Here is a 288,358-nt window from a genome sequence, read left to right on the forward strand (position 1 = left end):
GTTGGAGTGAGAACTACATCGGGTTCATGGAAGCTAACGCTTAGGCCAACAACTGCTGCGTGTGGGGTCCATGTCATTGGTCCGACAGCCCATTGGTCCGACATCCCATTAGTCCAATGTCCTGTTGTTCCGATATGTGATTATACTAGGCTATACTGTATTTGTGTACCATAGAGGATCAGCAAACGCAACAGAAGTAGGCTACTGGTCGAGATACAAGTGCCATAGAGAGGAGAGAATGAAACACCATAACCTCCTGTTATTAACTCTGGGGTCCGGGTTGTGTGGGGAGCTCTCCGCGGTGCTGAATGGCTCTTGGCGGGCGTATTTCTGCCTTGATGGTGTGCCACGACCAGCTCTGGGTCAGCTGGGAAAGGCTTGAGGCAAAGCAGGCTCACGGCTTATGTGTTTGCCACTTTCTTTTTCATTTTAACCCACACCATGATCTTTTCCTAACCCTAACCAAGTGTTTTTTGTGTCTAAACCTAACCAGACCTTAACCACAGGGCATCATGATGATTTCGGAACAACAGGACTTCCGAACAATGGGTTTAATATGGTCGGAACAATGAGATGTCGGACCAATGGTCTGTCGGACCAATGGGCAGTTCCCTGCGTGTGGAGGCTGCAAATCTGGAGAAATTTCCAATATCAGGTAAGTTGTGCTAAGATAAAAATACGTACCAGCACTCATATGCATTTTCTTTGGGAAATGCCATTCTAGTTAATTCCTATAATCATTATAAAAATAGCATGCTGTTACGACCTGGCTCAAGTGGCCATAACATAAGGGAGACACACCATGAGGAACAGTTGACAAAAGATATTTTATTAGAAGCAAATCAAACCAAATTAGACCAAATTAACAAATAACTAAATAAGGGCAACAAATAGGGTGTGGATGTCAGTGATATCAGTACTATATGTGAGTATTAAGTGATAGGTGTGTGAGAGTGTGTATGTGTAGGTGTTTGAGAGTGCATGAAAGCAAAGAAACTAAAACATCACCACACCAGACCAGAGTGGTTGCCTGTAGGGAGAAGCAGAGAGAGAGTGAATGAGTGAACAAAGCTTTTTTTCACCTTCAGTGCACTGGGCCCATGTGCACTGAGTTGCAATCAAGTCAGCATGGGAGAGACAAACTCTCACAGCAGACACACCCCTAGATGACACAGGGATCATCAATGCAATTTCTGTGCTTTATCATAAGACACAACAAAATTAATGCATCAGTGTTCTATGGGAAGCGACCAGGTGGACTTCCAATCAGGGTTCCACCAGTCGAAAGTGACGACAGCTGTCTCAGTGACAGTGGGGATAGCGTTGAAGACTACACTCCTACATCAAGTGATGAAAACGGCAGTAATAGGGGCGTTGGCACTATCCACTAAGCTACAGATGCCCCTATTACTGCCGTTTTCATCACCTGGTGTAGGAGTGTAGTCTGTATGTAGCATGCACAGGCCCCATGCACAGAGGTCGCAGGCTTGATCTATTCTATGTGCTAAAGACAAATTAACAATCTACACTTAATTTAGCATCAGCTTGAAAGCAAAAGCACATATAATATATATATATATATATATATATACAGTACAGGCCAAAGGTTTGGACACACCTTCTCATTCAATGCGTTTTCTTTATTTTCATGACTATTTACATTGTAGATTCTCACTGAAGGCATCAAAACTATGAATGAACACATGTGGAGTTATGTACTTAACAAAAAAAGGGGAAATAACTGAAAACATGTTTTATATTCTAGTTTCTTCAAAATAGCCACCCTTTGCTCTGATTACTGCTTTGCACACTCTTGGCATTCTCTCAATGAGCTTCAAGAGGTAGTCACCTGAAATGGTTTTCCAACAGTCTTGAAGGAGTTCCCAGAGGTGTTTAGTACTTGTTGGCCCCTTTGCCTTCACTCTGCGGTCCAGCTCACCCCAAACCATCTGGATTGGGTTCAGGTCCGGTGACTGTGGAGGCCAGGTCATCTGCCGCAGCACTCCATCACTCTCCTTCTTGGTCAAATAGCCCTTACACAGCCTGGAGGTGTGTTTGGGGTCATTGTCCTGTTGAAAAATAAATGATCGTCCAACTAAACGCAAACCGGATGGGATGGCATGTCGCTGCAGGATGCTGTGGTAGCCATGCTGGTTCAGTGTGCCTTCAATTTTGAATAAATCCCCAACAGTGTTACCAGCAAAACACCCCCACACCATCACACCTCCTCCTCCATGCTTCACAGTGGGAACCAGGCATGTGGAATCCATCCGTTCACCTTTTCTGCGTCTCACAAAGACACGGCGGTTGGAACCAAAGATCTCAAATTTGGACTCATCAGACCAAAGCACAGATTTCTACTGGTCTAATGTCCATTCCTTGTGTTTCTTGGCCCAAACAAATCTCTTCTGCTTGTTGCCTCTCCTTAGCAGTGGTTTCCTAGCAGCTATTTGACCATGAAGGCCTGATTGGCGCAGTCTCCTCTTAACAGTTGTTCTAGAGATGGGTCTGCTGCTAGAACTCTGTGTGGCATTCATCTGGTTTCTGATCTGAGCTGTTGTTAACTTGCGATTTCTGAGGCTGGTGACTCGGATGAACTTATCCTCAGAAGCAGAGGTGACTCTTGGTCTTCCTTTCCTGGGTCGGTCCTCATGTGTGCCAGTTTGGTTGTAGCGCTTGATGGTTTTTGCGACTCCACTTGGGGACACATTTAAAGTTTTTGCAATTTTCCGGACTGACTGACCTTCATTTCTTAAAGTAATGATGGCCACTCGTTTTTCTTTAGTTAGCTGATTGGTTCTTGCCATAATATGAATTTTAACAGTTGTCCAATAGGGCTGTCGGCTGTGTATTAACCTGACTTCTGCACAACACAACTGATGGTCCCAACCCCATTGATAAAGCAAGAAATTCCACTAATTAACCCTGATAAGGCACACCTGTGAAGTGGAAACCATTTCAGGTGACTACCTCTTGAAGCTCATGGAGAGAATGCCAAGAGTGTGCAAAGCAGTAATCAGAGCAAAGGGTGGCTATTTTGAAGAAACTAGAATATAAAACATGTTTTCAGTTATTTCACCTTTTTTTGTTAAGTACATAACTCCACATGTGTTCATTCATAGTTTTGATGCCTTCAGTGAGAATCTACAATGTAAATAGTCATGAAAATAAAGAAAACGCATTGAATGAGAAGGTGCGTCCAAACTTTTGGCCTGTACTGTATATATATATATATATTTTTTAATTGTAAATAAATTCAGGCATCAAGGGGATAAAGAGATTGTTAATTTACACACGTGTCCCCATATTTTTTACTATAATAGCTGCATAGAATATGCATATATATATATATGTATTCTGTTATAATAAAAAATTCGGGCGCACGTGTGTAAATTAACAGTTCCTGTATTCCAAAAGTCGTAGTAGTGGGGCGGCATAGCTATAAAATCGTTCAATTTTGTGATAAAAGCATCAAATTTGGCAGATGTGTTGACAAATATATTTAGAACAAATCTGGATATTGGGGCATCAGAAACTCGCCATCTGGTGGCCAGAGCAGGTAATTGAATCCTACGTGCCCATGGACCCGTCCCGTTAATTGGATCCATTCCAAAAGTTGGACTATGCTACATGCCTCCACCACGTTTTCACGTAATCCTCATCCAAAAAATGAATGGAAGTGAATGGGCGGCCACGTGTGGGCGGCCCGTGGACACGCCCCCTGAGTTGGATCAGCACCAAAATTTAAGGTATTCTAAGTAGGCGTGTGTTACATCCCTCCACCAAATTTTGTGAAAATCGGTCAGGCAGTTTTTGTATAATTCTGCTAACAAACTAATAAACTGGACGGCATAGCTAAAAAAAATTTTCATTTTGCGATAAAAGCACCAAATTTGGTACATTTATAGCTTAATGTACTGGAATAGAACACTTTGGTCACCCCCCAAGCTGCTTTTACCATGTTTTCAGCACCACAAATATAAAGTGAAAAATATGTTTCATTCTAATGTAGGACAATAGTAAATTAAAGACATCCAACACAATGGTGAGATTTATAGTTATTTATAAGGCCATTTAACAATGTTTAGTGAACATACTTAACAATTACATTGTAACAGTTTGAACATATGATATCTAACTAGTGCAGCCATCTGCAGCAATGTGGAACCTTAATAATAGAGCTATTTTTACAACGAGGCCTTAAATATTATGAGAAAAGAAGAAAAAAAGGGGGAAAAACATTCATAGGTCACAGTGTCACTGTCACTATAATCAGGAGGCCATGAAATTGGTAGTGGATTATTTAATACTCCTTTTCTTTTAATCTTCACGTTGAATGCATATTATCCTATGTAGATTTTAAACTTTTTCTCATGTACATTTTGAAAATAGATTTAGTTCAATTGATTCAATTGATTGAGGATATCTGAACACTAGAGAGCACAGAGCACTGTAAGTGAAGAAACTGCATAGAGATATCAATGCTGCATAGAGATATCAGTGCTGGGTATTTTATTCGGGCAGCCCACACGTGGCCGCTCATTCACTTCCATTCATTTTTTGCATGACGATTACGTGAAAACTCTCCAACCGATTTTCACAAAACTTGGTGGAGGCATGTAGCATGGTCCAACTTAAAAGTCATTATATTTTGGAATGGATCCAATTAACGGGATGGGTCCATGGGCAGGTAGGATTCAATTGCCTGCTCTGGCCACCAGGGGGCGAGTTTCTGATGCCCCACTATCCAGAATTGTTCTAAATATATTTGTCAACACATCTGCCAAATTTGGTGCTTTTATCACAAAATTGAACGATTCTAGAAAAATATTGAGCTATGCCACCCCACTATAAAGAAAGAAAGGGAAGAACATTTAATAAAGCCCTGAATGGCCGGAGTGTATGAACTAAAGAGTTAAAGAGTACTTGCCCGGATGGGACGCTGTGAAACTAAAGCGAGCATGCCCGCAAGGAGGCAGGAATCATTTCATTCAGATAAATTCATATGCCATTAAATTGCACCAAAAATGCATAAAAAATAAATGTAGGCATTAATTAACTGATAAAATGCGTCTTTTCTTTTTACATTTACATTCCCTCACACATTCTTTGTACATTTACATTCCTACATACATTTTAACATTTTTATTCCTTTACTCATTCTTTATACATTTACACTCCTTCACACATTTAATCCAATTTATACATTTACATTCCTTCCTGAGTTCTTTTCACATTTACATTTCTGTGTCATGGGAGTGACACACTTTGGACAGCCCTCTCATTTGCATTTATTTTTCTTACCCTGCCACATGAAGAAATGTAAATGAGGGGGCTGTTCAAAGTGTGTCATGAGGTGAACTTTTCCCCTACTGACTGATCGACACCTGAGTGCATGGATCGACTATACATGCCTTGCTCCCCACAGCCACAGCCAGCTTAGAGGAAACCTCAGAGGGCTGTGATGGCTGGGTCCACTAGACGCTCGGTCTCTGAGCTTCTCAGAGAGGCAGCAGACAGGTTGGAGGAGTTGGAGAGCGGTAAGTATGAAATACTGAAATGTGATGTTTTTTCTTGCGTGTGTTGAAGATTTCTTGACTTTCTTCAAACACAGCATCCACTGCGGACGCAACGCATGGAGGGGAGGGAAGTCAGAGGAGCACATCCAAATTCAAAGTAGATAACAATATGAAAGAAAATAAACATTTTACATGCTTTTCCGGTGTTTTGTCGAGGCACTTTTCAAAAAAAGAGGGTAAAAAAATGTACTGAATGTGTGATTATGAGTAAAAAACTAAAAACACTTAGAAGAACTAAATTGATAAGAAAGACTGTATTTTCCCCCTTAAGACAACATAGTAGTCATTTGTTTATAATATCTGTACATTTATAACAGTCTGTATTCCCAAGAAGGAGTTAAAAACTTCTGAAGAGGTCAGGAGTGTCATTGACCCATAAGCTATTGGGCCAATCGCTGGCTGTTGATTGTCTAGGAGACCAGGAAGTATGAGGGATGCACTTTGTTTCAACACAGGCCCTCATTGGCAATCAAGGCCATAGCAACAGCACTGGAAGCTCCTATTGGCTGGTTTTAAGTGACATGACAAGAGCATGACATGACATGATAATACAGAAAAAAAGTATAAAAATAAATAAATAAATCTCTGAGCCTCTCACTTTGCCCAACACGTCTTCAGCTGATGCCATCTAGGAGGTGAGGAGGTGCATGAGGTCCCTGCCCCAAAAAATCTGTCAACAAAAACAATTGTGATGAATTATGACAGAGGTACTGCTGTGCACTTTTAAGTCTTGTGTCAATGCTGCAAATACTGTATGTTCTGTGAATTTTGTCTTGTGGTATATATTGTCTCTTGTATTAGCCATGTGTCTAATGTGATGTGATGCTGACATCTCTAATTGTTTAAATTAGTTTACCCACCATGGTGTACTGAAGGCAAATTAATCAATAAATGATGAATGGATGATGGTTATTGACATCTGTGCATTTTCTGCTTTGAAATAGGATTATTAGCTACTTGATAATCGTTGTGTTCCTTCTGACCTATCATTCAGCTTCCTGATTCACTGACAGACGAGAGTAAGAGAGGAGGTACAGTCCAAAACAATGTCACACTTAAGTAATTAAACCAATCAGAGATTCAGTGCTGACATCTTTTTCTTCTACTTAAAGTTGTTCATGCCTCCAAACTGCAGTAGCCTATCTTGGTAATCTCTCATGAGCCCCTTTTACACTGCCAGATTTTTGGCGAATGTTGGGCCGTTTTGCGGGCAAGCAGTGAGCGTTTAGACACACAGAGCCGGATTGGCGAGTTGGTCCGAGGTGCCCAATTTTCAGCCGGGTAGGGGTAAACATATTGGCGGAACCTTTTTGGTTTAAAAAGAACGAGGCGCCCTTCCGCCATGGGAGGGGCTGTTGAAGACTTGTGGGAGGAGCTGTTGATGATGCAGCACATGCGACCCACTGGCGGTGGACTAACAGGAAACAGCTGATAGCAGGAATTGGTGAGCAGCTAGTAGCAAGAGGGAAATGCAAACCTGAAAGACACTGTAAAGATGAGGAACTGGGGAGACAAGGAATTGTGTGCCCTCCTTGTCCTCGCAAACGAAGAGGCCATTAACTGTCAGATGATGGGGACGGTGAAGGACAGGCCAATTTATGAGAGAATCGCCGAAGGACTGACCAGCCAAGGCTTCCCTCACGTCACACGCTGAGCTACACATTTTGTTACTTGCTCACGGCCCCCATTGCCCTGAAAAAGGCACATTCTGTATGAACAGCAGTAGGTAGGCGGCATGTTGCTGCACTCCCCAATTTTGTTTTAATATTGCCAATGCTGAATGAAGACTGTGCAGGCTTCCCTGTAAATTTGCAATTTCTATTTAAAAAGGGCTATAGATAGCTGCCACAACCAAGCGACAGCCTGCAGACAGTGGCGCCATATCAGGGCCCCAAAAATAGGTAAAAATTAATATAAAATTATTAAACCATCATCATTGAGAACATTTTTTTCCCCAAATATAGTAATAAAATTAATTATCTCTTTGTTTTTACTTGTTTTTGGCAGTAAAAGTTAAATATCCCCATTGACCAAAAAGTAAACATCCATATTGGCTGACCACCCCCCTGTATCTGCATGAAATGGTTTGGTCCTGCCTTAGTGCATTGACGGTGACGGTGCCTAGCAGTGTTGCCAACTTAACGACTTTGTCGCTATATTTAGCGACTTTTCAGACCCCTCTAGCGACTCTTTTTCAAAAAGCGACTAGCGACAAATCTAGCGACTTTTTCTGATGTTACTGAAGACTTCTGGAGACTCTGTTGTGAGAGCACGTATCATTCTTATTCTTCTCAACGAGCAGCGGATGCTGCCGTGGGCTCCTCTCTCGCCCCAAAGCACTCACAGACGGCCCAGTCCTCCCTCCCAGCTGCAGTCGGTGCAGGAGATGTTAACCCCTCCACGTCCAGACTGCAAGTGAATCACGCGGCGCTGTGGCCGTCAAGTGCCGCCCCCCAACACACACTGGCAGCGGCACGCAGCGGCACCGTCAACATGTATTTCCCACCCCAGCCCGCTAGGTGGCTGTACCTACACTAGTTGCCAGCGGTTGCCAACTGCTAGTAACAGAAGAAGAAGAGGAAAAACTTTGAGGCAACAACAACTTGAATTTCACGGGTGAGTTTCTTATCAAAGTCGTCTTATTAAAAATTTGAAACAACTGGAGTTGATCTTACGAGACGAGACGTACAGGCTTTTCTCGCAGCGCCGCCATGAGCACCGGCCGCACTGGAAATAGAGCAGTGGGCTGAAGCAGAGCGGCGCAGCGCGTCGGCCGGCGCCAGTGTGGGTTGGTTCATAGAATATAATGGAGGCGGGCGTTTTGATGTGCGGCGTACGGCGGCAGTGTGTGTTGCACTTAAATTACAGTCAGGGCGGGATGTAAATGTAAAATTTTCTTTGTCTAATATAAATCACTGAAAGAAGGTTCATTTGTAGTTCTAAACATATTCAGGGTGTTTTTTTTACTCAGTTTTTGTCTCTCCCACAACACAGTGTCCATTACAATTACATGCATATGGACAATTATGCAAATTAGGCGATGACGTCATTTAGCGACTTCTAGTGACTTTTAGGACAGCCAATAACTACTTTTCTTACTGAGGAGTTGGCAACAGTGGTGCCTAGCAGCAGTCAGCAGTTGCGCTAGAACGCAGCAGTCATCATCATGCTACCTAGTAGTAAAAGAAAATCTGGTTTTCATAAAAGGAAAGAGAGAAAGGAGAGAGAGGAGAGGCAAAAGAAAGGGTGTCAATATGTGACCCAGTGTTTCTCCAAGAAAGGTGGGTAGCCTTAGCCTATAGTCTGTGAGTGGTAGAAATGAATCTGTTAGCTTAATGTCCATAGTGAAATAAGCTAGCTACAGACCAGTGTTAGCCTGCACTTCACTCCTTTTTAACCTACATTTAACCAGTGCAGGTAAATGTTAAGCAAGATATTCCTATTAAATCAGTTGTCCCTGCCCCTTTTACCAGACTCAACAACAGATGAGTCAGAAGCAGCAGTCCCGTCTGCCCATAACTTTACCCCTCCCTGTCCCAGTGAAGAAGGTGAGCAACATTGTGTTGAATGACATGCCAATTAGCATCATTGCAGGGAGTCTGTGGGAATTTCTCTCTCTCTTTCAAAAATTCAAACTAATTATTTTTCCACATAATGATTATTATGAAACAAAAACAGCCTACACCTGTCTGTACTGGATGCTGGACAGTTGGAAACAGTAAGTAGTCTAACTCAGCCTGTATTAAAGTTACAGGCAATATTAAAATAATCCAGTTAGATACTTTCATTTAGATTGAATTATAGCCATTAAATGACATCTGTAGATACAGACTTTATTATTCCCATGAAGGGCAACTTATTTGAGCAGCTTGCACACGCACGCACGCATGCATGCACACACACACACACACACACACACACACACACACACACACAAAACAAACACATGTACCTAATGTATGTAATCTAGTGGTGGTGATACAGAACTGTAGGTAATTTTGGTCAGTGTTCAATGGTGAAAAACTAGCGTCCTAGAAACTGCGGTGCTGAAAGTGCAGCCTCCTTTACTGCTGGAATGTAATATAGGTTTGTGGACTGGCGTGTAGGTATGGTGGGCGAGTCATGTAGCTAGAGGGCAGGTAACATAGCCGCTTCATCTGCAGCTATACCTATTGGAAGTTGTGCAAATAACTCAGGCAAGCCATCATAGGGGCTAGGAATAAGGTGGATAAACTTGCCATATTATATTTTTTTTGTCATGTGTCACTGAAGTCAGTGATCTGTCAGAGTCACGTTGATGAGGGTTATCTGTGATCAGTGTTTCCATCATTTCATGCCCCAGTTGTGCAAACATGGTCAGTTCCTTTGACAGTAGCTTTGACCAGAAAACAAATCTCTTCTGGTTCCCTGCAGGCTGTTGTGTTGGTCTGCCTGTGCGTGTGTGTGTGTGGGTGTGAGGATGTCTGCGAGCTGATATGGAGTCATTTCTTGTCAGAACTGGATATTCAGAAGAGGCTGTTTTTTCAGATTTAAATTAGTGAATTCCCTTTTGTCGGCATGCTCTAAAAAGCATGAGTAATTTAAAATCTCACATTTGCCAACTCAGAGCTGCAGTGCCCTGCTTTCAAGAACAAGATGAACACACACACACACACACACACACACACAAGACAAACATCCACGAACATATACACACATCTCTCTTCCAGCCAGGCTGAACTCTTGTCCTTTTTCTTCCTGTCTCTTCTTCTCTATCAATCAATCAATCAATCAATCAATCAATCAATTTTATTTATAAAGCCCAATATCACATATCACAATTTGCCTCACAGGGCTTTACAGCATACGACATCCCTCTGTCCTTATGACCCTCGCAGCGGATAAGGAAAAACTCCCCCAAAAAACCCCTTTAACGGGGAAAAAAAAAAAAAAAAAAAAAATTGTTGTCAAGCTTTTTCTTACGTCTTCTCCCTTTGTCACTTCTTTCCTCGCCTCACTTTTCTGTGCTGTGATCTTCAGTGTGCTGCATCATTGGTGAAGCCACGTGCCCTCTGTTTATCATCAGCAAGGGGAGGGAGAGAGTGAGAGAGAGGGAGGAAGACTGCGTCTCTCTCATTTTGTTTAGTGCACCCACAGACACACACGCTCAGCAACATACACTATTCCAATCCTTGGCAGCCTGAGGGACGCACACACGGACACAAAAAACAGCCAACCAGATTGTACCAGCAGGAAAAGATCTGAACTACACCAAAGGTAAAGTAGAGCTTTTTCAGTGTGGAGCATGCTTTTGTAAGACGGTATCTGTGAAGCAATCATCCTGAAGTGTTTCTGTACCAAATTTGAGGCTCTACAAAGCTTTGTGAAGCTGAATAATTTGACTGTGTGAAAGTCGGATTGAAGCCACTGTACACTGTAGCTGTTATGTGTTAAAGGACAACAGGAGGAGGATGGTAAAATGAGGACAAGAGTTTTGGCACGATGTATGTGAAATAGCTAATAGGTACTGCTTCTGAGTCTTTGTGCTCTGTACTTTACATCACCCCACTCCCCACTACACACACACACACACACACACACACACACACACACACACACACCTCCCATCGCCAGCCTCTGCATTGGAGTGAATAGCATGTCGACAGGTTGAATTTATTGTCCCCGCATGAGACAAAGTGTGCCATTTGCACCACAGCAGTGCCCATCTACACAACAAAAAAATATCAATGTGTTTGAGCTTAAAGGCATTGTATAATACTTGTATCTACAGTGAAATGATAAAGTTGTGTTGATGTGTTGAAGTTGCTGCTTCTAGAACAAGTCTTCGCACTTTCAGTAAACACAACAGACTGAAGTGTCAAGTGGCAAAGAACTGCAGAGAGCAGTGCGTGCCAAAGAAAATGTTTAGTTTGCTGCAGACTGAATTGAGTGAATGATGAACCTACAGTAGTCATAAAAGTTGATTAAATTTGGTGCAGGCTTGTTTTAGCCGTGCCCCGATTCTGCCCTGCATTTGCTGAGTGCTGCTGGCAACACCTGAAGACTGAGGCTGTAATGCATGATGGCATAATGGTAAAAATAAAGCAGTTATGTGTAAATGGAAAAGTAAATTTCATAAGACTCACAAATATATTTTTTGAAAGGACCTGGTTGGGTCAGACCATGACTAGACTATTATCGCAAAGATTAGCATGTAGTAAAGTAAATCTTTTATTGTATCCCACTTAAAACCTTTGTAATAACAACTCAGTCAATGTCCCATTTTTCTTTGGTCCACTTACTAAATTTCTCTGTAGGATCCAGAACTCCTTATTGTTTCCTTGCAGGAAGTGTTTTCACATTCTGTTTTAAAGCCATAAAACTCAATGGCTGTTTTCTTCCCACTAGCTACTGTGCTGCTCCTTCAGCACATGAAACAGCCACTGAAGTCGAGGCTGTCTTCCCTTTGGGACCGGGTCTGTTTCTCAGCTCAGGGTTTATAAATAGATTTACAAAGAGCAAAACACTCCTGCTTCATGAACTACACCTCATCACTGTTCCACTTAGCCAATATTTGGAGAAAGGATTTTCAATTTTTGTATAGCAGCAGCTCACTATTAAGCAGAATATTCCACAAGTATGAGCGTGCAAGTCAAAGTCAATTAAAATCAGTTTTTGCTTTTACATGTACATATATATACACATTTATATATATATACATATATATATGGTCTTCAGTGACAGCGCCTGTTATATTATTAAAACAACAACTCAACTCCACTGATGAGAATAACATACAGGGTAGACCATTAAAGTTACAGAACTACTGGTGCTGTCAGTTTTCACAAGGCCTCCAGGAAGTGCACCAGGCCCTGAAGCCAGTTTTTGTGGTGGCCAAACAATGGTACTGCAATTTCGAGGGTCCGTCACGAGATGCCCTTCAGCCCAAAAATACTTTTTCCCATTTATTTACACGAGGCAAAAGAGACATCTGTAAATCAGTGGGAACATTTTTTCTTTGAGTGTCACAACCCCTGTGAAATGACTTGTTTCACTAGCAGGATTTGATCCATTCAATCCGATAACATTTGGAAAGTCTAGAAAGAGCTACAAGATTAAATCTTTTGATACCCAAGTTAGTGGAGAGCTATAAGTGGATTTTAGCTGTTCAGCTGGCGTAAGTTAGCTGCTCAGTTGCACTTGGCAGAGCTCAGCCGCTGTAAGTTTCTGGTACGTTTGCTCTTTGGGCTGCACAGTGTGGAAGTAGTGCTGATAATCCCCAGATCATCTGGTTAATTTTATATGTAGCAGTTGAAGCATTTTAGCTTCCACTGAGCAACTCTCCTAGGAATGACAGGGGCCCCACATTAAAAGCTGTCTCCAGTTCTCCGAATACATCCTTGGTTTTGAGAATCTGGTCATTTACCATTATTGGACCCATGAAAGAGATAGCAGAGACTAGTTAAAGTCCCCCACTTATAATGCAAGATGAACATAGTAAGTGATTCAGCAAGTGTTGAAATAACATGAACAAAAGTTAAGTAGGAATCTGGGCTAACTTTAGCAAGGTAGGCTAACTAGATAGTTAGCTAGATTTCATGTTCTAAATAGAGTGCCCCTCCTTAAACTCAGAAATTAGTTATATTAGTTAAATTCCATAGGTTCTTTAACAATGGAACCAGTGCGATGCTAACTTCTGCATTCTACAGAAAAATGTCATCCCTGGAGCACTCTATGGAATACAAACTAAACAACATGACTGGTTTTCCTGGCTGTTAAAAGATGTTAAGAGACAGCAGTCACTAACAGTTGATAACCAATGGTATGTAGGCTGGGATATTTCAATTTTCAGTTTGACTTTAAGGGTAAAGAGGCAAATAGGCCAAGTGAGTTTTTTGAGTGCTTTTAATGATTCATAGAGTTGCTGATTAATACACCTACTTGTGAGTCATTGATGTCGAAGTTCCTAAGGTTTCCTTTCAGAAAAGCCTTGGTGTGTTTTGTCTGTTTTTCTTGTTTTTTCTGTTTGGACTACTCTTCTTCCTCCTTGGAGTCCTCAAAGCATCCCCCCGCACACCCTTCCACCCACTGGCATTTTCAACAATGAAGGTTTGCACTGCAAGCAAGCCAGTGAAAAAGCAGTGTTGTTATTAGCATGTTTTGCATGCTGAAATATTTCATCTTTGCTAGATGTTTCTGTTGGATCTCTGCTCTAATTAGCTAGTTTCCTCATGCCTACTGGGAACAGTGACTACAGTATTAATGTCTGTACAGTCTGTGTTGTTGCACTTCTTCCTGGACACTTTTAGAGGCTGATAAGACCCAGTTAATGCAGCTTTGTTATTTGTGCAGCCATCTTGCAGATAATTTCTCATAACACTCTGTTTGGAGTGTGCCTCTAAAAAACTTTTGTTTGGAGAGCCATGTAGACCTTACACTTTGCCCTACCCCTCTATCCCAACAAGAGTTAGGGTGGCCTAATCAGAGGGTTAAGGGTAAAGTGGTGGGGGAAAGGGTGTATTAGGAATGGGGCTTCAAATAGTGTCAATCACTTGATAACAAAACAGTTGTCCTCTATTAATTGCTAAAATTAAAATTAAAATGTTTAAACATTTCTCTCCCTTGTCTTTATGAACATTTCTACAGGATCCTATTGATCTCTTTCTCCTATAGGCTACCTAATGATACCTTCTGTCTGCCCTATGTAGTTTAATGCAGAGTCTCCTCTTATATTTCTGTGAATCTTATTACTGCCTTTGCACCTGCAATGCACCAACACCAGTACAGTAGATCTTGTCTCTTGTATTTTTATACCCACTGCTAGATGGGGCCTGGATTGTTTTGGAACTTCCCTCCCAAGACTGGCTGCACGGTTCCACAGAGCCTCCTGCAGACCATGTACGTAGGATCATGAAGCCTACCTACATAATGTACCATACCGTGCCACACAGTTCTTTCCTTTATCCAGCCTGTGTGGGTTTATCTATGGCATTTCCGTCCATCCGTTCCATTCTGTCAGTCAGTCAGTCCAGTTTTTCACTTATTCATTCTGCAGCAGCAGGCAAAAAAGAGTCCACAGGTCCAATGAGAATTCATCATCTCCAGTAGTTTTTAAACACACATGCAAGGGGACGAGTAGTCCATCTGTCATCTGACAAATATATATTTAGAAATCATTTTTAAACCATAACATGCGGGACTGATACTGGGAATTAGGCTGGGAGTAAAGCCAGACTCTGAAACTTAAAATTCCCCAAACAACATTTGGTGCCAGCCTATTCCAGGTGACACACTGTGTCAGTGAGATTACTCCAGCATGAGTGGATTGCTCGTCCCTTTCAGCCTTGAGTGTTTTTATTTACACCACAAAGCTTTGCCAAACCTCTTGACCTTATTGTCTCACATTCAGTTTCAGTTCAATTCACATTTTGAATTTAAAAGTTACAGTTAAAAATAATAAGTAGCACTTCTGTTTAATGTTGTGTCACTATGCTAATACCACTGTTTCAAAGTACAAAAAAAAGTACAGAAAAAAGGCAATAACTGTATTATACCATGTCAACATTTTGCTTTTTTCCTCTCAAAAATCAGACTTTTAAATGCTTTTTGTGATTACATTAAAAGCCAATTCCTGTCAATCACATCAAGCTAAGAGAAAAACAAAACAAGACCCCTTACCCAGTTTTATTATGTAAAATGCTGATTTTACACAATCACATACTTGTATGTGCTTGCTACAAATGATAACTTATTTGAGCCATAAACTCAAAAAAGAGTAGTTTGATAAAAGTTGAAAAAGTAGTTTTGGAACATATGACAACCTGTGATCACAGGACCAAAGTCCCATATTTGATGTAATGAAAACTCAGCCATCTCCATGACAACTGCACCAACTTCATCCACGGATATGACATGCTGTTGAAAGCTCTGAAAACTCATATGGGGACTTACGTTGTCAATTTTTTCAGGGAGTTTTGTTCAAAATATTCCCATTACATAAGCACTCTTATTGCTTATGTTGGTAATAGCCCACAGGTTCTCATCCCAAGGAACACATGACACATGTCAAATGCAGGAGAGACAACCCAGTGTCTCTTTAGCCAACAGCTAATAGCTATCAGGCCATACTTTTGAGAAAAAAATAACCAGGGCCCGTATTCACAAAGATTCTCAGAGTCCTCTCAGAGAGCTCCTAACTTAGCCTAAAAATTCCTAGCAAGGAATTTTAGCTTAAGAGTGATTCAGGAAGTTTCTGAGAGCAACTCTGAGCAAGGAGGGGACAGAAACTTTTATCTTAGTGAGGAGGTGTAGTTGACCCCGTTGCTAGGTATGACGCAGTCTTCTAAAAGCTGTGATTGGTTGTTACAAAAAGGAAAAAAGAAAAAAAAAGTAATGAATGGACAGTGAAATCAACCGATCATAGAACTTAGACTGTATTAAGAAATGTGTAATCATGAAAATAATTTTATGTCATGATGATAAAACTCAGCAAAATTAAATTAATTGTTACACAGCTTCAAAATGTTTGAACGTACCTCATTCACATGCCGATTATTATATTGATTTGCTTATTGTTATGTTTACTCGCCATGCTGGTAATTTTACTACTTAATCTATTTGATATTAATGGTGGACACAGACTTAGCTGTCAGCAATTACTGTGATTGCTGGCCTCCTTGTAAAAAGTAGTTTGATTTGGCAGAATGACCAAAACAACAAACGAAATGGAGAAAAAAGAATGAGAAAGCCGAACTGGACAGAAGAGCAGTGCTTGCTGTTGGCGCAGCTCGTGGAGGAGAACAAAGGAGTTTTAAGAGGGAAATTCAGTCCCGGGATCACGGCACAAGGGAAGAGGCAGACTTGGGAGCGCATTGCCCTACAAATCAATGCGTCGTTCCATCTCCTTTTACGCACAAGCGATGAGTGTGAGAAGCGCTGGTACGTGCTGCAATCCAAAGCAGGCGTTATTGCGTTACTACGCTGGGTGGGAAAAGTAAGCTCATCCCTGATGAGGTCAACCACAAACATTATCCCTGCACGATCAAGCTGGTAGCGTCTTCAATCATTCAGTCATTCAATATACGGAGAATATCTCTCCTTCCTCTCTGTCTTTCCGTCATCTTCTCTGTTTAAAACACTTTTAGGCTTCTTAAAATTCCTCCTCCCTCCTCTTAACAGTTTTTCACCTTAGGAGATCGCTTAAGGCCTAAGATGCTTTGTGAATAACTTTTATCTTACCAAGGGAAAATTCTAAGATTTTTCTTAGAATGACGTCACTAAGAGCTACTTTTAGTCTTAGGATTCTTTGTGAATACGGGCCCTGGTCTCACTTCGAAGTTGTCTAATACCAGCGCTTGGTCAGTGACTTCCACCATAAGACACTGATGAAAAAGCTGTTATTTCATGTCGGCATGATACGCAGCTGTTGCAGTTATCCTGTAACAGCGCACTGCGGCATCAGGGAGAAACATGGTGGGACAACAATGTAAGTTACGGGGGCAAAAGTCCAAGTAGTGTGGGTGGTAGGGGTGGTGGATGGATCAAACAACCAAAAACTTCCACCCAGGAGGCTGGTGTTCACTTCCCGTAAGATTGCAAAGCCAATCTCTGTTATTTTTTCCTAAACCCAACCATATGCGTGTGTTAGCTAAATATAACAATGTGCATTTGTTACTGAAGGAGAAAAAAAACTATTTGCAGTGTTGTACCAGTGTAGTGCATTTATTTTGAAAGAGACTGTATGTCAACTGCACATTTCCTGTCAAAAAATATGTGCATTTTAAAAACAGGCTGAAGTTGACATGGTGTCCCAGAATGTCAACAACCAACGCACCCAGGCATATCTTGACATGGAAAGTCCATGACCAAATGCTGTTATGTGACGAGGTCAGAGTGAGAATGTGTTGGAAAAAGCACACCATTACTAGATTATCTTCATATTAAATGTGCTCCCTGTTCAACCATGCTGGTTTGTTTTGGGTTGTTCTTGTACAGATGAGCTTTTGTTAGACTTCAACATCAGACTTAATACCACATGATGTATTTTTTCCTTCAGATTTGATACAGGTTTGATGTACCAGTAAATGGATTCCTGTGATCTGCATTTTTGCACTTCAAATCCTCCATAAAATCTGCAGTCACATAAAACTGTATGCTAAAGGGTTGGTAAAACTGAACAAATTTACTGTCATGCTGGAATTGTTCTCTTATAATCTCAGGATATTCATGACAGCAAAGAACAGTTGAAAATGAGTTTGGGACAGTTTACGCATAGTTATATTTCTCTTGACACTAGCCTGGGGGCAGATGTCTTTTTTTCCATTTAGTACAAGGTTCAAAAAGGGGCTACACAGATTCAGATGTTTTGTTTTTGCAATTCATCAAGTACATGATAAAATTTGAGAGTTGGATTACCAATAACTATGCAGACACACCCATAATGACATATTAGTGAAAGTTCAGTGCCATGTTACCCTGAGGCCCCCCTGTCCAAGCATTGGCCCTGGAGACAATCCAGTGTCCAGATACACCAGTGCATTGGACTAAATCTCAACAGCAAAAAATACTTGATACAATTTGATTGGGTGATTAACGTGGTTAATATTACTGTAACCAGAGATAAATTGAGCATAACAGCATGTCCTGTCATTACACATACACATTGTTTTTCAGTGTGTGTGTTATCTCGTAGTTTCACCCATCACCTTTAAGAAGCCAGCCTGGATGCTGGCCATCCTCTGTGATTGTCTGAGTCAGTCTGGAAGGTCAGTCTGCATGCTTCACACATCTCTGCATGCGTATTGTTACTGAATGTCAGTGTGTATGTAATATAGTCCATCTTAAACTCAAGAACTGCAATAAAAAGTAGCATGGTGATAATGAATACATTGGTAAATGTTCCTGGACAGACTTTTTGTGTTTACATGATCACCACAGAAAAAACACACCCTTCATGATGATAATGTGTTCAGAGCCAGAGTGGATGTCATGATGTGTTAGAGTAAAGGGTGAATGCTGCTGCTGACCTATTGGTTATTGAATGTCTGCGCTGTTGGTCACTAATGGAGGATGTCTGTTAAAATGGAGGGTGGCACATCAGGGACAACAGTTTCAGATAATGCATGGGTACATGATTTGCATTTTGCCTTCAAGATGAGTTGTTTCTGAGTTGAGCTGTTATTCGTAGAAAAACTGCATGCACCTCACTCTCAGCAAAAAAGAAAGGCAAAAAGAGATTTGAAATGTTAATGAATCCATATTGGTACTGAAATAGAAATGTGATATTTTCTCAATAAGTGACTGTGCATTATAAAGTGGGTTTTCCGTACAGAACAAAAATAGCAGCCTGGCAAGGATCACAATCCATCAATCTAAAAATAATACATGTGGTGTGTTTTCGTATCACCTCCTAAAATTCCCCAGTGTCTGTGAGGTAGCAACAACCAGAGGAAAACTCAATCTGATGCTAGCAATAGCTACTGTGTCAATAAAATGACACGCAAATGTAATTTTTTTTAGAGTAAAAAGTGCAATGAATAGAATCAACTCGGCTAGAAAATAGATCTATTTTTAGTGCCCCAGTCCAGTAACAGTAAAGCTGAGCAGTAGCACAGTAGTGGTATCCAGCTGTTCAGATAGTTTGGATTTGATTTGCAGAGGTGTTGTGTTTTTTGCCTCTTCCCTGACACAATGGAGATGAAGGGAAAGAAACACAGGAGTGTCATCCAAGAGACCAGTGTTTGTGTCCCGTGTGAAACCAAAAGTCAGCACCGAGTAATTTTAATAACATAATGTCGTGTGTATGTGACATATGTTACCTGAGATAAGTCACATTAACAAACATATCAACCCATTCTCAAGTTGTCACATATTGCCCATCTGTCAGTGAACTTTCATGTTTACGTATAACGCTCTAGGTATCCTCCTGCTTCTAATGTTGACATTCCCAGAAGCCACTACCAATGCTGGGACGTCAGCAAAAGCACGTGGTTGGTTTAGGCAATAAAAGCATGTGGTTAGGTTAAGACAACAAAAGCACATGGTAAGGTTTAGGCAATAAAAGCATGTGGTTAGGTTAAGACAACAAAAGCACATGGTTAGTTTAGGCAATAAGAGCATGTGGTTAGGTTATGACAACAAAAGCACATGGTTAGGTTTAGGAAATAAAAGCATGTGGTTAGGTTTAGGCAATAAAAGCATGTGGTTAGGTTAAGACAACAAAAGCACATGGTTAGGTTTAGGCAAAAAAAAAGCATGTGGTGAGAGTTAGGGCAGCAAAAGCATGTGGTTAGGTCTGGGCAACAAAAGCACATGGTTAGTTTAGGTAAAAAAAAGCATGTGGTTAGGTTAAGACAACAAAAGCACATGGTAAGGTTTAGGCAATAAAAGCATGTGGTTAGGTTTAGGCAATAAAAGCACATGGTAAGGTTTAGGCAATAAAAGCATGTGATTAGGTTTGGGCAACAAAAGCACATGGTAAGGTTTAGGCAATAAAAGCACGTGGTTAGGTTTAGGCAATAAAAGCATGTGGTTAGGTTAAGACAACAAAAGCACATGGTTAGTTTAGGCAATAAAAGCACGTGGTTAGGTTTAGGCTATAAAAGCATGTGGTTAGGTTTAGGCAATAAAAGCACGTGGTTAGATTAAGACAACAAAAGCACATGGTAAGGTTTAGGCAATAAAAACATGTGGGTAGGTTTGGGCAACAAAAGCACATGGTTAGTTTAGACAATAAAAGCATGTGGTTAGGTTAAGACAACAAAAGCACATGGTAAGGTTTAGGCAATAAAAGCATGTGGTTAGGTTTAGGCAATAAAAGCATGTGGTTAGGTTTAGGCAAAAAAAAGCATGTGGTTAGGTTAAGACAACAAAAGCACATGGTAAGGTTTAGGCAATAAAAGCACGTGGTTAGGTTTAGGCAATAAAAGCATGTGGTTAGGTTAAGACAACAAAAGCACATGGTTAGTGCAGGCAATAAAAGCACGTGGTTAGGTTTAGGCAATAAAAGCATGTGGTTAGGTTAAGACAACAAAAGCACATGGTTAGTGTAGGCAATAAAAGCACGTGGTTAGGTTTAGGCAATAAAAGCATGTGGTTAGGTTAAGACAACAAAAGCACATGGTTAGTGTAGGCAATAAAAGCACGTGGTTAGGTTTAGGTAATAAAAGCATGTGGTTAGGTTAAGACAACAAAAGCACATGGCAAGGTTTAGGCAATAAAAGCATGTGGTTAGGTTTAGACAATAAAAGTATGTGGTTAGGTTAAGACAACAAAAGCACATGGTAAGGTTTAGGCAATAAAAACATGTGGTTAGGTTAAGACAGCAAAAGCACATGGTAAGGTTTAGGCAATAAAAGCACGTGGTTAGGTTTAGGCAATAAAAGCATGTGGTGAGGTTCAGACAACAAAAGCACATGGTTAGTTTAGGCAACAACAGCACATGGTTGGGTTTAGGCAATAAAAGCATGTGGTTAGATTTAGGCAAAAAAAGCATGTGGTGAGGGTTAGGGCAGCAAAAGCACATGGTCGGGTTTAGGCAATAAAAGCATGTGGTTAGGTTTAGGCAAAAAAAGCATGTGTTGAGGGTTAGGGCAGCAAAAGCATGTGGTTAGGTTTGGGCAACAAAAGCACATGTTTAGTTTAGGCAAAAAAAGCATGTGGTTAGGTTAAGACAACAAAAGCACATGGTAAGGTTTAGGCAATAAAAACATGTGGTTAGTCTTGCGCAACAAAAGCACATGGTTAGTTTAGGCAATAAAAGCATGTGGTTAGGTTAAGACAATAAAAGCACATGGTTAGTTCAGGCAAAACAAGCATGTGGTTAGGTTAAGACAACAAAAGCACATGGTTAGTTCAGGCAATAAAAACATGTGGTTAGGTTTGGGCAACAAAAGCACAAGACATAAGACAAATCTACAAAAGAAAATAGGAAATTATTAGTTTAACTTGATAGTTTTTTATTGGTAAATTATAGTTTCTTAAATAGTTTATGGAGAATAAATTTATAATTTGTTATAGATTGACACTGTTTAACAAAACCAGAAAACCATGAAGGAGATGGATTTGCCTTATTTAGGGCATGTATGGAAAATAGCACCATTTTTGTTCAAATGTGAGTTCTTTGAATACGGGCGTATTTCCAGGTGGCAGTCGAGCCCCTCCACCCCAAGTGCAACTGCACTGCCTGCACTGTCTATATTTACGCCCCTGGTCCCTATCGCTTTGTAGGGACTTTCCAGCTCCTAAAGTTACATTGTTACCGTCCATTCCAATGGGCATAACTTTTCTAGGATATACTATTATTTTAAATAGTAATGAAATATATAATACAAAATATGTGTGGAATGTGCTTGAAAGTGCCACTTTATTCAGTGATATGAGTTAACAGTTCATGAAAAATAAACACACTCATGCTTTATGTGGAAAAATAGTCTGTTAAGATTATTGTCATTTATACTATTTCTGCATTCCAATTCTCTGTCCAATGCAATGGACAGAACAAATAACACATAAATAAAGTATCCTAATCAATCCACCATAACAGCATTTGTTTTTGTGTGTTTGGAACATAATTGGGAATTGGTTAAGCCAAACTACAATCTTTCTCACACTTAACCAGGTGGTTTTCTTGCCTCAACCCAACAATCTAGTTTTGGTGCAACAGCAACTGTTTCACAATGCTAACCATGTGTTTTAAACTGTGAACATTAATGGTCATATACAAGTTATTCTCTGTTGTCCACCCATAGGAACATTAATTTAGGAAACGCTTCTGTGGGTGGTATAAGAGGGTAGCAACATACGTCCCATGTGGTTGCATGGGTTGGAGGACTTGTTGAATGAGAAATATCTCCTTTGGCTTGATACCTCTATGTAGTTAAGTTTTAAAAAAGTATGTCAGTATGTCTTTCTGTAATTTTGGTTAAGAGACCCTTTAATTTCTCTTTCTTTCTTTCTTTCTTTTTCATTTCATTATATCTCTTTTTATTTTTTATAGGATATCGCCAAATTCGCTCACTGGGGAATGATATCCCTTTATCCCTCTACATGATTTGGCTTTACACCTCCAGTCCCAGTCAGAAATAACATACCCAGCCACTGCTGTTGGGGTTCTGGGTTATGACCTGTTTTCAGTGGACATTGTAATAAAGTCATGTCAAGAAAGCAACTGCAGATTGCTCAGGAAACCATTTATCGCCTCAGCATGCTGCACTGAGCTTTGCTTTTTGACATCTGGCTCTCCATTTGTTTCAGGAAGGAGTTCGGCAAACACTCCCTTATCCCCTCAGCACACTGCTGGTAGCCACACACTGTCTGCCCGTCTGCTCTGCTGGCATCGCCCCTGCAGCCCCATGGGCAAACCATAGAAACACATCCACTAGGATGGTCATTTGGTTGCATTATGCAGTGCGGCTGGTGAACGATTCAACTGTGCCATTCAGCTTGAGCCAAATAAATATATGTCATGATGTGTCAGTGTTGGTTAATACAGCTTGTGCCTGTATTAACCAACGACCAACCATAGCTGCAGATACCAGTGCCTCTCTGAAAAGTTCAGAGTTTTTAACTAGAAGCCATTGATGCGGCCGCACCAAAAATTTGGAGCACTCTGGACTCTCCTTAATGGAAACAACTGAAAAAGATGCTGGTGCACACATAAAACTGCTAAAAGGCCAATCCTAAGGCCATGAGAGGTCCTTGTTTGCATGATTCTGTTTAAACTGATCTAAAATAAGAACCATAATTGCTATAACATTCATTCCTTTTGCAGCAGAGAGCTTCTATCTTCCCCATCATCGAGTCATGACCTTACATTACCTTACCTTATGTGCCCTGCAAACGTGGTAGGATGCTGTGATGACGCTGGGATATTCCTGTATACCCCTTGTTGTTGAAGGAAAAAAAACTCAATTTGCTGTGTTTTACAAAACACAGTACACTTATTTTAAAAGAGACTATATGCAAACTGTACATTTCCTGTAAAAACAGAAGTGAATTTTGAAAACAGATAATGCGTGTAACAAGCTGAAGTTGACATGGCGTCCCAGGAAGTCAACAAACAATGCACCCAGGGTAGCTTGCACATGATATCTAGACGTGGATAGTCCATGACCAAACGTTGATATGTGACAAGGTTGGAGTGAGAATGTGTTTTGCAGAAGGGGGCTGTCATGTTAAAACAGGAAAGGGTCTTTCCTAAACTGCTGACACAGAATTGAAAATACATTTTTGTCTAAAATATATTATGTAACATTCAGGCGAATTGCATTCAGTGGTCTCATTAACAGCATTGCCACTCCAATCTGGTGGAAACGTGAGCTGGTTCACTAGATAGCACCAAGGTTCCAGGACTGAACAGAACTAGTTCAAGAGTCAGAGGTAATTTGGCGTAAAGGGGTAATAATGACCATTATTCCTCCTTCACCACCATTAGTTGGCGCCACGTCTTCTCCTGTAATCCACCAAATTAGATATGTCTATGTTTGCTGTATGGTAAAGCATGACTTATGACATGAATTAGAGATGTGGTAACAGTTTGATATTACAATTTAGGTCAGGGGTTTACACTATGGTGGAGATAACATTTACAGAGGAGGTGGCTATAAGCATTGTCTTGGCTTTTATTTTGCGAGTACTCAGGATTGCACAGGCAAGTATTAGTACAAGTTGTCTTATCAAACTTTACTCACTGCCTATAAATTTGCTGAGCAAAGTCCAAACTGTGAACACATCCCTGTGTGGAGCATGGTGATGATTAAATGTGTGCTCTGATTTTCCTAATCTAAAAAGAAACAAAAAAAAAAGTGAAAATGACCACCTGAGTACCACTGGCCTCTTCTCCATGGTCCCATTAAGGTGGAATTAATGAGGCAAATAAATATATGCAAACCCAGACATCAGTGGGCTTCTCTTTAATCACACCTGGTCGCTCACACCTCAGGCAGTGCCAGCTCTTCATCCCACTAACACATTCCTTCAAGCTGGGAACATATTTTAGGTTATACATCAGAGCAGGATTTCGTTAAATTATGCATGAAATTATTCTTGGCATTAAAGTTGACATCATTGGTGGTGCTTATAAAGTATCCAGACACTCAACTCAATATCTAACTAACTTATTTTTTTACATTGAGTTGTTTTTAAATGTGCTTTATAAATAAATTTGAGTTGAATTGAGTTGAGTACATTGTATTTTCACTCCTAGATTAATATAAAACAGTGAGGGTTATAACTGAAATCAATATCACAATATTTTTTACAGCATCCAAATTTATCACAAATGTTAATGTATGCAAAATAACAAAAAGTATATTCCATCAGAGTGACGCTCATTGCAATTAACTGTGCCTCACTATCATGTATTTCATATAATATAAAAATATGTTAAATAAAAACCTGAAAGGTCCAGTGTGTGGGATTTAGGGGGCAGAAATTAAATATAACAATCAGGATATTTAGTAATCGGACAGAAGAGGTAAGCACAGATTAGCAGCTGCTAGAATGCCAAACAGTTCTCTTTTTTTTTAACCAGTTTACAGTTCCAGGTCCATTTGGTCCTCCAGGTCCTGTAAAATGAGAAGTTTGGGACCCAGCTGCCATGTTGGACACAGTCGAGCCGAAACAAAATACCACATTTTACAGCTAAGTATATGTCTCTGAAAACTTCAGGTAGATATAGGCAATGCAGTAACAGAACCTTGATTAATATTTTATCAGCGCTGCCTAGTTTGACTGCAGCAAAAAAAAAAAAAAAAATACGAAGCAGCCGCCTCTCTCAAGTTTTATCACACCTCCAGCTCTCTTTACAAAACTCTGACGTCATATATTAAAACACTATTTTCCTGATGGCTTTCTGTTATATGTAACTGCAGTTGCATTATTATGCTGACGTGGTGGCACTATTGTAATCAGCACAGTGTACTGGGAAAGAAAAGAGCTTTCTGATTTAGACCTAGAGCCTAGAGCCAAACCATGATGTTTAGTTTCTAAACCTAACCATGTATTTTGTTGATGTCCTGGTGGTTGTGGCATCTCAGAACATCAACAAAAGAACAGGAGGATACTTTTAGTGAATAATATGTAGACGTGAAAGTCCACTGACAAAGCGGCGATATGGGACAACTTGGGATGAGAACATGTTAGATGTTCAGTATTTCAGTATTTTTGGTCATTCCCTCAGAAAATCCAGGAAATACAGAGCCACACACAGTGAGTGGCTCATAAGTGATAAATTAGAGGGATTACATTTGTATGAATTTTGTAGACATTGGAAAAATCCTGCATGGTATAAGCTCAAGCACTAATTGGTGGCTTTTTGGGAGGCTTATCATACTCAAAAAGTCATGAAACTTTGCACATATACCACATCTGCCGAAAAATTTGATATTTTAAGGGTCTCGTGCTCCGGTGCAAAAAAATGGCTCAGAATCAAAATTTCAATGACGCAGCCCCCAAAGCTGATTTGCAACAGGAAATGTCATGTCTTAGACTTTAATGTACATCTCCTACAAGGTTGACCAGATCGACCTCAAACTTAATCAAAAAATTCATAAGTCCTTGATGATGCTATATTCTGGAAACTGATTTTTTTTTTCCGAAGGGCGTGGCCATGGCCTGGAGGCGAATTTCAATGTTTCGCCATGACGATAAACGTTGTTTTAACTTGACACCACAGGCGCACCGTTACCGTCTTTCCAAAACTGCACAGATATGATAACAGTTCAGCCTTGAACACATCTACAGAGGAATTTTGAATCACCTTCACAGCGCCGCCTGTTGGCTACAGAAAATTACTATTTCATTCTTTGATGTCCCTCTTCTAGCAGGTTAATCAGACTCACCTCAAATTTGCCGATAAAAAGTCCTAAGACCTTGATAATACTCAAAAATGAAGCTCTTGAGTTTTCATCAAACGTTGTCACTGCGGCAAAGCCTTATTTGCCAAAAACTTCATACAGTACATTGCTTGTAATTCTGATTGATGCTCACTTCAGCACGACCCTGATCTAGAAGCCACTCCCATCCTTCATGATGAGCATCTTTCCCTGGGTCCTGCTAACCACTCCTCCTTCGACATCAACTCATCTGTTAGTCTCTCCCATTCCAGATATTGCAGTATGAACTCTGCAGTCTGCAACAACAATTACATGCAGATGTCTAGTATCCCAGTGCATTATATGGCAAGGCTGTCCAAAAAACGGTCTGGTATGCATGGGCAGAGGAGGGTCCCATTGGACTTGATTACTGTAAAAACAGTTTCTGACAGTGATTTTTGTAACACATTTTTAAAAGGCTGCCTGTGGAATCCGAGGTCTATCACCAATAAGTCTTTTCTTGTTAATGATTTTATTTCTTCAAATGACTTAGATTTTATTTTCCTGGTTGAAACCTGGTCAGATACAGAAGTTCCTCTCATTGAAGCATGTCCCTATGGTTATACTTTCTGGAATAATCCTAGGTTGTCTGGACGAGGGGGGGGGGACTTGCTGTCATTCACGGAGTCAGCCATAAATGTACACCTATTACTGTTGGTAATTTTAGTTCTTTTGAGTTTCTCTCTTTCACTACCTCACACCCTACTGCCTTTTTTTGCCTATTATATCGCCCTCCTAAATCAAAAGGCGATTTTTTAACAGAATTTGGTCATTTACTTTGCATCACCACCACTAACTATGAGAAAGTCCTATTATTAGGGGACTTCATTATTCATATTGATAACCAGAATGACAAGCTTGCAAATGAATTTCTCGATCTCATCCATACTTTTGACTGCTCTCAGTATGTCTCTGGTCCAACTCATGAACACGGTCATTTAGATCATTTAGATTTAGTAATTACTTTTGGCTTTACACCAGCTAATCTTCAAACTATCAACATGCATGTTTCTGATCATGCTGCTATTCTTTTTATTGTTCCTCCTGTGTCTGTGGTCTCTAACCTGAGAGGCCCTCAATGTTTTAGGCCCATCACTTCCCAGACTGCTGAGCATTTTTGTGCAACTTATCAAGTTTCCCAGCAGCTTGATCAACTGGATCCCTCATGTTCCATAGAAGAACTCACTGCTGGGTTTTTAAAATGCTGTGCGACAACGCTAGACACTGTAGCTCCTTTTAAAACCCCCAACCCCCACAACGCTAAGCTGCTTTTCAGGACCATCGTCCCTCTTGTTACTGGTGAAGTCGCTTCTGACGAGAGATGTGTCTTTCTGTTCCTTTTTTGTCAACAAGGTTTCAAACATTAGAACTCAAATTGTGCCATCTCCATTTACTCCACTACACAGGGATGTTTGTCAGTCTTTTAACTCTTTTTACCCAGCATCCCAGACAGAGCTAATGAGGTTGATTAATAGCATGAGATCCTCCTCTTCTCCTTTAGATGTTTTACCTACAAGATTTTTTAAAGAGGTTTGGCCTTTTTATCTTCTGAGATTTTAACCATTTTTAACAAGTCTTTATCTTCAGGGGTTGTTCCTTCAGTTTTTAAATCAGCTATTGTGCAACTCTTACTGAAGAAATGCAATCTTGACAATGACAATTTTAACAATTTTAGACCTATTTCTAAATTACCCTTTCTTGTTAAGGTATTGGAGAAAGTGGTATATTCGCAACTTTTATCTTTCCTGAATAACTACTCACTTTTCGAGAAATTTCAATCTGGCTTCCATAGTCATCATAGCACTGAGACTGCACTTTTAAAGGTTGTAAATGACATTAGGATGAATTCAGATGCTGGCTGCTGTACTGTCCTGGTGTTATTAGATCTCTCTGCTGCATTTGATACTGTCGATCATGACATTTTAATTGGTTGTCTTGAAAATTGGGTAGGGGTGACTGGGACTGCTCTACAATGGTTCAAGTCATACCTCAGTGACAGAACCTTCTCAGTGTCTCGGCAAATGTTTTCTCTAGCTATGCTAACATTACCTGTGGTGTTCCCCAAGGATCAATTCTTGGCCCTTTACTTTTTTCCCTATGCTACCATTGGGTCAGGTTATTTGCAATTTCAACATCTCTTTCCATTTTTATGCCGATGATTCTCAAATATACCTATCTATAAATCCATCAGACCTCACCTCAGTTAACATACTCACAGCCTGTCTCACAGACATTAAAGCCTGGATGTCCAGCAACTTCCTTATGTTGAACAACGATAAGACTGAAGTGATGGTGTTTGGACCTAAACCACACAGAGATTCTGTAACCCAGATGTTACTTTCATAGGATTACAGTGCACTCACGAGGCTAGAAATTTAGGTGTAGTCTTTGACTCAGAGCTGAGTTTTTCTAAACATTTTAGCAATATCAGTAAGTCAGCCATCAGTCAAATCAGGAACATCGCCAAAATTAGATCCTTTCTTTCATTCAGTAATGCTCAAACCCTAATCCATACTTTTGTTTCTAGCCACTTAGATTATTGCAACTCTTTATTTACTGGACTGCCATTGAAATCCATCAACCGCCTTCAACTTATTCAAAACACTGCAGCTAGAGTTCTCACAAAAACCCGACGGTATGAGCACATCTCCCCTATTCTGGCCTCATTGCACTGGTTACCAGTGGTGTTCAGAATTGATTTTAAAATTTTATTGTTTGTTTTTAAGTCACTGAACGGCCTCGCCCCATCTTACATTTCTGATCTCCTTACCCTTTACACTCTTCCTCGCACTCTCAGGTCTGCTGACCAGCTGTTACTTTTGGTCCCCAGATCCAGACTTGTGACTGAAGGTAGCAGGGCATTCGCTGTAAGGGCTCCACAGTTGCGGAATGCACTTCCCTTGGGTATCAAACAAGCTACCTCAGTGTCGTCTTTTAAAACTCTGTTGAAAACTCACTTTTATAGGTTGGCTTTTAACTAATGTCTTATCTGACCCATGCTTCTACTGTTTCTTTTATTATTCATTGTCTTATCTCTGTTTATTTTTTGATTGTGTAATACTGGGATGAATTGTGTATTTGTTTTTATGTTTGTGAAGCACTCTGTAAACTTGTTTTTTGAAAAGTACTATATAAATAAAGTTTATATTATATAAAAAAGGACGTTTTTTATAAGGGACAAGGGATGCTTGAAAACTCACCAAACGTGGCATACACATCAGAGGTCCCAAATTCTGTTGTCTGATATATATTATTGTGCTTTGATGTGCCAAGATGGCTCAATAGTGCCCCCTAGAAAATTTTAGACAAGCTGGTTTCACCTGCATGTATGAAACTCGGCAGGCTTATGTAACACTCAGAGACGTACAAAAAAGCCTCTTGGAGGCATGCTCCAAATCCAACAGGAAGTCCGCCTTTTTGAATTTACTTGTGCCACTTTTGTGCATTTTTGCCCATTTCCAGGGCTAGTAAATTAACAAACTAGTCTGGGAGATTTTATCTGATCGACTTCAAACATTGGTCTGTCCTACTGAAAGACCTTAAAGAAGAAAAGTTATTACAGACTTGAGTTTTTGTCTAACCGTGTGACCGTTTGTAACTCCAGCATACATGGTCCAATCTTCCCCAGACTTGACAGGATGGATGAGAGTCTCACCCTGATTTCATCTATATGAAAATATTCAGTATTACACATAGCGCCACCTACTGGCAACAGGAAGTATGTCTTTTCAGACACTTATTTTGTGATTTACCTAAAATATACATGAAAACATGATGTAGCATTCGTACCTTCTCCAGGTCCCTCTAATGGAAAGAGGAAGTGGTACACAATGTGAAAAAGGTAATTCTAGCACTGTTTGAAGTATATGCTGCAGCTTTCTCCTGCACGCGGTGTCTGACTTTGACGGTTTTGAACTGCCGTGGCAGTTGGTGTCTTGCTAGCAGCCCTGAGTTGCGCAGAGGTGCGAGGGCACGTTCATCACTGCTTGTAGCTTTAATTGTAACTGATATTATAGTTTACAGTGTATTGTTCTGTCCTCTGCTCACATCTTCACTGCTGGAAACTAACATTAGCCTTACCCCTGCATAGCTGGCTGCTGTTGTAAGTCCAGCTCTCAGCACAAACTTAACCCTTCAGGGGACGCTACCTTCTCACACCTTAGATCTAATGCCACCACTGAGAGCTGCGGCAAAAATAGGGTGTGTTGTCAAATGTGTGAGCACACCACTGTGTAACTGGACACTGCCTGTTTCTTCTCTTTTGTTTTACCTGATTTAGCTTGCTGTATGTTATGAATACAGTGAGTGTGAATGTAAAACTACACGGCCTAGAATCAAGAAAGTGAGGTTGTTTTTCTCACTGCTTGTAAAGCAGACTTTTTGATATGATGTGGTACACTTTTTAGAGACACAAAGCTTTCATCTGGTAGTGCTGACAAAGAAGCTTTTTATGCCAGAAGAGAAAGTGCTGCTTAGTCTGGAGCTGATAGCTGATCTTTAATATTTAATCCTCCACTTCGACATTGATATCTTTGCTCTAGGTAGTTTCTCAGCCACACAAGACTCCTCCAGACATTCTGCAGTTATAAATGATTAAAACCTTCACTTAATATGGTGGAAAGAGCTGAGTCACTGTGATTTAAGTACACTTGAAATCAGTGCCATGAATACATCACTTCCGCTTTCCAGAAAATGTTGTAAAAAAGGGGGGTGGCAGTAGCTCAGTCCATAGGGACTTGGGTTGGGAACCGGAGGGTCCCCTGTTCAAGTCCCCGTCCGGACCAAAATATGGAGAGACCAGTTCTATACATTTACCAATTTTAAAATGGGAAAAAGAGCTGGGTGTATCACCGGACCCTGACTTCTGGACTCAGATATGCAAAAATACATTTAAGATGACAAGACACACTAATATACAACTTATCCAATTTAAAGTACTCCACAGAACACACATCACCCAACAAAAGATGAATAGAATGGGCTTTAGTCAATCTGACACATGCACTCAGTGTACTCAGAACACTGCAGACACCTACTTTCATGCACTCTGGTTATGTTCACCCGTCCAGCACTTCTGGTCAACAGTCACTCAAAAACTCTCCTCCATTTTGGACTGCAGGATCCCATTATCTCCCAACCTGTGCTTAATTGGTGACCTGATGACAATTGACCTCCCAAACAGCCACTGCAACTCTCTTCTTGTAGCTCTCGCCATCGCCAAGAAAACAATCCTAGTCAATTGGAAAGATAAACAGACCCTCAACATCAACCATTGGCTGAATCTCCTTGTAGAACATATTTCGCTGGAGAAAATATCTGCTGGCCACAGAAACCAATTAACATACTTTACAGAAAAATGGTCACCATTTATTCACTCACTAAACGTGTCTGTATAGTGCCACTCAGCCTGTGAGCATATGCCACCTGTACATATAAATATTACAACTCAAGAAAGACTGTTGTGTAATATGTAACGTGTTTCTGTTAATGATGTAACCCCTAATCCCTCTATCTCTCTCACCACAATATACCACAGCAGTTCATCAGAACTCAAGGTCTTAAGCATGTGTTAGGTGCACCTTCTTCCCCTTGAATCCGGGCCTGCTCCCTGGCTCTGTGGGGGATCGCGGGGCCGGGCGGTTTCCCCTGGGGGCGGGTGCGTCTGGACTGCTCACCCTGTGTGCCTGGGGGGGGGGCGGGGTCTCCTCGTGCTCCCCGGGCCTGCGGCGGCGTGGCCGGTCCCCCCTGGGGGGCTGTATCTGCCCCTGGTGGTGCGGGGTGGGTGGCCCCCCCCCCCCCTTCGCACCGCTCCTGCCCTTCCCCCTCCCTCCTCCCTCCCCCCTCTCCCCGTCCCTCCCTGCTCCTCTCTCCCGGCCTCGGGTGGGTTGGGAGGCCTGGTGTGGGGGCTGGGTGCTGCCCGCGGGGGGTGTTCTGGTGCTGTGCAGTGTGGGCCTGCCCGTTGGTGTGCGGCCGGCGGTAGGGGGCGGGTTGGATGGGCTGGGGGTCCGGCTTTGGGTCTGTGGCAGTCTGGGGGGGTGCTGGCGGGGTTGCGGGTTGGCCTGTGCTCCTGCGCGTCGGGGTTCGGGGGGGGCTTGGTGGGGCCCGTCGTCCGTGCACCCTGGTGGCGCGCCTCGTCCTTCTGCTGGGGGTCGATTTGCTGCGGGCGGTGTGGCCCAGGTCGGGACCATTGCGGGGGCCTGACGCTGCAGTTGCTTGGGGGGCGGGGTTGGGTGGGGGCCCGTTGGGTTTCCTTGGGGCCCGCCTGGCCCGCTGTCCATAAGCGCTGGGGGCCTCACGGCGCCGGGGTCTGGTTGGCGCCACCTTCTAGCCCCTCCCATCCATCCCTCCAGCCCTCGGGCCGGGCCTACACTGGCCTGGCCTCTTAAACTACATTTAGTTCACTCACCACACATTCCACAGTTTTAATGCACCACATACACTCACTCTTCGAGGTGCAGACCACTGATGGATTGGGGGGCTTCATGATGGGGCAGGCTATGGGACAGTGGTGTCCAGTAGCCCTCCATGCTGCCCCCCGGCCCATCCTTATCTGTTCTCCAATTTTAAAGCACCACATACACCTACATCTTGTGGGACAGATGGGAACAGGTTCCAGGTGCCTATGGCTGCACGGGGGCGGTCCGCGTCGGGCGGTGGGTGGGCGGGCCCTCCTGCCCCACCTGTCTGGGGTGTGTCTCTGGCTCTCTGGGGGTGCCAGCCATTGCCGCCCTGGGTCCTTGGGCCTGCGTGGTGTCCTGCGGCCTCTGCGGCTCCCTGGTCTTGGGGTCTGGGCGCTCCTGCGGTCTTGGGGTGCCATACCGCTCCCCTTCCCCCGCAGGGCTGGCCCTGGTCCCTGGTGATGGTTTTCATAAACACATTGGGAGGGTTCAAATACACGCATGCATGTTCGATACTTCAGCTCCGTGACGCATTGCAAAGAACCGATGGGATCACTCCAAAGGGGCCCACTTGCTTCTCAAACCTACCACACCGCGCTGGCAACTCTTCTCTACAATCGGGCTTTCCCCTCCACCAAGACTCTCACATTTTTGGTGTTCAGTATAGACTTCTCTTTTGTTTTTGTTTTTCAGTACAGTATAGTAGAAATGTATATGTTTATTTTTGATAATCTGCATGGAGCACAACCACCTCAAGGCCACAATACATCAGCTACACTGCCTGTTTCTCCCCTGTTTTCTTTTTTGTTTGTTTGTTTATTTGTTTGTTTGTTTTTCCTCCTACTTTTCCGCATGCACTGTCACTATATAACTCAGGACTTAAGCACCTGCCCCCTCCCCCTTGCTTGTTTCCTTACTTTCCCCTTGACACACTTTGGTGTATCACGGCCCTCTCTGACTCATATTAGGAAGTTTGTCCAATAAAGGCTGTTAGGCTAGTCTCCAGGGAGGGTGGGTGACGGTCACAACCACGCATTATGGGTATAAAATACTTGACTGCAAGATTAACAGTGCATCAATCTTCACAAGAAGCTTACACCCTTTAGTGGCGCTAAGCTATGAAGACCAATGCAGACAAGTAGGAGAAAAAAAACAAAAAAAAAAAAAAACAACATAAAATATTTAGCACTTTTTACAACTCACAAAAATGAGGCAAGTAAATCTAATGGCGGGTTCATACTGCGTGATATTTTTGTCTGTTACATAGGCCACTTTGTCAGATTAGGCGACTGTAGAGACATAAATTCTAACAGCAACCTGGTAGAGTATGGAGCCCCTCAGGGATCACATGGCAGAAAAAATAATAATGTGTAGCTATGCTAATGGTTTTAGTAACTTACAAAAAAGCGTCTTGGAGCCATACCCTAAACCCAACAAGATGTAAGCCAGTTTGAATTAACTTGAATTTTTTGTGCATTCTTGGCCATTTCCAGGGGTCATACTTTGACAAACTCCTACAGATTTGATCTGATTAACTTCAAATTTTGTCTGTACCATCTAAAGACCTTCAACATCAAAAGGTACTCAAAACTTGAGTTTTTGTTTAACTGTGTGATGGTGGAAATTACAGGTTCAAGTATATCAAAGGTATTTTGGGTTATTATGAAAAACTATTTTTTTTTCCAGTTTATTAATATTTATCAGTAGAAAAAAGGGAGCAAAGCTTAAAACATTCTGTCATTTATTGATGTTTTATTTTTGTGTGCTATTATGTACAATGTATCTTACCCATATTTACAATATAGACATTGCAGGAAATAGAAGTCAGCAGTCTATCTGAGGCAACTCAGGGACATGACAGGTAACAAGCTTTACAGCAGCCCAGGATAGAGAGGGATGGGGAGGTTGCAAATGCCTTTGTAGAGCTTATGGAGAAAAGCTGGGTAAACACCCTAGGTCCAGATCAGTCTGATATCATCAGTCTGTGTCATCCAACAAAGTCAGTGATCTACTGCAAGCTCGCCAGACTGGAGAGGAAGCATATCAGAAGTTCAAAAGTGAACATTTGGAAAAAGAATCACAGACAGCCAAGTTCCATGACAAAATAAGAAAACAGAATCTGAAGACACTCTCAAACAGTAAGTGAAAGAAAAACCAAATGCAGATAGAGATCTCTTTGGGCATATGATCTTTGGGGCTCATGCAGCAACACACTCTTAAATTTCTCTCATATTTTCTTGTTGTCCCGCCGTGTTCGCCTCTGATGCTCCCAGGCGCCATTAAACAATAACCGCGACCAACCGCGTATCATGCTGTCATGAAAGGACAGCTTTCTTCGTCGATGTCTGAAGCTGGAAGTCACTGACCAAGTGGTGGTTTTCACCAACTTCAGAGTGACCTCTGCCAACAAACAATAACTGACCATTATAACATGTTTCCTAGAATCCTATGGTGGAGTTATCCATTGTATTGTGCTTTATTTCACAATTTTAGGGCCTGATCTGACTGAACAAGGGACGCTGCCATTAAATCAAGCCAAACAAAAGCTCAGTGGAGACAACTTCAAATAAAACTACAGTAGATAAGGCTTTCTATATTCTGATAGCTGTACAGCTATCAGAATATGTGACCTCTGTGTTTCTATCTCTGTGATGATCCCAAATACAAATATATGTGTCCACATTAATGTGAGAGAGGATTGAAAACAGTTATTTTGAGGTTTAAACTCATTATTATGCAGATTCAGTGAGGTCACATATTCTCATGGCTGTGCATCTAGCTCTTTACAGTTGAACTCTGAAATGAAAATACATCTGTCCAAATATTGAGGCAATAACAGAGCACCTGTGTCGATGTTTACTCATTTATTAAACAGTGCATACATTATCACACAAAACGTTGTTATAATAAAAGTAATTTACAACATCTACCTTAAGGCTATCTACTTTCCATTGCCAGATAACGTGTTACTATGTCTGGGATGGTTGTTATGGTCACGAGCCGTTTCTTAACAAACAACAGTTACTCATGGATCACAGACAGAGCGACGGCAATCAAACTTTTGGGAGAAATTATCCATAGAATCATAGACAGTGCAGAGAATCTTTGGAAGTTTATGTCGATGGATCAATGCGTACGCCGTTAACGTAAATACTCTTCTTCTCTACTGTTGATGGCCACATACACGCAGACAATGTGCAACATCGCCCCCTGCGGTCACAGATTCCGACCACGGAAAAAATGCCAATGCAAAGTCAATTTGGATCCATTGTCCTGGTGGACACACAGATTCCCTGATTCAACAACGTCCCGTATACACACAAAAACACTAAAGTGTTTTTGATATTAAAACGGCAAATATATTTCTCTGTTATAATTTCCCACCAATAATAAAATAAAAAAAAATTCCTACACATTTATTTACCATGGTTTCCAACCTGCAATTTGGGCTTTAATATTTTATGTCATTTATCATAGTTTAGTTCTTAACTCCAGTGTTTCCTCAATGGGAGCCGTGTGCACCGGGGGGCGGCCGCTGGTTCTGTGGCTTGGGGTCCGCTCTCCCCTGGTGGAGTGGAGGGTGGCCGGGTTGCCAGGGGAAGCCCAGAGACGGCAGACAGTAGCTACAAAACAGTCGAAGACGCCCCATCCGCCCACAGCACAATGCTCTTAAAGCCCTACATAGCAAAAGCTGGCAAAATACATTTTATTTCATGGCCTTGACATTAACCTGTCATATTGTTGAGTTATCAATAACACTTTCGTGTTTTTATGAGTACACAGGAATGTTAAAGATATCATTGAGGAAAACGAGGTTGATGTGACGTTGTTGAATCAGGGAATCCGTGTGTCCACTACGACAATGGATCCTAATTGACTTTACATTGGCATTATTTCCGTGATACCGGCACGTGATTTTAACTCATTACGTGCTGCCACCACAGAATGCGGTGTTAAGAGGTCGTGGTCATTTCACGTATTTCTGTGAGATCAGGTTGAGAGGAAAAGATTGCTAGATGCTAGGCTAATTTATACAATGTAAAATGCCATAGAATTGTGCTAATAACGTTAGCATGTTTGGAAAACGTGTTTCGTACAGGACAGTTGTTTTGTCAGTGATCTTTGTGAGCTGTAATGGAGCCAAATTGTGTGCCCTTACCTTTGTTTAATGTCGCTGTTGTCCCTGGTTTTATATGAGAAGAGGGAAAGATTGCTAGCTGCTAGGCTAATTTATACCATGTAAAATGCCATAGGCTTGTACTAATAATGTTAGCATGTTGTATTTGTGTGGAAAATGTGTCCGGATTAACACAATTTTTTGTGAATGCTGCAAGTTCTAGTGAAGCCAATTTGTGTACTTGTGTTTGAAATCATCTCTATTAAGCCATATTTAATTTGTGGTTTGAATCAACTAAACTTCACAGCACTTCACAGAAACCTCCGCCACAGACTAATGTTTTGGAGGTGTAACTGCAGAGTGACACAGGCACACCACCGCACAAGTATAAATGCTCACAACGGCGTAGGCTACGTGCGTAGGCTCTACGCACAACCATAAATCCGCTTAAAGAAAAGACACTTGGCATGGTTGCATTGCAATGGTAGGATAGTTAGCTATGTAGCTTACCTAGGTCCTGAGGGTTGAGGTTGAGATAGTTTAGTTGTACAAAGTGGGGGTACAAATATTTGCACCAAGGTGAGTATAAACAGCACACATCACTATAATCCAGGGTACGAATAGCATCCACTTCTAATTGTACAGAGGTGCAAATAGCATACATTGCAGGGCTCAACAATAACGATTGCCCAATTGCCCGGGGCAAGTAAAACTCAAGGTCGGGCATGTAAAACAACTCACTTGCCCGATTGGGGAAGTTGCTAAAAATAGTAAAAGTTAATAACTAATTGATAAAATAAATGTATTTTAAAACATGCTCCTTCGACTCTGATGCAGCGGTCTCTCTGCCTGAAGTCACAGGCACAGCTGTTTAACAATGTCCTGCCCACAGCCCCCATTGATTGGTTACATGGCACAAGTGAAGCCAATCAACACTGAAGCCTCTCTACATGCTGCACTGTGCATGTCCGAAGGCACAGAGCGGCACAGCATATAAGAGGAGAGGAGCTCAGGGCTCTGTCTTACCTCTTCATAAACTAAAGTCATATTATTTTGTGCGACGGACGCTTCATATACTAACATAACAATATACTATTTATGGTGTTATGTCATCGTGTCATTTCTGTCTCTACATGGTCACGCATTAACAATTCTCCTCCGCTCTCTGTATCGCGTACGGCGGAGTTCCGCCACACACACAGGTGATCACACTAGAGCGGCTTGGACCCCTGACCAAGTCTGACCCCGAGCCCGGCGCAGTTTGTCAGCTGACAAAGTTATTGTCATGGATAGTGTGTAAACGGCACTCATTTGGTGCTGAGCTTGTGTTGTGTTTAGGCGTTGTCATGTAAATAACAACTTCCAGCACTTAAATAGGTCATAGCACAAAACAGCAGCATGTCAAGTGACGTTTTACTTTTATTATATTCAATAAAATTGTATGTTCCTAAATCTTGAGACACCTCACATGTAAGCTAGACAGACATTTCACCTGCTCATTACTGTGCACACATGTACTGTATGTACTTAGTCCTGAAGAGCCCTTCTGGTGCCAGCAGATACATAGAAACATCCCAGCATGTATGGGGTGCCGTTTGTGAAATGGCTAATGCTGAAAATAACATTTTGCCACATTTAGCTTCAAACAATGTTTAAAAAAGTGTTGTGAATTTTTTAATGTCACCTTTTACCACATTTACAGCAATATTTGTTAACTTAGAAATATATTAAATAGTTAAATCTAAATATTAAATGTGGCACCTAAATGTTAAATGTTAAATCTAAATATTAAATCTAAATCTAACTCTAAATGTTAAATCTAAAACTAAATATTAAATCTAAATCTAAATGTTAAATCTAAAACTAAATATTAAATCAAAATCTAAATGTTAAAACTAAATATTAAATCTAAATCTAACTCTAAATGTTAGATCTAAATATTAAATCTAAATGCTAAATGCTAAATCTAAATGTTAAATCTAAATATTAAATCTAAATCTAAATGCTAAATCTAAATCTAAATATTAAATCTAAATGCTAAATCTAAATGTTAAATCTAAATATTAAATTTAAATGTTAAATCTAAATGCTAAATCTAAATTTAAATGTTAAATGTTAAATCTAAATGTTCTGGGTGAAACTAAATATTTAGCTAATATGCAAATTCACACTGCCGGTCACCAGAAGTACCAAAATAAAAGCTCGAGATGGTCAGACTGTGTTTATAGAATCAAATAATGAATTAAAACCAACTAATCGGGGGAAATGAACACTTGAACATATATTAGCGTGATAATAACTACCTAAAATAACAAAAACCATGTTTGGAGAAATTTTATTTGAAGTGTACTTTGAGTTGTTAGTGTCTGTTCGGAGGGAATCGCCTTGCTGTTAACAGATACTTCTGGGTAGAAAACCAGCAGAGTTTAGCTACATATATATATGAATATCTCACATTTTTTATGTCACTATATCACCGTTTAGACCAATCTGATGTTGGTAAAGTCTATAAACATAATGACTGAACAAACATTACTATTTCTGTATGCACGTTTTGTAAATAATAATAATAATCAATAATAATATCGTAGATTAGCGGGGCTAACCGTTAGCTGTTAGGCCCGTTAGCGATGTCTGTAATGACTCATTAACTCTAAATGGTCCGTGAAAAAAATATTTTTTTCCAGCGGATGTCTTAGTTACAATATGATTGAGCAAGCAAAGCAGTTTTGTGTTGCTATGTGTGGTATTTATTCAGTTTTGGGAAATCACAATGCCTAGAAAGCAGGGTCAGCAGGAGCAAAGCTAACTTAACATCAGGACGTCATCTGTTAAAAGCCTCCTGTTGTTGGATACGACATGAAACTACTCTAGTTAGCTCAATCATGTTGTAACTAAGCTTTTATCTCTTTATTATTTTCTTTCTTTTTTCTTTTTTTTCAATGGACAAACCACTCAAAACATGTCTTGCCAGTGAAAATCTCTCTCTTAACTCTCTCATGTGTGCTGTCTCTCTTTCTCTCTGTCCCTTTGTCTCTCTGTGCTGTCCCAGTTTCCAGGTATCGATTCAGTGATTGTTCATTAGATCAGATGCTTCCCCTCCACATTGACTGTGAAATTGATTTCCTGTCTGACAGGAAGCTTTTCTCTGAGTCTCTTTGCTGTCCCCTTAATGTGCTCCAATGTCATTGATGATTGGCTTGAACCTTCCATCAGTCAAATACAGAGCTAGGTTTGCATCCTAAGTCCTTAACGTAATGAAATTTGAAAGGACTCAGCAAATTCACTGTTGGTGCATCCCGGGGACACACTTTGTTATTTTTTCCAATACTGCTACATTGAAAACAGCGGAGTCACGTGACTTAAATTATATTTTGAGAACATTGTTCATGTCACAGAAACCACTGAGACTGTTTTGGGTGTTACTGTTGTACTTTTGGCATCGTGCCTGTGTTTTTGGTCCGGTGCTTGGCACAAATCTGACGCCTGCCTGCCAGGCCGCCCGTCATCATCCCCGGCTTTCTGAAGCTTGGTACACCACTCTTTCCTGGTTAAGGCAGCGGGGTAGCACACACATTCCTGGGAACTGCTGGTACATAGTAACCCTATATTATTAGGTTCACAAAATGTATCCAAATTCACAAATATGTAACATTAGGCTATTACTTCAGACACTCCTATCATCTTACATGGCAATGTCTGCTGTGACAGCAGATGCTGTATTCACCCATGTTGATGATCATAGTGTTTTACTGGTCAGGGGACACACACAGCGTTTCTTTTCCCTGATAATGCTACACTGTGATCATGTGATGTGCCACTGATTGATACTGTATAGAGTGATGTCAGTGATGACTCGATATTGTTTTACTTTCCATATCTTCACGGCAGCTGCCACTGCCATATATATCAAATATCTTGCGCAAGACAAAGTTCTATTTTGTTCAGTCTCAATAAGTGAAAGGAAAACATAAAAACTCTTCAGAAAGATAGAAAATTAGTATATTCCTTAAAAACATTGAACTATTAAATTTGTACAGTATCTTATTACATTTCTAAGGGTTACCAATAGAGATTCTATTTCTATGGGATTATCACATATGCTGGGTTGTCAAAAAACACAAATTTTGTAGGGGACCCACTGAAATGACCATCTGTGGGTCCCACGGACTCACCACATTGAAAACCAATCAACATCCCTGCCAGCTCAGTACAGGACAACCTGCAATACTGGTGTCCCCACAACACCTGATGAAGGGAACTACATCAGGATGTTCATGGAACATGAATGGGATGGGTAGGGACCTGCCTTGAGAGAGCGGTAGGTTGTGTGTGGCCCCCAACAGAGATCTGACACAACCCGCTTGAGCTACAGGCAGTGTTTTTGGTCTCCCAACATGTCAGGTCCCTGATACAGTGTTGAGAATCACACCACATGGCCTACATCACTAGGCAGGGTGGAGTTAGGACCGCTGCCCTGTTGATGATGGTTGAGAGACTGTGGTTGTGGGCCTCAGAGGACCTGATGGTTTTGAAGGCTCTCCACATTCTGGGATAGGAGAGCAGAAGCAAGACAGCTGCGTCACACCTTCACACTGCTCCGTCTCATTCATCTCCTGTTGGAAAGTGTAAACAGGAACAGTTGTTGGTCATTTTGTAGCAGGTTGCCACTCACACGCCTTTGGCCACCCTCTTGTGAAGCTGTTTTTGCAGAGGGTCAGGAGACAATATATGGTGACGTTTTCCTTGCCATAATGAGTACTGCCATATGCACTTAAGGCCTTAGTGAAGGATCACCTCAGGCCTCTGGAGTGCTCCTCTCTGGAGGCATTGTTCAAGACAGCTTTGCTGCTTGTGTTGACCACAGCTAAGAGAGTGTGTGAACTAACCGCCCCATCGATGTAGCCCAGTTGCTTGCTGCTTCATCATGACCACAGTGGGGCTACTCTAAGACCAAATCCCTCCTTTGTTCCAAGAACTTAAGGAGTTCTTTCAGGTAAGATTTATGCAATTGGATGCTTTTTATCGTCCACCCTATGAAGGGGACTGGGTGGCAAAATTACATCTGTTCTGCCCAGTTCATGTTTTGGCGTGTTACTTGACAGCTGTGCATGTGATATGTGTGAGATGATGTGGCTGGTAAAGCTCTATCCAAGAAATACCTGGTGAGAGAGCTTTTGTAAATAGTCTGTGCACACTCTACATGTGGTGTGGTAGTGTCAGCGTCCCTGTTTAGCAGGATAAGTTTCAAGGACATAAGTATGGCAGTGGCATGATCTACGCCCTGCCCGTTCATGTGGTTCCATCTCTTGGACATGACAGGCTCCTCTCCAGAATCTTTGTTTGCTGGAATGAAACAGGACTGGTGAAAAGAGATGGGTGTGACAGATGTCTTTTTTACGTGTGCTGAGAAAAAAAAAAAGAACATACAAAGGAATACGAGAAGGAGATGAAAATAAGACAAGCAAGATCAATAAAAGAAAAGGCACAACAAGAAACCTACAAATCAGCCATAACAGATCACTGCAAAAGTGAAATCATCTTATGGACTGGGACAAGGCCAGAGTCATACACACCGGGGACAACAAATACCGGCGCTGGATCAGGGAGGCTATCGAAATAAGAAAGTGGGGCCCAGGGACAATGAACAGGGACGAGGAGGCATACATGCTCTCCCACACCTGGAGCAGCATCCTGGAGAGGCGGCGGACAGACAGCAGGTGGCGTGACTGTCCTGTCAAAGTCACACCAATCAATCAATCAATTTTATTTATAAAGCCCAATATCACAAATCACAATTTGCCTCAGAGGGCTTTACAGCATACGACATCCCTCTGTCCATATGACCCTCACAGCGGATAAGGAAAAACTCCCCAAAAAAACCCCTTTAACGGGGAAAAAAAAACAGTAGAAACCTCAGGAAGAGCAACTGAGGAGGGATCCCTCTTCCAGGATGGACAGACGTGTAATAGATGTCGTACAGAACAGATCAGCATAATAAATTAACATGACACGCATGACACAATGAGACAGAGAGAGAGAGAGAGAGAGAGAGAGAGAGAGAGATGCAGGTAATGACAGTAGCTTACAACAACATTATTGAAAGTAATAATATTATAGTTATAGTTCTGGCTACTGTGGTACAATATGTTGAAAGTATGTATTAATATCTGGCAGTATACATGTGTGACAACAGTCATATGTGTATAATAACAGTAAAAGTATGACTAATGACTAATGATGGCAGCAGCAGCAGGAGGCATCTGGCAGGACCACGGCAGCAGCACAACCACACACCTCCCTAATATCGGCTGATTGACAGATCAGCTGATAAAGACACGTCACAACTACTACCAAGTGACACTTCTGAGGGAGGCAGAAGTTTCCGCCGAAACATGTCAAGGTATGTAACATCCTAACAACTAAAGTCATTATCAGAAACTAAAGACATAATGAACGCCATTGAACTATCACACAAAACGTTCTATGAGAATATGTTTAAGTGTTTAGACATCTTAGACTATATGATTATTTTCCACACTGCTTCCTAATTTCAGTTTTCCCCAGTGAAAATGTCCTAACCTGCTCCATCAATGAACAGGCTAAGTTATGCATCACTTGTTAGGAAAAAACGCTTGCACAGGCTCTATTTTTGCAATGCTTTGCACACATCTAACCTATTTTTAGAGCACAGCATACTGTTGCTTAGGCTCAATCAGGGCACCATAGGCTCCCCTGAATGTTGCTGTCACTCTTAGTATATCTGGAAAATGTTCCATCCGCCAGAGTTTACTCCCTCTTATTATGTCAGGAGGCTCTTTCATTCCGACAGCTGCAATAAGTGTCTTGATTTGTTTTGAAACATATACCACTATGACAGTCCGCTCTGAATGTTTTTGTGTTGGGGTCCTATTTTAGCCGTGTGTGATTGGTTGGTATTTTCAATGATGTTAAAAACTACAGTCTAATTTGTTCAACATCTAGAGCTATGCCAGCCTTTGCTTGGGCGGACTGACTATTAAAATATATGTTTGGAAAAATATATAGTCAAACCAAAGCTGCTAAAAAAATTATTTATACATTACAGAATTATTTAATGTGACACATAAGCTACAATTACTGCCCCATGGCTGTATGCCTCTGCGCATCAGTCAAGTTTCTCTAACAGTTAAGATCCATTTCTGTGAAAACATGGATGCTTCACACCCATTGTCCCCCTGACAGCACAGAAGATCTACAATCAGCAGTTTCAAGGTGGACACCCAAGATTAGCGTCACCACTTAAGTATCTCATCCAATGTCTCTTCTCCTGTTCCTAAGATATGATGTTGAATAATGGCCAAAAAAGTGTTTATTGCAGAACATTGTGATGTCACAGTGAAGATGACCTTTGACCTTTTGGATATAAAATGTCATCACGTCACTTTTTTATCCAGTTGGACAATTGTGTTAAGTTTTGTCATAATTAGCATATGAATTCTTGAGTTTGGCCAAAAACATGTTTTGTGAGGTCACACTGACCTTCACCTTGGACCACAAAATCATTTTTTTCTTCAGTCCAAGTGGACGTTGGTGTCACATTTAAAGAAAATCCCTCACACTGACCTTGACCTTTGACCACTAAAATCTAATCATTTCATTGTTGATTCCAAGTGAAGATTTGTGCCAAATTTAAAGAGGCAGGCAGACGGACAACCCAAAAATGTAATGCCTCTGGCCACGGCTATCGCAAGTGTGGACATATCAAAATAGTTGTACTCTGTCCAGTGCTACTTTATTAATTTCCAAAATCTCAAATATTTAGCATGTCTAAAAGAATACAAAAGCTATATATTCAACTTTAGTAAACCGAACTTTATCCAATTTATAATTCACCCTGTCAAAGCCTTGATTTGCTCAGTAGTTGAGTGCACATGGTCAGAGTCTTGCATTTTCAAGAAGTTTTGACACTTCTCACATACTGTATTAGCAGTATTTGTGTATAAATTACTATACGTTGGTGACTATAAATTGTCCGTAGGTCTGAATGTGAGCGTGAATGGTGTCTGTCTCTACATGTCAACCCTGCGATAGTCTGGCGACCTGTCAAGGGTGTACCCTGCCCCTCGCCCAATGTCAGCTGGGATCGGCTCCAGCCCCCCCACGACCCTCAAGAGGATAAGCGGGTAGAAAATGGATGCATTCCAGATCTTTAACAAAATGAAAATTAAGTACAAAAACATTTCCACTGAAGGTCATGAGTTACATTACATGTTGCTGAAAGTACATTTACATACCTTAGAAGAGTATTAGCATGTATAGCATGTAATTTATGTAAATTATGTTTTGGCAGCTTGATGAGCCAGCCTGAAGATGCTTGGTGTGAAATGTGTTGTTAGCTCCAAAAAAAAGTCTTAACTAATGCATAACTAAAGAATAAATCATTCTGGTGGGCAGAAAGATTTAAACTTTGTTCAGTCTGTATGTTGACATCTCAGCTGATGAGATGAAAAATCATTCTCGGAACCCATCAGCTGTATTCGACGTGAACTTCCGGCAGACGGCAATACAGCCTCTGGGGGCAGACCCCCGATTTTTTGGCATTCCGGTTTGATTTGAGCGGAGGAGCCGATTTTATGTTTCCGGCTTCCGTTTATATTTAAGTAAATATGCTCAACCATTGCAATGGATTCAGAGTTTGCAGTGACGCCAATTATGTTCCGCCTTGTTAGTTCACCGCACTGACCTTTTAACCTGGCAACAACTGCAGCCGGCTCAAACGTGATTGATCAATATCACGTGGACTACAAACAGCCTAGCACCGGAAACCAGGGCTCATCCGCTCTTCTTCCGGAGGCAAGATCTCCGGGGTTTGCCTACAGACTCTACATTCACTGAATGTAGAGTCTGTATATAGAGACTAATGAAAAATAACTGTAGTTGAAAAAAGTAGATCAGTGTTGAGCAATGACGACGCAAGTTACTACTTCAAGCAAACTGGCATATTATATTTCCATCATGTTTTCTCCTTATTATTCACTGTATGAGCACTTGTTTGTCTTGTTGCACCCTCTTCTTCTGCAGTGGTACCTGACTGGAGAATTAGTGCTGCCTGCTGGTTATCTCTGTCAATCTGCTGAGTGACAGATTGATAGCTTGCCTACTTTATCAGAATCATGAAATTTTCTTATCGAGACCTGGTGACCGAGTTTTCATGAATCTGATTGGGGGGGCAAGCTCTCAGTCTGGGTGGGCCGGATCTCATCCTGGCCAAGTTATTGATCTGCCTCTGAAATCATGGCTTTATAGTAGTGATGTAACAACCATTCAGTAACGTATTGAACCGCTCGGTATGAGGCTTTTGTTTCAGTACACATTACCAAATTATCCTATTACAAACTGTGTTTAATATAATGTTCTCAGCAAGTCAGCCAACCAGACAGAACAGACAACATGCTGTCTGCCCCTCCCAACCCCAAACCAGAACATTCTACTCCAGTGAGACACACTAAGAGGCAGCTATGCTAAGATAGTTGCTTGTAAGATGGTAAGTAATACCATTACCATACCAGATAAGATCCTCCGATTACCTACAGGTCTGATGTTTGGAGCCACTTAGGTTTCACTGTGATTATGAGGGCAAAGAGAGAGTGGTGGATAAAAACACACTGAGCCAAAGAACAAGCCGCCGCAGAGCTGCAGACTCTCCTTAACAGCTAAGCCAGCAGCATGCGTATGGTTGCACAGCACACACACTTTGAATCAGGATATGAGAGCCGCTTCATGACTATAGCCTCTCGTTTAGCAGCTAACAGCAGCTAACGTTAGCGCAAAGCACTCACCCACATGCAATTTTTTTTTTCCTAGAATGGCAAAGGCATGGCTCACCCTTATCTCCCTTTGATTGGCTAGTAGTCATTGCCTTTTTTGGCTGGATTGGTTAGGTTTAGGCATGAGGAATGAGATTGTTAGGGTTAGTGTAAGAATGTCAGGGTAAGTCAATCAAAGGCAGAGTAGGGCGGGTCTTGCCTTCGCCATCCTAGAAAAAAAAAAACTCAGCCTGACTGTGATTCTGCTAATGCCAAAAAACTAAAGCCTAAATTCTGTTGTTAAAAATCAAGGAAATTTCCCTGGCATTTCTACTTTTTGCTCTATCAAAAACATACTGAACCATGACATCACTGTATCGTGAATTTTGTGAACTGCTACACCCCTACTTCATATCAGACTGGTCCAGCTTAATTGACGTGTTTATCACTAAAACAGTGGTTAAACCTCATGAGGAGGACAACCTGTCTCTCTTCTCCAAAGGCACACTGGACGGCGTCGCTGTTGCCAGCATGTTGGATTTATTTATTTTAATCTGCCCATTATGCAGATAAGACCTGATGTAATGCAAGTAATGACATAACTGTTTAATTACACTGAACAAAAATATAAACGCAACACTTTTGTTTTTGCTCCCATTTTTCATGAGCTGAACTCAAAGCTCTAAAACATGTTCTATATACAAAAGACCATTTCTCACAAATATTGTTCACAAATCTGTCTAAATCTGTGTTAGTGAGCACTTCTCCTTTGCAGAGATAATCCATCCCACCTCACAGGTGTGGCATATCAGGATGCTGATTAGACAGCATGATTATTGCACAGGTGTGCCTTAGGCTGGCCACAATAAAAGGCCACTCTGAAATGTTCATTTTTTCTTTATTGGGGGGGTCTGGGGGCGTCAGAAAACCAGTCAGTATCTGGTGTGACCACCATTTGCCTCACGCAGTGCAACACATCTCCTTCACATAGAGTTGATCAGGTTGTTGATTGTGGCCTGTGGAATGTTGGTCCACTCCTCTTCAATGGATGTGCAAAGTTGCTGGATATTGGCAGGAACTGGAACACGCTGTCGTATACGCATCCCAAAACATGCTCAATGGGTGACATGTCCAGTGAGTATACTGGCCATGCAAGAACTGGGATGTTTTCAGCTTCCAGGGATTGTGTACAGACCCTTGCAACATGGGGCCGTGCATTATCATGCTGCAACATGAGGTGATGATCGTGGATGAATGGCACAACAATGGGCCTCAGGATCTCATCACGGTATCTCTGTGCATTCAAAATGCCATCAATAAAATGCACCTGTGTTCGTTGTCCATAACATATGCCTGCCCATACCATAACTCCACCGCCACCATGGGCCACTCGATCCACAACGTTGACATCAGCAAACCGCTCACCCACACAACGCCACACACACTGTCTGCCATCTGCCCTGAACAGTGAAAACCGGGATTCATCCGTGAAGAGAACACCTCTCCAACGTGCCAGACGCCATCGAATGTGAGCATTTGCCCACTCAAGTCGGTTATGACGACAAACTGCAGTCAGGTCGAGACCCCGATGAGGACGACGAGCATGCAGATGAGATTCCCTGAGACGGTTTCTGACAGTTTGTGCAGAAATTCTTTGGTTATGCAAACCGATTGTTGCAGCAGACGGCTTATGGTAGAGAAATGAACATTCAATTCACGGGCAACAGCTCTGGTGGACATTCCTGCAGTCAGCATGCCAATTGCACACTCCCACAAAACTTGCGACATCTGTGGCATTGTGCTGTGTGATAAAACTGAACATTTTAGAGTGGCCTTTTATTGTGGCCAGCCTAAGGCACACCTGTGCAATAATCATGCTGTCTAATCAACATCCTGATATGCCACACCTGTGAGGTGGGATGGATTATCTCTGCAAAGGAGAAGTGCTCACTAACACAGATTTAGACAGATTTGTGAACAATATTTGAGGGAAATGGTCTTGTGTGTGTATAGAAAATATTTTAGATCTTTGAGTTCAGCTCATGAAAAAAAAAACAAAAATGTTGCGTTTATATTTTTGTTCAGTGTAGTAACTATAATGTAATGAATGAATTGAGGAATGTCTTTTATGACTGTGTGACCGACAAACGTCATGTGATTGTAGCAGTGCTTAATAATAATAGTACTTGGAGCAATCCTTTATTACTTTGTAATGTATTACACCCAACACTGTTTATGACATACTGACAATGATTCAGCATAAGCAGAAGAAAAACAACATTCAGCTTTGTTGAATATAAAGGGATGAAAGTGGAGAATATATTTTGTATTGTCTCACTCATGTAAACGTTATACTTTAGAGTCTAAAGCATGAGTGCAGAGGTTGTTTAGGATGTGTGGACCACTGCATCTGTTACAGTGCTGGTCATTGTAAAGCCCTTTCATCTGTTAGCACACAAGATCACAGTAATAATCACAGACAATACTGGGGTCTTCCAACCCTCTATGAACTGGAGGAGGAGGAGGAGAAGAAAGAACAAGAGAAAAGGTTACTATGGTGCGACTGTCAGAGGTGTAATTTGGCAAGATGTACGTGTGAATGGAGAAGAAAAGAGGACAATATGTGTAATTTAAAGGAGGAGAGCAGGGAGCGGAGAGCAATAGTGCCAATGCTGTAATTTAATACAATGACAATGCAATGGTAGTATTCATACTATGGTGCCAGCTCTGGCTTTGCTGCGGTATGACTAACCCAGCATGAAATGAAGAGAAAGACATGGTTGTTGTAAATCTGACAAGGAGAAGCAATTGAAAGCACACATGGTAACACAGAAGATGTGTCATTTTGACAAGTTGGTCTCATATGATGGTGGGAAAATAATGTGTAACATGAAAAAAAAAGCAATGAGGAGAAGGTGAGCCAGACTCAATGGGACTAAGCTAGGTTGTCATGGTAACCATGTCTGGGCAGAACTAAAAAAGAAAGGAGCAAAGGAGAAAAAAAAAAGAGGACGGGTGCATTTTGTTCTCCTCAACGAATTGCTGTTTTCTCCCCAAACTAAAACGCCCACTTGTTCTGAGAGAAAAAAGCTTTTTTTGGCTGCATTCCTTCATGAAAGAGAGGACACAGAAAACAGGCCTGTAAATAACTTGTCACCCACTGACACTTTGGCTGCCTGACCAGTTGGTTGAGGGATAAAGAGAGGCTTTGAAGTTAGGCCCTCCACTGTGGAGATCGGCCTGCTATGGCTACATGCCTCACTGTCCAACTCAGTAGATTTACTGGCAGTGCTGTTTATTAGAACATTGCATAGATAAGGTGAAATCTATATCTATCTATCTATCTATCTATCTATCTATCTGTCTGTCTGTCTGTCTGTCTGTCTGTCTGTCTATCTGTCTCGATTACGATTTCCGGGGGCGCGGCCAGCTGCTGACCCTGCGTTCACCGTTTTGTTTGTCAGTGTTTTTAGGCTGTTTTTTAATGTATATTTTGAGCAGTTCCTTTGTCTGATGTGGATGTCACCAGTTGAAAACATTATTGCACTTATTTGTTGTTAGTTGTCACTTTATTGTCATAATGAAAATTGCTTCATTGTGGATACTACTACTACTTTGCCTATCAGTGATGCACCTGGGAATTGCCTGACAAGCCAACAGGACTTCCTCACCTACACCTAAGAGCATCTGCTCTCACTTCACCCAATTAGTGGGGCTCCATCGGTCTTACTACCTGGGGACTGCAAGAAAATCTGACGACCGGTTAAATGGCTGGAGAGGAGGAAGAAAAAGCAAGGCTCAAGGGGAGGCGTGAGGCACCTACTTTGGAGACGCCACAGCAGATTCCCATTGCCTTTTATCACTCTGTCCAATGTTCGCTCGGTAAGCAACAAACTTGATGAACTTGCATTAAGAGCCGAGCACAACTGTGAATTCAGACAGAGTAACCTTGTGTGTCTGACGGAAACATGGTTTAAAGACAATCATGAAACTCCGAAACTGCCTGGGTACACCACTATAAGAGCTGACAGAAACGAGCGCAGCGCACGTAAATCCATCAGAGGGGGACTGTGTTTGTTTGTGGATGACAGTTGGGCCACATAATACCGCATATGGGAACAAATATGTACACTGGACTATGAGATATTGAAAGTATCTTTTAGACCTTATTATCTCCCGCAAAAGTTCGACCAGATCACTGTCATTCTCGCTTATGTGCCCGGACCAAATGACAAAGCAGCAGGGGAGAGAATAACGGAAAGCTATAATAATGCACTTGCCCACTCTGCAGACCAGCCTATCTTCGTTCTCGGGGACTTTAACTCCTGTAATTTGTCTGACCACGTGCCTACCCTTTAGCAATACGTCGACTGTCCTACACGTTTAAATCGGATGATTGATCGTTACTATGGCAACATCCCAGAGGCTTATAAAGCGGTATGCAGACCGCCTCTCGGAAAATTAGACCACAATGTAATTCATCTTTTGCCTAAAATACAAAGCAGTGGTCAAAAGAACGAAACCAGATGCCAAGCAAATACAGGTAGGCTCTAAAAATAAACCAGTGAACAGTATTTCCCGTTGCTTCTCAGGATAGGATTATGTATGCCCATTTTCAGTCATGCCTTGTTATTTATTGTTCTGTTTTTCTTATTTGAGGAGCCCTAGTACTGGATGCTGTAGAGCTGTGCTTTTAATTTGATTTATGTTGTTTGAGTCTAAAAATAAACCAATGGACAGTAACCTACCCATTGCGTCTCAGGATACGCTGTATAGCACACATTATCGTTACTGCCTTTGTTATTTATTGTTACTTTTTTATTATTTGATAAGCCTATAAGTATTGGATGCTATAGGGCTGTGTTTTAATTTAATTGATTTGTGTCGATTACTGTACTGGAAGTGGACTGTAGCCCACAGACAATTTGTTGTTATTTCATTCTGTCTGGTTGACTGCTGCATTTGCACTTTTTTAAATATTTGTTAATAAAAGTTGTAAATGTTGTACATGCTTTGTTGTTATTTTTCAGTATTCTTAGGCCTATGTAATGTTTGCTATTCTGTTTCTGAACGGTATAGGCACAAGCCGACATTTTGGCAACTCTTCCCTCTGAGCCCTTCAAAGTGATTTTTAATTAATCACAGTAATACCGTATACCCCGGGAAAATGTGGGGAAGGTTTAACTGTAACAAAATTTGGATACCGCCTAGAAGTTGCGCTAGACTTTTTCGTCATTTTGTCATTTTGACCAACAGGGTCATAAAAATCCGGTCATAATCTATTTTTACCGGTCATTTTAATTTGAATTTTTAAATGATAATAAAGATATTCAAAGACATTTAGTTTTCATTCGTTCGTTTTTAATAAATCCAACAAGCAAGTTATAATGTGTGCATTAATAAGGACATGAACGAAAAGATGAACAGACATCCACACACCGCAGCGCTTCAGTTCGGCGTCTGGTCTATTTTTCACGCGAGCCGCGAGCGCTTCTGTCATGCTGGATAGAGCAGATCGTACCAAACAGGAAGTCGGACACAGAAAAGACGAGAGAATCCGGCCAATTTTCAAAGTAAAATAACAACAGCGTGCACTGAGGAACGTGAGGAGAAAATAACATGTTTATAATTTAAAATAACACAACAGTGCATAACCGAACACATTTTTCAATACCCTAATCACTTCATTACAATTTTAATTTTGTGTTACCGAGCCTACAGACATAACTACATAAATAAAATGGTCAGAACAATATGCCCTATTCATTCAGTGTTTATCCAACACGCTCAATACATGGACATGCAATGACAAATTGTCATTAACTTATTACGTTATGAAATACAATTAAAATATGGACTTACCCATGTTTAAAATGACCTGTTGAAGTGAAAAAATGAGTACTGACGGGAACAGAGGAGTGGAGTCGATGTTTAACCAGCGCGGAGAGTGCAGGAGAAATGCGCTGCCTGTGTGGACAGTCAAGCGTCTGCGAGTATACTTGCAGGACTTCTGCGGCACTACCGCATCTGGTGTGTCCAGGCCGTTATGTCAACAACGCTACATGAAGCAGATGAATGACTTTTTCTCTGCAGTGTGAAAACGGCAGCCACTTAAACCACTGACTGTGCACTCCGCCAATTGGGCAGGGGTGGTAATTGCAACCAGTCAAAATGACCGGCGGCCTTCAGATTTTCCGTCATTGTTGTAAAAAAACGGTGAATGACCGAGAATATCCGGTTAACGCGACCCCTGATACCGCCCAACTCTACTGCAAGAATCACTATCTCTAAGGAATAACATCTTCACCATAGATAGACGCAAAAGTAAATGCTAGACAAAGCATTGAATCAGAGGAGGACAGCACCGGTATCTTTACACCAGTAGCAGTGGCGTCATGAGGCCAAATATAGCCACTGTAATGCAATGGTAATTGATTTCACAACCAGCTGCCTTACATAAGCATGTCCGGGTGAATAGAGATGGTGAGAACAAAAGGGATGAAACAGGGTGGAATGAGGAAAGAGAAAAGACAGAGACGGGAGGACGAAATGGTGTGAAAGAGAAAGAATGGAGAGTGAAAGAACTCAACTGGCAGAGAGGTTAACAAGACAGACATATGCTGGGTGGCAAGAAGAAAAAGAAAATGTCAAAAGACAGCGATGAGATGCTGGAAGACAGAGAAGGAGAGCTATAGGGGAAAGAAAAAGTGGTGATGAATCTGAAAAACAGCGAAACAAAAGGAAACAGAGACAGAGAGAGTTAGACAAGCAGATATTTATCAGCAGGGAATGCCAAGACAAAAGCCTGGTGGAAATAACCAGACATGGGTATAACGTATTACAAAGTAGCTTTGATTACTTTTTGCAGTAACGAGTAACCTAATGTGTTAGTTTGCTGTTTGAGTAATCAAATACTTGAGTACATTTTCAATCAAGCCATCAGTTACTTCTGTTACTTTTAGAACACTGGTCCTTCAGCTCCGAAACAGCAACGACTGTCTTTTGGTTCTAATAACGGAGATAACGCTAAACCTATCAGTCCGAAAGAAGCCATGAAGCTTGTGGCTCGCTACGTGGCTGGAGAAATGCTGCCATTGTCTACGGTGGAGTCTAAAAAAAGGTGGAGGAGGATTCGCTGACAGACAGGTCAGACTCAAGACTTGCATTATGCTTGGTACACACTACACAACTTTTCTGCCCATTCTGAAAGTCACTATGTCACATGGTGTGAGCAGAACCATCTGCAGCTCAACATGGCAAAGACAAAGGAACTGGCTGTGGATCTGAGGAGGACCAAGACACTGGTGACCCCTGTTTCCATCCAGGGGGTCAGTGTGGACATTGTAGAGGACTATAAGTACCTGGGGTACATATTGACAATAAACTGGACTGGGCTAAGAACACTAATGCTCTCTACAGGAAGGGCCAGAGCCGTCTCTATTTTTTGAGGCGACTGAGGTCCTTCAACATCTGCTGGACTATGCTCAGGATTTTCTATGAGTCTGTGGTGGCCAGTTCTATCCTCTATGCAGTTGTGTGCTGGGGCAGCAGGCTGAGGGTGGCGGACGCCAACAGACTCAACAAACTGATCCGCAAGGCCAGTGACATCGTGGGAACGGAGTGTGACTCCTCTGATGGTGGTGTCAGAGAGGAGGATGCTGTCTAAGTAGTCTAGTAGGAAGGGGGGGTCCCCATGGTCACGGTGGATTTCTAAATGAAACCTATATTTTTGGAATCATGAAGGTCTGTAGATAATGAATTTTGATGTTCCCATCGCGAAAAAGGGTAGTCCTCGGAATTCCGGCGGAATTTCGAATTCCGTCAATCGGAATATATGGAAAAAATTAAAAATTAAATGTATCCACAACTTTTGAACCATATATTGTACAGAGACAAATAAACCATCTTTTTTGCATAAATTAAGCATGAGAAATCAATTAAAATGGTTATTTTAATGATTTAGAAACTGAATTTGAATCATTTATATTTGGAATTGAATCATTTATATTTGAATTTGAATTTCTAAACTTGAATAATTGCATTGAAAAACTGAATATGAATCACACAATTTGAAATTGTATTGTTAATTTGAATCATTGCATTGAAAAACTGAATCTAAACAGTACAATTTGAAATTGAATTTATTTCTATATCTTCACATTCAGTTCTCACAATTCAAATTCAGTTCTCAAAATTCACTTTCAATTTACTGTGACAGATATCCGGGTAGTTTAAGGATGAAGGAAGAGCAATCGAGCACAGATACACAGGACTCCTCTTTGGCCAATCAGCACCTACGATTTTGAGCGCGTAGGAAGAAGCGCTCGCCTTGATCCATAGACCACAGACAATAGGCTTGTTCGAGAAGAACTGCGCCTCGCCTGAAAAGTAGATGAGAGCAGGCGGCCGCGGCGGGGGGTGGTGACAAAAAGCTGCGGTGAAGTCGGACAGTTTCCTGACAGTTTCCAGCAGCCTTCAGTCCGTACAGGAAGTCACAGACACACTAACATCCTGTCTGGAATGATGTCAGTTCATTAAAAAAGTGATCAGACCCATATATCAGTTTGTTTTCAGTCTCCAGTTGTTTTAATTATGATAGATTAATTTATTAAAATGCTTTACAGGTGATCTGTAGTTTATCTCGTCTCGTCTCATCTCGTCGTCCTCTGCTTATTGGGGTCCAGGTCGCGGGGGCAGCAGCCTCAGCAAAGAGGCCCAGACAGTGCTCTCCCCAGCCACTTCCGTCAGCTCTTCCGCAGGAACCCCGAGGCGTTCCCAGGCCAGCCGGGTGATGTAGTCCCTCCAGCGTGTCCTGGGGCGGCCCCGAGGTCTCCTCCCGGTTGGACATGCCTGAAACACCTCCCAAGGGAGGCGTCCGGAAGGCATCCTTACCAGATGCCCGAACCACCTCAACTGGCTCCTCTCGATGTGGAGGAGCAGCATCTCTACTCCGAGTCCCTCCCGGATGTCTGAGCTATTCACCCTATCCCTAAGGCAGCCTCATTTCGGCCGCTTGTACTCGCGATCTCGTTCTTTCAGTCACTACCCAGAGCTCGTGACCATAGGTGAGGGTTTGAACGTAGATGGACTGGGAAATCGAGAGCTTCGCTTTTTGGCTGAGCTCCCTTTTCACCACAACGGACCGGTTAAGCGCCTGCATCACTGTTGACGCTGCCCCAATCCGCCTGTCAATCTCCCGCTCCATCCTACCCTCACTCGTGAACAAGATCCCGAGATACTTAAACTCCTCCACCTGAGGCAGGACCTCCCCCCCGACCTGAAGTGGGCAATCCACCCTTTTCCGGCTGAGGACCATGGCCTCAGACTTGGAGGTGCTGATTCTCATCCCAGCCGCTTCACACTCGGCTGTGAACGTCCCAGCAAGAGCCGGAGGTCACTGTTCGATGGAGCTAGGAGGACCATGTCATCCACAAAAAGCAGGGACGAGATCCTCCTGTCACCGAACATGCTCCTTCGGTACAGGGACTGGATGGCCCTTAGCAAGGGGCCACCAACCCCATACTCCCGGAGTACCCCCCACAGGATGCCCCTGGGGACACGGTCGTAAGCCTTTTCCAAATCCACAAAACACATGTGGACTGGTTGGGCGAACTCCCATGCCCCCTCCAGCACCCTGGCGAGGGTAAAGAGCTGGTCCACGGTTCCGCGTCCAGGACGAAAACCACATTGCTCCTCCTCAATCTGAGGTTCAACTATCGACCAGACCCTCTTCTCCAGCACCCTGGAGTAGACCTTACCGGGTAGGCTGAGGAGTGTGATCCCCCTGTAGTTGGAACACACCCTCTGGTCCCCTTTCTTGAAAATGGCGACCACCACCCCGGTCTGCCACTCCAGAGGCACTGCCCCCGATGTCCACGCAGTGTTGCAGAGGCCTGTCAGCCAGGACAGCCCTACAACATCCAGAGCCTTGAGATATCCAGGGTGAATCTCATCACCCCCGGGGCTCCGCCGCCTCGGAGTTGCTTCACTACCTCAGCGACTTCTGCCCCAGAAATTGGATGACCCGCCCCCGAGACCCCCGTCTCTGTTTTCTTACTGGAATACATGTTGGTGGGATTGAGGAGCTCCTCAAAGTATTCCTTCCACCGCCCGACAATGTCCCCAGTTGACGTCAGCAGCTCCCCGCCCCCACTGTAAACAGTGTGAGCAAGTTGCCGCCTCCCCCCCCTGAGGCGCCGGACGGTTTGCCAGAACCTCTTTGGAGCCGATCAATAGTCTTCCTTCATGGCCTCACCGAACTCCTCTCACGCCTGAGTTTTTGCCTCCGCGACTGCTGCTGCTGCGCTCCGCTTGGCCCGCCGGTACCCGTCAGCAGCAGCCGCTGCTTCGACAATGGCAGAGCGGAACAAGGCCCATTCGGACTCAATGTCCCCCTCTGCCCTCGGGACGCGGTCAAAGCTCTCCCGGAGGTGGTAGTTGAAGATCATCTGGACAGGTTCTTCCGCCAGGCATTCCCAGCAGACCCTCACTGCTTGTTTGGGCCTGCCAGGTCTGCGCGGCGTCCTGCCCTGCCATCTGATCCAACTCACCACCAGGTGGTGATCAGTTGACAGCTCTGCTCCTCTCTTCACCCGAGTGTCCAGAACATATGGCCGCAGGTCAAATGATACGACTACAAAGTCAATCATTCACCTGCGACCTAGGCTGTCCTGGTGCCACGTGCACCGATGGACATCCTTATGTTTGAACATGGTGTTAGTTATGGCCAAACTGGGACCCGCACAGAAGTCCAATAACTGAACACCACTCGGGTTCAGGTCGGGCAGGCCGTTCCCCCCAATCATGCCCCTCCAGGTCCTGCTGTCATTGCCCACGTGAGCGTTGAAGTCCCCCAGCAGAACAATGGAGTCCCCGGTCGGGGCACTGTCCAGCACCCGTCCCAGGGACTCCAAAAAGGGCGGGTACTCTGAACTGTTGTTCGGTGCATACGTGCAGACAACAGTCAGGACCCGTTCCCTGACCCGAAGGCGCAGGGAAGCAACCCTTTCGTCTACTGGGGTGAACCCCAATGTACAGGCAGAGAGTCTGGGGGCTATCAGAAAGCCCACCCTGGCCCTCCGTCTCTCACCCGGAGCAACTCCAGCAAAGGAGAGAGTCCAACCCCTCTCAAGGACTTGGGTTCCAGAGCCGGAAGTATGTGTCGAGGTGAGGCCGACTATATCTAACCGATTCCACAAGCTCCTGCTCCTTCCCCGCCAGAGAGGTGACATTCCATGGGTGGCTATTTCTGTCATTTTATTTTGCTTCTGTGTCTGAAAAAAGAGGGCTGCTGCCCCACCATCAGCTGTGAGACAGTAGGGAAATATGGCATGTAGAGCCAGCATTTCACATCTTAGTCTGTGAATGAAGGGTTTCATTTTGACTAAACCAGAGCTGTTGGTTGTTGAAACATTAGACTGATGTCTGTCTTGGTGTGTTTTATTTTGCTTCTGTCAAGTATGAATGGATTGCATGAATATATCAGCAACTACCGGTGGTTGGGCTAACTGTCGCCAGTTGGAAAATCACTGGAGACCATTTCCAGGATCCTGACAATAAACTGGATCAGACAACCAGGCCATCAGGGCTGAGAAGGCACATGATCGTTGAGTGAGTAATTCTGTCGACTAATGCTATTGCCAACCTTTGGCCATCAGAGTATTGGCTTTGTGCTAGGGTGGTGTTACACAGCTTTCAGCTTTCTTTTTTTCTCAGTGTTCTAGATGAATAGTAAAGTCATTTCAGGTGCCTTTACCTTTTGTAAACAAAGCCGCGTTTGAGACGCCAACCGTATAATTATTTTTTTAAATGGTGCAATTTGATGCATTCTGTGCATACATTTTATCCCTAGCAAATTTATGAATTAAAAGTATGAAATAAAACATTTTACCCTTCAAAAAGTACAGTACTAGTAATACATTTTTAATTTGACAGAGAAATAGGGATGAGTATTGATAGGATTTATTGATACTACTACTCTTATCGATATACCTAATCATTTAAAAAAAAAAAATCAATACTCGTATTTGTTCTTTTTAATTTCTAAAAAAATGTTTAATAAAAAATATCATTATTTAAACAGAATAATTTCAGAACAGGATTGGAATTGAATATTTTAGATAACTACATGTTGTCTGTAGAGCAGCAATAGTAATGTTTACAACAGCAAAGTCACTCAATAAACTCAGTAATATCTCACTGGAAACTAGGGATGCACGATAATATAGGCACAACATCGGTATTGGCCAAAATCGGCTGTAAAATAAATCAGAATCAGCCAACGTGCTTTTTCTTACTTGGCACAATGATGAATATTACATACATTGAAAAGTATTGTATGTCACGTCTCCATCTGCTGGTCAACCATCATGATAATGAGTATGCATGCATAATATGAAGCTAATTCCACTGCAGAAGAGACTTGATATTCACTAAAATTAGGTAGGGAAAAGTGAAAGGAAGGAAAGGTGGATATATCGATATCGGTACTGCTTATTGGTCAAATAACCAATACCGATGGGTCCCATCTCTTAGCAGCTGGGCCATTTGTGCTGCTCAGCGTTAATGTGCAGTTAGCTTCTTCAGCCAGTATGCATGGATCATATCAGGGCCTGGTGCCGTCGTCCAGCTCTTCATCTTTGACCCTCTTTCCTGGATGCCTGCCATTGAGATGGTTACTGGTTCTTGTTCAGGGAGGTTGCTGGGGCCAGCTCTTAGGTCCACTAGCCACTGGGCATAGGTGTTTTGCGATCCTTCTCTTTCCAGGCCCTTCCAGTAGTCTCAGCTCTTGGCGGGTCTGACCTACTGTTATTTCCCTGCCACTGAGTGGAGTTCAGTTGGAAACATCCTGTTTATTTTCCTGGCATCTAGTTCTTTGGTGTATCTCTTCAGCCGGATGGCTAGAGCTGTTAGTCTTTGTTTGGCAGTTTCATGTGCCTCAGGAATCGATAGCATGTTGTACTTCCTTAGTACCCCTTTATTCACAGTGTTCCCTCTGTGTAACTCTGCTAGTTGGCTAACTTCTCTCCGTGTTGCCTTTATCTTAGCCTCCATATATATATATATATATATATATATATATATATATATACAGTACAGGCCAAAAGTTTGGACACACCTTCTCATTCAATGCGTTTTCTTTATTTTCATGACTATTTACATTGTAGATTCTCACTGAAGGCATCAAAACTATGAATGAACACATGTGGAGTTATGTACTTAACAAAAAAAGGTGAAATAACTGAAAACATGTTTTATATTCTAGTTTCTTCAAAATAGCCACCCTTTGCTCTGATTACTGCTTTGCACACTCTTGGCATTCTCTCCATGAGCTTCAAGAGGTAGTCACCTGAAATGGTTTCCACTTCACAGGTGTGCCTTATCAGGGTTAATTAGTGGAATTTCTTGCTTTATCAATGGGGTTGGGACCATCAGTTGTGTTGTGCAGAAGTCAGGTTAATACACAGCCGACAGCCCTATTGGACAACTGTTAAAATTCATATTATGGCAAGAACCAATCAGCTAACTAAAGAAAAACCAGTGGCCATCATTACTTTAAGAAATGAAGGTCAGTCAGTCCGGAAAATTGCAAAAACTTTAAATGTGTCCCCAAGTGGAGTCGCAAAAACCATCAAGCGCTACAACGAAACTGGCACACATGAGGACCGACCCAGGAAAGGAAGACCAAGAGTCACCTCTGCTTCTGAGGATAAGTTCATCCGAGTCACCAGCCTCAGAAATCGCAAGTTAACAGCAGCTCAGATCAGAGACCAGATGAATGCCACACAGAGTTCTAGCAGCAGTCCCATCTCTAGAACAACTGTTAAGAGGAGACTGTGCGAATCAGGCCTTCATGGTCAAATAGCTGCTAGAAAACCACTGCTAAGGAGAGGCAACAAGCAGAAGAGATTTGTTTGGGCCAAGAAACACAAGGAATGGACATTAGACCAGTGGAAATCTGTGCTTTGGTCTGATGAGTCCAAATTTGAGATCTTTGGTTCCAACCGCCGTGTCTTTGTGAGATGCAGAAAAGGTGAACGGATGGATTCCACATGCCTGGTTCCCACTGTGAAGCATGGAGGAGGAGGTGTGATGGTGTGGGGGTGTTTTGCTGGTGACACTGTTGGGGATTTATTCAAAATTGAAGGCACACTGAACCAGCATGGCTACCACAGCATCCTGCAGCGACATGCCATCCCATCCGGTTTGCGTTTAGTTGGACGATCATTTATTTTTCAACAGGACAGTGACCCCAAACACACCTCCAGGCTATGTAAGGGCTATTTGACCAAGAAGGAGAGTGATGGAGTGCTGCGGCAGATGACCTGGCTTCCACAGTCACCGGACCTGAACCCAATCCAGATGGTTTGGGGTGAGCTGGACCGCAGAGTGAAGGCAAAGGGGCCAACAAGTGCTAAACACCTCTGGGAACTCCTTCAAGACTGTTGGAAAACCATTTCAGGTGACTACCTCTTGAAGCTCATCGAGAGAATGCCAAGAGTGTGCAAAGCAGTAATCAGAGCAAAGGGTGGCTATTTTGAAGAAACTAGAATATAAAACATGTTTTCAGTTATTTCACCTTTTTTTGTTAAGTACATAACTCCACATGTGTTCATTCATAGTTTTGATGCCTTCAGTGAGAATCTACAATGTAAATAGTCATGAAAATAAAGAAAACGCATTGAATGAGAAGGTGTGTCCAAACTTTTGGCCTGTACTGTATTTGTAAATACTATTGTTTAAATTTCTTATATTTTCACGTATCTTTCCTCTCTTGCAAGGAGCACCTGTAACATAAATAATTTCCCCTCGGGGATCAATAAAGTATTTCTGATTCTGATTCTGATTTCCCCGTTAAAGGTTTTTTTTTGGGGAGTTTTTCCTTATCCGCTGTGAGGGTCATAAGGACAGAGGGATGTCGTATGCTGTAAAGCCCTGTGAGGCAAATTGTGATTTGTGATATTGGGCTTTATAAATAAAACTGAAATTGAATTGAAGCCAATGGGAGCAGATAAAAAGTAAGAATATATAAACACACAGAGGGATTAATAAATAACGGACCGTCTATAATGTAGTTTGTTTCAAATGAAGCCTCTGCAGTTGTGGTGAGTAAAAGCCCCGCCGCTATTAATGTACTTTATGTCCACCTCCATGAGGATGTAACATTGTTTGCTAGCATGATGCTAATTGCAGTAACGTTGCAATTACTGCAAAGTGCCTCTGCTGTTTCACACATCATTTCCCCCTTTTACTCTGTGTGGTAACATCCCTAGAGGAAATATTAAAAATGCTGGGGTGTTGTTGTCATACAGTTGTCTACAGCAGCAGATTGTTCTGTGTTTCTACTGGTCAAAGGGACAGCTGTGATGGGAGAATTGGATCTCAGTGAAGGGCAAGTGGTCCATAACTTTAATTTTGGATACAAAAAATGTAGGCTTAGCGCCCTGTGGTCCATTGCCCAGTAGGAAATGTAGAATACTCAAAAGTACTTTAAAAGTGCTTGAGTTACTTTTCTCAGGGAGTAACGTTGGAAGTACTTTAAAAGTACTTGAGTTACTTTACTCAGGGAGTAATGCAATAAAGTAACTGGTTACTTTAAAAAAAAGTAACGCAGTAAAGTACTTTGATTACTTTTAAAGTATCCCTTACCCAACTCTGGAAATAACACATTCTTTCTCATTCCTACATGGAGTGCCTATTTATAAATCATCTCTAAAGCCAGCAATATTGCAGGTGGTTTGAAAAGTACCTTTCTAATATGCAGTGTGTAAAGATGGGTGATGTTCATTCCAATTTTTCAAATATTACTTAAGTTGTCACACAGGGCTCAGTGTTAGGGCCAATATTGTTTTCAGTTTTCAAACATTATATTGCCCAAGTGGCACATCCATAAAGAGTGTCCCACAGGATAAATACCTTGGTATCTGGCTGGACGACAAACATAATCTTAAGCACCATATTGAAATTCTGACTACCAAGTTAAAGGGATAGTGCACCCAAAAATGAAAATTCAGCCATTATCTACTCACCCATATGCCAATGGAGGCCCTGGTGAAGTTTTAGCGTCCTCACATCCCTTGTGGAAATCGGCGGGGGGAGCGGCTAGCACACCTGATGGCAGACGGCGCCCCAGACTAACGTCCAAGAACACAAAATTGAATCCACAAAGTATCTCCATACTTTCTGTACATAAATAAGAACTGTTTTCCTTTTGTACATAGAAAAATAATTGTAGAATCTGTACTTTTGTCTGTTTTGGATCAAGGGTTGTTCTACCATTTTTTTCCCCCATTAAAGTTTTTTTGGGGGGAGTTTATCCTTATCCGCTGCGAGGGTCCAAAGGACAGAGGGATGTCGTATGCTGTAAAGCCCTGTGAAGCAAATTGTGATTTTTGATTTTGGGCTTTAGAAATAAAATTGATTGATTGACTGATTGATTGATTATATACAAAAAAAACTATTGCCTCTACACTGAAATTACTGGATGCTGTGTACCACTCAGCTCTAAGGGCCCTGACACCAGGCCAATGGTCGGCCGTTGACCAAAGTCGGGCCGTCGGTGAGTGTCTGTCGGCCCAGTTTTTGCGGTGTGTCCCACACCATCGGCCCTTTTGCGCTGGCGTCGGCGGCTTTTCGGCCGATTGAGCATGTCGAATCGGCGGCGGAGCTAGTCAGTGAAAGACATTACTCTGAGGGCTGCTTAGGTTTTATTCCCTCGCCCCTGTAGCGAGTGAATCTGCCTGTAGTGAAACCGGGGCTAACCGGTGCTTCCTCCTCAGGTTCCACTTCACTCAGCTGCCCAACAGATCTGCTGCCTCTCCCACTTTAACCTGAATAACAAACGGGAGCTAGCTGGGAGTGGGTAGCGGAGTGTTAGCCGCAGCATAATCGGAAGGAAGCACAGCCAGTTAGCCTCCACTAGCTTGCCAGGGAGCGTGCCTATGTTACATTGCTTCTGCCTGGAGCTCGCATGTATGGAGCCTGGGTTTGGTTGAAGATGGCAGTGCTGTTTGGGCTGAGAAAGCCATGTGTAAGTAAGAAGGAAATCCAGGAAGAGGAAGGTTATTTAAGTGTGGGAGGGGCCTATTTGAATCCATTTTGTTTGAGACCATGCTGCAAAGTGAGTGTGTTTGCTGATCCTGTGAGTTCATTTATCTCCTTTAACTTTAGCTTACATTGTAGTTATGCTATGTAGCGTGTGAAATAGAGTATGGTGAATGTGCTAGTAAAGGTAGTATCAGCATTGCTTCTGCCTGGAGCTCGCATAAACGGAGCCTGGGCTTGGTTGAAGTTGGCAGTGCTGTTTGGGCTGAGATCACTGTCCAGCCTCCTGGAGGTGTCATTGTTGTGAGGGCTCGTCCTGGGGAGGTAGACTGTACAGCCTAACCCGGCGGGGGAGTGTGATAGCCTAACAAGGCTTCCTTCCCTGGGTCTACCTCCTCTGTGGTAGTATAGGTAAGGTAAAGGAGGTTGTTCAGTTAGTGTGGGGAGCAGTGAGACCTGGCATTAGGGGAGTGTCTCTGGGACGCCAGAGATCACTGTCTAGCCTCCAGGAGGTGTCGTGGGACTAACTAGACGAAACACCGGTGAAAGGAGGTTCCCACCCGATGACCCCAAAGACATGTTAGTTATCACTGCTCACGGGTCTGTATAGTTAAGCCTTGCCATAATAGCTTATCGTAGGGCTTAGGAGGATTATTCACTGAGTGCTGATCCCTTTTTTTTTTTTTTATTAGAGCACAAACTTCTTGTGTTTATTTGAATTCCACAGCCCTATGTTCCTACAGCTCTATGTTCCCACAGCCCTGTGTTCCCACAGCTCTATGTTCCCACATTTCCTTTTTCATAAATTTGTATCAGATTTTATCCCCCTTTCTCCCAATTTGATAGCCAATTACACCCAACCTATTTTTGTATAAAGCAAGGCAGAATTTACTTCCTTTACTTTCTCTAGATGGCATTGCTCTGGCCTCTAGCACTACCGTAAGAAACCTCGGAGTAATATTTGATCAAGATTTGTCTTTTAATTCTCATTTAAAACAAACCTCACGGACTGCATTTTTTCATCTGTGTAATATTGCGAAAATTAGGCCTATCCTGACCCGAAAAGATGCAGAAAAATTGGTCCACGCTTTTGTTAACTCTAGGCTGGATTACTGTAACTCTCTATTATCAGGTAGCTCTAGTAAGTCCTTAAAAACTCTCCAGCTAATTCAGAATGCAGCAGCATGTGTACTAACAGGAACTAAGAAACGAGATCATATTTCTCCTGTTTTAGCTTCTCTGCACTGGCTCCCTGCAAAATCCAGAATTGAATTTAAAATCCCACTGTTAATTTATAAAGCTCTAAATGGTCAAGCTCCGTCATATCTTAGTGAGCTCATAGTGCCATATTATCCCACCAGAACACTGTGCTCTGAGAACGCAGGGTTACTCGTGGTCCCTAAAGTCTCCAAAAGTAGATCAGGAGCTAGAGCCTTCAGCTATCAGGCTCCTCTCCTGTGGAATCATCTTCCTGTTACGGTCTGGGAGGCAGACACCATCTCCACATTTAAGACTAGACTTAAGACTTTCCTCTTTGATAAAGCTTATTAGTTAGGCTTATAAGCTTATAAGCTAGTTAGGGCTGGCTCAGGCTTGCCCTGTACCAGCCCCTAGTTAGGCTGACTTAGGCCTAGTCTGCCGGAGGACCCCCCTATAATACACCGGGCACCTTCTCTCCTTCTCTCTCTCTCTCGTATTCTATTACTGCATCTTGCTAACTCAGCCATTCTGGATGTCACTAACTCGGCTTCTTCTCCGGAGCCTTTGTGGTCCACTGTCTCTCAGATTAACTCATATCGCAGCGGTGCCTGGACAGCGTGACGTGTGTGGTTGTGCTGCTGCCGTGGTCCTGCCAGATGCCTCCTGCTGCTGCTGCCATCATTAGTCATTAGTCATACTTTTACTGTTATTATACACATATGACTATTGTCACACATGTATACTGCCAGATATTAATACATACTTTCAACATATTGTACCACAGTAGCCAGAACTATAACTATAATATTATTACTTTCAATAATGTTGTTGTAAGCTACTGTCATTACCTGCATCTCTCTCTCTGTCTCTCTCTCTGTCTCATTGTGTCATACGGATTACTGTTTATTTATTATGCTGATCTGTTCTGTACGACATCTATTGCACGTCTGTCCGTCCTGGAGGAGGGATACCTCCTCAGTTGCTCTTCCTGAGGTTTCTACCGTTTTTTTTCCCCGTTAAAGGGGGTTTTTTTGGGGAGTTTTTCCTTATCCGCTGCGAGAGTCATAAGGACAGAGGGATGTCGTATGCTGTAAAGCCCTCTGAGGCAAATTGTGATTTGTGATATTGGGCTTTATAAATAAAATTGATTGAACTGAATTGACTTCCAGGAAATATTCAAAAAATGTTTGGGGATAGAGATGGAGGTACAACCTAAGAGGGAGAAGGAACTTAAAACAAGTTTTTATACCACATTGAAAAGTATGTGTATATCAGTCTATGGAGTGAAACTGTGGAATAGTTTGCCAGTGGATATTAAAGAGAGTAAAAGTGTTTCCATTTAAAAACAAAATTTAAAAATAACATATTTGAAAAACATAGAATATTATAAGATTTCCTTTTTTTCTGTTTGATATTTGTTTTTGCGTAGACACATAAGTTACGTAGGTACATTATGTATGTACATATTTATGTTCGTGGGTACATGTGCGTATACATACGAACATAAATATGTACATACATAATGTATGTACTCAGGTATATATGCATGTGTGTGTATGTATGTATGTATGTATGTGTATGTAGGTATGTATATGCATATATGTAGCATGTGATTGTATTACATGTGTATACTGTATGCGAATTTGTACTTATCTGGTTTTGTTTGTCTGACTTAAGGAAATGAAAACAAGGGTTCGGTATCTATAAGCTCTGCTTCAGCTGAAACCCTTTTCGATCAGCCTATTTTATTTTTTCTTATAATAATTGTGATTGTGACGATTTCTGCTGCTGCTGATCGAAATAAAATTACTCATTCATTCATTTACTATAAAGTGCTTCCAAAAAATCTTGTGGGAGGATAGGGCACAAATTGAAGGGAAATGTAGGAACACAAGACCTAATTTTGAAAGTGCACTGCACTTTCAAATTTGAATGCCTTGACCTTTCAGAACTACACAAATAATCAGGCTATTAAATTTTATCATTGGATACAAAACAATAACACGTCTCTAGCACTCGCTGATCTAGTTCCAAGACACGACATAGGACAGGATTGCATCACTAGATCAGTCTCCCAAGCACATATCCAAGCACCAGCTTATAAAAATAGCTATGGTCAGAGATCATTATGTTTTTGTTATATGTCACTGTTTTTGTGATGTGTTTCTGTCTTTATGTGCTGCAGAACAGGAACCTGCTGTAAACCAGTTTTAACTGAGTCAGGCCTGATTAATTGTGACTGATCTTTATGTTACTTACTACTACTAAACTACTATTACTAATCTTTTCCTGTAAAAATAAAAATGAAAATTAAATGAAATTAAAATTTTGAAAATGTCCTAGAAATATGGGAACATAGGGTTTAATTTTGAGAAAAATCTTAGAAATATGGGAACTGTGGGAACATAGGGCCTAAGTTTGAGATAACCTTAGAAATGTTGGAACATAGGGCCTAATTTTAAGAAAAAAATGAGAAATGTGGGAACATAGGGCTGTGGGAACATAGGGCCTAATTTTCAGTGAAAAAAAAATTCTTAGAAATGTGGGAACATAGGGCTGTGGGACCACTGGGCTGTGGGAACATAGGGCTGACCCTGCTTGCCAGGTAGCCCCGGCTCTCCGTTTGAATCCAAATGGAGAGCCGGGGCTAGCTGGGAGAGGCTCGTGGAGCGTTAGCCGCAGCATGACGGAGGGATGCACAGCCAGTTAGCCTCCGCTAATGGTGCCTTTTTGCATTGGTGTGGTGGTCATGTTGGGAATGTGTTGGAAATGAGAAGAAGCTGGAATACATTGCCAACAAAATGGCCATTTGTATATGATTTGGTCATGCTGTTACTTAAATGTCATGAAGAAAATGTTGGTCTTTTTCACATTCCTCCACTGAAAACCATGAAGATATTGATTTATTGAAGAACAAGCAAAAAATATATAAGCATCACTTAACAAACTTTCACACAATTCATGCAATATAATCTAGAGGTGGGGGACTCGAGTCACATGACTTGACTCGAGTCCAACTCAAGTCACAAATTTGAGGACTTGAGACTTGCTTGACTGTTGAGAAGTTACGTTATGTTTCTGATATATGATGATGCATATATCGCAGCAGGGTAGGACTCGCTAGCTGATATTCCTGCCCACGTTACCACCTCCTCCTTCCCGTAGCTCTCGGAGGAATGGCAGTATGTGCAGCAGCATTATTAGCTTCACTGAGAGCTTTTGTTCAGTTCTATCTGTGTGATACATGTGAGTTAAGTTTGCAATAACTCATTCAGTATTGAAAGTGCTTTGCAACCAGTGACACGCTGTCACCCCCGGGCCGTTACGCACACACACTCATCACTGTGAGAGCTGATACATGCACTGCTAGCTTTCTATGCTCAGGATCTTCTCTTATTTGTATGAGGTTTTGATACTGCCACAGTGCGTAACGACTTTTCCTGCCTGCTGTCCCAACATAAGTTCACCATCTGTGAGTGTGTGTATGTGTGCCTGCTGTGTGCATCTGCACACCATGAGATAGTTACCCCAGTGACTTCTTTTTTGGCCTCCCATTCCTGCTCTGCTGGCGTAGGGGATTTTAACAGTGCGTACAAGGGCCATGGCCATGTGGTGTCCTCCTAATCTGGCCCTGTGCCCTTGAAAAAAATATCTGCCCTAAGTCCACAGTGGCCTTGATGCCCCGCCCGCACTGCCCCAGGTGATTTTGCGTTTTTTTCCTCTGCCTCTTTCCTGTCAACACGGCTTTGACACCTGCGTCTTTTGAGAAATAAAAATGCGATGACATTCTGGAGTCTTATTGAGCAACATCAAATGAGACGATGCGCACATCACCAGTGGTGGGTTTGATTCGAGCCTGGCATGAACCGCTCGGACGGGCTGTAACGACAGTTTGACACCAATCTATCACCGGCCAACCAGGAGACTTCATCAAATGCCCGGGCAGGGATCGGTACCGAGACCCAGTATTAAACAATCCAAGTAATAATAGTAAGCTCCGCCATTATTGCCGTTACTTTTTAGAGTTTCGGTTTCATGAATCACCATGAAGCAGCCTCTCTCCTGCTCTCTGCATGTCAGAGCTGACCTCCTCCTCACAGACACACACACACACACACACACACACACACACACACACAAACTCAACAAAGTGAAGTCGGACAACAGCAGAGAGGCCGCGGTGCAGATGAAGGGAATATAACTTTGAGATCACTCTAGTTAACGACAACTACATTACTGTAAGTAAGTACAATAAAACCTCTGCCAGCCAAGCCAGTACTTTATCAATAAATGTGATCAGCACCACTGGGTGTAGTTTACGGTATATTATCTTTATGAATTTGTGAATATGACTTGACTTGTGACTTGCTTGACCTGACCAATGACTTTGACCCGACTTGCTTGACTTATAGCAAGGACTCGACTTGACTTGCTTGATTTTCACCACAGTGACTTGAGACTTGCTTATGACTTGCACATGTGTGACTTACTCCCACCTCTAGTATAAGTCAGGTCTCATTTATCCAGTTGAATGTTCAGTACTTTGCAGGCACATGCATTTTGGCTAAAACCTTAGTATTTAAAACTGAACTGGAAGTGAAATTTACAGCTGTTTTCCACCATAATTAGCAAGTGTATGTTTTTTTTATATATATATGCAGGAACACCAGCTAAAATAGGCTATAGACTCCTTTCCCCTTGCCAGTAGATCAAAGCTGTGTACACAGCTCAGCAGCAAATGAGAATGCCTTTCTGTTTTTTTACTGGTGTATCAGGTTGATGTCATGGACAGGCCTAAAAAAAACAAAAAAAACAAACAGGTTAGTAAATAGTAGAAAGCAGCATGGAGGCCTGTGGAAAAATCTTACTTATTTTGATTTTTTGTAAAACTAAAAAACTGTAAAACTGTAAAACTAAATTTGGATCGATGTTTGACCACTGCATTGACAGAGATGGACAGTATTTTGTGGCGGTGTATCATTAGCCCTTTTTAGATAGGAGTTGTGCAAATTTGCAGGAAAGCCCAATCAGTCTTTTTTCAGCATTGGCAGTATAAAAGCAAAATCAGAGGATGCAGCAAAATGCTGCCTACCTACTTTTGTTTATACAGAATGTGCCTTTTTCGGAGCAATGGGGGGCGTGAGTAAGTAACAAAACATGTAGCTCAGCGTGTGACGTAAACAGTGACATGCTCCGAGGGAAGCTGCGGCTGGTCGGTCCTTCGGCGATTCTCTCATAAGTCGGCCCGTTCTTCACCATCCCTGTCATCTGCCGGTTAATGGCCTCTTCATTTGCGAGGGCAAGGAGGGCGCGCAATTCCTTGTCTCCCCAGTTGCTACTAGCTGCTCGCTAAATCTTGCTATCAGCTATTTCCTGTTTATCCACCGCCAGTGGCTCACACATTCGGCATCATCAGCAGCTCCTCCCACAAGTCTTCAACAGCCCCTCCCGTTGCCGAAGGCCACCTCGGTCTGTTTACACTAAAAGGGTTCCACCAATATGACTATCCTACGAGGCGGAAAATTGGGCACCTCGGATCAACCCGCCAGTCCGGCTCTGTGTGTCTAAACGCTTGCAGCTTGCCGGCAAAACAGCCCAACATTCGCTGAAAATCTGGCAGTGTAAAAGGGACTATTGCATCTCGCCGGTAAAGGGGCTAAAATTAGCATGCTCCTCCAGACTGTTGTATCACCCGCAATCAGACACAGAGATGATAAATACGTGTAACTACTCCAGAGTCATTTGAGTTCAGCTCTGAGTAACTAACTATAAGTACCTGCTCAGAACCAAACAACAGATAGAGACTAGCTGGTGAACACAGCGCAGCATTTAGCAGCTAAAGAGACAGATATTACCCTCAGGAGTTGGTAGAGGACATAACAGATCTGAAAGGAGAGTGAGTATTGAAATGACTTAATTAATCATCTGACCTTAAACATAACATAACATGAATGATATTGCTGCTCTGTGTCTGCTGGTTGAATAGGCAATTTCTTATCTTTTCTACAAAGGTTTTTGGTGCTATGTATGTGTGTTTATGCAGTGATAGTGACATACAATCTAGGGATGGGTCACGATTTTCGATTTTCGAATAGTCATTTTATTTTTGAAAAATCGATTTTTTTAATGCGACTTACTATTCGCCGTCTTATTTCCCCCCCTTTATTTGACATGCAATTCAGCTCCTAACCACACGAGGGCAGTCTAGGATTGCTACAGCGGTGTGAGATGCTCTTCTACAAACAGGAGAAACATGCAGAGACTACTACTCCGTGAGGAACGTCCGCAGTCATTCGGGCTTTCATAGTCGAGCGCACTTCCGCGTTGTAGTTTCCTGTAAAAATGTCCGTGAAAAATCCCCGCAATGTGAAAAATACATGCCGAGCAGTCACCGGTGTGTGCGCACAGGGCTTGCAGACGTCCGCTTTGAGTCCGCGCGGACCTCCGTGGAGTCCGTTCCGCCCGAGTATGTTCGGGCCTTTAAAGATGAATGGATGTCTGTGTGCGTGGCTCGGGGGGGGGGGGATTATTCGAAAAATTGTTGAATACTTGCCACAATTTTCGAATAGTGTTTTTGCTTGTGTTGCCCATCCCTAATACAATCATGCTGTACATAGATGTCTGGGTTGTGTATAGAGTTTTTTTGCTGATAGATGTGTTATTTTGAAACTTTCCAGCTCAGTGCTCATTACTGTGCAGTCTTGATTGATTGATTGATTAAAGAATGTGGGTGGTATGGTGTCCATTGTCTTTGAATTATCTGTCAGTGAAGTCTGAGTGTGTGTTTTAGTGTATTCCTGTCTGTTCAGCCATTCTGGCTGTGACTGCTGATGTTAATTCTTCTTGATTCCAGCTTTAGGCAATTGACAGACAGTCTGATGCATATTTGAAGGCTCCACGACTTGGCTGTGTCCAATCCCAGTCAAAAGACTGCAGTCCCATTTGACATAAGTGTGCTGGCTTTATCCACAGACTAAACCATATACAGGCAAGACGGGTGGGCTAAATACAGATTATACTTGGTGTACACGGCTTGTTCCACCTGGGATGTATAAAATGACTATATTGAGGACATTGAGTAAAAATGGTCACCGTTTTTTTAAGTCACCAGATTGAGACTCGCTTTGGCGTTTCGGTTTTCTCACTCTCTGTTGTGACTCTCTCCTTCTCACAGACACACACACACAGAAAGACTCACAGACATGATACATCACACACATTCCTCCACCCATCCAGCTAACTTTCTCCCAAGCGACAGAGTGTGAGCATGCACAGCATGTCTTTGTATTTTATATTTTCCTTGCCTAGAGTGAGTAAATCCTTGTCTAACAGCACTGCAGTAACAATTTAACTTATTGAGTTTAAGGATAGTGTGACTGGGCGAGGCCTGTGTTTTTCTACTTGCAGGGCTCCAGACAGTGACTATTTAGTCACATTTTGCAACCACGGAGCACCAGTGTGACTTGCAAATATGGAGAGCTGTTAGTGTGTTTCCAGCTCCAGTGAATAAATAGATAATGAAGGTGCAGCAGGAACAGTTTAACATCATGCTAACTGCTAACATCTGACTGTTGACTAAAAGATTCAAGTTCACAGCAAAAATATCAACAAGACATGCTTTAAAATAAAATCAGCAATGGTTCCACTTAGATTAATTTAATTCTAACAATACTGTAACTTTTTTTTTATAACAATACTTTATTTGACTTTATTTTGACAATACTTTATTTAGCTTTACTTTAACAGCATTGAAATAGCATTTAAAAAAAAAACTTTCTTGTGACAGTAGCTACTTTATTTAACTTTACGTTAACTGTAGTTTTTTTTAAATTTTGTATTTACGTAGTCTACAGTACTTTAGAGAGACTTTAGGAGATTTCACAATAATGAGATATATATATGGCATATCACAATATAACCGAAAAAATATCGGATATTGTTTTTAAGCCATAATGCCCATCCCTACAGACAAAGGCATCATTTGCAGATGCCAATGGGTTTTCTATGTCCTGTTTTTTACTCCTCACTTTTATTGTTCCAGGTTGATTTTCTTGCTGAAATCTTTCTTAAGTGTCTTCTTACTGTCCAAACATCGTAGTCCAGACAAGAGAGGAGTTGTTACAAATGTTGACATTTCCATCTGATTCTCTCTCAGTTATTACCATGTGCACAAAGCACTGAGATTAGTGAGTAACAGTGACAGGTACACTGAGTCCTTTTCCGACTTTTTTTTGGCCCTCTCAGACCACTAACAGACTGTGGAGGTTGTTGAAGCTGTAGCCACAACTCAGGGCTGAAAAAGTATCCCAATGCATTCTGCATGTTTTTCGGATAAAACAAAGTTCAGAATCTTTATTTTAATTAATTGATATTTAAAAACATCAGTCAAAAATAAGGTGGTAAAGGGCAGCCCCTTTATGTACAGATGCAAATACGTTATCTTAAAAATCAATCAAGGAAACTAAAGTGACTGTAAGTATTGCTGTTGCAGTGTCTGAACGGAACAGAACAGAACAGAACAGAACAGAACAGAAAGCTTGACAGGCATAGCAACAGTAACTAACACTGGCAGGGTTTATTGAATAATTTGGTCAATTTTTAAACTGTGGTCCAGACTTTGTTCTTGCAAGACTACTCTTTAATTCAACAAGCTGTAAAAGTAAAAGGAGGATGGTTTGTGAGAAAAGAGCTTCCAGGTGTCAGGAACTAGAACAGCAACTGCAAAAACCACCATCAGGTGGAATATCAATCAGAAAAAAAAATTGATCTAAAAAAGATTTCACTGACTTGTTTTTGTAAGAGGATGAAGGATTAGTTAAGCTGTGAAAAACAGAGGAAAACAGCAGACAGAGAACAGGAGGGAGAGGAGTGTTGTTGTCTGGTCTCTGTTCTCATATTAATACTCCTTGTGGCTCCATTCCAGCGGCCTCAGAAAGGTCACATTCACCCATTTAATAAACTGGTCACTATGGGAGGGAGAGAGCGAGGGAGGAGGTAGAGAGATGGGGAGGACAAGAAGAGAGTGGAGAGGATAAAAACAAAATTCTTTTCTAAGGTTTGAATGGCTGTTGAAAACATGCATGTGATGTTTCCTATTTTTAAATGTGACAATTTTGGAAAAAGAAAACCGATAAATAAAGAATAAATAAGATTTAAACCAGCTTAGTGCAGAACCTTTTAGGCCAATTAAGTGTTCCAGTCTCTGTAGCAGAATTTGATGGTCAATTGTGTCAAATGCCGCACTAAGATCTAATAAAACAAGTACAGAGACGAGTCCTTTGTCTGAAGCAATCAGAAGATCATTTGTAGTTTTAACTAGTGCTGTCTCAGTGCTATGATGCACTCTAAATCCTGACTGTAATTCTTCAAATAAATTATTTTCATGGAGAAAATCACACAGCTGTTCTGCGACTACTTTCTCAAGGAAATTTGAAAGAAAGGGAAGATTAGATATTGGTCTATAGTTGGCTAACACCTCTGGATCCAGGGTGGGCTTTTTTAGTAGAGGTTTAATTACAGCTACCTTAAAAGACTGTGGTACATAGCGTGTTAATAAGGATATATTGATCATATCTAATATATGAGTGTTAACTAAAGGTAAGACCTCCTTAAGTAGCCTAGTTGGGATGGGGTCTAAGAGACATGTTGATGATTTAGATGAAGAAATCACTGCGGCCAATTGTTGAAGAGAAATCGGGGAGAAGCAATCTAAATACACTGCCTGGCAAAAAAAAAAAGTCGCCACCTGGATTTAACTAAGCAAATAGGTACGAGCCTCCTATTGGATAATTACCGCATGGGCGATTATCTTTCAGCTGGCAACAAGTTATTTAATCCCAACTGGTGCAATGAGTTGCTTCTCATTTCCTAAACAACCATGTCGAAAGACACATCCCGTGGTCGTGGAAAAGATGTTAGTCTGTTTGAGAAGGGTCAAATCATTGGCATGCATCAAGCAGAGAAAACATCTAAGGACATTGCAGAAACTACTAAAATTGGGTTAAGAACTGTCCAACGCATTATTAAAAACTGGAAGGATAGTGGGGACCCATCGTCTTCGAGGAAGAAATGTGGCCGGAAAAAAATCCTCAATGATCGTGATCGGCGATCACTTAAACGTTTGGTGAGATCAAATCGAAGAAAAACAACAGTAGAACTCAGGGCTATGTTTAATAGTGAAAGTAAGAGCATTTCCACACGCACAATGCGAAGGGAACTCAAGGGATTGGGACTGAACAGCTGTGTAGCCTTAAGAAAACCACTAATCAGTGAGGCTAACTGGAAAAAAAGGCTTCAATTTGCTAGGGAGCATAAAGATTGGACTCTGGAGCAATGGAAGAAGGTCATGTGGTCTGATGAGTCCAGATTTACCCTGTTCCAGAGTGATGGGCGCATCAGGGTAAGAAGAGAGGCAGATGAAGTGATGCACCCATCATGCCTAGTGCCTACTGTACAAGCCTGTGGGGGCAGTGTTATGATCTGGGGTTGCTGCAGTTGGTCAGGTCTAGGTTCAGCAACAGTATGTGCTTAAAGGATGAGGTCAGCTGACTACCTGAATATACTGAATGACCAGGTTATTCCATCAATGGATTTTTTCTTCCCTGATGGCACGGGCATATTCCAAGATGACAATGCCAGGATTCATCGGGCTCAAATTGTGAAAGACTGGTTCAGGGAGCATGAGACATCATTTTCACACATGGATTGGCCACCACAGAGTCCAGACCTTAACCCCATTGAGAATCTTTGGGATGTGCTGGAGAAGGCTTTGCGCAGCGGTCAGACTCTACCATCATCAATGCAAGATCTTGGTGAAAAATTAATGCAACACTGGATGGAAATAAATCTTGTGACATTGCAGAAGCTTATCGAAACAATGCCACAGCGAATGTGTGCTGTAATCAAAGCTAAAGGCGGTCCAACGAAATATTAGAGTGTATGACCTTTTTTTCTGGTGGTGACTTTTTTTTTGGCCAGGCAGTGTATATATTAGGTCTTAGAGCTGTGTTTGAGGGCAGATAGGTACTATCTGAGGACAGGAGGTCATGAATTTTGCCTCTAATAGTTAGAATTTTGTCATTAAAAAAGTTCATAAAATCATTACTGCTAAGGGCTAAAGGCTGCTCAGGCTCTCTCAGTCAGCCTCTTATACGTTTTGAGACTGTCTTCCCAGATTAAACGAGATTCTTCCAGTTTGGTAAATCGCCAATTCCTTTCAAATTTTTGCGATATTTGTTTTAACTTACGGGTTTGAGAGTTATACCAAGGAGCGAACTTTCTTTGCTTTGTTAACTTCTTTTTAAGAGGAGCTACAGAGTCGAGTGTTGCTCGCAGCGAGCCTGCAGTGCTATCAACAAGATGATCAATTCGGGACAGTTTAAAGTCGGTACGGGAAACCTCTGTTACTGAAGGACATGGTATTAAATTCAACAATGAAGGAATCATTTCCTTAAATTTTGTGACAGCACTGTCTGATAAACATCTAGTATAGTAACTGTTGCTGAGTGGTGTGTAATCGAGTAAAATGAAAAAAGAATTTTTTAAATAATGATCCGATAGTGAGGGATTCTGTGGAAAGACTGCTAGGTTATAAATTTCAATTCCATACATCAGAACTAGATCGAGGGCATGGTTAAAACAATGAGTGGGTTCATGTACACCCTGACTGAAGCCAATGGAGTCTAATAATGAGGTAAATGCGATATCCAGGGAGTCATTATCATCGTCGACATGAATGTTAAAATCACCTACAATAATAACTTTATCTGATTTAAGAACTAAACTGGATAAAAACTCTGAGAATTAAAATACAAATTCAGAATACGGGCCAGGAGCACGGTACACTATACCAAATAAAAGTGGCTGCGAGGTTTTCCAGGTCGGATGTAAAAGACTAAGAACAAGGCTTTCAAAGGAATTACAATCTAGTTTAGGTTTAGGGCTGATTAACAGACTAGAGTTAAAAATGGCTGCAACTCCCCTCCTCGGCCGCTGCCTCGAGGAATGTGGGTATTATTATGACTGGGAGGAGTGTATTCATTTAGACTGACATATTCATCTTGACACAGCCAGGTTTCAGTGAGGCTGAGAAAATCAATATGATTATCTGATATTAATTTGTTTACTAACACTGCTTTAGACAATAGAGACCTGATATTTACCAGTCCACATTTAATTCTCCTGTTTTATCTTTCTGTCTCAGAAGAGGTTTTAATAGGTTTTAATTTAATTTAGGTGGTCAGGGGACAGACACCGTTTGTAAGGAGAGAGAACACTGAACAATCACTGAACGTGGCAACATGTTCCGCTATACCTCAAAGAGAATATTATTATTATTTATTTAGTTTTATTTTTTTATTTCTACAATTCAAACTGACATGAGGAAATGAGAAAAAACAAAAAATGTGAATTGATTTCATCCTTTAAAATGACATTCTTTGACAAGAATGCATTTTTCTCAGCTTTTTGTCCAGGTTGTTGTTTTTTAATGAAAATTCACAAATTCAAGTGTTGATAAAAAAGAAATGGAATAAGATAGAATTAAATGTTGTTGTTTTTTGTGTTTATAAACAGAAGGTCTCACCTTTAGTTTCGTGTATATACCATTTTCATTTACCCACCTCCTCGATGGTTTCCAGGGGACAGTCCACGACCGAGTCGGCCCTCCTGACGAGCTTGGTCAGTCTTTTCCTGTCCCTCTCCGTGCTTCCACAGCTCCAGCAGACCACTGCATAGAAGATGACAGATGCTACCACAGTGTCATAGAAAGTCCTTAGCAGTGTCCTGCACCCTCCAAAGGACCTCAGCCTCCTCAGCAGGAGGACACGACTTTGGCCCTTCTTGTACAGGACGTTGATGTTCGAGGACCAGTCCAGTTTATTGTTGAGGTGAACACCCAGGTATTTGTACTCCTCCACGACCTCAGTGTCCAAGCCCTGGATGTTCACTGGAGTAGTCTGGGGCGCATTCCTGTGGAAGTCAATCACTAACTCCTTTGACTGCACACCAGTTGACAAAGTCCATGATGACCCCCCTGTACTCCAGATCATTCCCCTCTGACACATGCCCAACAATAGCTGTATCATCAGAGAACTTCTGGAGGTGGCAGCTGTCCGTGTTGTATCTGAAGTCTGATGTGTACAGGGTGAAGAGGAAGGGGGTGAGGACTGTCCCCTGTGGAGCCCCCGTGCTGCAGACTTCCACATCAGACACACAGTCACGCAGTCAGGAAGCCTCACATACTGTGGTCTGCTGGTGAGGTAGTCGATGGTCCACGCAGCCAAGTGGCGGTCGACTCCAGCTCCTTCCAGCTCCCCCCTGAGCAAAGATGGCTGTATTGTATTGAAAGCATTGGAGCAGGTAGATGACTGCGTCATCCACCCCAATGCCTGTCTGATATGTAAACTGCAGGGGGTGCAGTTCTGTTCTAACCAGGGGTCAGAGGTAGTTGAGTATAATCCTTTCCATGATCTTCATCAGGTGGGAGGTCAGGGCTACAGGTCTAAAATGGTTGGGCTCCCTGGGGTGTGCAGTCTTTGGTACAGGAACCATGCAGGAAGTCTTCCACAGGACAGGAACCTTCTCCAGACTGATGCTGAGGTTGAAGATGTGCAGAACCACCTGACAGAGCTGGACTGCACAGTCCCTCAGCAGTCTGGAGCTGATGCCATCCGGACTAGTAGCCTTTCTCGCCTTGATCTTCATGAGCCCCCTCCTCACCTGGTCAGCTGTTATGGAGAAGCTGCAGCGGGGGCAGAGGGTGACTCCAGCTGAGGAAGATGGGGGGAGGGAGGTGAGAAGTGGAGGGAGGTAAAGAGGTGAGGGGAGGGTGCAGCTGATGTCCCTGATGTCCTGAGGGAGGGGGAGGAGGTGTGCCAGAGAGGGTGAGAGGGCGCTGGGTCTGTGTTCTGGTGGGTGGGGGAGGGAGAGGAAGCAGAATCAAACCTGTTGAAAAACAGGTTCAGTTCATTCGCCCACCCCCGGTCTCCAGACTCTAGGCCCCTCCCGCTGTTGTTGCTGTGGCCAGAGATTGTGTTCAGGCCTCTCCACACCTCTCTTATGTTGTTGTGTTGAAGGCGCTCCTCCAACTTCCTCCTGTAGCTGTCCTTGCCTCTCCTTAATTCTCTTTTAAGGTCCCTCTGGACCGTCCTTAGCTCTTTTTTGTCCCCTGATCTAAAAATCCTCTTCTTCTCCTTCAGAAGCACTTTCAGATCAGGGGTCATCCACGGCTTGTTGTTGGAGTTGGTGTTGGCTGGTGTTCTCCCCGCAGAAGTTTATGTAGTCTGTGATGTAGTCAGATTGTCAATGTCCTCCCCATGACTGCACAGCACTCCCCAGTCAGTTGTTCCAAAACAGTCCATCAGTGCCATGCTGGTCTCCTCAGACCATTTCCTCACATACCTAATGGTGGGGGTTTGTCTGCTCACCACGGGTATATAAGCAGGGGACAGATGGACCAGGTTGTGGTCTAAGTCCCGATGAGCTGTATGCATTCTTGAGGTTTTCATACAGCAAGTCCAGTGTTCTGCAGTCCCTGGTGTGGCAGTCCACATACTGTGTGAAAGTGGGGAGGGTGGAGGACAGGGAAGCATGATTAAAGTCATGAGGAGAGGATGAGGGACTGGGGGTGCTATGTTTGGAGCTGAGACACAACAGTGTGTAGGAGCTCACAGGCTGCTGCAGCATCAGCCGACGGCGGGATGTACACCGTTATCGCGATGACTAGCTCTATGTCCCTGGTGCAGCACTGCTCTTTAACACTGATGTTCCCCGGGTGACACCATCTCTCATTCACATACATCACTATCTCCCCTCCCTTCCTCTATCGGTCTCCTTTGCTATCCTGTCCGCTCTGAACAGCTGAAATCTGTTGAGAGTTACGTGTGAGTCTGGAGTGAGTTTGTTCAGCCAGGTCTCCGTGAAGCACATCATGCTACACTCCCGGTACTCCCTCTGCATTCTGGTCAGCGCCATGAGCTCCTCCATCTTATTAGGGAGAGATCTCACATTCCCCATAATAACGGACAGTATAGTTGGTTCGTACTGTCTTTTCCACGCCCAACAATTGACTCCAGCTCTGCATCCCGTCTCCTTCTCCTTAACTCCTTGGGGATCTCCGGTCTCTCGTTGGGGAGTACACGAGTACAAGTATTAAACAATCGAGCCGTGGCTGAATGGCTCTCCAGAAGTCACTTTAAACAGTCCAGAAGTGAATAAAAAGCATAAAACAAATCTCAGCAGTTGCACATCCGTTGTTGAACGCGAACGAGTGAGATTGGTGAATAAAAAAATAACAAAAAACACGAAAAACACACTTAAAGGACAGAAAGGCAGGGGTCTTAAACTCAAATTACCTGAGGGCCGCTAAGCATCCAGTCTTGTCACAAGGGGGCCACTTCAAGTATTCCACAAAAAAATGATTGAAAAAAAATTGAAATAAAAACAAAAAACAAACGTTCAACTGTTCGAACAACTGTACTTCTCAACATGAACTATTTTACAGTCAATTTTGGCTTTTCTTGCCTAATGCTTGCTGCCAGACACCTGAGAGCGCTTCTTCTCAGACAGCCTGGCCACATTTGCTCTGAGGGAGGTGGCAGTTGAAACCCTTAATATGGCTTCAAGATGAGCATCACTAAGTCTGGACCTAGTCTTTGATTTATTAAAGTTCATGGTAGAGAATAGTTTTTCACAGAGATATGTGCTTCCAAAAAGGCACATGGTCCTCTTGAACATCCTGGAAAGCTCTGGGAAGGATGGGGGTAGTTCTCTCAGAAATTGACCAAGCTTGTCTTCTTTTCCACTTGCCTCTCTGAACTTGGCTTTGAGTACAGAATTGCACTGAAGGTCAATGAGCTCCATTTGTAACACAGTGAGGGCATTCTGTACATCAAAGGAGAAGGGGTCAGAAAACATTTGGAAAGTGGCACTGTGTGTCTTGAAGTCTGCAAACCGCTGGTCAAATTCCTGCTGTAGCTTCTCAATGGCAGCAACATATTTTTCACCACTGAATGCTGTGCCCTCCTCCACTAGAGACCTGCACGCTGGGAAATGGAAGAGTTTTTTCTCAGAGAGCTGGGCTTTCCATAACATCAGTTTTATCATGAAAGCTTTGACATTTTCAAAAGCTGCAGTGACAAGCTGGCCTGGACCCTGCAACTTCAGTTTGAGTGTGTTCAGCTCCTGTGTGATGTCAACCAGAAAAGCTAGGTCCATCAGCCACATGGGATCATCAAGCTCAGGAAGGTCCAGCCTGCCCTCCTCCATGAACGTCTTCACTTCTGTTCTCAGCTCAAAAAACCTCTTCAGGACATTTCCCCTGCTGAGCCACCGTACCTCTGTGAAGTACAGCACATCCCCATATGATGCGTTAATTTCCTCCAAAAAGGCATGGAAGTAGCGGTGCTGTAAGCCCCTGGATCTGATGAAATTGATGCATTTCACAACAACAGACATCACGTTGTCAAACTTCAAACACCTGCTGCACAGTGCCTGCTGATGGATAATGCAGTGCAGAGCAATTGCAGAATCTGCACCTTCCTCCCCCAGTTTTTTTTGAACAAGCGCTACGAGTCCGTTTTTCCTCCCTATCATAGATGGTGCACCGTCTGTCGTTATTCCTACCAGCAACTTCCAGGAGAGGGCAGCCTTCTCAAGTGAGTCACACTGCACCTGAAACATCCTTAGCTGTGGTGCGGCCTTGCATCGGGGTCACACTCAGTAACTCTTCTGTTATTTGGAACTGGTCATTAATACCGCGTACATAAATGGCAAGCTGAGCCATGTCAATAATGTCTGTGCTTTCATCCAGTGCCACAGAGAATGCACGGAAACTTTTGCATTTGTCATGTAACTGTTCATAAATGTCACTTGATAGCTCAGTAATGCGCTCTGCCACTGTGTTAGCTGTCAGACTTATGTTGCTGAACTGACTCGTTTTTTCTGGACAGACAATATTTGCAACTTGCACCATGCAGTCTTTAAGAAACAGACCTTCAGTAAACGGCTTTCCCGATTTGGCGATCATCTCACTGACAACGTAACTTATTTCAAGTGCTGCATCGGACTCCTTTCTTGCTCTCTGGAAGAAGTTTTGTTGCGTTGACAGTCCTTTCTTTAGCTGTGCAGCTCGTTGTGTCCGTTCATCTCCCTGGTACTTAGCATACTGCTCTGCATGTTTAGTTGAATAATGCCGCTTTAGATTGTACTCCTTAAACACGGCAATTTTCTCATTGCAGATGAGACAGGTGGCATTCCCCTTAAACTCGACGAAGAAATAATCAGTCTCCCACTTCTCCTGAAACACTCTGTGCTCAGCGTCAACCTTTCTTTTGGTCATAGTGTTAGCAGCGTGCCAAATGTTTGTTTTTTTTCCTACTTGATTTAAGGTGTGGTGATGCATTCAAGGGTCCTAGGATGATGCGCTGAAGGGTCAAAAACAGAATCGGGCATTTTTCCTCAGTCGTGACAAGGCTGCGTTCAAGGCCCGCTGCGTTCACGGCCGCAGCAGCGGGCCGGATTTCACTATAAATTGATATCAAATAGCGGGCCATATAGAATGGTCTGGAGGGCGTGTCTGGCCCCCGGGCCGTGAGTTTGAGACCCCTGCAGAAAGGGGTCGGAGCTACTGTAACCAACTGCCACTCGGGTGGTGCCATCTTGAAAAGAAAAAAGCTGGATGTCCCAAAACTTCTTAAAATTCAACTCTGAAAAACAGAAGCTCTCATCACATAACTCAAACTAAATTCAGCCACTCATCACCCCCCTCACTCTGTATCTGGGTGTTATTCTGGACAGTAATTTGACCCTGGGGCAACATGTAAAAAACATAGTCCAGATTTTTACCAGCTGAGTACCATCTCCAAATGTAGGTCACTTCTGTCCTTCAGTAACACAAAGAAAACCATACATGCTCTTATATCTTCCTGGCTTGATTAATGTAATGCCTTGTTCAATTGATCTATACATCAGATATACATATTCTACTACTATGCTATACCATACAAACTCAGCAGCTAGACTTTTGACCGAAACAAAACAGTCCTTACACATCACACCTATTTTGTTGACGTGGTTGGGTTTTGGAAAAAAGAACAGGGTTTGGCTTTATAATTTTATGGGACGCAAACAACACATGGGAAGCCTCCCTGGATGGGATGTTGTATTTCTGAAAACACTGTTTGAAATTTGCGTGAGTTGTTCATCACCAGTGTGTCTTGAAAACACAGCCAGAACACTGCACTTCATAATCCTCAGAGTGCAATCTAACTATTAAAACTTTATGTGTAATGTGTAAAAGAGGTCATCCATAGAGGTGAACCCACAGAGAATTATTACCCCTCAACTCTACAGAGAGTTTCAGCATCTTTGAGCTCATTGTTTTGTTTCAGTCTCGCAGCCGTCTTAAGCATCATTTCCAGACACCTCTGACAGACTCCCTGTACACTAAACCATAAACAGAAAAGCTAGCGATTAGCTGGTGAACACAGTGGAGCGTTTAGCAACTAAAGAGAAAAATGACTATACTGTGTCCTCTAGTGGCAACAAAAATCAACACAGCCTTACATCACACTAACAACTGTAAGATCTAACCTTGGGTATCTTAATGTGCCTCAGATCATGAATGAGGCTCCCAGGTCAATTTTGAGTTCACTGTCTACTTTAGAATTATTTGCACCATTAGGAAATGCAATCCATTTGGCCAACTCTATCTGTACTCACAAAGTCACCTTGTGTTGTTGCCAGTGGCACAGATTAGTCACGTGTAAGCTTTGACAGGTGGAAATTTTCTTTTAAAACCTGTCCTATGGTGATGTGGATAAATTCTTAGGGTGGATTTTTTTCTTGTAAGCAGTACCTCTGACAATCTAGGGTCACACAGACAAACACGCAATTCATCAGCAACTGTGAGTGAATGGAAGTGGCATCTGGGCTATGTCTCTTTAAGGGTGACAGATAAAAACACAGATTGTGCTGGGGCTGCCAGACAGAGAACAGAGACAACAGTGAAGGGCAAATAAGGTTGGAGAGAGAGAAAGGAAGGGACAGAGAGCTGTTGTGTGTTGATGTGAAGGTGTTTCAAGCCCTGATTTGGCTCAGTTATATCATCAGTTTCATACATCTTTCTACTGAATGAGGAAATGTAGAGAGGGTTATTTAATGTGAAACAAAGTGTAAATCTAAATAAATTCCCCAGTTTTATGTTGGGTGATGTATAAAACAAAATCTAAAATGAGTATGTGTGTGTCTTCTGTGTTCCAGCATTGGTGAACTGATCGTCTACTGTAGCAGCGTTATTGTACTGACCCTGTCTGAGCCCACTCTTTGTGTGTTGATGTGTCACAGCGTATTGGTGTCCTGTGTGTTATGGCTGTGTGTGTGTGTGTGTGTGTGTGCCCTAAAACCCAAAAGCCAGTTTAATTAGACCTTCATACAGTCTCGTTCCTCTTGTTATCTTTGGGGCAGTAGTCTTCTCAGCTTCACTTTTCACAGTGTCATCTCGGTCACTAAGCATCTACGTCGACTCCAGTTTTGAGTGCTTCTTTGTTATCTTGCAAACTGGAGCAGAACATCACTTAACTGTGTTTTTTTCACTTTACTGCACTCAGCTTTAGGAAAAGATGACTGGTCATTCTCTAGTTTGGATTTCACCTCTCAGGGATTAATTTTTAGAGTATATTGGCGAATGAGGTAGTATTAGGGTGCTTTCACTCCTAACCTGTTTGGTTTGGTTAAGACACACTCAGGTCCATTCGCGCAGTTAGTACACTTCGTTTGGGCTGGTGTGAAAGCTGTCAATTGAACCCCGGCGTGGACCAAACAACCCCACCAAGATTGCTCAAAAAGGTGGGTCTCAGTCCGCTTCCAAACGGACTCAGGACTCAGGTGCATTTTGTTTGTGGTGTTAAAGAAAATGAACCAACCACAGGATTTTATGATAGCAGATATGTGATTTTAGCAACAGCTAAATCAATAATAAATCCATCTGCTGATCATGAAATCTGTCCATCATCTCATAATTGATCCTGAAAAGGGCCATGTATATCCTATAACCTATTTCTGCTAGTGCATACACATGGGAATCGCCAGAGGACCCATGATACGATATTGTCACGCCACTTGGGTCACAATATAACATTATTGCGATATGCTGAGTATTGCCATCTGTGAGATGATGCCCCGTTATAGTCGCATATGAATCCACTCACCAAGTCCAGGTGTAACAAGTTAATGCCACCCTTCCTGCTGCATTTAAAGATTCCTTGACTTTATGCTTCACTTCTCCGTAGAGCTTCGGTACGGCTGTGTCGGTGAAAAACGTCTGGATGGATCACATACCTCGGTTTTGATGTTTTTAGTATGTAGCAAAAGCCTTTGTTTTCAACATCGCTGAATGGACGCAGATCTTTGCACATTAAGTAGGTGATGGACTGTGTTATTTTCTTAGCTCTCTCAGAGTTGGATGGTAGTTTGTAATTTGTTAGTTTAAGTGTGTCCAGTGTTGATTTTTCAGCAGAGTTTAGCGCTAGCTTGGCCTAAGTCTAATAATAGCTTAGTAATGCTTACAATCAGTTATTTCTCTATGAGCTCTTTGTGAAAACAAAGAATGGAAATATTAACACTTTACAAGCATTAAAGTGCTGCTGCATAAACTTCTTTCAGTCACCAGAATTTGATTTCCCCACATGGGTCCTGATGATGCACTGATGATGCAGGATGACAAACACCAAAAGAGTACAATCAATGAGTTACCTGTCAGTCGGTAGAACTTCGTGCTTACCTCTGTTGGTTTATTTGCAAAAAGTCAGTGTGAACAGGAACTGAACTAAAACTAAAATGCAACAATGGATAATTTTTTCCTTCTGGTAACCAAATGAGCCCAACAACAGGTGGGAAAGCACCCTTAGTTGTGCAGTACCTATGATGTGACAAACAATTTCAATACCTTTACAGTCATGCAGAGAAGGGTTACTTTTTGTCTGAACACTTGGGGGGACACATATTAAGTGGGGGGTCTGAGAGTCCCTCCACTCAAGGAGCTTCATTTTTCTGAGCAGCATACTTTGTTGCTGGCAGCATTTTAAACTGAAGCCATCTGCCAGTGTTGTAAACCTACGATAATCAGTGTCATATCATACCACATTTTTGCATCAGTGTCTGATGCCAAAATCACTAACCAATGCACGTGGAGGAAAATATTGATACAGCATTGTATCACAATATTTTTGTGTGGCAATATCATATTGTCACTTAGTGCAAGTATCAATTTTTGATATATATATAATATTTATATATATTAATATATAAATGATTACGAAGAATTAAACTCCTGATGGCCTATTAGAATAATATAATCGATTGCCTTTTCAGTCCACTAGATACATTTTGCTGCTGCATAAAATTACTGAGGTGAGATAAACAGACTGAAAACTTTATCTTATTACATAAAGCAGATGTTAACATAGTTTTCCTTTGGGGACATAATTTACAGTTGAAAAAGGGTAATAAATTGCAATATTTTTAATTGCAATTACTCAGCATATTGCAACATATTAGAAATCATGATAATATTGTGATAATATCGTATCTTGGATCCTCTGATGATTCCTACCCCTACTGACCCAAGTGGTGATATTTGATGACTTGGGAGTGATGATGGGCTGAAATTAGCAAGGCAGGTTTGAAAATAATCAAAAAGTCTGCAAACGTTTTATGAGGAAGCTAAAAAAATTCAACACAGTTATCAGACCTCAAAGGTACACACAAGCATAAACAGAGCTGTCTGTTTAAAAGAAAACTTCACAGACCACCGTTCATTTCAGAGCTCAGATCTGAAGCATCACCGGTTCTGTAACGCAAGTTTGAAAGTGAAATTTTAAATTGTTCCTAAGTTCTGTTTACCGATAAATCTTCCAGTAAATCAGAGCAGGTATGCAACAAAACTAATATCCATCTTGATTCCATCTTCTCTGTTTCCAATCAGTTCCTCGTCTGTCAGCTGCTCAGATTCTTCCAATTCAGTACTACATTCAATCATTGATCTTAGTCCTCCCATAATTTTACAATGTGAATTTATGAAATCACGCCATGAAGGACTGTTTCATTCCATCTGACCGAAACTGCACTGATACAATCACTGGTAACAATGCAAATGCTCGTGAACTCTATTTTGCATGATGAAATGATAGTGTAACCTTAAATGTATCTGTTGTTTTTGTGCATATTGCCATGGTGATTGCAGGTTGCTGTCCAGAATGGCAGGGATGAAGGAGCAGCAGTTCACGGAGGAGAAACCCCTGCTGCCAGAGCAGCGAGGAGTGGACGCAGACATGGTCAGTCCACCCAACTTATTTACTGTGTCTGTCTTCTGTGCAATTAACCCTCCTGTCTGGGTGCTTACTTTACATGCTGATAAGTGTGTGTACGATGAACCACTCTGAAATTCTCTGTGTATTAATACAGAGATGTTTGTGCTCATTAGCTGTGATGGTTTATAAATCGACAATATGCTTGTTTACCAGCAAAGGAGGAAATGAATGAACTTCATCCAACCATGACTCCTTGAGAACAACATTATGAAAAGATAAAAGCTCATTTAAGCTGAGAGAGAGTGGTGGAGAGCAGAGAATAGGTAGTAGGCGGTTACACAAAGGCCATGTATTCCAGTCCACTAAACCATTACCTAAGCAACAGGTTGGGACTGAATCAGGGCCTCTTGAATGTTTGTGAGCCACTCATTGTGAAATGATGGAAAGAGAGGAAGCATGCTAGATCTACTTGATGGAAAAGTGATATGAAAAGGCAATATTTATGCCTGAAAGACTTGTTTTGGTGAGTTGGTCTTTACTCTCGTCAGCCGTGTCAATGGAGAAGGATAAAAATAGACAAAGGGTGCTTTATCCAATAGAAATGAATGGGAGATCTGAATGGCCAATCATGCAAAGGCTGTTTTTATTATTGCGGAAAGCAAAGAGGCAACAGTTGACTCTTCTTCTGCTCCTAACGAGCCTCTTATCTCTGCTGCAGGAACCAGTGTGACTGACTAAACATGTTGCCATGACTCACTTGGCCAGTGTGTCAGAAATGAAACAGTGCACCCAGGAGATACAGTCACTCAGCGTTTTTGACCCAGTTGCTTATTAGAGGTAGCCTGAATATGCTGTGCATCAATATGAATGAGTCACTCTGCTAACAAAAGGTCATTAGGCCTGCTCATTACCACAAACTGCTTGTAATAATCGACTGTTGCCACATTGATCCAGTTACATGTTTGCATAACTGGAACCCACTGGTTTTTATCATTGTGGTAAAGATGACACCAGTGAGGACACACTTGCAGTTTTATCTCCTGCATAATCCTCTCCCAGCTCATTTAAAGTCTGTAGCTCAGGTGCTGTCACCCAGTGATAACCTCCTGGCACAGAATACAGGTAAAACTCTTGTCTGACTCACTGGAAGTTATGTTGGACTAATGCTGCATTCAGGTCATAGGGGCATAATAGAGATGTCCAGATGGTTATAAGCAACAACTTCTTTGCTGAAGCAGATTTGAAGCTTCAAGATATATTTTTTTTTAGCTTTGCCATGCTCAGCACTTAAAACAAGAAATAAACAGTACCATACAGTATGATCACATGTAAACATATTCCTGGACATCATTCCTGACACAGCTGCAGGCATTTCTGTTAAAATGTAGAAGTATGATAGGTAAGATAATTTTAGCAGTTTTTCATTACTAGTAGCCCTATGGAGCAATGGTGCAGTGAAGGAGAGGAGAGGTTACCTTTAATAAATCCAACAATGTTTCAAAGTAACCATGGCTGTAGCTATCATCAAAGACACAGAGGTCATGCCCCCTTTATTTTTCTAGTAATTTGGGAGTTTTAGGGACCTGATGTAACATTCTACAATTAAGAACTTATTTAAAAGCCTGATTACTGTGTTTTGCACAAAAAACATTTAAATTGGACAACTAAATACGGCAGTTTGACCCCAAACCACTTCAGTGTAACAACTATTGGAAGATTGGTTATAGTTAATTTGTGTGTAGAAGATGGTAAATGTGGAGAGAATGAATGTGAATGAGACTGTGTGAAAGAAGCAGAGTGTGTTCTTTGCAAAGGCGATGATGCAGCATGGGTGGCTATCTGTCCAAAGAGAGTTAGAAAGGCAGAAATAATAAGAGCCAGAATGAAGAAAAAAATAAACTTGGGGAAGTAGGTAAAATGAGATACATAAGACAGGAAGCTAAGGAGGAAAAATCACCAGGAAGCATGAGGAATATTGCTTGTGTAAGGACCAGATCAAGTGTTTGGCCTTTGTGGCAACAGAAAACTGAGATAGTTACAGGTGAGGTAAGGAGATTTCTGGATGTTGTTGGTGTTTCTGGAGAAGATGTACTGTACAGCAGCTTTTTTTTTGCTTTTAGGCTCTCTCAAACAACTGGAAAATAGGAAATTTGCACTAGAACGTGTCATTATTAGTATTAGTATAATTTTATATATGAGGTGGAGACTTATAATGCAACTTTGTGGATGCCAATCACCATTAAAAACCAAAGAAGAATTTCAATGAGCATGGTCAACCGTGAGGCAAGGAGTAAACATAAGGCACATTTTAGGCCTCGTCTATATGTATCCAGATATTTTCGTCAATAGATAATTTTCCCCTCCATTTGAAAATAAAATTCTGTCCATATGACCTCATTTACCAAATATCTCTGTCTACACTAGAACGCTGAAACAACTCCAAATGCTCATGTGTGCAGAGTTCACACAGACAGTGTTATTGCTGTGATGCTGCTGTAACTACTGTATTTTAACAACTGAAAGCTGGTACTCCACATATTTATGGAGCCACACAGCCACTGCATTATCAATAACATGGTCCTAAATATTTCACAATAAAAAGCCTCGTGTTAACAAATGAAGGGATTCTGTCCACAAAAACGTTGTCAGGAAACTTTTATTTGGAATGAGAAACAGGAAGTGTGTCAATATCAGAATCAGAATCAGAATCAGACATACTTTATTGATCCTCGAGGGGAAATTATTTATGTTACAGGTGCTCCTTGCAAGAGAGGAAAGATACGTGAAAATATAAGAAATTTAAACAATAGTATTTACAAATATATAGTTAAATAAACAGGAATTATTAACAAACGCTCCCTTCAACTCCTCTGTGGTTGTTGGTCCTGAAGCCAGTGATGGTCCTCATTCCACTCCAGACCTCTCTCATGTTGGTTTGCTGGAGTTTCCTCTCCAGCTTCCTCCTGTACCTCTCCTTAGCCTCCCTGATCTTCATCTTCAGCTCCCCCTGTATTGTTCTCACCTCCTCCCTGTTACCAGCTCTGAAGGCCCTCTTCTTTGAGTTGAGGATGACTTTGATGTCCTTTGTTACCCACGGTTTGTTATTTGGGTAACAATGGACAGTCCTGGCTGGGACAGTGGAGTCCACACAGAAGCTGATGTAGTCCGTGATGCATTCTGTGAGCCCGTCGATGTCCTCCCCATGTGGCTCACAGACTGCCTGCCAGTCTGTCACCCCAAAACAGCCCTGCAGTGTCTCATAAGTCTCCTCTGACCATCTCCTCACTGTCCTCATGGTCGCAGGCTGGCTCTTGACTAGTGGTACATAGCAGGGGTTGAGGTGCACCAGGTTGTGATCTGACCTACCCAGAGGGGGGAGGGGGGAGCAGCTGTATGCATCCTTGGCGTTTGCATACAGCAAGTCCAGTGTTCTCTCCTCTCTGGTAGGACAGCTCACATACTGTGTAAATGTGGGCAATGTTGTTGCCATGGTGACATGGTTGAAGTCACCCGAGATAGCTATAAAGGCACTCGGGTGTTTAGTCTGCAGGCGGGCTATGGCGGAGTGAATGACGTCACATGCCGACGTCAGGTTGGCAGAGGGGGGGATGTAAACAGTTACAATAATGGCATGTGAAAACTCCCTGGGCAGATAATACGGCCTGAGTCCAACAGCAAACAGTTCAATGTCAGGGCAACAGATTAGTTCCTTAATAGAAATATGGTCAGGACTGCACCAGCGGTTATTTACTAGAACGGCAAGCCCCCCTCCTTTGCGCTTACTGCTCTCGGTGCAGTCCCGGTCAGCCCGAACAGTCTGAAAGCCGTTGATGGAGACGTTGTTGTCGGAAATGTCCTGGTGAAGCCATGTCTCAGTGAAGCACATCAGACTACATTCCCGGTACTCCTTCTGACTCCTGGCGACCGCTGTCAGCTTGTCCATTTTATTTGCCGGTGACCTCACGTTGAGTATGAGTATCAAAAGACCATTTTCACTGCCTATTTGTTGCTGAAAACATACACGCCTCAAAAAAATAGGTGAGCAGTGAGACTCCTTTTCTCTAGATGTTCTGCAGTTCCAAACTGTTGTTCGCGTATTGGCTGCCTATCTGTGAAGTGTACGGACTAAGTTAGCTTTTTCAAAACACCTACTGGAGACCTCATAACCACTAATTCCTGTTCAATTTGAGGATGAAGATGCTCACTTAAACATATAAGTGATGCTCTGGACATGCAAAAGTTTTCCTTCCACACCTCATCAATAACAATCCCACTCTGTAAAGTGTCCCACTTTCTGCTGGTTCGATCAGTCCTGATCCAAAACCGTCGGTTCTATTGGCCTTATAACCCCTGATGCTGAGGTGGAGCAAAAACACTGGGTGCAGCAGATGTCCTCGTTCTTCCATGAAGTGGTGAATTTAACTGTAAAGTTGTCATTAGTCCAAGCAGTGCTAACAAAAGGTTAGCCATCCGGTAGTCCGCCTTTGTTATTGTTGTTTTCAGTGTTTGCTCATAGGCCTGTTTCACAAAATAGCAACCATGAGTGGAAGAAGGGAGTCCCTAGTTCCAGTCACTACTTCTGTTTTCTCCCAATCACTCATTTCTTTTCCCAAAGTTGCAATTGCAGGAGTTGTTTGTCTTGTTGACAGATTTCAAGGAGATGTGAAAAGGTCAAAGTTGGACAAGGGATATAAGTTCTTCACTGACTATTTCATTGTTGATTATCAAGGTATGCTTCATGCTAGCTAACATGTCAGCTAATTCCTAGGTCTATCACTTACTTGTTGATAAGAGGTAGATGATTTTCAAAGCATTTCTCGTCAACTAACTTATGTTTTAATATGTTTGTACATGTCTAGTCTCAAATATTATGGCAGGGAAAGAAGAAGAAGATTACATTATTGTTTCCTTAATGCTCCGCTCTGTGGAGCACCGGAACTGCCAAAATTAAAAATAAATAAATGAGTCAATAAATAAATTCATATGCAGTGCTTAATTTGAGCCGGAACGTACTGGAAAGCATACCAGGATCTTTTCAGAAAAGGCCCTGGTGCGTTCCGGAACTAATTTGCATGGGTCTAGAACTTTTCACATGTAAAAAATACATACAGTATTGGCTGATGTCACTAGTGTTGCAGAGTGGAGTACCATAGTACTACGGTGCCTCACGTACCACTACTGTGGGATAAGTTCAAAGTCCAACCGCAAGAGGGTGAGTGTCCATGTGCCGTCCAGTAACGGCGCATGCTGGTCAATAACGGCGCGCGCTGGCCACCTGGCACTCAATATGCTGCTGTAGTGGTTTGTTTTCCAGATGTGAGTATCTTTGAGCAGTGAAATTTATTATTTATTTCTTTTTACTTGTTGGCAGTGATTTGTTTTCCACAGAGCTCTACATGCGAGCATTTTACTCGCATTTGCGACTAAAAATAGTTTTGTGCGAGCAAAATAAATCATTCAGCACGCTGTGCAAGTACAGATTTCAACCAGCAGCAGAAAGAAAGGCGAATCCTGCTGGTTGTGGGTTGAACGGGGTTCACAGACAGGAATACGGCGGTCAAATAGCCTACGGTATATAAGATAATGGCTTACCGGCGACAGAGAAGTCCAACTCCAGGTCCAGTAGCCTAATTTCCTCTTGTCATCATGACTGCCCAGTAGTACCTGGACAACCGAGCTGTGGCGGCACACAGGTATGTGACGTGTCAGAGGAGAAACGAGCCGTTCACATTTCTCTCTTTGTGGCAGGTAACGGTCCACAAACCTCGCCGCACTTTAGGGACTGTTCTTTACTTATGAAGGGACTGTCAGGGGAGGAGGGTGGCTGGTTGATTTTTATTTTATTTATTTATTTTATTTTGATCCCCCTATGTTAATCACTTATTGATGCTGTTTTTGAAGTATGAATAAGCCAATAACTAATTTATTCCTTTGAAATATCATTGATGTATTATAGAAAAGTGATTTATCTTTTTATAAATGACAAAAGGCACATCTGCCTCATTTTTGCTGTGGTATCCTGATACTACTCAGAACCGTGATACTTTCACTGGTATCGTACAGTAGGTCCCAATTTTGGTACCGTGAAAACACTAGATGTCACAATCATTCCATTCGGAGTTGCGCAGTGAGGCGGCTCGGGTGCCGCTTAAAAAAGTGTTCCCCCACTTTTGGGAGTGGGGGAACACTGCTCTCTCAGAGGCCCAAAGTGTTCCCCTACTTCTAATTTAACAAATTAAGCACTGTTCATATGCCATTAAATTGCACCAAAAATGCAATAAAAAATAAATGTAGGCATTAATTAACTGATAAAATGCGTATTTTCTTTATACATTTACATTCCCTCACACATTCTTTGTACATTTACATTCCTTCAGACATGTGTGCCTGTATTTTTTTTTTTTTTTTTTTTTTTTTTTTTTACTAGAATAGTAAAGTATTATAGTATTTTTACTAGCATAGAACATATATATATATATATATATATATATATATATATATATATATATATATATATATATATATATATATATATGGCGGGGCGGCACGGTGGTGTGGTGGTTAGCATTGTCGCCTCACAGCAAGAGGGTTCCCGGTTCGATCCCGGATGTGTGAGCCCTTCTCTGCGGAGTTTGCATGTTCTCCCCGTGTCAGCGTGGGTTCTCTCCAGGTACTCCGGCTTCCTCCAACAGTCCAAAGACATGCAGATTGGGGATTAGGTTAACTGATAACTCTAAATTGTCCGTAGGTGTGAATGTGAGCGTGAATGGTTGTCTGTCTCTATGTGTCAGCCCTGCGATAGTCTGGCGACCTGTCCAGGATGTATCCTGCCTCTCGCCCAATGTCAGCTGAAATAGGCTCGCGACCCTCAAGAGGATGAAGCGGTTAGAAGATGGATGGATGGATGGATGGATGGATGGATGTATATGGCACACGTGTGTAAATTAACAGTCCCTATATTCCAAAAGTTGTAAAGAAAGCAAGGGAAGAACATTTAATAAAGCCCTGGAGGGCCGGAGTGGATGAACCTGGTTAAAGAGTACCTGCCCAGATGGGACACTCTAAAACTAAAGCGAGCGTGCCCGCAAGGAGGCAGGAATCATTTCATTGGTCAACAGTAAACCTGACGTTCTATTGGTTGGGGGATTTTGACAGGGTAGTTACACAAAAAATCCAAGAGCAGGGCAGAAATCTGAGAGCAGAAATTCCGCAAGCGCACAGAAACAGAGCAGGAAATCTGTGCAAGCAACATTGTGTCTGAGTGCGAGCAACATGGTATCTGAGTGCCAGCACACAGTTTGAGCAGAAACAGAGTAGATCTAAGCGCAAGCAGAGGCTATTTGAGTGCGAGGGCAGGGTTTTGAGGGACAATATTACAAAATCTGAATGTGAAATCAATAAATAATGCTCTAAAACTGATATACAACTTTCTTGAATAAAGATAGGGATAAAGCTCCAAGCTCCATACAGCCCCAGCCATCACAGCCCTGGCTGGCTGGCTGTGGGGAGCAAGGCATGTATAATAGATCCATGCACTCAGGTGTTGATCAACCAATAGGCGAAAAGTTCACCCCATGACACACTTTGAACAGCCCCCTCATTTGCATTTACATTTCTTCATGCCTTTCTGCATGCATGAAGAAATGTAAATGTGAAAAGAATTCAGGAGGGAATGTAAATGTATAAACTGTATTAAATGCCTGAAGGAATGTAAATGTACAAAGAATGTGTGAAGGAGTGTAAATGTATGAAGAAGTGTAAATGTATAAAGAATGAGTGAAGGAATGTAAATGTTAAAATGTATGTAGGAATATAAATGTACAAAGAATGTGTGAGGGAATGTAAATGTAAAAAGAAAAGACGCATTTTATCAGTTAATTAATGCCTACATTTATTTTTTATGCATTTTTGGTGCAATTTAATGGCATAGGAATTTATTTATTGACTCATTTATTTATTTATGTATTTATTTTTAATTTTGGCAGTTCCATTCCTCCATACCACTCCACACAAATAAACAGTAACAACGTTTTGACAAATCTTCACCTATATGTATGTATACGTATATATATCGCCACATTTTATCATCAGGCACTGACGTTGCGTGTGTTGTGGCATAAGTTATACTGTCTAGAAACGTTTGGTGATTATGCATGTTACTGTGATTTTTGCATTGGATTTGTGGTCAGATGCTTGACAAGCTATAAATATTCACAGAATGCAGCAACTATCAATAATTTGATCAGCTGATGATAAAGCCAGCCAGTATCAGCCACAGACATTCATTGATAATAATAAAGCATGCTCATTTTTAATACAATAAATAAATAAGTAAGTCAAGTGACCAAACAAGAAGATACAGCAAGCATACATACCTTATGACCTCAGTATGTCCAAGATTCTGGCTACAGCCCTGAAAGTAACATACCTGCTCCAGCTGTGTCTACTGTGCAGTTTTTTGTTTTCCATGTGACATGAATGCAGCATATTCCTGGGTTAAAGTTGCATGTGGAAAGCCTAATCCAGCAGGTCTCCACCCACTGACGGCTGCAGGTCTTCAGTCTCTGGAGCATCACAGGCTTAAAAGACCACCGAGCGCATCTCTAAGATCTTCATAAACACTGCATCATAAAATGAATGATGAATGAAGTGCATTCAATTTCATGTTTACTGTAAATTGCTGCTCTGTTTGTGGAGGTTGTTACACAGTAACCACTTTGTGTTTGTTGTTTTACAACACAGCAGGATAAAGCAGAGGAGGCATCGGGGGGGTTACCATGCCCCGCCAGCCCCGCCAGCCCCGAGCCTCCTAACAACCCCCCTCCCCCCAGCCGCCCCACCCACCGCTGGCATGTCATCGCACGGCACTGGCTCCGCCAGACCCGCCGTCGGACCAGCGGGGTCCTCCCGGTAACTACCAGAACAAGCAGAAACATCTGACTGCTAGTACACTGAATCAAACACGCACAACATGGAACATCGCTCAGAGAAAGGAACCGAGTGCAGCTGAGGAGAAAAGAAACACTTGAAATAAATTGGGGGGAAAATTGTTTATAAACCCCTATTAGAACATTTTCAATCCTATGATCCTGCACAAAATCTTTATTTGGTTGTATCTACCCAAACATGATCCATAGAAAATCACCACCAGACAACATCCACTTTCTGCACGGTGCTAAAGCTGTAAAAAAAACTGAAAAAACACCTTATTACTGTTGTAATAGCCCGTGACTTGCAGTGGCGCACCAAAGGCTTTCCGTACAGTAGCATCAGTAGTAGTAGTAGTAGTAGTGGTCGTAGTAGTAGTAGTTGTTGTTGTAGTAGTAGCAATAGTTGTAACAGTAGTTGTAGTAGTAGTAGTAGTATTACAGAAAGAAGCAGGAACTGTGATTGGTACACAGAACTACTGCTTAACAAAGACACTCTATGGCCCAACTATTAAGTTATATGGTTAAAATCTCTTCACTGTGAGCATCACAAGACTTTGTTGAAGATGCAGATATATAATTTGTGTGGATAAAGTTAAAAATGACTGAGAAATTACATAATAAAGTAACCAATACTTAAAATACTCCTTATGCAGCACAATGATATTCTTTCAACTGATTATTATTACTGCTACATTTACATGTTAGCAATAGCCTAATGTTGTGGTTGCCCATGTTAAAGCAACTACTTAAAATTAGTAATATTTAATCTATAAAAATGCATATTTTATAGGCTGATCATATGCTAGTTGTAAAATAAATGTAATTGAGTAAAAAGTATATATCCGTCTGAAGTGTAGTATAAATAAAGACCAAAATAACACTTAATTATTACACATATCAACCATCATATTGCACATAACAACTGTTGGGACATACAGAAAAAATAGATTAATTAACTGTCATCTACAGTAATACTTCATCATACTGATCACATAATTATATATTATCCATCATTGCTCCACCAGAGAAGTGGACAATTGCAGGAAAAATGTTTAGGGATTGTGGCAGTCACTTCTATTGGTTGCAGGGGTTGGAGTTGGATTCAATACTACAAATACAGCAACACAAAACATTTGGAGAGATTTTTAATTTTTTATAGCAGACTTCCACCTAATGTGCACATGGTATCAGCCAGTTTCCTGGAAGCATTTTATGCTAATTGTGCTTGCCAAGTTTTTCCCCTCTCCTTTCATAGTATCTCTAGGATCAGACTTAATCAAGTCAGTCCCCTGATACTCCTGGACACACTGAACAAAAATGTAGTGCTACAGTAACTTCGACAGAGAGATCCTTGAGAAGAGCCCCAAATCTAGGCCACAATTTATATTCAGGAAACCAGCCTCCAGACACAGTCTTGAGATCAGAGATAGAAGAAACACATCACAGCAGCAAATGCAATGCAACTATATCCAACAGATCTTCACAGCACCCTTCACTAAGAAACTATGGGACACATAAAGATGCCAGTCACACATTGCATCTAGTCACCATCCACAGTACACAGTCCAGGTCCACAATGCTTTCCCTTCTCACTAACCCCAGCTGCTGCACACCCTCTACATTCACTATCACTGGGTGAGAGTCATAAGAAAGAGAAGAGTGCCACCTGCTGGTCCGACCACCATAATCATTAATAGTTTCCCTCAGGAAAACACCGAGCCATTTGCATGAAATCCACAGGGACTGAAGTTGCCCTTTTAGTTGTACATTTCTGTTGAGATCAGAATTCTCTCCCCCACCTCTTCAGCTGCTCAGGTGATTATACAGTACCATATGAAAAGTCAGCAATATTATTAAACACTGTCATACTCTTGTCATGGGGCAGCTTCAGCTCCTGTTGTTTTAGTGCCATCTCTTTCTCTCTTTAGGTGTGTCCCTGATCTGACATTGTTCACCATGGAGTGTCACTCCCGTCCTTTCTTTTCCAGTCATCACTGCTAATAATTTCAAATGTGACTTTCTGTATTCTTCCCCCCACCATCCTTTTCACTTTGTATGTGTATCCATCTTTAATCATGTCATATTTTCTTTCAGAAATTATCTAATAAATAATAATAATAATAATAATAATAATAATAATAATGATGTTTTTTACTTGTGCATGTGTAACAAGGAAGCAGGGTAAAAATCATCTGTCTGACTGTTCTAACTGGTGTCTAACCTCATGTACATGTCCTTGATTTTTTTTGTTGAGATTTTCAGATATTCCTGCTCTGCTTTGAGCTTTCCAAAGGCAGCAGAACAGGAATTAGCTCTGAAATGGCATAACACAGGTCAGGATCAGTGGACTTTCACTGTTGTGTTGAAAAATGACAAAATGCCTCAATTTAAAATGTGTTAAAATGTAATGACGCATGTGTCATTTTCCAGCACATCAGTATGCATTTGGCTGTGGGTAAGAAACCTGTTTTATGTCAATACATCTCTGTTTAAATAAAGAGTCAAGACCAGATTCCTCAAAAAGTAAGCACTGCACACTGTAAACCCCAATTCACTCATTTTGGAACAGCGTGCACTCAAAACTTTTAGTTTGGTACAATGCAGTAACATAAAAGTTTTGAGTGCACCAGATACAAAATAAATGTGTCACATGACCCTTGTCTGACAGGTATTTTATGTCAGTTTAATGTAACTCTCTGATGGAGAACGTAATTCTATGTCATATGAACATAAAACATTGAGTACACATTTTACAACATTTTTTGAATTTCATTGAATTATGAAAATAAATTGTGGGCAGTTTAGGTTTTTTGATAGCAAGAACAATGTAAAGAGATGAATTCTGAATCAGGGAGCGCTCTTTATTTCACCTCAGCACAAATGACAAAAAAAAAGTAATTTGAATTCCCTGATGGTACACCCCAGCTCATCTTTGTCTACAGACTGCTGAGGTAACTTGCTGTGGGAGGAATCTGGTTGCTATGCTCTCTCTCATCCTGTATTTAAAAGACATCATCTTCCCTCACTTTCTACTGCTCATTTGTTCCCAGGCTCCTACATGCACTTAAGTAAATGATCTTTACTGTCTCTCTAGAGTTAGACACAGTAGAATAACAAGTGGACTTGACATACAGATGTGTTCAGACCGTGCATTTTAAGGGGCACTCTACTAATGTTACCCATCAATATCAGTTTACTAGCTATGGGGTGTACTCAGCCTTTGAAGACAGTTGAGTCATATCTTCTGTGGTTCTGGAGGAAACGTTCCAAAGTCTGACTAAATATCCCTAATGATGTCATCAGGGTTATCTTAGTTTGGGCTTGGAGACAACAAAACCTTGTCTCTGTCACATACTGGTGATGTACAATTTCAAAGACATGGGTGTTTACGAGTGCCTGATGAAAATTACTATTTTGCTGCATTATGGGAAATGTAGGATCCCAACACATTCACATGTAAATACAGTATGACGCTGTAGGTATCTACCTGCATCTGTTGTTGACGTTCCAGGAGAGTGGGTCAGTCAACACTAGTTACATGCATTGTTTCTTTTCAAAATAAGGTTCTGTTTTCACAAGAAATGTACAGTTTCAAAATCAATTTTCACAATAAACTTACGTCTGTAAAACACCTCGTTTTAGGTCAGTTTCTTTGAGGAACAAAAGCATGTACTTAGGTTGAGAAAAAAAAATGGTTTGGCTCAATATTCACAAGGGAAGCAAACAGCTGGCTCGCAGGTAAATGTTCCGGGGTTTGTTGGAGCCATCCACTTTCCCTCCCACCCCCTACAGGGACTTTCCAGCACCTTATATTATGTTGTTACCAGCAGTGTTCCAAACTGATGCCCTCTGGCAGCGATACACACTGACGCCACCTGGTGGGGTATCTGACACTGAAATCACTGACAAAGTGGCTGAATTTGAGGAGCTTGGAATATCAATGGGCTGAGGATCCAGTGTTTTTAAAGCTTGCTAATGGGAACTATTTCAACTTCTGTTGCATCACTTCTGAATATTTGTTTTTAATATGTCTCTTATAAGACCTCAACCTAATGCAGTGCACTACTAAATCTTTTTGTTCCTGTAAAAGGAGGAATGAATGCTAATTTCAACTGATAACATACATATCTGTGTGTGCTGAGAGATAGTTGAACATAATACACTGTAGCCTACTGCTAAGGTGCATCTGGGAAACTGGATTTTTCTGTGTCTCTGGTTTGGACCTACAGTGCTGCTAGCCTTTGGCTCCAACAGTGGATGCACACTTTAATGTGTGAGGAACATGTGTGTGTGTGTGTGTGTGTGTGTGTGTGTGTAAATTCACACTACTTATCTCCTTCCTATTTTAATTTTATTTCTCTGTCTTCTATCTCTTGTCTTTCTCTGCAGGAAAGCTGTGAACAGCTGATGCCGGCAGGGGAGTGGAAGGTATGAGCTGATGTGTATGCTGCGGTTATCAAAATCAAAATCAGATTTAGTACCAAGTAGGTTTTCACTCACAGGGAATTTGCTTTGGTCTTTGGTGTATATGTTAAACATAGAATAAACATATTAAGAGGAAATAAAGATGAAATCTGCAGCAGTTAAGAACATAAATATGAAATAGAAACATTACAATATAAATATGAAAAATATAGGTTACTTTAAGCAACATCAATAACAAAAGATATGCACAGAAGGCTATAGCTGTTTCAGAATGAAAAAGCTGTACAGTTTTGTGTGTTGATGTGTGAAAATATTAAACAATTGATGTGCAAAAAATCAGAGTAAAGTAAATACGTGCAGTTTACAGAGGTTTTAGTTTAAGATGTGTGTTAATGTAACACATATGGACAGTGTCCATAGGGGGGGGGGGCATAAGATACCATGTCAGTGGGGACTTTTGATAGGGCCCACTGCAGTTTAGAGGAAACTTTCTATAGCATGAAGTTTTATGTCTTGATGGGCTGCAGCCTCCTGCCACAGGGGAGTGCTTTAAAGAGTCATTGTGGACTTGGTGATGGCAGTGCAGAAGTGCAACATTATTGTCTTTGGCAGGTTGAACTACTTCAGCAGCCACAGGAGGTACATCCTCTGCTGAGCCTTTTGGATGAGGGAGCTGATGTTCAGCTTCCTCTTGAGGTCCTGGGTGATGAAGGAGCCCAGGAAGTGGAAAGACTGGGGAGCCACACAGGGTAATAGGGGTGGGTGGGGCTGAGTTCTTCTGGAAATCCACAACCATCTCCACTGTCTTGAGAGTGCTGAGCTCTAGTTGTTTTGGCTGCACAAGGTCACCAGATGGTCAATCTCAAACCTGTAGGCGGACTCATGCCCGCCAGAGATGAGTTCAGTGAGGGTGGTGCCATCTGCTAACTTCAGGAGCTTGACAGACTTTTGACTAGAGGTACAGCTGTTGGTGTACAGGGAGAAAGGCAGAAGGGAAAGGACGCAGCCTTGAGGGTACTGATGGTCTGGGAGTCGGATATATGTTTTCCCAGTTTCAGGTGTTACTTCCTGTCAAACAGGAGGTCTGTGATCCACCTGAAGGTGGAGCCGGGCACACAGAGCTTGGAGAGCTTGTGCTGCAGCAGAGCCGGGATAATGGTTTTGAAGGCAGAGGTAAAATCCACAAACGGGATCCTGGCATAGGTTTCTGGGGAGTCCAGGTGCTGGAGAATGAAACTGAGGGCCATTTGAACATTCACACTCATTTACAGACCTGTTGGCTCTCTAGGTGAACTATAGGGGCTCCAGGAGTGGGTCATGATGTTTTTGAGGTACTTTCGTGGTCTGCATAGTAAAATTGCTGATTTTGCCAAAGGAATCTGGTGGCTTTTAGATAACAGCTTCAGTTCCCCGTCAGTAAGGGCTGCCTGACAGCAAGGTAAAGCAGTGAAAATATTCTAAATATAGTGTAGCCTACACACAAACTGATAATGATTTTTGCCATTTTTTAGGTGGCTAAGAACAGAGCAATTAAGGCTGTGTTTGCTCAGTGCCATTTTGTTTCAAGTATGTGACACAGGGGTTTTCTTTTGGAAGTTACTGTAAACAAACATTGTAATTCAGTCTCTGTGTTTGTGGCAGTTATTTCCCCTGTGCTTTACCTGCTATGCCAAGTGGAAATATCTGCGTTGACAGGTCTATGGGGTGCCTGTGTTGCTATCTTTTGGATTTGTAAGTGGGTATTTCTGTCTTGAGTTATCAACCATAACCAGTGTTGGACAAGTTACTCTCGAAATATTATATATTACATATTACTAGTTACAATCATTTGAAAGTAATAAGTTACTTTACAATATTACTCTCTGTGTAGAGTAATGAGTTGCTTATTACACTAGTTTTCCATCACTTTGACCAAAATAAGCTTAGAAGAACTAATGATGATTTTAAATGGATGAGGGTCATGTTGTTTCACAGCAGGTAATCAAAGCACAGAAGTTCCTGTTTATTACAGTAGATTTCAAAACAGTGATGTGCAGGTCTGAGCAGTGTTGGGCTGATTACTCTAAAAATGTAATAGATTACTCATTACTCTTGCCAACAGTAATTCGTTACACTACTCATTATATTACTTTTCCTTTACACCTCATTAAATTGGTAATTGCCTATCTCCCCAAAATTCAGATGTGTGCCTCTCTGTGAATGTCAGAGTAATTGCTGGAAAGTGTAGCTCAGGCCAGATAGCAATTTTTTTTACCTGGGGTTCTTCAGTTGCTTGTGACCAGTATTTTCCCAATGCTCTGCCTGAAAGACGGAGAGTCACTCATGGAGCAACATTTCATCTTCATTATTACTTCTTTGTATCTGCAGCTGCTCACGAGTAAAATCCAGTTTTGGTTGTTTAGCCACTGTAGGGCTACAGCTGACCTCTGTGGCCGAGGAAGGCTCACTTTTGGTGGGGTGTATTTTCTGTAGCTGCACATTGCCGTGCCGTCGATTGTAGTATGTGTTTCAGACCAGAGGTTTGAGGACATGTTTTTTGCAGTGGAAACTGTTTTAGTTCTACTACCTGCAGCAACAGTTCTTGTCATCTTTCCTTCTGACAAAATCAAAGTAATGGGAATATTTCCAGGTGCTAAGGTAAGTGTTTCTATCCAGGGTATGAAATTAACAAAATATTTTGGGGGCAATTTTGGCCCCCACGTTCTAAAAAATGGGGGCATTTTTAAAATGATTGGGGACCATGGAAAAAATTGTAGTTAGAGCTTGGTTATTTTTATAGATTAAAATGCACAGTGGTTTCTGCCAAGTTCCAACGCAAATAAATGAAAAGCATACCATTTCTTTTTCAGAGAGAAGTGTGCAAGTAGTAGCTATGACAGAAAACAGGAGACAGCTGTAGGCAAACTATTTAGGGTCTATTCTATCTATCTATTTAGCTCTTAACAGCCTGTAAATATTACACAAAAGCTCGGCATGCTTTACATAAGAGGATTTTCTTGTCTGCTGCCTCTTCCACATCAAGCCAGTCGAGTTTCCAGTTCAAAATCGTTGCTGGCAGGGTACATCTCTTCGTCAACGTGTTTGTGGGAACTTTGGGAGGATCTGGTGGAGGAACTGGGACTGGTTCACTTTGGTGGGTGGGTGGCTTAACCAAGTAGCGGTCCATGATCCATCGCAGCACGGCAGCTTCAGGTAGGCTATGTAGTGAGGTGCGTTGTCTGTGTGTGAGGGGCGGGGGCAGGGGCGGGGGCGAGGGCGCGCACCCTAGTGCATCAGCGCAACCTTGTTAAGGAAGTCTGGAGAATAATGAGTTGTTGACAAAAACTTGGGGGCAATTTTGGCCCCTGGAACATGGTTTTTGGGGGCATTCTTGGCTAAATTGGGGGCCAAATGGCCCGTGGCCCTCACTAATTTCCTACACTGTTTCCATCTTCCAAACTAGCCTGCTGCTTTGTGGCGTGCCTGAGCAGCATGGTGTAAGCACAGGTAATGGGCTACCTGCTGGGCATCGCTGCCTGTTGCACCTCCGATGGCGCCAATGGGTCAGCTGCAGAGTCTTCAGCCGGGAGCCACCCTTCATTGATGTTTCACTCCATTAATCCCGGAACATCTCACAGTGGTGGAGCAACGGATAGGGACATCTCCCTACCGTCCCCTGCAGCTGACCCTAGGACCCTTGCCTTCCCCACGCCTTATCCTTCCTTCTTATCCAAAGCCAGAAGCTGCCTTCCTCTGCCTCATCTGCCAGCTCCTTGAGGGCTTTCTTCAGCCCTGGACCGGCCACTCCCACACTCTTCAAGAGGCGCTGGACAGATATTCCAATGAAACCTTTGCAGCCGACTTCAACAGGGTGGATGGTGGCTGACCACCCTGCTTCTCTGCACTCAGTTGCCAGCTCCGTGTATTTGTCCTTCTTCCTCTCGAAGGCTGCCTGCATCTCTCCCTCCCATGGAACAGTGAGCTCTACCATTACCACTCTTCGGGCTGAGGTGGACCACAGAATGATGTCTGGCCGCAGTGTGGTTGTGGTGATCTCTGTTGGGAACTTGAGCTGCTGGTCAGGGTCCACTCTCAGGTTCCACTCACTCCCAGGTTTTGACAGCAACTTCTCCCTTTGGGTGATGTTCTGAGCCCCCACTCCTTGCCTGACAAACTGGATCAGCTGCTGGGATGTTGTTGATTGGCCTTTGCTTGCCTCAAGCCTGCGGGCTTCCAACACTTCTGCAAGCGTGTGCAGGACACGGTCGTGGCGCCACCTGTATCGGCCCTGTGCCAGCGATGTTTTGCAGCTGGACAGAATGTGCTTCAGGTTTGGGCTCGGGGCATTGCAGAGTTGGCAGGTCATCTCAGCGCCATACCACGTACAAAAGTTGCTGGGGCTGGGGAGGGTGTCGTAGGTGGCTCTAATGAGGAAGCTTAGCCTGGCTTGAGGCATCTTTCATGTCAGTCCATTTTATGGACCGGTCGACCTCTCCTTCCCAGGTTGTCCACCGTCCCTGCTGCTGCTGGCTGAGTGCTTTGATTTTGTACTGCTCCTCCTCTGCCCTTACCACCTCTGCGACCACCAGTTCTTTCCTCTCCTTCCTTGGGGCTTTGGACCAAAACTTAGGAGCTGTTCCCCATTCCAGGCCGGTTCTCCCTGACTGTGTCCTGCCAACGATCTCGAGATGCCTCAGTCTACTGATGGCTTGGTCGACTGCCTGCTCGGCCCTCCACTTGCGACCTGTCCGAACTGGTGCTTTGGTGTTTCTAACAGACGGATCAGACGAGTCTCTTAGCTCTAACACAAGCCTCGCCTTCTCCTGTCTGTAGCCCAGGTTGATCGATTTCAGTGGAAGCTGTAGTGTGTTCCATCCAAAGAGAGCTGCGTTGGAGGGGCTCTGGGACAGGACTAGCCACTTGCGGATAAATCTGTTGGCCTTGGCATCCATCCTCAATACTGTGGCAGTGGTGATCTCACACAGTTTGAGGGGCCACATCAGACGCTGGTAGCGAGTGAATTGATAGCAAAAGACCTTCAGTTTCTGGGAGATGGCATCTGTCGATCCTTTCCAGGCCTTCGCAGAGCTGTTTCATAGCAGTTTCAGTCATGTGTTTGTCAGAGAGATCAGCTGTGTGGAGTCTCCCAAGGCTTTGGACAGGTTGTTCCGCCAGCAACGGAATCCTCTCCGTTTACTGTGAAAAGAGGTGAGGTCGTTCCTGGCTCCCTTCCTAATAGACAGACTGTGAGACTTAGCTGGTTTGACTCTCATTCTGGCCCAAGTGAGGTGTTCTTCAAGCCTTTAAGGAGCTGGGCTGTACAAGCCCCTGTTGGTAGGAGGCTTGTTACATCATCCATGTAGCTCCGCAAGGCTGGCAGTCGTTGGCCTGACTGTGATTTCATTCCTCGACCCATTTGTCTCCCGCCAATCAGAATGATCTTGAAGACTGCTGTGAAGAGGATAGGAGAGATCAAGCACCCCATGGCGATGCCCTTCTCGAGAGGATGCCAACTGGTTGTAACCTCCTGTGTTGCGTAGCAGAGTTGGAAATTGCTAAAGTAGTTGGATACCAGATTCTGGATGCAGGGTGGGATGTGGAAAAACTCAAGGGCAAAGGTGATCAGTTGGTGAGGGACAGAGCCATAGGCATTCTCCAGATCCAGCCAGACAACGTGGAGGTCTCACTTCTGCTGCTTGGCTGATTTAATCTGGTCCCAGATCATCATGGAGTGCTCCACGCAGCCGGGGAATCCTGGAACACCTGCCTTCTGGCAGCTGGTGTCGATGTAGTTGTTATCTAGGAGATAGTTGGACAGTCGTTTTGCCACCACTGAGAAGAAAATTTTCCCTTCCACATTCAGGAGGGCAATGCCTCTGAACTGGCTGATGTTTCGGGAATCCTGTTCTTTGGGGATGAAGGTGGTCACAGCTCTGTTCCACTCTGATGGGATGCTTTGCGTCTTCCAGACAACTCGCATCAGGTTCTACAGAAGCTTCAGCACCATGGGGCAGTTCTTGTATACCCTGTATGGTACGCCATTCAGACCTGGTGCTGAGGCAGATCTTGCCTTGTCTACCACATGCCTGATCTCAGCCCATCTGGGTGGTGTGGTATCAAACTGTGACTCTGGCTCCGCAGGGCGAGGCACATGTCCTAACGAGCCAAGTTGGATGTTCTTTTCCTGGTCGCCTAGTTGGCTCTTGATGTGATCCTCTAGCTCCTGCACAGTGGCCTCCAACTTCCCATTTTTCTTCTCCTCCAGTAGGCCCTTGGCACACTTGAAAGGGTCCCGGAAGAATCTTGCCCTCTCCCTCTCTTTCCTACTTCTCCTTTTCCGGATCTGCTCCGCCCTCCGAAGGGATGAAAGCTTGACTCTAATTTGGTCCCAAAGTGCCTTCAGACCCTCCTTTTCACTTGGGTTTGCCTTCCTCCAAGACTTCCTGAGTAGCCGCCTTTCCTTCACCAGCTTGAGTATCTCCCTCTCTCGCCTCCCTGGCTCCTTGGGGATGTTCTTCCTCTGGGCCATCAACACAAGTCTCTCCTTGCCTACTTCGTAGATGATATTACCAAAGAGATTTACCTTGGTGGCCGCACTGCCTCATAGTGACTTTCCAAGGATTGTGTGCAGATCTTGGTCGAGGCTTCTCCACGCCTCTTTGTCATTGGTTTTAGGCCACTTGACCTTTGGTCTTCTGGTTGGTGCCTTTTCTCTTGCTTGCTTCGTGGGTTCACTGCTGGGTGTCTCCTCATGGCGCTCATACTGTGGGGTGTGCGCCAGCTGCTGTTCTTGCACCTGCTGCTGGTAAGGCAGCTCCTCCTCCCCTTGTCCATCTGCAATATTGGATTCAGTTGCACTGTGGTGCTCAACCTGGCTCTGATTCCTGCTTGTCTCACCTGCTGGCGCAGTGCAAGATTGCATTTGGACTGCCTTTCTGCCGCACCGTGATTTTCCTTGGTGGATGCGCACTCTCCTATATGATGTCACCTTGGACCACCCGCAGCTTCACTTCCTTAGGATCCGTATCTCATTTGTGATTTCCGTACCAGTCGATTCCATGTTGTCCATCCTGTTTGATCCATCTTCCATCCTGCCTCTCGGTGGATAATCAGGCTGTTTTTCCTTATTTGTGCTTGTAGTTAGTTTGGGCTGTCCTTTTCATGTGGTTGAGGAGGACATGTGGAGTGGGTAACTGGCCCGTCCACACCCGGTGCAGTCTTTTCTGTCGTCAGTCAGTCTTCCCTGGCTGCCCTCCAGTCTTTCCTGGATGCCAACTGCCCTGTTCGTAGTAGTCACTGGTGTTCCAGAACATCTAGGTGTAAGCACAGGTAATGGGCTACCTGCTGGGCATCGCTGCCCAGACCAATGGGACCAACGGTGCCAATGGGTCAGCTGCAGAGTCTTCAGCCGGGAGCCACCCTTCATTGATGTTTCACTCCATTAATCCCGGAACATCTCATAGTGGTGGAGCAACGGATAGGGACGTCTCCCTACCGTCCCCTGCAGCTGACCCTAGGACCCTTGCCTTCCCCACGCCTTATCCTTCCTTCTTATCCAAAGCCAGAAGCTGCCTTGCTCTGCCTCATCTGCCAGCTCCTTGAGGGCTTTCTTCAGCCCTGGACCGGCCACTCCCACACTCTTCAAGAGGCGCTGGACAGATGTTCCAGTGAAACCTTTGCAGCCGACTTCAACAGGGTGGATGGTGGCTGACCACCCTGCTTCTCTGCACTCAGCTGCCAGCTCCGTGTATTTGTCCTTCTTCCTCTCGAAGACTGCCTGCATCTCTCCCTCCCATGGAACAGTGAGCTCTACCATTACCACTCTTCGGGCTGAGGTGGACCACAGAATGATGTCTGGCCGCAGTGTGGTTGTGGTGATCTCTGTTGGGAACTTGAGCTGCTGGTCGAGGTCCACTCTCAGGTTCCACTCACTCCCAAGTTTTAACAGCGACCTCTCCCTTTAGGTGATGTTCTGAGCCCCCACTCCTCCATACCACGTACGAAGAAGGATTATGAAAATTAATCCGCTGATGTGATTGTTGTATTTCAGGTCAGCAGTGGAGCGATATCAACAGTAACATTGTAATGAGGTTCTGGTGAGTGTTTGATTTTGGGGTATCTGTAATATTATTACTGAAATTGTATTAGTAATTAGTTACACTATTTGTTAATGGAATAAGTAATATTATGGGTCTACAGCCATAATATAATGATAATTATAACTCTGATTCATGCATTTGCATAAAGTGTTTACCACTTTGTATTAAGATCCCCTGCTTATATTAATAATAGCATGGTGATGTAGAACAATTAAATCCCTGGACCGTTAAAAATAAATGAATAGCCTGGGACACAGGGAAGGTCAGGCAGAGGTTGCCTGTCTGATAATTATGAGATATGGATAAAAATCTGTGGGTGTATGATATGAAACACAGTAAGCAAATATTGAGGTTAGTACAACAAGCGGAATGCTGTGTGATTAAGTCAGTATGACTGGTATGAGCCCACATTATAAGGCCGGAGCTGGAAGTGTGTGCCTGTCAGCTACAGCAGCACCGGAGAATTATGCATAAGAACAGGATTGTATGCCAGAGTTGTTCTGCAGTTGTAGGGGATGTGAATAGAAACTAGTGCTGCACGATTAATCTAATCGCAATCGCAATTGCGATGTCAGGCTGTGCGATTACATAACCGCATAAAAGGCTACGATTTGCGATTTAATGTAAATAAATGTTAACGTGTGTGCCTGTGAACATGACTACCTCTCCTGTAGTGTGTGGAGTTTGTTGACATCACGTCCACAAGCTATCCTGGTGCGTGCAGCCGGCGTGCAGCAGTGACCAACACAGATGCTGAAGAAGAGCATGAGCACGACCATGAACAGGCTGAGTTGGTGGCGAAAAAAACATCTGTTACATGGTGATACTTTGGATTCAGGTACAGCGACGTTGAACAGAAAGATGTGCTGTGTAAGTGTAAAAGTTAAAGTCGCCACGTCCCGTGGCAACACGACCAATCTATATCAGCACTTGAGACAGCACAGAGAAAAGTAGGAAGAGTGCATGCGAGAGAAAGCCGAGCTGTGTAACGTTAAAGACAATGAGACAACTGAAAGCCGCCAGAGCCTCATAAAACAACATCCAAGCACAGTTACGCAAACATTTGTAAGTGTCACAGGGAAATCATGGACTCCATAACAAACTATATAATAACAAATGAAAAACTGAGCAACTTTGCTCGGGTTCGGCCCACTTGACACGCTATTGTGTTGTGCTATGGCGTGCTGGAATTTGTCATTTACGTGACAATGCCTGAACGCAACATATGCTCGCTCCGCTGTGTGTACAGTGCCGTGCTGCACTGCTGTGTGAGCAGCGTATTTGACTGTGCTCAGTCTGTTGATGGTCATTAACACACTGTCCATAAAATAACTATGTCAGGTCAGGTCAGTGCCCCCCCTAATATAATGGAGGGGAAACACTGAATCAAGCAAGAAGACTAATGATACCATTTATGTATTATATTGTAATCGCAATCGCAATCGCAAATCGTGATATTGTCCACTCAAATCACAATCGCACATTTTTATAAAATCGTGCAGCACTAATGGAAACACATGAAATATATACTCATCACCCTGATGTGCTGATCACCAGGATGAAGAAAAAAAACAAAACAGAGGCCAGCTCCTGATTCCCGCTGCTCTCAAGCAACCTTTGGACACAAAAGCAGAACAGGATACATTGTAGACGTAGGTATATTAATGGAAACACACTGAACATGACAATGCACAGTACAGCATGACCCAGATATGCTGATAACTGGCACCCTTCTATAATGTAATCTGTAGTGATATGAAAACACACAATAACCATCGGATGATATTTTTTTTGCCTCTCCTGCGTCCTGTTTTTACTCTAGATATCTGCTTTATTTTACTGTTTCATGTTCACTATCCGCTGTATCAGAGGGTGTGTGAAGTTTCTGCTAAAGAAACCTCAACATTTCCTTATTTTGGTGCTTCACAATAAAAGTTTTTACATTACTTTTGTTGTGAAGAATCTAGAGAAAATGAAATGTGTTTATTACTGAATTAGCAAAACTTTGTTGGCAGCCTTTCTTCAATAAATGTAAGTCTAATAATATCGCAGGGAGGAAGAGTAAAATCAGAAACAGCCACAGTGAGATATTAGATTAAGAGCTGAAGACAACAGGCTCTTACTGCAAACAGCTCACCTCCAACTGGTAAATGTCTTTTACCTGCCTTGCTGTGTGATGGAAAAACACATGCAGCAAAAAATAACAGGCGACATTAGCCGTGGATCAGCTTGCAACTGAACATGTAGCCCATTTCATGGAAAATACCTAGATGTATATTGTATATCGCCATCCAGCCTGAAAATACCAGGATATGATTTTTTGTCCATATCACCCAGCCCTACCCCCAACACTGGCCATAACAACTGAAACTAAATTTCCCCATGATACAGCAATGTTAGAATTAGTGTTTAGTTATGTGTTCACAGTGCTAATTTTTGCTAACATGCTAACCTAAGCATTGTGTGAATGATAGCATGCTGAACCTGACATAGGCTGTCGAAAAATGGCCATTGTACCAAACATGTATGTCGCTACTGAAAATAACTTTCCTTTCAGGTAGAGGGAATCTCTTGCGCTTCAGCCCTTCCGCAGTTGGAGGTCGGTGCTTCTCAGACCAGGACAATATAGATCAAAATCACCCCGTGGAAGAATCCACAAGAAAAGCACTGGAGCACTCAGATCCCTTGTGATGAATTTATTTGTGACTAACGTTTCGACGCCAGCTGCGTCTTCATCAGAGTCAAACAGTACAGGTACCAGGTAAGAAGGTTTAAATATCCTCCAAGTCACATGAAGACTCTTCTCATTGGTTACAGAGAGTGGGAGATAACCAAACAAATAGCCAATAGTACTGTGACAGCACTCACACAGCTAGTTAATACCAACATAGACCACCAGTACAGTAAAGACATTCACGTCCAAATATATACAATATAAACAATCTTACATACAAACATTGCATTACAGGAAGCAAGAGAGGTTAAGTTCCTCATTCAGTCCATGTGGTTCAACTGTTTTGAGGGTGTATATCCACCAAGCCTCTCTTTTAAGCAGTTGTTTTACCATGTCTCCCCCTCTCTGGGATGGGGAGATTTTCTCAATACCCCAAAATCGCAGTGTTGCTGCAGAACCATGGTTTGCCTTTAAATAGTGTCTTGCAATGGCATAGTCCATATTTTGATTTCGGATGGCAGCTTTATGTTCGGCAATACAAGCTTTGAGGGGGCGTTTTGTCTGACCAACATAAACCAATCCGCGTGGACATTTCAATATGTAAATTACATGTGTGGTACTACAGTTTATAAATGACTTGATGTTGTATTTTTTTGCCAGAGTGTGGATGACAGAATTGTTTGCTGTCAGATGAGTTAGAACAGTGAGAGCAGTGGCCACACCTGTAGAAGCCAGTAGGTGGAGCAGGCAACCAGGTAGCTCTTTGAGGTGCGCTCATTGCAGAGTGTACCAGTCTGTCTTTAAGGGATCTGGCTTTATGGAAAGAGATCAGAGGGGGTTGAGCACATATTTGTGTTAGGGCTGGGTCACTTTGTAAAATGTGCCAGTGTTTGTTAATAATGTTTTTTATGTCCCCTGCAATGGGGGAGAATGGAGGAGAGTGGAGGGGCGCTGAGTCTTTTGGAGGAGGCGGGCTCTGTCTGTGCGTCTCGCCCGCTGATACGCTGCCCGTATGTCATGCTCCTTATAGCCTCTGTTGCGGAAGCGCTCGGTCATCTCATCTGCTTTCAGTTCAAATTCTTCGTCTATGCTGCAGTTTCTTTTTAGACGAAGAAATTGTCCTGTTGGGATGTTTTTGATGAGTTGTTTTGGATGGTGACTGTCAGCTCTGAGAAGTGTGTTCCTGCTTAATGGTTTCCAGTAAATAGTGCTGTCCAAACCCCCTCTGATATTTTTATAGATTGTGAGGTCCAAAAAGTTCACTCTCTCATTAGACTGCTCAACTGTGAATCTCAGGTACTGTGTGGTGGAATTAATGTAACCCACAAAATCAATGTTCATCAGTAGTACCAGTCTATATAAAAAAGATATCATCAATATATCTTTTCCACAATGCGATCTTGGACACAAAAGGGTTTGTCATGGAGTTATGAATGAATTTTTCTTCCCAGTATCCCATAAGGAGACATGCATATGATGGTGCAAATGAACTCCCCATGCTCACTCCTTGTTTTTGCAAGAAGTAAGATCCTGCGTATTGGAAATAGTTTTTTGACAGGATTATTTCAGTGAGGGTTTTTAAAAAACCGTTTGGTGGAAGCACGTCAGGAGGGCGTGTGTTCAAATAGTGGTTTAACGCCTCAATGCCTGCGTGATGTGGGATACATGTATAGAGGCTTTGGACGTCGCAGGTGACTAAAATAAAGTCTTTTTCAGTCACAAAAGCGTTCACATAGTTCAAAACGTCTGTCGTATCGCCAAGATAAGAGGGGAGTTTGACAACCATCTTTTTTAGGAAAAAGTCCAGATACTGTGATAGAGGTTCTGTGATACAGCCAATGCTGGATACTATGGGTCTGAGAGGCGGATTGTTAAGTGCTTTGTGGATTTTTGGAAGGCCGTAAAAAACTGGACATATGGGGTGTTGCACAGACAAAAATTATTTTTCTTGTTCTGTAATCCAGCCTCTGGAAAGTCCTGAATGCAAAATCTGATTGATTTCAGCTTTATATTCATTCAATGGATTATGATCAAGCAAAGTATAACACTTATCGTCTGTGAGTTGTGGTTCTGCGGCAACACTGCAATTTTGGGGTATTGAGAAAACCTCCCCATCCCAGAGAGGGGGAGACATGGTAAAACAACTGCTTAAAAGAGAGGCTTGGTGGATATACACCCTCAAAACAGTTGAACCACATGGACTGAATGAGGAACTTAACCTCTCTTGCTTCCTGTAATGCAATGTTTGTATGTAAGATTGTTTATATTGTATATATTTGGACGTGAATGTCTTTACTGCACTGGTGGTCTATGTTGGTATTGACTAGCTGTGTGAGTGCTGTCACAGTACTATTGGCTATTTGTTTGGTTATCTCCCACTCTCTGTAACCAATGAGAAGAGTCTTCATGTGACTTGGAGGATATTTAAACCTTCTTACCTGGTACCTGTACTGTTTGACTCTGATGAAGACGCAGCTGGCGTCGAAACGTTAGTCACAAATAAATTCATCACAAGTGATCTGAGTGCTCCAGTGCTTTTCTTGTGGATTCTTCCACGGGGTGATTTTTAACTTTCCTTTCCCCCGTTAATAAAGACATGAGGAGCCATGGGTTAATGAAATGGGTAAGACTGGTGATGGTAATTTTCCAGCCTTTCTAAAAATAGCTACACTAAATCACAGTTGAAAACACTGTAGACATTTTAACCATTGATATCAAGTATGTTTCACCATGAGTGCCCATTAGTTTTTTAACTAGCTTTAAACTTGTTCAGCTAACTAGACCTGAGCACCTGTTAATACCTCTAATAATAACGAGGAGGTTATTGTTTGTTGGTTTTGAGTGTTTGTTTGTCAACAGGATAACAGAAAAACAAATAGCCCTTAGTCCTTACTTTTTTATGCAAGAGCTGTGGCCAGAGGCATCATGTTTTTGGGTTGTCTGGCCATACGTCCGTCCATCCGACACATCCTTGTGAACACAATATCTCAAGGGAAGGAAATTTCTTCAAATTTGTCACAAATGTCCACTTGGACTCAACAATGAACTGACTAGTTTTTGGTGGTCAAAGGTCAAAGGTGAAGGTCACTGTGACCTTGTCTGTCTTATTCTCATGAACGTGATATCTCAAGAACACCTTGAGGGAATTTCTTCAAATTTGGCACAAAGGTTGACTTGGACTCAACAATGAACTGATTAGATTTTGGTAGTCATAGTTCAAGGTCTCTGTGACCTTGTCTTTCTCATTATCATAAACTGATTAGAATTTTGTGGTCAAAGTTCAAAGGCGGTCTGTGTGACCTCACAAAATATGTTTTTTGGCTATAACTTAATAATTCATATGCTAATTATGACAAAACTTCACACAAATGTCTACTAAGATAAAATAATGAAGTGATGACATTTTAGATCCAAAATGTCAAAGGTCAACTTCACTGTGACGTCATAATTTTCTGCATAAAACACTTTTCTGGCCATTATTTAATGTCATATCTCAGGAACAGAAGGGGAAATATTTGGTCAGATACTTAAATGGTGACCCTCATCTGGCATGTCCACCTTGAAACTGTGCTGATTGGGGGGAAGATGTGTGTAAAGCTTCCATGTTTTCACAGACATGGATGTAAACTGTAAGAGATACTTGACTGGTGTGCAGAGGCATACAACCACAGGGCGGTAATTGTAGTTTTTTCTTTTTGTTAAGAAGTTGAACATCACACATGTAACAACTCTGCTGGTTTATTTTAGTCAGACGTGGTGAGCGTCAGACAGGAGTGATGAGACGTTTCTCATGAAACACCTCTCTTTCGCGCTTACTGCTGATACTTCAAAGTCTCAAAAATAGCATTGTGATTAAAGAACAGTGTTGTTTGTGCTTGTTGGCTGCACATGAGATGAAGGATTCTGCCTCTCACTTATAGAATTAAATCTTGAAGCAGTAATTTTTTTTAAAGACTTTAATGTGGGTTTAGCTAACTTGTCAAAATTGTCACTGTGCCAAAATGTTGCTTCATTGCAACACTGGAGATCTTGCAAAGTTTATGTAAATATGAGGGCAGACTATTTCATCTTTTTATGATATAGTGCTGCGTTATTCTTATAGCTCTACCCAGCTGAGGCTGGATGTGTGCAATATCCACCTTTTGTGTTTTTTCTATCCTTCCGCATTAAAGAGTTCTCAGACACCTCCAACTGGTGACTTCAGTCATGTAGTTATTTATAAAACCTTCACAGGAAATCTTCATATCCTGCAAAAGATCAAAGTCAAATTGTTTCTAGTTATGTCAGGGAACTGCAGAAGCATGCAGTTTTTTCAGATTGGCCAAAGGGAGTTCACGGGTTGTCAACTGAACAACTTATGAGCAACTCCATCAGAATTCATCATCAGTAAAAGCTGTGAGGAATTAAAAGTTTACATCTTTCAGTTACTGTAAGATCAAGAGGAGATGTATGGAAACGTACATTTATTTGAGATTAACAGAACTGTAAATTTCTCTTCTGACTTTAAGACCATGCTTACAGTAATTAATCCAATGAGCCAGAAAAAAGGAACTGATTTGATTTCATTATGTCCTTCCATAGAAGATGATATTCAGGGCGTGTGTGTGTGTGTGTGTGTGTGTGTGTGTGATGTACAGTTTGAGGGCCTATATTGGCAAAACAGTTAAAACATTTAATTGCTTATTCTAAAGTTCATTTTAAATCCACCCATGGTTATACACAATGCACTTACTGGCAGCTAGTGTGTCTAGACAACCAAAGTTGCAAGACATCACATGTTCAACAGTTTTTGCCACATACTCACATGCCACAGCACTGACTGCAAACACACTGCACACCGCTAAACCACTTGTGCATGCTGTATAAATAACTATATTTAATGATTTAGTGTGCACATAAGATGAATCTAAATAGGAAATCACTGTGCCCGACTGCTGTTTCCAGTAAGAGGATGGACAAAATCTGTCTATGTGGGGTTAAAATGAAGTGAGTTTATCAGACCTGTGTATCCCACTGCTCATCTTTGCTGCAGGCTAGCAGGTCAAAGCAGTGTTAATTTTGACAGCTATTTTAGATTTAGTCTTGGTCTTGAGAGGAAAATGCTTATTAGTTTAATTATTATCTATAAACTAATCCAGTGAGGTTAATTCATGTAACAGAAATTAGAATCAAGGTGACAGGTTGTATAAAAATGTCATTCAGATAATGTCTTTCTACAACTACAAATAATTTCTACAAACTGACAAAATGTCATTTCTCCAGCAGTGTTTGACAGGTTTAAGGGGTGATTTATGAGCACACACTTACTGATCATCATTTGAAAAGTTTAACATCGCTCTATTTATGATCTCAAAAACTTTAATATCACAAATAACTAATCTGAGTCACCTAGGATTTGTACCCATGTTCACTGTAAACTCTAACTTATCTCACTGTTAAGAAAGCAGAAAAATAACTTAATTAAAGCAACTCTTACCTTTCTTGCATTTCACACACAGCACTTTGAACATCCACAACTCCACCTCCCTCCAAAGGCCTACTCTCCCCTCCTCCATTACGTCCTCATTGCGTCTATGATAGACGTAGGCGTTGGCATGGTAATGTTAGATACACGGAAGAGGAGGGAGAGTGTAACCTTACAAATGCAAAGTGTTAAAACTCAACCGGAGTCAGTGATGACTGATGAGTTTTAGAATAAGGGTTACAGTGCTAACGTTAGATAGTAGCGTTAACGTTACTAGTAAGTGGAAATGCACAAGGAAGATAATGTTAATGTTACAGAGGCTACACTACAGTAGGCTAACGTTAGCCATTAGCAACTGGATGCTGTGTTGTCATGTAAGAAGAACTGAACTAAACATCTTTATTTGTCATTTTTATGCGCAGCACAAAAAATGAACTGACATTTCGCATACCCCAAGCAAAAAGAAACAAAACATTTAAAAACAATTTGTGTAACATACAAGAAAGAACATATAGTGCAATAGTAAGATGAAAAGGGTCGACATTTCACAGTCAAAAACTCCACATCCTGAGGGCAGAACTGGGAGATCCTCTTCACATCACAGCACCATGAATTGTTTGTGTATACACCACGGAGCTCACTAGATGATGCAGCCTTCCACTATGTAGTGTCATCTCTGGTGGAATTCACTTAGATTTCAGTGTGCCATCAGCTTATTAATAGCATTTTAAACTAAACAAAGAAAAATGTAAAATTTCTAGAAAGCTAAGTGTTGCTTTAAGGCCTGAATTCTCTCTTAATATGCAACATATTATTCTGGAGGTCTAAAGTCATGTCTCACAGAGTTAGTGATTAAAACTATAAACTTTCATCTCTGTCTGCCCCCTCTCTGCCTGTCAAATAGCATCAAACCATAAACCTTCTCCAGTCTGGACTCAGTGGAGTCCTGCGGGGATCAGCTGTGATGTCGAATCACAGTGTGTCCTCACTTCCCCACCAGTCGGACCACCTTACTGGATGGAGAGCGGGAAGCAGCTCTAGAGACTGAACCCGAGTCTGCAGCCACAGCAACCCAAAGTCAGCCAGCACAAACCCCACCTCTGGGGGACCGGACAGCCTTGACTCGCTACTAGATCAGCAAACTCTTTTGTTGTTGCTGTTAGACAGGTTAGACCCGGCACTGTCGCTGGCCCCTAGCCTGCTGTCACACCTGGTACTTGGGGGTTTGCGCTGGCTCACTACAGCCGCAGACAGAAGGTCGGTCTCCAGATCTCCCACTCACTCTCCTCCCACTGAAGCAATCCATAATAGCGAGGAGTGAGGCACAAGGACTGTGGGGCGCTAGTTAGCTAATCCTGTTCTCATTTGTGGCCAAATAAACAGAGAGAGATAGCAGGCAAAGGAGGGGCTGAGCAAATGCTCTGTGTGTAACTTTACAACTAAATAAGATTAAGTAAGTCAAATAAATCTAATAAATCAATGTATGGGATAAACTGGGTAACGTGACGTGTGAGCATATCGAGGCAGGGGCAAGAGGGGGCAATGCCCTCTTAAACAAATGTCTTGTCCCCTCAAATCAAATCCGCCGAAAAAGGCACAAAACAGAAAAGTTTTCTCATCTGTCTCCACTCCACTCCGTGCTGTGTGCCAGCTGTGTGTGATCTAACGTTACTGTCTGCAGTCGGCAGAGACCCTCCCCCCAGTAAACACCCAATCACTGTTTAGTATGCAGATGAGCTGGCATATCAGCTTTTTTTTTTTTACAAAGCTTTTATTAACTTTTCACTCCTGCAGCTTTCAGCAGCTCAAAGGAGAGTGGAGTGAAGAGAAATCTGTTAAATTGCTAACAAAAAAACCTAACAAAAAATGACAAAAAAAACAAACAAAACAAAAAAATATAAAATGCTCTGCTCTAGCCTATATCTGTTGTGTTTGTTAGTTCTGTTAGTTTGAGAAGTTTTTCTTTATAAGACTAGCTTTGGTAAATACTGGCTATAGTGAGGTTATTGTAATTATTAGGTTCAAATTTATTTCATATGTCTAGATGCCTAATGGCCATCCAATAAGATAAATGTTAAGATGTTGGTTGTGCCTGGATGAAGGATATTTTTATTTTATTTTTTCTTAATTTTTATTTTATTTTTTGTTTATTTTATTTTTCAGTTTTCCTCCCTGAGGAATTGCCACTTCATTGTGATCAGGGGGTTTGTGTGCCTCAGTGACCCTAAGAGCTATACCAGCAACAGCTTAGTCTTCAGATGGGACACCCAAGCTGGACAGGTCTTAAGATGGAGGCCTGACAAAGTGCAATCCATTTCTTTAGGTTGGGGGTTGGACACACAGCTAACAACAACCCAATTCCATGTAGAAAACACTGTTATCAACAACAAAACAAGCGGTGAGCACATTTGAAACCACAGTGACACCCTCTATAGGGCACTCACACAGCGTCCCCACATCCTGCAAGTGAGTGAGTGAGTGAGTGAGTGAGTGACCTTTATTTGTCAGCTCTACCTATGGCAAAAATGTGCTGGAGCATGATGCCCCTGTCACATTTATGACTGCCCCCTCATATGTGCTTGCCTAGAACCGGGCTTGGAGCATATGCGCATGGTTGTCTGATGGGAGGGGCTTGGGACAGAAAGGGGGAAAGAGAAAACTTTTAAATGATGGTGTGGCAACACAGCACAAAATGTTTTTATAGTAAAATGGAGAAGTTAACATTAGTTTTTGATTGGCCTGAATTAAACTTGGGAGTGCATAAATGAACTATGGTAAACTGTTCTCCATGTAACCAGTGCCTAGATCTCCCTGCTCATCTCCCAGCAAAACTCTGCCGTATGATGCAGATGATGCAGAAAGTGTCATTAGGCAGAGTTTCACTGGCTCTTCTAGGCCCCATTGCTCAAAATCCATCAAACTGTAAAACTAGGCAGTGCTGATGGAATATAAATCATGAGTTGGTTACTGCACTGCCTATTTCTAGCCTAAAATGCTTTCAGAAACATATTTTAGTGCCCTGTTTAGCTATACTAACGAGTTTGTGAACAGGAAGTGGGTGCCATACTGTTTTTTGTGCAGTGAAAATGGAGGCTGAAAAAAATAGAAAACTAGGAAAAATGAGGCATTGCTAATAAAATATAAATCAAGATTCTGTTACTACATTGCATATATCTCAGTTTAGATTTTTTCAGAAACACATTTTACCTTACTGTTTACCTGTATTATGAGATTGTTTTTTACCAGCCGGCCGCCATCATGTGAAACAGACAAAATCACATTACCAACGGGAGTGCTTATTGGTATGCAGTGCATTCTGGTAGATATAGGTTTTTTTTTTTACCTCTTGAGCAAAAGTGAACACCACAGTCCTTTTTCTCTGTTCTGTCTAGTCATATAGCACCAAGTTCAAAAGTACTTAAATCTTTCCACTGCAGACAGCCCGGTTTATGAAAGACCATCTTTCCAGCAGTGAAATAATTCTTTAAATGTTTAACATGAATTTGAATAACAGTCTTATGTCAAGCCGAAGTATTTGTAAGCGTCAGCAAGAACAGTTTTGTTACAGTTTAAAGTTTTAACGGCAGAATAGTCAGTGATACTTGTAGATTATCATGTCATATACCATGGTCTGGGTGGATGGACACATATGTGATGGTATGTGTGTGTGTGTGTGTGTGTGTGTGTTGGGGGAGTGTTACCTGTTATGGCACTGCATATATAATAATTAACAAGACAGGAAATGGTGGCATTATTGGAGAAAGTACTAACATACATAACTGTCTAAATGGGAAAAAAAAAGAGACAAAACCCTGCAGACATAATTTTGATAGAAATGCTCAAAATTCAGTCTTTGTAAATGTTAAGAAATTAAATTGACAGTGTCAGTCATCATCGTTCAGTTATGCCTACTCAGTTTTGTTAAATCTTAACTTAAATATCTCTCTGATATCAGTATTTTTCAAACTCCTTGCTGCCCATCACTATTTATTGAATACTTGCTGGCAGAGGTTGTATGTTAAGACGGAGTAATGCAGAGTCAGCAGGGGGAGAGTTAATCTACTCTGTGGAGAAAAGGGGGACACAGTCAGAGAGAGAGAGAGGAAGGGAAAGCAAAGAGTTGTGTTTCTGTCAACAAGAAAAGGAGGATAGATGTAGAAAGAAAAGAGGGAATAGAGGGAGAGAAAAGTGGGGCAGATGGGGCTGGAGTGGCAGGACAAAGGGCCGGGCTGCTGAATGACTCCAGAGAACAAAGGGAGGGAGACTCTGGTCTGTGTGTGTGTGTGTGTGTGTGTGTGTGTGTCACTGAGATTGTGTGTGTGCGCTGCAATCAGCATGATCGTCACTGTGACACCATTGAAGTCATGTTAATCAGCACGTACACCGCTTCAGGGAACATCCATGCCATATTGTGTTTCAACAGATTACATTAAGGATTGTCCTTAAAGGGTTGTTTAAAAAAAGTTACTCTGTATTGACTTTGAATTTATTTCCTGCACATTTAGAACATGAGAGTTTGGCAGTATTTACCTCATCAGGTGTTGGCAAAGAAAGTCAATTCTTCCTGACATGCTAAAGGATAAAAAATATTTCCTAAATGGCAAGTTCATAATGGGATTGTTGTGTTTTTGCAGAATTTACATGAGGAAAAATAAATATTTTACTGTTACAGTTTACACGGGACTTCACACAAGGCGGCAGCTTAAAGGGATAGTGCACCCAAAAATGAAAATTCAGCCATTATCTACTCACCCATATGCTGATGGAGGCCCGGTGAAGTTTTAGAGTCCTCACATCCCTTGCAGAGAGGGTCAGGGTTAGGGTTAAGCGGGGGGAGCGGCTAGCACACCTAATGGCAGACGGCACCCCAGACTAACGTCCAAGAACACAAAATTGAATCCACATAGTATCTCCATACTGCTCATCCGTAGTGATCCAAGTGTGCTGCAGCCCCGACATAAAAAGTTGTTTCGAAAAATGTCATATGAACTCTGTTTTTAGCCTCACTGTAGCCTGTAGCTCTGACTGCTTCTCTGTGCTCCGCATTCATGTGTGCTCGCTTGCGCGTGACCAGTGAAAGCATGAGCTTTGCTCACCCGTGTTTATATTATGTGACACGTGCACCGCAGGGGGAGACAACAGTAACCACAGAGCTAAAAGATAATTTGCACTACAGTCTTTTAGCAAAGGACAGCCCAACATGTCTGAAGACTTTGAAATTGAGGAGAAACAGCATTTGGTGGGCCATATTTGTTTGAGCCAGAGTATACGGACGGAACTCACGGCCAGGCTCCACCGGGCACGTCAGCGGTGCGACACGTCTGCAGCGCGAGTCCCATAGCAGCTCGCCCCCCGACACCCCCCATCTGTCGTGCCGCAACGCTACGCTGATGTGAGGCTTACGTTTGCAGCCGGTGGAGCCCGGCCGTAACCCTCAGCCAGCCGCAGAATACCGGAGTCGAGCACTGGAAACCTGGTGGGTTTCAAATGCAAAGCAATGCCAACGGATGAGGAAAGTCTTTGCTGCTCAGACTGGGAATTGGCAATGCCTGCACTTGAGAATCTGGACATCAGTACTGACGAGACTGCTGCTCTTCAGAGACCGTGCATCACCGATCACCCTGAGCGCGCACACGTGAACACAGAGCACAGAGAAGCAGTCAGAGCTACAGGCTACAGTGAGGCTAAAAACAGAGTTCATATGACGTTTTTCGAAACAACCTTTTATGTCGGGGCTGCAGCACACTTGGATCACTACGGATGAGCAGTATGGAGATGCTTTGTGGTTTCAATTTTGTGTTCTTGTACGTTAGTCTGGGGCGCCGTCTGCCATTAGGTGTGCTAGCCGCTCCCCCCGCCGATCTCCGCAAGGGATGTGAGGACTCTTAAAACTTCACCAGGGCCTCCATTGGCATATGGGTGAGTAGATAATGGCTGAATTTTCATTTTTGGGTGCACTATCCCTTTAAAATCAAATATAAAAATAACTCAAATCAACTGTTTCAAGAAGAGATTTAAAATATGATATTGATACTAACACATCAGAGGTATAGCAAGGACCCATTTTCCAATTCCAGTGTTAATTGTTTGTTTATCTTTTGTTATATACCAAAAATATGATTTCAAAAATGCTCTAATCTGTTTTTCTGTTAAACTTTATAATATATTTAAATTAATCATCTTGAACTCCAGGGTATGTAAATGCATTCAGTCAAATGTGATAAAACCACATTTGGCTGTTTGCTTGCAGGCTATAGTAGCAAAGAAGAGGTGTGTGTTTGGATTTTAGTTGACAAAAACTTTGACTTTTCCAAAATCGCATGATTATGTTCTTACATGTATATATTTCTTCCCCATCCTCTTCTTCCTGATCTGAAAACACTAGTTAGGGAAGTGTGAGTACGCAATTCCAAAACTCTGAGTGTGAACCATACTGCACTGCACACTACTGCTCAAAAGTTTGGAATCTAATGGAATATTATGCCTATAATGAACAAATGTGTTGCTTTGGCAAAGCTATTCTTCAGACAGTAGAATTAGAAAGTTAGTTGGGGTTAGCACTGTTGAAGCATCAGATGAACATACTGTGGACTGACAAATCACAGTTAAAACCTCTTCAATCTAAAGACTGACTCTGCTGCCAAGGGCTCCCAAAAATGGACTGTCTCAATATTTAGATCCCAATTGCACTAATGTGGATCAATAATGATCACTGATGCTTTTATGGACAGGAAAACCAATTCAAAACCCAAGTTCCAACAATATTCTGTCTTGTCATGCAACACTGTAAGGACATCAACTAAATGGCAGTGTTAATTTTGACAGGTATTTTAGATTTAGTGTTACTGGTTTTAGTCACATTTTAGGCAACTTTAGGCTTTATCTTTTCTATGTTTTTTTGTTCTTTTTTGTTTTTTATCTGTAAACTAATCCAGTGAGGCTAAGTCATGTATCAGAAAGTAGAATCAAGATGACAGGTTGTATAAACATTTCATTTAGACATTTTTTTTCTGCAATTGCAAATAATTTCTACACACTTACAGCTGTAATTTCTCCAGCAGTGTTTGACAGGTTTAAGGAGTGGTTTACAAGCACACACTGATCATCATTTGAAAAGCTCAACATCTCTCTATTTATATTCTCAAAAACTTTGACACCACAAATAAATATTCTGAGACAACTAGGATTTGCACCCAGATTCATTGTAAACTCTAACTTATCTATCTCACTGTTAAGAAGCAGAAAAATAACTTCATTAAAGCCTGAATTCTTTGTTAATCTGCAACATGTTAATGTTGGTAGGTTTAAACTTGTGTCCTCTCACAGAATTGGTGATTAAAAACCAAAATTTTCAGCTCATTCAGAGTAAACTGATCTGAGTTCAGACTTTACTTACAGCACAGATACGCTCACAGATAATTGAGTCTCCCACCTGCCTGTCAAACAGCATCAAACCATAAACCTTCTCCCAGGACTGAGTGGAGTCCGGCAGGCGATGGCTGCTTGCTCTGATGCCATTTAGTGGCAAACAAGTGGACTGCTAACAGCCACCACTGTAACTATCAAACTCCACAAATCCATTCAACAGTTCCACCATCCACAGTCAGACACACAGCGGATTATTTACTGCTGAATTACAGCTCACAACTCGCACCAACGGCTGACACTGCTCTGGTGTGATTTTATTTTTTTGTTTACCAGACTGTTGTTTATGGCATTTGAGGATAATTACAAGCACGGCAGTTCTCTGCTTTCACAGTCCAATAGTACACCACAAACATTTTCGTCATGTCCCGTCTTGTCTCGTCAATGAAAATGAAAAATTGCATCTTAGGTTTTATCATCAAGATCTATTTTAGCTTGTAATCATTTCATTTTCATCAGGAAAAAAGGTTGATGAAAAATTTTCATCATAGCTTTTGTCAGCGAAATTAACATGGCTCAATGGAAATTTTAATCATTTCATTCTTTTTCTTTGGGGGCCAAAACTATTTCAAATGTAAATAATACATTTAGTGCATGAATTACATTGTTTTTACCTCTGTTAAAATAATTATTTTTGAGAGAAAGAAAAAAATCTGTACTTATTACTTTTGAGAAAATGTGTATTCACGCCCACCTTTGAACATTTGAGTAACTGGTCTGTAACGGTGTTTGGGTGGGTGGAGTTTGTCAACAAGCATCTACATGAATGCCAGGACCCAAGGTTTCCCAGCAGAACATTGGACTGTAACAAGACAATCAGTTTTTCACTTCACCTTCCAGGGGTTTTAATGTTTTTGCTGATTGGTGTACACATGCTGCTTAGTATTAATATTAATTGCCTCACAGTTGAAGGAGCTGTTGCAATAATCACAGCTTGATGATTCTCCTCCGATTCTTGTTAACTGCTGCCCAGCATTTAATGTCCAGGCTTACTGCAGACTCACAGTAGAGGTCTGACTGAGGATTTGGCTTTGTTATGGCTAATTCATCAACAGTGGCTGTTTTTTTTTTTTTGTTTGTTTGTTTTTGCTAAAAGGCTGAAGCAAAACAAGGTCGCTGAGGAAAACAAAAAGACACTGGAGCAAAAATAGATCAAAACTAGAGCAGTGGTGCTGATGAGAGAGAGTGCTTCCAGACCAGGGACTGACAAGACAGCTGACCAATCCTGCACAGGGGAGGCAGCACTCTGAGCAAATCATCTCCAGTCTGCCCCACACCCTGTCTCTGGTGCCTATGGAGTGAGAGGAGAAGGGGGTGGGAGGGGAGGTGGGCAGCAGCTCTGAGCTTAATAGTCTGGGTGGGAGCAGTGCAGAGCAGACAAAGACACTGCAGCAGCCTGCAGCATCTAACATCCAACTGTCCATCCTGCAGTGAGTGTTCACCAGGACCTAGTCCCTTAGAACAGGAGAGGCCTGGCTACTCATCAGCCTGTCTGCACCCTGCTCTTCTTTGTCAGCTGAGAGTACAGTTACTGTGGAGCCATGCCTGAGTGCTGGGACGGGGTGAGTGGAAGTGATGAAAGAATGTATGTTGGACCTGTGTGTGTGTGTGTGTGTGTGTGTGTGTGTGTGTGTGTGTGTGTGTGTGTGTGTGATTTGATCATAGAGTGTATAAGTGACCTTATTTCAAACCGGTATCAACAATGACAATTTAAATGTCTTGGTTTTAAACTGCATATTGTTGCCTCTAAATGTTAAATTTGGTTTATTTCTGTGCAATATGGATCCATCTTTTTGTTGGCAGCTACAAGATGTAGAGGTGTTACAATGATTATATAGAAAATGTTGTGTCATAATATTTGGTATTGAAACAGCAGCGTCAGTGTCTAATGATGGGTAATTCTTTGACTTTCGCCCACTGACACAGTTTAGCTTGCCAACACAGATGCTGTGCAATGCACTGATGCACATACCTCTGCAGATGAACATGTGTTTGTGTGTGTGCGGATGTGTAGAGGAAGTGTTAATCCTTCTGCAGTATCATCCATTTTGGCAACCTTGACTCAGATGATTAAAGATGTGTGTGTGTGTGTGTGTGTGTGTGTGTGTGTGTGCGTGTGTGTGTGAGGAGAGGAGGAGAGAGAAGAGTGCTTTTTGGGTCCAAGGTCAGAATGAAATCAAACAAATCCCACCAATCATGTTGCTGTGGAGCATTAGTGTGCTTTTTTGAAAGCTGGATTTCTATTCAGAGATATTGTAAATTCCTCTCTGAAGGTTATGGGGAGCTTGTACGTTTTAAAATATCTCCTCACATTTACCAAAATGTAGTCACTGGAACAGACGGTGAACAAAGCCCCCGCTGCAGTAACTAGCTCAAATTAGAATGCTGCTTACACACAACACTGATGTTGACGCTGAAACATTAAAGAGATAATCTAGCTGGATTAACGTCTAACTGCTGGGTGCATCACTATCTGATGCCTGTGCATCATAAGTGTTGTTTGTTTCAGTACTGTGAGTCTTTGGGAATTATTTAAATCACTCCACTGTGAACAAATTTTGTGTTACAAATAGTTTAATATGGGATGCAGACTGGCAGTAGCAGAATGACAGAGCATCTTTAGTCACCTATTCTCTCTGTGTCTGTGTTGTTTACGGTGTGATATGCAGAGGAGAGTACTATCATTTGTGTAGTAGATCTCTGGATTAAATTAGAGTGTATAGACTGGAGTGTTTAAAGGCTTCAGCACATTCTACTGCCTAAATCAGGCATAATAATACCAAAACACCACTCTGCTGTGTGTTTGTGTTTGTGTGACTGTGTGCCTATATTGCGCAGCACATTGTAACACATACCTCCATTTTGAGTTTGGTTGGCTTTGATCAGTGAGTGCTGACAAAATGTGGGTCATAACAAGAGACACAAGTCAAGTGTTTGAAGTAAGTATGGACCATCAGAGATCTCTACTTTTATTTGATGCTCAGTAATTAAACCTTTAAAAAAGGCTGTCCTGCAGACAACCATGGGGGGTTGTTGTTTGCATAATCCTGGTTAAACAGACCTAAAATAAGAACCATATTAGTGAGAGCAATTATTCTTTTTGCAGGAGAAAGTGAAGACATCTGTCTTCTGTGTGATCAAGTCATTACATTACCTTACATCGGTACAAAAACGTAGTATTTTCCCATAATGTCTGTAGGAGATTGTTGTTTGCATAATGCTGTATTGATAAAAAATGAAAACCATAATAGCTACAACATTTATTGTTTTTGCAGCAGAAAGCTAGGACTTCTGTCTTTCATGTCATTGTGTTGTACGCTCATGATGATGATGTCATTACGCTACATTACGTGTGGTGCAAAACTGCGTGAAAACACTGTGGCACCAGAAAAGTGCATGATAAATCTATAAAAATGCCTTTTCAGTCTGCTCATGAAAATTAGCATAACTCAAAAACTAAGCAATGTACATAGGTCAAATAACCTATAGAGCATTTTTCTGTCGGCATCGGCTTACAGAAAAATGTCGTTACTGCAGCACTCTATAGCATGACCAGTTTTGAGTGTCTCCTTCCACATCTTAAATATTCATATTGATTTACTGTAACAATCCCTATTTTGTTTTAACTATTCCAAAGTGTCATCAGGGTAGCAAAATTCACATTAGATGGCATTGATTGTAGCTCTGGGATGTTAGGTTGATCCATTCATTCCTGATTGGTATTTTTCTCCAGTCGACCTGAGTCACAGATGGAATTGACTCCAGATGAACCTTCAGCTATGAATTCTGCTCCAGTCCTACCTACAAGGAGTTTTGTTATCCTCTACATGCTCCTCAGCAGCACTATAGACATTTTTTTCACAAATTCAAACCTCCTGTCTCTATTGGACATATAAATGTTTTAAACTTAATTTTTTTCCTTTTTTTTGCCATTAACATTTTACAGTATTTAAAGTCATTTACTACCACTGTTAAGGATACAGTCAGGATTCGCTGGGGTCATAGCTGACACTAACTGCTGGTTTCCTGCCATGTAGCTGAGCCAAAACACCTCTGTCATCCTGCTGTGAAAGCTTCATCATTGCACTGAGGATTAATAAGGAACAATGCTGCATAGCATGGCTGTTTATGGTAAAGAAGCATTTCACTGGTGTTCAGTAAAAAGCAGGTTTGATAATAAATTCTTACAATGCACTGGCACAATGATGCGCCCTGTCTAACAATGTCAAACACTTGAAATGTTACCAGTGAAACAGCTGATTGTGTGTGAACAGCAAGTAAGTGAAAGTGTGTTTGTGTGTTTCACAGGAACATGATGTTGAGACTCCTTATGGGATGCTGCATGTGGTGATTCGCGGGGCACCCAAAGGAAACAAGCCTGCAATTCTCACCTACCACGATGTGGGACTGAACCGTGAGTATCCATGCAAAATGTGTGTGTGTGTCTATGTGTGTCTGTGTCTGTGTGAATGTGTGTGTGTGGTTTGACAGATGTTCCACACTCTTTGTCAAGGTGTTTCTGCGCTTAACAGAGGTGATAATTGGCTTTTGCGCTGCAACATTCCTTTCTGCCTACACACACACACACACACACACACACACACACACACACAAACTGTACAAATAATGGACGTAACTACCGGGACATCACCTATTGGTTTGTGGACTGCCATTTTGAAGCCTCGAGTTCAGCATTTCAGCCATTGCCATTTTGGAATTTTGGAGCAAGAAGTGGGCATATTTGGACAAGAGGGTGGAGCTGTGGAGGAGCGAGGGTTTTATCTGACTGAGAAGCTGAGGACCGTATCGACAGACAGCCTGTAACTCAAAACAGCCCCACCCTTAAATATGCATAACTTTAAGACTTAATAAAATGTAAACAGGTGAGCTTGATTAAAATTCATCCCTGTACAGTTGTCGTGAAAGTAGAAATTAGCTATAAAGACCAAACTGTTATTTGTACCAGGCTGTAAACATTTCTGCGGGATTGACTGGCTTCTAGAGCCACCCTCAAGTTGCCATTAGAGGAACTGCAGTTTTGGTACTTCAGTGTTGGCTTCATTTTATTTAGTCCTGAAGGTTGCTACTTGATTTTATGTGTATATATATTTTTATATATACATCTCAATTTATCAAGTTTTTTAATTATTTTAATGACAATACATAATATACAAAAATGCAGGTATGCCTAAACAATAGCAGTACATACAGATTAAATATAAGTGCCGAAAAATACATATGAATTATGAAGAACATCAAATTGAATTAATTTTGACAGTTAGTTTTTCTGTCGCAGAGAGTGAAGTTTGTAGTCAACGTCAACAGCCAATGCACCCAGGGTACCTTGCACGTCATATCTCGATGTGGAAAGTCCATGGCCAAATGCCGATATGTGATGAGGTTGGAGTGAGAATGTGTTGCAAATTTAGAGTTTTACCAAATTTTACCAAATACCTTGATATCCATATTGTGCAGTATTGTAGGGTTGTCAATTTATGTTTTCAGAAAAAATATACAATGAACATACTGTAATGCAACCTTTGAAAACAGAAGACAACGCCTATATATATATATATATATATATATATATACATATATATATGTATATATATATACACACACACACACACACACACATATATATATATATATATATATATATATATATGTGTGTATATGTATATATTGCCCTGCCCTAGTGGGTGATATTAGAGGGTGGGAACAAAACAACCTTTGTCATGTCAAAGTCTAAAAGCATAGTGCTGACTGACATGATGTTTGTGCCCTACATGTCAGCATTAAATAAAGGCTGATTGGTCAACAATTCAATAAAGGAAAGAGTAATAGATAAAGTTGTGTCAGAAAGAGGATGGATAGATATGTAGAGAGAGACAGAGCAGATAAAATCAATGGGAAGGGGAAAGAATGGCTCTGGTGAGAGGCAGCAAAAATAGAAATAAAATGATAAGAGATAAGGAGGCAAATGAAAGGCTGTGTGAGAGGTGGTGATGAAATGTAGGTCAGAAAAACAGCCCCATTCTGCGGAGAGAGGTGGGGCGGGGCCAGTGGCACTGCTTTGATGGGTGGAGGTAGGAAAAGGATGGTGGGGGTATGGATAGCGTGTTACGGACCAGGGCTGATCTGCGGCTCTTGTTGTCTGCATCACTGCCCTTTTCTGTCCTCTTTCCTTTCTGTTATTAAGCTGATGATCCAATTCATTTAATAAATTACACAAAGCAACCCAGAGGAGTGAAAAATAAAAAATACAGTAACAAACAAGAAAGAAAAGACATACTGTAGAGTTTGCTCTACTAAAGGATATGATAGAGCAGAAAAGGGATTGTACTTTGCAGCTGCAGCAGAACAGCAGGGCTATTAGTATTCACAGCTGGTCACAAAATCACTCGACTGTGGCGCACAATCACACAGGATGGAGCAGAAGAGCAAGGGATGAAGGGAAGTACAAAAACATGGAAAGGAGAATTGGTAGGGAATTTATTGTTCCATTTAAAATGACTCTTAATCAGCAGTTGAGACGTCAGTCCATCAGTCCCTCCATTAAAGACACAAAAGTACAGAAACGAAATGAACAGGAGAGAGGGGTGAAAATAGAAAATTAAATGAAGAGAAAGAGATTGGAAATGTGTGACAAAGAAAAAGAGAGGCAGACAGAGTGAGGTAAGAAGTAGAAAAGAGGTCAAGGAGCAGAAACGGAGAGGGGTGATATGAAGAGACTAAAGAGAGAGAGAGAAAAGAGAGAAAAGTAGGTCATGGAGTCAGTAGTAGTGCAGACTGTGAGTGCTAACTGATAACTCAGTGGGTACTGATGAGAGAAAGGATGCCACAGTAGCTTGCTGGGTAGAATGAGCATCATTAAAGCTGAGTCCATGCCGCAGTGGTCCAGGTTCAAGTCCAGCCCAGACTGCATGTCAGACAAAAACATATACTCATAGAACAGTTTATATAATATCATATGAAAAATGCATGCACTCCATAAATGATGTTACTTCCTTAACGCACAGCTAAAGAGGTTAGGTTTAGGCAATAAAAGTTATTTTGGTAAGGTTTAGGAAAAGAGACACGGTGAGGTCGTACCTTGAAATTACTCAAAGTTCAAACAGATCCAAACACATGACTCAGTTCGAGTCAAAAGTTTTTTTGTGACCCATCCATCACTTCAAGCTGCCTCCTTTCAAGCACTCAGGACTGCTTCCTTGTTTACTCCCATAAACGCATTGGTTACGTGATCACAGCCTTTTTTGAAAATACATGGAATATTTACAAATTTGGGTACATTGCTTTTCATAGGAAAACATAAAAAAAACTGTGAGCACAGCCTGATATAAAAAACGTAAAATTACGAAGGTTAGTGTTAGACAAGTAAAGTTATCGCGGTTAGGTTTAGAAACATGGTGAGGATGTATCTTAAAAGGACTTCAAGTTCACACTCATCCACACAGCCTGCAAACAAACAACGGACTTTCACCCAGGAGACAGCAGTTTTTTTTCTGTACATTATTCGAGAAGACAACACAAGTAACGAGCATACATTGACACGCCATCCTTGAACGTTCAAAACTGACACAGGAGGTTACCCAAAGCATCATGGTTACATGTTTAGGGCCACTGACCAAGTGTCAGTATAATGAGTTGGGAGTGAGAATGTGTTGAGTTGTCATGCAAATCGGGCCGTTTAACTAACAGCGCTCAGTCAGAGCCCGAGGAGTAAACAATGTTGCTGTGTGGTTTCACCGAGTCTGACATGCATGGGCTGAAAGTAGGCCAACTGCAGAGGCAGTAGTAGGAGGGCAAATAGAGAGCTGACATCCATTATACATGTAGCTATTTCAGAATGCAATGTTACGATTTTTTTATTCAACTTCAGGAAATAGAGCTCTAAATGTTGAGAAAAATCCTCAGTGGGTTGCTCTCAAAATAAATCAAATCAAATCAGAATGTCTTGATTGGCAATCAAATTAATGCAAAGAAATTTACTTTATGATCTTGACTTTTAGATGTATTTCTTTCAAATCAGTGCTACACTACTACAACGTGGTCTGAAACCATGACTTAGTGGTAGGAGACAACTTTAAATAGCTTAATCTGGGGCATCGGTAGCGTAGTGGATAGTGCCGGTGCCCCATGTACAGAGACACTGCCTCACTGCAGCAGTCGCGGGTTCGAGTCTGGCCTGCAACCCTCTGTTGCTTGTCAGTCCCTGCTCTCTCTGTATCTCCCCATTTCACACATGGTCCTATCCATTAAAGGCAAAAAGTGTTTTTTTTTTTTTTTTTAAAGGATTACACTGTTACAGTTGAGAAAGTGCAGTTACTCTGATATAATGTGGATTACTAAGTGACATCCAATGATTTCTGGTTAATGCAACATTGTTTGCAGTTTCCAGGAGTTCCAGTTTAGTGTCTTTCTCTGATTCATACAGGTCCTTTATGTGTCAAACTATTTTTCCCATCTGACAGTAAGACATATGACTGGTCACACGATGCCAACCTGAGGTTGTCCCCTAATACATGATAGACTTCTGTGTTTGTGTCGCTCTACAGTTACACCTCCAAAACACTAGTCAGTAGTGGGGTTTCTGTGAAGCGCTGTAAAGTTTGGCTGATTCAAAACTAGTGCTCACTGACCTGACCTGACATAGTTATTGTTATGGACAGTGTAAATAACCATCAACAGACTGCTGTTATGCACAATGAAACACGCTGCACGCACAGCAGCGAAGCACGGCACTGTACACACACTCAGTTGCCTGTGTTGCGTTCAGGCGTTGTCACGTAAATGACAAATTCAGCAAGTGAATAGGCCTTAACACAACACAGCAGCATGTCAGGTGGGCCGAGCCCGAGCAAAATTGCTCAGTTTTTCATTTGTTATTACATAGTTTTATGGAGTCCGTGATTTCCCTGTGTCTCTTTGAGGTCTTGTTGTATGACACTTACAAATGTTTGCGTAATTGTGCTTTGTTGTTTTATGAGGCCCTGGTGGCTTTCAGTTGTCTCTGTCTTTAACGTTACTTGGCTTGACTTTTTCTCGCATGCATTCTTCCTACTTTTCTCTGTGCTGTCTCAAGTGCTGATATAGATTGGTCGTGTTGCCGTGGGACGTGGTGACTTTAACTCTTAAACTTTTACAAAGCATGTCTTTCTGTTCAACGTCGCCGTACCTTAATCCAAAGTATCACCATATAATAGACGTTGCGTTTTTATCGCCACCAACTCAGCCTGTTCATGGTCGTGCTCATGCTCTTCTTCAGAGTCTATGTTGGTCATTGCTGCACACCGGGTGGTCAGGTGACCATACGTGCTGCACACACCAGGATAGCTTGTGGGCGTAATGTCAACAAACTCCACACACTACAGCAGAGGTAGTCACGTTCACAGGCACACACGTTAACATTTATTTACATTAAATCGCAAATCGCAGCCTTTTGTGCGGTTATGTAATAGCACAGCCTGACATTGCGATTGCAATTGTGATTAGATAAATCGTGCAGCACTATTCAAAACACACCTAAAACACACATTAAACACAGCTTAATAGAGAACATTTCAAACACAAGTACATAAATTGGCTTCATTATAACTCGCAGGATTCACAGACAAACCACTTGTCATTTACTGGACACATTTCCCCCAAAAATACAACATGCTAATTTTATTAGCACAAGCCTTTGGCATTTTATATTGTATCAATTAGCTTAGCAGCTAGCAGAGTTTTCCTCTACTTATATAAAGCCAGGATAAATCACACACTGGACTTAAAATGCAGGTCTGCAGTCAGTTTCTTTTCTTGAGAAAGGTCTGGTGAGCGAGACTAATCCCCATAGACCCTCATGTTAAAATACCCAATTTTACAGCAGAAATAAACATTTTTACAATCTGGTACAGATAAACACTTAAGGTCAGGTCAGGTAATTTCTACATTCATGACAACTGTACGGGGAGTGAATTTTTATATAACTCACCTGTTTAGAGGGGAGTTATATAAAAGGCCAAAAGTTACACATATTTAAGGGTGGGGACGCTTGAGTGACAGGCTTTCTGCGAGACATCACCACAGTCTATGATTCAGATCCAACCTTTGCTCCTCCACAGCTCCACCCTATTGTCCAAATATGGTCACTTAAATACCAAACTGGAGGCTTCAAAACAGCACTCCACAAACCAGTGGGTGACATCATGGTAGCTACGTCCATTATATATACAGTTTATTCATACAGTCTATGATTCTGTCGACATTTCTTACAGTGTATTATTGCTTACTAGCTCGCAAGGGTTAGGGTTGGGTTGACACAAGCTACAGCATTTAAATTAGAACGCTTTGAAGGTGCAATGTACATGTCTTTTACTCTTGACAGAGCTAGGGTAGCAGTTCCCTGTGCTCAAAGTCTTTGTGCCAAGCCAGGCAAAATGACCAGAACATCCTCCTGTACTGGACAAACAGAAGTGAAATAATAGTTACTTATTATTACTTATTACATGTAGATGACAACTCTATAAAACATATCTGAAATATGTTTGATCACTCTTTAAACAGGGGACAGCATGTTAGTCCGAACACCTGACTCCAGGGGAAAGTCCAGGGCCAATGTCCGTTTTTTTGTGATCCATCCACCACCCCAGCCTGCCTCCTTACAAGACTGCTCAGAACTGCTTCCTTGTTTACTCCTGTCAGCGCATTGGTCATGTGATCACAGCCTTATAAAATACGTAGGATATGCACAAATTTGGGTGCTTTAACTTTAGCGTTGTCACTACCTCCAATGCTGGCTTCAAGGCAGGACAGCTCTGTACCCCCATTGATTGTACCTTTTAAAGAGAATGGTGAGGTGGCGTAATGTCATGAAATTCCTGCCATGAAGAGACAGTGTAAATGTGGCTCAAGAGTGGCTTTACAGATAATAAAAAAAAATAGTAAATGTAAATCTTCTGTGATTAGGCTGTTCATGTGACCTTGGATAAGAAGGCAGACAAGTGCATTTCAAACACATTTTTCTTTTAAAGCTATAGTTGGTAATGTTGGAGAGCTAGCAAGATTTGAAAGCAGCACCTCCTCTAAGCTCCACCCCCTGCTCCCCCTCCCGTCAGTGCTCCGTCCAAAGCCACGGCTCCACACAAACTTGAACGCGCATCCTGCAGTCAGCAGGGCAGAGGAGAGCCGAGTAAAATAACAGATCCCCCCGAAGCAAACAAATCATTACCTGTCTAACAGAAAGACAGCAACCTCTGCATCACTTTTCAGGCCCTTCAGCTCCCTCCACCATTCAAAAGCTGCACCGATGTTGACTCTGGTTTGTCCTCTCGCTTTAACCAAAGCCTTTTTCGTCACAGCCTTTTCTGCCTCCAGCTTTCTTTTCTCAGCCTGTTTAGCGGGGCAAACCGTTACAAGTAACGCTGGCAGTGGTACTTTTGGCTGCATTTTCTCTGCCATTGTTCAGCAAACTCCTGCTAACTCAGTATTTCTGCTGAGGAGTGTGCTGAATATTTCCGGCAACGGTGACACGTGATGAGTGCACACAGGGAGGAGGGAGGGAGGGACAGAGGGGGGCTCGGGCAGGATGAGACATGAAGGCATCTGATTGGTTCTTTCCATTCGCACCGAATGGCAGGGATTGGTCAGAGTTTTTACAGGCCTGCAGCTGCCACAGAGGTCGGATTTTTTTCATTCCTTTTTCTGAACACATTATGTATTGACTACTCTCAGGATGGAAGGACCATTTCACCCAGTATAACAAGAAGTGTTTCTGAACACGATTATCAACTATAACTTTAATTAAGTCCTTTGTCATTACCGGTAAAGCACAGAACAGAATCTGTACATATTCATGTTTGCCATATCAAAAAGTACTTCATTATAGAGCCATTTATGGGTTGGGTTCACAGGGTTGGTTCTCTGTTGAGGTAAGTGAAGGTTATAAGACATATTAGATCAACACATTCTCATTCCAATTCATCAAATGCTGCTGCTTTGTCAATGGACCTGAATGGCAAACAGTGATGCATGAGTACCCTCCTGCTTCTGTTTCTTACATTCATGGATGCAGTGTCAATTTCCTCTTGTTACATGCATTGTGTATTTTCAAAATACACCTCTATTTTCACAGGAAATGTATAGTTTCTGCTCATTACATAGTCTTTTTCAAAATAAACATACAACTTATCCAAAACACTTTTTACATTTATTTCCTTAAGTTTAGGCAAGAAAAGCACCTGGTTATGTATAGAAAATAAGCACGGTTGATACTAATGTAATTTAACCTCACATGACATACATCAGTACCACAGCATGCTACACATAGCTTATTACATTGTTAAAACAACTCAACTATCTTTTGGTTTCACATGGCAAACAAACAGCCAACCCGGTCTCATTCCAAAGTTGTTGATAACTGGCACTTGGTCAATGACTTCTGGTGTCAGATACCAATGTAAAAAGCTGTCCTTTCACCTGGCGGCATTAGGGGGAAATGCAACGGGACAAAAACAAAACTGGCAAAAGTCTGAGTAGGGAGTGGCGGTGGACAGGTCCAACAACCACCAACTTTCACCCGAGAGGCTGGTGTTCACTTCCCCTAAGATTGTATGTCAAACCCTATTCTTTTGTCCTAAAACCAGCCACGTGCTTTTGTTGCCTAAACCCAACCTTGTGTGTGTGTGTTGGCTAAATGTAACCATGTATGTTTGTTTTTAAAGGTAAAAAACTTCAATTCGCAATGTTGTGCCAGCGTAGTGCATTTATTTTTAGAGACTGTATGCAAACTGTACATTTCCTGTGAAAATGGAAGTGTATTTTGAAAACAGACAATGCATGTAACAGGCTGAAGTTGACATTGTGTCCCAGAACGTCAACAACCAATACAGCTAGGGTACCTTGCACATCATATGTCGATGTGGAAAGTCCATGATCAAATGTCGATATATGACAAGGTTGGAATGAGAATGTTTTGGAACAGCAGACTCCTGGGTGAAAGTTTAGTGTTTAACTTTCTTGCCTTAGTGCACTGAAGCAGACATTCACTGACATAGCTGCTACGACAGTTGTTGGCCGCTGCATCAACAACAGCTGCTGCCCAGTGCATATTATACCCAAGCCCCCAGAGAGAGCACCGCACTTTGAAGCCAATTTTACATAGTGGCCAAAAGTGGAATTACAACGACCGGGTCCATCACGTCATGATGCCATGGGGCCCAAAAAGACTTTTTTCCTGAGACTTGCATTGGGAAAGACAAGTCTGTAAATCAGTGGATACTTTTTTGATGTCACAAACCTCTGTGAAATGACTCGTTCCACTATCATGATTTGATCCATTCGGTCTGATAATATTTGGAAAGTCTAGAAGAACTGCATGATTAAATCATTTCATTCCCATTCAGGTTAGCGCAGCGTTAAACCAGAAGTGAACCACTTGGCTGCGCTTGGCCATGCTCAACCGCCATGAGTCTCTAGTGCACTTGCTCTATGGGCCCCACAGCGCGGAAGATCTGGGTAATTTCATACTGCGGAAATAGCAATATTTTTGGCTTCATGCACCACCATGAGCAACTTTCATATAAATGAATAGGATCCCACCTCCAGTGCTATATCCAGGTCTCTTTATAAATAATTATACCACTGCAAGAGGTGCTTTTATATGTCATTATCTAAAGCCCAGATCACTGACAAAACAGCACTATTTGACATGTTGGGAACGAGAATGGGCTGATTAGATTCGTCACAAGGAGTCTTTGCCTTCTCCTTCTGGCACAGTATCAGTTGTACAGATGGTCACCTTCAAGGTCTACAGTGTAGTGCATATGTAATGTGATCACATTCCTCTGCTCTCATGCCTCCATTCTTTCCTCCTCCCTGCCCTGCCCTTCTTACTCCCTCATATGTCTCCCATCCTATCTCCCTATCCTCTCACCCAATGCTACCTCTGCTTATTTCCCTTCTCCCCTTGCTCTCCCACAGACAAGCTGTGCTTCAACACTTTCTTCAATAACGAAGATATGCAGGAGATCACCAAGCACTTTGTGGTTTGCCACGTTGATGCCCCGGGACAGCAGATTGGAGCGCCACAGTTGCCACAGGGGTACAGAATGCACACATACATGCACATTGACACACACACACACACACACACACACACACACACACACACAGAAACTCTCTCTCACACACACACACACACACACACACGATTGGGGTATGAATGAATAGATAATACTGTAATAGTTTGAAGAATCCATGAGTGATTTGAATGCATTACAATTCTAAGTAAACACAGATGATTTGAATGCATTGATGACACACAGCATGTGAAGCAGTGATGACCAGAAGTTGTGTCCTTTCTCTCCACAGGTATCAGTACCCTACTATGGACCAGTTGGCCGGGATGCTGCCCACTGTGGTGCAGCACTTTGGGTTCGTGCTTTCAAATGACACATATTCCATATTCATTCACAGAGCCAATGCAGCCAGTGTTTTATAAGAGCCATCTGCAGGGGTGTCTTGTTTTCCTTATACTGTACAAGCTGGGCAAAAACTATCCATTACACGTGTCCCGTTTGTGTTATATACAAAAGTATCATTATTTCTGTTCAGTTTTTCCATTTACAACAATGCTTTTAATCATTTTAATACATTGAAAATGATTGTAAGTATGCACTTCCAGTTCAGTTAATAAAGAATTGCTGACAAACAAATTAATTAGAAATAAAACAAAACCAGTCAACACTTGTATAAATTAGCAAGGTTCACCTTATTTTCTGAGGCATTTGTGTGTATGTGTAACTAGCATGTTCTCATCCCAAGTCATATTGCTGCTTTGTCAGTGGACTTTCACTGAAAAACTGAAACATTATTGTTTGGCTCTACATTCATACGGGAAGTCAACAGGGACCTCCTTGGTGAAAGTCTGGGGTTTTTCGGACCCGTTCCCCACTCCACCCACCCGTCCTGTAGGGAGTTCAAGCTCCTTATATTACGTCCTTATTGGCAGCGTTTCAAATCGATGCCATCCAGTGGCATATCATACCACTGTGGCGGGTACCATCCAGCTGACCGGCAGCAAAAGGTGGTTTTTGAGCATCACTGACATAGCAGTGGGATTTGACGACTTTGGAATGAGAATGGAGTGTGGCATTGTCATGATTGGATGACTACATTGTCAGCCAAGCTCCTCACAACCCCACCTGGTAATCTATGGATCACACCATATCATCATCATGATACCTGTGCTGAGAGTTTTTACTTTCAGATTCAAGAGTGTCACATCTGACTTGACTTAGGACTGGACCTGCCTTAACTAAGGACTCTACTTGACAAAGCCTGTGACTTCACTTGCCAAAGAACAATTGATTTGGGACTTACTTGAGACTAAGACCAAATGACAAATCTCTTTCATCCAAATATTATGTGGAGACGTTTCTTGCCAACAAGATGTAATTTTAAAGCCATTTATGCTCTCTTTACATATGAAAATAGTCACATCTGTTTCAAACCTTGTAAATGTCACTGCCCTCATACTTCCATGCGTCCTTTATGACAGCATAGAGATAGCCAATAGATGGCACTAGAGGGTGTAGTCTAAAGCCTAAATAATATGAGGTGGCGGTGCAGGAGGTTGCCATATTGTACGTTTATGGAGAGCAGTGGTCTGTTCGGCCATTATACGCATCCCAACATGTGGACGAACAATTATTTTCACTATATTATTGATTTGAACTGTACGCCATTATTTAAATTTTTTTTGTTGTCTCCTACAGTCATACCTTGCTTGAACTGCGCTACACTGCCTTAATGATCTCTGGTGGTATCTGTAAGCTTTCAGAAAATGTGCACAAATACAGATGAAATGAACGCAGAGTACTGACAGAAGGCTCCATCCGCCTCCATATCTAACACTGAGCATAAATGAGCCCTTAGTCTGGACATGCAGTATCAGCCACAGCTGAGATACTTGGCTCTGCATGAGCATGAGTTCTAACTTGTGCTGTCAACAATGCAATTTTGTAACATTGTGTAGGCGCACCAGACAACACAGTCAGAAATCTTGTATCCAAGTACACTCTACACATATAACTATTTACAACAGTGTATTATTACTTATTTAAAATATCTCTAATGGATCTGTTTCAGATTCAAAAGCATTGTTGGGATCGGAGTTGGAGCTGGAGCTTACATTCTGGCCAAGTTTGCTGTAAGTCATTTCCTTTTTCTCCTACCTGCTGTACTGCTCTGTTCAGAATGAGTACTGGGTTTAAAGGGATAGTTTGGATTTTTTGAAGTGGGGTTGTATGGGTAACTTACCCATTGTTGGTGTATTGCATGCAGGAGATGTCAGTCGGCATGCCCCCAGTTTGGAGAAGCAGGCTGGAGTCCAGGGAAGGGAAGCTAAGCAATGTACTGCTGTCAGGGTCAGCAACAAAACATTCTTTGAACAACCAAAAAAAAGTCCCTCCCAAAAGAATCAATATCTGTTTAAGTGTATGCTATATTCAGAGAATAGCTTCTTCTAACAGGGATGCCATTAACAGCTTCAGTTTCCTATCTATGCTTTTGTCAAAGCCACCAGACTCTATTGAGAAAAACAGTAATTTTTAACACACTGGACACAGGAGCTGCTGGTTGACTGCAGCTTTAATCAGTTAGCTAGTTTGTGTTATTGTGTGACTTTGTTAAATCTGAACTAATCCTTTTAAATGTAAAAGTCATAGTCACACATACAGAATAACTATTAGAGGCAGTGGTAGACCAGCAGCTGCTGTGTTCAGCAATGTTAAATCACTGTTTTTCTCAATGAAATCTGGCATTGAAGAGAGCGATGTAACAGCTTCATGTTCCCATTGGAAATCACCATCTGACATTCAGGTAAAGCAGTGAAAATATTCTTAATATACCAAACATTTAAACTGATGCTGATTTTTTTTTAGGTGGGATCTTCTTTAGGTGGCTAAAATATGTTTTGTTGCTGACCCCTCCACAGCAGTACATTGCTCAGCTTCCATGTCAGACTCCAGTCTGCTTCTCCAAACTGGGGGGTGTGCTGACTGACATTTACTGTATGAAATATACTGTCTATGGATAATTACCCCATACCCCACTTCAAAAAAATGATCTATCCCTTTAATATTCAGATATTCAGGGTATATATTTCCAAGCAGTGCTTTTTGTTAAAGCATGCTAACACTGAATACAAGGCTGGTCTTGCATGTGTTTTATGTCCTCTGCTCTCAGCTCATCTTCCCTGACCTGGTAGAGGGTTTGGTTCTGCTCAACATCGACCCCAACGGCAAAGGCTGGATTGACTGGGCTGCCTCTAAGGTACCTGTCTATTACTATATACTAATGTTTCAAGTGGGCACACAAACACTTACAAATGTTGCTTTTTATCACTTCTTACAATAACATTCTCCCTGTCTTTCACCCAGCTGTCAGGTCTGACCAGCGCTCTGCCAGATACTGTGCTGCCACATCTTTTCAGCCAGGTAAACTTAGGGTTTCAGGAATTAAATTGGACAGCAATTGTTGGTTTAATTGCTAATCCAGTTTTCCTCATTCTCTTGTACTTCTCAAAATTATGATAAACAAGGCAAGGAAAAATGGCATTCCTACTATTCCAATCAAAGACTATACTGAGGAAGTCCAAAGATGTGTTACAGGCAGATTTTGAGCCAGTTTATGTGTTTGTCTGCAGGAGGAGCTGATGTCCAACACAGAGCTGGTGCAGAGCTACCGGCAACAGATCAACAACACCATAAACCAGTTCAACCTGCAGCTTTTCTGGAACATGTACAACAGGTGGGGTAGAGAGGTACAGTTTCCTACCTACCCATGATTATTTCAATCTCCTGCAATAGGTCACATGCATAACTGTCATCGAAATGACACATCTGTGCTGTCCGTGATCCGGTCTTACTGGCTGTCCCTTTAAAAAAGATATCATTTTGGCGTTGTTACTACCTCTGATGCTTAAAGGCGAGACAACTCTGTCCCCCCGTTCTGTGATTGTACTTTTTGTACAGAACAGCGAGGTGGTATAGTGGCATGATATTCCCACCTTGAAGAGGCACTATCAAAGGGGCTAATGTCAAACACTGTACTGTCTATTTCATTACTTCTAAATGTATTAAAAGGTGGAAAACTAGAATGTAGTATGAGTGTTATGTAGGCTTTATCAGGGTTGCTTGTGATAGCTTGTGAAGTGTAAGTGTGCTTTAAAAATGTCATAAAATAAGTCAAAGTATAGTGTGTAATTAAAAATGGCATAGTATTTCATAAAAAAGTCATAGTATTTCATGTCATAAAGATGTCAAAAAATATAATAGTAGCCTATGTCATAAAAAAGTCAGTGTGGCCCCCAAACATATGACGGCTCAGTCATCAAAACTTTGACAACCCCTGATCTATACAGAACGGCGAGGCGGAAAAACGATGTGAAATTCCTGCCTTGAAGAGACGGTGTAAAAGGGACTTATCTATCAATACAACATACACACAAGCACACACGCACAAAAACACATGAGCACTTTATCCTATAGTAACATTAATGATATCTCTTTCAGTCGGAGGGACCTGGAGATGAATCGCAGTGGGACAGTGCTTAATGCCAAGACCCTGAAGTGAGTCTGTAGACACAGTGTCATTATACAACCAATTTATTCTGTTGCTTTGCATCTTCTCACCATGCAGAAATACCTTCTTTTGGCACAGCCTAGATACATTTTTCAGCTTTATTGTCAAGTTTAAAACATTTGTTTAAAAAATAATCCAAAAGTATTCAAATGAAATAAGTTATATTATTTTGATAAGCAGTATTGGGCAAGTTTGGATGTGTGGATCAGTGTGGATGAATGAAAAATGATTTACCTGAAATCCTGCTGGTAACATTAAAGTATTTTGTTACTGTTAAAATGTGATATATTACTGTAATGTGTTACCCCCAACACTCATGATCAAGTAATTGAAATACTTTAATCACTAACATTTTTAAAAGGGTAACTAGTAATATGTAATCTGTAATCTATTACAATATTTCAAAAGTAACCTCCTCAACAGTGACTAAATATAATATTTGGCAGGTTTGTACTGATGAATATTAAGACATCACCTTTTTCCTGTTTTGTGGGATTTTATAAACTAAACAAGAAATGGATGAACAAAATAACAATAAGCAGAAATATACCAATACTGAAAATAATCAGGCCTGTAACACCATTCTAATTTAAGTCAGAATAAGGCCACCTCTAGCCATTTGTCTAAACATTGTAAATGTTCCTGTAGGTGTCCTGTTATGCTGGTTGTGGGAGACAACGCCCCAGCTGAGGAGGGAGTGGTGAGTCCATCCATCTTTCTTTCCTGCACGACATTATCTACCCACTCTGAAAACTTTTTTCATCATGTACGGTATTTCTTTTTCATCAGCCATCTTCCCTCTTAGCTCACTTCTTTAACTTGACTGAGATAACCCTCTCCAGCTCCTGAGGAGTATTAGTCTATCTCAGCTCCTCCCCCTGTTGTTGCCTTGCTCAGTGTTTTGTACTTGGCATTTAAATCCAGTTAGTGACTGTTTGTTCAGTAAAACAGAAACAGGTCAGCCAGCAGAGATGTGTGTGTGTGTGTGTGTGTGTGCGCACGTGTGCGTGCGTGCATGTCTGTTCTCCAGGGACCAGATGGCTTCACTCTGTCTCCGGGGGTTTTCTAGTTTGAAGTGGCCCATATATTTATGCTTCTGCACCAGTTACTCTGCTGCATGTTCAAACTGAAATCAAATCACTCCTCTGTAAGATGGAGGAATGGGATGGGGGTACACGCGGGGAGGGTGGGGAGTGATGTTGTTATAAAAGAGAGAGAAAGAGAGAAAGATGGAAAGATGAAAAGTGACAGAGGGATGGAGGGAAGCAGCGTGAGAAAGTGAGGGCTGAACAGAGGTTGTTTTATCAGATATGACAGATGGAGGTCATATTAATATTTTGTCTATTTTGCTCCCACTTATATGACACATTCCTTTGTACACAGTGAGCAGTGAATAATAGAGAATATGTTGAGAGAGGCACACATTTAAGATCTATATTTGCAAATTCTGCAACTCATTTGCAAATATTTTATTGTAAATTTGCAAATCTTCATGTGATTTAAAATTATTATCTGATAGTAAATATTAGTTCTACAATTCTTCATTATGAGGACTTTAAATAAAACATTTGATGATTAAAAAGAGAGAAACATGCATTTCCACTGTGAGTTCATATTTAACATGTCAGGGCAGTAAAATATGCCCCACACACTTTGGCAAAGTGTGTGGAGGATTAAACATTAAACGCAGCAGGAAGCATCAGAGAGCAAAAACATGTTCCATGTGTGTATGACACTGTGTGAGTGGTCATGCATGCGTGTGTGTGTGTGTGTGTGTGTATCTGTGCACATCTCACTGCTGCTGTGCTCTCAGCCTGCTGAAGTGACTCATCTCTGCACCACACTGCAGTATCTGGGTCATTCATGTACACACGGACTGATAAAGTCTCCATGTTTACATGCAGTACATCCACAGCTCCTCTTCAAATTCTGGCCATCTTTAATGCTCTATGAAGTTAACAACTGTTTTGTTATTGCAGCTTTTGGGCTTATTCACTTCAATTTGCTGTTTTTGTCCTCAAGGTTGAGTGCAACTCCAAACTGGACCCAACCAACACGACCTTCCTAAAGGTAACTGTTTGTCCTCATGTCATCTACAACCACTTTATAAATAGACAAAATGTCTAATGTGTTGAGCAATCAAAACCCATGTGCAATACACACCCTGCGCACCACATTTCCTGGGTCAGCAAGGAGCATGGAAACATTTACGTGTTTCATGCCCAGAGGGGAGTGAGGTGCAACACAGCTGACATACATCCAAATCTTTTCACCAATCCTGTGTCATTCCAGTGAGCACAGACTCAACATGTCCAAGAGATAAAACCGTAGGAACAGGCAGGGCATAGACCACAATGCTGCCGTGCATATGTCTTTGGTGCTCACCCAGTTGAACAAGGCTGCTACCATGTAGAGTGTGCGAAGACCACAGTGGGAGGGTCCCTGCCTGCCTGTCTGCAGGCCTTGGAGATACTTAAAGAGATAGAGCACCCAAAAATGAAAATTCAGCTACTCACCTATATGCCGAAGGAGGCTCAGGTGAAGTTTTAGAGTCCTCACATCCCTTGCAGAGATCCAAGGGGAGAGGGGGTAGCAACACAACTCCACCTAATGGAGGCTTACGGTGCCCCAGATTCAAACATCCTCTGTTTTTAGTCTTATTGTAGCCTGTAGCTCTAACTGCTTCTCTGTGCACCGCGCTCACGTGTGCGCGCTTGCGTGCGTGACCAGCGAAAGCACATGAACACACATGAACGTGGTGCCCATGTCTCACAGTCTTGCACAAGCGTGCACACGTGAGCGCTTGTGCTCCATTAGGTGGAGTTGTGTTGCTACCCCCTCTCCCCTTGGATCTCTGCAAGGGATGTGAGGACTCTAAAACTTCACCTGAGCCTCCCTCGGCATATGGGTGAGTAGATAATGGCTGAATTTTCATTTTTGGGTGCTCTATCCCTGTAAAAAGCCATCTCGCAAGGCATTTCTCGGGTAGGATCCTCACTAAAGCACACAAACAACTGTTAATTGTGTCTGATGGCGGCAATGAGCTGATGCCATTTTGCCTCCCTGTCCCCCTCATGGGGTGGAGGACAAAAGGCATCCAACTGTATAACTGTCAACCTCTACTTCCACTTTCCCAAACTTAATGCAAATTTTCAGTGGGCTAATGCTTGCTCGTGATTGGAGGACTGTATTACCCATACAGTCCAGTAGAGGCCAGAACCTGTGTGAGATAGAACAGCTTTCCTAACATTGTTATACGCCCTACATAATAAGTAGCTACATGCAAATTAGTCTTGATTCATTGCTGCAAAACCTATTTTTTTTTTTTTTGTTTTTTTGTTTTTTTTTTAATGAAGGCAAAGTTTGGAGTACACATTCATCATTTCCATTTCATTATTTCTAACTCTAACAATGTCAGCATGTCATGTTCATTTGCTATATTTCCTATTCAGACTAATTTCATGTGTGTTTCCATGGAAAACAAGAACATTTCCAAGTGATCCCAAACTTTTGAGCGGTAGTGTGTGTATACATATATATATGTATATGTATATATATATATATATATATATATATACAGTACAGGCCAAAAGTTTGGACACACCTTCTCATTCAATGTGTTTTCTTTATTTTCATGACTATTTACATTGTAGATTCTCACTGAAGGCATCAAAACTATGAATGAACACATGTGGAGTTATGTACTTAACAAAAAAAGGTGAAATAACTGAAAACATGTTTTATATTCTAGTTTCTTCAAAATAGCCACCCTTTGCTCTGATTACTGCTTTGCACACTCTTGGCATTCTCTCGATGAGCTTCAAGAGGTAGTCACCTGAAATGGTTTTCCAACAGTCTTGAAGGAGTTCCCAGAGGTGTTTAGCACTTGTTGGCCCCTTTGCCTTCACTCTGTGGTCCAGCTCACCCCAAACCATCTCGATTGGGTTCAGGTCCGGTGACTGTGGAGGCCAGGTCATCTGCCACAGCACTCCATCACTCTCCTTCTTGGTCAAATAGCCCTTACACAGCCTGGAGGTGTGTTTGGGGTCATTGTCCTGTTGAAAAATAAATGATGGTCCAACTAAACGCAAACCGGATGGGATGGCATGTCGCTGCAGGATGCTGTGGTAGCCATGCTGGTTCAGTGTGCCTTCAATTTTGAATAAATCCCCAACAGTGTCACCAGCAAAACACCCCCACACCATCACACCTCCTCCTCCATGCTTCACAGTGGGAACCAGGCATGTGGAATCCATCCGTTCACCTTTTCTGCGTCTCACAAAGACACGGCGGTTGGAACCAAAGATCTCAAATTTGGACTCATCAGACCAAAGCACAGATTTCCACTGGTCTAATGTCCATTCCTTGTGTTTCTTGGCCCAAACAAATCTCTTCTGCTTGTTGCCTCTCCTTAGCAGTGGTTTCCTAGCAGCTATTTGACCATGAAGGCCTGATTGGCGCAGTCTCCTCTTAACAGTTGTTCTAGAGATGGGTCTGCTGCTAGAACTCTGTGTGGCATTCATCTGGTCTCTGATCTGAGCTGCTGTTAACTTGCGATTTCTGAGGCTGGTGACTCGGATGAACTTATCCTCAGAAGCAGAGGTGACTCTTGGTCTTCCTTTCCTGGGTCGGTCCTCATGTGTGCCAGTTTCGTTGTAGCGCTTGATGGTTTTTGCGACTCCACTTGGGGACACATTTAAAGTTTTTGCAATTTTCTAGGGCTCTTGTTTCCTGGCGCGGCGCAGGGTGGCGAACCCCGCGCAGAGCTAGTTTCGAGCAGCGCAACCCAAGGCGCGCTCAGTTTGGTAGTTTGGTAGACCAAGGTGCGCTGAGATGAGTGTGGCGGCGCAGCAGGGGGAGGTGTCGACAGATCCAGCTTGGCGCAGTGACAGTTTGGTGCCAAAAGGCTTCGCCGAAGGTGTGCTAAAAGCTCGCCAGCTGAAACCAGGTCTACTGTCAGCACAGGGGGAGCGCAGCCGGTGTAAGTGAAAGTTTGGCTGGCCAGCGGACAGTGCGCACACGTCACCAAAACCTCACAGGCAGGTTTCCAGAATATCAGGCACATTAACGATGCAATAAATAGCCACAAAACCACTATTCAATGCAACTATCTGCAATCAGCACATAAATGTATCTCTATATCGACTGTCCCGTCACATCTGATGTCAGATCAAAGGGGATTGCCACCGTTTGGCACGTTTGGCACGCGTAATGGAAACCCAACCTGATTTGATTAACACAGCTGCAAACTAATGAGTTCACATCCCTCTCAGCCAACCACAAACAGCCACAGCATCAGATAGGGAGTATATATTCAGCATCTGTCATCTTAGAAAAGTCAAAAGAAAAGAAACAGAGTGAGACTGCAAGAGAGAAAGAGAGAGCGCGCGCGCGCGAGAGAAGCACAACATTGATTTACGATTGTGGTGACCTCCTTCCAGGCTACCTTTGCATCATCAGCCCGTGGAGGTCTGCTCGCAGTTCCGTATATTCGGACACTGCGAGTAGACCTCTCGGACCAAAACATCAGTTTTCTCCTGGGGGAAGTTTCTGTCGCTGCTGCTCTCTTCTGCCATGGTGAATTGAGTAAACTCTCATTACGCCTTCGCGCGGCGCATTTAAGGACGAGGAGAGGGGCTCATGTGATTGGTGTGATGTGAATGGGCTGTGTAAAACCAACTCCACGCCTTCTCTCCTCCCTCTTTCCAACTTGCGCAGGTAGGCGGGATGGAGGTGGGAAAGACGAGTAGCTGCGCCAGCACGCACGATGTGCCAAACTTGCAAAATCCGCCTGGCCACATCCAGTTGGCGAAGCACCCCCGCCTCGCCCGGTCTGCAAAACTAGAGCCCCTAGTGTGTAGGATAACTTGTACAGTATAGAAATTACATCAAATTTGACATAATGACAAAAGAAGAACAAAAAAGTGAAAAAAGAATGAAAAAGAAGAAGGTGTACATTGGCTCTAGTTGTGAGCTGACAGCAGTTTGGTTCATTGATGCTCTCTCCTTTTGTTGTAGATGGCTGACTCTGGTGGGCTTCCCCAGCTTACACAGGTAACACACCGACAAACAGCCTAGCATAATCAACATGCTGCCACAGCATCAATTGAAATATAAAACTTCAGATAGACCATAAGTATATCGTGTATTTGACAATATTATTCTCAAATTCAATGACATTAAAACTCTGATGTCTTTGTTTTCCAGCCTGGGAAGCTGACTGAAGCCTTCAAGTATTTTCTGCAGGGAATGGGCTACAGTAAGTACCCTTACAAAGGGACTGTTAGTGAGTGAGAGTGTGAGTTTAAATCTACAGTATGTTTGTGTTTTTGCCCTTACAGTAATTTCTTCTAGCAAGTTATTTCAGCAGTATTATTGTAGACTTGTGTGAGTGTGTTGTGATGTCATGTATTTCACATGACACATGAGCTGTGTTAATCTTGCCCTCTGTTTCCCTTGCCTCGTTCTCTCAGTCGCTTATGTGAAGGATCGGAGGTTGAGTGGAGGGCCAGGTATTTCCTCCTCCCCCTTCACCTCTGACCTCTTATTGCTGCCCTGTTTGATGACATTGGCATTTTGGAATTCATTTTTAATTTCATTTGGTTATGAATACAATATTTCGGGCTGTTATGTTTTTGTTTTTTTTTTGCTATCATTTCTAGTGTTTTAGTGGGTTTTTTTTGTTTTGTTTTTTAATCCCAAGGACCCCATCATTGTTTTATCAAAAATTTCTTCCTCCCATGAAAAAATATACTGCCCTTACTTCCCCTTCCCCCCATTCCTTTACCATTGCATCTCCAATACTGCTCTTTGCATGGCCTTCAGCTAGCTTTGAGCACAGCATTATGGAAGTTTGTATTAAATGACCGTGTTTTTAAATGACCACCAAGTAAGGGCTTTTAGGCTTTAAAGGAGAATGGCCGAGAGAACATTAAATAGTTTCTCTATTTCTCAAATGAGCAATTCAGTGTAACTACAGCAGTGCTTATTGCAGAAGGGCTTTTTACTCTAGTGGCTGACGTGAAAACACAAATGGCTCCATCTAGAAACATTACAAAGACTCACTCCCTATGTAGATATAAACAGCTAATTCAGAACACAACAATTCTTATTTTCAGGTCATTGCACAATAAAGAAAACATATATATTCTATTTCTGCCTATATACTCTGCTAAATCCTACACACTGGTCCTTTCAAGCTGTAATGGTCATTTTTGTGGCCTTAAATATTACCACTAATGTATACAAATGTGGAAAGAAAAAAAAATCAGTTTCCATGCTCAAACCATTCTAGCTATTTACTGTTTTCCTGAGTTGTATTACTGTAAGTCAAGAAACACTAAAACTAATCATAAAAACAGACAAATGAAATAAATTCAGGGTTATCAGCTTTTATAGCTGCACTAATCCATATTTGTATAATAACAATGGATCAAATCACTGTGCGCCTTGTGAAAGGGGTCATTTGTTGTAATGAACCCACAGAGAGGCATACTTAACCTCTGCAGTTCTTTGCAGCTCTACAGTTTCTTTTTTGCCTCTTGAGGCTTGAGGTTATGGTTTTCTACCCGCAAAGTTCACTATCATCAGCCCTATTACCATCATAAGAAAAATCTCTGAGAAACCCAAAGTGCACTACCTTATAATCACCAAAAGTGCACTACCTTATAATCACCAAAAGACAGACTAAATACCATTTGTAACTAGCTGGTTAGCATAGTTTAGCATTTTGTAGCTTGAGAACCAGATATTTTTCTCAGGGGTTGGTAGAGACCAAAACAGAGCTAAAAGAAAAATGGACTGTAATTCATCGGGTGGCCAGAAACATGACTCCATATAAATGCTACATCAAATAATACAGCTTTAAGGCAGAGTAAACATTGTAATTGTAGAGAAACATTTAATCCTAGACTCATCACAATTAATACATAAAGCTTAATGGGTTATTCCAATGCATTCTCATCTCAATTCGTCAACTTTTTCTGTGGACTTTCTCACCTACGTATTATGCTCCTCCTGCATCTGTTGTTGACATTCCGGTACACCCTGACAATTTACTCTTGTTAGATGCATTGTGTCTTTTCAAAATAAGCTTCCCTTTTTTTTTTACAGGAAATGTAGTTTCTTCTCGTTAGATGCATACAAACTTTTTTCAAAATAAACTTACAACAATGGTAAAACACCTTCTATTGAAGGTGCTGTGAAAAGAAAGCATGTGGTTACGTTAAAGGCAACAAAAACACTTGAACAAAAGCACCTGGTTAGGCTTAAGCAACAAAGGATTAAGAAGATTTAGAAAAAGGTTTAGGTTTAGTGAACAAATGCACTGGGTTAGGTTTAGAGGACAAAAGCACATGGTTAGGTTCAGGCAACAAAAGATTTATAAAAAAAGGTTTAGGTAAAGGAAACAAAAGCACTTTGTTAGGTTTAGGGAACAAAGACACTTGATTAGTTTAAGAGAGCAAAACCACTTGGTTAGGTTTATGGAGCAAAACCACTTGGTTAGGTTTAGGGAACAAAAGATTGGGAAAAATGCTCAGGTTTAGGTTTGGCATTCACACAGGAAGTGTACAACGGGCTCCCCAGTAAAAGTCCGGGGTTTGTTGGACCCATCCACCACCCCTCCTGTCTGGCATATAGGGACTTTCTAGGTCCCTATATTAGGTCATTACTGGTGGTGAAAATGATGCCAGCTGGTACATTTCATAACACCATGAAAGGGGCCTTTGTGCGTTGCTTACCTGTACATCCACTAATATAGTGCCAGTATGTGACAACTTCAGCTGACTGCTCCGTGAACCACTGCCGCCACCCGGTGTATATTATACCACCATGAAAGGTGCCATTGTGCATCGGTATCTAACACCCAGATCACTGACAAAGCGGTGTTATTTGACGAGTGGGGAATTAGAACAGGCTGGTTATTGCTGACTTTGAAAACAGCTGTTGACTGAACAATCTCAATTCAAGGCCCACTTGCTGACTTGTTCTAATACAATTAATTAATCAGTTTAATACAATTAATAATAATAATGTTCCAGTAAGAGAACAGAGCTTTATATAACACAAAGTGCATAGTGCTGTCAATGTGTCTCTGTGTAGATACATTGACAGCTTTAATTATTAACCCTTACCATTCAGGGCTGTTGAGTAAGCCAGGCAGCTTCCTTTTCTCACCAGCTACAAAAAGGGATGTTCTTCAGTTCTACACATTGGCATGTATTCCCATTATCTCCACAATATTAACTGATAAAACATGTATTTCTTTATTTATAACATGTAATGCTGACTTATTTTCATTTCTGCCAATCTTCCCAGTGCCCTCTGCTAGTATGACCCGCCTGGCTCGTTCCAGGACAGCTTCCCTGACCAGTGCTAGCTCCATGGATGGGTCCCGCTCCCGGGCCTGCACCCACTCCGACAGCACTGAGGGAGTCGGGACCATCACCCACACCATGGAGGTGTCTTGCTGAGGTGCCAGTCAGTCATAGAAAGAGGGAGGAAGGGGCTGGAGGGATGGAGAGAGAAAGAGAAAGATGGAAGGGATGACAGCAAAGAAGAGAAGAAGGGGAGTGGGGGGTGTGAGGAAAATGTGAAGTAATAAAGGTGTGACTACCTCTCCATAGTCAGACATGGTAGATGGTAGAATGAGACAGCAACAGGAAGGACATTTCATGAAATAAGGTGGATACAGCTCTCTCTGTCTTAATCTTTCTCCTCCAGATCCCTTTGTCTGCCGTCTTCTTCGCTCCTCCACTGTAAAATACCATATGCACCTTTAAATATCCACCTCAACCCCATCCCGGTCGCCCAGCACTTAAAGATTTAAGCAACTGTTTTTATTCTTGCAGTGTCATTCTTGTATTTGCTAATTGTCTCCTCATTCTCTCCCTAACCCCCCACCCTTCCACAAAAAAAGAAAGTAACCCCATCTGTTAACAGTCCACACAGCAATACAGGATACAACAGCTGCTGTTCATAATGTAAGATGGAATTCTGTCAAAGAAGGTGAAAGAGCAGGACATAGTAAGGAAAACAGAGGTGGTCCTATCATGAAAAAGTGTTATGCATCATTGTTTTGCAAGCAGTTTATTACTTTGTTGTATGAACAAAATGTGAGTATCTCTCTCTGTGTTGTTTGTAAGAGCTGGCTATTTAGAGCTGTAAGGAGGTGTGTGTCCAGAATTTGACAGACAACAGAACACAGCCAAGTGCACCTGAGGTGCTTAGAGACTATGTTAACTTTTTTTAGTCTAAGAGCATAGCCAGACTACACAACACCAATTTAAAGCTGCACTTAGTAAGATTTTATATCAAACTTGTTAACTACACTTTGAGTACAAAAAAGTGATATCATCTGCATACAGACGTTTCAGGCCCCCAGTCGTAAGCAAACTGAGATCTAGCCACTACACCACCGGGGAGGTTAGCTGACACAAATACAGCTCCATCCATTTTTATTACTTTGAGCATGATCATCTGTACATGATATGGCCAAAGTATAACTTGCCCTTTCATGCATAAATTATTACGACCTCAGTCAGGATTTGTTTCTTAAGTGTTTGTTTCTTTTTAGGCATAAAATAAAAATTATGAAGTTCATCAAGTTCAACATGCATTTTTCAAGGACATTTTTACATTTCCACTCGGATGGACAGCATGCGTTTAAGCTTTCAACTGAAGAAATATTAACCAATTTAAAGACTGATATACATCATGTGAAACTATAAAAAAAATATATTTTTAATGTTGTTAAACTAGTGTGTTAACATACACATATAACATATTCTAATATTGTTCAATGCCATGCAAAAGTGTTAAACTTTGCTCCTGACTCTTCAGATTCTCCTCTCTTATTCTACTTCTCTCTCCTGTACCTACCTCCCACCCTCCCTCATTCAACTCCTTCCTCTTCATTCCTCAGACCACCCCCCACCCACCCCCACCTGCTGAATTATATGATTTTTTCAATGAACATTTTCTGTAAAAATAACAAAAGTATTGTCAAAATATTGTTCCTGTTACAAAACCGCTACATTATATTCTAATAGCACAAATCAATTTATTTTTCAGTCAAGAAAATCACTGCAGATGAAAATTTTCAAGATCAACAAAGTTTCAGTAATAGTATTAATTATACAGTAGTTGAAATATAGGCAGCGATGCATGATGCCCAGGTTAGTGGACAGATGATTAATTGTAATTTCCTCACAATATAAAATGAATACTTGGAAAAATGAACAACTGTATTATTCCTTGTGTTACCAGATTTTTTTTTACCTGCCAGGGTCTCCTATTATAGACGGATTGGTAAGATATTCTTGAGCTGCACAACATCTCATGCATTCAGTCGGCCATCTTTGTTGTGAGAGATTTGTGTTGCACTGACAACACCTGGCCAGTGGGTGGGAGTGTATGGTATGACGCACTAGGGTCCACTGTAATGTATTAAATGCAACTATAGCATCAAAAGCCATGCATATACAAGAGAATGGCTTTTAAATAGCTGTCCACTGCAGTGACCACTATGTATGAAAGGGCTAGACTTTCATTTGAATGACCTTGATTTTGAGCAAGATGACAATCTGTGATTTGTTAGCCACTGGAGTCCATCTATTGTTTAGTATTTAAAAAAAAAACATAAAGTGACTGATACAAATATACAATCCAATGTAGTAGCAGTAAAGTAACTATGAAGCACTTAATCAACAAACAACAGGAACTGGACTTGTGTTTGCAGACTTTAATCACTAATAATCACTTTTTGTGAAATTGTCAATATCCTACAAAGATGGGTAAGGAACTGCTTAAAAGTTTTAGGTATAATGTTTGTATGTAGCGTGTAAATTTAGAAATAGAATTATGCCCAATAGAGGAATATTATTGTAGATGTATGAGCTGAATTAGTGCCCCACAAATGATGTTACATCCTTAAAAGTACAGTTACTTAATTATCGTAAAGTTATGGAGGTTAGGTTTAGGGTTCCAAACATGCGTCTACAGGGGAAGTCCCGGGGTAAAGTCTTCGTTTTTGTGACCCATCCACCATCCCAACCTGCCTCCCTACAAATCTGCTTGGGACTGCTTCCTTTTGTACTCCTTTTTTATTGGTCACGTGATCCCAGCCTTTCAAAATACATGGGATATGTACAAATTTAGTTGCATTACTTTTTGTAGGAAAATGTACGAACAGTTTATGAGAACAGCATGAGCGCTGTATGGAGCATCACAGACTGGTCAGGCTGGTGAACATGACACATCACATTATTGGTTTTTGAAATTCAAATCTTCACCTTATTATTGCCATTTGGAGTCACATTAGTGTAATGTTGCTGAGTCCAGCTTTAAACTGTGTGTCACCTCACATGTCTGAACCAATCCACTACATGAATATAGGCTAGAATAAGTATTTATTGATATGTATATGCATGCGAACGTTGTCTTAGGGCACTCTAGTATCTGAGTAGTATCTAGTATAAGGGCATTCTTCGTTAACACTTTACATGTGGCTCGTTAAAGAGAGCCAAGGATGCAAATCACCATCATCAATCTGCAACTCCAGTGCATGGATGTGGTTCTGGCCATAGTCGGCTCTTTGTGGTCTCTAACAGGACAATCACACTCTGACCCAAACCAAACTAGACCAGGGGGACCGAGGCAGGACCGGGTCGACCCAACATCTTCTCTTTCTGGGTCACAACCAAAGAACTGGCAGCAGCCTTCCCTTACAGCATCCAGCCCCTCTCCACGGATAAGCCAAAGCTATCCTCCCCCAACCCAACAAACACAAACCACATACACATTTTCAAAAACCTTTTCAAATGAAACCTGCATGGGTTGTGCTTTCATATAGCCCTTTTCCACCACATTAGCTCTGGTTCTTAAAGTGGTTCTGTTCAGGACTCTTGGAACCTTGGTGCTATCCAGCAAACCAGCCTGTGTTCTGTGTATGATGAGAACCATTGTAATCAAGGACATGTAAACAGAGGAAGTTGCACAATACCAAACTGAAGTAAACAGTGGCAAAAGCATGAATTACATGTATTACCTTTTGTTCTATTATTACAGATTTCTCACTTGACTTCTCAATTTTTGCCTTCTCCATCCTCTATTTCCAACCTGTGGAATATGACACGCCAACTGATGTCATCACAGTTGGCACTTCAGGGGTCTCATCTATAAACACTGCATACAAACAAAACAAGCAAAAGTTGTGATGTAAACAGACTTTATGGGGAAAAACTTTGACCCATGCATTGCTTACAAACATTTTGGAGACGGTATATTGGCGAGGTGGAAGCCTGACTGTTGAAATTGTTGAATATTTTTTAGTATATGCTATTTTTGGCATTTTTCTGTATGCACATTTTTAGTATGACTCTGATGCATTGTTTTATAAATGAGACCCCAGGTCAAGACAAACCTCTTATGTTTTGGTTTCAGGTGAGAACCAATTTTTCAGGTGCTAAACCAATTTATTTGAGGTCAAAATGCTTTGAACAGTTCAAAGTTAGGTGTGGGAACTGGAACGGCACCAGTTCCATATTGGTGGAAAAGCGATATTAGAGACCTAAGCAAAAGAAAACACATAAATACACAAAATTCACACTCAAGACGGAATCCATTGTAGTCAGTGTGTGTTTTGATGTGATGTGTGACCATAATGTCACCAGCGTAGTACATGTATATAAATGTAGTTTTAGACTATTGAAGCTGTGTGCTGTTATCTGCTGTAATACTGGACCACCTTGTCAATTGTGATCAGAGATGGGGTCCCTTGGTTTAATGAACAGTATTCATGTACCATAGTCACCCTCTGTTTTCTCCAGTTTTACAAAAAAAACAAACCCTTTGGTCCCCTGTCAGAAGGGGTGTAGCTTCCAATTGCTGAGGTGTGCGCTTCCCTGAGGTGGCCTGTAAGGGGCGGGGCTTTTTTGGAGCCATTTGGGCGCCAAGCTCGGAATGTAGGGCAATCCCCAGCCACCTTAAAAAAAAAAAAAAACCCTTTCCCCAAAAAAATCACAAGGTGCCCCGGCTCTCACAGGCAAACCCAGTCGCACCCTAAAGGGCTATCAGCTGAAGTCACTTTTTAATATGTGGGTAGTGTAGGTTGTGTTTCTGAGCACCAGGGGGCCCTAGAGACTAGCAGATTGATAAGATTTTTTTTATCAAGCAAAGAAGACAAGGAATTGTTATCGAAACATAGAGAGAGATTCTGACCTGAAAATGTAAATGAATGAATGAATGTTAAAGGAAAAAGAATGTGATATTATTTGATTTTAAGCTGGAGAGATTGTTGTTGAATTGTGTGAAATATCCAATAAATGTGAAAGTTTGAAGAAAAAAATTGACATATGGGAAGGAGAGATTATGAGAAGATATTAGACAGTCAGATCAAACACCTCAGTTTCTCCTCACAGAACCTCATGGATGAATTTCATGAACACTCAAGTTTGCATGTAGCGGAGTACATCTTCAGTGTTTATCTTTTCACCAAGCTAGTTTCTGCCATCTACTCCTACATGATTTCTACCCAAACTGCCTGGGGGGCTCCTGAATGTATTTTGTCCTTTTTGAAGTGCTGTACAGTATTGTCAACCTACGCCTCTCAGAACCCCACACTATGCTTTGCACTGCCCCACATCTTTAACATTTAACCCTGTATATGAAAACCCAGCTCCTTCCTGCTCTGCCTCAAGGTCTATAAATAATGATGTTAAGTAGCGATTTGTGAAAGTCAGCAGCTCCTGTAAGCTGGCTCTCGATCAGTTCATATAGACCTTAATCCTCCTTGTTCTTGTAGATGCTTTTTATTTCTAGAGCAGGTGACCTGAACCGAACACTCTAACACTACTGTATTGTTAAGAAAACTTCAACATATTTCTGCTCCTCTTCCCTCTAAGTTTCTCTTTTTTTAGGTAACAATAGGGTGTATCCTCATCTTGGTGTAATATTGGTTCATGTGTACTACTATTCTTCTTCTTCAAACTGCCATTATGATTGATTTGTATTGAGCAATAAGTTCTTTTTGTCATGTTTGGTTGTTTCATATTGTGGGAGTCTTCCCTATGAGCTTGTTTGTATTCACAACAGTAGAAGGACTCTTACCTACTTTGCTGTCATTCAGATATGTAATGTAAAGTCTAAATATATTATATACAAATAAATATAAAAAGTAATCTGTCTGTCCATGTACTGATCAAGTAACAAGTAAGAAATAAAGTCTTTATGTCAGAATTTTGTGGAGTCAGGTGTCTGATCATTTTACGTTATGCTGACATGTTTCAATATGTGGTGAGCAGCTCTGACTTTAGTTTGCACAGATCTCACCTTTATTGTGGCAAAATCACATTTCCTTTGTTTCTGAGATTTATATTATTAGCATCCTGTAGAATTCACCTAAATTCACCTGAAAACCCTATCCAAGGCATATCTTAAGTAAATTGCAAGCTGTTCTTGTTCCACTTTTGGTACATATTTATTCATAGTCTCATGTAAAGATAACATTGAAGTTGTGTCCCCAGCAGTCAGAATCACTTGCTTCTGTCAATAAGTTAAATACGTTTCAACACAACAAAATCTAAATCTATCTAATCTATCTTGACCTGAATATTGTCTTGAAAAAAGATGCTGCAGATGACTTCAAGAGGGAGGTATTAGCTGACAAATGCAATGGGATCATATTATGAAGCCTTACATAGTCAGAATTCAAAGTAAATAACAACATCACAGAAAATAAGGTTTTTCTCGGTCTAGTCCAGGCGCTTAGAAACACAAAAATAGGGTAAAACAATGAACTGAATGTATGAATATGATTAAAAAACTAATAAACACAGACAGAGAAGTCTATTTAAGAGCTTACTATATTAAAAACACTTCTACAAAAACCTATACTGATAAGAAAAACTGTTTTTTAAGACAACAGAGGAGCAATTTGTTTCTTATTTCTGTACGCTTCAGTCTATGATGACAATAAGGGGTTAACAGAGGTGGGAGTAAGTCACACGTGCAAATCATGAGCAAGTCTCAAGTCATAACCTTCAAGTGTCAAGCAAGTCCCAAGTCACTGTAGTGAAAATCAATCAAGTGAAAGGGAACAACATAAAGGGGTGAGTTTTTTTAGGATATGTGTGGATTTACTGAAAGAACTATATTTCCCAAGCTCCATTGTTTGTTGTTAATTTCAGTGTTCTGGTAATGAGCCAATGTATTCTCAATTTGTGATGTACACTGAGCCAATCAGAGAGAACTCTGGGGGTGGGGAAAGGTCAAGTTCGGGAGAGATGATACAGTCTTGGGTGAAGGAGGGAGAGCGGTGTGTGGATGCTCGGCAAAAAGATGCTTAACGTCGAGGTGGACAGTATTTACAGACTAAAATCAATTTTCAATAAATCAGTTTTATTTATAAAGCCTAATATCACAATTCACAATTGGCCTCAGAGGGCTTTACAGCATACAACATCCCTCTGTCCTTAGGACCCTCGCAGCGGATAAGCAAACCCCCCCCCCCCAAAAAAACCTTTTACGGGGAAAAAAAAAGGGGGCCAACACTAGTTAGTGCCAGCGCAAGTATTATTTTGCAGCGAGTTCACATTAAACAACTGGCCGACCAATCTTGAGTCGCGGAGACTATCGTAATCTTTTCAGTGTGTTTCAAGTTACGACCTGTGAGTGCACACCACAAGATTTCTCCATCGAGCCCTTGCTGACGGAGCCCCAGATAACATGGTGATGTCAACAAACTACGTTTTGTCACGTGTGAACAAAACAGGATATTATGAAGTTCCCCGGTGCTAAAGATTACTTGTCAACATGGATGTCCGACAGCTTGGAGCTCTGCAGGTCGTTTGCGCTGAGAAGAAACAGGAAAAGAAGAAAAGGATTTGGGTGAAGGAATGGGTTTCTGCAAGCGGATTGCGTGTGTAACCCAGTAGAAAACAGTTACTATTGTTGTTCCCCTTAAAATATTACTTTTTATTTAATTAACCCTCTTTAGTTATTATTCTGTCAGTAATATTAATTTGGCACGCTAAATAAAGTAAAAATAAAGCAATGGTCTCTGTTGCTGTATATGTAGTAGTCCTTTTCGTTTGTTTTTTGATCCAGGAGAAACGTTCCAGTCCCTCTGCTTCCAGTACAGGATTGGGACCAGCACAATCTCTGCTATCGTCGTGGACATTTTGCATTACACTTGTACAGGTGTCGGCGTCTTGCACCCCATCAACAACTTGTTCCTGTCTTAAGTTCTACTTTGAAAAGCAGTTGCAACATAATTACCCACAAAATAAAGTCACTGCAAACAAAATAAAAATAAAAGCTATTAGGCATTGTCATTGGTCATTCAGGCTCTCAAGAAAACTGTAATGTGTGTGCCGCGCACTTGTGGTCGGTGTGCTGGTGCAGTATGGTGGTGCTGGAGAGGTCAGGGACAGATTCAGTAGTATGTCTTTTTTTAACCTGGAAACTGTTGCTGGGTCATTGATCAGCTCGAGCTCCACAGCCACTTGGTTATGATGCAAAGTGGCTGGATCTTTCTGTGTATACCGCCACCATTTGCTTCAGGACGTCAAGCTTTTGTGTTTCGTTGTCATCCTCCCTCCTGAGTTTCCTTCCCCTTGGAGGAGCTGCAGGAGGAGCGCCTTCATCTGGTGTAGCGGGGGAAGATGGGGATGGCAATGTGGTACATGTAGATAGTGACAGTGGAGATGATTCTGGATTTTCTGACAGGTCCAGGTTCAAAGACTCCTTATGACATGGTAAATTCAGCTGGATGCAAAATTGAAATAGTTCAGTAGACATCCCAAATGTAAAATGCAAACATGTGGTCTACGTACACTTGATGCAACTACACTACCATTTGCTGTGTAGAACTGTAACATCAGGAAAGAAAGCGTACTCACAGTCGTCTCACACGCACGATGGACAATGTGCTTTTTAATGAAATCCAGAGCCACCAGAATCCACTTCTGCCTTGAAGTTAAGGGCTTGGTCCCACTCCCACTTGGTCTCTGCTTGATAAGCCGAGAGAACCGTGTGCGCACACTTGCCACCCTTGTCTTCACTTCTTCGACTGTGAACCAAAATTCAGAGAGGAATGTGAATGCATGCCATAGCTGACGACGCAACATAGTACAAGATTAACGTTGAACACAACAAATTATAATCAGTGAAGGTAACCTCATTTATCAAACGATGTGTTTAGACAGGTGATATTACATAAAACTTCCACGAGCCAAAGCGCCAGAAGCCAAAAAACTGTGTGTTCGTTGTGAACTTCTAAAACTGATGGGAATTGTTGGCATTTATAGTGGCATGTTTTTATTTTGCATAGCTAGTATCCACTGTTGCAAAAGCTTGTAGTAACCAAAAGCGCTACACTCAGCTGGTACCTGCAGCCCTTCTTGCAGTCGCCCTCCATGCCTTTTCTTTCTCCAGGCGGTCGTGGTAACTTGGAGATGACACATTGTAAAGGCATGATTATTCCTCCCAGTGTTGAATTCGATCTGCCTCCAGGGCCTGGGTCCAAACACAACGCGCTCCCCGTGCTCCTGTGGACGCCACCATTGTTGTTGTTGCTTGCCGGCTTGTCCTCCTCACATTTATTCCATCCTCCTGTATGCTGAGGTGGGACGTATCCGGCCTCTCATTGGCTGATGCTTTTTTTCAGTCGTGTCACACTTGTCAGATACCCAGTCCCAGTCTCAGATGAGGGGGCGACTTGCTCATAGGCTTGTTCACACATGAGGACTCGTCGTGGCAGACTATGTGCCGACTCACCTCCGACCCAAGGTGGCTCTTCATTAACTTTGAAACAAAGTGTAAAAGTGTGTTTTGAGCCACAGACGTGGACGATTCTGCCAGGACCGTCATTAGAGACAATTAGTAGTAAACACCAGGCGTCATTTTCACTGCGGACGGAGGAGAAGAGGAGTGGCTGATGTCACCCTGCTACTGCCAATTACCTCTACCTGTGAGGAGGGACTCAGTGTACTAGACCTGCATGACAGCACAGACAATTTACTGCCACACTTCACTATCCTGCTGCATCATCTGCCTGCTTTCATCTACCGGTTCTTGGATCCTTCTGGCCTGTATTTCGAGGATGTGTGAGTCACTGGAGACTACTTACTGAACCATTTCAACAGTGTTGAGCCAAGCATTTATTTTCTTCATATGGCACCAACTTAAGGGCTCCACTGTTTAGAAATCCAAGCGTTTGTTAATTTTTCGAACATTTTTTCAGGGTTGAGTTACCAAATTGTGAACTGTTTAACGTGTGACTTTTTGCTTGCAAAAAAGTTTCTGCTTTTTCCCGTGAGAAAAGAGGGAGGTTTCTATTGTTTTCTTTAAGGTAGTTGTTGTGACATGCCTAAATGTTTTGAATGGTTTATATGTTAAAAGGGTAATATAAGGTGACTTGGTGGCTGTTACTTCAAAACTCTTATTTTGGTAACCAAATGGTATTGGTATTTGTTTTTGTCTCTGTGAGGGGAAAGAAAATTCATCTGTTTTGACTTTAAAGAAAACTGTGTGAGTAAATACCAGTACAGTCACTGGAGAATCTCATGACGCATGGATGTGCATGGCTAGCGTACATTCACACACTCACAGATAGTGAACTTATGTTGAGTTAACAGGCAGGAGCAGTCGTTAGCACTGTGGCAGCATCAAAACCTCGTACAAATAAGAGGAGAGCCTGAGTATATAAAGCTAGCAGTGCATGTATTGGCTCTCACAGTGGTGACTAATGTGCACAATAGCCCGGAGCCCAGAGTTGCAAAGCATTTTTTCTATTTTTTTGTTTTTTTTGTTTTTTTTAGGGCATTTTGCCTCCAATGGACAGAGTAGGTAAGTTTGAAAGGGGGAGAGAGAGGTGGGCGGGGGGGGGGGGGATGACATGCGGCAAAGGGCCACAGGCTGGACCCGAACCAGGGCCGCTGCCTTGTACATGGGGCGCCTGCTCTCCCCACTAAGCCACCGACGCCCCAGCTGCAAAGCATTTTCAATACTGAATGAGTCACACAGATAGAACTGAATAAAGGCACACAGTGAAGCTCATGATGCCGCTTTACATACTGTAAAGTCAAGTCCTTTCAAGTCATCTGTCTCAAGTCACTGTGAGTCCCCAATCTCTTGGGGTCACATACTGCTGAGGAGTGAGGAGTGTCATTGACTACAAGACCCATAAGCCAGTGGCTAGCTATTGATTGGCTGTAAGGCTATGGGAACTGCGCCAGGCTCTACCTTTAACACAGGCCCTCTTTGCCTACTGAAGCCTAGACTGTATGGAAGCTCCTATTGGCTAAAATGAGGTGTCAATCAAAAGGTCAGGAGTTTAGTCTTTATTTTGATTGAGGAGTTGCCATACTTTATTTAAACTGAAGAAATTATGGATAAAATGTGGAGAAATACAATGGCAGTTGATGGATAACTATGGATGTAATAATGTGTTTGGACTAAATATTTTGCTGGATTTAGATCGTCTGGACCTTTGGACATGTATGAATGCTGTATGAGCATTTCTGTTGGCATAATATTAATCTATGGATTATAGTAACACTTCATAGGCGAGTTATAACTGTTTATTTGTTTTATGCCTGACAGAAGCGTTAATTTAAGCTGCTGTAGTGGATGTATCTTGAAATGGTCTGCATCCATTGTAAGGAGCATAGCTTTCCAATGACTTTTCCAGCAACTTAAACACAGAAAATACAGCAGTTGTTTACACATCACAATCATCAAATAAAACTGGATGGGATGTCGGGTTTCTAAGAGGTTTTTAAAGACATATACCATCCTTGGTCAACAGATTGTATTGAGACATGAACCACATCCACTGCTACACACATTATTTCAAAGTGTTTGCTTTTAATTATGTTTTAACGTAATATTGTAAATATTTCTTCTTCACCTGATGCAGCTAGATCAATGCAATTCAAATGTTTCCACACTCAAGGTACATACATTTATCAACTATGAACATCTTGCAATGCAAATGTACATGATGCCAAATTTACCATGTAGATGTACCATGCATACCATATATAGTACAGGTAATATCACACCCCCTCACTGCTATTTGTTGGCCTTTATTAAGGAATCACCCTTATTATTTCATGCTGATCACTATTACTGCAGCCATTATGTGGATACAGGGTTTTATGGAAACGACACCAGCATTAACCGTTCATCTGAACAAAACCTTATAGGAGACCATGAGGGAGTCACAGTAGGCATGTAGCATCTGGTCCACAGGGCTGTAGTTCAGGGCATATATGTTTGAAGACATCTTGTTGATGAAGACACCAACATCAAACCTCTCTAACCCTGTTGTGGTGTCAAATGAATAGAAAATCTCCTCCGTATCTTTGTCAATGTACCGTGTTGCAAAGAGCATGCCGCACGCCATGAAGGTGTTGGTCACCCCCTGCTTGTATACTGAGGTGTGCCAGGTTTGGCCAAGCATCAGCGGTCCACTCCCCTCCACCTTGGACAGCACCAGGTTGCCAAAGTCCTGGGTGGTGGTATAGATTACCCAGACACCTGATTCATCTGTCGCCAGGTCCAAGTCAGTGAACGGGTAGCATTCATCAAGGTGGCAAAAGTTACCCTTTGAGTTAAACCTGGAATCAATGGAGGAAAAAACTGATACTTCAGTTGGAAAACAGCGTATCAGTATCTTAGTTTTCTTGGACTCATTATGTCATGCTTACATGTTCATAATTTGACACATACATTTAATCTTTCTCAGAAGTTGCCTCATTCATTCCATTTTTTACATTTTCATGCAATATGGAAGATTCCAAGACTATTACTATTTTTTGAAGAATCGAGACATTTATTTAGCAACACCCATTCAAATAATGATCTTAAAGTCTAGCAGCGAACCTGGTGCCTTTGGGTAGTTGTAAGCTGGTAACAGTTTTGGTGGTGAGGTTGAATCGACAAACAGCATCTTGGTTGTAACAGTTGTAGTACAATGCCCCTCCATACATCACAACATTTGGACCTTGGATGGTGTTGGTGGTTGGGTTAGAGGAGTGGATCTGGACATTACCTAGCAGAAGAACAAGAAGGAGCAAAAGGGGAAAGAACAAATGTAATTGTAACTAAGTATTGTTATAATTTGTTAAATTTCAAAGAAAGAAAACAATAGTATTTGTGCCTACTCTTTTATGGGTTTAAGGATAGTTATATTCTATTGTTCTTACTATCAGTAAATCCCATGAAAAGTCCCAAATCATCAGTGAATTAATCCTTCTGTCTGGGATATTCTATATTTTTCTTATTGTCAACACAAGCCCTAACTGTACCAAAACCAATGATACTTTCAAATAGCTTTTTCCTCTGTGCCATAGGAAAGCTAAAAACCTATTAGCCACATTGCTGCACTGGGTGCAACCCTATCTCCGAGAAATTATGTTTGTATATCACTAAATTGTTTTCACAATTATGTTGTGGAGACATCTTGATCACTGCCTGGATTTGTTGAAAAACGACTTTATGACTCGAGGTCAGTCTTACAGCCTTGCAGGTTTATTGAAGGCACAACTTACAACTTCACATACCGCAACAATGAGACAGCACCGTAGAACAGTTCACCAAACATTCTTATAATCCTCCTCAGATAGACATCGTATCTAATTGTGTGTGTGTGTGTGTGTGTGTGTGTGTGTGTGTGTGCAGGTATGATTTCCTGTCTTTTCCAGAGCTTGTGCTTATTTTATCTTAATACAGCTTGTTCTGCCCCAATGTCAGACAATGTTTGTTTTAGATTACTCTGTTCTTGTCACTGTCCCATTCAAGGTTGTTCAATCTAAGTAAACATGTTTTGCTTCTAACTTGACCTTAACTGTCAAACATTTCTAGGCCTTTTCGCCACCACAGATTATGTTCAGCTAGAACACTTCTGGTTAAAGAAACACTGCATTTATGTACTGTGCTGGATTTGCAGGGAGGTGGTCAGAGTAAAGCGCAGGACTGTGACATCCAGACTCCTGTCTGTAGTTAGTTTCAGGCAACAAAAGCACCGAAAGTTAAGGTTAAGGAAAGATTGTGACTTTGGTTAGGTTAAATGATCATAAAAAAAAGTTAAGGGTCGCTAGCTGACATTGGGCGAGAGGCAGGGTACACCCTGGACAGGTCGCCAGACTATCGCAGGGCTGACACATAGAGACAGACAACCATTCACACTCACATTCTCAACTACGGCCAATTTACAGTCACTAATTAACCTATCCCCAACCTGCATGTCTTTGGACTGTGGGAGTAAGACCGGGTTGATTGCTCTGCATTATGTTTCCCTCAAATATGTATTTTCTGTTCCAATTTAGCTGTACTTAAACAAATTTCTAGGAGACAGGGCAGCGGGATGACGTGCTTCTTCATTACCATGAACATACACACTGTAATTTATTTTCAGTCAGCCCACCTACACCTTCCTGTTGCCAGAAATACTGTACACCAACTATGGATTAATCCACTACTGCAAATTTCCATTTTTTTCCTTCAACAATACAAGCATGTGATTGGGTTTAGGAGAAAAGAACAGTGTTTGGTTTTATATTCATACGGGAAGTTGGCCTCCAGGATGAAAACCGATGGCTGTTGGGCCCATCACTACCCCTCTTGTCCACCCTACTTGGACTTTTGTCCCCTTAACTTTGGTTGTTGTCCTGCCACATTTTGCCCTGAAGCTGCCAGGTGAGGTGCTGTTAAACAAAAACGGCAACTGGCCATGTATCATGCTGATGTGAAAGGAAGGCTTTTTTTGTTGATGTCTGACACTGGAAGTCACTGACCAAGCCCTGGTTTACAATGACTGCTAAGTGAGGCCAAGTTGCTTTTCAGGTGAAGGACCTCTTAGCTCAGAAATATTCAGAGCAGGGACCTCCTGCTACATACATTGTATGAGATCGAGTTGCACTTGAGATAATTCTCTGGATGTTTTTGGGTCTTCTCTTGTTTGTGCTTGGCTAGGTGCATTAGCTTCACCCTCTGCTCTTTGCCCAGTGGCTTTTCAATTCAACAGTATGTCAGAGTCTGTTGCTTGAAAAGGGTTAGGCTCAAAAGAATGTCCATACACTTGAAATAACAATACAACCTACTGACCAACATATTTCAGTATTATGTAAATGTTAGCTAACTAGTTCACCTCACTGTTATGGGTATGATAAGTGCCGCACAGTGACTTTACTTGAGTGTTAAGTAGCTCACATAATTGCACAAGGACTTATAGGTAAAAATTACCCTATCACTAATGTTATGTACTGTTGATTAAATGTTGTTTTCTATGAGTATGCTGATTTATCATAATATGTTGGATTCATGTTAAAGAGGCAACAGATAGTATCTTTTCCTAAATATATCATTATGAAAATAATGTGGGTTGCACAGGGTAGTGGCTCTAGTAAAATCCGACTATCAGCGTTTATATTGGTTACTTAGTGGCTTTGTAATAAGCTTCTGCCACTGGTGCCAACATTTCGTGGAAAAAATCTGCTTTAAGGCAGGAAATGCGTCATGTATTGCAAAACTGGTCGGTCAGCCAATCAGGGACTGGAGCTGGTCCTTATGAGGAGTTGAGCATGAGATAGTTGAGTCACAAGCACAATGGCAGACTGACAAAGTTTGGAGATGAGTGAAAAACAGCCTAGCAAAAGAAAATTAGCTCCTCTGTCTGAGGAGGCAAAGAAGAGCAAAAAGGAGAGTGATAAAAGAAGAGGAAAAACAAGAATAAACCTCAGTCAGGCGTTCAAGAGAAGGAGGGAGCACCGTGACCAAAGTGGCTTCAAAACCGATGTCCAGCTAGCTTTCTTTCTAATGGATCAGTAAGTAACACGGCTAAATGTTAGCTAGATGAGAGAGAACTGTACTGTACTGGCTGCTAGTTAATTCCTAGCTGGCCAGCATCGCAAATCGCCACAACCAGGGACCGGGTAGCAAGTGTTGGTCGGCTGACATCCTCGTTGCCATTCTACGGCAGCCCTCTGACAGTGATACCCCCCTCCGTTCCTTCTGTTGACTTCTCACAGAGGCAGCTATCGATGGACATCGCCCAGCTAAGTTACGCCCAGCTAAGTAAACACTGGACTTTGTTTCCCATTCAATTTGAGCTCCAACCGGCCGCATCGTTTCCATACGGTACCGTTTATTCTAGAATCGGGACTGTTTACATGTGCATATTGGTATAATTCCACTTTAGAACATGGCACTCTTAAATGCTTGATTCTGATTGGTCAATCAACAAAACTCTGTGGTGTTTATTTCTTGAGGTATCACCGCGCCATAGCAACAGCCTTAGACTGAGGAGCATCAAAATCAGTTAACGTTAGTCCACACAGCTCTCCCAAGCTGGCCTGGAGAGCAGGGAGATCATTTCGGTCACTGGCCATAAATGTCAGGGCAGCCTTCGCAGCTACTGGGCACCCAGCATCTCTGACCAGGAGAAGTGAAGTAAAATCCTCTCCTCCGCTCCAGAAAACGGCCGCAGTTTGTCTGGTGAACACCTCTCCTGTGTCAGTACTCTCTGCCAGCAATTTAATAATATTGATGCCAGTTGTAACATTTGAATGTTTTAGTAGTAAGCCATGTTCTAAGCAGGATAATGTATAGTGAGCCAGTGACTGTTGAAAAATAAACAACAGAGTCACCGGCTCACTATATATTATCCCTTACGTGTCTACTGTTGTTTGAACTGATACTGTACATATTGGTATAATTTACTGTGAGTTGTTTGTACTGGTACTGTGCATTCTGGTATAATTATTTGCATTACTATTTGTTTTTTCTTCAAATAAATCTGATAATTGTTGCTCGGTCTCTTTACTCATTTATTTAGTAGAGTGTCCACACACCTTCTAATTCTACATATACATAGAGGTATACTGGTGGCTTTACAGCCTACATTTTATTGATTATCTCTGATCCCTAAGGTCAGTTTGGTCATTGCGACAGTGTGAGCAACACCACTGACGCTTGTGGCGCCAAGCTAAAAAAAACCGAATCCTATCTGTTGCCTCTTTAATGTGTATCTTTAGACATGTTTTCATTTTTGAACAACAACAAACTACTTATATTATCAAAAAATAATAAAGTAAATAACTCTGGGGACCCCCTAAGGGTTGTGGACTCCCTGTTGAAGACTTAGGCTTTAAGTGAATAATTTAGATTGTTCACTTGCAGATAAAAAATTGATGATCTAAATCCAATACAGTACTCTAAATCTTTGCTGAGAGCTAATATTTGCTTGTATATTTTTGCTGAGAGCTAATATTTGCTTGTATATTTTTTGGGGCTGTTTCACACTTCAATGTATTAAACCTGTCCAAATACAACACACTGATCTGGTCCTTGGAGGAAGAGTCTGATGAAGAGTTTTCCCTGACTGCAAAGCCTAATACAGGATAAAAAGTGAACACTAGTTGTGAGCAGAAAAACATGAGTTCCTTACCTGGCTGGCTCACCCCAACTACGAGAGAGCTCAGGCTGGAGTAGAGACGGACGTAGTTGGAGAATTTGTTGCCAGAGGTCAACATTACCAGCCAATACCATCTCTCCTTCCCCACCTCTGGTTTGGGATCCCGACCCCAAGCTCCATACTTGTAGGAGCCAGGGTACTCTCCTGCTGTGTACACCCTTGGCCCCGTAATGTTCACAAATTGACCATGGGGGCAGTTACCTTAGAGCAAGAGACAAAGAACATGTACTAAATAAGTACATCTGGTTAAGTGAGATAATTACTTCCTAATTGTTGTGATAGGTGCTTAGAGCTTTCCACTGTTTATTTATTGCAGTGTTTCCCCTACCATTATATTAGGGGGGCGCCCTGTCCCCCAAAAGCAATCCCCACCCCCCTTTGAAGGTCAAGTTAAATTTATTCAATATTATTTCCTATATAGCGCCATATCACAACAGAAGTCATTTAAGGTTACCTTTCCTATGAAACAGGTCTATACCTTGTCCTTTTATTAAAGAAACTAAATAGCCTTATGTTATTTATTTTTTTTAGCCTACATGACGGCATGTCATTTCTGTCTCTACATGGTCGTGCATTTGCAATTCTCCTCTGCTCTCTGTATTGTGCCCAGCAGAGTTCTGCCCCAATGCGCACATGGGGTCCAAATCCGTCCCGAGCCCGACGCAGTTTGTTACCTGACATAGTTATTGTTATGGACAGTGTGTAAATGACCATCAAAAGATGGCTGTTAAGCACAGTCAAACGCAGTGCTTGCACAGCAGCACAGCGCAACACGGGACTGTACACACACTCAGTTGGAACAGAGCCTGTGTTGTGTTCCGGCGTTGTCACGAAAATAACAAATTCCAGCACTTGAATAGGCCATAGCACAACACAGGAGCATGTCAAATGGGCCGTACCCGAACCTAGCCCGAGCAAAACTTTTGATTTGTTATCCGATGATGTCTCATTTAAAATTTCGCAGAAAAAAAGTGCTTGAGTGGTGATGCGATCTGTAAGTAGGATTTCCATTTTGCTAAAGAAATTACCTGTTTGTTGTGGTAGTAATTCTCACTCCCCCTGAGCATTTTGCGAATATAAAAAAATACTTATAATGGAAGGAGGGTCAAGCATTTTCCCCGAATCCCCCCCTCTTAACAATGCAAATTTGCAAAATGTATCATGGGTGGACTAAACTGGAAAATGCAATTGCTAAACAAGCAGAGTGATATTTCATCCATCTGCTGGCCTCGGGTGGAAGTGAAAGAGAAGTAAAAAACACTCTGGTGCTTGGTGTGGTTTTGGCACACACCATGTGGAGGCTGAGTGGGTCGGGTGGTGATGTGTCTCATCGTGCATTGGTCCAGCTCTCTCTTCAGACGCTGGTTGAGTATTTGTGTCTTCACCACCCCCATGGTGTCGTACGTCTCCAGCTCCTGCATCTCCGCTTCCAGGTCCTCCAGCTAAGCAGCAGAACAAACATCCCAATGTATAGATATATTTTACAAACATGCAGTAGTACCTGTCAGCAGTGAAACTAGACTGACTTATACATTGATAAAGAAAGATGTTTGAGCGACCAATTTCAAACCTCACCACCAAACCCACAGCACTAAATATGTTGCTTATCTTGATAATACAACTCCCATATGGAGTTAACTTTTCAAAATAAAATAGAGCTGGATTAAAAATGAATAAATATGCAGAGTAAGTAACTTCCATACTTACTCTGCGTGATGGATCCAGAGTCAACAGGGGGCTCAGCATCAGTACAATTCTACTTTTCTATACATTTTTGCCCAAATCTTCATGCAGAATACATTAGTTAGTTACTATGTGTAATTTTTGGTGTATTTATGTCTACCCTTTTTGCTCTTCATACCACCAGATGGCAGCAAAGGCAGAAATATTCAGTTGTGCTGAATCTTACTGTGCATTCCAATACATACTGTGCATTCATTTTCTGTAATTTATCCTGTTGGGGGTCACGGGGGGCTGGAGCCTATCCCAGGACAGGTACACCCTGGGCAGGTCGCCAGACTGTCGCATAGCTAACATATGGAGACAGACAACCATTCACTCTCACATTCACACCTATGGACAATTTAGAGTCACCAGTTAATCTATTGTGCATGTCTTTGGGTTGTGGGAGGAAGCCGTAGTACCCAGAGAAAACCGACGCTGACACGGGCAGAACATGCAGACTCCGCACAGAAGGGCCATACTACCATACTATATCAGTGTTTCCCCTACCGTTATATTAGAAAATAGAAAATTAAAATTTTATTTAATTTCATTTTCTATATAGCGCCAGATCACAACAGAAGTAATTTAAGAGTACCTTTCCTATAGAACAGGTCTATACCTTGTCCTTTTATTAAACAAGCTAAATAGCCTTATGTTATTTATCTAATTTACACGACGGCATGTCATTTCTGTCTCTATATGGTCACATGCTTACAGTTGTTCTCTGCTAACTGTATCGCGCACGGCGGAGTTCCACCCCGACGCACGCGCACGCACACACACACACACACACACACACAGACACTTGCGTGCATACAGCGGACAGTGAGCACATGTCAAAAATATGTCGCGTTAATCACCGTGTTTGTGTCAGTGTCCGTCTGGAATTTTTGGCATACTGCATTTGACATACTGTGTACTGAAAAATATACGCAGTATGCCAAAAAATACCACCATATTCTACTACATGTGGTTGCATTTTACATCCAGCATGCTTTTCTGGCTATTCTGACCCACAATCCTCTGCACAGCAGACGATACGTCACATCGGACTGAGCCACAAACGGATAACAGCTGACTGACAGCTGATTGACAGCTCTCATAAGCCACAATGATGCCTGACAGAGATTTCAAGTAAGTGATGACCAGCTGAATAGTAATAATAGGAATATTAATTGTTTTAATGAACAATTGGTATGCATGCTCTGGGGCCAAGTATGAACCAAAATTTTAAGTGCCATATTGATTGGTAAAAGTGGGCGTGGCCTATTAAATTTTAACTCATAACTCAAGATGACTTTGACCAGTCCTAATGATACTCACTGGAGACATCTGGAGTGGCACTCTGAAGATGCCTACCAAAAAATACACCAGTCGGCCACATGGTAGTGCTGTAATTAAGGTCAACACTGGAGACATCCCTCAAACTGTAAGCCCAAATGATTTAAAATCTTACACACAAGTGAAGCTCAATTTGCTTTACAAAAATGCCTCTTGGACCCATAGGGTCCGCCCATTGGATTTTTTAAAAATTGTTTTATAGACAGTCAAATGAATAGAACTTTCTGAGGTAATCAACACAAAATGTGGTATACAGTATCTTTGGATGTATATACAACTTTCTACTATAAATGAGCAAGATCGGTCAAAAAACATGGCCACAATCACTGGAAAAAAAAAAACCTTACCAAGGGCGGGGCTTAGCAGGAAATAGGCCATAACTCGAGTTTCCTTTGAGCAATCATGTCAGCACTTTGTAGCTGGTAGTTGACTCTACCTGTTTAGCAGCATCTTTAGTTAGATGCCGGTGTGCCAGGGTAGTCCTGTTGAGCCTGGCAATGAGCTGCTTGATCTCCATCAGTTCATTCTCGATCACTTGCAGGCTGAGGACTCCATAGAGCTCGCCATCATCCTCCCTCTCTAGCATCGCCACATCTTCCTGCAGCTGGGGCAGACGTCGCTCCAAACCCAGCAGCAGACTCTCCATCTCCAGAGTCTGCAGACACAGCAGGTCCACACTATGCTATCATATCACTTAGGACTCCATCAGCATGAATACATACATACAATCTATTTACTACTGTTATAATTATTATTTCAGTTTTACAGCTGCTTAGGGAAGTTGTGTTCTTTATAGTCTGGCTTAGAGAAAAATGCAACTGCTTACCATCTGTGGAGTGATGTTGCTGTTGCATTTTGATGCATTGTCCTCCGCTGTGCTGAGTTTGCCATGAGGAAATGCTTTCTCTGAATTAGTCAACTCACATGCACACTTATTATTTGGTGAAGATGCCTTCAAATCAACAAGATTAAATGTGGCATGTAAATAAAAATAAATACAAGATACAGTATGTAAATTCATCTACATTTGAAATGTGCGGTGTGCAATTAATCAAAATTTCAAAAGAAACAGTAATCACTACATTACCATACTATGTTTTCTTACCTGTTGGGTGGAGGTGAACAGAGCAAACAGTGGAACAATCACATACAGCTTCATGATGGAGAGAGAGCAGAGCTGAATCAAACAGTCCCCTAACACAGGCTGAATATGACAGTGTGTCCGACCGTAGCAGGAGCTTCTAACTTGTGACCACTCCCACTAACCTCTGCATGTGAGTAGAGGAACATGCATGCGTGATCAGTGTTGCATGTGCAAAGGCTCATGTTTCCTTCAGAATGTGATCACTTCCTCTCTGTGGTTGGGATTGCACAACACAGAATTTTTGATATGATGAAGTGAAAAATTCCATAAATACTCACAGCTATTTCTTAAGTTCTTTTGACCTAAAATATCCCTTTAGGAAGTCGCAAGTCAGCACTAAAATCAGTGGTTAAAAAACAAAAGAAATACTGAGAACCTTAACTTGAGTAGCACAATTTTAGCACAGATAAGACAATATTAAAATAAAAATTTACAAGCATACTTTCTGCATAGCTGCATTTATGTAGGTAAGCAGGGGCTTTGCCAGGGATTTTTGTCCCCATAAAAAGATATTGCATCAGGTCCAACCACCACAGGTCACGCGAGCACTGCACAGTTGCTGTAACACACACCTCCAGAACCCAATCAACCCATTCCAAGCTTTAACAAACTATACCACTGAGGCTTGCGACTCTCTTGAAGTTTACTACTTATGGTAGGCTATAATATTTACTGACAGTGAGCTGTAAAAATATAACACTGTGCAGACATGCATGCAACAATATGTAATACAATTTGTAACAATCAGTGATAGATTGTAACTAAGTACATGTACTCGAGTACTGCACTTAAAGTAGCCCACAACCAAGGAAATCCCCCTCGGTGAATACATCTCTTTTGAATACCTTGCTGTATCTGTACACTGTAAAACCACAATCTTAATAACAACAGTCTGTCGTCCACCAAAATCCAAATGTGGCTTTCTGGAAAAATTTTCTCAGCTATTATCCAAGGTCTCCATTGATTATGACTGTCTTATTGTATCAGGTGACTTTAATATTCATTTTGACACTGAAACAGATCCAGATGCCATTAACTCATTGAATCTGCTGGAGGCATTTGACCTCTCCCAACATGTCCGTGGACCCACCTACAATAAAAGGACATACTTTAGACCTTATCATCTCAAAAGGACTTAATATCACTGCACCCTGTGTTATGGATGTAGCTTTCTTTGATCACTGTTGCATTTACTTTGACATATCTGCTTTCTCTATACAACTTAATGGTTTTTGAACAATCAAAAAACACATAATCAATAACAATACCATTGAAAGTTTTCAGAGAACCGTGAATGAGTTGTCGCAGTCCATGGTATCTCCAGCTGGGGATCCTGCGGACATCTTCAACTCAACGAGTATCTTTGACAACATTGCACCTGTTAAAATTAAATATGTGAAAAAACAAAAGGCTCCTGGAGAAATGGAGTGGATGTCAGACAGTTAAAAAGAAAGTGTCGTCAGGCGGAGCGACAGTGGAGAAAAACAAAACGTCAGGTTCATAATGAAATCTATTAGGATAAACTGAATGAATATAACAAAGCAAATAAACAGGCTAGACAGTCTTTCTTTTCTAAAATCATAAATGAAAATATCAATAATAGTAAAGTACTTTTCTCCACTGTTGACAGACTTATTAATCCACCATCCACCATCCCATCAGATTTGCTGTCTACAGAAAAATGTGAGCAATTCGCTTTATTCTTTAATGACAAAATCATTACTATCAGACAAACCATTAGTGCCCTAAGATCAAAAAATGAACCTGTCCTTTTCTCCAGAAACTCCGCTTGTGTCATGTCTCACTTTGATTGTTTAGATCTGACAGAACTTTGCAATATTGTAGGTCAGCTCAGGTCCTCCACCTGCTGCTCTCCCACCTACATTTTTTAAAACTGTTTTTAACTGCTTAGTACCTCAGGTTTTAGATATCATTAACTGCTCTCTTCAGTCAGGTATATTTCCCATATCACCACTCCTGAAAAAGAATAATCTGGATCCAAGTGTCACTGCTAATTACCAGCCCATCTCCAATTTACCGTTCCTCAGCAAAATACTTGAAAAAACAGTTTACACTCAGCTCAAAAACTATCTCACATCAAATAGCCTTCTAGATATTTATCAATCAGGTTTTCGCCCCCACCACAGCACAGAAACAGCACTTATTAATGTGGTAAATGATCTATAAATAAACACAGACTCCAAAAAATATCCATTCTTGTTCTACTCGATCTCTGTGCCGCTTTTGACACTGTTGACCATAAAATCCTACTGGATAGGCTTATAAGATGGGTCGGCTTATCTGGCCCAGTTCTGAACTGGTTCAAAACCTACTTACATGACATGAAGGTTTTTGTCTCCATTGGGGATTTCTCCTCCAACAAAATGGACATTACATGTGGGGTCCCTCAAGGGTCAATTCTTGGACCATTGCTGTTTAACCTCTATATGCTTCCACTTTCACATGTCATACGTAAACACAACTTAAATTATCACATTGCACATTGCACATAAAGCACATTGAGTTTGCCTTGTGTAGGAAATGCGCTTTATAAATTAAGTTTGACTGACTGACTGACTGACTTGACAGCCTTGACATAGTCGTGCTTTGCTTGAGTATTTCCATTACATGCTACTTAAACTGCTATTTCATTTCATTTCCAAAATATTGTACTTTTTACGCCACATTTATTTGGTACTTATAGTTACCAGTGACCTTTAAAATATAAACATGTACTTGTAATGAAGTATTTTTAGACTGTAGTACTTCTACTTTTACATAAGTAAAAAATCTGAGTGCGTCTTCCATCACAAACATCTTGGCCAAAATTTCAGTTACCATTAAGTTACATGTCAGTTGACACACTGCTGCTCACTTCCTTTTTTTAGTTAGGAGGACTGGATCATTGGTAGGGGGTATATGGGGACACAGGGCTGCTGAGGATGTAGATGTGTCTGTACTTAGGCCTGGCACCAGGCAGGGACAGGGGCAGCTGATTTAGATGAACAGCTGGCTAAAAGCTTTCCTGTAATGAAAATGACAACTTAAAGAGGAGCAAAATGTAAACGCTCAGATTTTTCTGTGAAGATATTAATTAATATTAGGGGAGCAAACATAGTCTATTTGACTATGGACCAAACGTTTTAATTTCCACCACTCACGGACCACACCCACCTTTCTGTGTGACAAACCAACACATTCTCATTCCAACCTTGTCACATATCAACGTTTGGTCATGGACTTTCCATGCTGAGATATGATGTGCAAAGCACCCTAGGTACGTTGGTTGTTGTTCTGGGCACCATGTGAACTAGGGGTGTGCCACATCATCTCGTTCACAGAAATACTGGTTTAATTTTAAATATATGAAAAATTCATTACATGATACTCCGACTTGTTGACATTATTGACATTATATTGTTACCCACAGCAACAACAAGCATGGCTGAAAGCTAAATTATTAGGTACTCTGTGGTTCCAAAAAGAGTAGTGTGGGATAAACTGTGGCATCCTGAGTGCTTTATGAACAGCACCAGACTTCTCAGACTCTTTCACAAACGTCATGCCATTTACCTAATCTGACTTCATCTCCGCATAGATATATAGGCCTATACGTAGATGCCGCATTCAACGGCGCTCCTCATTGGAGCGATACGTCAACACGGCCGCCATCTTGCCAAGGTGGAGCCGCGCTGCCTAAGGCATGTATGTCTATTGAGGCAGGAGACTATTTATGATTAAAATCATCATTACTCGCTGAATTCTCAACCGATTTTCATGCAGTTTGGTTTGTTACAATTGTCAGACATGTAGTTATGATACAGGATACTTGGTTAAATAAAAAATGCAACTTTTCATACCGAAATATTTGATCTTATGTAGATAAAGTAACAGTAACATTTAAACTAAACTTTCCCCATGTAATAAATATTCTTTTTTCTTACTAGATGTACAATGCCCACCATGATGGCATTTAATTATTAATTTTGATTATAAATGTTTATTCACATTTTAAGTCACACAATGTGTAGACTCACAAGTCAGTCTTTAGACGCTTTGCTTAACTAAAGATTGATGACTTTCTCCCTGATTTTGTGTTTAGATGGGCGGATACAATTTCAGAGTTTAAAAAAACTCCCTACGTTGCAGAACCAATAGTAATTCTGCAGGGCGGTCCTTCAGTGGCTCACTGAACTCTTGTGCTTGTAAACATAGTCCCACTAGAAACACGTGTAGCGGTACAAAATGGCTCAGCCGTGCTCGCAGAAAACCCCGTCAAAGTTCAGTGGATGTTTGTCGCGTTTGCGGCGACACATTCTCGCCAACTAAAAGAAACATACATAATCCTTTACAAGGCCATGACTCATCTGTCCGGCCAGGCTATAGAGGGAATCGGCTTGTTGTTTACAAATACTTCCGGGTAGAAAACCAGCAGAGCTTTCAGCTATATATATATATACCCTATATATCACATTTTTCACATCACTGTATCACCGTTTGGACCAATCCGATGTTTGTAAAGTCTATAAACACAATGATTGATCAAACATTACTATTTCTGTGTGCACGTTTAGCTGGGCTAACCGTTAGCTGTTAGCCCTGTTAGCCGTTAGCGGTGTCTGTAATAGGTAATAACTCAATAAACGGTCCATGAAAAAACATGATTGAGCTAGCAAAGCAGTTTTGTGTTGCTATGTGTGGTATTTATTCAGTTTTAGGAAATCACGATGTCTAGAAAGCATCAGTGGCTGCAGCTGACAGGGACAGCTAACACTAGCAGCAAAGGTAACAGGACGTCATCTGTTAAAAGCCTCCCGTTGTCGGATACGACATGAAACTACTCCAGTTAGCTCAATCATGTTGTAACTAAGACATCCGCTGGAAAAAATATTTTCTTCACGGATGAGCACACGTTTGATAAAACGGAGTTTAATCTCTCGGCATCCATTTTCAAGCTCTCTGTGTGTTTGTTTCCTTGTGGACGAGAAAAGGGGGAGCGCACATTTCCGAGAAGGCGTGTCCTTTTCAAAAATGCAAGAGGCGTTGCTTTGTTGCCGGCCATTTTCGCCGGTGTGTTAAACACACTTTAGAAAGGAGTGTCCCCAGACTATCAGAAGGCGGAGATCTCTGATTGTCTGGTGGCGAGACTTACACAATGTGCAAAAAATAGTGTATCAGCAGGGTTGTGCCGAGCTACAGTGTAGTTACACATTCTGATTAACAAATGTTGGTTTTGTACAAGTGAAAATAAATGACTTAGAGCTGCATGTTTACACAAAATTTTGCTTTAATTCAATTTTTCAATTCAATTCAATTTTATTTATAAAGCCCAATATCACAAATCACAATTTGCCTCACAGGGCTTTACAGCATACGACATCCCTCTGTCCTTAAGACCCTCACAGCGGATAAGGAAAAACTCCCCAAAAAAAACCCCTTTAACGGGGAAAAAAAAAACGGTAGAAACCTCAGGAAGAGCAACTGAGGAGGGATCCCTCTTCCAGGACGGACAGACGTGCAATAGATGTCGTACAGAACAGATCAGCATAATAAATTAACAGTAATCCATATGACACAATGAGACAGAGAGAGAGAGAGAGAGAGAGAGAGAGATGCAGGTAATGACAGTAGCTTACAACAACATTAATGAAAGTAATAATATTATAGTTATAGTTCTGGCTACTGTGGTACAATATGTTGAAAGTATGTATTAGTATCAGACAGTATACTTGTGTGACAATAGTCATATGTGTATAATAACAGTAGAAGTATGACTAATGACTAATGATGGCAGCAGCAGCAGGAGGCATCTGGCAGGACCACGGCAGCAGCACAACCACACACGTCACACTGTCCAGGCACCGCTGCGGTATGAGTTATTCTGAGAGACAGTGGAGCACAAAGGCTCCGGAGAAGAAGCCGAGTTAGTGACATCCAGAATGGCCGAGTTAGCAAGATGCAGTAATAGGATGAGAGTGAGAGAGAGAGAGAGAGAGAGAGAGAGAGAGAGAGAGAGAGAGAGAGAGAGAGAGGGAGAGAGAGGGAGCCCGGTGTATTATAGGGGCTCCTCCGGCAGACTAGGCCTAAGTCAGCCTAACTAGGGGCTGGTACAGGGCAAGCCTGAGCCAGCCCTAACTATAAGCTTTATCAAAGAGGAAAGTCTTAAGTCTAGTCTTAAATGTGGAGACGGTGTCTGCCTCCCGGACCGTAACAGGAAGATGATTCCACAGGAGAGGAGCCTGATAGCTGAAGGCTCTGGCTCCTGATCTGCTTTTGGAGACTTTAGGGACCACGAGTAACCCTGCGTTCTCAGAGCGCAGTGTTCTGGTGGGATAATATGGCACTATGAGCTCTCTAAGATATGACGGAGCTTGACCATTTAGAGCTTTATAAGTTAACAGTAGGATTTTAAATTCAATTCTGGATTTTACAGGGAGCCAGTGCAGAGAAGCTAAAACAGGAGAAATATGATCTCGTTTCTTAGTTCCTGTTAGTACACGTGCTGCTGCATTCTGAATTAGCTGGAGAGTTTTTAAGGACTTACTAGAGCTACCTGATAATAGAGAGTTACAGTAATCCAGCCTTGAGGTAACAAAAGCGTGGACCAATTTTTCTGCATCTTTTCGGGTCAGGATAGGCCTAATTTTCGCAATATTACGCAGATGAAAAAATGCAGTCCGTGAGGTTTGCTTTAAATGAGAATTAAAAGACAAATCTTGATCAAATATTACTCCGAGGTTTCTTACGGTAGTGCTAGAGGCCAGAGCAATGCCATCTAGAGAAACTATGTCATCAGATAAAGAGTCTCTGAGTTGTTTGGGGCCAAGAACAATAACTTCAGTTTTGTCTGAATTTAACATCAGGAAATTGGTGCTCATCCAATTTTTTATGTCTTTAAGGCAGTTATGGAGTTTAGTTAATTGATTACTTTCTTCTGGCTTCATCGATAAATACAACTGTGTATCATCCGCATAACAATGGAAGTTTATAGAGTGATTTCTAATGATGTTACCTAAAGGAAGCATATATAGAGTAAATAGGATTGGTCCGAGCACAGAACCTTGCGGAACTCCAAAACAAACTTTGGTACGTAAGGATGATTCATTACGAACGTCAACAAATTGAAAACGATCAGATAAATAAGATTTAAACCAGCTTAGTGCTGAACCTTTTAGGCCAATTAAGTGATCCAGTCTCTGCAGTAGAATTTGATGGTCAATTGTGTCAAACGCCGCACTAAGATCTAATAAAACAAGAACAGAGACGAGTCCTTTGTCTGAAGCAATCAGAAGGTCATTTGTAATTTTAACTAGAGCTGTCTCAGTGCTATGATGCACTCTAAATCCTGACTGAAATTCCTCAAATAAATTATTATCCTGGAGAAAATCACACAGCTGGTCTGCGACTACTTTCTCAAGGATCTTTGACATAAAGGGAAGATTAGATATTGGTCTATAGTTGGCTAACACCTCTGGATCCAGGGTGGGCTTTTTTAGGAGAGGTTTAATTACAGCTACCTTAAAAGACTGTGGTACATAGCCTGTTAATAGTGATATATTGATCATATCTAATATATGAGTGTTAACTAAAGGAAAGACCTCCTTAAGTAGCCTAGTTGGGATGGGGTCTAAGAGACACGTTGATGATTTAGATGAAGAAATCACTGCGGTCAATTCTTGAAGAGAAATTGGGGAGAAGCAATCTAAATATATATTAGATTCTACAGCTGTGTTTGAGGTTAGATAGGTAGGCCTACCATCCGAGGGCAGGAGGTCATGAATTTTGCCTCTAATAGTTAGAATTTTGTCATTAAAAAAGCTCATAAAATCATTACTGCTAAGGGCTAAAGGAATACAAGGCTCAATAGAGCTTTGACTCTCAGTCAGCCTGGCTACAGTGCTGAAAAGAAACCTGGGGTTGTTCTTGTTTTCTTCTATTAATGCTGAGTAATAGTTTGCTCTGGCATTGCGGAGGCCCCTCTTATAAGTTTTGAGACTGTCTGTCCAGATTAAACGAGATTCTTCCAGTTTGGTTAATCGCCAATTCCTTTCAAATTTTCGCGATATTTGTTTTAACCTACGGGTTTGAGAGTTATACCAAGGAGCAAACTTTCTTTGCTTTGTTAACTTCTTTTTAAGAGGAGCTACAGAGTCGAGCGTTGTTCGCAGCGAGCCTACGGCGCTATCAACAAAATGATCAATTTGGGAGAGGTTAAAGTCGGCACGGGAAACCTCTGTTACTGAAGGTATTGGTATTGAATTTAACGACGAAGTAATCTTTTCCTTAAATTTTGTGACAGCACTATCTGATAAACATCTAGTATAGTAACTGTTGCTAAGTGGCGTGTAATCGAGTAAAAAGAAATCAAAAGTAATCAGATAATGATCTGATAGCAAGGGATTCTGTGGAAAGACTTTTAGGTTATCAATTTCAATTCCATACGTCAGAACTAGATCGAGGGTATGGTTAAAACAGTGAGTGGGTTCATGTACACCCTGACTGAAGCCAATGGAGTCTATTAATGAGATAAACGCGGTAGCCAGGGAGTCATTATCAACGTCGACATGAATGTTAAAATCGCCTACAATAATAACTTTATCTGATTTAAGAACTAAACTGGATAAAAACTCTGAGAATTCAGATACAAATTCAGAATACGGGCCAGGAGCACGGTACACTATAACAAATAAAAGTGGCTGCGAGGTTTTCCAGGTCGGATGTAAAACACTAAGAACGAGGCTTTCAAATGAATTATAATCTAGTTTAGGTTTAGGGCTGATTAACAGACTAGAGTTAAAAATGGCTGCAACTCCCCCTCCTCGGCCGCTGCCTCGAGGAATGTGGGTATTATTATGACTGGGAGGAGTGGACTCATTTAGACTAACATATTCATCTTGACACAGCCAGGTTTCAGTGAGACTGAGTAAATCAATATGATTATCTGATATTAATTCGTTTACTAACACTGCTTTAGACGATAGAGACCTGATATTTAACAGTCCGCATTTAATTCTCCTGTTTTGTCTTTCTGTCACAGAAGAGGTTTTAATTTTTATGAGGTTGTTATGCACAACTCCTCTTTGTTTAATTTTAGATTTAAATAATTTAGGTGGTCGGGGGACAGACACCGTTTGTATAAAACTATGAAAACTATGGCTGGGTAACTGAACTAGAAGCTCAGAGAGGCGTTTAGGACTGCAACTCTCTGTCCTGGTCTCAACTCTGGGTTGTCAGGGATTTAAATTACTAATAAAATTTGCCAGGTTCCTAGAAATGAGAGCAGCTCCATCCAAAGTGGGGTGAATGCCGTCTCTCCTAATAAGACCAGGTTTTCCCCAGAAAGTTTGCCAATTATTAACAAAACCCACATCGTTTGCTGGACACCACCTGGACAGCCAGCGGTTAAATGATGACATGCGGCTAAACATGTCATCACTGGTCAGATTTGGGAGGGGTCCAGAGAAAACTACGGAGTCCGACATCGTTTTTGCATATTCACACACCGAGGCAATATTAATTTTAGTGACCTCCGATTGGCGTAACCGGGTGTCATTGCCGCCGACGTGAATAACAATCTTACTGAATCTACGTTTAGCTTTAGCCAGCAGTTTTAAATTTGATTCAATGTCGCCCGCTCTGGCCCCAGGGATACATTTGACTATGGCCGCTGGTGTTGCTAATTTCACGTTCCTCAGAATAGAGCTGCCAATAACCAGAGTTTTATCCTCAGCGGGTGTGTCGCTGAGTGGGGAAAAGCGGTTGGAAACGTGAACAGGCTGGTGGTGAACCGTGGGCTTCTGCTTGGAGCTGTGCTTCTGGCGAACCGTAACCCAACCTCCCGGCTGAACGGGAGTTACCGGAGGACAGTTAGCAGAGGCTAAGGCTATGCTATGTGGCTCCGCACCGGCTACAGGGGGCTGGCTAACTACCGCAGCTTTTGAATGGTTTTCCATGGTGCGGAGCCGCGCTTCTAATTCACTAAGCCTCGCCTCCAACGCAGCAAATAAGCTACACTTATTACAATTACCACTGTCGCTAAAGGAGGCAGAGGCATAACTGAACATTTGGCACACCGGGCAAGAAAGAGCAGGAGAAGGAGAAGCCATGGCTAAGCTAAAGTAGCTAACAAGGCTAAGAGCGTGCAAACAACAGCTAAGAGATTAGCGAGAAAGTCGTAGAAAGAAGGAGAGCTATAAGTGCTTAAACAGAACCAGTGTGGGTTATGACTTGAAGTAGACGTTAAAGCAGCGTTAAAGCAACTGAGGTGAGAAAGCAGGCTAGTATAACACCACAGTGCTCATGGGAGCCTAGACACAGAACTGTTTACATTATTAGGTCATATTTACAAAAAATATATACAGTGTACAGTAGTATTATTTTTTGCAGAAATGCTCGGGAAAATTGAATACAGAAAGAGTCACTCCGTCCCTTAAACGGACAGTCTGCCCAGTCCTATCCAAGTCCTCAGGTCTGAAGTGACAGCTGCAGATGACTGAGGAGTCACTCGGGACAAAGTCCTTTCTCCTCACTGCTGCTACGCATGCCCGTCTTCTATCTGTGTTTTTTGGGAAACTACACACAAAATAAGTGTGTCAGAAAAAAGCAGTTCCACATAATTTGTAGTTACAATTCAGGCCACAAGTTAACTACTAACGTTATACTGCATTATGTCACGTTGGTGCCATGAAACAGATAGTTGACAATTTGGAATAACATACACCGACACAGCTGTTTGACAAAGCATCAGAATTTTATAAGTAATATTATATAAATGTTAACCTTTTTTCTTTAAGTTGTGTGACATAGCGTTAGCTTAATTTGGCATTAGGACCAGATCAGGACAGTTACTTTACTTGATTAGCTTAAAAGAAGGATCACTTTTTGAGATATACACAGTACAGGCCAAAAGTTTGGACACACCTTCTCATTCAATGCGTTTTCTTTATTTTCATGACTATTTACATTGTAGATTCTCACTGAAGGCATCAAAACTATGAATGAACACATGTGGAGTTATGTACTTAACAAAAAAAGGTGAAATAACTGAAAACATGTTTTATATTCTAGTTTCTTCAAAATAGCCACCCTTTGCTCTGATTACTGCTTTGCACACTCTTGGCATTCTCTCCATGAGCTTCAAGAGGTAGTCACCTGAAATGGTTTTCCAACAGTCTTGAAGGAGTTCCCAGAGGTGTTTAGCACTTGTTGGCCCCTTTGCCTTCACTCTGCGGTCCAGCTCACCCCAAACCATCTCGATTGGGTTCAGGTCCGGTGACTGTGGAGGCCAGGTCATCTGCCGCAGCACTCCATCACTCTCCTTCTTGGTCAAATAGCCCTTACACAGCCTGGAGGTGTGTTTGGGGTCATTGTCCTGTTGAAAAATAAATGATGGTCCAACTAAACGCAAACCGGATGGGATGGCATGTCGCTGCAGGATGCTGTGGTAGCCATGCTGGTTCAGTGTGCCTTCAATTTTGAATAAATCCCCAACAGTGTCACCAGCAAAACACCCCCACACCATCACACCTCCTCCTCCATGCTTCACACTGGGAACCAGGCATGTGGAATCCATCTGTTCACCTTTTCTGCGTCTCACAAAGACACGGCGGTTGGAACCAAAGATCTCAAATTTGGACTCATCAGACCAAAGCACAGATTTCCACTGGTCTAATGTCCATTCCTTGTGTTTCTTGGCCCAAACAAATCTCTTCTGCTTGTTGCCTCTCCTTAGCAGTGGTTTCCTAGCAGCTATTTGACCATGAAGGCCTGATTCGCGCAGTCTCCTCTTAACAGTTGTTCTAGAGATGGGTCTGCTGCTAGAACTCTGTGTGGCATTCATCTGGTCTCTGATCTGAGCTGCTGTTAACTTGCGATTTCTGAGGCTGGTGACTCGGATGAACTTATCCTCAGAAGCAGAGGTGACTCTTGGTCTTCCTTTCCTGGGTCGGTCCTCATGTGTGCCAGTTTCGTTGTAGCGCTTGATGGTTTTTGCGACTCCACTTGGGGACACATTTAAAGTTTTTGCAATTTTCCGGACTGACTGACCTTCATTTCTTAAAGTAATGATGGCCACTCGTTTTTCTTTAGTTAGCTGATTGGTTCTTGCCATAATATGAATTTTAACAGTTGTCCAATAGGGCTGTCGGCTGTGTATTAACCTGACTTCTGTACAACACAACTGATGGTCCCAACCCCATTGATAAAGCAAGAAATTCCACTAATTAACCCTGATAAGGCACACCTGTGAAGTGGAAACCATTTCAGGTGACTACCTCTTGAAGCTCATGGAGAGAATGCCAAGAGTGTGCAAAGCAGTAATCAGAGCAAAGGGTGGCTATTTTGAAGAAACTAGAATATAAAACATGTTTTCAGTTATTTCACCTTTTTTTGTTAAGTACATAACTCCACATGTGTTCATTCATAGTTTTGATGCCTTCAGTGAGAATCTACAATGTAAATAGTCATGAAAATAAAGAAAATGCATTGAATAAGAAGGTGTGTCCAAACTTTTGGCCTGTACTGTATCTCATTAAACATGTTCGTAACAGTAAAATATTGTAAAACAACTTCTGACCTTTGGAATGTCATTCCCTTCTGCTTGGTTTTAACACTTCTTTCGTTCGTACACCCAAATGCAGAGCAAAAATGTGGCATTTTTGCCAAGTCTGACATGGGTCTGAACCGGTCAGAGCACCTAGGCAAGATGGCGGTGTCACTGACGCAGCCCACAAGCCAGGGTGCGGCATCTATGTATATATATCTATGTCATCTCCGGAGGCTGCCGAAAAAACCACCAACTGAGGCTAAGCTAACAATGGTGGCTGTTCACCCTCATCAATTTGAGTGAAGAAACACAAGCTTCAAAATAAACCCAGGAGCAGGACGTTTCTCCTCAGTGGTAAGTTTTTATTTTGTAACCGTCTTATATTTCAGCTGTAACATGATAACTGTGACTTATCTGACGTTATGGTAACAACTGTAGGCTCGTTCTCTGACTGAATGAAGTTGGAAACATCTGCTGCAGAGTACAAAAGGTTTCTAACAATATAGTCAGTTACAACATAATGTGGAAACACCAACAGCAGCACTCAGCTGTTATATGACGGGGTGTAAAGCATAACTCCTTTTCTATCTAAGCAGCTTTATCGATCAGACTAATGTAGCTCGTGTTGGGTAATAATACCAAAGTTATTATAAATTCTGCTACTAACACATACCCCGTTAAAACCACAAAAGATTTAACCCGTGAATTCATCAATTTTACCACAGCAGATTGAGATGACAGATTTCTGTATTATACAAAAATAAATGAATAGAAATAACTAGTACATTCAGATGTCTTAGCTGTCATGTTTACTGAAACCATTCTACTAAAATGTAGCTGCATTTTATAATCATCTTCACCTTGTGTTTGTGATCTATAATATGTACAATGTACCAATGTGTCAAAGTTTCTCCACATCATTTGTATGAAATCAAAGTATCATGTTGCTTCCTGGATCAGTATTTGTTCTATGCAGTGATGTTGTCTCCTGAGTCTTTATTTGCTTATAAAACAGTATGCCTTGTGTCTTTTTTACATTAGTTTTGGGGAAATGGACTGGGTTTAAGTTCATCCTACATGTATGATACACCATCCAGGCCTAGAGCATGTCTGTTTGAACAACACACATCCACAACATTTACTGGTATGACTATGGACCCTTGGGCACAGAACTGAAGAAGAGTACATTTTTATGACATGTAATGAGATACAACTGTGTAAACTCAATTCTGAACACTAAGGTTTCATTATACCAAAAAACCCACTTATAAAGAAATGACAAATAAGTCTTTTGTCAAAAGAACTTTATTTTTTAGCAAATGTAAAAATAAATAATTAAAAAAAAAAAACTACAAAAAACTTACTAAATAATATACACTAGATAGATGTATAAATATAAACACAGCAGCGTTTTATCTGCAACACTAAAGGCCCGAACATGCTCGGGCGTACTATAAGTGGAGCGGACTCCGCGAGGAATGTCTGCAGTCATTCGGGTTTCCATAGTCAAGCACACTTCCGCGTTGTAGTTTACTGTAAAAATGTCCGTGAAACACATTACATTACCCACAATTCTTGCACGTCGATGTGAAAAATACATGCCGAGCAGTCACTGGTGCGTGGAGCGGAGTCCGCACGGTCATAAAATCTGAGCTTTGCGCGCACAGGGCTTGCGGACGTCCGCTTTTGATCTGGGCGGACCTCCGCGGAGTCCGCTCCACGTATGTTCCGCCTGAGTATGTTCGGGCCTTAATAGTGTCCAATTCTTTCCATTCAGGCGTCCATCCCGTCCTGTGTTGTACTACGGATACACCACAAGTTTCCTGATCTGACTTGTCACTGTGTTGGCCCTCTTGCTGCCCCTTGGCTGAAGTGAGAGACGTGTAAGGCGACCACTTCCTCCTTTGAGGGTGTCTCATACTGGGATGCCAGGTCCTTTGGGATGGGGATTTTGGGGAAGATGAGCCTCATCAGGTCATCCAAAGCCTGTAAAATATTGAATTTAAATAGTGAGTTTCTTGTGTTTTTACATGAAGTGCTTCCCTGAATCCACCATTCTTGTATATATTTCAAGTGTTGCCACAACTATTTCATATCTTTTATCTGATGGTATTATGTTGGTAATAAAAATAAAATTATTTACAAATTACTGCATATAGGGTCTGTTTTTACAGCCTTTGCTGGGGGTAAAACTAAACTAAAAGAATACATTTTTGCTCAGATTCCTCTGTAATAACATAGTCACCAGGGTTATATGTTGAGTCATGAAGGTCTACTAGCTCTGTTAAAGTTTCTCCCTCTTTCTCCTCCAAGTCAACACAAGGTCTCGTACTTGGTTTGAAACCTAAGCCCTTTATAAGTGTTGATGACAGCTGAACGTCCAAATGAAAAAAAATGTGTATGTATATGTGTGTATCCCTAACATCATAACAAAGTCAACGGCATGTGATAATGTGATGCAGAAATATATATTCTGAAGCTTTTGGGAAACAGAGTAACTCCCTCAGAGTAGCGCTGTACAGGTGTGTGCGGACCACTACCATCTTTTGAGATGCCGCAGACTGTGTGCCCACTGAGACGGTTTGTGGAGGGTCCGTTTGGCATCCTACATCCTGGAATTTGGCTGTAGTGGAGAGGTGTTGGGCACCAGGGCCCTGCTGTGATGTACTCTAAAAGAAAAAAGGAAAATGAAGTATTTTAAACTGATATTGTGTAGTGTAAAAGTTTGTGCCAACAGATCAAACAGTAAGGTTAAGATGTATAAATTGATTAAGAAACTCATATAATCATGTTTTTATGTATAAGGCATTATAAAGCTCTTTGATCTACATTTAAATATGATAAAACATTGTTGTATGTGTCAAAGTACTCATAGCACCATAGCACCAGACTATGTAATCATGTTGTATGCACCTACTGAAAGAACACACTGTGTCTTGTTAAACGATGAAACACATACTCAAATGCTGTAATACATACACACATTCACAGATTGCACTCTAAAGGTTCACCTTGCATAAGACTGAGAGCACTGAGGACTGTATAGAAAGTCCCCAAAATACACATGTTTTTTAAAAATAGAGTGAAAGCGAAACCAGACCTAAGGGAAGAAAACTTGGGAAATTCCAGGCTGCATTACACCATTAAAAATGGGCCCAATCAGAATTGGACACAAAGAAAGGTTTTCCACCAATAGAATTGGTCTTAAGAGGGAAAGATTAGCAAAAAGAGGTGGAGACTCATTTGAATCTCCACCAGCATATAAGCCAGGGTTCTGAGAGCAGGTTTTCAGTCACACTCCGGAGTCTGACTCGCTAAGTTGTATGTGTTAAAGCCTGTTGACACATTAAACTTGATTGCATCGGACTTTGCCTGTTTCCAGTGTTTCTTTAAGTATTTGCCAGCTGAGCCTAAGGTACCAAATCGACATCTGAGGACACCTGATAAGAGACAAGAGGTTCAAGGTCGGGAGCCTACAGGCCCACTTCCAGGCACCGATTTTTGACACTTCAAGTGGCGATTTGCCAGCCAGGAGAGAAGGACGTGTCGGGGCCGGAGACCAGGAGCACTGGGCTGTACGCCAGACACACAGGTGGCCACCAAACTAAGGTAAGCAGAGTCTTTTTCTGCCTAAACCGGGTGTGTCTGGGGTGCAGTGCTGGAGCCGCCCAGGTCGAAGGTATTTGGCATTGTTCCTCCTCTAAAGAACCTAGTTATAACGATTTAATTAGTTGAATTGCTAAAAGTGTCACTGAATTGGTTGAATTATCAAGAACATTACTGAGTCACAACTAACATCACTGGGAGACGGCTAAGTTTGATGCAATATATGTGATCTTGGTGCGGGAAGAGTGCATGTGTGTGTGAATGTGAGAGGCAACAAAAGTAGAAAAGATAGTTAAAGTATTTAAAGTATTGAGAAAATAAGAAGTAAAACCGGTAAAAGAGTAAAGAGATGTAAAAGCATATCCGTGGTTACCGCTATTGACTTGACCAACGTACCCTTTAAATCTGTAAAGGCAGGGGCGTTGAGCCAACCAATAGGCTGCTCGGGCGGAATGCAAAAATAAGAGAGTCAGAGGTACTCAAAAGCGAACCCGTGGATACCGCTAGCGACTTGCCACGCACACCTTTAAGCCTGTAGGGGCAGGTGTGTGTGAGTCAACCGCTGGGACTGCTTAGACGGGGAGCTTAGAAAATAGAGATTAAGGAAAGGCCTAAAGTAAAAAGCTTCTGTGGATACCGCTGTTTTGAGGAAAGTGACCTCCCGGCCAAGAAGGAGGGGAGTCACCGTAGACAGAACAGGTCTGACACGGGCAGAACGCTTAAAAGTTGCAACCAAAGAGATAAAGGAAAAAGAAAAAAGACAAAAAACAAGTCAAAACAGTTAACAGATCGATCAAAAGTGTAAAAACTGTAAAAATCTAACTGTAAGCTATAAAGTTGCTGTACATATATTTAGCAGTAAGTTAGAGTAAACACAATAAAATCTATTCAAGGTAATGCATGAAGCATTGTATAAAGTGTTGTAAATACAGTAGAGTGTTAAATAAATGTAGCGGGAAAAAAAAAGGAAAAAGACTGGCAAATCATTGGGAGACTGACTGAACAGAGAGCACAAAAGGAGGGGATGAGAAATACAGCCAGTATAGAGTAAGGAACGTAGCCAACAAAAAAGGGCTTACGCAAATAGAGTTTTGTTAAAATTGATATTTTGATACTGACCTCTATTGGGCTAAAAAGTCATCACAAAGGAAAATAGACATTTTGGGTATATGTGTGTTTGTTTTATGTGCTTTGTTTCATCAAAGCTTTGTTACATGAGGTAGTTATTAACAGTGTCTCAGTGAAACAAAACCAAATAAGGGTAACCTAATGGTGCCAACAAAAGTCCACGTGTTTCACTGATTGGACCAGTTGCTCGGGTGAATTCCATACAAACTGGTTGGCTGTTAAGGGGAGATTAGGAAAAAGATATTTGTTATTGTGAGAAAAACAAAAATAAGTGACAAGTATAGTTTAAAATAAGAAAATTGTACATTATAGATGATAAAGAGTCTTAGTTTATGACAAAATAAAGTAAATAGAGAAAAGAGAGGTTGAAATCAAGCTGTTGAAAGCTGAATGGAGTAGAGCCAACAGAAAAGAAATTAAACTGATAAATCAACCTGTTGCAGTAGGGAGGTGAGCTCTGAAGGACAGAACATTAAGCAGCTAAAAATAGATGGATGGGGGAGAAATTGTTGAAGACGAGATTTGGGGAGAAGAACACTGTTTAAACGAGGGCCCGATAGAATATAGGGGAATACGAACACATTTTTGGATAGAGAGATCATACTACGACAGCGAGGGGGTCGAGCACTGGCAAGACGAGCAAGAAATTAAGCAGAAGCTTTGGCAAATCACTAAATTTGTAAATTTGAAAAGAGTAAAAGAACTGTTTCCAGGTGCCCCGTGGGAAGCGATTTTGCGCAAATTGTGGAATCCTTTTTCATTACACACACTATTGCAATACTTGTGTGAAAATTATGAAGGTGCACCAGTAGCCTCACTGCCTCTGCAACAGATAAGAATACAGAGTAGAACTGGAGAGATATATCATCCACGGCTGCAGATTACTGTAGTACCCAGAAAAGTTGAGTGGGAGACAGGAAAATTTGGGTGCATAGTACAAGTTCCACAGGGGGACGGGTCGCATAAATTAGAATATAACCCAGTTGGGGGAACACGATACAAACCTGCTATAACAGTAGGCAAGATAGTGGTGCTGATACGCACTACAGAAACAGACGAACAACCAGAGATCTCCAGAAACAGTGAAGCCAAACAAGGCTTCATGGGAGCCAGACAGGATAAAATGGAGAAAGGGGCTTTAACCCCCATAGAGGTAGTAATAAGGCAACATCCAACTCGAGCTAAAAGAATCCGACGGTGTGTAGCCAAATGGCACAAAAGAACATCAGGTAGGCATCGTTGGCCTATGGAGGGTACCTTCAACCTGGCATGCTGTGATGAGGTGGAGTCAGAATTAAGACACGTTGAGGCTCGCGACATTAAGGCAAGTTACACACTAAAAAACAAGCGTGCAAAGGAGAGAGAGGTTTTGGGATGGTTCAAACAAACAGGGTCAAGAATGATGGTGCAATTGGAAGAAAAAGACAAAGAGCAGACGAAAGGACAGGTGACGCCCACAACCCCTACAATGCCTACAGCCCCGCCCCTACCCACACCACCACCACCCCCATACCCACAAGAGCCGACACAACCAACAATGGGACAGTATGCATTGTTAGAAACCACAGAACTGGGAGGTCAAATGGAAGGGACTTTTACAGTAACTTTAACCAAGAATGCTAAGAAAGAACCCAAACGGAGAAAACCATTAGCTCCGAGAAAACGGCTACCAATGGAGAAAGCTCTCCTCTCAGACACAGAAAGTACTGATGGGTCAATAGCTGATGAAGAGGACGAAGAGGCTGGGGTCCCAGAGACAGATCTGCGCCGACAAGCACCTCACAACAGGAGAAACAGTGATGGCGCCTGGACCACAGATATGGAACTGACAGGACTTGTCAGCCAAGGGGAGGCTCCTCCCAGTGAAGAACAAGTCCCACCCATGAGACGACATGAAGAGCAGAGACGCAGACAACCAAAGGTGAGAGACACCAAGCCCCACCACTCAAGCTGCTATGATCTCCCTACTGGAGAGATTAGACACCCACAAAAAGTAAAGCAGGAGCGGATGCTGAGACACCAGAGCACCCCAGAAATAGAAATATTAATGGAACAAGAGGTGGCACGCCTCGAAGAGGAGTGGCGCAGGCGACAGGCTGCCTTTAGCCCACCACCTGACCTAAATAACGGGGTGAGTACCATGCAGGCCAACAGGAGCAGCCAGAGTCCCAATGTGGAGAGTGGCTATGGGGATATGGTTCAACAAATGCAAGGATTAATTGACAAAACTAACGAAAAACTGGACCACATGTCCAAAGAAATAGAGGCCTTAGAGGAAGGAATTAGACAACCCCAAGGCCCCAGGCAAGGACACAAAGAACCTAGCACCAAATCCACCAAAGAGCATGTCACTATACGACTTCAGGGCACTCTGGAAACTGACAAGGCACGAACGGAGGACATACAGGATACAGACAACGAGTTGACGTCATACAACGGCGCAGCACACAGCAGCGGTCTGAGTCCAGCAGGTATGACACTAAAAAATGGGAGAGTCCTAAAAGTACTCAAAATGGCGGAAGAAGAGAGTGAGGACGGCGAGGAATCCCCCATGTGCCCTATTATAACAAAAACCAGTGGAAGATTGCAGTACGAACCTTGGCCATTCATGGACATGATAGGCCTGGCAGAACGTCTACCAATACTCACAGATGGCGCTGATAAGTGGATATTGGCCCTAGAAGAGACCACAGCTGGCATACGGTTGGCGATAGGAGACATCAAAGCCATCCTCATGTATGTGGCAGGAAAGCAGACCACCAAGGAGATATTTACAGACGCTGGACTGAATGCAGCGTTTGGGACCAATATTAATGACGGAGCGGAATTTGGGCGCCATCGCGCTCGTGTGTGGGAACAGCTAAGAAAACATTACCCAGCAAAAAGAGACCCATCCAAACTAGAAGGAGAAACCATGGGGGAGGATGAGTGTCCCTCAAAATTCCTGCACAATTTCCAGAAAAGATGGAAGGAAGAAACGGGAGAGGCATGGAACGCAAACAAAACTACCCAGAGCCTCTTTAAGATGATGGTAAAAAAGGCCATGCCTGAGGAGGTACAGCGACGCCTAGAGGGTGTGGTAGGATTGATGAAGATGGAATGGCCACTGTTTACAGAGCACATTGTTCATCATGTAGAACTCTATAAGAAGGACAAAAAGAAAAAGGAGGAAGATGATAAACAATTGGCCAGCAAACTGACTCAGCTACAGCTGGGTGAGTTGAGCAAACAGGTGAAAAAAGAAAAAGAGAAAGCCAAGGTTCAAGCCCCCATGGTAATGGCCACCCAAGCAGTACCACAGGGCGGCCAACCCCAAGCTTCTCCACAGCCAGCCCTTGCTGATTCCAATGCAGCAAGCAAAGACACTGCAGTCAATGCCACACATCACCATCATTATTATCAGTCACAAACACCAAGAGGTGGTGGCGGCCAACGACCCCCCAGAGGGAGGGGCCGAGGAGGAAACCGGGGATGGAGAGGAGGCAGAAATTACACACCAAGCAACCAGCAGGGTTATCAGGAGCAGTTCAATCAACAACCAGGAACCAATCAGGCTCCACCTGATAACCTCTGTTGGGGGTGTGGACAGCCAGGTCACATACGAGCTCAGTGCCCTAGCAATCCTTGGGAAGGTCCGGCACAGAATTGGCCCTGTACAGAACAGCCACGCCCCTGGTAGGGGTGCCCAGAGGAGCCTGAGGGGGAAACAATGTTACCAGCTATATCACTCCAGTCACAGGACGAACCCATCATACCTGTTGTCATCCAGGACCGTGAGTATCCTTTCATGGTAGACACAGGAGCCACATATTCATGCATTGGAAAAGAAGGCTCAAGGCTCCCCCTCTCTACATCATCAATAAAAACAATAGGCTTCTCTGGGAAATCACAAGTCATACCATTGACTGAGCCCGTTCCAATGCTCATTGCAGGAAGAGTCATTTGTGCTCCTTTGCTATATTCAGCCTACACCCCAGTAAATTTGTTAGGAAGAGACATTTTATGTCCCTTGAAGGCTAAAATCATGTGCACCCAAGATGGGTTGTATTTGAATTTCCCTGATGATCCCCCACAAGGCATGATGTCCCAGCTTCCCCAAACCACACCAGACAAACAGCAGGCTCTGGTTTATTGGCTTCAGTTGACACCTGAGGAGTCACATCTTCAACAGAAATGGGCTGAATGGGGGGCGTGGATTCGCATGCACTACGACACAGCACACACCCCCACTCTCCCACTGCATTGCACACTCATGTATGACAAAGATCAGACTCATGTAGATTACCAAGAATGCTGGGATGCAATAGTTAACAAAAAACCATGTTTGATCACAAGTGAAGACATATTTCTGGGAGCAGAGGGTGTAGCAGCTGCAGTTCGCCTTCCAGATGAATTATCAGGGTGGTTTCAGGTACCTAACTCCACGCCACATGTCACATTGTTGGTGGCAGAACATTATGAGTCTCATCATCTTGGTCCCATGGTCAAGCGTGCCATGCAGGTGCAAGAGTGGATACCTACACAAAGCAAATACATCCATATTTCTAAAGACAAACAGTTCATCAGAATCTCACTTAAAGTAGGTGATGAGGCACTAGCAGACAAGGTGGTGGTAGATGCAGCCACATCCACCCAAATGGCAATTGCAACAGAACATGAGGAGATGTTAAATCAAGTCCCATCACAACTGTGGACAGCTCACAAAACAGACGTGGGTTTAATTAAATCAGCTCAGCCAGTTCACATTAAGCTAAAACCACACGTTAACTTACCATATCAAAAACAATATCCTCTCAAGCAACATGCCATTGATGGTATCAGACCAACAATTAAGGGGTTGGTAGAGGCAGGGGTATTGGTTGAGACTAGAAGCCCCTGTAACACACCTATCTTCCCCATAAGAAAACCAAATTCAACAGACTACCGTTTGGTCCACGACTTACGAGCTGTAAACGCAGTAATAGACGGGGAAATACCACACGTTCCAGACCCACATACGTTGCTCTCAAATATTCCACCAGACACCCAGTGGTACACAGTCATTGATCTGTGTTCAGCTTTTTTCAGTGTACCACTACATCCAGATTCTCAGTATTTGTTTGCCTTCACGTATGAAGGTCGGCAATTTACATATAAGCGCCTCCCGCAGGGCCTATCCGAGTCACCTTCGCTCTTCAACCGTGCGCTGACACAGGACTTGGCAAGTTTGAATGTGCCAAGCACTGTGTTACAGTATGTGGATGATTTGCTTATCTGTAGTGCAACCAAAGAACAGTGTGAAAAAGACTCCATTGCTGTGCTTACAGCCTTGGCAGAAGGAGGACATAAAGTCAGTAAAAACAAACTGCAATTCTGCCAGCAGTCAGTAGAGTATTTGGGGAGACAATTGTGTGGAGATAAAAGGTTTATTGCACCCTCGCAATTGGAAGCAGTAATCAAGGCCCCTCAACCGCAAACGGTTGGTCAGATGCTGTCTTTTCTGGGTATGACAGGTTACAGCAGACCTTGGATTTGTGACTATGCCATAAAAACTGCTCCCCTCAGGACTCTGATTAGGGCAGCAGGACAAACAAACAACGCAGCACAGTTGCAGTGGACAGATGAGGCGGAGGGAGCGTTCCAAGCCTTAAAGAATGACATGCAATCTGCCCCTGCGTTGGGGACTCCTAATTATGCTAAACCTTTTCACCTTTATGTTGCAGAGAAATCTGGTTTTGCGTGTGCTGTCCTGATGCAAGACACACCTACAGGTAAACAACCACTAGCTTATTACAGCACCAAACTTGATAACATAGAGGCTGGTTTGCCACCCTGCTACCAGGGATTGGCGGCAGCTGCTTTTGCCTTTCAGAAAGCATCATCGCTGACCATGGGACATCCTGTGACACTGTACACTTCTCATCAAATCCATGCGTTGCTAACAAGTCCACGTTTCGTTCTGACGCAAGCCAGACGTACGGGCTATGAAGTTGTTTTGTCAGCCCCTGAACTTAATATACAGCGTTGCACCATCGTTAATCCCGCCACAAAACTGATGTTGCCAACAGAAGGTGCACCACATAATTGCATTCATGAGACAGACAATTTCATGCGCGCCAGGGAAGACTTACATAACCAACCAATTCCTGCAGATCTCACACTGTTTGTTGATGGTTCTTGTTTTCGAGATGGCACTGGCAGCCACGCAGGATATGGTATTGTTCAGCTCAATAACACTGATCAAAGTTTTGTCACACTGCAATCCTGTAGCCTTGCTCAACCTTGCTCGGCCCAACTCGCAGAAATAAAAGCCTTAACAGCGGCATGTCAATTGGCAAAGGGGAAATCATTGAATGTTTACACGGACTCAGCATATGCCTATGGCGTATGCCATGTTCATGCTAACATCTGGAAACAAAGAGGGTTTCGTAGAGCAGACGGCACTCCTGTAACCCATGGAGCTGCCATTCTTGACCTTTTAGAAGCCATGTTGCTTCCCAAAGCTCTAGCTGTAATTAAATGTCCAGCACACCAAAAAACTGATACATTGATAGCAAAAGGTAATAATCTGGCAGATGAGGCGGCTAAACAGGCAGCAATAGGTGCAGTAATGGCACCTATACTTACCATACAAGATTGTGAATCCCTCACTTCCTTGCCCTCGCTTAAAGCCGCTCAGGATAGAGTGGAGGAGGCTGAAAAACGTTTATGGATAAAAAGGGGTGCTGTAAAAAACATGAGACCAGGGTCATTGCACGGAGTTTGGCTAGATGCCCATGGCCGCTTTGTACTACCAACCTTATTATTGAGACATGCCATAATTTGGGCGCATGGTAGTGACCATTGCGCAAGGGGGGAGATACTAAGGAAACTACAAGCAGTATGGTGGTCACCATTTATGGCAGCTACAGTGGATAGGGTACTAAATGAATGTGACATCTGTGCACAACACAACATCAGGAAAGTTTTTTCAGCTCCATTGGCACACATACCACCCCCAGACGGTCCCTTTAGACACATCATGTTAGACTACATAGACATGGGACCACAGTCAAGAGCTAGGGGAATGAGATACGTTTTGGTGGTCATATGTAGATTCAGTAGATGGGTGGAGGCAAAAGCTACAGCAAAATCAGACCACAGAACAGTTGCAAAATTTTTGTGTCAAGAAGTATTCCCAAGATTTGGAATGCCAGATACCATATCATCAGACAACGGTAGCCATTTTGTGTCTAACGTCATACAGGAGACACTGAAACAATTAGGGATCAAACAAAAATTTGGCTGCGTATACCATCCCCAATCACAGGGAGCTGTAGAAAGGGCGAATGGTATTTTGAAAACCAAAATAGCTAAAATAGTAGCAGACAGTGGAAATAAGCTTAACTGGGTGGATGCTTTACCGCTTGCACTAATGTCTATGCGTTCACAAGCCAGCCGAGTCACGCATCTAACACCGCATGAAATGCTTACGGGCCGGCCCATGCCGCTACCATACTTAAGAGGTCCCCATGAGGGACCGTCCCTGGAACAACTACAAGGCGAAATGTTTGAATACTTACGAAGTCTAACTCGTATCCACAGGGCTGTGTTCCAGCAGGTGAAGGGTGCCACTGAGAACAGAGGGGTCGACATCCCAAGAGACCTCCAAAGAATACGTCCAGGAGAGCTGGTGTACGTCAAGGTGTTCAAAAGAAAGTGGGACCAGCCACGAAGGGAAGGTCCATACAAGGTGATACTTGCCACACCAACTGCCTTGAAAGTTGAAGGTAAGGACGTTTGGTTCCACCTTAACCACTGCTGCAGAGCTAACCCACAAGTCCCAGAGAGACCACCCATACCCCGGCCCAGACGCAGGCAGAGAGCAGTTCCCCCAGATCCACAAGGGGACGGCGAGGCCGCCCCAAGGGCAGAGAGAGATCAACCAGAAGGGGATGGCGACGCCTCCCCACAGGAACAGGGGACAAGAAGGTCAGCACGCGTTGCACAGAGACGCAGGGCAGAGGCAACCCAGGGCGATGGCAGCAGTTCAACCCAGAGTGAGAGCAGCGGGTCGCTACCAGAGAGGGTATCAACAGTGGCAGGGAGCTCATCAGAGAGGAGCTCCTCAGCCTCCAGGACTGGCAGCCAATCTCAACCTCATGAGTCATCATCTGCTAGAGATAGGGAAGATCATGAGAGGACAAGTGCAGAGAGAGAGGTGGCTGCAGAGGCAGAAGGACAGGAGAGAGAGGGAACAGAGACGGAGGGAGAAGAAGGAGAAGAGAGCTCAGCATCAGACTCAGGTACAGGCCCAGCGTCAGGCTCAGGCACAGGCCCAGCATCAGGCTCAGACACAGGCCCAGCACCAGACACAGGCACAGGTTCAGACTCAGGCTCAGACTCAGACTCGAGAGACACAGACACAAGAGAATCAGACCCTGAAGAAGGAACAGCCCCCCGGCAAGCAGGAGGGTCTGAAGATCAGGCAAGGAGGAGCTAATGTGGGAGTGATAGGTGCAGTGCTACTAACCCTCTTACTTATTCTGAAAGTGAGGCAGAGTGCAGGAGCAGAACTGGGCAATCGACATCAGATGCAGACAAGTGACTGCTTAGTGGCATTAGGAACTATGGCTGCAAAACAGGGGCAGTTACCACACAGGGAAATGATACAACTAACCTACTATAAATCACATGCTTATGATGACATCTTGGTGGAGGGTCCAGGAAACATCAGGTTGCATGGTCAGTCCATAGGTCCACACTGTACTGCAGAGGGAATGATGACGGCAAGAGTTTGGTGTAACATGAGAGGTTGTACCAATATAGAAACAGGGCTTACCTTATCTGTGAAAGTGGCCCGTAAATGGCTAAAATTGAACTCAAGGTCCCAAAGAAAGCCGAGAGACGTGGTGATGCAAAAGGTTGAGATAATTAGAACAACTACTTGGACGTCTAACATGTTCTACCAGTGGTTAGAATACTCCGCAAAGCAGGTAACTAACATCACGTGCGTAGCATGCCATAGAAGGAGGGGCATACCCACAGTTAAGCCTCTCCCAAACATAGATAAGTGCTGGGAGCATAGTACATGTTTTGCTGCATGTGTCATGTGGATGGCGGCAGGACGAGACAGGTGGACCAACACAACTGCTATTTGTCCGGGAAATCTTAAAAATGCCTCTGACAAATTCCAGCAAGAGTTTCACGTGCCCCCAGTAGTACATTTGGCACCAGATCTTGTGTTCCCCTTTTGTGTGGCACGGGGAGATAATATAGAACATTGGTTAAATAATGTTACTTCTACTAACTCTTCCCAGGAGGCAGAGAGACTGATCCAATGTCGGTATGAGGAGATTGTGGGAAACGTATCTTCATCAGCGGGTAGGGTACAGCTCACGGGGGTACAGAAAGTATGTAACACAACTCAAGAGGCTAAAATTCAGTGCCATCAGGTAGTCAATGGTGGGAACGATTCAATGGTTATGGGACGAAATTATAACAATACCACCTGGATTTTGACACTTAACCTAACTAATGGTACAGTGCCACTGGCAGATATATTTTGGATGTGTGAAAATGATCTTCAGGTGAAAACTGTGCTGCCAGAGAATTGGACAGGAATCTGTACCCCAGTAATGTTAACAGGACAAATCACAATCATGAGTCTGAATAACAGCCAAAATAACAATAATCACTCACGGTCTCGCAGGTCTACCAATTCTCCAACTCTCTCCTGGGAGGAGGATGCTAGTGTGTACATCACATGGGATCAGGTGCCACAAGGGGTTCCCAGGGACACACAGGCTATATCAGATGAATGGATAGAGACAGGTAGAGTGTTAGGCTCCTGGCCGATCTGGGGAGCCATAGCTAATGCCCAGTATATAGCTCGTAATAGCCGTTGGATAAATTACTTATGGTACAACCAACAAAGATTTGTGAATTGGACTATAGAAGCCTTACAAGGGGTGAGCGAGCAGTTACATGCTACATCCCTGATGACACTGCAAAACAGGTTCATCATCGAGACTATGCTTGCTCAAGACCAAGGGATCTGTGATGTAGTTGGAGAACATTGTTGCACCGTCATCCCCATGCACACCGGGGAGGATGGCAATTTAACCAAGGCTCTAAATAGCATACGTACCATGCGAGACCAACACGTACAGCACTCAAATTGGAACACTAAAATCTCCTCAATTTGGGACTGGTTATCAAAGTTATCCCCTGAAAAGATTTTACACATGATGGGGATGTTGTTGGGATTTGTAGTACTGGCCCTTTTTGTACTAGCCTGTTGTATTCTTCCCTTGGTACAACTCCTCATCAGAAGAACGATGGCAAGTGTTGCCGGACAATTTATTATAATAGATCAAGGCTCCCATCCCAAGACAATCACAGAATTATATAAAGACATGGGTGGCCCCGAAGGGAAAGAGCTTAGCAATTTCCACCAGAGCACAGGATTGAATGAGGGAAACCAATATGAAATGATGACGTCAGATGAGATACTAGGCCCTGATGATCAGAAATGGGAGTCAGTCGAGGGAGAGTACGAGGAGATAATGTAAGAACACCTAGGAGTCTTGCTGTCACCAATCCCACTAATATTTAACCATTAGGCGCAGTGATTTTGCTTGCATGGCTTGTACACAATATCAAATGCTGTAGGGACAGACACCGTACTAACAAAGAAGGGATAGCACATTAAAGATGTCCTTTACAAACTTTTAAGATAGATATAAACCATGGCTGAGCCTTGGAGAACCCCACATCCATACCAGCAGAACCCAGAGGACCAGCCCGTATTCCAGTATCAACAGCAGGCGCCAGGCGTGATGGGACCTCCTCGTCCACCTCCGCCACCCTACCCCGTGGGCAGTCGCCTGGTGCCCCTTTGCAACCCCGGTGAAGGTGTCCAGACGGGCGGACGACGCAGTTCCAACCCCTACATGATGACGCCGCAACAGGTCTTCACTGCAGTCTTGGATGACCCTGCACCTGCACGTACTATTCGCCAGCTGCTGATGTCACCAATAGTCCCCAGTCATGCCGACAATCCCCAAGAAGGTGCCAATCCAGAAGCAGAATCCTCCACTTGGGGAGTCCAGGCCCCAGTCGATCCCGTTCCAGGGAACCCAAACCCGCCATACTCCCAGTTAGAGTTCATGCAGAATGTCGCGGGGGCCCAAGGGCCTTCCACCTCACGAGCAGGCGCTAGAGAGGTCCAAACTCCCACCTCCCCACAAATGCCATGTCAGAGTGGATGTCTTCCTTGCCAATACCGTGGGTGTGATGACACCTCATCAGTAACGGACGAGGATACCGAGTCACTAAGTTACTCACCTACTACTCCTGACCCCCCCCCCAGAGCCAGCTAAACAACAAAGGAGTGCACGGGGCAGACTGCTAGGTCCCGCGCCAGTACAACCACTGCACACCTATATGCGCAACAGGCTACAGGATGAGTATGACATAGTCCCAGAATTCGTTGAGGCCAATCTGTGGCTATTGCCTGAGGGGAAGGCCAAAACTAAGCAGGATCGTGAAATTGAGGCTGTACTGCGTAACCAGTTTCACGCAGTTGGCCAAGGACCTTATCGCATGTTGATGCGCAGTCTTCCCCCAGTACTGCGTGAAAAGATGCGCAGGATTCGCCGTGACACCTATGCAATCAGAAAGGGTGAGAATCATGTGTTGAGCCGACAGCAGCAGCAGCACACCGCCAGGGAGCTGCTGAAGCTGCGGGCCCAGCTCAAAGAAATGACTGAGTCCCGAGACACCCTCATGGCGGAGGTCTCTTTGCTGAGAGGGAAGGTGGCTGTTCAACACTTCTTAAGTCACAAGGACTGATATGGACATGATGAATCGACAAAAGGGAGTTTATGCATGTTAATGCCATGATGATTGGATAATAAGTAATAATGACTGATGATGAAACCTAAAGGTACTGATGATTATGCTTGCTCTTTCATAAGGAGATATATGACGTGTGTTATTCACTAATACAGATATGTGTGACAAAGTGATACTTGATGAAATCTGATTTATGCGTTAACCTTATTACTAATCACTGAAGATGATTCCAGTATGGTAATACATAATCTTAATCAGTAGTTATGGAACTATAAAGTCCCAAAGGGGGGAATATATATTTTTCTCTCCCTCTGTGATTAAAGTATTATATGGGACTATTGTAGCCCCAAAGGGGGGAATGTAGTGTAAAAGTTTGTGCCAACAGATCAAACAGTAAGGTTAAGATGTATAAATTGATTAAGAAACTCATATAATCATGTTTTTATGTATAAGGCATTATAAAGCTCTTTGATCTACATTTAAATATGATAAAACATTGTTGTATGTGTCAAAGTACTCATAGCACCATAGCACCAGACTATGTAATCATGTTGTATGCACCTACTGAAAGAACACACTGTGTCTTGTTAAACGATGAAACACATACTCAAATGCTGTAATACATACACACATTCACAGATTGCACTCTAAAGGTTCACCTTGCATAAGACTGAGAGCACTGAGGACTGTATAGAAAGTCCCCAAAATACACATGTTTTTTAAAAATAGAGTGAAAGCGAAACCAGACCTAAGGGAAGAAAACTTGGGAAATTCCAGGCTGCATTACACCATTAAAAATGGGCCCAATCAGAATTGGACACAAAGAAAGGTTTTCCACCAATAGAATTGGTCTTAAGAGGGAAAGATTAGCAAAAAGAGGTGGAGACTCATTTGAATCTCCACCAGCATATAAGCCAGGGTTCTGAGAGCAGGTTTTCAGTCACACTCCGGAGTCTGACTCGCTAAGTTGTATGTGTTAAAGCCTGTTGACACATTAAACTTGATTGCATCGGACTTTGCCTGTTTCCAGTGTTTCTTTAAGTATTTGCCAGCTGAGCCTAAGGTACCAAATCGACATCTGAGGACACCTGATAAGAGACAAGAGGTTCAAGGTCGGGAGCCTACAGGCCCACTTCCAGGCACCGATTTTTGACACTTCAATTGCACCAAATGAAAACAGTCAACATTAGGGATGGGTATCGTTAAGATTTTATTGATACTACTACTTGTATTGATACTCCTTATCAGTTCTTTTTCATTTCAAAATAATTACTTTTTAGAAAGTACTTGTACTTGTACTCGTACTCGTCGTCCTCCGCTTATCCAGGTCCGGGTCGCGGGGGCAGCAGCCTCAGCGAAGAAGCCCAGACAGTCCTCTCCCCTGCAACTTTCGTCAGGGAGGCATCCTTACCAGATGCCCGAACCACTCAACTGGCTCCTCCCGATGTGGAGGAGCAGCGGCTCTACCCCGAGTCCCTCCTGGATGTCCGAACTCCTCACCCTATCTCTAAGGCTGAGCCCTGCCACCCTGCGGAGGAAACTCATTTCGGCCGCTTGTACTCGCGATCTCGTTCTTTGGGTCACTACCCAGAACTCGTGACCATAGGTCAATCAATCAATCAATTTTATTTATAAAGCCCAATATCACAAATCACAATTTGCCTCACAGGGCTTTACAGCATACGACATCCCTCTGTCCTTAGGACCCTCACAGCACATAAGGAAAAACTCCCCAAAAAAAAACCCTTTAATGGGGGGAAAAAATGGTAGAAACCTCCGGAAGAGCAACTGAGGAGGGATCCCTCTTCCAGGACGGACAGACGTGCAATAGATGTCGTACAGAACAGATCAGCATAATAAATTAGCAGTAATCCGTATGACACAATGAGACAGAAAGAGAGAGAGACAGAGACAGAGACAGAGAGATGCAGGACAGACAGTAATGACAATAGCTGACAACAACATTAATGAAAGTAATAATATTATAATTATAGTTCTGGTTACTGTGGTACAATATGTTGAAAGTATATATTAATATCTGATAGTATACATATGTGACAATAATCATATGTGTATATTAACAGTAGAAGTATGACTAATGATAACAGCAGCAGCAGGAGGCATCTGGCAGGACCAGGGCAGCAGCACAACCACACTCGTCACACTATCCAGGCACCGCTGCAATAGGAGTTAACCTGAGAGACAGTGAAGCACAAAGGCTCCACTGTCCTCACCTCACATAGGTGAGGGTTGTAACGTAGATCAACCGGTAAATCGAGAGCTTCGCTCTCTGGCTAAGCTCCCTTTTCACCACAACGGACCAGTTAAGTGCCTGCATCACTGCTGACGCCGCCCCAATCCACCTGTCAATCTCCCGCTCCATCCTACCATCACTCGTGAACAAGATCCCGAGATACTTAAACTCCTCCACCTGAGGCAGGACCCCCCCCCCCAACCTTGAGTGGGCAATCCACCCTTTTCCAGCTGAGGACCATGGCCTCAGACTTGGAGGTGCTGATTCTCATCCCAGCCGCTTCACACTCGGCTGCGAACCATCCCAGCAAGAGCTGGAGGTCACTGTTTGATGGAGCTAGGAGGACCACGTCATCCGCAAAAAGCAGGGACGAGATCCTCCCATCACCGAACCTGACACCCTCCACCACTCGGCTGCACCTAGAAATTCTGTCCATGAAAGTTATGAACAGAACCAGTGACAAAGGGCAGCCCTGGTGGAGTCCAACCCTCACCGGAAACAGGTCCGACTTCCTGCCGGCCACGTGAACCAGACTCGAGCTCCTTCGGTACAGGGACTGGATGGCCCTCAGCGAAAGGCCACCAACCCCATACTCCCGGAGCACCCCCCACAGGATGCCCCTGGGGACACGGTCATAAGCCTTCTCCAAATCTACAAAACACATGTGGACTGGTTCGGCGAACTCCCATGCCCCCTCCAGCACCCTGGCGAGGGTAAAGAGCTGGTCCACGGTTCCACGTCCGGGATGAAAACCACATTGCTCTTCCTCAATCCGAGGTTCAACTATCGACCGGATCCTCTTCTCCAGCACCCTGGAGTAGACCTTACCGGGTAGGCTGAGGAGTGTGATCCCCCTGTAGTTGGAACACACCCTCTGGTCCCCTTTCTTGAAAATGGGGACCACCACCCCGGTCTGCCACTCCAGAGGCACTGCCCCCGATGTCCATGCAATGTTGCAGAGGCGTGTCAGCCAGGACAGCCCTACAACATCCAGAGCCTTGAGATATCCAGGGCAAATCTCATCCACCCCCGGGGCTCCGCCACCATGTAGTTGCTTCACTACCTCGGCGACTTCTGCCCCAGAAATTTGGCAACCCTCCCCCGAGACCCCCCCCAGTTTCCTCACTGGAATACGTGTTGATGGGATTGAGGAGCTCCTCAAAGTATTCCTTCCACTGCCCGACAATGTCCCCAGTTGACGTCAGCAGCTCCCCGCCCCTACTGTAAACAATGTGAGCAAGTTGCCGCCTTCCCCCCCTGAGGCGCCGGACGGTTTGCCAGAACCTCTATGGAGCTGATCGATAGTCTTTCTCCATGGCCTCACCGAACTCCTCCCACGCCCGAGGACCACAGACCAACCATGCCCTGTAGGCCTCCTTCTTCAGCCTGATGGCTCCCCTCACCTCTGGTGTCCACCAGCGGGTTTGGGGATTACCGCCACAACTGGCCCCAGCGGCCTTGTGGCCACAGCTCGCAACAGCTGCCTCGACAATGGCAGAGCGGAACATTCGGACTCAATCCCCCCCTCTGCCCTCCGGATGCGGTCGAAGCTCTCCCGGAGGTGGGAGTTGAAGATCATCTTGACAGGTTCTTCCGCCAGGCATTCCAAGCAGACCCTCACTGCTCGTTTGGGCATGCTAGGTCTGCGCGGGGTCCTCCCCTGCCACCTGATCCAACTCACCACCAAGTGGTGATCAGTTGACAGCTCTGCTCCTCTCTTTACTTGAGTGTCCAGAACATATGGCCGCAGGTCAAATGATACGACTACAAAGGTAATCATTGACCTGTGACCTAGGCTGTCCTGGTGCCACGTGCACTGATGGACATCCTTATGCTCGAACATGGTGTTAGTTATGGCCAAACTGCGACCCGCACAGAAGTCCAATAACTGAACACCACAGGCCGTTCCTCCCAGTCACGCCCCTCCAGGTCCTGCTGTCATTGCCCACGTGAGCATTGAAGTCCCCCAGCAGAACAATGGAGTCCCCAGTCTGGGCACTGTCCAGCACCTGTCCCAGGGACTCCAAAAATGGCAGGTACTCTGAACTGCTGTTCGGCGCATAAGCGCAGACAACAGCCAGGACCTGTTCCCCGACCCGAAGGCGCAGGGAAGCAACCCTTTCATCTACTGGGGTGAACCCCAGTGTACAGGCAGAGAGTCTGGGGGCTACCCACCCCGGCCCACCGCCTCTCACCCGGAGCAACTCCAGCAAAGGAGAGAATCCAACCCCTCTCAAGGACTTGGGTTCCAGAGCCAGAACTATGTGTCGAGGTGAGACTGACTATATTTAGCCGGTAGTGTTCAACCACTTCCACAAGCTCCGGCTCCATCCCCGCCAGAGAGGTGACATTCCATGTCCCAAGAGCCAACTTCTGTAGCCGAGGATCGGACCACCAAGGCCCCCGCCTTGGTCTGCTGCCCGATCCACACTGCACCGAACCCTTCTGGATCCCTCTGTGGGTGGTGGGCCCGCAGGGGGACGAGCCCATGTAGCCGGTTCGGGCTGGGCCCGGCTGGACCCCATGGGTGAAGGCCCAGCCACCAGGCGCTTGCCCACGGGCCCCAACCCCAGGCCTGGCTCCAGGGCGGGGCCACGGTAACCCTCCGGGCCAGCTACGCCAGCTCTTTTTGTTTTCCATCATGAAGGGTCTTTTGAACCGTTCTTCGTCTGACCCTTCACCCAGAACCAATCTGCCATGGGAAACCCTACCAGGGGAGAAGTGCCCCCGACAGCACAGCTCCTAGGGTTATTTTAGAAAATATATTAATTTAAAAAGAATACAGAGAGGTCTGTCTGCGGCCTGCAAGAGAGGGGCGTAACCTGTAGAGTGGACAGAACGTGTAGGGGGCACGACGTGTAGTTGTGTAACTCACGTTGAACCACGCGAGATGTAAAATGAGACCCGCCAAAAGCAAGAACAAAACAAGGAAATAAACTAGGTCTCAAAAAAGAACAATGGCGGATCGTATCCAGACTGTAGGTGTCCTTATATTTTATTTAGTAAATGTAACACACTTGTAGAATTGCTGCACATAGTTATATTATTACCCGAGGTGATGAACTAAGCAACATATATGTTCTATTCTAAACGATCCTAAAATGTTGACCCAAGTAGATAAATCTAAGCTAGAAATTGTGGCTGCTGTAATGTAGCCAGAAATAACTTGGAAATTGTGACTCCGCTGTAATAATCAGGGCAGGAATTATACCACAGCCAAACAGCCAGTGCTGTGGATGCCCCAGAGTGTGGCCGTAATGCCCCTCCTTACCATATGGCCAGTGTAGCATGCCCTGATTTGAACTGGCTGTTGTGCCCTTAAAACAAAGTTTTCTCATTCAAAACTACATGCACCCCAGTGTCTCTGTCTCTTTATTAAATGCACATTAGTTTCACAGAAAAGATTAAGAAATACCACTAAGCATCAGCACATTGCTAACTGTAGCCTCAGTTTGTGCCTCATACAGATCTGCTGGTAAAGTTAACTTTGCAAATAACATCCTTAGCCGCTAACATTAGCTCATGTACAACACAGGTACAACACAGAAACTTTTACAAAGGGTCATAATGTGCTTCTAGTGACTGTCAAATCGCCAGCGAAAGTTGTTTACACTGCGGACACGGAGAGCAGCTGTTAGTGCCTGCTCTCATGGGACAAAGATCCTCTGAGAAGAAAGACGATTCACTCTGCTCTGCTGCCAGGAACAAACTGGGAGGCAAAGATCCTCTCTGAGGAAGAGGGTTCACTTTGCTGCAGGGTTAACCAAAACGTTTTTTTGACAGTGAATTGAAAATGCACACACTTATCAGAGGAGGCAACGGAGATGCTAAGAGCCCTCTCCTCTGAGGCGTTTCTTAGCCAGGTATAAGGTGTAATGGCGTCACAGATTGACTTTTTTTCTTTTGACTCCTCCAATAAAATGTGTCAAGGCCCTACTGGGGCCTTTAACCATTCTCTTCTGTTTTGAAGTGGAAATGCTGCTGCTGCCCATATTTGGACGTCCCAGCCTCGGCTGATTAGGAGCACCTGGGTCTGGTGTTCCATACGGCTTTAAGGACCCAACCCCCAGCGCAGTTCACTCTCCCAGATCCCTGCCAGCGCCTGCATGTTTGGTTTCTTTGTCTTTTGGTTTTGCATCCAACATGACACTCACCACAAACCCTCAACCACACTTACACAACTGATAATACTGACAAACACACCTCATCTATTTGGTCCTCTGTTCTAAATCGTTTCGTTTGAAGAAAAGAAATAAATTGTTTTATTTATTGGCACTTTGGCGTTCCATTGTTCCTTTTGTCATGACTTTTGAGCCAGGTCGTGACAAACGTGAGAAGCTTTGAAACGTTTTTTTGTATTTATTATATATTTTATTTTTTAGAACATATGCATTTATGCATTGTGTTTTTATAATTTATGCATAATATCAATAAACATTCTGATAAAAACAAAAACTTTATTAACCCTCAAAGGGCAATCAGTTTTTACAGTTCACAGAGCCATTCACATGACATGAATTCATAAAAACATACATAAGGTACCAGAAGGAAAAAAAAGCTACAGTCCTCATACAGTAAAAATAAATTAATGTGATAAGATCACCCACTTAATAACAAACACATTGACAGACCAAAAGACAGTAGTGGTGAATGGCTCCTCTTCAGTGCAGAACGGAGATATTCACAAGATCCTTCATACCTACATCCATTAGGCGTTGTGCTGCCAGACAAATGAATCCCCCTTTGGGGATTAATAAAGTAATTCTCATCTTCTCATCTCATTCTCATGTAAGCTCTTGTAATTTACTACTTTGGCATAATGGCCTGCCATTTTACTCATTAGTTATGTAGCTTATCCTTAAAATATATTAATAATGTACAAAAGATAATTACATACAGTCTGTATAGTAATAACAACAATATTCGACAATCAGCTCACTTTCCATCTCATGTAAGATGAATGGACAATAAAGTTTTCTGAGTCTGAGTCTATGTAATGTAGTCTATGTAAGTAAATAATGTCAGCTTTTGTATTTCGCTGCTTTCATATTCATAATATCCTGCCTTTTTACTTGTTTACCACTTAAAAAAGAATAATAACAACAACATTTGTACGTTTTTGAATACATTTATTATAGGGCAAAGAATGCGTAAGCAAAAACATTGAGGTTTATGCAGCTGGACCGTGGTCAAACTGTATTAGTACCTATTTGGGCTCATATCCCTTTAAGAAGCATGTATAGTGGGCATGACGTGTATCAGTGATGTAACTACACGCCGCGCCCACTCTATGACATAACTACATGCCACGCCCCCTTCCGGTTATGCCCCTCTTTTGCAGGCCACAGACGGATACAGTTGCAATATTTTGAATATCACTAAATGTAAGCAACAGTAATTTTTACAACAGCAACGTCACTATATAAATAATATTCCTGACATCACAATACTGAGTGAAGTTTAGTTTTCATCAGTCACTATAAGTAAGTCCTGCTGTCCTCCTGTCCTCTGTCCTGCTCCCTCTCTGCTGATGTGATTCACTGTGTGCAGGTAACATTAGTGCTGGTAGAGAGAGGAGGGGCTCTTTGTCTCAGCCAGCAGCAAAGTTTAAAAGTATCTGCCCAATTTTACAATAAGTTCCAAATATACAGACAGCTGTCATTTTAGCTTATTAGTAACAATTCGCTATTAGCTGAACTAGCATGCTGTCTACATCAGCTTGTAAGACATAACCATACCCATCCATGTATAGTGGTATGAGATACCACTGCCACACTGAACACAAGTCGCGGCTTCACCACGCCCTCTCTGGGCTATTAGCCTATCACTGTTCAGGCGAAGGGGATAAAGGAAGGCCGTGTCCCTCCTCCTGATCTCTAGTGATGGCGAAATCGAAGCTTCATGAAGCACTGAACCACTTTGACACACCTGCTTCAAGAATGACACACTGCTTCGAAGCATTTCATACAGTCAGAAGAGTGACATCTGCTGGCTGTGTGTCAGAACTGCATCCAAGTGAAAGACCATTGGGACTGCCTGTAACCAGAGCCCTTATTATTATATATATTATATATATATAATTATATATATTATATATATAATATATTATATTATATATATTATTGTTATATTCTACGACACTGTCTGTAACGAGGCCTCGCTCCCGGTAGTCACGTGATTGTGGGCGTGCCGAAGCAGGGATCGAAACACTGCCTCGGAACACTTGCGCTTCAATAAATCGACACTGTGTCGAGCAAACTGGCTCGAGCGTAACATTACTACTGATCTCTCGCTTCCTGCCTCTTCGCCCCGCCCACTTGCAGGTCGTTGCACTCGCCGCTCGCTACAGAACACAGGTATGCACACCTTAGCATTGTATTTACATTCGGCTGCGTTTTATGTATCTGAAACCGTAACCTTTTTATTAGGTCCGGCGTCTCACCTGCAGTCGAGGCGATTATCCAGGGTGGTCTGTCGCTGCCGACTGGCGCATAGCCTGCTGCACGTGGGATACGCGGTGGCTGCCTTCCCTTGCCGCAGTGACTCTCTTCACCCCTCTCCCTCTTTGGGCGGACGCCGGTTCTACCCAGCTGGCCACCAGAACACACGGACGCTAAGCTAAGTAGGAGCATTGCTGTTTAATTATGGTCTTTTAGCCACGGCTACTGCTACCGTTGCTACCGCTGCTACTACTCTTAGCCACGGCTACTGCTGCCGCTGCTACCCCTGCTACTACTGTTACCGCGGCTACCGCTGCTTCGCTGTTTCGCTGTTGCTGCTGCTTCGCCGGCTTGGACTGGGCTTCCTGTCGGCTGCGTGTGTGTCAACCTGCTTCCTGCTGTCGGCTCGCTCTACTGCTTCTGCGAGTGTGGTGCTGCTGGATGTGTGTGGCTGCCGCTCGTGCTGATCGGGCTCCCGATCAGTGGGACGCCACGAGCTCCATCAGGACTTTCAGCCACCCATCTGGACTGGACTGGGCTGTGTGCGTGTGCGTGTGTATGTGTATATGCGTGTGTATGTGTGAGTGTTAATCAAGGTTTGGCTTAATTGTTTTGTTTATTTTCTTATTTAATTATTGGTCGATTCTCTTTGAATTTCTTAGTTTAGTTCCTTGTTTTGTTTTGGGGAATTTATTGTAATTAAGTTTCATTTGGGAGGGGAACTCCTCAGTTTGAGTCCACAGTTATTTGTGTTATATCAGTTATGATGATTAACTGTTGAGTTGATGTCTCTGGCCAGAGACTCCTTAGTTTCCTTTGTGATTCTTTTCTTTGGTTTATTTATTATTGATCTAAATCCATATTTGTCAGTTTATTAATTCATTCCAATTTGTTTCCTTATGTTATGGGATATTGTTTGTTTTCTTTTTTTCTTATCCTTGAGCCTTGACTGTGTCTCTCCTTTTTCCCCTACAGCTGAAGGCCGACGGTGGTGGTGGTGGTTTCCCTGGGTGGTGGTGATCCCCTGTGTGCTGTGTGACCCCTGTTCAAGATTTGCTTTGTGTGCACTTCACGTTTTTGCTGTGTGTTTGGGGTGCTCTCCCTTTTCTTTTTGGACTTCACTCCCCCTTGTCACCCCCTCCTCCAGCCGGTAAGCCTCAGTCTGTATCCCCTTCCTTTAGTTGGGCTCTCTTCTCCTTTTTGGTTATTGTGCCAAACCCTGTTGTTTTAACTAATAAAATATTTTTTTTATGATCAGTGAACTCCGTCTTCTGCCCTCTTTCTGGTGATAGTTCACCTTTAATATGGGTCCTTGGGCCCTACCCCAAGGTGGCGTTGTCGGTAAAGAGATCCCCTAATATATAAATTAATAATCACCCCCTCGTGTTGCCACACATGCTTAACATCTAAAACAGTGTTGTCCCCTCCCTGTAAAATCAGTAGACCAAACACAGGTATTCAAACACATGTAGACACACACACACACACACAAATACCTCCTCAGTCTATAACTCAGACTAATTACAATGTCTAGTATCGATATTGTGAATGGCAACCCTGCTATGTGTGATGCCCGAGCTAAGCAGCTAACTGCCACTAGCTCGGGCATCACACATAGCAGGGTTGCCAACTCTCAGACATCTGGCATGTAGGCTAACACATGCATTCACCTTCAATCTCACGGTCTCACTTTGCCCAACCAATTCTCACGCTGGAAAAAAGGCTGGCAGCTGAGTATTTTAAAATAATTTTAAACAGCTGGCGCGCCAGGTGGACGGAGTTGAAGTTTGCAGCCAGACTTCAGAGAGGGGAGAGGAGAGGAGAGGGGCAGACTCCGCCTGACCAGCGTACCGGTTGAGTTAAAGGCACTATGTGTAACAATTTCAGTTGTTCTTTGAGACAAACAATTTTTTGCAGTCAAAAGTGAGTCCTAGCACATGTGTATTTACCTCCATCAGCGTATCTAAGTATGTCCGTAAGCTCTGAAATTCTCATTTACATATACATTGTGACCGGTGTCTCATCATGTACGTGCGCCATCTTGAAAATACAGGTACGTACAGGGACGAAAAGCAGCAGCAAGCAGGCTAGTCACAAGTGCCGGCGCATTTGAAAACCTCTGGCTTCATAAGATGGAGGATCATACTTATTCAGCTTCTTCACTTGAAAAGGGGACATCTGCGGCTCAACCTCACACACCTCATCCCTCTCCCCGCATCACTGCGCTGCTGTTAGCTGTTAGCCGATGTTAACGCTAACAGCGGCTAACAGCGGCGCTGGCCTGTGATTGCATTACCTTTTTCTTTCAGAAGCTCTCTCCAGAAAGGCTGCCCTGATATTGACCCTCGTTTTTTGAATTCGCCGGTCATGTTGCCTTTTTGATTCCCTTGCACTTTCATGGCGACGAGGATTCCGTCTCCCATGATGCTGCATATGCATGATTGTGCATTATGCTCAAAGAGTGGGACTTTGTTATGCTGCAGTAGTGCCAGGGTAGTAGCGGCGCCGCTAATTCAATTCAATTCAATTCAATTTTATTTATAAAGCCCAATATCACAAATCACAATTTGCCTCACAGGGCTTTACAGCATACGACATCCCTCTGTCCTTAAGACCCTCACAGCGGATAAGGAAAAACTCCCCAAAAAAAACCCCTTTAACGGGGAAAAAAAAAAACGGTAGAAACCTCAGGAAGAGCAACTGAGGAGGGATCCCTCTTCCAGGACGGACAGACGTGCAATAGATGTCGTACAGAACAGATCAGCATAATAAATTAACAGTAATCCATATGACACAATGAGACAGAGAGAGAGAGAGAGAGAGAGAGAGAGAGAGAGAGAGAGATGCAGGTAATGACAGTAGCTTACAACAACATTAATGAAAGTAATAATATTATAGTTATAGTTCTGGCTACTGTGGTACAATATGTTGAAAGTATGTATTAATATCAGACAGTATACTTGTGTGACAATAGTCATATGTGTATAATAACAGTAGAAGTATGACTAATGACTAATGATGGCAGCAGCAGCAGGAGGCATCTGGCAGGACCACGGCAGCAGCACAACCACACACGTCACACTGTCCAGGCACCGCTGCGGTATGAGTTATTCTGAGAGACAGTGGAGCACAAAGGCTCCGGAGAAGAAGCCGAGTTAGTGACATCCAGAATGGCCGAGTTAGCAAGATGCAGTAATAGGATGAGAGTGAGAGAGAGAGAGAGAGAGAGAGAGAGAGAGAGAGAGAGAGAGAGAGGGAGAGAGAGGGAGCCCGGTGTATTATAGGGGGTCCTCCGGCAGACTAGGCCTAAGTCAGCCTAACTAGGGGCTGGTACAGGGCAAGCCTGAGCCAGCCCTAACTATAAGCTTTATCAAAGAGGAAAGTCTTAAGTCTAGTCTTAAATGTGGAGACGGTGTCTGCCTCCCGGACCGTAACAGGAACAGCGGCTAACAGCTGTCAGCAGCGCAGTGATGCGAGGAGAGGGATGAGGTGTGTGAGGTTGAGCCACTTGTCAGTTGTCAAAAGACAAGACGTGATTGGTTTGTTTCGATTCACACCCGCCCCAACAGTCCTACGTTATAAACACAGCCAGCATGGTGAGGAGGGGGTTTGCCAACTTGCGTCGCGTGTGTCTGTGTAGAAGCCTGAATGAATACTCCATGAAGTATCGGATGACATGGTTTCATCAATGTTATCATATCTTTTTGGTACACAGCAGCTACCGTTGTTGCAATGTGTGTTTGAAACAGTGAGGCGCTAGAGTGTGCTATCAGTTTGAATGCAATATATGATTTCAACGTTAGATGGGAGAAATTCCTACACACTGTGGTTTTAAATGGAGTGCAGCCAAATGTTTCTGTGGAAAACTACTCTCTGATTGGTGCGCAATCCATATTTGCACTTTGATTGGGCAGCTCTAGTCTCACAGTCAGCTGAGAAGATAATGTTAGCGAAATGATGACTAATTAATAGCTGCCAATATATCAAGTGAAGGTAGTTAACAAGAATACTAATGTTATTGTTACCTATATTGAATTGCTTGCTAGCTAGTTTCATGCTAGGAATAAACCCACTCCTCCTTAATAAGAACTTGTGCTCACTATTGCTTTGCACATATTTTTTAATCTTTATTGCCGCAATAGAAAGAGCAGGGTCAGGTGTGGACCAGAGACCAGCAAGGATGATCATGTAGGGTCTTCACAGGTGAGAAGAGATTATGACTGGCTGACAGAAAATATCTATAGCATAAAAGTGACTTTGAGGTTAATTTCCACAGCAATTTCACTACTACTATTCCTAATTCTGTTTCAAAATGTTGCTTTCCACATATATTTTTTTTATCTTTATTGCCACAATAGAAAGAGCAGGGTCAGGGAGGAGACAGTGGACCAGAGGTCAGGAAGGATGATCATGCAGGGTCTTCACAGGGGAGGAGAGATTATAACTGGTTGGGAAAAAATATCTATAGCATAAAAGTGACTTTGCTATTAATTTCTACAGTTATGTCAAAAGGCATTTGGAGAGCTTTGTAATATGTCAAAAATGAAATGAAATGGCCTAGGTCTAGGCACTCTTAGACTTGCATAGTCTAAAAATATACCATGAAATGCTCTTTAGACTACAATAATACACAAAATATATTATTATTCCCAAAATAATATTTTAGTTAGATCTTAATCAAAATATATTCAACCATTTCAACCATGAATTTTGCTTTAAATCCAAACTGGGTCTTGTGTCTATATGCCACATAGGCAAGTCCTAGTTTCTGGTTTTAACTAGTTCAGTCACTCTGAGCTGAATGCAGGTTCACTTGTAAGGCCCTGCAAGTCAGGGTGGCTTTGAATGTATGTAGGTATTGCCCATCTACAGAATGCTACTCCTAAACCCACCAGAATGCAGGAAATCCCATCTACCACATCCAAAATTTTCAGGGGGAGGACCCCCAGACCCCCACTATACCACCATTGTCTCTCTCTGTATGTTATTTGTATGTAAGGTTTCAGGCCCTATCCATCTCCAGCAGGCGCCCCAAAAATCCATTAGGATGCGGGGAATCAGGATCGCATCTACCAAATCAGTTGACAACCAAAAATTTTATATGTCAGCTTAGACAACAAAATTGTGGTCGGCCCCGCTGAATCTCACTCCAAGGTTTTTTGAAAAGTTGGCAACCCTGCACATAGAAATGTGTCAACATATGTCAATATGGACATGCTGCATATCCTAGCTCTGTCAGATTCTCCACAATTCAGTCATTAAATTCATCTTACTGACACCACCCAGCTAGCAGTTTACCTTACTGTATGCCGAGTAGCAAAAGCATTGTAAACAATAGCTTTGGTCAGCCAGTTAGCTGAGGTCTCCAGCTTGTATCAAAAATAAATTCCACCCATTTGTTCTTTGTTCCTTCATCCTTTGGCAGTCCAAACAAGGGTAATTTTTGGTCACAATGAAGAAAGCAGTGTCTCCTAGACATGGCATCTCCTCAACAGCTCCTCAACAGTTCAAACTCTGCAGCATCTCTCCTCCACCTCTGCTCGGAGCAGATGTGTTTGGGGGTGCGGCTCAGTGGCCAGCAGGCAAGCACTGTGTACCATGCACGCTATTATGAAACTAATCACGGAAGTAAAAGCGGGAAATTCAAAACAAGCCGTTTCAGGCAGTCAGGATCTGTGTGCCTGTGGGGAGATAGAACTCACTTTAGACTTTTTTTTTTTTTTACTTAGCAGACAGTATGGAGGCAGAGAAATGCTGTATAACACACTAAAGAGGAGGGAAAACCCCAAAAAACATAATAAGTCTCCTTTTAGCAACCGGCCGCATATCATGTTGAAGTAAAAGACTGTCTTTTTTTATCTGCGTTTGACGTTGGAAGTGACAGAGACTGACTGTCTCCCTTTTTTCTCTCCTGTATTTCTTTTCTTTCTTTTTGGTTTTTGGTACCCAGAGGTTCGCTGTTGTGCACTGCCTGTAGAGCAAAACAAAGTGTGTCATGAGCCACTCCTCCCTCTACCTCTGCTCCCCCCCCCCCCCCCCCACCCGCCTTGTCCGTACCGGCGAGACGAGTACCGCAGCACGGACTATCACATCCAGACGGTCCCGGTGTTTCTTCCGCAGGCTCCGCTTCACTCAGCTGCCCCATATACCCGCTGCTTCTTCCCACATTAACCTGAACAACAAACCAGGGCTCGGTGCTCCGGTTGGATCCAAACGGAGAGCCGCTAGCTGGGAAGCTAGCGGAGGCTAACTGGCTGTGTTAGCAGCTGAGTGAAGTGGAGCATGAGGAGGAAGCACCGGTTAGCCCCCGGTTAGTTTTCAGTGCAGGCAGATTCACTCGCCACAGGGGCGAGGAAATAAAACCTAAACAGCCAGCTTAGTTTAGCAGTTAGCAATGTCTTTCACTCACCCTCGGTCTCTGCTGTGTTTAGCTATTTCCCTGCTTTCCTGTTAGCGTTAGCACTACTCGGCTACCACGCTAACGCTCCAACTCCAACTGAGCCGGGAGCCGGGCTCACGGTCTCACGGAGAAGAGTTGGAACGTTAGCATGGCAGTCCATTAGTGCTAACGTCCCCACGCTTCTCCGCCAGGCTCAGTGAGTCGGAGCCAAGAAGCGTGTGGACGTTAGCGTTAGCACCAGTCGGCTGCCATGCTAACGTTCCGGGAGCCTGCTTCTCGGCTCCAGCGAGCTCTAGCGTGGAGCCTGGCGGGCTCACGGAGAAGAGAGGAATGTTAGCGTTAGCTCCCAGAGTTAGCACTAGAGCTACTACGGCTATTGGAGTAGCTTGCAGCTATGGAGCGCTTCTACCAGCTCTTCTAGTCACTCCATTGACACAGGTGCTGAGAGATGAGAGGACTGTGGGGTGTTAAAATAGTCATAGAGTAGAGAACTATCCCTCTTAAACATTATACAGCTTTTATATATATTACCATTTTTTAAAATTAACACTTCAGTGTATGCAAGATGAAATATTAAACATCATGTGGCACTGGTCTTATGTACTCAGCTCAACTCAACTTTATTTATATAGCACCATTCATACAAACATGCAGCCTAAAGTGCTTCACGAAATTGTGTTTTTTGTGTTACCACAACAAGCTTCCATTAGTGGTTGAAAAATGGCTGAATGAATCAGTGGGTCTCATTCATGAAACATGAGCAGAAGGAATTTGTGTGTAAACTGTTCGCAGACGGAAATTTACGTGCATGTCCGCATTCATCAATATTTTAGTAGCTCCGATCTTTTCGTAGCTACTAACAAAATCTACTCCTGCTCCTGACCACTCGTAGTGCTTGTGTAAATTTAGTAAAGCACATAAATATTGCTTATCACTATTGGAAATTACAATGTTAATTCGTATTGCGCTCTGTTAGACACAGATGCCTTTGACAGACGTAATCTAAACATGACAAAATATTAAAAATATAACACATTTAGTTAAATTAGTTGGCAATTAGCAGGTTTAAGATCCAGATTAGGTTCTTGTGAATTATCTATTATCTTTAGAGTTTATCCATTACACGCAAAACATCTCTGGTTTCCCATTCCTACTTCATTCAAAACCCCACAAATGAATCTTCTGTTTGTTCGGTGACCACTACGCTATCAGTGATGGTTTTCAGAATGTATTATGATACAACACCTTACCGTCTGGGTTTGATGTTGACTCCAGTGGAGGCATGTCGCTGGTCTCCTCAATTATGCCAGCGATGCGCTTGTCTGCAGCAGATAGTTGTGACTGTGAGCCTCCTCCTCCTGTGGCTGCTGTATTTTTTTGTGTGTGCTTATGTGTTTCTTTGCCTCCAGTTTCATATCAAACCATTTACGCTTCACCTCTGACATGGTTCTTTGTACTACGGAGATAACATTAACAGCATCTGTTAACTCTCTCCAGGCCTTCGCTTTGCCTGTCCTTATCACACCACTACTAACTGAAGAAAATAAAATGTTTTTTCTTAAGTCCACTCCACCCAAAATTATTTCGATCTCTGCTTCAGAAAAATTCTTTTTTCTTTCTTTCTCTTTCTTTCTTTGCGCCATGACTGACAGGTCGACAGGATTCACCTACACCTCCTTATATGGTGGTCACTGGCTATTCATGGGCGGGGATTTATGGTAATTGATGATTACCGGGAGCGCACTGTCACTTTACGATGGATTGGCATTCATGATCATACACACGTGTTTACGATAAAATCTGAGTTTCCCGCGGCGTTCCTGAATCCGGAGTAGGTTTTTAGTAGCGAAGGCTTTTATGTGCAAATCTACATACAGATTTACTAACTTTTCATGAATGAGACCCAGTGTGTTTATATGCCATTTTTATCATTTGGGTGAAGAATAATCATTTGTATAATACAATATTTTGTATTATCCGTATGATTTCAGGTTTGAAATAGAAATATTACACACAGCAGGAACAGAGAAATGTCAATATTCATTCATCAGTGTTATGTGCTGTAATGGGAGTATGAATAGACTGACACACTGCCTGGGCCAGGGGTTCTAGAGAAAGTGCAAATAAGAAAGGAGACAAAACACAGCCTTGTCTAAAGCTTCTAGAAAGTGGGAATAAGGAAGAACATAAGTTACTGGTCATCACCATTGCCGTGGGAGAGCAATATAAAGTTTGAACCATTCTAATAAACTGGGCTCCAAACCCCATGTGTTGCAGAACTGACCATAAGTAATGCCATTCCAGGCGATCAAAAGCTTTCTCCACATCAAGGGAGAGTACAGCACATGGGGTTTGGCTACCAGAGGCAGCGTCAATAATATGTAAGAGTCTTTGAATGTTGTCTGATGATAAGCGGGATTTTATAAAACCAGTCTGATCGGGGTTTATGAGCTTATGCATAAAAGGCTCCAGTCGAAGGGCTAACACTTTAGCAAATAATTTCACATCCGCATTCAAAAGAGAAAGCAGGCGATAATTCGCACAATCATTTGGGTCTTTCCCCTTTTTAAGGAGTAATGTGATAGTAGCTGTGTTAACATCTCTTGAAAAAGAACCAGTATTTAATGCATAATTAATCATATTCAAAATTAAATGACCAAGTTGAGGCCAGAAAGTTAATAAAAATTCAGGGGGAATCCCATCAAAACCTGGTGATTTACCTTTGTTCATGCTACGTAATGCAGCTTCTAATTCATCCAATGTTATAGGTTTCTCAAGGGACAAGACGTCACTGGGCAAAAACTTAGGTAGATGAAGGTTGCTAAAAAACATATCAGATTTGGAAGAATCATGTGCAACCTCAGAGCTATATAACTTTGAAAAAAACATGCGAAAAATGGAACTGATTTGTACAGGATCAGACACTAATTCTCCTTGTGGTGTTTTAATAGAAGAAATATTTGCAAAGTTCTCGCAGGCCCGGAGGCTCAAGGCAGGTGATCTAATAGGACGTGCACCTTCAAAGTAGTGATTCTGACGTGAACGATAAATAAGAAACTCTGCACGCTGCCTGAGCAAGAAATTCAACTCATTTCTTATTGAATTCCATTGCACCAACAAATCTGGAGTCACATTAGAGTGCATAATTTCTTCAAGATGCAGAAGATTTTGTTCTAGTTCATAAATCCTGCTATATCGAGTTTTATTTAACCCTTAGATGCACGAGTGATTGGACCCTACACTCTTCCATAAGTGGGTCAAAAATGACCCGTGTTAGAATCAATGTGTTTTTATGTCACTTTTGTCATTTTGGTTAAGAAAAATCATTTTTATTATATTTTGGTCCACATAAGAATGATTTCATGGTTGAAATATTTTTATTTTTCAGGGTTTTTTTTTTTTTTTTTTACATTTTTAACATTTTTAAAACATTTTGAAAATTGGAAACGAAAATTACACAACAGCAATAGAACAATGTCAACATCCATTTTGTGCGTGTGGTGTGTGTGTGTGTGTGTGTGTCTGTGTGAAAGAGAGTATATGCGTGTGTGTGTGTGTAACTGTGCAATCCTGTTCAGTTGAATTTCCAGGTGAACGACCGACACCTCCACCTGGACAATAGTCTGGGTCCTCATCGTCTGATATTTCAGATTCTGAGTCCAATCACATAACTGCCTCTTCATTCAGCATCCTTACAACCATTTCAGCTGTATACCTCGCAGCCATAACACTTTGGATGAGGAAACATAAAACGAAGAGAATGTTTTGAATGACAAGCAAACCTATTGATCAATATGTAGCTATATAAATAAATGCACACATGCATCCGCGCGCACACCGACACACATGCACACACACGTGTGTGCAAACACACACACACACACACACGTGCGCGCAATACATACAGTAAAGTACATATATTTATCTAGCTAATGTTAGCTAGCTATTTTCGCAAACTATAAAATAGGCAAATTTGATGATAGATGATAAGAAACTCATACTCTTTCACACAATATTCAATCACACACACACACACACACACACACACACACACACACACACACCAGATAGGGAGTATACTGCGAAACTAGAGGCCATTGTCTGTGTGGTCCACAAAATATAAATTCCAGACAGTCACAGATGATAAGATTCAAAGGTTACCATAAAATTCCATAGGAAATGAATGCGAGTCATTTTTGACCCACTTATGGAAGCTTGGGGTAGTAATACAAAAACTATAATTTTGTAAAATGTATAAAAGGTAAGTGAAAAATTTCAATGACATGATATTAATAACAAGTTTTTTGAGGAATAGCTGAATATGAAATGATAACAACTTTTCATTACGAAGATATCACAAGAAAACAACCTCACCGGGTCATTTTTGACCCACTTATGCATCTAAGGGTTAAATTGGATGCAAATGCAGTACAGTTACTTCTAATAAAACCTTTCACTGCATCCCATAAAACTCTAGGATTGTCTACAGAATGTTCATTAAATGAGATAAATTCAGCTAAAGCAGATTGGAACTGGTTTATAAAATTGATGTCCTGTAAAAGGGAAGTGTTAAAGCGCCAGCGAGGTGCACGGTTTATTTGTGGAGTCAAATTAGCCTTACAAATTACAGCTTTATGATCCGAGAGAACAAGAGGGATCATGTAAATACGGACGTTATCAAGAAGATTTTTTGAGGCGAAAATAAAATCTATTCTAGAAAAAGAATGGTGTCTGGATGAAAAAAACGAAAAATCTTTGACCGATGGATTGAAATCACACCATAGGTCGATCGCTGCAACATCATCAGCCCATTTTCTCAAAACTGTGGACGCTGACCTCTGGTCACTACTCTCTGCTGAGGCTGTCCTATCTATTGAATGTTCCCATACAGCGTTAAAATCTGCACCAATAATTAAACGATATTCTACCAGATCGAGCAACAATTGGGTTAATTGTGCATAGAAATTATTGTCAAATGTGTTAGGAGCATATATGGATACAAAAGCAATTTTTTTATTGGCTATTATGGTTTTAATAAAAGTTATTCTACCCTCTGAATCTCCCCCTGTACCTAAATTTCTAACTTGAAGGTTACGACGAGCTACTATAAGTACACCTTTAGTTTTATTAGAAGAGGAAGAGGATGATAACACATGGTAATGATTATTCTGCAATCTATGCACATCCTTCTGTACCAAATGAGATTCGCTGACCATGGCTATATCCACTTTCTCCCTACTAAGAACATCCAAGAAACTAGTGCGTTTATGTGGTATATTAAGGCCTCGGGCATTAAAGGAAAATAAAGTCAGCCTAGTCATTCAAGATGCCATAAACAAAAAGTATAATGGTGGTCAAGAGTCCTGTCCTTTCCCATCCCACCCACCGCCCCCGTCCACCCATACAACCCACACATACTCTCCACATACACACAACATAACAGCACAAACTGCAAAGACAAAGAGAAAAAAAAACACTAAAGCCGTGAATAGACAGTAAAAACCAGATAAAACACAGAAGCAAGACAAAAACAGGCAAAAACAAACAACCCGACACGGTAAAGCACAAGGCTTAAATACCATGAAGGCAAAAGAGAAAGAAGGCGAGCCTAAAAATAACTCTAGTGGGGGAAGATAATCGACCCAAAAATTAAGTCATTGGCCATTAATAATCAGCTTCTCACAAAGATAGATAAATGCTATTGTCAAGAGGAAGAAAAAAAAAACAAATTTACCAGCATATTTGTCATTTGTGAAAGCATTTAATCAAAAACAAAGAAGCAAGAGTGTGCACAGTTACGCATATGCCAGAACTACATTCAAAATAACTTAGCTATGATCAACAGCCCTTATGCTAAATTAGAGAAGTGAGGAAAAAGAAGGGGGGAAAGACAATTTAAACGTCAAGTTCTTGTAGATAACCAAATCCCAAAATACCCATTAACATCGAGCTGCGCAGGAGGGACGAAACTAATGGGCTAATAATAATTGTCCAAAACGGCTCGGGTAAGTCCAGTATGGTAGTTTATGTCCACAAAAAGAAAAAGAAAAAATAATAATCCACTTACCCCGGGCTGCATAGGAGGAGGGAAAAAAACCTCACTTGTTCCGATTGACCGGGATAATCCAGTAAAGAAGTCCAAACATATTAGGCTACTTAACTCAAGCTGCACGGGAGGAAAAGAGACGCAATTGTCCCACCTGCTCAGGTTAATCCAGAAAAGTTAGTCAATGTCCAGAAATATGGACTTCATTGAAACCGTGGCCGTCTTCACGTTATCAAATTTATGGATTTTGTCCACAATCCAAACCCATAGTGTAGCTGGATCCCGAACCCGGGTCTGGATACCTTTGTCATGAAGCTGTTGCCGCAGTGGCCAGAATTCACCCCGAAGCCGTCTCCGCTGAGCTGACATGTCAGTGGTAATTCTGACAGGTTGATCCTGGTACTTTAGCTCTTGGGATTTAGCAGCTTCCAGGATATCTAACTTCTTTTGGAAGTGAAGAAGTTTAAATATTACCGCCCAGCGCTTGTTGGATTGCGGTGGAGGGCCGATTCTATGAGCTATTTCAATATCGTGCGCCTGGATTGGAACAGGAGGTTGGTGAGGAAATTGGCAAGAAATGACACCATACCGTTGCCGGCTTCACTCTTCTCTGGTAAATTCAACAATCTCAAATTGTGCCGTCTTGATCGATTTTCCAGTCGGTCGATTTCAGTGAGAGCCTCCTATAAATCCTTTTCCAGTGTTTGAATGCATAATTCATGCTTGTCCAGCTTGGATGCGTGCTCATAAAGTTCGGCCTCAGTTTTCTCCAGTCTGTTCCCAATGGACTCCACAGACGCTGTCAGACGGTCTAACTTGGAAGAAAGAGTGTCTATTTTGTCCATTTTACTGTCAGAGCTTGGTTAGATTCCACAAGCGCGTTCAGAGTTTGCTGTAGCTTTTCCATTTCTTTGGAGCGAGTGGACATTTAAACTGCGGGTGTTTCCAATCAGAGCTGATTGTTTGTTTGTTTGTTTGTTTGTTTGTTTGTTAAACAAACGTTCTTAACTCATAATCAGGCCGCAGACGGAGATAAAAGAAAAAACACAGTAAAGAGATAAGGTAGCCTTACACTTCTATCAGTTCATTCTGACTTAAAGGGTCGATATTTTCCCCTAGAGTCTGACCCGCACGTCTCTACTCGCTGCCGTCGGCCATCATCCTATCCCACACCTATTGTTGACTTTGCAATCTTTGTTACTTTGGCAGATCTGACACCTCTCTCTTTGGCTGATCTCACTATTGTGGGGATGCTATGACAGAACAAGCCAGAAATCCCCCCTCTGATGAAGGCTTCCAAGAGGTTCACAGCACAGAATTTGGATTCAGTGGCAACCTTCCCATGGTCAGCTATGTGAGACAGAAAGGAACGGCTGTTGTTCTCCTGAGCACGACACCACAACAAAGTGGTGGATGAAAATAGCAGAAAGAAAAAAACAGAAGTGATCACAATCTACAACAGGACCAAAGTAATGTAACACCATGGATCAGAGGGTTGGCACCTACACCTGCAATCACCAAACACAGAGGTGACCCATGGTGCTGTGGTAGAACATGCTTGAAATCACCACTCTGAATGCCTGCTTTTTCACAGCTCAGCAACCTGAATTCAAGAATGGCTTTACCAGTGCATGACAGCTCCTCCTCAATGAGCTCTCAAAGGATCACACCACACATGAGGAGTCAAATAAAAGGCTGCCCCCAACTGCAAACCCTGATTATTGAAGGAATGGGAAGATGTTGGGTGACAAAAGCCACAGCCCAGCCACAGGAAATAAGCAGACAGGGCCAGCCAAAGAGACAGAGGTGTCAGATCTCCCCAAGCACCAAAGATCACAAAGTCACCAATAGGTGTGGGAAATGTAATGTACCTGTGTGCAATGTTTACAGCCAGAGACAGGTGATTTCTCTCTCTCTCTCTCACACACACACACACACACACACTTATGGAAGAGTGTAAGGTCTAATCCCTCATGTATCTAAGGTTTATACAGTTTACATTATTGTTCATTACTAAATTGATTTTTCGGTAATGCTGGTGGAAGAATATAAGTTTATATCACCCTGTTCATCACTGTGTGACCAGAAACAAATGTTGCCCACAGATACCAATCAACTAAGCAATGTATTTATTTTTTTGTCAAATTAAATTATAGAAAATACAATTTCAGCTGAATGTGTTATGTTCAGTTCATTTTTTTACACTGCTGATTCAGATACAGTTGACAGACTGCAGGAGCTGCAGGTCCCTCAGGCTGCAGTGATGTGACTAGATGATGGAAAATCTAAATGTGAAGGGAAGCGGTGACCAGTACGTGTCTTTGGTAAGTGGATTTATAGATACACACACAGTATCTGTGGATGTGGTTAAGGGTGTCAGGAACAGAAAGTGACCACTCTGCACTGAGTGCAGAAAATATTCACTGGAGAAATACCACAGCCAGACAGACGGCAACATGTAAATTGGATGTTTAATTCTGTGGTTTTTGTACACAAACTGTGATAGCATCTGTTATGCTTACTAAACTTTTTTAATAGTTTTTCCAGTATACACTAAACATGTCTGAGGGATTGCTGTAGCTCATTGAAGACTATATTACTACTCAAATAATCCTGGGTTATTTAATTTGCAATTGATCCCGACATATATAACCAAGATCTTTTACAGGAATGTCCTTTAGCAGCATCACATACAACATAAATCAAATCATATAAAAACAAGGACCACAAACTATATTTAAATAGATAAAATACAAAGACAATAATCAAGTGTCAAACACATGATCAGATGTGCTATTAAGGGATAATAACATTTTCAAAATGCCAGCAGTTAATACACTTCAAGGAAAGTAGAATCAGATACAGTACAGGCGAAATAAAAGGTGAAATAACTGAAAACATGTTTTATATTCTAGTTTCTTCAAAATAGCCACCCTTTGCTCTGATTACTGCTTTGCACACTCTTGGCATTCTCTCCATGAGCTTCAAGAGGTAGTCACCTGAAATGGTTTCCACTTCACAGGTGTGCCTTATCAGGGTTAATTAGTGGAATTTCTTGCTTTATCAATGGGGTTGGGACCATCAGTTGTGTTGTGCAGAAGTCAGGTTAATACACAGCCGACAGCCCTATTGGACAACTGTTAAAATTCATATTATGGCAAGAACCAATCAGCTAACTAAAGAAAAACGAGTGGCCATCATTACTTTAAGAAATGAAGGTCAGTCAGTCCGGAAAATTGCAAAAACTTTAAATGTGTCCCCAAGTGGAGTCGCAAAAACCATCAAGCGCTACAACGAAACTGGCACACATGAGGACCGACCCAGGAAAGGAAGACCAAGAGTCACCTCTGCTTCTGAGGATAAGTTCATCCGAGTCACCAGCCTCAGAAATCGCAAGTTAACAGCAGCTCAGATCAGAGACCAGATGAATGCCACACAGAGTTCTAGCAGCAGACCCATCTCTAGAACAACTGTTAAGAGGAGACTGCGCCAATCAGGCCTTCATGGTCAAATAGCTGCTAGGAAACCACTGCTAAGGAGAAGCAACAAGCACGAGAGATTTGTTTGGGCCAAGAAACACAAGGAATGGACATTAGACCAGTGGAAATCTGTGCTTTGGTCTGATGAGTCCAAATTTGAGATCTTTGGTTCCAACCGCCGTGTCTTTGTGAGACGCAGAAAAGGTGAACGGATGGATTCCACATGCCTGGTTCCCAGTGTGAAGCATGGAGGAGGAGGTGTGATGGTGTGGGGGTGTTTTGCTGGTGACACTGTTGGGGATTTATTCAAAATTGAAGGCACACTGAACCAGCATGGCTACCACAGCATCCTGCAGTGACATGTCATCCCATCCGGTTTGCGTTTAGTTGGACCATCATTTATTTTTCAACAGGACAGTGACCCCAAACACACCTCCAGGCTGTGTAAGGGCTATTTGACCAAGAAGGAGAGTGATGGAGTGCTGCGGCAGATGACCTGGCCTCCACAGTCACCGGACCTGAACCCAGCCGAGATGGTTTGGGTGAGCTGGACCGCAGAGTGAAGGCAAAGGGGCCAACAAGTGCTAAACACCTCTGGGAACTCCTTCAAGACTGTTGGAAAACCATTTCAGGTGACTACCTCTTGAAGCTCATCGAGAGAATGCCAAGAGTGTGCAAAGCAGTAATCAGAGCAAAGGGTGGCTATTTTGAAGAAACTAGAATATAAAACATGTTTCCAGTTATTTCACCTTTTTTTGTTAAGTACATAACTCCACGTGTTCATTCATAGTTTTGATGCCTTCAGTGAGAATCTACAATGTAAATAGTCATGAAAATAAAGAAAACGCATTGAATGAGAAGGTGTGTCCAAACTTTTGGCCTGTACTGTATGTAATGGATAATAGACAAACTGTCAACAATCAATAAAATTTTGACCACATAAAATAGACTAAAAACGCTCATAACTAGACTAACTCATCTCCATATCAGAAAGGCTAGTTTCCAAAGCATTGAAAGTAGTCAAGTTTCAAGGGTTCATTTATTGTCATCTTACAACACAGGATCACACAACAAAATGCAGTTGTAGTTCCTTTAAAAATAGAAAAAGAAAAAAACAAACCAAAAAATGTAATGCATTGAGTGTTTTTTTTTTTTTTTAAATTTGCAACAGGATATATGAAAAACAATAAAAACAGCATTAACTACAAAACTGTTGAATTTTCGGGGCAGATAATATGACCAGCATCTCAACATTAAAAATTCAACAACGAAACTGTTATGACAGTTCAACTTAGGACCCAAATGTAAACACAGCCAAGGAACTGGGAATGGTTAAAGCCACAGTGTGTAGGAATTTCTCCCATCTAATGTTGAAATCGTATATTACATTCAAATGGATAGTGCACTCTAGTGCCTCACTTTTTCAAACGTGTATTGCAACAACAGTAGCCGCTGTGTACCAAAAAGCTGGCTGATAACATCGATGAAACAATGTCATCCAATACTACATGGAGTATTCATTCAGGCTCCTACACAGACACACGTGACGTGAGTTGACAAACCCCCTCCTCACCATGCTGGCTGTGTTTACAACATAGGACTGTTGGGGCGGGTGTAAATCAAAACAAACCAATCACGTCTTGTCTTTTGACAACTGACAAGTGGCTCAACCTCACACACCTCATCCCTCTCCTCGTATCACTGCACCACTGATAGCGGCGCTGGCCTGCCTGTTGGGGGAAAAAAATGACAGGCAGGCCAGCAGGCCAATCGCAGCATTTAAAACCTAAAACCTTTCGGTAACACTTTATATTAAGGTGCTGTAATAAGCATTAAGCACAAATTAACAGTTAATGAGCACTTACAAGACGGTATAAGATGCTTATTAACATTAATAACATAATAAGACTATATAAGTGTTTATTACAGCATATCTGACAGTTAATATTGCTTATAGCAGCATTATAAGCACTTAATAGAAACTTTGGTAACAGTTTATAAATCTATACTAAATATTAATAAGATGTCTATTTACATTAATCATAATTTATAAGAGTTAATTATAGAATAATAACCACATTTATTACTGGTTTATAAGACACTATAAGACCCTATAAGATGAAATTAATAAGGTGTTTATTAATATTAATAAGACCTAAAGATTGTTAATAATAGTATACAACACATTTATTATTGGCTTATAAGATATTTTTGGGTACTAGAACATCCTTAAGAGTTTATAGACAATTTATCAATATTAACAAGATGTTTATTAACATTAATGAGACTATAAGAAGTTAATATAAATGCCATATTACGGTTAATAAATGCTTAATTATGCACTTATTAATAGTAAACAATGATCTTTGCAGCTACTGGATCTAAAGTGGGAACAGTGTCGTATAAATGTTAATAAATCATTAATATGCACTTATTAACAGCTCATAATGCATCTTTGCAGCTACTGAATCTAAAATGGGAACAGTGTCATATAAAGGTTAATAAATCATTAATATGCACTTATTAACAGCTCATATTGCATCTTTGCAGCTACTGGATCTAAAGTGGGAACAATGTCTTGTTGATATTCATAAACTCTTTATTATGCACTCACTGAAGTTAATAATTCTATTAATTATGCGCCTATTGCAACATCCAGATATCAATCATTATTTCAACATTAAAGAATTCTGATGCGTTCTTTTCACTCTAGTATGTTATTATTTTCTTTAGCAAAGGATCATAGGAATCTCATTTCCTCAAAATGGCATCCTGAGACAAACATGAGTTATTTGAACTTAAAAAATTGGAGTAGATTGATTCAGAGTTAGTTGCTTTATTCACTCGTGATGAGAATTCAGCCTACCAATGGTGGTGAAAACAACATATTTCCTTTTCATATTGATTTTTAATGCAACCACTATTGTCAAAAATAGGAAAAAAGGATTGGAAACCCTAATAGTTGAGTTCTAAAAACAAATGACAGATCTGAGTTCATTTGGCTTTTTCAAAAGTTTTGTTACTTAGATTGACTGTTTGGGAATACAGTGTTCCACAAAGCTCCCTGTAACTCATCAGTTTTCTGAAAGAGAGTGACAAAAGTCTCAACATCAGCCAGGCCAAAGGCGGCCATGTCAGTGATGTCCTCAGGCCAGTTGCTTAGGTCATACATGGTGGCAGCAGCCTTCTAGACACCCTCATCAAGGTTGCCAAACCGCATGGTGAGGTTGTCACAGAAGCCATTGATTAGTTTATCTTTCACTTTGTGGAAGTCATCATCCACTTGGGACTGTCTGAAATACAGAAGAAAAAACCTTTCGCTGTCACGATTGCTAAACATACACCGTAGCATATTAATTCCTCTCTAGGGAGTTTATTTTGTTTACCTGCATGGCTACAAGACCCCATCTGCAATGTCAGCCCATCCCTCTGAAAGAGAAGGCTCAGAATTAAACCCATAAACACATTTAATCTAACTTCCCTTGTTTTTAATCCACAGCCTAGTACTGAATTACTCTCACAATGGTTTCACAATAATAAAACACTTACACACTGAGCCTGATACAAACTTCAATTGCCAAAATGTATGAAATGCTCCTTTAACCTTACTGACGGAGAGGAATGAAGTCAGGCTATGGTGTTAGCAAATCAGCAGGAGTTAGCATGAACATGAAGCAGCCTATATCTATTAGCCTGCTCAACATAACACACAGCTCATGATGCTCCTAACACATTCACTCTGCTCGTCCTGCTTCACACAATTTATTGTTACTGTTGTATCTCAACCATATGCATCTTCACACACATTTCACTCACTTTAACTCACACAGAATGTCATTAGCGACGCACTAAGCTACTGAAGCTATTTCTAGCGGCACCCTCCACGAGCCACGACACACACACACACACACACACACACACTTAATCGCGGTTAAAGTCAATGTCAGTGTCACAGTTACACACTAAGGTTCAGCTAAAACATACTAGGCCTGTTATCTGGGTGTTCATTATACTCAGCTTACCTGTAGGAAATTTAGAAACATCACTGGCTGCTATTTCAAGCATGACCTTCTGTAACTAAAGTTGCTAGCCTAATTATTACTGACTGAATGAACCGAGCAACTGTTACACTTCTTCAGATTAACTGTAACATTACCGTCATTATCATAAACATCAAAATTTAGAACACACAGTCACATTTTATAACTCTGTAAGGCCATCATGCACATGATTAGCTGAGTTGCTAGTGTTAGCTATCGCAATGAACTAGAACTAGCTAAAAGTCAACAAGCTAACGTTAGCCTATAGCCTATTTTAACAAACTAACTTACCACAGGGGCAGAAACAGATGGCACATCGTCTTCAGAGTCCCAAAGCAAAGTGTTGCATCCTACTCCAGCTGGAGCAGCACTGGAGGAGCTTGCATCAGTTTTTTCAACCATCTCAGCATTGCTAGGTTCTGTGCTCTGATGTGGAGTGGCGAGCACCCAGCGTGACCGCCATGTAGTGAGTTGAGTTCCGTGTGTGTGCATGCGTGCGCATGTGGAGCCAGATCAGGTGCAGCAAAAGCCACTGTATTTTTGCTGTTCATAAGTTTTTATTGAAATTATTCAAGCGACAAGAGCGACGTTCAGATACCCATACATAATGACGTTGTAAATAACACCCATTTTGATATTGCTTTGACTTTTATTTTTGCTGTCCTGGAATTGTCCCAGACACATCATCTTTGTGTCCTAGTAGCAATTTTTATAGTCTCTGGGACGTCGGGACACCATTAGTTTCAAGCCCTGAGAGCATATTAATGATTTATTAACCTTTATACGACACTGTTCCCACTTTAGATCTGGTAGCTGCAAAGGATCATTATTAACTAATTGATAATTAATTTAATCTGATAGGGTCTTATAGTGTCTTATAAACCGGTAATAAATGTGGTTATTATTCTATAATTAACCCTTATAAATCATAATTAATGTAAACAGACATCTTATTAATATTTAGGATAGCTTTATAAACTGTTTCTAAGTTTCTATTAAGTGCTTATAATGCTCCTATATGCAATAATAACTGTGTTAATTATGCTATAATTAACACATATAGTCTTATTAATGGTAATAAACATCTTATTCTGTCTTATAAGTGCTCATTAACTGTTAATTGGTGCTTATTAAGCATTATTACAGTACCCTAATATAAAGTGTTACCGTATTTGGTTTACATTATAAAATACATTACTGCATTGTAATGTTTTAAGAGTGTTTTTGACAGATACTTCTTTACATTTGGTCTGGCAAAGCTTTTTTTAAACAGGGGAACACACTGCAGGTGGATATGACAAAGAGGAAATAATAACCGGTGAGAGGGTGAGGGGTGAAGTAAGGGGGAAATATGAGGAACTCATGGGTTGAGCACATCCGTTGGGAAACTCCATGCTATTGCATTTTTGGAGTTTCACATCCACATGAGTGGTTCTCAGGCTCCGTGGTGACTCATTAGTGATGAGAAGCCAGTCAGGAAAACGTGTGTTTGTTGTAAATGAGTATATAAGAGAAAACAGAGGAGGAGGGATGATAATTTCAGTACTGGCAGCTTCTGTCCTTGTCAGTCCAACATTCATCTCTCCAGCTGTAAACATGCTGCTGCTGCTCCTACTGCTGTCATCAGTGAGTTACACTTGATTTCCTACTCTTACAAACCAAGGACAAAAGTCCTTGAACACTTTATAACATTAAACTGAGGCTTTTCTTCTTTCTTTTTTAGTTATTTTAGTGCAGTCTCTTTACTATCCTTATAAGTCTCCTGTATTGAACATCAGTGTTTTTATGTGTGTGTGACTGCAGGGTGTTGGCAAGGCTCAGCGTGTGATGGGCCAGAAGAATAATGGCTCGTGCGTTTGTGAGGTGAACTCCAAAATGTGGTCATTCCCTGCTGCGAGTTACGGGGCCGTGCTGCAGCAGGTTCAGTCCTGTGAGGGATCACTGAAGAGCCTGCAGGAAATGGTAAGAACTAAGGTTAACCAGCACCATTTTATAGTAGCCAGTGTGGTACGTAACTCAGTCGAGTCCAGTTCAGTTCCACCTCTTATTTGATGGATTATATTTTAACAGTGGTGTTGAGCCATAAGCACTAGTAATAAGGATTTATTATAATTATTATTAAAGCAACAATGATAGGTTTTCAATGTGGTGAGTCCCCAGGACCCACAGGTGGTCATTTGAATGGGTCCCCAATAAAAAAAATGACAAATTGTAGTGTTAAACTGGTGTTTTCTGTTCTGTGGTTCTAATTATGGTTCTATTCATGTATGTTGAAAATGTATTTGAAAGTTAAACAAATAAAATCCCAAATCTGAAAACCTTATTAAAGAGAGCAGCAAGGGATGCGAGAAGGGGTGAGAGCAGGGATGAGAGCAGGTGGGCAGGTGGACAGGTGTCAGATTTGTTCAGAGCACCAGAACAAATGGTAAATGGACTGGACTTGTATAGCACTTTTCTAGTCTACTGACCACTCAGTGCACTACAACACTACATGTCACATTCAGCCATTCACACACACATTCACACACCGGTGGCTAAGGCTACCATACAAGGTGCCACCTCCTACTCAGTAACTATTCACACGCAATCACACACCAATGGAACAGCCATTGGGAGCAAACTGGGGTTCAGTATCTTGCCCAAAGACACTATGATATGTAGACTAGAGTGAGTCAGTGGTTTCTCTGATATGAGAAATGCTTTCTAGTGAAGTCACCTGAGGCCACAGTTTCAACATGGATTGGTTGTTAACAATGTAGCATCGGGAAAAAAATGAGTCCCCGGGATGCATTGATAGTGAGTTTATGATGTCCTTTCAGACTTTAATGCATCAGGGACACAGGACACGTACCTGGCAACATCACTTTTATTATCGGGCACATGCATAGATTGACCCCAGGTGGTGCTCAAGCACCTGCCCTTTTGCCCTGAGAGCTCTCCTCTCCTCTCCTCTCCTCTTGTCTTATATTTTCCCCTTCTCCTCTTTCTTTTTTAAATAGTCACGCACTAATTCTTATAATTATCTTCTTAATACGCTTTAAATATTCTTAAGAATCCCAGAGAACAGACGTGTGCACCCTGTGCTTCTCCTCTCCTCCTCTGCAATCTTTACACACCATAAACCCCAAATTGCATGTCATTTTTGTTTGTTTTAATTCTCAAAGACATAAGGTCAGAGATGTAAACATTATTTCAAAATGAGTTTTGATTTTAAAAGACACATGAAAGTGTGTAAGTAATTCAGAGTTTGTCTCCACCCAATCTGGGCAGAGTTGGAGGGAGACGGTGTGGTTTTACACAAGACTAGCTGACTTGTTGTTAAGTTTAATGGTGGGTTGTTGCCCATGTTAGGCTGGCTGGGATATGTTCAATAGTAGTCTAATGTCACAACAGAGATAAAGTACAGTACAGGCCAAAAGTTTGGACACACCTTCTCATTCAATGCGTTTTCTTTATTTTCATGACTATTTACATTGTAGATTCTCACTGAAGGCATCAAAACTATGAATGAACACATGTGGAGTTATGTACTTAACAAAAAAAGGTGAAATAACTGAAAACATGTTTTATATTCTAGTTTCTTCAAAATAGCCACCCTTTGCTCTGATTACTGCTTTGCACACTCTTGGCATTCTCTCCATGAGCTTCAAGAGGTAGTCACCTGAAATGGTTTTCCAACAGTCTTGAAGGAGTTCCCAGAGGTGTTTAGCACTTGTTGGCACCTTTGCCTTCACTCTGCGGTCCAGCTCACCCCAAACCATCTCGATTGGGTTCAGGTCCGGTGACTGTGGAGGCCAGGTCATCTGCCACAGCACTCCATCACTCTCCTTCTTGGTCAAATAGCCCTTACACAGCCTGGAGGTGTGTTTGGGGTCATTGTCCTGTTGAAAAATAAATGATGGTCCAACTAAACGCAAACCGGATGGGATGGCATGTCGCTGCAGGATGCTGTGGTAGCCATGCTGGTTCAGTGTGCCTTCAATTTTGAATAAATCCCCAACAGTGACACCAGCAAAACACCCCCACACCATCACACCTCCTCCTCCATGCTTCACAGTGGGAACCAGGCATGTGGAATCCATCCGTTCACCTTTTCTGCGTCTCACAAAGACACGGCAGTTGGAACCAAAGATCTCAAATTTGGACTCATCAGACCAAAGCACAGATTTCCACTGGTCTAATGTCCATTCCTTGTGTTTCTTGGCCCAAACAAATCTCTCGTGCTTGTTGCCTCTCCTTAGCAGTGGTTTCCTAGCAGCTATTTGACCATGAAGGCCTGATTGGCGCAGTCTCCTCTTAACAGTTGTTCTAGAGATGGGTCTGCTGCTAGAACTCTGTGTGGCATTCATCTGGTCTCTGATCTGAGCTGCTGTTAACTTGCGATTTCTGAGGCTGGTGACTCGGATGAACTTATCCTCAGAAGCAGAGGTGACTCTTGGTCTTCCTTTCCTGGGTCGGTCCTCATGTGTGCCAGTTTTGTTGTAGCGCTTGATGGTTTTTGCGACTCCACTTGGGGACACATTTAAAGTTTTTGCAATTTTCCGGACTGACTGACCTTCATTTCTTAAAGTAATGATGGCCACTCGTTTTTCTTTAGTTAGCTGATTGGTTCTTGCCATAATATGAATTTTAACAGTTGTCCAATAGGGCTGTCGGCTGTGTATTAACCTGACTTCTGCACAACACAACTGATGGTCCCAACCCCATTGATAAAGCAAGAAATTCCACTAATTAACCCTGATAAGGCACACCTGTGAAGTGGAAACCATTTCAGGTGACTACCTCTTGAAGCTCATGGAGAGAATGCCAAGAGTGTGCAAAGCAGTAATCAGAGCAAAGGGTGGCTATTTTGAAGAAACTAGAATATAAAACATGTTTTCAGTTATTTCACCTTTTTTTGTTAAGTACATAACTCCACATGTGTTCATTCATAGTTTTGATGCCTTCAGTGAGAATCTACAATGTAAATAGTCATGAAAATAAAGAAAACGCATTGAATGAGAAGGTGTGTCCAAACTTTTGGCCTGTACTGTATGCCGGAGTTTGGGGCAAACACTATCGTTACCTGGCTGTGCATGACGGCAGGTCAGGGAGACGTGATGCTGCTCTGCAGGGCACTCGATTTGCATGCTGCTGTCACAAGTGAAATTGAAGAGAGAGGGGCAAGGGCTCGACTCAAATGCTGTTGTGATTGCTATTTACTTCATAGACCACTAATGTGTGTATATTGTGGCATTGTTTTCTTTATTGTTGCTTGTTTCAGATAAATGATATATGTAGAAAGTGAAATTTTTCAGAAAGGATATCCTTTTTTCCACATGATCTCTTGCCCTGCAAATGTCTGTGTCTGGCACTGGTTATTATCATTATATGGATTAAGTATTAATTATATAATTGTGATTATTATGATTACTGTCAGCATTTGGACTCTTCAATTCACCCACCTTGCATGTCTTGTGACTGTTTATAGACACAGTGTCCAGTAAAAAGAAGGTCATTTCTGGGGCGTTGGTGGCTTAGTGGATAGAGCAGGCGCCCCATATACAAGGCTGTTGCCGCAGCGGCCCGGGTTCGAGTCCAGCCTATGGCCCTTTGCTGCATGTCATCCCCCTCTCTCTCTCCCCCTTTCACACTTGGCTGTCCTATCCATTAAAGACGAAAATGCCCAAAAACATATCTTTAAAAAAAAAAGAAGGTCATTCCTTGAATATTTCTTGTACTTGAAACTGGAATCCTGAGAGCACATTAAGCCCAAGAGTTTTTTTCTGTGCTTCCCTGCAGGTAGAGCTATCCAGCCAGCGGCTCCCTGAGATCCTGGCTCTGATCAAGAATTTGACAGACCGACTGGAGCCTCACCAGTACTTGCACAACCAGGGCCTTTACACAGACTTGTCTCTGCACCTGCTGAGCCAGGAGCTCAGCCAGCTGGAGACAGACATTGTCTCCATCCACAGCCAGTTAAACAACACCCAAACACGGACACTCTCCAAAGAGGTATGGCAGAACATGGAAACTAAACACCAACATGACTAAAAAGTGATTCCTCAAGTTGCAGAGCAATAGCCTACATGAGTATCATAAAGTAAAACGACTAAACTCTATGTAAAAACTGGGCTGTTGCATTAGCAAATAGCAATATAACACAGCAAAGAGTAAAATAATATATATAAATAAGAATGCTGTATCATGTTAGCTTATAGTGTCATGTCATGAGTATAAAACAGAAAGAAAAGGGTCAACCGAAATTTTGTGATTTATCAAAAGAATTAATATGATCATATGAAGACATAACTGAGTTATTTGAAATATTTTTAAGTTTAAATGTGAAGGGTTACCATATTCATCATGTCAATTGTCTGTGTGCAATGTTGTAAATGTGTGTGTGTTAGGTGGGTAAACTGCGTGCAGATGTAGTCAGGATGAAAATGTCAGACACAATTAACATGAAGACTGTCAAAGAGAAACTGCGCTATCTGAAGAACACTGCTGAATCCTGCAAGTCAATCCCCAAAGACTTCAGAGGTAAGTGTGTGCGTGTGTGTGTGTGTGTGTGTGTGTGTGTGAGTGAGACAATATGACTTCAGTTACCTTAGGGGACACACAACACATTTTCATCCCAGCTCGTCAGATATCACCACTTTGTCAGTGGACTTTCACGTGTACATATTACATGCTAGGTATCCTACTATGTCTGTTGTTGGTATTTGGGGACTGCATGTTAATGTACGCTTGTGACATGCAGTGTGTCTTTCCAAAATACACTTCTGTTTTCATTTGTTAGATGCATACAGTCTTTTTCAAAATAAACTTACGTTGCTAAAACACCCTGTACTTATGTTGATTTCCTTGCAAAGTAAAGCCAGTACCAGCCCATCGCATTGGCAGTATAGGTGAATGCTGAGGGCACTGTCATCCATAGGGGGCGTCACAAATGGGGAAAGAAAAAAAATCGAAATGTTTAACTTTTACTATTTTTTAGTAATACTATTACAACTATTATTTTGAAATATTACATGAGGCCACAACAACATAACTACATAGCAAAGTCTACTAAATAATAGAGAGGCCTTTTTTTCTGAGTTCCTGCCTGACCCCCCTCCCCAGCTTGTCACACTTATCTGATGTCACATGAAGCCTGAAACACGCTGTATCGTTATCATGTGAAAGCGACGAAAACTCTCTGGTGCCCACTCATCTACCACTACACTACTGAGAGAAGTGGATGTGCACAGACAGAACATGTAAAAAAACAGAGAGCTTATTTCTACCTCTAAGCAGCCAGTGGAACATCTTATAGAGGTTGCATTTATTTAAATTGAGAAGCGTTCAAGCTCTGTTCAGTAAAAATGAGTATTAGGAGAGGGTAAATTACAACGCTCTCATGTGTTCAAAATCTTGTAAACTTGAATAAATACAGCTGTTTGAAGGAGAAATTTGTTTATGTTTTCACAGCACTATGAAATAGATATTTGAGAGGGAATTATGATGTATCATTTATCATAAAAAAGGCCTTTGGCTTTTTTTTTAAAAAGATGTTTTACACACGAAAGGTTATGTTAAAGGTTGTTTCGTAAATGCGTATTATTGAATTTGTGCTTATTCAAAGGTAGTGTAATGACGAACTGAATGACTTAAAAAACTGTTCATTTATGTTTTATTGTGTAGATTACTGTGTTTCCCTGGCACAAAAGAAGAATGAAAGAATGAACAACAACAAACAAACAAACAAAATTGGCTATTGGCCAAATTGTTATTTTAAACATTGGTATCAGTATCGGCCCAGAATTTCAAAATTGGTGGATCTCTAGTTCAATTAGAAAGTTAATTTGTACATTTTATTATTACTTTATCATGTCATATATTGTCGGTGAAGATTCTCAGTCATCCAGGTCATGGTAATCGTAAGTGCCAATACCGTAGCTAGTTGATCCCTCCTCAGATGACTTCACAAACAGAGGGGTTGGCTTATGACACTACTTATCACCCACCTACAATGCAGTCTCGGGATCCCTCCCCAGACAATTTCACACCTATTCACCCCTGGTCCCACCTGACCCTAACGACTCACATGGTGGCCAGGTGGGTCAACGACTCACATTGTGACCTTAACGACTCTGAAACTAAGAGCTCACGTGACCCCTATGACTCTGCAAGGGTTCCCACCCACACAAGGTTTATAGCCTGCGACTTTGTACCAGTCATTCAGAACTGAAGAAGCTTCTTGGATGAGAGGTGAAACGTCTTCAAGAAACGCAAGCAAGTCCAGTTGCCTACGCTATTAGCACTTACGAATGTCATATATTATTTTATTGTTTATTCTTCTGAACAAGATAATCTGATAATTGATTTATATGATTATTATAACACATGTACCACGTTACTGTACTGAAATTTGGTAATTTGGCATTTTCGTAACAAATGTGCAGTACTTTGACTATTGAGCTGCAGCAAACATGTTTTTTTTTTGTTTGTTTTTTAAATGTGCTAGAACCGCCACTGAACAAAAGCATGTGGTATATGTACATGTACATGTACATATGTATATATATATACATATATATGTATGTATGTACACATATATATACATATATATATATATATATATATACAGAGACAGAGAGAGAGAGAGAGAGAGAGAGAGAGAGATGATAGATGATATTATAAACTGTGCTGGACATTTGCCTTCTCATCTCTGTTTCCAGGTCAGTACCCGCACTGCCTCAAAGGCCTGATGTCCAACATTAGCGATCCTGTCACGACCAAGGTCAGTCCCTATGGTAAGAGCTATATATCTGGATCTTGGGGCAAACAGGCCCAGGTGGACAGTGAAGGGCAGAGGAACAGCTACTGGGTTCAGCCTCTGCTCAACAGCCACATCTGGGGCAACACCCTGCGCGTATATCAAACCCATGAAGACTTCATGGCCTCCGCCAACCATAGGGACTTTACCTTTGCTCCATCCTACACTCACGCAGACGCCATTGAGGGTCCCAGTGCTACTTTATATGGTGAAGCACTGTACTACCACTGCTACCGCTCTGCAGATGTCTGCCGCTATGACCTGAACAGCAACACTGTCAAGCGGGTGACACTGCCAGGAACTGGCGTGGGCTTCAACAACAAGTTCCCATATTGTTACTATGACTGCCGGGCCAATACTGATGTGGATATAGAGGCAGATGAGATGGGACTATGGGCCCTCTATGCCACTGTTGGTAACCATGGTAATCTAGTGGTGAGCCGGCTAATTTGGGACAATGAGGCTGAGACACTTAATGTCTCACAGACATGGGAGACAAGGATTTTCAAGAGGGCAGTGAGCAATGCCTTCATGGTGTGCGGTGTGCTCTATGCCACTCGTTATGTTGACGAACACAGCGAGGAGGTGTTCTACGCCTTCGACACAGCAACAGGCAAAGAAGACAACTCACTGGCACTGCCAATGGAGAAGGTAGCTAAAGGAGTGGCCAGCCTGAGCTATAACCCCACCAACAGGATGATCTACATGTATAACGATGGATATCTACTGGCCTACCAGGCCCACTTCTGAGCTTAAACTGTTGTAACTGGCTATTTCCTGCAATTTATTCATGCATATCATGTACAACAAGAATTACACATAACTAAAGGTGATGCAGCTCAATATATGTCGAACCATATCGTATTAGCAGTCAGGTATTCAGTGTTGTTATTTGTAGAGCATATCACATACTGTAAGTGGTAACAAATGTTTGTAATGTAACACAGAATGTTATCAAGTTGGACAATCAATAAAAATAAATCACATAATAAAAACTGTTTTACTTTAATAGCATTTTTCCAATAGTGAATAGAAAAGTGAATGGAATATTTACATTTAAAAGATGCCCAGATGGAATTGGTGATAGGAGCACCGTTCTCTGTGATTTCTGCAGTAAGGAATTTTCGTACCATCGCAGCATGTCAAGCCTGAAATATCACCTCAACGCAAAGCATTTCGCAACAAATCCAGAGGTCCGAACTAGCACAGCCTTTGATGCAAAATGGATTGCAATGGACTGTAAAGCAATTTCGGTGGTAGAGGATAGGAGGGCAATTGTGTTGAAAATCCAGCAGCTTTACTATGACACATCTGCTAAAATTCATTTGAACTGAATTTTTTTCAATACGTCCCATTAGCGAAAGTTGATGTATGCGATTACACCAACACACATGTAATTAATTAGATTAGACAGCCCTAATATATATGTGTGTATATATATATATATATATATATATATATGTATGTATGTATATACTGTATATATAAAACCTTGTGATGACAGATAAACTGAAGCATAAATATGATGACCACGATGACCTTCAACATGCCCACAAAAGTGAATTCATCTAACAACAGTAATCATCTGCTCTTGTCATATTGGTATGTTTGAGCTGCCGTATTCCTGTTTGAAAATCTGAGGGTCCTAGACAGTTATATGTTTCCTGTGAGGAACTCTCTCCACAGGATTCCCAAACTGTCAGTGCGTCCTAATAGGGGGAGAGTCTGTGTTTAATGTGGACAAAAGTCCTAAATATGACTGGCCATGATTTTCATAGCTCTTCACACATTCCCTTATAAAATATCCCACCCCATATGTCAGTGCATCTCAGCAGTGGTGTACAGTAACAAAGTACATTTACTTGAGTATTTTTTGGAAACTTTTTACTTTGACTTCACTACATTTGAAGACATAAAAAGACAATATTAAGACTATGATTTCAGCAGAAGATGGAGATGAAGATTCCTCTCCAGATCACCGATGGCCAAACCTCAGGTCCATGTTTGGAGTTTTTAAGATGAAGAATTATTTGTATTGTTTAAAATGATTGCTCTTATTACAGTGCACAAACTTCATCATAGCCTACAAGAATTTGGCATCCAACCCGTGAAAACATTTGGTGGTCTGTAAACATGTACTTTATTCGAGATAAATATTTTAAACACAGTTGTCTACGCTTGTAGTGGCTGCAGTTTTTGTGCTGTTTGGTCAAATGACTGTTTATGGATTTGTCAGCAACTTGTCATACACTGTTAGATTGTTTTTTATTCAGCATTTTCACTTTAGCTTTGAATTCATGTAGGACCAGGTGTTGTGTGTGTGTACAACAATGCAATGAGATAAAAAACAAACAAACTAATAAATAGATAAAATAAAAAGGTAAGTACTCCAGCACTTTAAATCAAGTAACAATTTGACTCCATAACTTTCACTTGTATCAGAGTAGTAATTGACCAGGAATTACTATACTTTTCAGGGTACACGGGGTACATGACCTTTGTAGCTGCCATGTCTGTCCCCTATGTCCCTGGAACTTTTCTGTACTGTAAATTGTGTTGGAAAGCCATTGAATTCAATTTAACAAGTGAGCGCTCGTTTTTCAAAGATATCCTGAAGACACCATGAGTGGGTGGGCAAGGTACATGCTGCTGCTTCTTCTGTTGTCATGACAGTAGAGAGGCATGCTCCCTCTGTAAGCACGAGTGGGGAGGTTGTACGGATACTGTATTTTATGTTTGCAGAAAAAATGTACAGCAAACAAGCCAGCAAGAGGCAAGCAATGTCAGCTGAGTTGTGCAGTTTTTGATAACAGTGTCTGACATTAAATGATGCTATTGATGCACTGGGCAGCTCCTTCAGTGACAGGCTGTTTCACCCACGGTGTTTGACAGAGAGATACTGCAGGTCCTTCCTTCCTGCTGCTGTCAGACTATCCACCTTATTCCTAGCCCCCATGATCCCTTGCGGGAATTATGTGTGTGACTTCCGGTGTTGAACCGAAACTGGCGATTTCCAGTGGTAACAGTTTGTTTACAGTACTGTATTCTTCTTTCCAAGAGCAATTGGGAAATAAAATGTGGAACACACCACCTGTTATAGCTCAAAGAGGATTATGTGATCATACCTCTGCCATCTCTGACAGACATCTCAAAGCATTGTTGTCTTTTTTGCATTCAACCGAGCACGCTAGCAATTAGCTTGCCTTACTCTGTTAAAATATTGTTAACTTTAACATGGTCTGTTCATATCTGCTCATTCTAAAGATGATTTCTGATGACTCATTAAGAGATACTTCATGCGTAAGTATCTCATTAAGAGATACTTACGCATTTGGCAAACATTTAAAATAATTCAGTATTAACTGTAGCTCCATGTAAAGTGAATAAATGTGATGTTTCCCAGCTAATCCTCAGCTCATCTGCGTTAACGACGCAGTTTACACATTTTTTTAACTTCTGATTTATTGAGGCTTTTTGTTCTGGTTACGTGTTCAACACACAGTTGCTGAAGACCAAGTTTTAGCTTAGACTGGTTGTTAGTTGTTACAGACACGGACAGTGCAACAGGTACCAGAGCTCCGCAAAGACATTTTAGAAAATGCTAAGTTAACTTTCGTTTAATATTTGTTAAAAAATAAATCAGTATTTGCTAAACTGAAGGCAAATTACTTTCGAAAAGAATGAGCATTGACGGTTAGCCACTATGGGAATAACTAGCTTACTGCTACTTCTGCTATCTCACGGGAAGTTGCGCACATAATCATTTCTACAGTAGTGCCCTCAGGAATAAGGTGGATAGGCTCATTCGAGATGAACTGCGCCTCGCCTGGAAAGTAGATGAGATCAGCACGTGTGTATTGTACATATTGAACATCTTCTCCCTCAATTGAATAGGCTGGATGGTATTAAAAGCACTTGAGAAATCACAAAACATGAGTCTCACAGGGCTGCCAGATGTTTCTAGATGGGAGTGGATCCGATGGAGCAGGTAAAGGATGGCATCGTCCACTCCCATATTCGCCTGGTAGCCAAACTGCAGGGGGTCGTGATGTTCTTTCACCTGGGGTTGGAGGCGAACCAGCACGAGCCTCTCCAGAACCTTCATGAGGTGGAAGTTAACACCACAGGTCTGTAATCATTTAATTCCCTGGGGTGGCTCTTCTTTGGCACAGGTATTAAACATGATGTTTACAATGCTGCTGGGGGTCTCTCTACACCCATGCTCAAGTTGTAAACATAATGGAGTACTCCACACCGTTCATTAGTGCACAGCCTGATGATACCTGCTGTGATACCATCAGGGCTGGCTGCCTTGCCTGGTCAAAAGACTTACATCCTGTCCGATATGATGTCAATTTATTATGTATTATGTGATAATGTTATTAGACTCATATATCAGTTTGTCTCTAGTCTCCAATTGTTTTAATTATGATAGACTGAGCATTAGAATGCTTTACAGGCGATCTGTAATTTATGTTCATGGTTCAACCTCCAATTTACATGAATTCTCATGTAAATCAGCATTATATCAGTTTGTTGCTGCAAAGCACACCTGTCCCCTCAACTACATAGTTTAAATCAATTGTCACTGACTATATGGGTAATATGTTCAGGAGGAAAAACAAAAAATCAAGACAACAGCTGTCATTAAAAATCAGTCAGATACAGTCAGGGCTTCACATCTGCACAGAATGTTGCCAGAAGTTAGCGGCTTCTTTGACCAAATGGAAGTACTTGTGCAGTTGCATCATATGGTGCCAGCTTCTTTTTCTGAGGCTTAAGGAAGCTTTAATGGTCCTCAGAACCTGGCTCTGAAGCACAATGATAAAGTCTTAGCTCAACAGTGTTGCTGTGTGTCATATTCACAAAGATAAACTGGATTGCTTAAAAAGGAGACTGAGCGATTCATTGCAGCTAAGGAGAGGCGCAGAAACACGTTTGGGTGCTTCACCTAGACTAGATAGGTATACAGACAGCCGCAATAACTTCCAATAGCAGCAGCCTGGTGAAAAGCACTGAGGACAGTATGGTGTCTTGACATACGCTGCAAAATAGGATGATGGATGATAGGAAGGATGTTTTACGGGAGTTTAATGTGGTGTTACTATTTTATTTTTTTAATTGCACTTTAATAAATGGCTACTTATCATCTTGAGCCTTGAGGGTCATTTGTGTCAACACAGCTAGAACTCGGTGTCTCTGAGTTTTTATTTCATCATTTAATTTATGATTTTGATAATTAATTAAAGCACTTGAGTCAGTCCGTGGTTGATGTACTGTGGCTACCCACTGCAGAAGATGACCTCTTTCCCTAGTCATCAGGTGTTTTTAGTTATTAAGTTTGGTTGCTTAGCTGCTAAGAACAAGTGCAATTGAATGGGAGAGAATTTTTTAAAAATCATCAAAAAAAATCATCTTACTCCTGAACAATCTGTCCCCAATAATTCTGAAATGATGGCTATGCTCCTGTCCAATACTTTATAGGAGTGCCAGGCGAGCCTGGCCATGAAGTTACCAAAAGTGCATTTGGCATGCTCCTGATGCACTGGGTGGGTGTGATTTGGCTGCGCTGCTGGGTTCATGAAAACAGAGCCCGTGGTTTCCTGTTGTGCACACAGAGCAGCAACTAACCATTGACTTGTGGAGGTGAAGATTTAAAAACAAATGCTCTGTACAGAGAAAAAAACTCCACAACAGATGAAGAGAGACAGACTGAGATAGTGCATCATAGCAAAGTTGAACATTTTAAGTGTCAGCGATGTAACTTTCTGAATGAATGCTTTTGTCCCTGGTCTCAAAACAAGCGACTAAAATACCTATTTGGAAATTAACACATCCATTAACATTTCATCAGTCTGCTTTTCAGGGTTACTGGAAATGTTGGTATTGCCAGTGTTAGAAGAAGTCAGGCATGTGCACAGGTAGATCCCAGGTGGTGCAGAATCACCTGCCCTTTTGCCCCTCTATCTAGATAAATGCCCTTTTAGCAAGACATATTTTTTTTTTCTTTTAGTAGTTTTATATTTTATTTAGTTTTTGAATTTGGCTCGTGGCATCAATTCTCCATTAAAAGTGTGTTGTATGCCCGACAACTGCATTTGAGTTGAACCCTTGCCCTTCCCTCTTTAGCTTCCCTGGTGGCTGCTGTTGTGATCTAAGCCTTAACACTGGGCAGCATTTGTTGGGACCTGACCTCGTAACATGCCTCCAAATAAAGTATCAAAATGGCTATCAGAAATTATAAAGAATTATTATTAATAATTATTAATTATGTTAAATAATGTGACTTAATTTACATTAAATCATAAATTATATCAGTCTTAAAAAATACATTAAACTATCAATTAGGAATTTTTATTAATAATTAAATTAAGTCAAGTCAAGTCAGTTTATTTATATAGCACATTTAAAAACAACAGATGTTGACCAAAGTGCTTCACATAACACAGAAATTATCAATCAAAATATAGTAAATTAGTAAAGGCATATAATATCTTGGTGACATAAAATTGTAGCACAAGCAGCGATTGGACAACCAACAAATAAAAAATACAATCGAATAAACACAAGAGCCTGTCTACACGATAACAATTAAAAGGCTAAAGAAAAAAGGTGAGTCTTCAGATGTGCTTTGAAGACTTCGATGGAGGGGGAAGTTCTAATATTTAGTGGCAAACTATTCCACAATTCTGGGCCGACAACTGAAAATGCACGATCACCTTTGGTTTTTAATTTGGTGCGTGGAATGAGGAGCAGTGATTGGTCAGCAGATCTAAGGGGTCTGGAGGTGGAATAGGGGATGATCATATCAGAAATGTACCCTGGTGACAGTCCATGCAGTGTTTTAAAAATAAATAAAATGATCTTAAAATCAATTCTGTACTTCACTGGTAACCAGTGAAGAGAGGCCAGTACACGGGAGATATGGTCTATCTTTCTGGTACCAGTGAGGAGTCTTGCTGCTGCATTTTGAACCAGCTGCAGGTGTGAAAGTGTTGACTGAGTCCAGTATAAAGGGAATTGCAGTAATCGATGCGAGAGGAAATAAATGCATGGAGTAGGGTCTCTAAGTCTTTGGCGGACAGTAGTGATTTAACTTTTGCTATTGATCTTAAGTGGTAGAAGGCAGTGCTAACAGCTGAATTTATTTGTTTGTCAAATTTTAAACCAGAATCAAAGATGACACCAAGATTTCTTGCATGGGATTTTACATTTACTGACAAAGGCCCGAGGGCATCAATTATTGACATGGGGCAGTTTGCAGGGCCGAAGACTAAGATCTCCGTTTTATTTTGGTTCAGCCGGAGGAAGCTTTTTGCCATCCAGGTTTTTACATCCTCAATGCAGTTTAAAAGGGATGAAACACTGCATGGATCACAGGGTTTCAGAGGGAGGTAAAGCTGGGTGTTGTCAGCATAGGAGTGATAATAAATGTTGTGTTTTTTTAAAAATAGACCCCAGAGGCAACATGTACAATGAAAATAAAATAGGACCTAATATAGATCCTTGAGGTACTCTGCAGGAGATTGGAGCAGAAGATGACGACACACTATCAGTTATGACCGAGGCTGATCTGTCCTGAAGGTAGGAGGCAAACCATTGAAGGGCCTGGCCTTGAATGCCAACAACATGCTTAAGGCGATCCAGGAGGATTGAGTGATCAACTGTGTCGAATGCTGCCGACAGATCTAACAGAATTAAAACAAAGTAATTTCCTGAATCTAAAATCAATGACAAATCATTTGTCACCCTCAGGACAGCAGACTCTGTACTATGATGTTTCCTAAATCCTGACTGAAATTTATCGAGTGTGTTTGATTGATACAGAAAGTTGCAAAAAAACTACTTTTTTAAGGATTTTGGATAAGACGGTGATGGACTGAGAGTCTCATCCTACTCTCTAATGTGTTATGTGTGAGCTCAGTCCTGCGTGTTCTTTAATGAAGCAATAGGAGAAGATATTCGGTCTCAGTTAATGTAGTTTATTAAGCAGTAAAGGAATAAAATTACAGAGCTCTGGGTCTCAACTTCACGTCCCTGACGAACAACAAAGGTGTGTCAGTTCACGAAGTCTGACCTCCTGTCCTTTCCCTGACCCAGTATATTTGAGCGTAACAGAGTGTCATTGTGCACGCAAGGCGTTGTCCTCTTCTCATTGGCAGTTCCACTTCCTCCTTCACCACACCACGCCCCTGCCTCGTGTTAATCTGACTCCTTCCCGCTGGCGGTGGGGGCGTGGTTCCTGTTTTGAAAGACAAGAGAACAACACAACTCCCTACACGTGCTGTACCTTACTATCTGTACATCACTTTCTATTCTTTTTACCATATATGAAACTAATTATCTAAGCATTGCGGTATATGCTCCTCAGACTTCATGTCTCTTCCTCTCCTGTACTTCTCCACTTCTGCAAAGCAAACACATTCAGATCAGCTGAAATCATCTCAGTATTCTCATTGTTCACACATCTAAAACTTATATAGTGAAACACAACTTATAGTAAAACACATAACATCATTCTATTCCCAACAACGGAGAGCTTCGAAATTGGACGATAATTATTAAGAACAGATGGATCTAAGTTGGGATTTTTGATCAGAGGGTGAATGACAGCATGTTTAAAACAATTTGGTAGACAGTCATTGATCAAAGAGCTATTTATCATCGTTAAAATACTGGGCCCAATGGTTTCCAGGGCTTCCTTAAAAAGACATGAAGGTAAAATATCTGAGGGAGAAGTGCTAGGGTTCATATTTGAGACTATCTGTGTCAAAGAGGAAAGAGAAATTGGTACAAAATTGTTGAGAAATGAGGAACATGAGCTTAATTCTGATGGATTGTGGGAGGGCGGTGAGATCTGAGATCGTATATTATCAGTTTTGCTAATAAAGAATTTTAGGAAGTTTTCACAGGTATCCGGTGTTGTTTCATGATATTCTGTGACTGCAGGGTTAAGAACTGTGTTTATTGTATTAAATAAAACTTTGAGTCTATGGGCATGTTTGAGAATGATGTCAGAAAAATATTTAGTTCTCTCTGCTTTGACACAGTGTTGATAATTTGCCAGACAGTCTCTCAGATGTTGGTAAGACACTTGCAGCTTATCTTTTTTCCACTTACGCTCTGCTCTTCTACAATCCTGCCTAGCTGCACGAGTCGTGGAGTTTAGCCAGGGCTGAGTTTTAGTCTTTGCTTTCCTGATTTTGTGAGGGGCAATTGAATCAAGAATATTTATGCAAATGAAGTTGAAACGTATAACCAATTCTTCTGTGTCCAGACCAGCAGGGGGAGCTTTAATGACAGCAGAGGAGAAAGCATCCGAGAACTGTTTGGCAGTGAGAGGGGTAATAGACCTGGAATAGTTTCCTGGCCAACTGGGTTTTGGAGTTTTGGAGGGAAGAGAGGTGGAAAACATAATGGGCCAGCGATCAGATAAACTAATGTTATTTATCTGAATACTGGGAACCGGGATACCAAGAGTTAAAATAAGGTTGAGTGTGTGGCCGTGTATATGAGTAGGACCCATGACTGACTGAGTAAGATTGAAAGAGTCCATTAAATGTGTAAAATCCCGACCAAGTTGGTTAGATGGACAGCAGATATTAAAATCACCTAAAATTATGAGGTTATCAGATTTAGTAACCATAAAAGATAGAAAATCGGAGAATTCATCAATAAAAGCCTTATTGAATTTAGGGGGTCGGTATATAAGTGCACACAGTACTGGAATAGACTGTTCAATCTTAAACAGCAGTAATTCAAAGCTTGTGTATTCATCAGTTGACATGGGTTTACAGGTAAAAATATCACTATAAACCACAGCCAGGCCCCCACCACGGCCAGTCAGCCGTGGTGAGTTAAGAAGGTTATATTTTGGGGGACATAACTCAGAAAAGGAGCTGAGTTCACCAGGTCTAAGAAAGTAAGAAATAAAAAGTCTAAGTTATAGGTTAAAATAAAATCATTTAAAATGAAGGACTTGTTTGTGAGTGACCTGACATTTAAAAGCGACATTTTTGCAAGATGTGGCGTCTGGAGAGTATGCAGAATAGTTTCCCTATAACTGGATGAAATATGGATTAGATTACACATGTTTGGTGCAGTGGAGTGACTGTGCTTTAAACGGGACCTATTACTAATAACAACTGGAATGACAGAGGAGCTGACAGTAGGACAGTAGGGGGAGCTGGTGATAGTTGTTGGCTGTGATGAAACCGTAGAGGAAGAGGGGGAAACTGGATTGCGATTGAGAGCAACATCAGGTGTAGTGTAATAGTCAGTCACGTGGGGCATAGTGCACGACATGTTGAATGTTTACTGTCAGCATTGATTGTTTGGGTGGATCCCGTCCTTTCTAAAAAGAGACCAGCGATTCCAAAAGAGATTAAAAATATAGCTAGAATTAAGGGGTTTCTGTCTAAACAAGACATGGAAAAACTTATTCATGCATTCATTTTTAGTAGGTTGGATTATTGCAATGGGTTATTTACAGGCCTTAACAAAAAATCAATCAGACAGCTGCAGCTGATTCAGAACGCTGCCGCCAGAGTCTTTACAAACACCAGGAAACTGGACCATATTACACCGGTCATTAAATCGCTACACTGGCTTCCTGTGAGTCAAAGAATAGATTTTAAAATCTTACTGCTGGTCTACAAAGCCCTAAATGGTCTCGGACCAAAATACATGCTTGATCTACTGGTTCCCTACGAAGCATCCAGACCCCTTGGTCATCTGGAACAGGTTTGTTGTGTGTTCCAAGAACAAGAACCAAGCAAGGTGAGGCAGCATTCAGTTATTATGCTCCTCACCTGTGGAACAAACTTCCTGTAGATCTGAGGTCTGCTCAAACTGTCAGCTCCTTTAAATCAGGGCTAAAAACACTATTGTTTACTGAAGCGTACTCTTAGATTAAATACTTACCTGCTGTATTCTACTGCCCATACTTTTTAACTGCACACTGCTGATTTATGCCTTTATTGATTTATTATTCTACTTACTACTACTCTACTTATTTTCTTATCCTGACTGTTCAATGTATTGAGCCTGTTTTTATTTTATGTTACTGTATTTTATTATTATCACTATCATTCTCAATTTCTATTTCCCTTTTTAATCGACTGTTTTTATTGTTTTAAATTGTGTCTTGTTGCTTTTAATGTCTCTGTAAAGATCTGTGAATTACCTTGTGTTGAATTGTGCTATAGAAATAAACTTGCCTTGCCTTGCCTAAAATTGTCAATAAAAGCCATATCCTGAGCCCTGCAGGAGTATTGAAGCCAAAAGTTGAGGTAGAGGACTGAAAAGGCCAGCACCGCGGGACAGTGGAGCAGTGGGTCCGGAGATGAAGATTGTCTTACCAGTCTGTTTTAAAAAGTGAAAAAGGTTGTTAAAATTTATCTTAGTCAGTTCAGACTGGCGAAGGGCAGAGTCAACAATACCTACATGAATAATCAGACGCTTAATAGAGGTCGGGAGTGACGGCAGAATGTTTTTGAGCTTTTCCAAGATGACAGGGACGGTGGCAGCAGGAAGGCAGAGGGTGGTTGCGTTGAAAAAGCGTACATTCCTGATTATGGAATCTCCAATTATGAGTGTGGTGGGAGAGAAAAGTGGCTGAGGGGATGCAGGCTGAGCGCCGTCAGAAGGACACAGCGGAAATTCAGTGACCCCGGAGCGAGGCAAACTCACCGGCTGAGGATGGGCAGGCTGGGCGGGCGAGAGCTGCGGTGACGGGACGCGGTTCAACTCCGGAGGCTGCTCCTTCGGTGGCTGCGGGCGAGGAAGACTGCCTGAGCGCCTGTTTACGGCCTCCCTCAGCAACCAGCATCGGTAGGAGGAGGATTTCCCCAGCTGTTTGTTCTGCTGACCCTCGACGGACCGGACAGCCGTCCGATCAGTACCAGCGACAGGTGGAGTGAAGACGGCAGGTATGGGGTGCCAAATCTAAAAACTTTATTACAGTTTTCAAACTGATATATTTTCAATATTTAGTTCATTTTCTTTACATTTAGCTCATTTTACACACATTTGAGACATAAATTATTTAAAAACTTGGTAATATGTGAGCAAAAATGAAATGTTAAATCTAAATCTAAATGTTAAATGTTAAACCTAAATGTTAAATCTAAATCTAAATGTTAAATCTAAATCTAAATAATATCTAAATCTAAATGTTAAAATTAAATATAAATAATAAATCTAAATCTAAATGTTAAATCTAAATCTAAATAATAAATCTAAATCTAAATGTTAAAGCTAAATCTAAATAATAAATCTAAATCTAAATGTTAAAGCTAAATCTAAATAATAAATCTAAATCTAAATGTTAAATGTTAAATCTAAATCTAAATATTAAATCTAAATCTAAATGTTAAATCTAAATCTAAATGTCTCGCTGAGTGTAAAGCTAAATATTTAGAAAATCTGCAAATATCCCACGTCCCTTAAAGGCAACGGGCGCACAACCACGCCCACACCGCTGATCAGGGATCAGTAGGTGAAAGAGGGCCGCAGGGATAATCGGGACTCAAGCATGGCCGTTTCCCCGCAAGTAGAGGATATTGAACGGGCGGTTTTGGCGGGTGTGCGGGCTGCACTTCAAGGGGTAGTTCAACCGGTACCGTTCCCATCATTAACGGTAAGTCAAGTTTTAATATTAGCGTTAACTCATTTATTCATCACTAAGATACCTTGCTAACGTGACGGATGCTACCTAGCAAACAGTCAGCTAGCTTTTGCGTGCATGACGATCATTACTGTTGCCTTAGATTTTTTATTTGGCCGACATGTTGGCGGGTAAGCAGCGTCACGCAACTAAATATTTAGATTAAAATGATTTGCAGATCTCTGGGTTGAGTCACTGTCGATTTTTACGGCATGTAAAATGTAGGCATGCAAAATAAGACAACTGCTCATCAGCATGCGTGGGAAAAGTTAGTGTTGAGTCCTGCTGGTAACAAAACCAAGTGCTCTATGGAGCTTATGTTCTGGCTCACTGTTAGCTGACATTTAATATTGTAGTGTTAAAATTATCAGTATGGGATGTTGTTTCAGGTCACCGCACCACACAGTAACCCACAGGCACTTCCAGCGGCGCCCACCAGCACGTCCAGCTTTGCCACCACGGTCGCATCAGTGAGATCAGTAAGTGAAGTTGAGAAATATTAGCTAGAAAAAGTTATTGTCACTCTTAATTGTCCATGAAACACATACATTGAGCTTAATGTCAACAAATTCTGCTGGAGCCATACATTTCCTTTCATCACATCAGTTTTTCCAGGTGTAAGGGGCACATTTGAAAATGCAGTTGTTGAAATGTCATCTTCTAATTTCATCTTTTTATTTTACATTGCCTTCAAATTGTTCTACAAGTGTACTGCCCAGTAGAATACTGCCACCCCCCCCCACACACACACACAGACAACTAAACAATATATTAACACGTACGTATTAGCAATGTGTTTTCTTAGGTGGCATCCATATAATGATTACTTCCTGTGCATGACAAAATAAGATAAGGTATTGTATTACTGAATGACCTGTGTGTTTCTTCCCTCTTTAAGGAGGGGAGTGCCATAATTTCTAAGGAGGACATCGAAGGTTTGTTGCTGCTGGGAACAACACTTTCCGAAGTTGCTTCAGTCCTGCGGCTCTCCAGACCAACATTATACAAGCTGATGCGGGAATACAACATAAGATGAACAAAGTTTTCAAACATTTCTGATGAAGAACTGGATGTAACAATAAGTGAGATCAAGGCAGAACATCCTCATGTAGGAGAAGTTATGCTTAATGGACATTTGCGTGCAAGAAACATTCTAGTGCAGAGACGTCGTCTCAGAGACTCTGTAAGAAGGGTTGACAGAGCTGGCGTTGAGTCCAGAAGAACAACAACAATACAAAGACGAGTTTATACTGTGCCTTTTCCAAACTATATTTGGCACATAGATGGCAATCACAAACTCATTCGATGGAAATTAGTTGTACATTGTGCAATGGATGGTTACAGTAAGATGTTAACGTTTCTGCAGTGCTCAGCAACAATCGAGCTGAAACTCAGTCATCAGTGCACATGGTCGGCCTTTTCACATCCAAACTGATCATGGAGGGGAGAATGTCAAGATCTGTGAACACATGAGAGAGCATAGAGGTGAAAACTCTGTGTTGACTGGAAGCTCTGTCCATAACCAGCGGATTGAACGCTTCAATCGAGACCTGAACAGGAACTGCCGTGATGTGTTTGCACCTATTTTCTATGAGCTGGAGTCAATGGAGGCCTGGGATGTAGACAATGAATCAGATTTATTTTGTCTTCATTATGTGTACATTCCCAGGATCAACCAAACTTTGAATGAGTTTAAAGCTGCATTCAACAATCATTCAATTTCCTCTGAACAGAACAGAACCCCAGTTCAGCTTTTCACACTAGACAGACATCTTCTGTTACTTAACCATCCAGAAGCTGCAAATGAGGAAAGAACAGTCGACTTGGCATCAGCATCTCATGCAGACTACTCCTTTAGCACACTTAACCAGCAGGACATGCAGGAACTAGTTGCTGCAGTAAACCCTCTTGAACATGATGGTAACAAAGGAAAAACATTATATTACACAGTGCAGGAATTTGTATTCCACAAGATTGTAAATGTGTAACTGTAACACAGCTGCTCTGCTCTTTGTTGGCTCTGGTAAAAACAAAATAAAAACTTTTCTGTCATTTTATAGACAATCATAAAAATAACTGACAGATCATCATCAGAATCAACAATGTATCAATTAGTAGCGGTGAACGTTTGGTAAAGCCTGTTAACTACAACATACCAATGACTTTGGAAAGACTAAACAGTTATTATTATGAAATGTCTTAACAGAAAAGAAAAATAAAATCAGAAAAGCCACCCACCAGTTTATTTATTTTACGTCTATGCATAGCTATGTAATCTCAGCATTGTTTTGTTCTTTTGTTGACTACACTGCACTAAAAATGGCTCCATTCATGAGAGCCACAAGAAAATGGTAATCAAACTCATCATCATCGGCCAGATTCTTTCTGTTAACAAAGATCTGAAGCTCATTAGAGCATGTATGAGCGATGGGAAGGTGTTTCGTGTCATCATGGACGAAAGTTAGTTTTGGACTGGGAAAAAATCCAATTGCAGGTACTTTGGTGCTTCCTGTTGCAAAGGCAAGGATGTGTCCAGGATTCAGTGTCAGGATGAATGCCTTTTCTGCCTCAGTTAGGTTCCTAGTATGAAGACGTTCCCCAATCTCTGTCTCTATAAAGGTGAAAAAGGTACAAAACAACAGACAATAATAAATTACAAAATAAAAATAATACATTACAATCCATGTACAAGACAGAATTATTGCTTACATATCTTGAACTCGGATTATAGACAGTGAAATTCCAGTATTGTAATTCCTACAGGAAGGTCAATGTAGAGAAAGGGAAGAACAAACAAACAAACAACAATTACCTTTCATCGGGCTTTCTGACTGGTAGGTCACAACAACCCACTCATTCTGGATGAGTCAGAGACAGTGTGGCCCCAAATATTATTTAAATACTTAGCTATCAGATATCTGACTTATTTTGACAGAGGTGCATGAAAGACATGCATGTTAGCTGTTGCCGTGGTAATGCCACCATTGAATTAAAACCAGACAGGCTACGTTTACATTGTCCTTTGTAGACAAGATGGTCAAATGCAGATTTATCCTCGAGTATGTAAAAGATGTATTTACATACTGGATTACTGATAAAAAATGGACTGAAACCACAGTGTGCGACAAGTAACTCAGTCTTTGCACAAGAACAAGAACCATTAAAATTAATATATTACTTAACATCAAAACATCACACATACAAGGATGACTCCAGATGAAAATTTCTACAAAATTCTTACAGATAATTATTTTTATTACAGTTGAACTAAGAATACAGCAATTCCAAGTGTGACATGGTCCAGTAGACAAAGTCATCTTTTTTTATTAGTTGCGTAAAAAGTGCATAAACTTTATTTGGCCTCTGAGTTGGGAATGGCAGAAAAGGTTTGAGAACCACTGCATTAAGTTTGCTAATCAATGAACACTGAAAAAAAATAACTTTATTATGTAAAATTGTTGACAGTGTTGCCAACTTTGACTCAGGCTATTTTATTCTAAAAAGGATGTGCACAGTCAGCATATAAAAGCATCAATATCTCAACATCAAATAAAATAAAATCGGGGCTCTGTCTTTTGGTGCTTTCATCACAATATGAACAATAGGTTAGTTATGCAGCCCCACTATTAATACTTTATTTACACATCAATTTACCTTGTACACAGTGAAGAAATTCTCTGAACTTCACCACCATTAACTCCTCCTTTGGTTTTTGTTACTTCCTAGAACCGAGTAGTTGGGTTTCAGAAGGGTAGCCACAACATCTGCTGTGACATCATTTGGTTCTTCAGGCATATCAAGAAGGACCCTAAGGCAAGGGTTTTCTTTCAAGAGTGGCAGAACCTGTGAAAACAGAATTGACAGAAATTATGTATCAATACATTATATTCTAGTACTTTCAATCTCATTATACAAATTATTTAACACTATTTTCACTTCACACAATTAACGATCATAGTTATGTTCTCTTTCTAATGATTGTTTTTTTAAATTAGTCGATTAATCTAAAACCTTATTTATTGATTATTCTCAAGATTATTTCTTATTACTTGATATATTATAAAAATGTACCCCAAATAAATATCGAACTTATCTCACTGATATAAAAATACTTACACAATCATCTAATCCTGTTTTTTCAGTCTTCATAACTGACTGCCAATTGAGGGCATCAGCCTAGTAGTGTATTAACAGTAGGCTATTGAAAGTGCAAGTATTGAAATGGAATGGTTAAAATAAAGGCGTGCATTCCATATTATGTTCAAGGGCCAAACAAATGTGTCTGAGGGCCGCCATAGGCCACACTTAGACTACCCTGATCTAATCTGATTTTTACTTTAGTTTTTACATTTTTACTTAAGTACTAGGCTGAAGAATTAAAATGGTTATTTTGACGTTACTGACATTATCACATTACTGGAGGAATATGCAGTTAAGATAATCAATGATACATGATTTTGATCGTCAGTTTGAGGCAGGGAAAATAATAACAAACATGAAATGATGAATCGACAATCAGTCATATTACTTAAAACATGGAGAAAATATAGAAAATTAGAGTCAGGTGACTTTGGAGAGAGCAATATACAGCGTACACATAAATTGATTGACTAATGTTTTTGTAGGTGGACCTTCAGTAATATAAGTGTTTTGCTGCAGTCCAATCCACAGCAGCACATTTCTTGCTGAGCTTCTTATATCAGTACTCCTGCTACTTCTCCAAACTAGGCATGTGCCAACTGCCTTTTACTATATGCTTTGTTTTGACTGTACCATTTTTAGAGCACACAATGAGACATGAGTGTTGCTGGTCCATACAAAATATATTTATATTGAAGATATGGCATGTCCAAACTGCACCAAGCTCGACTATGCTCTCCCTTGGATCCAAAGCAACGCAATACATCGAGTATGTGTATATGTAGTATGTGTAAGTAGACTGAATGAATGTCTCTCAGCATACACAAAGGACAGTCAAAAAGAGAGATTCCTTTTTTTTATAGTTGTCACAATACAATTTTTCATTTGATTTAAAATTACTATAACATAGGGTTAGAAAAACAACAACCAAAACATAAAAAAACAGGGAAACAAATCTCAGGAAGAGTCACAGAGGAGGGATCTTTCACCCTGAACGGACAGCCATGCAACAGACGTGCACAGAACAGGGTAAAAAAGATCACCTTGTATAGATCATCTATGTGCATAATTTCTGGTACATGTAAGATGATGTATGACTTGGTAAATTTCTTAAAAGCACATAGTATTATGAAAAACAGCAAATTGACAGCTTGACTTGAAAAAAAAAAGTTAACTTGTGCAAGCTTGCTAAATTTTCAACTTCTCCATTAAAACAAATATAATATTCCTACATAGTTTGCTGTGTAGGTACAACTAGTATAAGTACATACTAAGGTACTTCTGGTGGCATTAAGCCAAGAGGAGGGGCCTAATTTGTGTGTACAAGCCACAACGGACAAATGCTGCTGACTCTAACTTTACCAGAGTTATTAAACTACCCGAAAAGTGCGGTCTGCATTTACTTCCCAATATTTATTTATTTAAATTTTTCAAAAAGGACTGAACAGCATTCAGTGTGCAATAAAACCATGCACAGCAATTCATTAAATATTGTGCAACAGAATGCAATTACAGTTACAGTTCAGGCTAAACTTACCTCACAGTACTTCAGACCCTCAACTAACTGATCGTAGCAGCTCTGTCGTTGAATGAGGACATGGAAACGTATTGCATTCTGCACAAATGCATCTTTGTTGTTCATGCTGACTGGGTTCGGAAGACCCTCGATTTCATATCTCCATGAGTCACAGCCTTCCAGTGCTTGTTCCAGCTCATCTGTGGTTGCTGCCTCATCAACCTCAAGGTGCATAATGGAAAAAGTAAGGGAAAATTCATTCACAATTAAACTAAATGACATAGGAATTGATGTATAAGCCAAGAAAAGCTATCAACACCCCTATATATCGTACCTTCTTCAGGGCTTCTCTCAGTGCCATGTCAGCTATGTCATCTGGAGTAACATTCACCTGAAAGCTGTTTCCTGTCAGAAAGTAGTCCACAACGAGAGGAGAAAGGAGAGCTGGAGGTTCACCACCCTGTACTATGATGGTTGACATCATCTGTCCAATAGTGCGGTACACTCCTTTCTGTATATGAGAAATGTTCATTCTTGGAATGAAGCCTTTTGGAGACTCTGGAGAAAAGGACAAAAACAATTGTGCTTATATATTAAAGAGAAAGAGTAATTCAGGATATCATAAGCAGACCATTAACAATAAAATAATCCAAATCTTGGGAATATAAACAAACTCAAGAAAACGTGCATTATACTGACCTACTAGGCCTATGGGGTTAAAATGTACCAATTTGAGAGGGAAACTGGGAACACATAAGTAACTACTTAGACCTTTATTAAATATGATTAGGGTTAGTGCACAATACTTAACCCCCCGGAGTCTAAGAGTATTTTCTTTTCGCATTTCACTGCTGGAAAGAGGGCCCCTCCATAAAACTGGGTTGTCTATGCAGGTGAAAGACATTATTTTGAGGGGCTGTGGTATAATCTTTGGCTCATACAGTAAAAAACCTACAACCAGAATACACAGTCTGGTTTGAAAGAGGAAACGGTAAGGCAGCCAGCTGGTTACAAACAATATTATACTACATCTAAACAGTACACTAAAATATGTTGAGAACATTTTAGCAGTGAAATATACAATTAACAGGATTGTGGTTCTACAGTTTGACAAGTCTTTTCATCCTCCTTTTTCATAAGCAAAATAGTGAGCCCTTTTTGTTCACAAACATTCTCTATGGCAGCTAAAAGTATGCTTAAATGTGTTTCTGAAAACATTTTCGGTGACAGTGTAGCAACAGAACCTCTCTCTCAATTAGACTTTACTTTCTGTTCATGTAGGTGGGCATACAAAAATACGGAACAACCTGTAGTTGGTACAACCGTCCTACAGACGCCAGATGCCACATTATTTTTGCTGGCAAAAAATTAGGCTTCCTCTGGGTGCAGGCAAAATAGATAATAGTTCACCATTGTTCAGTTGCATATACTACTGCAGTCATAGACAGTTCAGATGGTTCAGATTCTGCAAAGTTTTCCTCTAAAATGTATACTATGCAGGATTTTCCTAAAAAGAAAAAAAAAAGTTTAAAAAAAAGGTGGGGAAAAAAAGAAAGAAAACAAAAGAAAAATCCAATCTCAATCATAAGAGATTTGTAAAGGGTTTGCATGATTGTCAGGCATACACCAATAACATGCTCACTGTTATCAAAATCAATATTTGGTTGGACGATGGACGCTACAGTTACAAACTGCAACAGGGGTCTACTGCGTGTAGCAGTGTGGCTGGCAGCAGAGCTTCAGCACAGATTTAACCCCGATGCTAACTCAGAGGGAACCTAATAACGTTAATGATGGAAAAGGAGTTGGTTACCTCACTAAGAAGTAGGAGGTTGAAGGCTCTTCATCAAACAACTTCTTGTTTCATTCATTGTAAAACATATTCCATGACATAATTAAAATTAATCAGCTGTTAACAAATGTCAAAGCATTAACGATGAACACAGTGCTATCCTAACTAAACACAGCACATTTCCTGTGACAAGCATACATCCCGAAGTCCACTCATTTTATTTATTATTACCAGTTTTGTCAAAAGCTTATTAGTCAGCAGGAAAATGTTATCACCACAGCAATCCTACTTTGTAGGTCTTCAATTACCAGCATTTTGCATTTGTGGCTCTCCCAACTCAAAGCACCCGAATCTAACAATCTGGGAATAAGATTCAATCATCTTGAATCGCTTATTGCACCTTTGAATGTCTGTCTTACAAATCCTGGATAGTATTCCTTTAAGGGCAACAAATGAAGGTCTAATTAGTTATGTATGTTACCCAAACTTCAAGAGGGCAATTTACCCAGTATTTAGGAAAAAGTTTTTTTAACACCACAGTAGTACATTTAAAATGTAGTACATAACATTTACAAAAAAGGGCTACCCTCAAATGCCCCGCTCTCTTTGTAGATGGCTTTTACAAGAAGACGGAAGAATTCTCGCCGGGGTCCTCCAAGGTCTTCTGCATCTTCACTGGTGTCTTCGTCACTGGCAAAGGTGACGTACAAAACATCTGTGCTCTCAGCAAATCTTTGTCTGCTAAACTGTCGGAGGGCAGTTTGCCACACATTCCTTCAGCTGATGTAGATCGATCTGTAAGCTGTTGTGACAACCCTCTCACTGTGTGCTTTTATTATTCCTTGAATTTCTTCTTTGCTCAAAGTTTTTGCAAACCTTAAAAACAAAAAGAATCATAGCTATTACCACACACTGTTCCATAGTTCAAGCTCAGTTACTACAGAAACCTACGCATTGAAACTAGCCTGGCTAATTGTCAGGCTAAGCCCGAGTTGCTGTTTAAAACAAGTACCTGTAATACTGAGCGACAGAGAAGCAATTCTTTTTCCACTGACTCTTTGACATGCATACATATTGACTTCGTTAACCACCATCAGTCAAAAATTAAACTTTATTAGATGAATTAAATAAATTATACAATGATAAATGTATTGTAGCGTGTTAGGGGTAGATAGGTGGAGTTTCCAGCATGCTTTGAGAAAATGTGTTTGAGAAAGACAGTTTTGCACCAAATTGACCAATGGGAAACCATTTAAAAAGTGAATAGGTTAATACATTTAAAATACTGTGAAGAAAAAGTTAACTTCGATGTGTTTAGTGTATAATTTCTAATAAATTCAATAAATTCCTTTAAATAAAGGACCTCAACACAAGTTGTAATTAACAAGAATTGAAATGGTAAAATAACCTTTGACAAACAGGGTAATATATTCTTCAAATATTATTAATAGGGGTTGGACTCTCTCCTTCGCTGGAGTTGCTCCGAGTGAGAGGCAGAGGGCCGGGGTGGGCTTTCTGATAGCCCCCAGACTCTCTGCCTGTACGTTGGGGTTTACCCTGGTAGACGAAAGGGTTGCTTCCCTGCGCCTTCGGGTCGGGGAACGGGTCCTGACTGTTGTCTGTGCTTATGCACCGAACAACAGTTCAGAGTACCCACCCTTTTTGGAGTCCCTGGGACGGGTGCTGGATAGTGCCCCGACCGGGGACATCATTGTTCTGCTGGGGGACTTCAACACTCACGTGGGCAATGACAGCGGGACCTGGAGGGGCGTGATTGGGAGGAACGGCCTGCCCGATCTGAACTCGAGTGGTGTTCAGTTATTGGACTTCTGTGCGGGTCGCAACTAACACAACTAACTAACTAACACCATGTTCAAACATAAGGATGTCCATCGGTGCACGTGGCACCAGGACAGCCTAGGTCGCAGGTCAATGATCGACTTTGTAGTCGTATCATTTGACCTGCGGCCATATGTTCTGGACACTCGGGTGAAGAGAGGAGCAGAGCTGTCAACTGATCACCACCTGGTGGTGAGTTGGATCAGATGGTGGGGGAAGACGCCGCGCAGACCTGGCAGGCCCAAACGAACAGTGAGGGTCTGCTGGGAACGCCTGGCGGAAGAACCTGTCCAGATGATCTTCAACTCCCACCTCCGGGAGAGCTTCGACCGCGTCCCGAGGGCAGAGGGGGACATTGAGTCCGAATGGGCCTTGTTCCGCTCTGCCATTGTCGAGGTGGCGGTTGCGAGCTGTGGCCGCAAGGCCGCTGGGGCCAGTCGCGGCGGTAATCGCGACGTCAGGCTGAAGAAGGAGGCCTACAGGGCATGGTTGGTCTGTGGGTCTCCGGAAGCAGCTGACGGATACCGGCGGGCTAAGCGGAGCGCAGCGGTGGCAGTCGTGGAGGCAAAAACTCGGGCATGGGAGGAGTTCGGTGAGGCCATGAAGGAAGACTGTTGATCGGCTCCAAAGAGGTTCTGGCAAACCGTCCGGCGCCTCGGGGGGGAAGGCGGCAACTTGCTCACACTGTTTACAGTGGGGGCGGGGAGCTGCTGACGTCAACTGGGGACATTGTCGGGCGGTGGAAGGAATACTTTGAGGAGCTCCTCAATCCCACCAACACGTATTCCGTGAGGAAACAGAGACAGGGGTCTTGGGGGCAGGTCGTCCAATTTCTGGGGCAGAAGTTCCTGAGGTAGTGAAACAACTCCGAGGCGGCGGAGCCCCGGGGGTGGATGAGATTCGTCCTGGATATGTCAAGGCTCTGGATGTTGTAGGGCTGTCCTGGCTGACACGCCTCTGCAACATTGCATGGACATCGGGGGCAGTGCCTCTGGAGTGGCAGACCGGGGTGGTGGTCCCCATTTTCAAGAAAGGGGACCAGAGAGTGTGTTCCAACTACAGGGGGATCACACTCCTCAGCCTACCCGGTAAGGTCTACTCCAGGGTGCTGGAGAAGAGGGTCCGCTCGATAGTTGAACCTCAGATTGAGGAGGAGCAATGTGGTTTTCGTCCCGGACGCGGAACCGTGGACCAGCTCTTTACCCTCGCCAGGGTGCTGGAGGGGGCATGGGAATTTGCCCAACCAGTCCACATGTGTTTTGTCGATTTGGAGAAGGCTTACGACCGTGTCCCCAGGGGCATCCTGTGGGGGGTGCTCCGGGAGTATGGGGTTGGTGGCCCCTTGCTAAGGGCCATCCAGTCCCTGTACCGAAGGAGCATGAGTCTGGTTCGCGTGGCTGGCAGTAAGTCGGACCTGTTCCCGGTGAGGGTTGGACTCCGCCAAGGCTGCCCTTTGTCACTGGTTCTGTTCATAACTTTTATGGACAGAATTTCTAGGCGCAGCCGAGTGGTGGAGGGTGTCAGGTTCGGTGATGGGAGGATCTCGTCCCTGCTTTTTGCGGATGACATGGTCCTCCTAGCTCCATCGAACAGTGACCTCCAGATCTCGCTGGGGTGGTTCGCAGCCGAGTGTGAAGCGGCTGGGATGAGAATCAACACCTCCAAGTCTGAGGCCATGGTCCTCAGTCGGAAAAGGGTGGATTGCCCACTCCAGGTCAGGGGGGAGGTCCTTCCTCAGGTGGAGGAGTTTAAGTATCTCGGGATCTTGTTCACGAGTGAGGGTAGGATGGCGTGGGAGATTGACAGGGGGATTGGGGCGGCGTCAGCAGTGATGCAGGCGCTTAACCGGTCCGTTGTGGTGAAGAGGGAGCTTAGCCAGAAAGCAAAGCTTTCAATTTACCGGTCGATCTACGTTCCAACCCTCACCTATGGTCACGAGCTCTGGGTAGTGACCGAAAGAATGAGATCGCGAGTACAAGCGGCCGAAATGAGTTTCCTCCGTAGGGTGGCTGGGCTCAGCCTTAGGGATAGGGTGAGGAGCTCGGACATCCGGGAGGGACTCGGAGTAGAGCCGCTGCTCCTCCACATCGAGAGGAGCCAGTTGAGGTGGTTCGGGCATCTGGTAAGGATGCCTTCCGGATGCCTCCCTTGGGAGGTGTTTGGGGCATGTCCAACTGGGAAGAGACCTCAGGGCCGCCCCAGAACACGCTGGAGGGACTACATCGCCCGGGTGGCCTGGGAACGCCTCGGGGTTCCCACGGAAGAGCTGACGGAAGTGGCGGGGGAGAGGACTGTCTGGGCTTCTTTGCTGAGGCTGCTGCCCCCGCAACCCGGACCCGGATAAGCGGAGGACAACGAACGAACGAATATTATTAATAAAGAAATAGTACAGCTATATAAGTACTTTAATTGCCAGTGGGCAAAATTACCATTTTGAAAAACTTAAATTTTCACCTGCAGACTAATTTTTTCCTTACTTTGCGAAGGGTTGCAGAGTTGACTAGAACCCACATCCCTGGCTAGAAGTCAATCTCAGTATGTGAAGAACTCACTTCACCGGTTGAGATACTGAGTTGTTCAAGGTGCATGATTGCATTTTAAGTTAGTTTGCTCAGCATAGACTCTCAGATTTTATTTTTGGCAGCAGTATTATGATTTTTGATTAGATTATTAAATTCTCATAGGTTTTCTAAAATAAGTGCTGCTGTGTTTGTGGACATCAGTGCTCGCTCTTTAACACTGCTGTTTGTCATGGTGGATTGGTTTGCTCTGTACTTTACCTCACTGGCTGCTTCTGAAAAGCATGCACATGCAATTGGACTTTAATAACTGAACCCCTTTTGAATTAGTTAGGCTGTATGAGCTTCATGGATTGAGCTTTATGGACTGCTTTAGCCTGGACTGATTTTGTTAGGCTGGTTCAAGTCAGGAGTTTGACTTTAATTCTCACTTTAGTTAAATAATCTTAGCTTATGCAAATATACCTTGAATCCTGGAAGGACTGCACAGGCTCTTCAGAAAGACTGCGTCTGATGGCCTCCTCAATAGCATCATCTTTCTCAGCATCAATAAGATTAGAAATTCCACATAAAAGGATATAAAATATATATTCTGTAAAATGAAACAGCGTTAAATGTAACATTACTATATATATAAAAACCTTAATACATATAATAGTACATGAATCTGTAAAGTTAGTAGTAGCTTCATTTGGCCGTTGCTGTGCGTGTAAATCCATTCCATCGTCAGATGGTGCACTGGTTTCAACACCCTGTTGCTTCTCACAGTGGTCCTGCTGGGTTGTAGACGGTACATATCTCTGAGTCACTATATGAAGAAAATCTATTTAGCAAGACTTAGTAATAACAACCATGAAATAAGTCACCAATTTATGACTTAAAAAAAAAAAGAAAAAAAAATTCAGATTAGCAATTTACCTCAAGAGGTTGTTATTTATGTTGATTTTGGCTCAAATGGGGGAAGAGAACAAAACAAAAAACAACAACAAAAACCTACCTCTCCTTTGCTGTAAAACTGGGCTTTCAAAATCACTGTTATCAGATAGCTCCACAAACATGTTCTGCACAAAAGAAAGATGTGAAATATGTATGTAAAAGTAGCAGTTTAAACAGTTAGTTAGAAAGCGAAATCTTTTCAGTTTGACACATTATCAGATAGAGAAATTACAAATTCTTTTAAGTATGGGTAGCATGCAGTATCTTGTGGTAGACTAGGATGTAGGGGATGATTCAGTGATTGATCACACTGGACTATGAGTGTGTCCTGTCCCATGTCCAGTAATGGAGTAGCTGCCCTGGGGCCTGTTCTATAAGGCAAGATTACCAAACAAGCTAGGCTTATTTTATTAGTCTGACTTTTCCAAATGACTTGTTTCCATAAAGTGAGCTCAGCTCAGTTCAAGCTCAAAAGCTGAAGCTCCAACTTATGCTGGAAAACTACACTAGCCTGGTCCTGGCAGACCAATTGTCAATGGAGATGTTGCTTGACCAAAGTTCCTGTAACACTGACCTGACAGAAAAGCAATGATTTTGCCACTGACTCTTTCATGCAAACATATTACTTGACTTTATTAACCAACATCAGTAAGAAAAAAACATAAAGTTTATAGTAAATTAACTTAAATTGTATTTCTAATTAAGAAAAATACAAATTAGCACATGTATTGTATTTGTATTTGAAGCCATAAGCCAAAGTAAACTGCTTGAATGTGTTCTAAATAACCACAAATGTTACCTGTCGTAATTGGTAATGATGTTCTTCACACTAATTCCACAAATATTTTTAAAGAATTACAGTTACTGTTGTGGTAAAAGACACATTTGCACTCGCAGTCGTGGATTGAGCTTTATGGAACCACACCAGGCTAGATTTTTTTCTTAGGCTCATTCAAGTTCTGAGCGGGCTTAATGAAACAGGCCCCAGGTCAATGAAAATGTAGTGTCTAAAAAAGTGTGCACTACAAAGAACTGTAAGCTGGTCAGGCCCATCCTCACCTGTGCTGGAACCTCCATTCTTGCCATGATGTACAGACATGTGCTTGAGCAGAGAGAGGCAACTTCTTTACCGCCCCAAGGGAAATTAGATGAGACCTTGGGTATCATCAGTTTTTTACACCCCTTGATAGTGCTCAAAAACTGGAATGGTAACAACTGGTGCTCTGATAACCCAAATGCTCCTCTGAAGATAGCCGTTATTTCAACTCGCAGTTGGTCTTCAGACGATTCTGTGGAAAATGAAATTTTTCCAACAAGGCCATTCTGCGCTAACTTGGTCCGAGTTTCTCCTCTGGGTATAACGAAGACAGATGCCTCTGGTGAAAAAGGCAAACATACAATTTCCTTTGTGTATGTTTTGACATGTCTTCGATTGATGTACTGCGATCGGGCCCCATTACGTCGAGGGATGGATGGCAGGGGGGCCTATAAAAAAAGCAGACCGAGAGATTTTCCTTAAAGGGGCACATAGCAATCCTGTTACAAGTAAAGCTATAACGAACTGCATATACAGGACAGGCCTCTAGGCTGACATATAGTGTTACGGAAGCAATTTTTCACACACAGAATGTAAGAATTATATGGATGCCACTTAAGGATCATTACATGCCAACCAACCAGAATTCAGAACACGTACACAGAATGACAAAAATTACCTCCGAGTGCCAAAATAAAAAAAATACATAACTTAGAAAGTATTTGATGTAAAGCTTTAATATTTTTGAAAGGTCTCATGAATTTCATGGATGTTAAAGTACATTTCACACTACTAGCACACAATTTACACAAACCAACTATGACCTATGTTGAACTCTGTGTCAGCCAGAATAGATTTTATCAGTGCTAAAAGTTTCGACTCCCCTCCTGAACTGCGCTCAATGTATCTGTTGTGATTCCAACTTGTCCTATGTTGTCAATCCGCATCTTCGCATCTTATTGGCAATATCATTTACTTGTGTGTGTGTGTGTGTGTGTGTGTGTGTAGGGGAGAGGCAGTATTCTACTGGGCAGTACACTTGTAGAACAATTTGAAGGCAATGTAAAATAAAAAGATGAAATTAGAAGATGACATTTCAACAACTGCATTTTCAAATGTGCCCCTTACACCTGGAAAAACTGATGTGATGAAAGGAAATGTATGGCTCCAGCAGAATTTGTTGACATTAAGCTCAATGTATGTGTTTCATGGACAATTAAGAATAACAATAACTTTTTCTAGCTAATATTTCTCAACTTCACTTACTGATCTCACTGATGCGACCGTGGTGGCAAAGCTGGACGTGCTGGTGGGCGCCGCTGGAAGTGCCTGTGGGTTACTGTGTGGTGTGGTGACCTGAAACAACATCCCATACTGATAATTTTAACACTACAATATTAAATGTCAGCTAAGGCGATCAAGCTAACAGTGAGCCAGAACATAGGCTCCATAGAGCACTTGGTTTTGTTACCAGCAGGACTCAACACTAACTTTTCCCACGCACGCTGATGAGCAGTTGTCTTATTTTGCATGCCTACGTTTTACATGCCGTAAAAATCGACAGTGACTCAACCCAGAGATCTGCAAATCATTTTAATCTAAATATTTAGTTGCGTGACGCTGCTTACCCGCCAACATGTCGGCCAAATAAAAAATCTAAGGCAACAGTAATGATCGTCATGCATGCAAAGCTAGCTGACTGTTTGCTAGGCTAGGTGAACCGGCGCCTCAGCAGGCAGGATCCTGAAGCGGTTTGAGAGCTCCAGGCCAGAGTGTGATCCTCCACCCGAGTCTCTCGTTCCGCCTCGAACCACATCCGTCCAGAGCGGCAGGTGTGCAGGCCGGTTTGGTGTGGAGCTGAGGACCGGGACCTTGGGCTTAGCTCCAGTTATGATCCAAGAATCCTCTGGCCAGGCCGGAGCAGTCGCTGGTGGTAGAGACGCCTCCAGGCCCCTGGTCTCAACAGCAGCTGCAGCAGCAGCACCACCACCACACGCCACCCTCACCACCGGTCCACATCCAGACTGACCACTCTCTACATTTGATGGACAAGCACCAGAGGTGCTGTTGTCGAGTGCAGTCCTTACACACAGCCATGATGCCTCTTAATACAACAATAGCTCAAACAAACTTTCTGATGTGTGTGTCCTACTTTGCGGCCTCACATCTCAGCTCTCAATTAGATACAATATGTAGGCTCTATAGGATAATTGTTTTTACTTAGTAACCATCATGTTTTCCCAAATGTTTTACAGCTTTTTAGGCATTTTAGTTTTTTAAATTAAATTAGTAACATAACCAAAATTTAAGGATTTCTGAGTTCTTGACGTAGCAGAGGTTGACTATTCATTCACTCTTGTGCAATATTGAAGAGACAGCAGGTATGATTCCAACATATTTATTCAAAAAGAAAGCAAAGCAACAAAACACACACGTTCTAAGTATATACAAGCATGGCTGTGTGTATGTGTGTGGGTGAGAGAGAAAAAAGGTGTGTGTGAAACAAAGGCTGTCTGGCCTACAAAACAAAATGGCTGACAGAAAACTACAAGCTGGCTGAATCAAAGATGGCTTCCGACTGGGGGATGTTTTGCCTGACAGTGTGGCCAGTTAGGACAAAGACAAAGGAGATAAAACAACTTTGAGTCTCCTCTTTGGGTGTAGCTTTGCGATATGTGTTACAAAGGGTCTGGGTAAGTACAGAGGATGTTTAGTTGCATGCAAGACTCTGTAAAGCATCAGCAAACTAATATCACTTAGCTTTGGTGAAGCCAACTAACCAATAACCTAACTGCAAACAATCACAATAATAACTCTGAACAGCATTAAATCACAATTGACAAAGTTAAGTCATGCTTAACTTACAGCTTACAGCTGTAATTATGCTATGCCTGTCAGAACTGAGCACAGTGGTTGGACCCAAAAGCACGACCAGATAGACACGTTCAAAGTTAACAGAGTTTATTTAACACTTCAAAAATACTGAATAGGGGTTCCTGGGGAGCTGGCAGGCCCGAAGGAAACAGGCTGGGGATCCAGCGGGAGGGGTCAGACAAGAGATGTTGGTCAGGCAGGCAGAGTCAGAACCAGGAATCCAGAGAGTAATGTAGAGGTACAGACCAGAGACAAGCAGAGGACGGTTAACGAGGCAGGCAGGGTCAGAACACAGGTTGGGCAGGAATCTTGGCAGAGGTATAGATGAGGAGCAGACGAAACAGGGTTACCGTGAGAGCAGGCAGGATCATACACAGGATGAACAGGGAACTGGCGATGGTACTGACAGCGAACAGGCAGGTCTCAGGAAACGGGTCACAAACAGATCTCTCACAGGAAGGCAGGCAGAAAACACTGTTAAGTATCTCTCTCTGGAATCGATAACAAACTGGCAACGGAGACAGGGGAACACAGGGCATATATACTGCAGGGAGGCAGGTTAATGAGACACAAGTGAAACACATTAGGGAGGAGGGAGGCAATCACACAGGAGGAAGTAAAGACACCAGGCATGACACAGGAGGGATAATACCAAAATAAAACAGGAAATGACAAGACAAACACAAAACACTAACGTCTGAAGGAAGTTGTGACAATGCCCACTTGTTACATTACCAATCCTTGAATGGATGGAGGGAAAAATAGATGCTGTGGTGTGCTTTTGGTAGGCGCTATTGGAAGGCTGGAAAGAATGGTGGTTCCAGAAGCTGTCTTTGTTTCCCTTGTCTTTGTCTCTTGTTGCAACCCAGTATCACGGTGAAGCGTGTAATACACCCACCGGTCCATAGGGGATTACGTGTCAGGGTCACGGTTTACCTCGCCTAGGCGTGTAAAAGACACGCCTCCTTGAAGTTGCAGTACCAGCAGGGGGCGATCATTTTTTCCAATGCCTACGGACCCACTTTTTTCACGGACCCACGAAAAATGTACAGATCATTCCCAGCCCCCTCTGCGCCAGGTAAGATGATGATACATGCTTGATTTCTTTATTTTTTTATTCGTTTATGGCTTTTGTCTAAGATGTTTGAGGTTGACTGTGAGTTTTATAATGTTAATTACATTTCATTAGGTGGTAGAGCCGAAGGTCGTCAGGAGAAGTAGCCTAATGTTACCGTGTCTGGAGAGGTAATCCTGTCCAGCTAGCTCTTTTAGCATTTATGCTAGCTTTACAGCTACCGTCAGCTGAAAAAGTTGTCTCTTTTATAGCTTTATGTTAATGTTTGTTAAAGTAGAGGAAGTAAAAGCAACGCCTGGGTTACTGTTAAGTCTGAACATATTACAGGACGCTGCGTGGACGTGACGCAATCCAACCCACCAGAGTCCTGTCATCTTTTTTATCAATTTAGGTCCATTTAAAAAGTCCTAATGTTGTTTTAAACTTCCTGTAACGTTATATGTGCGTGTGTGGACTGTGGAACTCGTTTTGACGTTACTGTTAAGTTGCTGATAAATGAATTAATGGTATAGCAGGTTAATAAACAGTCGCCCCGCAGGCATCATCTGTCACTATAGCAACGTGGAGTAGAGAAATGTCACTGCCTTGTTGATGATGAAATGTGACGCGAAGATGAGCTTGTCTGTGTGTACTGTCTACTCTATTCTGTGGTGCAGGCTCTCCACTCCTATTTTACACATTTCCTGCAACAAGTTAATAACAGTCACAAGCTTTCTGTAGAAAGAGGATTGTCCTGCTGTTTAGATGGTGAATTGAATTAATTTCAATGAATTCAGCTCAGTGTAGTAGATCTATATTGTCCTCAAATAGCTCCTGTCCTTTATTTTGCTAAAATCCATGCAGTGAACATGTTGAATATGATTACATACAGACTCTGAAGCAATTTTTTACATTGTGCAGTATCACAGCCATCTTATTTATTTTGTTATAGTTCTGCATTTATAATATGAGAAATCCTATAAGTCTTGCTATAAGAGAAGTAACCATTTTCTTTTTTCTTCTGTCTAACAGCTCTTTTTGTTATCCCTATATCCTCCACCTGTACCTTCTTATTAAAACAAACCAACGGCTCTTTTAAGAGCCACTCCTATACTGTTCTCGCTCTCTCTCTCACACGCGCGCACACACACACACACACACACACACACACACGAACACCATCTCTCTCTCTGCCTCTCTCTCTCTCTCTCTCTCTTTCTCTCTCTCTCTCTCTCTGTCTATCCATCTATTTTTCTGTCTGTCTGTCTGTCTGTCTGTCTGTCTGTCTGTCCGTCTGACCGTCCCCCTGCCTGCCAATATGTTTGTCTGTCTGAAATGGCTGATCAGCAAGACAAAGGCAAAGCAGAGGATGCTATTTTCCTTGCAGACATGCTTCTGGCTCAAGAAGAAGTGAGTATCTTCAGTAATCTTGCAGTATTGGTGATGATACTAACGTGTGTGAATTGGAGAGTGAAATTTGTACGAAACTTCTCAAGAGTTGAATGTATTTAAGTTGTATCATACAATGTTCACTCTCTGTCATGCAAGGCAAAGAAAGCCAAGGACAAAGCAGCATCCACTATACCTGCTAAGGGCACTAAATTTCAAGTCCGATGGGTGGAGAGAGATGCAGAAGGACGTCCATTACTGAAAAGAACTAGGAGTGGAGAGACAAGGAAACGTGCTTCAGCTACAGGTGGTTCATGTCTAGCAAAATTACTTGTTATTACCCCCCTCAAATGGGTAATATCGAGTAACTGTCTCCCAGGTATTCAAAATTCAGCTAACATACTGTAGCCCTATGTCATTTAATTGTGTTTGAAACATAGACCACCAAACTGGGTGGGGCCTCCAGTGCACATGCATTTCCTTTATGTTTGTCCTTTATATATATTTATATATATTTCCTTTATATATTGTCTTTTAAATTGCGCCATTAGAAAGGTCACAGGTTGGATCTGTTCCATATGTTGTCAACTTCATCTGTTTTACAATGTATATTTGGTATAGGTCTGGAAACAAGATAAATGAAGTCAAAATGAAGCAGGTATTGAGTTTGAAGCAGAGATTTAGTTCCTGGATGTGTGGTCCCATTCCTCTCTTAAGGAGATGGAACCATAAGATCCAAATCACTGTGGTGGTCCATTAAACCTTCAGTAGAAACCTTTCATTTGTCTATGTTTTGTCTTACTATTATGTTTTTTGATCTTCAAGTGCTGAGAAAAAACACATTAAAAAACTGTTCGTGAGTCATGGACCTAATCATCAGTCAGACCTGGAAATTACCCATGCCTTCATTTTCAGTGACTAATGTGAAGCTTGGTTGACCTGATACACAACTCTAAAGGTTAGGTGTGCCCTAATCGGAAGACAATAGTTTTGAATTTTCTACAATAGAGCAAAATGAAGGGAATTTACCAGGAAAATTTGTGATTATCATGACAGTATTTAATGATTAGTTGGAAAGAATTTCTGCATCACAATTTTCATTTTTATTAAAAAAAAAAGAATTAAAACCATGATGATGCGACATTATTGAGGTCTGTACCATACAAACGTGTTTTCTTTCCTCTGGAGAACAAGATTTGCTTGTCAGGCCATCTCTGCAGTACAAAAGTACTTCATTATAATGATGTTTTCTCATACTTTTTTCCAAATATTGACACCTCTGCGATTTAGATATTGCATTTGGCCGTATGTGCTGTCGATATTTCAATTAAATGTGCAGCCCAATTACAGTGTTAACATACAAACATTGAATTTTATGCCTGTAACAGATGTATTTTTTATCTCTTTCTTGTCTATGTATCTTTTCAGTTTCTGTGGCTCCCAGTGATGAGTCTGAGGAGGTTCCTACAGTGAGCCAAGACAACAGCTCTCAACACATATTTGGTAAGATTACACCTTACTGTAATTAATTTAGTTAGCACAAAGCATGACATGAATGTTCATTTTATTTTATCTGTCTTTCAGACACTGAGATGCAGATGTTGAAGGACATTCTGACCTCATCAGAACAGCCATTGGAACAGCCTTCAGCATCTTCATCGTGGAGCTTGCGCCAAACTGCAGCCCAGGATGAGTGGCGGAAAGCAAGGGCCCATCACATTGACTGTTTGCTGTTCTGCAACGAAGTTCCTGAGAAGAAGTGCAGCCATTGCACATCCCCTGCCATCATTCGCTGCAGAGACTGCATGCCAGATGAGTGGCTGTGTATGGAGTGTGACATACAAATACACACAAAGCTCACACTTCATAACAGGGACTCATGCATAGAGGGGATTTACAAGCCCATCAAGCCAACAGTGTGCTGTGCCAAAAAGGATGGCATGTATTCACTTGTCAGTCAAGGTAATTTGTTAATCTTTTTTGGTAAAGTTGTTTTTTTGAGTCATGTTATTTTTCTTAAATTCTAATCTTAATTGAATGCATTTTTAAGGCTTCTCCCTAATTATTAATCTTCTCATTTCAGAACGTCTATTGCCAACAGTGAGACCCTCCCAGATATGCAAATGTGGCCCTGTAAACATCAAAGAGTCAGCTGGCAGAGCGGTCATTTTGGTTTGCATTAATGGTATGACCTGTAGCTTTATATTTTAATTTTAATTTTTTGCCCTAGTGTGTGTCTCAAAGTAACCAGCAATTTAATGTACTACTTTTTGTTTTTAGGCCGGTATGATTTGCACATGCCAAATCTGCTGTGCAGATTGTGTCTGGCACAGTGGACACCTGACCGGGGAGACCTTATAAAGAGTGGATATTGGGCAGCAACTGTGCATGCCGACACTTTGTTTTCAATGGATGTCTTCAGCACATTCGAAGAGATGAAAACTGTTGCCCCAAGTTTGTCAAGACAAGCATTTTTGCGGATGTTGGAGAGCAGGACTGTTCACTTTGGAAGGGTAAGTTCAGTCTGAATGAAAGTTGCCTGAAGTAGAGATAAGATAATATTAGTGTAGCTATTTCATTTTACTTTTTACTAATCAACAGGATGGGAAAATACATGGAGATGTCTTCCAACGAAGCTTCGTTGAATATACATTCTGCCAGTACCAATGTGACAGAATGGCCAACGTGGAACAGTTCACCTGCCCAGCATGTACACCAAACATGCTTGCTCTCTGTGCAGATGGCAACAGAAAACAATACCGATTTCGGCGGTCAAAAGGGTTAGTTGATTTACTTTGTAGTACACTTTGTAAAATAAACTGAAAAAATAATGTCTGAGGTTGATGAACATCATCTTTTTTCTTATCCCATTAAGGTCAGAGGAGCCATATTTTGATGGCACCTTTATCTCCAGAGATGCAGATGTCCACCATTTTGTTGAGGACGTCAGATGCAAAATTAAAAGTGTTAGTAATGTTTGCAACTTTGCTTTAAATATGTTATGTGGCCAAAAATGACAATTGAGACAAGTATGATTTGTCCATTATTTAATATTTTTTGTATCTGTCAAGACCATTTGGTGTCAGCTTATATAACACAAACTAGTATTATGTACTAGTATGAAAGTAAACTTTTAGTGTCTCAAATCACAAAGATGCCAGTTGATGTCACTCCATGTTCCTGATGGATAAAATAACTAATAAAGAGGCATGGAGGCAGGCATGGAGTGTTGCTCAAGGCTCTCAATATGTACAGGGGAGAAATATTTGCCTATCCCCTGTTCCTGCAAAAGGAGTTTCAGGCAACCACAAAAGGGCAGTTCTACTGCACAGATATTGCCTGCAAATACTGGCCCTACCTGGAGAAGCTGGCAGCATCCATGATGGACCTCAGACCTTTGCTGCAGATGAGGCCATTCCTGTCCGTCATGCATGCCAAGGCCCATTCAACCAAGTGTGAGGTACTACATATTCTTCATCATACCATTTTAAATTGTAATTTGATTGTAATCAATTAATTGATTTGATTGGAATTTCATTACTTACTATAGTGTATATGAGGATAAGTTTCTCTGTGATTTGTTAGATCATCTGGAGTGGCAGAAACCAGGAGGGTGCAGGCACAACTGCAGGGAAGGAGGTGGAAATGGTAAACAGCTACCTTTCTCGTTGTGCCCTCACCACCAAGTATATGACAAAATCTGGTAAGTGTTTCTTATTTATATCATATCATATCATATCATGAAACCTGTGTTTTATGCTTTCTTTTTTTCATTCTAATACTTTATCCAGTATGAGATAAAAGAAAGTTAGCAAAATTTGTAATATTCTCCTAATATTATAGTACATTAATAAAACTCAGTTTGTCTTTAATTAGAGATTAATTCAATGCAATGTTGACCTGAAATACCATGACAATTAATGGCACTTTCCTGCTTCATATAATATGTGCTGTTAAAAAGCCAGGAATGACATACTGACGATCCACGCAATTGGGTGGAATAGACGGACGCAGGATGGCCTTCATCTTGCCTTGTCCAGCAGATATATCAAGGTATTGACCAGATACCCTGAGACAGGATCAGGTTTTTGACCACATTTATAAAGAACTAATGAACTTACCCCCCCCCCCCCCCTTTTTTTTTCTTTACTGTAGACTTTCCAAAAGGCTCAGGCTGAGTCTCAGAGACTAGAGGATTTGAGCAGTGAAGTTGGGTGTCCTGAGAACATGATGCAGCAGTGGGTACATGATGTCAAACAGTGGGCTACCGATGGTACAGTAGTTTAGCTTTGTTGTAGCTTTTTGTGTGCCATATTCTCTCTTTTTTTATTCAGTCTTGATTACCTCCCGTTTTTTTTCTGTTTGTTTGTTTGTTTTAGGAATTATTTCTTGCCAGCTGTGAGAATTAAGACAGGGAATGTCATCCTCTTTTGTTTGCTGCAAATTTGTTGAGCGTTTGGCCTTCAGATAAACTTAAACTTGGAACTCTTGATATTTACTACCGAAAAACATCATTATGTTATTGTTTTTGTTGTTTTTTAAGATTCTGCTGGTTCCCGATGTGATGACCTTCAGCAATCAATCGAACAAATGTTTCTTGGTGTACATCAAAAAAAAGCCAGGCTTTATACTCAGACTGGTATGTTGACGCATCTAATGTTTTTCTTGTTTATACTTCATACTTACAATTTGCAGATTATTGGGATAGTTTTTAGTTATAAAATGTCCCCTAGATTTTACAGATACAGGCTTATTATGCCTTTTCAGTGATTAGATTTACTTTTTGATTTATTAATTGTTAATTCAGTTGTAAGTATTATTCATAACAGTAATACACGCAACTTTCTGATATCTGCACAAACTTGTGCATTATGTTTTCTGTGGTTTGTAACTGTATAGACAGCAACAAAATTCGACACTTGCGACGGAGGAAATTGGGAGAAGAGAAGAAAAAACTCCTGGAGATGATCAAGCTCTACAATGAGCAGGTGCCACATGAGGAGTGGATTGATGTGGAGAAGGTGGAGAGCAGACTCTCTGTGGTAGGACCAGACAGTGGCACAGATCTAATATGGCCATGGGAAGTGCACAGCAGTGGTACGGAACAGTTTCTCTCTAAACCAATTGTTTGTGTGCCTGTGTGCATGATTAAACAAACTGATTATGTACTGTATATGCTGCTGTATATATACAGTTTCATTTTACGCTATTTCTTCTGTAATGTTTGCACATATGTGTGTTTGAGTGTCAACTCAAAAACTGGTGTAATTGTACTAGTTGCATTTTTGATGCTGTCTGGGTCTATACTTTTTTAGTATCACAGTTGATAATAGAATGATATAATGACAATGTTTATTTTAATTTTATTGGCATGATTTTCTTGTGAATAGTATTGCCAACGCATAGACTACATACTATATTTTGGCTTCCGCAGGGATGCCTGCTATTAAGAACTTGCAGCTCAAACTCGGAACTTGTGTTGACGGGATGTTTTTTGTGTGACTTCAGATTCCAGCAATATCCTCACAAAGAAGAAGATTTTTGATGCATACATGTCAAAAGTGCGGCTTGAAGAGGAAAAGGTCATTGTGATGAGGGAGATGAGACAGCACTGCACCTACCTCAGAAGTCTGGCTGAGAGTATCAGGACAAAGATATCAGAAATGTCTTCTGTCAGGGCCAGTGGTAAGAAGCTAACCTTTATCTCCTTGCAGCTTGTTTTGGGGATACTAAGTATTTGTAACCAACCACCACTGCAGATCGTGGTTAAGAACACTACAAATGTTTACAAGTTTTTTCTCACGTGTAACTCCTACACAAACAATTGTATTGATTTTGGTGACCCCATGACCTTTCCTCTAACACAGTGGTCTTTAACTCAACCCTGAATACAGGATAGGTTCAGACTTTTTGAGGTCTATTCCCTTTCAATGTCCAGTGTCCAATGTCATGCAGTGGAGGTCACATTTTCACCTCAATCCATCTAGTTCCACTTTACTGGAGGCACAGCTCAACTGCAACCCAGTTCAAGTCCACGGTGCCAACATTTTTAATTTATTTCATTACAAAAAACCCACCAGACGTTACAGCCAAAGATAATATGATGCTACGGAAGTTTCTCGTTACAAATTGGAGTGGAAACCTTTATTCACTGTTCCTAAATTCCCTCTTTGTTAGGATAATTTGCTCAGTGGAAATCTCCAGGTTAGCGTCGGTTGGTCTTGCTAGTTGATATCCTAACAAGGAGGAAATTAAGCCACACTAACTCTTCACCACTAAAAGGTGTTGAGAGCTCAAACTCCATTCCAACACACCCAGGCTGTCACTTTGAGACCCTTTGGTGTGGCATTATAAATTGCTTGTGGCAGAATCTAAATGATCTGTCATTCTTCAGTAAAGTGAGTTTATGACTAGCTGAATAGCACAAACTTATTGGAAATATCTGTAATATCTTTCATATTTATTTCCAGGAAGTTCTAGTGAAGACGGGCATCATGGGCTACTGTGTCTTCTTCAGAAAAGGCTTGCAGATGTGGAGGAAAAGTTCCAAGTCGTATGCTCAAGATACAGCCAGGCTTTGGGACCAAATGCCGGTTCTCTGCTGGAGGATGGACCCGAGGAGATACTGGAGGACCATAAAGAATTTGATTATGAAAGTTCAGATGACAGTGATTTTGAGGCAGTGTAAATCACTGCTTCTCAGTCTTCAGTCCGTCATACTAAACTCCTGTATCAAGCTACATGAATATGTTTCGCCAGTAAGTCTCACATTGTAATGCATTTTTTTTGTCACCTGTGATTTGAAAACATAAGCTTTACACACAGTCAGACAAAGTAAAAGTGTGTGTCCTCCTTTAGTTCAGTTGTAACAAATTCCAGTTTGCCATGGAGCTTATCTCTCTGGGCTTTTGCAGGGGGTCACCCGCCCCGCATCCTCCGCGCTCCTTCATGCCATGAAAAATAAGGATTCAAAACTAGAGTTGATGATTGGTGGATGTGTTCTGTGAGTTTTACTTTGTTTTGTCTAGTTCAAATGAAGCTGGTGATAATGAGTAAAAATACTGCTTTGCAAAGGGAGTCTGGTTAGTTAAGAGCAATAAAACAGCTGTTTCTGAAAAAAAGTATCTTACTCTATTAGGTATATTTCTGCCACAATCCTTTCCATTACATTGTTAGACATGTATACAAACAGCCTGGGTCTGTCAGTGACAAAGACAAGCACAAGCAAAAACAAAAAAAAAAAGAGTTAAAACTGGTCAACCAACTATTCATTTCACCCACTCTTATCAGTTAACCACCAGCACGTTATTATATGTTTATTATTCCTCATTGAAATGTTTTCCTTGTGCATTTCTTTAAAGTTCTGTCATACTCATCATTCATCATACTCCAGTGTAATGTCATTCATGGTGACAGTGTTACTATTTTTTGGAATGAACCATTTATATACATGTCACTACATGAAATACTTTCCAAAACATGACATATGATCAATATCCATAGTTGAGTGTGAGTGTTTATTGTTGTCATTACTGCTGTTTCTTGTACCAACAAAAGGAACTCATTTGCCACGCCATCAAGTAACTACAAAACTGTTACAGGGCATGGAAACTAGTTGATGCTGAGGTGTTTTGTTTTTCTCTGTTTTCTTCAAAATAAAATAAGTATGTGAAATTGCTGATTGTTGATCATTTTTTATCCTCATAACAGTGTAATTCATTTATGTTCAGAGTATTTAGGTTAAAGACACAGGAAGACACAAGAACACAAATTTATTATTTCATCATTTTTAATTGTTGCCACAAATAAATCATGATAAAGAACAGCAACAACTATCAGCATCATTATAACAACAATAATAATAATAACAACAACTATTATTATTATTATTATTATTATTATTATTATTATTATTACATAAGACAAGATACCTCATTCATGTCTAGAAGGGAACTCCTGATTTGTGAAACTCTCACGAGATTTGCACGCGTTGTTCCTTTATTATGCAACAAGAACCATATCATTATGTTTAATAATGTACCGACGCTGTAATTAAAATCTGAATAGATTAAGGGACAAAAAACGAGTGGGCAGGAATAGAGAAAGATGATAGTTTGTGCTCCAATGATAACTCACAAGGTGTTTCGCGGATCTGTTGAACCATTACTTCCGTGTCTGCGTACAAACTATGTTCCAACGGCAAAACGGTTACCTTAGCAACGAGCACAACCCTCCCAAAGAACCCTTTTTGGGTAATAATTACTATCATAATACAGTGTTTATTGCTCTGAAGTCATACAACAAGTATTATGCTTTTGCATTAGCATGTCTGTTTGGAAGTTAGGAGGGACTTTAGTACTTTTTAAAACCCTAATTGCTTACAACCCGAGTTTGCAAACCGGAAGAACTACATATTTAACAGACTTTCCTGTCACTTTGTAATGCGTAGCAATAGGGAATTGTAGTTTTCTTTTGAAAATGACTGTTTCTCATAAGTGGCGGCCTGCAATATAAAATTGACAGTGCACCAGGGGGGTTGGGCAGATGGGGACCACTGCTGTTTGGGCAGATTAAAAAAAATGTAATGATAATTTGGTGAAATTCAGTTTTTACCATATTTTGGGATGCCCTTTATTGGTGATCACACCAAACTGTAGCTCACATGATAGAAGAATTCAAGACCTTTGTATAACAGTTGGTCCTATGATTATAGTCCATTCTGTTGCTGAATTGTAAGACTTACAAAATGCACCAAAGTCAAAGTTCAGAGGTCAATATCTCAAAGCAGGAGCTACATAGAGCCCTCAGACTGTCATGATATTACTGTCCTGATCACAACCTTTCTGGTGATGTGTTTGGTTTAATCCTATGACAAAGTTTTAATTTTCACCCCTTGGCCCCATCCCTTCTGTCAGGCATGCATTTCAGAGAGACATGGAGGGTGAAATGCAGAAAACTTGATAAACATTTGATTTTGAGGACATAATGATCAAATTCCTAAATGATAATGTTGTTTTGACCTATCTGAAATCAAAGCAGCCATTGTGTACCGTTTTGAGCACGTTTTTTTTCCAAATAATTAAACATTTTTGACAGACCCTAACCCTAACATCCAGAAAATCCTTATCGGTTGCACCATATGTCAAGAAAAAAGTTTCAGACTGATCAGAAATTAAAATTATGATCCTTTATGACAATAAAGTTGCATTTTAAAAGAACTGAAGTGCTCAAAGAAGTAAATAGCCTGACCCTCAGCTTCAATACTGCAAAACTTCTGTGTCCATCCTACCATACTATAACTTTTACAGAACACCCATTCATAATTATGACTGTTTATGCTGTGATCATATGGCTATGTGGTATAAACATTTATTAACAATCACCAATTACTCCACATCATCACATAATTTACAATAAAGAGGCCATTATATTACACTTCCAATAGCATTATCTCCAAGAGTAATACACCTTTATATACAAGTCTGATATAATTCTTGTCACCTCATTGGTGATACATGTTTGGTAAGTTACTTAATAATCACAATCAAAGTTACTTATCACTTTCAACAATTTCTAATACTAAACCTGTAGTAATAACTCTCTCTAAAAGGTAGACTACTACTGACATTTCCTATAAAAAGTAGAACACGAACCAAATCATTAGGACTGATCTATGATTGGATTCACAAATTAAATTATAATAAATAACATTTAAAATTGTGATTGCTGACTGACAAACAGTAGGCAGACTGGTTGGGACAAACACTCACCACGCTAGGCCAACATGTAAGTTCACAATGTCTTTCAGAAGTCCTGTGCTGAAGTAATGGCACTAATGAGAGTTTCATTATGTGAAAAAATCAAAATCTAAATGTAATCCATTAGTTTACCTTGTTACTGAAAAAATATATATGATTGGAGTCATCTGATTAAAAGTAATCTAATTAATCCCAACACAACTGGTAATAACACAGCCATGTGGAGATGAAGGTAAAAGTAAGTAACAGGCACATCTGGTCACCCTACTTTATATATTGCATTTTGTTGTACTGTTAGTTCTTAAAAAATGTATGACATACAATGTATCTACAAGACTTTATGAATAAGATAGCTTTGTATAAAGTTGTGTAATGGGTAACAAGTCATTTTGAAATTTAGATGCTGTGAGTCAAGGCCTTTCCATTATTTAACATAATGACAAAATATGTGATTAGTGTTAATATGTAATCAGTGAGAGTCACCTATCACAGGAGAGCCAGTATGGTTTCTATATAGAGAGACAAGGTAGTAATGCAACTCTTTAAAAAGCTGACATGATTTTGTATTAATACATTGAACCAAATTCTCAGATAAATTGTATGTTGTCTTGGGTGTAGATATAATGAAGTAGAGAAAGAAATACAATAAATATAGTAAGACATTAAAGAAGAAAGTACTTCATTTGGTATTTTTTTTATTGAAGATAGTAGTGTCAATTAATATTCATATATCTTCAAGTGACAAAAATTGGCGTGCAACAAAACACAACAGCAGTAATATTGAAGATAGTAGTGTCAATGAAAATGCATATCTTCAAGTGACAACAATTGGTGTGCAACAAAACACAACAGCAGTAATATTGAAGATAGTAGTGTCAATGAAAATGCATATCTTCAAGTGACAACAATTGGTGTGCAACAAAACACAACAGTAGTAATAAACAATACAAAGTTTAAAATGAAATACAGCCACAAGCAGCTGTGGAGAGTTCCAGGCCCAACAGGCAGTCTTGTTTATGTTTATAACATTAAGAAGGAATAACAAACAAATAAAAAAATCACAAATCTGACATGTAACAGTGCTTCTACACCTTCAGCATTGGGAACCTTGTGAAACTGGAGCACTAACAGGTGTCCTTATCCGGCACCCACTCCAATGGCCACTTCTTTCCACTGTAACACAAATAGGAAAAAAAATTCAGATGTTTTGATTATGCAACTGAATGTAGACATGTAAAGAATCACATAAAGATTCCCATAGCTGCCGCTTCCATTAGCTGCATTGTGGTGGATTTTGATTACAAACAGTATGCTAACATTAAGTACACTAACTTAATTACTAAATTAATTACCATTTGAGATCACTGATAAACTGCATTATGTCTTTTAAAGTCATAAATCATAAAAGAGAGAGGGAATATTTCCACAATTTTCTCACAGATCATATATCTGCTGAATGAAGATCACATGCTGACACAGTACATATGTGATGTACACCATCCATCTAATTATAAACTGAGTAAAGCAGTAATGCTTTTTCATTATTTATTTAAATGATGATTTTTTATGACTACTCTACAATGGTGTCAATAAATATATAATGATATTTTAAAAAAACTGCACGTATTACTACTGAGAAACCTTATAAGATAAAGAAAAATAGCTCTGACTGAATTATATGGGGCATATGAGCCATCAGCAAGCTAACAATGGAAAGCACTATAAATATCCTTTATGTACTCAAAGTCTTTATGTTTTAAGTAGCATTAGCTACTTAGCATTTGTAAATAAGAATTGTTTCTTAAGGACTCGCTTGGTAAAATAAAGGTAAAATAACTTTTAAAAAAGCCTTGATGCTCCAGGTAATTCCTCATCTGCTTTTCTCTCCTCACTCCGTGTAACTCCATCTATGTTGAAGCTCCATATATTTAAATTAATGTAATACATAAGGTCAACAAAATGAAAGCAGTCACTGATTTCAGAATAGAACATAGCTGGCCATTATCATCCATTTCGCCATAAAAAAACCTGGCACTTCTCCTGCTTGTTGGCCTGGTCTGCGCTGGAGATTTCAAGGAGCAGAAGTCAGCAAAGAACAAATATTCTGTTTGTTCTTGAAGTTTAAACGCTCAGACTTTAGTCTATTATAAGATGTTGTGACCGTTATGTGATCATAGTATTGTACTCATAAAAGAAGCCTGTTTGCTACATTGATGAACTCATGGCTTTTGTAGACTAAATCAGGAACAGATGATTTGTCAGAGCTGTTGCAGGTTTTGCAATGTGGAACACATTTTATCTTTTTACCCAAATTAGATAAAAGGCTGGATCATCATAGAGTGAACTTATGTGGCTTAATATTTTGCCTTTTTTTGTCACATTTCCCCAAGGAGACCTATGGCTTTCACATAATGCAGGCTATCACAGCAGTACGTTTTTAGTTTGGACATAATATATTTCTCAGTATTGGCCATAACTCAGTTATTGGTGTGTATGTAAATACTGCCAGTGTATGGGAGTGGTTTACTCCAGGATGACCATGCTCCAGTACAAAGAGCGGGAGGGCTCTCTGAATGGTTTAATGAAGATGAAAATTATGTAAGTCATGATGCTATAGCCTTTGCACTCACGAAATCTTAACTCAGTTGAAAACCTATAGGAGTCTCCATCACCATCATCAAAATAACAAATGAGGGAATATCTTTTGGAAGAGACTTGTTGAATCAATGAAAAGGCACACTGAAGCTGTTCTAGTGGCTCATGCTGGATCTTACTTAAACACTTTATGCTGTGTATATTAAACATAGTCATGAGCAAGTATTGAGCACCTATTAAACAGCATTATAGACAAACTTAACCATCGAAATGCACCTTAAATATGGCAACAGTTTATACTTGTCACACTAATTATCTATGTGCAACACTTGATACGTTATACATACCAGAGTTTGCACGGTTCCCACTCCACAAGCTTCATTTTTTGGCCCTTAAAAATAGAGAGACTTTTCTTATTTTCAAATCTTTGCCATATCACTGTCTTGAATACTTTTTCAGGAGAATTACAGCAATAACAAAAAATATCAGCCCTTTTTGACTCTAACATTCTCTAACATGAGACCTTCCAGAAAACGTGAAATTCAGAGACTTTTCCAATGGATGAAAAAACAACCACGCAGAGCTGGAAGTATCACATTAAGAATCTTAGACTTAAATTTGTTAAGTTTTGCTCCCACAGTTTAAAAACAACTTAAAATTAATTCCAGGAGCTTTACCTCGAATTGTGTCATTGCCAAATTTGTATTGTAACAGTTGAGTTCTTACAGTCCAGAAGGGCCTTATATGTCCTGTTACCAAAAGGGAACACTTGAACTATTGAAACTATTTTCACTGACACAAAGTTTATAATTTTGAATTTCTTGATTACAGAAGGGGCTGAATTACTGTGACAGGAACTGTGTTTGAGTGGGATTATAATTAACCTTCATAACTTTGCATTTGGAAACCCTCTTCACAGGGTAAAAGTCTTGGCTCCCTGACACTGTATGTGGGCATTCTGAAAGGAAAACATTAAATTCATAAAGCTTAATACTACATTAAACAAGCCTTTACAGAATGATAAGAGGTTATTGAGATCACATAGTTTATACTTAGTCTCAGTTTTCTTTTTGTAGTTATTCTGGTACAAAATCTGTAAGCAATGCTGGTAAATTACTGTACTTAAAACATGTAGCATAAATATATCAGCAATAAGACAGAAGTTGAATCCATGAATTTAAAACAAAGTAAATCAGTCTTGCAGTGTCTTGGAGGTGTGGATCACTTTCTCACAACCCAGAGTAAAGTTCATTTGACTGTGAAAAAAACAGAGCACTTGTACATTGTACAATCTGCTCCAAAATTACTTGTTCGTGGCAATGTCTATGGACTGGACACACTTACTGTGGAAATGTGTAAAACTGTTTTGTTGGAAATTTCTATTGAAAATTATATTACAAACATAAATATTAACAGTAGCGTGATCTATTTATTACACTAGTACATTGCAAATTTGTACAACTCGTTAATAGAAACAGATGTGTCTACTGGCTGTAGTTGATTGATTGTTCTACTAAACTACTTTTACAAAGCAGAAGTTATTTAACATGAGATTGTTCCCAAGACGGTGTCACATGTTGAAGATGTGAAGATGAGAAAGTCTACTACACTTCACTTTTTTTTTACTGAAACTGTATCATTAAATTACAGCATGGCTAATTTCCTTGTCTCACTATACAATTTGAATGTGCTGTACTGGCATCAACATTCATTAAACTATGTTGCTAATGCAGTAGTAGTATTCTGTGACATACATTCACATAATTCATTGTATGCCAATACACTCCTAGCTGTGATGTCAGGGTTAATTACATTTGTTTTCTACACAGTTAATGTCATAAACACAGTGTACAATAAAGGCTGTTCAACATGAGGACTGGAATCTTTCTTTGTTTGTCTTCAGTTTAGGGCCACACTAGCTTATCAGCCTAAATGAGTCTCATGATTTACCTGTAAGACTCAAGTTTTACTGCATTTCTTTGTCATTTGTGGTGTCAAAAACTCAGATTTTACATGCAGTCAGAAACTAAAAGTGTGTATCCTGCTCATACTTAAGTTATAAAAGTGCACCAAAAAGTGTCTCTTCTGCCAGGCTGCTGTCAGCTGAACAGCCAATCACAGTGGACAGCAGTAGAGGAGGTTGTACCACCGACCACTGCCTGGTTCAAAAGTGGTTTAGCCGATTTCACTGACTGAAATACATGGGGCTTCGATGGGACGCATCACATAGGAAGAGCAGAGCAGAGATTTTTACCAGCTACATAGACTGTCTTTGTTGTGTGCTGGTTGTGTTTTCTGAGGAGATTGTTATTATTGTTGCAATGACTTGATGTTGTGTTCTCTTGCTATTGTTATTACTGAAGCTGCTGTGTCATGAATATGTTCTATTTTTATATAATAGTGTCTTTTAGCAGAGAAATTATTCTCTGTTTCCTGCCCAGGGACTACAGATGAAAATTAGCTTACTGCTAACTCTGGTGTGGCTAAGGAGCTCTGCACTGTCCCTGTTAAACAAACAAACAAATAAATTTAAAGAGGGACAGATGACAGATACTCAACTTTGAGGTGTGAATGTTGGGTTTTGACAGATGCAGCTGGTTTTTACTTGTTTGAGGGCGGCATAGCTGTGCAAGAGGGAAAAATAGACAAGCCATTAAAAAAATAGAGATGAGCCGTGCGATAGCTGCATGGGCACACACGTCTGCCATGTTCAGTGGAGCAGCTTTAACTAATTATAATGGACGCTCTCTGCTGGAGACATGTTGTGGCTGAGGTGTTGTGCCACATTTGTGCCCCATATGTGCTCCTGTATTGCCCTGTGTATAATGATGCAGTTAAATACAAGTGTACCAAGATTTGACTGACAAAAAGTTGACTTGGGGTCTTCCTGACAAATAACTTGAATTACTGTTTTTTCAGGGGCAGCTCCAGTCTTACCTTTATGATATTAACGATAAATATTTAATACTTTTAAGTATTCAATTACTCTCCTTCATTTTCTTTGTACGTGATGATTTAAAGTAGCCCGGGAGTTAATTTTTCAAGCAGAATTTAATTTATTGCTGCGCGAGGGAAACAAATCATACATAACTTTTAGGATTTGTTTTGATAAATGTTAAAAATGGTTCACAATAATCTGTTTTGTTTTCTCATAATCCAATACACAGATAATCCATTTTGCAATTGTATTTCATATCATTCAGCCGCTAAGAGCATGGGACCAAGCACTGATTTAGGGTGTTGCCTTCAGTTCAATTCAAATGCAATGAGTGAGAGAAAAAGGTAGTCTATCTATGTGTGTGTAAAAAAAAATTCACTTCCTAAATCCACATCAGAGTTCAAACTTGGTTCCTCTTTTAATAAATAAGACATTCTTACCTTGAATAACAATGTCATACAGGCTCTTCATCCTCTCCAGGCTTGTGGTGGAGGTTTCTGAGAGCTGGCAACAGGGTGCCAAAACCTCTGAAACCCAAGAACCAGGTTTCCTCCCAGCCTTTGAGACAAACAAAACAGCCCTTACTCCAAGGGCCTGCAATTTTTCGAGCTACAAAGGGCACACACATACACACAACAACAACAACAATAAAAGATATTAATATAAAAAGCAACATTTGGAAACTGCACAGAATTTAAAGAATAAAAGGGATAACATACCAATATGTAACCTTCATCGCAAATATGCGAGGCGGTCCTATTTTTCATGTGGGTATTGACCCAGCTCTCCCGCTTCTTGTCAAAATTTTCAATTTTATTCTTGAGCCTCAACTTTCGTGGCTGCTCAGCTTTGCATATCTTGCAGGTTTTGCAGGCCACATTAAGCTGTGCATTGCAGACCACACACTCCCTCAACGTGGATCCCTGGCCTGGCATTTCTATCAGGGATAGAGAGTGTGTGTGTGAGAGAGAGAAAGACTCACATTTTATGATAAACCATGTTCACTGAGAGAACAAGATTAAAAACAGAAAAGCAAAACTTACTTGAAGACAGCGTATACTTATAAAGATGGTAGGCTACAGGTGGAGGTTAATGGGGTGGATCACACCTAGAGTTGGACAGAAGAAAACAAACACATGGTTAATTCTC

At 41.8% G+C, this 288,358-nt stretch overlaps 4 protein-coding genes, 3 long non-coding RNA genes and 3 pseudogenes across 17 annotated transcripts; 6 read left to right on the top strand and 4 right to left on the bottom strand.

The window, feature by feature from the left end:
* Positions 1-10,670: 10,670 nt before the first annotated feature.
* On the top strand, positions 10,671-152,835 carry ndrg4 (NDRG family member 4). 10 transcript variants are annotated; one of them, XM_033635631.2, is made up of 19 exons: positions 10,708-10,835; positions 14,383-14,456; positions 87,218-87,308; positions 96,027-96,194; positions 100,604-100,642; positions 128,589-128,694; positions 138,249-138,369; positions 138,639-138,701; positions 140,418-140,478; positions 141,516-141,602; positions 141,710-141,766; positions 141,976-142,079; positions 142,844-142,900; positions 143,562-143,613; positions 144,936-144,983; positions 148,932-148,967; positions 149,121-149,172; positions 149,387-149,425; positions 152,232-152,835. In XM_033635631.2, exons 2-19 carry the CDS (start codon positions 14,383-14,385, stop codon positions 152,384-152,386), a joined length of 1,410 nt encoding a protein of 469 aa, XP_033491522.1. In that variant the 5' UTR covers positions 10,708-10,835; the 3' UTR covers positions 152,387-152,835. The 10 variants fall into 10 exon arrangements, with proteins under 10 accessions (XP_033491525.1, XP_078024401.1, XP_078024402.1 ...); XM_033635632.2 differs by having other exon boundaries at positions 96,030-96,194; XM_033635634.2 differs by lacking the exon at positions 14,383-14,456 and having other exon boundaries at positions 10,671-10,835.
* Positions 152,836-159,294: 6,459 nt separating this feature from the next.
* Positions 159,295-160,983, bottom strand: LOC144463554 (uncharacterized). Its single transcript, XR_013491656.1, has 2 exons — positions 160,814-160,983; positions 159,295-160,679 (listed from the first exon to the last, which is right to left on the bottom strand). It is a non-coding gene; the product is annotated as an uncharacterized LOC144463554 (long non-coding RNA).
* A 2,776-nt stretch (positions 160,984-163,759) lies between these two features.
* LOC117261889 (olfactomedin-4) lies at positions 163,760-173,721 on the bottom strand. Its single transcript, XM_033634450.2, has 7 exons — positions 173,564-173,721; positions 173,285-173,410; positions 172,895-173,113; positions 170,684-170,834; positions 169,366-169,593; positions 164,802-164,970; positions 163,760-164,536 (listed from the first exon to the last, which is right to left on the bottom strand). The coding sequence occupies exons 1-7, from the start codon at positions 173,615-173,617 to the stop codon at positions 164,101-164,103; spliced, it is 1,383 nt and encodes a 460-aa protein (XP_033490341.1). The 5' UTR covers positions 173,618-173,721; the 3' UTR covers positions 163,760-164,100.
* Positions 173,722-211,362: 37,641 nt separating this feature from the next.
* LOC144463591 (uncharacterized) lies at positions 211,363-225,957 on the top strand (annotated as a pseudogene).
* A 6,868-nt stretch (positions 225,958-232,825) lies between these two features.
* Positions 232,826-241,151, top strand: LOC117262046 (olfactomedin-like). The gene is made up of 5 exons (XM_033634679.2): positions 232,826-232,982; positions 233,160-233,318; positions 237,138-237,350; positions 237,746-237,878; positions 240,059-241,151. The coding sequence occupies exons 1-5, from the start codon at positions 232,887-232,889 to the stop codon at positions 240,904-240,906; spliced, it is 1,449 nt and encodes a 482-aa protein (XP_033490570.1). The 5' UTR covers positions 232,826-232,886; the 3' UTR covers positions 240,907-241,151.
* An 11,340-nt stretch (positions 241,152-252,491) lies between these two features.
* LOC117260783 (uncharacterized) lies at positions 252,492-254,811 on the top strand (annotated as a pseudogene). Its single transcript, XR_013491681.1, has 3 exons — positions 252,492-252,796; positions 253,213-253,302; positions 253,722-254,811. The product of XR_013491681.1 is annotated as an uncharacterized LOC117260783 (transcript).
* Positions 254,812-255,126: 315 nt separating this feature from the next.
* On the bottom strand, positions 255,127-268,278 carry LOC117260782 (G2/M phase-specific E3 ubiquitin-protein ligase-like; annotated as a pseudogene).
* A 3,725-nt stretch (positions 268,279-272,003) lies between these two features.
* On the top strand, positions 272,004-276,322 carry LOC144463592 (uncharacterized). Its single transcript, XM_078168356.1, has 11 exons — positions 272,004-272,225; positions 273,347-273,421; positions 273,503-273,880; positions 274,002-274,103; positions 274,199-274,431; positions 274,520-274,698; positions 274,794-274,863; positions 275,124-275,378; positions 275,504-275,621; positions 275,880-275,971; positions 276,074-276,322. Exons 3-11 carry the CDS (start codon positions 273,511-273,513, stop codon positions 276,203-276,205), a joined length of 1,551 nt encoding a protein of 516 aa, XP_078024482.1. The 5' UTR covers positions 272,004-272,225; positions 273,347-273,421; positions 273,503-273,510; the 3' UTR covers positions 276,206-276,322.
* LOC144463626 (uncharacterized) lies at positions 276,323-277,584 on the top strand. Its single transcript, XR_013491682.1, has 3 exons — positions 276,323-276,557; positions 276,818-277,015; positions 277,427-277,584. It is a non-coding gene; the product is annotated as an uncharacterized LOC144463626 (long non-coding RNA).
* Positions 277,585-282,290: 4,706 nt separating this feature from the next.
* On the bottom strand, positions 282,291-285,569 carry LOC144463627 (uncharacterized). The gene is made up of 3 exons (XR_013491683.1): positions 285,156-285,569; positions 284,619-284,662; positions 282,291-282,849 (listed from the first exon to the last, which is right to left on the bottom strand). It is a non-coding gene; the product is annotated as an uncharacterized LOC144463627 (long non-coding RNA).
* Between the last annotated feature and the right edge of the window lie 2,789 nt (positions 285,570-288,358).

This window comes from Epinephelus lanceolatus, chromosome 5 (assembly GCF_041903045.1).
Source record: "Epinephelus lanceolatus isolate andai-2023 chromosome 5, ASM4190304v1, whole genome shotgun sequence".
Taxonomy (NCBI): domain Eukaryota; kingdom Metazoa; phylum Chordata; class Actinopteri; order Perciformes; family Serranidae; genus Epinephelus; species Epinephelus lanceolatus.

Coding starts and splice junctions, on each gene's coding strand:
- ndrg4 (XM_033635631.2), top strand. CDS start 14,383: ATGGGGCCTGGATTGTTTTGGAACTTCCCTCCCAAGACTGGCTGCACG. Junction 96,195..100,603: donor GGACCAGCGGGGTCCTCCCG/GTAACTACCAGA, acceptor CTTTCTCTGCAG/GAAAGCTGTGAACAGCTGAT. Junction 140,479..141,515: donor ACATTCTGGCCAAGTTTGCT/GTAAGTCATTTC, acceptor CTCTGCTCTCAG/CTCATCTTCCCTGACCTGGT.
- LOC117261889 (XM_033634450.2), bottom strand. CDS start 173,617: ATGAAGCTGTATGTGATTGTTCCACTGTTTGCTCTGTTCACCTCCACC. Junction 169,594..170,683: donor ACCCACTCAGCCTCCACATG/GTGTGTGCCAAA, acceptor TCTTGCTCTAAG/GTAACTGCCCCCATGGTCAA. Junction 164,537..164,801: donor CAACTACCCAAAGGCACCAG/GTTCGCTGCTAG, acceptor CATTGATTCCAG/GTTTAACTCAAAGGGTAACT.
- LOC117262046 (XM_033634679.2), top strand. CDS start 232,887: ATGATAATTTCAGTACTGGCAGCTTCTGTCCTTGTCAGTCCAACATTC. Junction 232,983..233,159: donor TGCTCCTACTGCTGTCATCA/GTGAGTTACACT, acceptor GTGTGACTGCAG/GGTGTTGGCAAGGCTCAGCG. Junction 233,319..237,137: donor TGAAGAGCCTGCAGGAAATG/GTAAGAACTAAG, acceptor GCTTCCCTGCAG/GTAGAGCTATCCAGCCAGCG.
- LOC144463592 (XM_078168356.1), top strand. CDS start 273,511: ATGCAGATGTTGAAGGACATTCTGACCTCATCAGAACAGCCATTGGAA. Junction 273,881..274,001: donor GTATTCACTTGTCAGTCAAG/GTAATTTGTTAA, acceptor TTCTCATTTCAG/AACGTCTATTGCCAACAGTG. Junction 274,864..275,123: donor TCCACCATTTTGTTGAGGAC/GTCAGATGCAAA, acceptor TAACTAATAAAG/AGGCATGGAGGCAGGCATGG.